This window comes from Macrotis lagotis, chromosome 5, assembly GCF_037893015.1.
Source record: "Macrotis lagotis isolate mMagLag1 chromosome 5, bilby.v1.9.chrom.fasta, whole genome shotgun sequence".
NCBI lineage: Eukaryota > Metazoa > Chordata > Mammalia > Peramelemorphia > Peramelidae > Macrotis > Macrotis lagotis.
In genome coordinates this window covers 163,269,206-163,557,563 of record NC_133662.1, presented here as the reverse complement: position 1 = coordinate 163,557,563, position 288,358 = coordinate 163,269,206, and the positions used below count along the sequence as shown (strand labels likewise).

The following is a 288,358-nucleotide window of genomic DNA, read 5'->3' as shown; positions in this document are numbered from 1 at the left end:
GAAAGGAAGGAAGGGAGGTAATTTGGAGTCAGAGGGGATCCACTGAGAGCCCATGCTGGTTCTAGACACTTCCCACCCCCAACATCCTATATTTGGTAACTCAAATTTTAAAGTTTGTCAATTCTTCATCTCCATCACTTTTTCTCCTCACTCTCCTTCCTTCCCCATGTCTCCAACAGCAGGATTTCCAAGAATTTCTGCCCTGGTCTTTAGAGAAGAGCATTTCATATTATGCTATATGAGGTTTACCCAACTCCTACCCCCAGCTAAACTGGGACCTTCTACTACACCCAGAGTCCACTTCTATTTCTTCTGGTTCTGTCCTGAGAAGAAGAGAAACAGCTGGCCACCATTCTCTGCACATATTGAGGGATTATGTCTTGCACTGATTATTCAATAAAAGATAATTAACAAAAGCTACTGGCTCTAATTCAGAATCTAAGGCTTGCTAAATCATAGGGTTGAGCTAAGGGAGTCATACTTCACAAGCACCAGGGCCTCAGTAATGATAATGTGGTAGTTTTATGTCACTTCACTGTCTGGGAGAACTGGTGTTATGGCCCAGACTTGGATGAACTGCAGAAGGTTCTGGTTTGTGGTGCTAAGAGTGGGAGCATGCCCAGAAAATCCTCACATTTCAGCCCAGGTAACTTCCTACACAACCCAGCAAACCCCTTTCACTGAGTCAACAAGCAGGAGCAGGATACTTGAATTTTATTAGAATAAAAAAGCCATGGGGAGAGTGATGGACACCCAGAATTAATGTCTAAATGGGTAGAAAAATTGCTTATTCTCTTGTTCTTGGTAAATTTCAGTTCCATCATTCAATGCAACAGGAACTATTGCAATGAACCAATGAAAAGGAAGGCAGATTTATGAACCAATACAGGAAGGGAATTTACAGTTCCATGTTCCAAAACAGCATTCTTAATGATAAAATATTAAAACATCATTCCCTTAAATGTGCTCTCTTTTATAGAGTCAAGTTTCTATCTCCCCAGCTTTATCTTAATTGTATTCTGCTGCTTGCCATTCATGCTCCTACTTAACACAGTTTTATCATACAATTCCTGGATCTCATTATTATACTTTACTTCAAAAGGAATAATTTCTGAGCTAGCATATACTATACTTTCTTGTCTTTGTTCCATTGCTTACATTATTTCTTATACCAAACTGTTTTCCTTTTCTCTCTTCCCATGACAAATTTCTTTCAAAGTTTGAACTCTAATAATGAGTCTTCCAAGAACCCTTTTCTAATTTTCCTTAATGGGATTTTCTCCTTGTACAGTGGGAAAAAAACAAAATAAAAAATCAATAACAGTATGAAACTGTGTCTCTGTATTCAGAGGAGTTGGGCGTAGGTCTTCCTTTGAATGCTTACTATGGATGTGACTTGACCTTAACCTTTTTGGGTCTCAGTTTTTCTTATCTGTGAGGTGCTTGGACTAGATATCCTCTGAGTTTCCTCCTGGCTTTCTGGACCTATGAGCCTCTGACTCCTCTTGGCATTTTGTTTTGCAACGCTCTAATACACTTATGGCTCATTTTTCACTGTAGTCATCTTTTTATGTCTTAGCCTCCTATTTCATGGTTTCCCAGAAAAAAATGGCCAAAAAATCAATTCAAAGTGGTCAGTCTGCTGACTGCTTGCCTGTCTGAATGAACTTAGTTATACTGGTCCTCTTATAGTAGATTGAATCTATTGGTAGGACTGTACTCAAAGTATTTTTCAGCTTGAGGGGACTTGACAGAACTTTGCACTGCTCTGATATAACTTTTGAGAAGACAGGGTAAATTCCAGCTTATAAGGAGGCATCAGAATAGGATTTTTGAAGAGAATTAAAGGGGAGGGGGAGAATGGGATTTATCAAGTTTGTAGAAATACCACAAGGAGCTTTAAGTAACCCCTAAAGTGCTTCCTACTCTGCCTGCATTTTTTCCTGTAATGCATTATCACGCTAAAGATGGATTATCATGATCCCAAAAGAATCAAAATTGCAGATGACCCAAAGGGTAATAAAATACAAATGGTACATGGACATAAGTTGGTAGTAGTTACTCACCCATGATGTTTGCATAGAAGAAGTGCCACTAAATACACAGTGAAGGATATATATAGTAAGACCAGAGTCAAAAATTCCACTTATACTACAGTCTTTGTGATCTAAGACAAATTGACTCTCCCTCACCCCATCTCAGTTTTCCTCATCTGTAAAATGAGGAGGTTACATTAAATGGCCTCTGAGATTTCTTACAATTCTCAGTCTACGATCATGTGGAATCAGAAAAGGACATGGGATGGTCATGTGACAAGTCGAGAAAAGAGATGGATAAATTCTAGTGTTGAATAGATATCCATGAAAAACAAAAAAAAACCCAAAGGAAAGACATCAATGTTTTAGATGCATCTTGGATAGAGAAGAATATTGATAATAATGCCATAGTATGGAATGACATGGGAATGGATATTGAGTTGTGCTAATGAATGGAGTGTCTCTCCTGATAAGATGACAGATCCAATGAACTCTATGAAGCATCATATTGATTTAAACTGAACCTCTTTGCCAATTATACTCTTTTTTTTTAGGTTTTTTGCAAGGCAATGGGGTTAAGTGACTTGCCCAAGGCCACACAGCTAGGTAATTATTAAGTGTCTGAGGCTGGGCTTGAACTCGGGTATTCCTGACTCCAGGGCTGGTGCTCTATCTACTGCACCACCTAGCTGCCCCTGCCAATTATACTCTTAACCAAGGAAGTGTAACCCTTCCTCCTATTAGAGAGATGAGGAATGGGTGGCAACAGCTTTATCTTCAGCTCCAAGGAGAGAGAAGGCTAAAAGGGATGTTACCTTTTGACTTCCAAGTCAACATTCCAGAAGCAAGGACCCTAGATCCTAGTTTGAGCCATCATTGCTATTGAGCCCTTGAAATGTTTGGTCTGTAACTGTTACCCCGATGCTTAGCAAGAGAGAAATGTGGTTATACTGAAAACATATATCTTTGCTATAGGGTATAGATTTCCTCAATAGACCATTAAAATGGGATAGGTCAAAAAATAGACAAATCCTACCGTTTGACAAATGAAAAATAGATCTGGCCAACCAGATGTGGCTAACCTTTACATATCTTGAAAAATTACATATAACCCTTTTTTCCTGCTGTTCTGGTAATAAGCAATAAAGAGTTCCTGAAAAGTTGGATCCTTATCAGCTTTCTCTTTACTGTGTATACACATGAGAAAAGCCAACATACAGTTGGAGAGAGAAGTGGTTCCCTGGGTGAGACTTTGATCCCATCAAAAGCAGGCGTCTGTTTCTCACTGGTGGATCAACTGATGGGGAACCCTGTGTTTATGCTAGCAAAACAGATTCACTTTGCAGACACTGTTTATACCTCTCTCCTGCCACATTGGGTTATTATAAACCAAACATACAAAGAAAATGGATTACATTCATAAAAGACTGCTGAATCCCTAATAGGAGTCTGGAAATATACTACAGGGAGACTTCTCCCCACCAGTTTCTGTGATCTACTTTTCCCCCAGCCCAATATCTTATTGGTTTATTTCTAGTGATGTGCACATAAACAGATCCCAAACTTTGATGCTCTCTATCTCATCTGCTACCATTATTATTTTCTTATCTCTCCCTTAAATAACCTCACTGCATAAGTACTCAAATCTGTATTTTCAATTGATCAGCCAATCAATCAGGATTCGTACTTACTATGTACCAGTCACTATTCTAAGTACTTAGAAAAAAACTTCCACAGAATCACCAAGAACAGGAGCCTCTCATCCCATCATTGTACACAAGGTCTTCTAATTACATTGGGTAGTAGGGCAGAAAAATAGGGCAGGAAAAGAGACTGTGAGAGTAAAATTTCAGTTCTGGCCAATTCCAATTTTATCTGGAAAGACAGTCTTATTTACCCATCAGAGAAAAGGGTATGTGTCCTACCCATTGAATCACAATGCTGGCCTAGACTATGTTGTGGATACTCTCCAGAGTCAAGAACATTTTTGTTTTTAGGGAGTGAGGATCAGATCAGTAGCTCCATCATAAAGCTGGGAATCTAGACTGAGGCAGACAAAAGATGCGACCAATAATGAAGGAAGTCTAACTTAGGTAACCAGTCTAAGTTCTAGATTTCCGAGTTAGAGAGAAAAAGGCATGATACAAACATATAGACTGAACTGAGGGTAGGGACCAAGAGGCAGCTGATCAGCAGAGAGAAGAGTGCCTTAAATAACTGGAACAACCTAGTGATGTCTCCATCTGACCTTGGTTTGAACATTAAGCTTTTCATATCAATCCCCCTTTTCCCCTTGAATCTCAGAAATTAGAATCTTTAATCCTCAACTCAGCATGGCTTTTTTTTTTGTTGTTTTTCACACAGCTAGGTAATTATTAAGTGTCTGAGGCCGCATTTGAACTCAGGTCCCTGACTCCAGGGCCCATGCTTTATCCATTGTGCCGACTTGCTGCCCTTCAGCATGGTTTTTTGAATATCATGCAGATCTCCCCCTTCAAAAAAAAGGTTGAGAGAGAAGGAGAAATCAAATCTAAGGAATTTTTCCAGAACTTACCTCTATCATAAATCTATTTTATGTTAAATTCTTGTTGTTGTTCAGTTGTTTATTGGTTATACCTAATTCTTTCAGACCCCTTTTAGGGTTTCCTTAGCAAAGATACTGGATTGGTTTGCCATTTCCTTTTCCAGTTCATTTTACAGATGAGGAAACTGAGGCAAATAGAGTTCAGTAATCTGCTCAGAATTATTCAGTTAGTAAGTGTCTGAGGCTAGATTTGAATTCAGGAAGATAAGTGGTCTTGACTCAACCCTGAAATTCTAGTCATTGTGTCACCTAACTGCCGCCAACACATTTATTAATTAAATTTTATATGTTCTATCACTTCTCGGCCTTTTGGCTAAGATCAAGTGTAGTAAATTTTATATGTTCTGAATTAATTTCTGATAAATGCATTTATAGTTCACTTTTACTTTTTATTTTAGATTGCTTTTTATCTTTGAGATGCTAAGAATTTCAATCACTGCTCTCATGTTCCTGCATGACCTCATGTAAGAAATCTCATTTAAAAAAAACTGTTAAAGTTACGAAGTTATGTCCATTTGAGAACTTTTATTTACTTTTATGTCAAGATAAAAGACAAGTTATGAAGCTGATGCAAAGTGTGTTTGAACATTCTCCTGTACCATAGCTATTGTCTTCAAAATCAGTGATCTTTAATAATTAGCACACTACAAACAGAGGTTCTGTGGTTTAATGGACAGAGCCCTGAACGTGCCATCAGAAGATTATTTGAGTCCTGAAACTTACTAGGATAAGTCCCTTAATAGCTATGAGCCCCCAAATCCTCATCTACAAAATGGGGATAAAAACACTTTTTTTTTTGCGAAGAAATTGCTTTGTAAATCTTAAAAAGGATATGGGTAGAGTACCTGAGCCTGGAATCAGGAAGACCCTATTTCAGATCCTGCCATATACCTATTAGGTGTATGACCCTGGAAAAAAATCACTTAACTGCTATTTGCCTCAGTTTCCTCATCTGTAAAATGGGACTAACAATAGCATCTACCTTGCAGGGTTGTTGAAAGGGCAAAGTGAGATAATAATTGTAAAGTGCTTAGCACATTGACTGACACATAGTAAGTCTATATAAATACTAGTTATTATTATCATCAACATTATTATATCATATAATTTTAATTATTTAATTATAATATATTACAGTTATATGTACTAATAATCTCATAACTTTAATTATTTAATTATTTTGTATATAGCACAAAATATTTTAGATGTATATATATTTAAATGCTCATTTTATTAGATCAACAATGACTTTTTATTTTTCCAGCTTCTAACAACATAAATTGAGACTGTACATTTTATTCCTATGTACCATTAGGATTGAAAAGTATCTAATCTCTTCAGTCCTTTGAATGATATTTTTTCAGGCAAAGACAACTCTTCTCATTCAGATTTTGCACATAGAAAAATGGATATGCCTGGGATTTGTGAAGAGACAGCATGAAAGGACACTAAACCTATAATCAAAAGAACCAAGTTCTTTTTTCTTTAAAATATTTTACCTTCATCTCTGAATATATACCTCCCCTTCCCATACTGCTTTCCTTTTTTTTAATATAATAAAGAGAAAAAATATTGAAAATCAAGTCTAGTTTTAGACTTCTCTAGTTCCTGCCCCCCAAGGTCAATCTAGGGAAACTATTTCAATTTAATTGGTTTCATTTGTATCCTTTGCATTTTATGGATTAAAAGTATTTGTTTTATACATATAAATTATTGTCATCATGAATAATTGTCATAATAATTCATAATTGTCATTATGAATAAAATGTTTGTGCAGATAAAGTAATATCCCATGCATTTAAAATGTTATGAATTATTATTCTCATAAAATACTATGAGAAGACATCCATTAGCTTCACCAGACTGCCAAAGGGGCCCATATCAAAAAAAAGAATCCCACTCACTGACTATAAACTGCAGAGAATGTACTGCTCTGCATTAGTAAAAGAATCTGACCTAATTCTAAGTTCAAATATCTAATATCAAATCCTTTCCTGAAAGCAGATTTTTGATAGGTGTTAATCACAAAGGCTCTGGTATAGAAACATTGAAAACATTGAAAGGGATAGGAAGGAAGTGAACATTGTTATGGAAAGAAAAGGCCGAAGGAAGGGTGGGCAAACCACCTCCTTCAGTGTCTGGTCTAAGTTCTCTATGAATCACTTCCAAGTTGAATAAGGTATCCTCTAAATAGGGACATGCTTGTCAATAGTATCCTCAGGTGTTACAATAAGCTACAACAGTCCTGGGTAGACTGAATCCTTTCTAAAACATTGGGGCTAAAAGAACTAGGTTAATTTGGAAAATAATAATAATAATAGCAATAAAAGTTATTTTTTTTTCTTATTACTTTTGTTGCCTCAGCTCTTAGGACTATGGCATTTAACCGCTATTGTCTGTCTTAAAGATGTCTGTCCTTACTGAACAGAGTGAATATGGAGATAAGGAGGGTTGTGGTAGAACTGTCTTAAGGTCCTCGGAACCAGGTATCACTCAGATACAGGTTCAGACCACTGCCTCACCCTTCAACTTTACCTCTATTGCCACTTTCTAGAAATGTCTCTGGTGAGGCAAATTTAACAAATTGTCCTTTTTCATATGCTTTGTGTAAGACTGTTCTAGTTCTCATGGGCAACAAAAATGAGAAAAACAAAGTTCCTGTCTTTAAGATGTAACTTACTAGAAGGAAAATGAGAGGCAGCTAGGTGACACAGTGGATAGAGCACCTGCTCTGGAGTCAGGAGGACCTGGGTTCAAGTTTGATCTCAGATACTTAATCATTACCTAGCTGTGTGACCTTGGGTAAGTTACTTAGCCCCATTGCCTTGCAAAAAAAAGAAAGGAAAATGAAGAGCACCTGGTTTGCCAGCAGGCAGGAGACCCCATTGAAATTCTGGCAGCTCCAGTAATTTAATGAATCAAGACCTATTAAACTCATTGCATTCTGTCGTCTCTTAGTAAAACTAAACAACTCCTCTTAGAGCACTAAATGATAATCCAAGAGCCCAAAGCAGCATTAAATGCTTTTTCCTTCATATAAGGCAAAATACTTGTAAATAGGATCATCATATTCACTTGAAAAAGCTTCTGAATTAACATCTGAAAAATCAAACCATTCACCCCTGAGCTCATTGCATTTGCCAATATCAACAGGACTACATGACCCAGTCCATGCCTCCTATGATGAAATGCTCTTAGCATTCAGAACTGGAAGGGACCTTATGACACCACTGAGTCTAAGCCTCTCATTTTGGAGAATAAAGGATTGATGACTAGAGAGGAGAAAGAACTTGCTCAAAGTGAGATCCTTTTGAAGCTTCCAGAGAATTCACAGGAATGAATACAAAATGTGGACAGGCTGGAGTTGGGGTTGGATGGGTTGGTGTTGATGGAGAGAGTAAGGAAGAACCAATGGAATTTCGAACAGGACAAAAGAATTCCCCTCTGCCTTTTGTGGAAATTTTGAAAATACTTAGGAGTACAGTGGGAACAAACATTTGCTTACAAGTGCCTTTTGATCCTGTGGTAGGGTTTCCTCTTCATTTTCTACCCCTACATTTTCACCTCTGAGATTCCACTTTGTCCCCACTCTCTTTAATGTGGACACTGGTCAGGAAGGTTGAGAATGTGTTGTGAGGGTGCTGCTGGGGCTAGCTAAGGAAATCACTGAATGTGGCTCCTTCAACTTGACTGTAGGCCATAAATATGGGAACCTAAAGGATTACTCTGGAAATCTCCCTATTAAGTGAGTTGTCATAAAGCAGAATTAGATTGAACATGAACAAATCTTGGACCCCATCCAAGGGGCTTTTATTACTGAGATGCCAATAGAACTTCCATAAATGATGGTTTCACCTGTAAGGCATTCCCTTCTCAGGGACCCTAAAGAGAACTTTACAACAAATATCTAGTTGCTTGCCCATCTGGTTTTATTATGGGCCAGTCTGTATTTTTTTTATCTTGTTCATAAGAATGTCAGCAGTCTCAAAAGATCCCCACTGAAAGCGTAATCTCTTTTCCACACCTCACTGCAGACATTACCTTATTACACTTTGGGCAGAATGAACATCGATTACTGGAGCAAATAATAACAGTTTTCTTGTTAACTTGGACCAAAATGCTGTGTGTGTGCATAGGGCTGCAATTTCCCGAGTAATGAAAACAGCTTCACAATATGAACAATCCGTCATTTTGTCCATCTGCTGCCCAAGAGGGATCTTAAAATAGTTTCAGTTCACCTTTAAAATCTAGAGCTCTGTGAAGGGCTTGTAACACTTGGCAAATGCTGGAAGGTTGCCTACTAAACATTACTGCTACTCTGACTACTGATGTCCAGCTGTAAACTTCCTTAGAGGGAAACAAGCTGCTCATTCATGAAGTCGTTGTGAAATTTTCCTTCCCCGCCAGTTTTCACAGCTAGAGAAGAGAATACCTGAAGGGAACGAAAATTCTTTTTGTTGTTATTGTTCTTCCTAAATTTAGGTCTCCTGTTTTTCTAATTTTCTTCCCCCCGCTACTTCTTTCTCTCCTCATTTCCTCTTCTTCCAACCTTCATTTCTTAAGGGGTGGAGTTGGGGCTGAGAAGAGTGGAATCATGAGTCAATAAGGCATCTCAAAGGTCATTTAGTCTAGCTGTCATCTCTAGGCAACACTGACACATGAAGATTTTCCACTATCTCCAAGAGATAGCACAATTCCCTTTAGGGCCCTGTTCTAGGGCCTAATACTGTTCCGGATTAGAATTGGACAGAGAAAATAGTGAGCAAAACTCTATGAATAGTTTCTTCAGCTCATGGTTGTGTTGAGTCTTTCTAATTTTACTTCTGAAAAAGGAACTAGAATTTTTTAAAAAAGTAGAGTTTTCAATGTTGGCTCTCTGGTGCTGTCGGGTTGGCAATAAAGATTTCCATGAATAGATTTAAAAAAAACTTAATTGGCATAGTGATAAAGTCTGAACTGAATTGGAGATAGATACCTTTGGTGATAGGATTAGGACCCTAATTACCTAGGCTATGGTTCCAGGCTGTTGGTATTGTACTTTAGATTAAATGCTTTTTATAGTTTTACCCCTTCTTAACTTTGGTCAGCTGGGCTGATATGTGAAGAGTTTCTAATCTCTCGTGGCCAGCATGAAGTTTATCGCACTTTCCCTTAATTTACCCAACCCAAAGCAAAATAGATTTGGAATCTTAAATTGAATTGGACTGAATAATCATCTTTCCTCTGCTTACTTCTTAAAGGTGTCAGTGATGCATTTTAAATGTCCTTTAAGTCAGTGACAAAGTTATCGCTCTGGATCAGACAATAGCAAAGGACAGCATGGGACTTGACAAATCATTTACCCTATACTCCTCATTTTACTGCTCAAAAAAATTTGAACCCAAGGAGGGTAGATCACATCTCCAAGATGGTATGCCATAGAGCCTAAGGCCTTCTGCTCTAAAATCTAGGACTCTTTCCATGGTATCCCATCATAATAATAGCTGATAATAGGATGGTTAGCATTTATATTGTGCGTTAAGGCTTGCAAAGCATTTTAAAAACATTATTTCAATCATTACTGACTCTCACAACCAACTGAGAAATAGAAAATAGTATTAAATGAGAAAATCGAGGTAAAAAAGTTTGAGGGACTTGCCCAGGGTCACACCACTAAGTAAGCATCTGACTTAGAATTTGAATTCAGGTCTTCCTGACTCTTGATCTACTGTAACTTTTAGCAACCACCAGGACCCTCCTTTATCTTTTTTTTGAGGCAATATTTGCATCAAACTCAACTCAACATTTGTTGAGTCCTTCATATTTTTCAAAATTCCTTCACATACAGTTCTTCTATTAGATGCTCCCTTCCTAACAGATGAAGGTACCAGAGTTGATCCTTTACTTTAATAAACCCAGTATAGGCCACTTTGGACTAGAAGGGTCATTGTCAAATAACCCATTCATTTTGCAGATGACCACCCTGATGCCCAGAGAAGTGTCATGCCCAAGGTCACCCAACTACTTCCCAAGCAGAGCCAAGACTAGAACTTAGAATCTGGACTAGGAGGCAATCCAGTGCCTTTTTTTTTATCACGCCAAGTACTTGAGACTGAAGAGCAAACCTGACCTCTTTTGCTTTGCCCTGAAAAAAATCAACTTTTTCCTCTTCACAGTTTGAATTTATCAGATAAATGCTGAGTTTTCTTTCATTATGTGCTCAGAGGGGGCAATGTAATGCAGTGAATACAACAATTCTAGATCTGGAGTCCCATATCTGCCATGTGACCCTGGAGTTGTCACCTCACCCCTCTGGAGCTCAACCTCTCTAAATGTGGGAATAGATGGAATAATTTCTGAGACTCCTCTCAATTCTTTTATCTTTTAGGTAGACATACACATTTATTAATATTTCTTTAAGTTCACTGATTATGCACTGATATGCTAGAGAGCCAGACCCCCAAAATGGAATCTTGCACCAGGAGGTGTTTAATTTCACTATCAGAAAGCAGGGTCTGACAAGCCACCTCTGACTTGACCAATCAAAGAAGGGAAGGGCTTCCAGTTTATGATGAGGCAGGGATGGGGGACATGAGACTATTTAAATCCAAAGTACATTCATGATTGCTTTGTCTTTCATCTTGAGAAGACCAGGCAAGTCAGAAATTGGAGATGCACGGGGCTTAATAAAACAGGAAACTTTCTTAAAATATTATTTTAATAATCTTGTTCCAGTCCCTTTATGTGCATTTTTGAGGTGTACATCTCATATATCCTGTGCAAGTACAATTTCTGCATATATTTATAATGTCTGAAAAATAAGGCTAATATTCTTTGATGTAGGGATAGGGGGACTGGATAGGGTGGCGTAGTGGATAGCAGGGTCAGAGGAACAACTCAAGATGGGGGAGCAACTCAGAATGGGATGAAGGAACTAGATATCAGACATCCCAGTCAAAGAAATGTCTTATCAGTTATGCTAAAAACCTCCCTCTTCCTGGGCACAGGTACTACCTTGATGGGATTTGAAAGACAGGCAGGCAAGTCTTTGTTTCCTAAGTTGACATTTTTACATTCAAATTTTAGCTGTTCATAAAGACTCCTCTTAAGTCTTAGGCCCTGAGCAGACATCACTTAAAACAAAGAATTTTTTTAAAAAGAGGAATAAGAAGAAATCTGCAAAACTAATAGACATGTTGAAAAAAATCTTATATAACATATTATTCCAAATCCTCTCCTCTGCAAAGGAGTAGAGAGAGAGATGTCTCTTCCCTGGGACCCTGGTTTCTTTCTTTTTTCCTTTCAAATAATTTTGCAACATTCAGGTCTGACTATTTTGTGATTCTCATTTTTCCTACTTACATTATTGTAATCAAATTATTATTGGTTTCCTGGCTCTACTTCAGTTTTGTTTAAGTTCTTAACAAATTTCCAGATTTTCTCTGTATTCATTGCTTTTACTTATAGTACAGAATAATTCCAAAACATACGTGCACCATAATTTCCCAATTGTTGGATATCAGCTATTATTTCTAGTTCTTTGTTACCTCAAAAAGTACTGCTAGAAAAATATGCCAGAAAGCTTAGAGGGTCTTGTCATGTATACCTAGCAGTGGACTCTTTGGGTCAAAGGACTGGTTATTTCAGTGATTTACATAACTCAAAACTGCTTCCTGGAATGGTTTACCAATTTAGAACTCCACCAACTCATTCATTAGTGAATTTGTCTTTTTACAACCCTTCCCAAGTTGACTTACCCTGTCTTTTGTCATCTTTGTCAATTTGTTTTCAAAGGAGGTAAAACCTCAGAGTTTTTGTGATTTGCGTTTCTCTTATTATTAGTGATTTCTATTATTATTTCATATGATAGTTAGTATTTTGTAGTTCTTTTGAGAATAGCTTGTGTGTATCCTTTGACCACTAATTTGTTTAACTACTAATCTGTTTGACTGCATCCATTCTTTCTACACTATCTTGTTACACTATCTCTTCATTTGCCCTACTGCTATTGGACTTCCTTGGAACTTTCCATCATGCCCTTAAGCTAGGTACCTTCTCTTCCTTCCCCACCTTTTCAGTGTTCTTTGTTTTAATTGATGTCTACTCAGGACCTAAGACTTGAGAGGAGTCTTTATGAACAGCTAAAAATTTGAATGTAAAAGTGTCAGTCTAGATGGTAAACTTTTGGAGGGCAAAGACTTTGTTTTTAATTTGTGTATGCAGTGGGTAGAGCACTGGCCCTGAAGTCAGGAGGACCCGAATTCAAATCCCTTCTCAGACATTTAATAGCTGTGTGACCTGGATGTGAGCCTGGTTGTCTCCAGTCATCTTGATTCGTATCTGACCACAGGACTCTGGAGGAGAAAGTGAGGCTGGTGACTTACACACAGCACCCCCTCAAATCCAAAATTCAGGTTTGAATCCCTAGAGTTTAGCACAGTGTTTGGAACATCATAGGCATTTAATAAATGTTTATGAACTGACTATGGAACAAAACTTTGCATTAGAATCCAAAAGCATTGCCTTGAATGTCCTCATATATACTCAGTACGCTTTTCAAACTAGTGGGAGTTCTCTTGTTCACTGGGACCATATTGGCTTAACAAAACTGAAACACAGCAAGATCCAAATCTTTGGATATCTTCTGCTCTTCTGCACAGATATTCAATAGAATAAAGGGCCAAAAATAGTTGCCAATTCAGTAGGCTTTCCAGCCTTTTGTACATTTTAAGGCATTTGTTGCTTGGGATTTGGAAGAAAATCATGAGAATTGAGAATCTCTGTCTTGGCTGGAAAGAGACTCACTGTAGAGAAAAGACTGGTTACCATGGTTTGGGGCTATATACAACTGTAGTTTTTTTCTTTTTCTCACAAAGTTCAGTTTTTTCCCCCAATTGTTTTTCATAAATAGCTGATGGTACCCAGTCTCCAAACACTGAAAGGTCTTTGAATTATTTGAAAATGCAAATATTAAGATCCAGTCTAGAATATTTTTCAATTATTAAAAATTATATATTTCTTTTAGCAGAAATGTGACCTGAATTCAGTTTTCCTGAACACAACCAATCTTATTCTAGATTTAATATCACTAGGTTTTAAAAGTAGAGATTAAAGCAGTCAAATCCATGGCATATTCAGTTAGAGGGAGGGAGGAGGAAGGTCCAACGATGGGTAAGAGGGAAGAATTGGCTCATATATATTTTTTTCAGAAGTACAGAGAACAGTTTTACTGGGGTATGTCAGGGGAGTACCCTGTAATGGAAACAGAGGGATCCCTTTAGAGGCCTGTGAGAAGAACTATGGTGGTGGATATCTGGGTGGGTGAGGAGTTCTCCCTGCCTCTTTTTTTTTTGACATCAAAAGATTTATTGAACAAAAGATAAAACATGAAGTCTTCCTGCCTCTTCTTAATGCTCAGGGACAGATCAGAGTCCTATTGGACTTGAGCTTACAGTTCTCTGACCCTAAGAGAAAACCATTCACATTTCTTAAATCAATAGCACACAAGGGGCTAGATAATGAGGGAGGAGACAGGGTGGGGGGTGGGCAACAGTTCTTCTGGTATATGATGACTGAGCAATAACTGCAGGACTCCCAAGTTAAGTAGAAACCTCAGTAAGTGTAATGAGGCCATATGGTTAACTTATACGCCTCTCTTTGAGACTGCTCAAAATACAAAGCTTGGCCTCACAGTGACCATATGGTGTGCTACAAATGAACCAGCATGTGGAGACTGGTTGGTTATTTTACCTTTCTTTGCTAAAACAGGAAACAGGACAAACTTTTGCTTCTTTCCTTCAAGCCAAACAAAGACGAAAAGTAAACAACAAGTGTGTAAAAATGAATGTCTCCTATTAAATCGACCAGCTGGGAAAAAGGAGACGAGGTAAGTGAATTCAGAAATTTCACATGAATAATAACCTTGCTTGTACAAATAATGATCCATTCTCTCCTGATTTGAAGAGTTCAAAGGGATTGGCCAGGGCCAGGGTAAGGGAATTGCTGGTATGTTTCCCAGGGTTCCTTTGTCCCACAATAATACAAATGAAAAACTGTATCTCCTTCAAAATAGGGATGTGCCAAGATCAAGCTTGATTTGACTGTGTTACTACAAGAGAGAATGGATAAAGAGACAGCCTCAGAACCAGAAAAAACATTCCAATCCTGCTTCTGACTTATAATGGTGGTATGCTCTGAGCTAGTCATCACCACCATGCTTTGAATAACTGTAAGGCTATCCCTTCCAGAGAAATGCTATTTTTCCTTTGGTAGAGGGAGTTTTCCTCATCCATGAGTTCTGCATCTCTGAGATCATGGGTCTAGTTCTTATTCCTACTGCATTAGACTATTTTGTTAAATAATTTTATTTCTGGCATGTTTTTAGACAATTGTGTTTTCCCCTCATATAAGGAGGGACGCAACTAGACTCATAAAGGACCTGGAATTTATACTGTATGAAGGAATTCAGGATGTTGAGCTTGAAGAAGAGAAGACTCATTCTGGGGGTGGGAGAAATGAGAGTTATCTTCATTATTTGAAAGGCAATTATATGAAAACTGATTATTTGTTGATTTGCATGACTTTCAAGGGTAGATGTGGGAATAATTGATGGAAATTGCAAAGAGGAACATTTAAGCAAGTTCCTTGGCTATCTAGTGGGTTCTCCCTTATCCAAAATCTTCCAGCAAAAGCTGGATAACCACTTTGGATAACCATTTATTAAGCCATGTGCCTTACAAATAGGATCTCATTTGATCCTCACAATAATTCTGGATGGCAGTTACCACTACTGCTTCCTCCATTTTATAGGGAAGGAAACTAAAGCAAGCAGAGGTTAAAATGATTTGCCCAGGATTACACAAGTAAATAAGTGTAGGAATCAGGATCTGAACTCATGTTTCTCTGATTCTGAGCCCAGTGTTCTATCCACTGTACCATCTTAGCTGCCTCCATATCTTCTATTTATTCCATACCTAGCTGTGAGATTGTTAGTACAGGTATTATTACCTTCATTTTACAAAGGAAAATCCTGAGATTCAGAGACTTACTCATGGTCACACAATAAGTATTACAGTGGAAATTCAAATTCAAGACTTCATTCAATTCCAGTGATCTGGACCTTTCACACCACCTCTTTTTTTTTCCAGTATAGTATACAGTGAAGTAATTCTCAAACTTTTTGGCCTCAGGATCCCTTTATAACCTTAAAAATTAGTGAGGTTTCCACTAATCATTTGTTTATATAGGTTATGCTTACCAATATATGCATCATATTAGATATTAAAACTAATAATTAAAAATCTGAATACATTAAAATAATAATAAACTAGTTACATGTTAACATAAATAGTTCAATGAAATATTTTATAATACAATAACAATTTAATGAGAAGAGGGACATTGTTTTACATATTTTTGAAAAGATCTTTAAAGTCTGGCTTAATAGAAGACAGCTGTATTCTTGTATCTACTTCTGCATTCAGTCTATTGGGATGTGTTGTTTTGGTTGAAGTAAATGAAGAAAATATGACCTCACACAGATATGTAGTTGGAAAAGGGAATAATCTTTTAATAGGAAAAAAAATATCTTAGTATTATTATAAAAATAATTTTGACCTCTTGGAACCACTGAAAGAGTCTTAGGGCATCTAAGGAGTCCGTGGACACCCAGACTTGGAGTCATCAAGAAAACCTAGTTTCAAATCTTAGTTCAGACAATTTACTGTCTTGAGACTTTAGTCAATTCATTTAACCTCTCCCAAGCTCAGTTTCCTTTTCTGTAAAATAGGATTAATAAGAGCACCTACCTCACAGTGTTGTTAAAAGAGTCTACTGAGATAATTGTAAAGCATTTTGCAAACCAACAAGTGCTTTGTAAATGTGAGGTCTTATCAGTATGCACTATATTAATGAATTATTACTGTGTACTATCTTGTGACACTAGACAGTTAAGTGACAAAGGTGTGGTGTGGCACCAAGAAGATTGGAGCTCAAATTTGACTTCAGATGCTTACTAGCTGCTGACCCTGGGCAAGTCACTTAACCTCAGAAAATTGGTTTGGGATAAATGCAGAAACCCAAATAACCTGAGTCAAACTTTTATTTTGTTTTCAGTGAGTTCATCTCTCTCTGAAAAAATGGGTGGAATAAGGGACATTTCACATCAGAACAAGAGATGGAAACCTCAGTTTCCTCATCTGCAAAATGAGCTGGAGAAGTAAATAAGAATCCCCCAAACAACTTCTCTTGCTTTGTTGCCTTTGTTATTATTTAACTTATAATATTGTTCAACTTCACAATGTATGCTTTACCTCCTCTACCAAATGATAAGCTACATAAGAAAATTGTGCCTCATTTGTTCAATCATTCAGCTTACATTTACCAAATACCAACTATATGCAGAGCAATATAGTAAGTGAGTTTAGACAGTTTAGAATTCAGGAATTCACCAGTGGCAAAAAAACAACAACAAAATAATAGCAACAAAAACAATAAAATAAAAATGGTTAAGAACCATGGTTTAGAAAAAGCATGGCCTCAGTGGCCATTGAGGAGTCTACAGTCTAGTGAATTAGTGAGTTCCTCTTTGCTCTCTTCCCAGCAGCCTAAGATTATGTGTTACATTTAATAATCAATTATTAATAGTTGGATTCAATTGAACTTTTATTTGTTTCCCTGGCCAAAGGAACATGTCCCTATTAAGCATCTTGTGTTTTTGCCATAATTAAGTGAGAGGGCTTCCTGACTACCAAAATAGTACTCAGAGTTATGACAATACTGGTCATTTTGTGCTAAGGTGTAGCAGAACTCTAAATCTTTTCAAAGAAGGCAAGAAGGATCAGAAAAGCTTACTTGGCCCACAGTCAAAATAGTCTCACCAGCCTGAGGTAGCCAAAAACTAAAGAATGCTTTCTGCTCAGGGTGATGGCACTTTACTGTTAAATACTACAGAAAACTTAGGCAGCTCCTGTTCTTTCTCCCCTTCCACTGTGGTCCTCTGGCTCCATGGTACAGCTGGTACAGATCACCAGTCTTTCTGAAGTGGACACCTTTAAACATCTTGCCACTAGGCAGCTGCCATTGGTGAAACACAGCCTGTTTAGAGTGGAATAACTTCTCAAGTCATCTATACTGTTTCTCAGGCTTTTTAAACATCTAGCAAAAGTAACCTAAAGTATGCATCCTCCCTTCATTGAAGAAGCAAAGGACTATGGGTGGGAAAAATTGTATATCTAGTCAGATGCAATTGTATTTATTTACTTTTGCTGAATTATTTTTCTCTTAAAAAAACCTTTGTTACAAGGGAGGACTTAATGCATAGGTGCAGGTGAGGGATAGACTTACAAATGACTATGATTTAAATAAAGGAAGTCAATATAACTCTTTAAAAATGTGTGTCCATATGTTGCTTAGACAAACATGAATTTCTATTTATTTGAAATGTTGACAGTTCCTAATGATTGAATTTCTAATTGTATTTTTTCTAATTTCTAATATTTGAAATTTCTGATTTCTAATAATGGAAAAACATTTTTTCTGCCTTCAAACCATATAGAAGATTACAATTATCTTGTAAGAGAATCCTAAAATGTTGGAACAGAGAGGATCTTAACTTTCATTTAATCTAACTCTCATTTTATAAATAAGGAAATTAAGATTGAGTAATTTGTTAGAGGATTTACTTTTCAAAGTAATAAGCTGGCTTCAAGAATTGAATCCTTCCAATGCAAAAGCTCAGGATCTATTGCATCAAAAAGTACTATAGAACCATTTTTTTTGCAGTTGGGGTAAACTTTAGACATTGTCAGGGCATATAAAATAGAATATGCACTCAAATTATAATTTTTTTTTTTTAGTTTTTTTGCAAGGCAATGGGGTTAAGTGGCTTGCCCAAGGCCACTTAAGTGTCTGAGGCCACATTTGAACTCAGGTCCTCCTGACTCCAGGGCTGGTGCTCTATCCACTGCTACCTATCTGCCTCCTTCATAGATATTTAATCTCTTCAAATAGGTTCCCATCTCTAAGGCTTCCCTCTGTATGAGAGTGAACTCCTTTTTAAAGATCAGACCCAGGGGCAGCTCGGTAATGCAGTGGATAGAACAACTGCCCTGGAGTCAGGAGGACCTGAATTCAAATGCTGTCTCAGACACTTAATAATTACCTAGTTGTATGACCTTGGGTGAGTCACTTAATCCCATTGCCTGAGATAATTTTTTTTGAATGAAAAAAAGATCAAGCTCAAAGTCCACATTCGTGAAACTAAGCTTTGACCTTGAGTATCTGACAGCAGGAAAAAAAGCCACAAACTCCTCCATTTGGGCAAAGAAAAAAGTCAGGATAAGCAGCATTCAGACCATTACTAGGTAAATAATACTTTATTCAGGAGGTGGTTGAGAAAGGAGTAGTTTTGTCCAACTATTCTTTGCTGCATTTCCCCCATTTCCCAATAGCAACAAATTTGTGGTGCCTGCAAGTTATATCAAGGTGTCTTCTTTATAGAATCATAGGTATGGAATCAGAAGGGACTTTGAAAGTTATCCTGTACAATCATTCCTTTTACGGATGAGGCTAATAAACTTGCCCAAGGTCACACTGGTAGTGACACAGGGGGAATTTAAACCTAGGTCCTATGTCTCCATATAGCTCATGCTCTCTCCAATGCAGTAATAAGCTGTCACGGTATCAACACCCTACCTGGCTGACAACTTTGTTCATCAAACCCAAGGCATCATACACCAGATTTGTCTCTGCCTAGGTAGTCTTCCTTGTAACTTAAGGAATGACTTACTTCCACTTATGAATTCTCACACTCCTGGCATTGTGTGGGGGGAAATGAATACTTTTGAGAGCATTTATTTTGAAGCTCTCATTCTATCTCTTTGAGGCAATGGAAAACCTCTGCTGTTTCACGTGAATCACAATACAGGGGCTGCAATACTCTCTGTGAAGATCTTCCCTATTACCTTATACTTCCCCAAACTATTTGTAACCATGGTGCCCTTCTTACAGCTCATGAGTATTCTTTGAACCAACTGTCCTTGATTGAGGTTCTCATACCTGTTACTATGTACATACCATCCAATATCTAAGTAGCCCTTCAACCAGATCCAAAGTTGTATAGTATTATCTTTTGGCTCATAATTCCTTGTTACATACAAGGATGCTCCCTAAATTCAACAACTATTCATGCATAAAGCTATGACCCCCAAGAAAACAATCAGTGATCATAAATCCTTCCCTCTAGCACAAGCAATGTGAATATGGTACAAATCTTTGAAAGTTGATTTGAGGGCATGTTCCATGCTGTTTACTCTAGGAGTGTTTATAGCAAATTTTTATTAAACAGAACATTTAATTTACCAGAACACTCCTATTCCCTAACTATTCTGAATAAGTTCTGTGCCTATAATTCCTGGCTATTTATGCTAATGGGGGGAGGTATAGCATGACTAAATGAAAGTCACAGACCATTAGCATAGTGCTGAGCACATAAGCCCTGAGTACTTTCTGATTATATAAAAATAGCCACATTTAAGACTTAGTGTATTATTTTAATTGCTCACTTCTGACCAACCACCACCAGTAGGCAGATAGTCCTGGGGCTCTGATGGTGGCAGTACTTTCCTGACCAGCTTCCTATTTCCAGTCCAGTCCTCACAGACATAATCCAGGCAAGTAACTATTATGAACAAGGGATCAATCAAATCCACCAGCTGTAAACCAAGTGCCCCCCACAGGGCGGGCAAGTCAACCTAACTGAAGCAATGGGGTATTCTGAAGGAGAGACAGGAGGTGGCATGAACCAGGCAAGTCAAATCACAACTACTACCTGGATACCATCTCCTCTCAGACCCTGATGGAGACAGCCCAGGATCCTGAACCCCAGATCATTTCAGAAGCAGAATTTTAACTCTCTTGGTCTGACTCCAGATTCATGTTTATTCTGGTAAATCTGATGCCATCTTCTCCAAAAATGCATTTGATAAATACAATAAATATTGATAAAGCTCCTACTATATACTATTCTAGACCTTAGGGTTACAAAGGTAAGTGACAGAGTGATACCTCCAGGTGCTTATGTTATTAAAATAGAAAATTACTGTGGATAGGGATTTGACTTGGAGTCATCAATTTTGAATTGGAAGGGACCCTAGAAACCTTCAAGTCCATTCCCTTCACATTTTATATATGAAGAATCAGGGTGAGAAAGATGGTGACTTGCCTAGGTTCACTTAGCCAGTAAGCATCTGGGGTAGGATTTAAACTCAGGTCATCCTTACCCCAAGAAAAACCACTATATTAACTTGCTATTATGGAAGTTCAGAGGACCTGGGCTTATATCCTATCTCTGACAGGTTAAAGTTGTGTAACTGTGGACATCTCTCTTAGGCAGAACATACTAGAAATCTTTCCACCTGAAGCAATCATTAGGGACCAGAGAAGAATGGGAAAGTTCCCCTGATGTGAAGAATCATTGATTCACCAGAAGATTTCTATAATCCTGAAGGACTGACAACTGAAGGAAGCAGGGGGGTGAGGTGCAGCAGAGAGGGGTAGGAAATGCATCCTAGGGTTGTTACTGTTGTTCAGTCATGTCCAACTCTTCATGACTCCATCCGCCATAGCACACCAATGCTGTCCATGGGGGATACTGGAGTGGGTTTGCAGTTTCTTTCTCCAGGGGGCTGAGGTAATCAGAGGTTAAATGACATCCAGATTCACGGAGCCAGTATATGTCTGAGACTAGATTTGAATTCAGGTCTTCCTGACTCCAGGCTCAGTGCTCTATCCACTGAGCTACCTATCACTGCTTCTGGGGACAGGGCAGAGATTGAGGGGAGTAGGGAAGGGAGCCCTTGGATGAAGCCAGAAGTAGGTGTTACTATCACCAACACCAGGAGCAGAGTGCACATTTGGAAATGTCCCCAGGAATGTGCAATTAGAAACCTCTCTGTTCTTGGCAAGTCAGGTCTGTCTGAATCACTTATACTTCTGGACTTAGTTTTCTCAACTATAAAATGTGAATGATAATGCCTGTTGTTCAAGATCATTGTGAGGTTCAGATGAAATAATTCATGCATCAAATTTTAAAGCAATTAGTTAAGAAATATTAATTAAGACTGTACTCTTAGTCATTCACTATGGTAAGCACTAGGAATTCAAAGAAAAACAAAATAAAGTCTCTATTCTCATGGATCTTAGAGTCTAAGAGGGAGACAGGAGGAAAATCATGCACAAATTAAACAGGATAAATGGGAAATAATCAGAAGAAGGATGTCATTATCAATAAAGCAACATTAGGAAAATACTGATGGAGAAAGTGGAATTTTTCTTGGACTTGAAGAAAGCCAAGCAATAAAGGGCACAGAGATGAGGATGGAAAAGATGGGGGGGGGGGAATGAGTGAAAATCCCTGAGAAAGATTTGTTCAAGGAAGCCAGTGTCACTGAAACACATTTTGTATAGGGTTAAGTAAGAAAGGAGCCAAGGTATAAAGGCAATAGTCTAATGAGAGACTGCATCATGATGGCAGCATCAAAGGAAAGAAGGGGACACAAAGGTAAAATTGACAGGTCTTGGCACCAACTTGGATATGAGAATGAGTGAATGAGGATGACCCATAGATTGAAAGCCTGTGTAACTAGGAGGTTAGGGAATATTCTTGACAAGGGAAGGAAAGGTTTGGGGAAAGATGACTTCAGTTTTGAACAAGTTTCAGTTGGAGATATGAGACTAGAGGTTAGGAGATAGGTTAGGATTGGATAAGTAGATCTAAGAATCACCAAATAGAATTAATTATTGAATTCATGAGAGCTAATGAGACCATCAAGTAAAATGGCAAAGAATCCAAGGACTTGCAGTGAGGCAGAGCTGAGGCTCTCTGATTGTGAAGAGTTGAACCCATTCACCTGGGGTGTACCCTAAGAGCATGCCAGATGTACACACTCAACCCTTTCCAATCAGAGGTGAGTCTCAGCTCTGACTCACCTGCTGCCCCCTTACCCGACTATAAATTATGGAGGGAAAAGGAAGTGGGGCAACCAGGGTTAGTAGGCATGATCTGGGTGAAGTTCTGATAAAGGAAAAGATCTGGAAAAAAAGTTTGTACCTTTTAAAAATGTTTAAAATAACTACTAGATATGTAGAAGAAAATTTACACAGAGAAGTATAATACAAGGGAGGATTTAATGGGGCCTTGAGATCCAGATAAAGGGTTCCAGGCAATTCTGAAGAGGAATGGAACACTTTTCATCTAGGGAAAAATCAAACATCCGCAAATACTTGCTAGCTGATTGAAAAAAGTCAATTTCATCTTCAATTCAGCTGTGGTGGGTCCAGTAGCATCTGGTTTTTGTACAGTCAGGATTCGGCTTTCTTTTTTCTTAGCAATTACCATTGATCAGAAACTTCAGCAAAATCCATAGATCTTAGGGCATAACAATTGGTACATTAAAAGACCCATGGTTTGTTTTTTAACATGACTTAATGCTGTATTTTCAAAAATACACAAATGCTCATATAGAGGCTCATTTAGCCACTCCTGAAGGGAAAAACAATTTGTAACTTCAAGTCATTTTTCAGGCCATGAATTAGGCTCTTTATGCCTCTGGATAAAGTTATGGTTTGTCTCAGATTACTCTAATCAGGGCTGGGAGTCTGCACACTAGCCCCATGGCGGTCCTATTGCTAGGATTTTGACCCCTTTCCAGGAATTGCTCAACAGGTATGTGAAGGGCTGAGTAACTTCCATGCTATTAAAAAAAAAGGATGAAAGAAATAGTATTTTTCAACTCAAAGACACTTCTGCTTAATGGGGGAAGGGTCCTTTGTTTCTAGAAATATAAATTCCCAGGGATCAGCAGAGGGTTTTCAGGAGACAACATTCCATGACATATTTACTTGGGTTCTGACTCACTGTGGTACCCATAGGGAGATTTATAAAGGAACCATTGCAACAAGATGTGATCTGATGTATAAGGACACTGCTGTTTGAGGTCCAATTCTTAAATGCAATAGAGTTTCCTTTATCTCCCAGTTGATCCCATAGTCCCTATTGCACCAAGGGCCCAGAAGGAGTCAGAGAATATTTAACAAACAAGACTCACTGGGGTTAATTTATGGATCTTTTCAATCATTTTATTTTTTTTGTTCACTTGAGAGATTCTTAAATAAAGCTCATTTGAAAGCTTCTGCTAGAATAGATTGAGAGCAGGAATGTTTTGAATTCTTTTATTTATATCATTAGTACCTAGCATAGAGTCTGGCATATAGTATATAGTTCAAAAATGTTTGTTGATTGATTAATCTGCTATAGATTTCTGCTATAGATTTAGAACTAGAAAGAAACGTGGAGGTTTTCTAGTCAATCCCCTCATTTTACAGTTAGGGAAACTGAGACATAAGAAGATGAAATGACTTATCCAGTGATATAAATATTAAGTGTCTCTGGGGTGCAAAGCTGAGATACAGAAAAATAGAAACAATATTCATCTATTTTCACAAGCATGCTGTACTATTTGGCATGGTAGGAAGGAAGACATGCATGCTGTACTATTAGCATGGTAGGAAGGAAGACAGTGATACAACTTTACTGTCTTTTCTGGTGGGAAATTTGCTGACTGGACACTCAATTTTCTTCAGATAAAAATAATCTATTGAAACTAGAGGATCAGGGCAGCTAGGTGGCGCAGTGGATAGAGCACTGGCCCTGGAGTCAGGAGGACCTGGGTTCAAATCTGATTTCAGACACTTAATAATTACCTAGATGTGTGGCCTTGGGCAAGACACTTAACCCCGTTTGCCTTGCAAAAACAAAAAAAAAAAGAAGAAACTAGAGGATCAAAAGACATGGGTATGAATCTAATCTCTTGATGCAAACTATCCTTCTGAACTTGTATATCTATCATTCATCTGATCAATCATTGAGAACCAGAATGCTTTGGATCTATAAAAAAGAAATCTAGCCCATAAATCACAAGATTTCTTGCTAGGATTCTGCAATCACAATTTATATTCCTTGGGCAGAGCACCCTCAGGTAAGGGTTTGATTTACCTATGTGGTCAGAGGAGAGGAAGGAGAAGAAGAGGGAAGGAAGGTGAGAGGGAGGAAAGGAAGGAAGGAAAGAAGAAGTAAAGACCTGTGTGGCCCAACTGGCCAGTTGGGTCCCCAGTGGGGCAGCTACTACTAGTCACAGGTTGTTGTTTGACCTTTATTCTTGAAGAGGATCATGACCTCAGGAAGGGCATGTCATGACTTGTAAGTGAATTGGATTTGGGTTCGAGGGGGCTGTGCTAAGTCACCAGTCTCACTCTCTCCTCCAGAACCTTCTTGGTCTAGTGGCCAGAGGCAGTGGGAGACTTTGGTTTTTTTAAACTCAGATTTTTCCCAAGTCTCAGTTTGTCTTCCTTGGTCACTATTTGGATTTTGAGAACTCGTAGTGAGTGTAAATAGCAATTGTTTCTGTTTCAGCCTGAAACACTGAGCACCATCCCCTCCCAAAGTGATTATTTTTGACTACCCAAAAGAGGTCATTCTTTGCCTCATTTTTACCTTGCCTTAATCATTAAAAGGTATGATCTCAGATGAACAGACTTGGGAAAGAAGCTTAAAAGAGGGTTAGGTCTCCTACTACATCTAGGGTCATTTCCAGTCATCTATATCTAGCCACTGGATCCAAATGACTTTGGAGGAGATAGTGAGGCTGGTGTCTTTGCATAGACCTGCCTTCACTTGCAAGTCATGACATCTTCCTCCTGATATCATGGTCCACTTCAAGAATAAAGGACAAATAGCAATCAACATGAATTTATTAAGGCCCCATGCTAAGTGCTGAGGATCCAAAAAGAGAACAAAGATGTGCTCAAGGAGAGACATCATGCAAATACAAAAGGAATAGGAAAGAATGAACAGAGGGAAGACTTGGAACTCAGAGGGGTTAGGGAAGTCTTTTTTAGAAGGTTGGATTTAGTTGGAACTTATTGGAGGTCAAAGAGGTCAGCAACCCAAGCTGAGGAGAGAGAGTTTGTTCCAGGCAAGAGGGACAACCAGAGAGAATGCTCAGAATCAAGAAATGGGGTGGGGGCGGCTAGGTGGCAAAGTGGATAAGGCACCGGCCTTGGAGTCAGGAGTGCCTGGGTTCAAATACGGTCTCAGACACTTAATAATTACCTAGCTGTGTGGCCTTGGACAAGCCACTTAACCCCATTTGCCTTGCAAAAACCTAAAAAAAAAAAAAGAAATGTGGTGTCATAATTTTCTCTAAATCTCAGTTTAGCTCTCTGTAAAATAAGGGGACTGGACTGGTTAGCTTCTGAGGTCCTCTCCAGCTCTGTGTCTATGATTCCACAGATCCTCAGATCTTAAATTGCTCTCCCTGGAGCTTCCCTGAACAACCCAACATTAATTGAAGAACAGCTTTTAAGTGATACTGGGGGTGCCTCACAGTTCACAGGCTTGCAAAGCCCCAGGGCCTTTTTCTTTTCATATGTCAGCTTTTGCTGTTGGAGGTTTCATGATAAATGCTACCTACCGGTCATAATGCTTCCAATATGTTTCAGGTTGAGGGCCAGTCATTCTTTTTGGAATTAGTGAACTTAGCATTCCTGGCTTTGTACCTCCCCTGGGCTTACTGGCCTACTTTCTTTGAAGGGAAATCCTCCCAGTTTCGTTTGACTGTTTAACACTTCCCCTCCCCCAAGCCCCTTCCCTCTTGCAAACACTCCACATCTATGACTGCTCAGAGGACTGTTTCCTGGCATTGACCCAGATCTACAGTGGGGTCACCATGAATTCAAAAATTTCCCAGACATCATCGAAACTGACTGGCTTCTTTGGAGCTGGTGTCTAATCCATCAATTTACCAAGGAAGCATGGGCAAGGAAAAAAGGCCAAAAGAAGGGAGAAATTGGAAAATTTTTTAAAAGCAAGGAAAGATGAAAGGAAATGGAAAGCCAGCTCTCTGTACTTGATAAAAGATAACCCAGGTACATTTTATGGCTGATTGCCAGAGGGGGAGGCAAGCAAGATAACAAACATGACTTTGGTGCATTTAATTCATGTTAAACCTCTGTAACTCTTGGCAGGGTTATTACAAGATAGCTTGCTGAATTCAAAGGATAAATATTCTTTGGCATTTAAAAAGCACCAGATTTGGAGACAAAATTTTGGGTTCAAATCTGACTTTTTCTGTCTACTATTCATGTAACCTTGGGCAAATCTCTTTAACTTTACTTGGCCTCCGTTTCTTCATCTCTAAAATGAAATGATTGGATTAGACTAACTCTAAGTCCTTTCAGTTTCTGATTATGATTCCAATGAGCTTTGGATAGAGGTGCTTCCTCTCCTTTCCCATTTGGAGCTCCCCCCCCCACTCCCGCAAGTCTAAATCCAAAAATCCCTTCCACTAATAATAATAATTGTCACATATATCACTTTAAAATATACAAAAGGCTTTACCCATGATTGTGTTCAATTTTCCCAGGAAAATCTCTGGGATGGGACTATTTAGAGGTTTCATTATTTCCTGTTTACAGATGGGGAAACTGAATTTTGAGCAGATTAAATGACATGCCCAGGACCATATAGCCAATAAATATCAGGATCTGAGCCATATCTTCCTGAATCCAATACCCATTATGCCCCATTGTCCAGTCTGTGAGTTTCTTTTTAATTTCTCTAGGCCAAATCTTAACTTCCTCACAAGTAGCCTAAAGTTCAAATTTAGCACTTCCATTTTGACTGTTTTGAGAAGCATTTGGGGAGAGCAGTGGAAAGTAAAATGTAAATGTCAGCTATTAGTCATAGACTTCTAAGTCATCAGAGGTCATCTAGTCCAACCTTTTCATTTTACATACTGAATGACTGAGAAGCCCAGGAAATGACTTGTCCTCTAGGTCCTCTGAATGCAGACCTAGAATTCTTTCCACAGTAGAATTATATATTTTTACCCTTTTGTAATTAGGGGCAGCTAGGTGGAAGAGTGGATAGAGTGGGTCTAGAATTAGAAAGACTCGTTTTCTTGACTTCAATGCCTATCTCAAATACTTACCAGCTGGGTGACCTTGGGCAAGTCACTAAATTAGGTTTTCCTCAGTTCCCTCATCTGTAAAATGAGCTGGAGAAGGAAATGATAAACCACTCCAGCATCTTTACCAAGAAAACCCCCAAATGGGGGGGGTCACAAGACTTGACAACAACAAAGTCCTTTTATATCCTTTTTGATATGAAGAAAAAAAGGAAAAATCCTATTCTAGAAGAATTTTGATTTAGGAGATGAGACTAAATTCATAAAAAACCAATATGAACTTTAATTCAATAGAGATTGATTAAGCAAAGCCATTTGGTATTTTTATCTGTTTCATGGGCTGCCATGCCCAAAGAAATAACCATCTTGGGGCTAGTCCTCTGATTATGAAGAGCTTCTCCATTCATAGCTAAGCAGATCCTGGGAAAGCAGAGGCTGTTTGCTATAGTGAGTACCATCTTTGGAAATTTTTTCACATGACTGAGAGAATCCAGCCAGTAAGGTCTTCAAGATTCTAAGTCAGGAATGTGCTCTAGCTAGCTTAAACTGCCTCTCAGTTTTGTTGTTATCTAGACTTAATAAAAGTGAGGGGATAAAATTAATATCTCAGCTAAACTTGATTATTTGGACTTTTTCTTCTGAGAAGCTGGTTGTTAAATATTTACCTGCCCACACATCCCTAGTCCAGGGTCACTTCTACATCAAGAAAAGACACTGGCTCAAAACTTGTGTGGAGGCCCTCTGATCTGCATATTCATTTGCACTTTTGCTGTGATAATGGCAGAAGTGGGGAAGGCACTAAAAATGACTGTCTTTAAATCATCTGTTAATATTCATTTAAACATAGTGTCTAATCATGAGAGCCTTATCCAATGATTAGAATATTGATTTACTCCTAGAGAAAATATATTAAGGTTCTTAGCAGATTGCCTAGTAAGTCCTAGATACTTAATAAATATCTATTAAACTGAGTTGTAGTGGAAAATGGGTTTGGATTTAAAGATAGAGGACCTGGATTCAAATCCTAGGTAGCTACTGTGTTAGACCCTGGCAAATTTAACTTTTCTGCATCTTAGTGATTCCTAAAATGGAAGGAACTACATGAATCTCAGGCACTTAGTTTTAAATATGATCCTGAGATTGGGTTCTGGTGCTAGCTGTATTACTGGTTAGCCTTTTAGACTGTTGGAAAGTGGCTTATTAGTAATGGCTTACAAGAGTGGCATCAGATTCAAAAAATAAATTCACATATAAGGATCACAGGGGGCCATCTTTTGACTTAGAACACTACATATTAACATTATATATGTTCTTTTCTATTTCTATTTATTTGTTAAAATTTTCCCTCAATAAATTCGAGTCTCATGTTGAGTACATAGAGAAGTTGTACATTGTTGTTGGCTTCCTGAGCGCATTTGACTCCTGATTTACCTTGTGCACAGTACAAGTACAAGTAATGTGTTTGTTGAATTCTTCCAAAAGTGATCCAAATTTTACTGTTTTAAAAGTTCATTAAGTACAGCTTTTCAACAACTTCTTGGCCCCAATTTTCTCATTTGTAAAATAAGACCTAGATTAACTAATCCTTTCTTAGCTGTCTACATTCTTATATTGTTTCTCATTCAAAGAATTATTTCTCCACCTAGAAACTATATCTTATGCAATGTTTTCTTTTTATGTTCAATAAAAACAAACACAGACTTTTAGAGCTAGTTGGGAACTTGGAGATCATTTAATCCAACCTCCTCCTCCTTAAGTCTAGAAAGGAAACACTTTATTGTTTTTGTTTTTTTAAATCCCACCAATAAGCATAGAATATTCATTGACTATGTCCTAAGTACTTTGCAAGGTTCAGGGTGGGTGGGGGTAGGGAAGAGACAAAAAAAATAAAACAATACCTAACCTCAAGGAACTTCTGTTCTTTTACAGGAAGCGATGTATACACATTTAGCAAGAAACAAAATTGGATGGGAGATGGGAATCAGGAAAGTCTCATGTATGAAATGATACTTGAACTGATTTTGGAGGACCTTACATAGGGGATAGTGTTGAATCCCTTTTATGGACTTCCTCAGTCTTCCCCAGGTGAGTGTTGAAGGGGTGGGAGACAAGGAAGACAAGTTTCTCCCTATACACCAAGGTCTCTGTTTATTGAACCAAATGAAGTGCTTAAATATCTCCCCCAGTCTCCAATCTATTCCTACTCCCGTGGCACTTAGTAAGATAAGGCTCTGGTGCTCAAGGACACCAGGGGAAGATAATTTACAGTGCTCCCATACACAGTCCCTAATGTATGCCCCCCTTGTCTTTTTTTGAAACAAAATTACTACGTTATGAATGCCACATAAATTGTAAACAAAGTTCAAAAATAAACAAATGTCAAGGGTTAAAACTAATGTTCCTAAATTCCTTGAAATACATTTTATCCCCAATTTACAAAGATTACAAAGTTTTTTCTTTTGCCAACAAAAAACCTTTCAAAACAATCAAATTCAAAATTCAAATTAAAAGGAGTAACATTTAACTTTACCTATTTCAGAGTTTAGATACTAACACACTCTCAACACAGAAAATAACTCTTTTGTATTTCAAATTTATCAAAGTGAGATTGTTGGACATGCTGGCTGGCACCAAAATCTCAAAATATGGAAACATTTTCCCCACCTGTTCAGGCCAGATTAAACACACCTATATATACACACACCAAAATATTAGCCATAAGCACAGGTTTCCTTCAAAAGACAAAATCTAAATTTCCCGATCCCAGAAAAAAAAATCTTCTTTCCCCTTTCTCTTAACTAATTAAACCATGAAGCTTTCCAATCAATAATCTATTAAAAAACATAATCATTGCCCAACCTCCCCCCCCCCAAACTAGGAAGAGGGCATGGGGGTCCCTTAATTTCTAAAATACATATTTTGAGACATGGGTTTGAGTTTTGAAGTTCCAAAAAGAAAGCTTTCCCTTCTTCCTCCCCCTTCCCTCTGCAGAGGGTAGGAATGGCAGACAATGAGAGAAAACATTTGAAATTACTTAAGATGTTGATAGTATAATCTGGAGTTGTACCCCATGAACAGCAGTCAACACCATTAAGGAGAGTGAAATTCATAGTTGGTGTCAGGGTCTACAGCAACCACAAGAAGTCTCTAAAGTTGCTTGTAGGTTTAGGGCTTTGAATCTTACGCAGTCAGGCCTGGAGTCATGGCCAAAAGGAACAAGAAGTAGGTACTCTGCATCCCATTCATGGCACTGGTACAGACTGCTGCTAAAGAAGAAACTCCATTCCCTGTGGCACTGCCTTGGAGATTTCACTTCCTGCTGGCTCCTTAATGCTAAATACTTAATTATTTTCTCACTTTTGCTGGTTCCTTAATGCTGAATACTTGTTTGTCTTCTCACTTTCATTTTACACCTCTTTGTTTAAAATCAGCCCCCTAGTAACAAGTCAACCTGTAACTTTCTCCAGAGTCCTCTGATCTGGGATGTCACCTGGTTCTCTTGCTTATATCTGCTGTGTCCTTAATCCAGATTTCATTCAGATAACTCTACCATCTTGTCCCTGTACGGGTGTTATATGTTTAGTCCCTGTTTGGGCGCCAATATGTTGAGTCCCTTTTCTAGACTCCCTCATCTTCCCCAGTTGAGCACTGAAGGAGTCAGAGACAAGGAAGACAAATTTCTCCCTATACACAAAGGTCTCTGTTTATTGAACCAAATACCAGTGCTTAAATACCTCCCCAGTCCCTAATCCACTCCCACTCCCATGGCACTAAGTAAGATAAGGCTCTGGTGCTCAAGGGCATAAGGTGAAGATAATTTACAGTGCTTCCATACACAACAGTCCCTAACAGGATAGCTTATTTAAGGTCTTGGAGATAGCATGTTGAGTGTGAGGAACTGCAAGAAAAATCATGTGGATAGGTCATAATATGTTTAAAGATATATAAATATGATATATAATAAACTTAGGTTTACATTATGTGCAATCAAGGCAGATTGTAGTAAGGTTTAAGTATCAAATAGCAGAGTTTGTATTAGATCCTAGAGACAATGAAACTTAGTGAATGGATGAGCAATTTGGTCCAATCTATACCTTAAGAATATCATTTTAGCACCTGGGTGATGGATGGATTCAAGAGGAAATAAATTTGAGATTGAAAATCAATTTGGATTGAAACAGTCCAGGTGAGAGATGATTTAGATCTGAATTAGGGGGACAGCTGTCTGAGTGAAGAGGAAGGGGCAAAGGGAGAGATGTTAAGGTAGATTGGACAATACTTGGCAACTGGACAGAGTCTAGTTGGGGTTGGGGGTTGGAGGGGTGAGTTAGTGGCAAGGATTCAATAAGAATCCAGATTTCTTGCTTCTGTGTCCAACTCTGGCCAAGTTTTTACTCATACTGTACTTTGACAAGGCCTCTCAAGGGGAGCACTGATCACTAAGGCTGTTAAATGGAAAACAAGGCTAAAATCCCATTAACATTAATCAGCATCTAGTATAATGCTTTACACACAGCAGGCAATTAATGTTTGTTGAATTGACCTGGATGAATAATAATACCACTTTATATCATTAACTTTTTCTATCTTCCCCTCCACCCCCTAAGGCTATCCCCTTCTCTAATCCATCAGTCCAACAATCCCATGAGACAGGACTGGAAGTTGTTATATTATTATCCTCATTCAATAGATAAAGACTGTGAAACACAAGTAAGTTGAATGACTAAGATTTTGACAACACCTGACTGAGACAATGTCCCATCTACCTGAATTTTCCAGGTAAATGGTGCCTGTTCTCTTAAACACAATCCTTTGTCTTGTATTATTTAAAGAAATATTTCTAAAAAGAATTTCCTGTTCACTGAATCATTCTTCTTCACCCCACCCCCACTTCCAACCTCAGAAAAGATAGGAAACAGGGAATACTTTTGATGCCAGTGGTGTATGAGGCCTCTGGGTGACCTCTTTCAATGCAGGTCAGCAATGTCTCTGCAACTTATCATCTCCAAAACTTACTTAGGAAACTGAGAGGCTTTTTACTTGTCCTCTGAAGGACACTGACACTTCAATCTCCTGATTGGCATTGCTACTAACTAGAATGTTTTCCCTCCTAGAGTCATACAGACTGCGTCAGAGGATGACTTTGAATCCAGGTATTCTTGGTTCTGAGGTTGGCTCTCTACTCACTAAGACATACTTCCCCTCATCTGCCAACACATACTGAACATTATTTAACCTTTTCTGGATGACTCAGGCTCATGAATAAAAGTATTCTTTATTAGTACAGTGATATCCTCAGGGGCTAATGAGATGTGTGGTAAACCTGATTTCTCCCTTATGCTAAATGACCCTAGGCTTCAGTGCTTTTGACTTCTTGTACCTACCTCTTTGGTTTTTTTTTTTTAATTCATTAATTTTTTTTCTTCTCTCTGCTGGTTACTCCTTGATGTGGTCATTGTGACTGCCTATAGCATCTTCTTTCTAATTTACTGCTTCTAATAGATTAAAAGATGGGAAAACAGATATCTAAGTTTCTTAAGACTTTGATGAAGGTTAAAACAAACTTGTTATGAGTAAGGGTCTGAGGAATCCTTTTTATAAGTAAAGAACATGGGTTTTATATTTTTGGAAGTTGTGTCTGGGAAATAAGGTGATTGAACAGATGATCTCTAAAGTCTGAACCCAGGATGTAAACTACTTGAGGTCAGGTACTAATGTCACATTTGTCTATGTCTCAAATATATCTTAAACCATCCAAATGAAAATATATTTCTCTCCAAACCCCTTCCTCTTCCTAACTTCCTAGTCATCCAGGCTTCCAACCTAGGTATCCTCAACTCCTCCTTCTCATCCCCTCATATCCAATCAGTTGTCAAAGTCTGCCATTTTTATCTCCTTTTATCTATCCTATAGTCCTTATTTTCTACTCTGACACTGTCACCACTCTGTGATCACCCATGAGTTGGTCTCTCTGCCTCAAGTCTCTTCCCTCAGTCAATCTTCCAATCTGCTATCAAATTGACCTCTTTTAGAGTCATGTTTGACTATGTCATTTTCTTTTCTTTTCTTTTTTTTGACTATGTCATTTTCAATGAATTTCAGTGGCTCCCTGTTGCCTCCAGGATCAAATATAAAACCCTTTGTATGGCTTTGACAACCATAACCCTGACCTCTTTCTTCCTTTCCACCTTTCCAGTCTTCTTACACTATGCTCACCCCCCCCCCCCCATGTTCTCTATGTCCTTAGTGTTCCTTGCAAACAATACTCCAATCTTTTGCCTAGACATTTCTACTGGCTGGAAAGCTCTCTATCCTTATCTTTGTCTCTTGCCTTTCCTGGTTTTCTTTTAGTCTCAGTCAAACTCTCATCTTTTAGAAGAACTCTTTCCTGATCCTCCATAAAATTAATGCTTCCCCTTTGTTGTTCTACCATTTTTGCAATCATGTCTGGCTCTTTATGACTCCATTTAGGATTTTGGGGGCAAAGATATTGGAGTGATTTGTCATTTCCTTGTCCAGTTTAATGTACAGATAAGGAAAGTGAGGTAAGCAGGGTTAAGTGCCCAGGGTCACACTGCTGAATTTGAACTTAGGTTGCCTATTACTCTAGTCACTGTGCCACATCAATGTAATCTATATACATATAATTTTTATATATAAGTTTGCCTATTATCTTCTCTCTTAGACTTTGAACTCACTAAGAACAGGATTTGTCTCTTGCCTTTTTATCTCCGTGGAATAAATGTCTGTGCCTGATATATGGTAGACATTTAATAAATACTAGTTGACAAAAGTGTAATGTTGCCCATCTAACACAGTCTTTGGTACATTATAAGTCTTTGATAAAAGTTTGTTGATTGATTATTCACTTTTGTATTCTATTCTTTCCCATCTCTATGTCTTATACATAGTAGATGGTTCAATAAATATTTCTTTACTAGACTTTCCATTCATTCACAATGAAAATAGATATCTAGCTTTCTAGTGGGGGGCCTTTACTAGGCTATTTTATTTTCAACTGAAGTAGCCCCAAGCTCCATTCTCCATTGTAAGGTACTTGATATCCAGAACAAGAGCACAGGATATGATGATTTTTGTAATTGGAAGAGTAAATTATTTTATAAATTAGCATATGACTCAGAAACCTAACATTCCAGTTCATCCTTGTTAAATCTTCATGACATTTGTCTGCTTGGGGGAGGTAGGAAGAAGTGTGATCAAACTTAACTTTGTTTACGTTTTATGGCCTCAGGCTTCATGAAGATATAAATCTAGGAGATAAAAAAGGCCTATACTTCAAGAACTAGTCACAACCAAATCCTCAATTTTTGGCAGCATTCCCTCCATCTGTCTTTATGGTAGACAAACACATCAATTTCATTCTAAATCAAAATCAGGAGGTATCTAGCAGGGCCATCCCTAGAGGGCTTGGGACCTGAGCCAAATCACTCTGTATTTCCCTCTACCCACCCCCTCTTTCCCCTTCTCTCTCCAAACACACACACACACACACACACACACAGACACACAGACACACAGACACACACACACACACACACATTTTTTATTGAAATGGAATCAGGTATAAATGGACATCAAGGGAAACCCTGAAGAAGAAAATAATTCATAAAAGGAACAACAGCCTGAAGGGACCCTGTGGAGAGAGGAGGGGTTGTAGTGGTAGAAATCCTTGATTCTTCACATTGGTTTGGGGAGAGGGAAAGATGATAGTAATTATGAGTTTTAACTCTTTTAAAACACTTTTTCCTAACCTATTTCCTCTTCTAAAGATATTTAGGCCTGCCCAAATCACTTCCCAGGAACCAGGTGAGTGATAATCGGGAAGCCTGGAGAAAGACCTTTGTTTTCTAGTGATGTATTTCTAGCCAAAAGTTCTCTGTAATCGTACAGAAAACCTCATTTCTATTACCTGCAACTCTGTGACCTTGGACAAGGTCCTTCATCTCTCTCACCCTCAATTTCCTAATGTATGATGTACATATTCTTCAATATTTCTCTATGCTATATTACTGTAATCCTATATTAACTATGTCAATACTATAATATTATGTTAACTCCCTTTTGTCCTGATAAGTTGGTTCTCTAAAATATGACTACTACATGCTCTGGTGAGGGCAGGATCTTTAGAGGGTAACCCTGAGGAGTAGGAGGTCGCTTTCTTAATACAATTTAGCTCATGCACCCCCAATAGTATATTTCCCAACTATGTTAATTCAGTCATATTCAATTAGGAGTATCTACAAAGATGATTGGTAAAAATAATTGGCACAAAGCATGCCCACAAAAATCTGTGAAATATTCTCTCAACAGTACATATGGGGTCCAGGGGAAAGTCTCTTATATAAGACTACAAGTGGCAAAGTGGGAATTCATAACTACTGAAAAATCTCTTTGCTGATGTTTGATGTTTCTCTTTAAAATGGCATGGGGGAAGGGAAGGAAGGTGATAGGAAAATGTGTAATTTATAAATGTGCAAATGGATGAATGTTGAAAAACTACCAAAGCATGTAATTGGAAAAATAAAATAAATACCAATTGAAAAATAAAAATGGTATAGCTTCTGCTATGATCTTTGTAGAGCTATTGACCATATATATATATATATATATATATATATATATATATATTTTATACCAGACTTCTATTGCAAAAAAGCTGTCCTCAACTGTTTATGGAGACAGCTGGTATATTAAATGGGAAGAATATAGGTTCTCCAGCTTTCTGAAGTTTGCATGGTTCTTTGACTGTGGCAGAAAAAAGGAAATAAGAATCTTTCCTTTTTCCCCTCCTACAAGTGATTCCTTCTCACAAATGACTTTCAGTCCCTAGATCCTGTTTGACTCCAAATTCTTCACTGAACTTGAATTGTCTTGATTTTTATAGATGAACCTAAAGGTGTTACAAGATTTTCTTAGTCAATCTGAATATTCTTCCCATGCAACTGTCACTTTCAGTTCATCCAGGGTCTCGCCAAAGATATCTAAATTCAATTTTTATTTATAGTTCTGAATTCTCTCATCCCCGCCCCCTTCCCTCACCTACTGAGAAGGCAAGAAACAAAATCCCATACCTATATGTATAATCATACAAAACAAATTCTTACATTAATCATGTCCCCAACCATCTCCCCCCCCCCCCCAACCAAATACTGAAAAATCAAGAAAGAGAAGAAAATATGCCTCAGTTTCTCTGAGTCCATTAGTTCTCTCTCTGGGGATGATGGTATGATTTATTACAAATCTTTTGGAATTGTGATTGGTTATTGTGTTTATTAGGGTTACGGTCTTTTAAAATCAATTCTCTTAACACTATTGATTTTATTGTAAAAAATTGTTCAGCTGATTTTGTTTACTTCACTTTGCATCAGTTCATGTAAGTTTTCCCAGGTCTTTCTCATTAGAGATAGCTAAGTCAATCAAGAACTTTTCATCTGTAGTTGGAACTCTGATTGATTTGACTCAATGGATACCTGTTCAAACCAGGTAATGACATTTTATCACTTATTCTAGGCCAGTGAAAAAATTAGAATGATTTAATAATCACCCAGCCTTAATGAGAAGGTGATTGCTTGGTTTCCTTCAAGCTCCAAATCTATAATACTTAGCTTAAATCAAAATGAAATCAGGTGACTTAAAATGTACATGTGGGTTGTTTTTGATGATCAACTTTAAAGAGAAACTTTTCTCCAGATATAGTCATACCTTCCTTTGTGTAACCAGGCACATGCTCAAAAACCTTCCCTTATAAAATTTCCATTTTGTCTTAAACATTTGAAGCACCTCTGTTCATGAATCAATATAATACCCTAAGATCTTAGCTAATGTTCTTCTGCAGCCACTTTTATCTTCATTTTTTTTCTACCCATAGTTAGTTTCAATGAATGATTAAGCCTTGACATATTTTTCTATTTTACATTTTCCAATGATTTGTACCATGGAGCATTACATTGCTACAGGCCATATTAAAAAGTACAGTGCTGTTAAACTTGACTGGAGCAATGCAAATCTGGAACCTATTTGATAAATCTGCCTCTTGATAAGCAACCTTTCCTTGCTAAATTTCACATTCCATTGCACTAATCAGCCATGTGAAAGAGCTGCTGATAATTCTTTTATTCTTTTGAACTCCCTCACCCATAGACTCAAAACAGCTGCAAACTTCCCTTCCCTTCAGTGTCACAGAAATCCAAAACAATCCTGTAGCCTAACCCATCCCAGGGCTCGGAGCCTCAGGAGTATCTCATACCTTCAAGTCTTAATTTCCTTTATGGATGCCGTAAATCATTCCACTCACCATGGAGTGCAGACAAAGTCTGATTCATTGGACCTACCTGTGCGGCAATGCCAAAGTAAAAAAGACTGCAATATGGAATGATTTTTCCCCTTTCAATTTTGCTTATTTTCATTTAATATGCTTAATTTTGAAACAAATTCTTTTGGATGACCTCTTAAAAAGCAGACCAGGCAAATTCCAATGAGGTTAGGCCACTAGCTAGAGGTTTCAAGGGTTATTAGACTGGCTACCTTAGCTTATTACCTCCTCCTCTTTCTCTTTCTTCCTTTTACTTTCCTCCCCCTAAGCCCCCCACAATTAGCAACCTCAAAATAACTATTTGTCCTTTGAGATAGTCTGACCCTGATCATGAGATTTATATTTTTGTTATTTAATAAAACATGTTGACTTTAACAATGATGCCCTTGATCACTCAAACAGAAGAAAACTAATATTTCTAGAGTTATTTTTTGTTTATTGTAACTAGTCAACATTTTTTTTTTACCTGAAATCTCCTCTTATGGTGTTATATGGAATATGCATTTGAATATAACTTTAATTTATTCTTGTGATTGAATTGCATTATTTTGTGGTTGGAGAAATGAAAAGAAGACCTTGCTGGAAATCAAAGAAAGTATTTTCAGAGTTTTGTTTTTGAAACTTTTATTCATTGGCTAAAAAAAATCAAAACCAATTGGAAAAGAATAAGCAGATTAAAAATTCCTTTTTTAAGTGGTATAGCTCATGGCCTAGCATCCCAAACTTGGGCTTACATGGACCAGGTTTGAGGTTGGGAGGGGCTGATCCCCTAAGTACCTCTTCATGACTTGTTTAGCTCCTGGTCACAACTTTCTCTGATTATCGGAATATACAAAAGCAGCAGTGTCATAGAGAGAGGGCTAGCCTCAAGAAGATCTGAGTTCTGACAGTTACTAGCTCAAATCTAATTAACTTGCTAGTCAAGATATCACCTTAGTATTTGTAGAACTAAGAATGAATGGGGCGGCTAGGCGGTGTAGTGGATAAAGCACCAGCCTTGGAGTCAGGAGTACCTGGGTTCAAATCTGATCTCAGACACTTACTAATTACCTAGCTGTGTGGCCTTGGGCAAGCCACTTAACCCTGTTTGCCTTGCGAAAAACCTAAACAAACAAATAAATAAGAGTCATACAGGAAAAAAAAACAGAGCCTTGCAACAATCTAAAAAAAAAGAACTAAGAATGAACACTCGGCTGTATAATTGGGGGTAAGTCAGCTAACCTTTTAGAGGTCTGAGATGATACTTTGCAAAGGGATGTGGATATTTGCATTGGAAACCTGAGTTTCCTATATCAGGGGCCAAATCTTTGACCATATCTTAAAAAATGCACCCCCCCATGCACCTTTCTATTTTTCTTTCTATCATATCCATTTTGATTCTTGTGGTACCCTGTAATTTGCAACAATATAGTACCATTGGAAGAAGATTGTTGTTAATTGTTTGATTTTTTAGGTCAAGAGAATCTTGGGATCATTGAAAGCATTTGTACATTTAGTTTCCTAAATATAATCCAGCCCATTTTCTTCCTCCTTTTATATCCTGGGCCTGGATTATAATCCATTTTACTTATTGCCTGTCAGCAATATGTAAAAGATATTCATAGACTCACAATAGACCTGTCATCCAACTTCATATCATAATCTGGGCAATAGGCATTTTTCCACTTGATTTTTTTATTTTATGCAAATGGACAGGTCAATATCTCTCTTGAGTAGCTGAAGATCACATTGAGGAGGTAGTATTATAACTTAGTACTTATATGGGATGTATAAATGCATCAGGACAATGTCATCCATGAGGATAGATAGCCATTTGACCTCACAATCTATAAATTCAGTTAGGGGCTGATCCCCTAAGTACCTCTTCATGACTTGTTTAGCTCCTGGTCACAACTTTCTCTGATTATCGGAATATACAAAAGCAGCAGTGTCATAGAGAGAGGGCTAGCCTCAAGAAGATCTGAGTTCTGACAGTTACTAGCTCAAATCCAATTAACTTGCTAGTCAAGATATCACCTTAGTATTTGTAGAACGAAGAATGAATGGGGCGGCTAGGTGGTGCAGTGGATAAAGCATCAGCCCTGGAGTCAGGAGTACCTGGGTTCAAATCCGGCCTCAGACACTTAATAATTACCTAGCTGTGTGGCCTTGGGCAAGCCACTTAACCCCATTTGCCTTGCAAAAACCTAAAAAAAAAAGAAATTAGAACAGTGTCTGATTCCTAGTACGTAACCTTAATAAATGCTCTTTTGAACTGAATTTAATCCAATTATCTTTGTTAGAAAACTAAGAAAGGATTTAAAAAGCTTTGTCATAATTTCCTACAATATAGAATATCTTTCATATTTTCATAGTTTCAATGGTTGCATTGTTAAGTGAGAGATTTGTGCAAAGACTGTTTATTTCTTCTTAGTTACCAAAAAAAAAAATGGGTAGTAGCCTTCAAAGTCAATGAAATGTCATGAGCAAACTCTTGTGCCATCAAAGAATGCTTTTATTCTACCATCTTCTGATAGGGAATTCAATAGTGATAGGAACTGGACCTGAGATTTCATTCCTACATTAGCCACCCCCCCACCCCCAAGGCCTCAATTTCTTTCTCCACTCATTTTACAGATGAGGAAACTGAAGCAGAGTTGAATGATTAGACCACTATCACATAGATAGGAAATGTTTGAGATTGGATTTGAATTTAACTGTCTTTCTGACTCTGGAAATTCCATTTCCGGTATTCCATACCCGAACAGGTTAACATCTTCTCTGCAATTTATAATTTTAGTTGGGTAACTAGTACAAAGGCAAAGTGGACCATTCCTAGATTTGGAGTCAGGAAAACCTGAGTCAAATCCAGCTTAAGACACTTATTAGTTGTGTGACTGAGCACTTAACCTCTGTCTATCTCAGTTTCCTCAACTGTAGAATAGGAATAATTATAATACCTATCCTCCAAAGTAATTGGGAGAATAAAATGAGATAATACTTGTAAAGTGCTTTTTAAACCTTAAAACACTTTGTAAATCTTAAAGCACTATGCAAACATTAGCTATTATTAGAATTTTCTAGATCACTGAGAGTTTACGAAATTTGCTCAGGGTCACACAGTGAGGGTATATGAGAAATCAGGACTTGAATCTTGGTTTCTCCCTTGTCCTGAGGGGACATTCAGCAAAAGAGTCTCTCTATTTCAATCAAACGAGGCATGAAAGGGGGGAGACCTTAGTTTGGCAGAGGTGTTTGTTTACTATTGTGGATGATGATTGCACTGAGGGTAATTCAACAATATGGTAAAAAAAATAGGTCATGCAGAGATGGAAAAAGAAAAGGGGGGGGAAATCAAAGTTTCATTCTGGCAGATTAGGGCAAGGAGGAGATGTTTAGTATTTCTGACCATGCAATTTTTCCCTTTGTCATATGAATTTACTACAATTATAGTAAAGGTCTGACAAGATCAGAGGAGACCTGATACCTATAGTCCCCAAGCTTCCTGTTTTACTTGGCTAGACTTGAGAAACCACAAACTTCAATTGTAACTTGATACTCAAATGTGGCTGCTCGCTTTTTGTGACTTGCTGAGCACATATTTTAGTAAGAAACGCAAAAAGAGTCTGTTGCCAAACCATTGTATAAACATCACCACTGCTCTCCACATTTTAAATCCTTTACAATGGTTCATCAAGAGAGGACAAACAAATAAAGTAAATCAGGAGTTATAGGGTAGAGAAAGGGAAATTGATTTGATACAAGTAGTTAAAGAAATTTCATCATTTTATAGAAGTGGTAGCTGAATTTGTTACTTTCTTAGAGTCTTTTTGTCTTTATTTAGTGATTATTTGTTAAAGCTGAAAGGAATTCAATGAAACATCAGAAATAGTCCCTGGCAATGTTAATAATAATCAATCAATAAGCATTTATTATGTGCTAGCAGATAAAAAGAAAGGCAAAATTAAAGAGCTCTTGATCTAATGGGGAAGACAATACATAAAAAACTAAGTACAGATAAGATATATACATATATACATATATACTAAATGGTTAAATGGGAATAGTATCAGAAGGAAGATATGTAACATTAAAGAGAGGATAATCCTTTAGTCATATTATGGTAATCAGTGGTAATTAGACTATCTGTTTTTCCTTAAAGGACAAAACTGCCACTGCTTTGGTGAAGGCCATTATCACTTCAAGGCTGTTGTAAAATTCTGCTGAGGGGCCTCAAATCTCTCCTCACTCCAATCCATTCTCAATGAAGCCACTAAATCTCTCTCTGTGTGTCTGTTTTTCTCTCTGTCTCTGTCTGTCTGTCCCTCTCTCTGTCTCTCTGTCTCTGTTTCTGTCTCTCTCTCAATTCTCTCTCTCACATACACACACACACACACACACACACACACACACAACACACACACACACACACACACACACAATCATCAGTGGTTTTCCTAAACTGCAGTTCCTATCATGTTACCCTCTCTACTTAGAAATCCCAGTAGCTCCCTATCACCTCCAGGATCAAACACATGATGCTTTGGTATTAAAAAGCCGTTTATCGGGGTGGCTAGATGGCCTAGTGGATAAAGCACCGGCCTTGGAGTCAGGAGTACCTGGGTTCAAATCCGGCCTCAGACACTTAATAATGACCTAGCTGTGTGGCCTTGGGCAAGCCACTTAACCCCATCTGCCTTGCAAAAACCTAAAAAACAAAACAAAAACAAAACAAAACAAAAAAACCCTTTATGATTCTTGTCCTTCATTATTGAAGAAGACGAGTATCACTATGGTCGAGACAAATTACACTACGTCCTACTGTGGATCAGACCAATTTGAGATCAGAATGTTCTACCACAGATTGGATACAAATAGTCTTTGTGAACACTTCAGTGCCAACTCTAAATTTACATATGTCACATTTCCTTTGAGTTGCTTCAATTCTGCCCTTCTCATAGAACACAGCCCCCTCACTGATGGGTGCATTCCATGCTGGGTGGTCCTGGGTCAATGTCTCCTGTGCTACACAATCAATTCCAAAGTTCTTTAGAGTCCTTCAGTGTATCCCAATTTGATTCCTTCTGACCCCCTTGTGAACACTTGCCCTGTGTGAGTTCTCTATAGAATAATCTTTTTGGCAAGTATACGTCTGGCATTCTATCAACATGTCCATCATAATTACACTCGGTAGTATTGTTGGAATGCTAGGCAGTTTAGTTTGAGAAAGGACCTCAGTGTCTGGTATCTTCTCCTGCCGGGTGATCTTCAAAATCTTCCTAAGACAATTTAAATGGAAGTGATTCAGTTTCCTGACATGGAGCTGGTAAACTGTCCAGATTTCACAGGTACATAGCAATGAGATTTGTACAGTGGCTCTGGAGATCTTCAGTTTGTTAGCCAGTCTAATACCTCTTTTCTCCCACACTTTCTTCCAGAGACTCCCAAATACTGAGCTAGTTCTGGCAATGTGAGTGTAAACTTACTGTCAATGTGTCCCTCCCTGGAAAGAACATTGCCAAAGTAAGTGGAGTTGTCTACAATACTCAAAACTTCTTCATTTGCTGTAACTAATCGTTACACATATGGAAGGTGTGGTGAATGGAGTACCTGGGTTTTCTTGGTGTTAATTGTTAAACCAAAATTAGCACAAGCAGCAGAGAATTGATCCATACTTTCTCGCATCTCAGTTTCAGAGACTGCATTGAATTGCACATTCATCTGCAAACAGAAGATCTTGCACCAAGACTCCCTCTACTTTGGTCTTGGCTTGTAGCCTTTTCAAGTTGAAGAATGTACCATCAGTGCATTAGCTGAACTTGAGGCCATGTTTATCCTCAATGAGGGCATTTGATAAAATGGCTGAAAGCATCATGCTAAAATGCATGGGAGCAAGGACACATCCTTGTTTCATTTCATTGGTGACTGTGAAATCTCAAGAACATTGCACATTATCCAGAACCCAGGCATGCACTCTGTCATGAGATTGATGTACAAGACTGATAAACTTCTCTGGGTAACCAAATTTTTGACACATTTTCCATAAACCCTTGCGACTGACAGTATCAAAGGCCTTGGTTAAGATCTACAAATGTTGTATATAGACCTCTGCTCCTGGCATTTTTCCTGGAGTTGTCAGGCAGCAAACACCATATCAATTGTTCTACCTTTCCTGAAGCCATACTGGCTCTCTCACACTGGAGGTGAAGTATCAGTCTGTTGAAAAGGGCTCTGGAAAAAAATCTTACTAGCAATGACTAAAAGAGAAATACCCCTGTGATAGTCACAGGACAATCTATTCCCTTTACCTTTATAGAGACAGACAATGGAGACATCCTTGAATTCTTGGTGGATAACCTCTTTATGCCACATAACCTGGAAAATCTCAGTCAATTTTTGTGTAAGCAATGAACCCCACCTCCCCACCTTGTAGATCTCAATTGGTATAGAATCAGTACCAGGTACTTTGTCACTTGAAAGGAGCTTAATGGCATTCAAAATCTTTTCTTGAGTTGTAACTTCAGCCAGGGACAGATTGACTTCAACTTGAGGTTGTTAAGTCAATGGCTTCTGCATTGATTGATGATGGTCTGTTAAGAACACTATGGAATTGGTCAGCCCATCTCTGGAGGATCATGTCCCCATTGTTAATCAATGTAGATCCATCAGCACTGAGTAGTTGAGTTGCATCATAGGTCTTTGACCCATAAATAGCCTTCAGGGCATCATAAAAGCATTTTGGTTTGCATACACTGAATTTCATCTGCCTTCTTACTGAACCAGGAGTCCTGCATCTCTCTATAAGCTTTGATTCCACTTTACTTTTTTTATTTTTAGATTTTTGTAAGGCAGTGGGGTTAAGTGGCTTGCCCAAGGCCACACAGCTATTATCAAGTTTCTGAGGCTGGATTTGAACTCAGGTACTCCTGACTCCAGGGTCAGTGCTCTATCCACTGCACCACCTAGCCCCCCTTCAACTTTACTTTTGATGGAATTAAAATACTGTGTTCTTAGAAATGGATGAACTATCTTGCTGGCAAACCCTGTGGAATTTTTCATTTAGCAGCTTCTATATTTCCTCATCATTTTCATCAAACCAGTCTTGATGTTTGTGAATATTCCAGTCCACATGAACAAATGCAGTGCTGTACACCAGATCTCTGTAAGTTGCTCACTCCTTTTCTACTCCACTCTTGTCAACTGTGTGTTGGATCAGTTAGCAACAAATTGCTCCTACTCAGAGAAATACTCTAATCTCTTGACATTAATTTTTCTAGTATTCATTTTACCTTGGGACTACCGCTTTGGTTGAATGTGAATATTTAACTTGGAGAGGATGAGTCTGTGATCAGTCCAGGACTCTGATCCATACATTGTTTTCATCACTCTCACATCCTGTCTATCTCTTCTTATGGTCACAAAGTATATTAGATTTCAATGTTTGCTACAAAGGTGCATCCAGGAAATTTATTGCATTTAGGTAAATGGAGGACAGTGTTTGTGATGAGGTCATAAGATGTGCAAGTCTTCAGTAGTAGGTGACCATTGCTGTTGCTGTTTTCAATTTCATTCCTCCTGAGGACTCCCTGTCATGTCTAGTAATCTGAGCCTACTCTAACATTAAAGTCATACAGAATTATGAGTTTATCCCTTTTTGGTACATTAATGATAAGGGTCTCCAAGTCTTCATAAAATTTTTCTTTAACTTCATCAGTGTTTGTCATGGTGGGAGCATAGGCACTGATGATAGTGGCATAGCATTTTTCTGGAAGTGGCAATCTCATTGTCATGAGCATGCTGTTCACTCTTTTTGGTAGGCATTCAAGAATGTTGACTAGATTAGTTTTGATTGCAAAACCTACCCCTACTTCATGGCATTCTCTTTCACTGGTGCCACTCCAGAAAAATATGTATCCAACTTTGACTTCATTTAGCTGCCCTTCATTTGCCAGACTTGTTCCTTTCAGGGCTGCTATTTGGATATGATACCTGTTGAATACTCTTGCAACAAGAGCTATTCATCTTTCAGGTCTATTGGATCTTGTGTTGTCTCTGAGTTTGCACAAGTTCCATGAACCAATGGTGAGTAGAATCTGTTTTGAAAAAGTTTTTGTAGATTTTTTTGTGTGTCTCAACTACATTGTGGGATCTCCACCTGCTGCAGTAATCAGAACAGGATTGGGTAAACAGATAATTTTTAGGGCACCTTTTCTAGCCCCTTCCTCATATCAGGAGGTGATATATAAAGGGCTGCTCAGTCACCCAAGTGGCTGCTGAATCTCACTATTGCTTTCAGTGGGGAAACAACTCTATGTCTGTATACAGTGTTATTACTACAGATTACAGTGTATCCACACCTGCAGCTTTGTCATTTGCCTATCACCACAGGATTTTGAGGAATGGTAAAGTATGGCTGATGTCTTTTATTGCATGCATAAATTGGCTTTAAGTGAGGTAGAGCTGCATGACTCTCATCTGCCTCACTCTCTCTTCCAAAGACATCCTGGTCCAGCATGGCAAGACAGAATAAAGATAAGTGACAATGGATCCAGATACAGTGAATGACCTTGGAGTCTTTGATGTCTAACTTAGCTCTAGTGCACCACAGCATCTTCTTCAGCTGGCTTCATGGGCATTGGAACAAATTGTTCTCTTCTGCCCATTCCACCAGTAGAAGACTTCATATGCTTGAAATAGAGACCCCCACAACTCACCAATGAGTTTGAGACTCCCTTGGTTACCCTCAATCAGTTTAGTCTGCCTGCCAAAATAATTTACCTGGGTGTGGCTGATGTACCTGTATAGTTTCTTGGAGCCACAGGTGGCTCAGGTGAACATCAAAGGTAGAAAGCAGCCCTGAAGAGGGCTCAGCAACCCTCTCACCAAAGGCACTAGTTTTCCTTAAACACACCCTACATCCCCAAAACCCTTCATAACTTTGTCTTCTCCTACCTTACTTCCTGCTAGTTACTATTCAATCTAGTGCTATTGGGCTTCTAGGCTGTTTCATGAACAGGAAATTCCATCTCTTGGATCTGCTTATTTTCTCTGGCTGTCTTTCATACCTAGAACTCTCTCCCTCCCCCCATCTCTACTTACTATCTTTCTGGATTTTCTTGAAGTCTCAACAAAAATTTTACCTTCTCCAGAAAGCCTTTCCTAAACACTGTTAGTTAAGTGCCTTTTCCTCTCCTAAGGATTTCCTGTTTATCTTATATAGTTTTTTCATATATATTTTGTTGTCTTTCCAATTAGACTGTGAGTAACTTGAAGGCAGGGACTGTAATTTGTCTCTTTTGTATCCCTAGGGCTTGTCACCATGACTCTTACCTAATAGCTACTTAAGATGATTTACTTTCGGTATGATTGAAAGCACTTCACTGATAGGATTTTATGAGTTCCTCCTGAAAACTTTCAACATTGTGAAGGAGGAAGTGGAATGCCATTTCACTTAAAAGCAGGAATACCAGTAAGAGTGTGTAGGGTATTCAGGGAGGACTCAGAACATTGAGTTTGAGGGCTTGTTCATTCACTTTCTGAGTTTGAGGGCTTGTTCATTCACTTTCTGTGTCTATCTGCCACCCAACTCTCACCTGTGGCTCCAGAAGCTTTAGCATGCAGGTAACCATACTACATGTCTCAGTATATGGGTTAAACCAGGTTGAGGGTAACTGACAGGTTTCAAATCTGTCAGTGAGTTGGGGGGGTGTCTTTCCCAAGCATGTAACACTTCTCCCAAAAGTATGGGCAATTTGTTCCAATGCCATGAAGGAGACTGAAGCAGGAGCCGTATAGTTCTTAGGTTACAGCTTGGTCAGCCATAGAAGGTCATTTACTACATCCCCGGCCATCAAGTATCATCCTGACTTTTGTCTAGCCACTGGGCTTGGATGAGTGGAAGAGACAATGAGGCTGATGACTTTGTGCATCTCTACTTCCCTTAAGTTCAATTCAAGAGTAAGGCAAGATGCAATTAGTCCTTTTTAAAACTGAAGGACAAACAACAGGAAAATCAACACCCACAAGATCAGATTGGAAATTAAAGGGGCTTTTGAACCAGAACTCAGATCTTGGGCCTTTTGGTTCTTTCCATTACAGTTCCTCTGGTTTACATAACAGCTAGAATTTGATATTTAAGGAACCTATTTTTCAGTATACTCCACTTAACCTTCAGAGGAAAAAGAAACAAAGTTATATTTTGCATAAATTAAACATTTACATAAGGGATGAGCAGAATGTGATTTAACTTTTAAATTTTAATCCTAGGAACTTAAACTGATAAAGCACTTTAAAGTTTCTAAACCACAATCACCTTAAAAGGGATAGTTAAGTGGGCATTTTCTGTATGACAACATTGGAAATTAGAGAGCTTGAGTGTTTGTCATGGAACTTCTAAATGGCAATAGGGCAGAGAAACTCAAAACTGACATTTCTTTCAGATATGATGTAAATAAATGACATAATATTGTCCCCTAGCTATCAAACCTTTGGTTGATTCAATTTCCCTTCTATAAACCTCAGTGTTCCAAAAACAGAGTTATGGAAATAAGCTCCTGGGAAACAATGTATGATAATCATCTTTTACTGTCTTTTTCTTCCAAGGAACTGAATGCTTTCTCTAGGTCCTTTCAGAAGCATCTGTGTCTCTTTATGTTGCTTTTTTCCTTAGTACTTTTCACCTAAATGTCTAAATTTTTTTTTTGTTTGGCCATCTCTGTAGCTAAAATTACCATACATAAAAGGGGCAGTACCTGTACAGACCATTCTTCTAGAGATGAGAAAGTAAGTATAGGGCATATAGTTACTGGTATATTTTTGCTCAATTTCTCTTCTTTGAAAGATTTCAAAAATCATATCTTCAAAGCCTTCAGAGTTATGTTGCCTCCCCAATGGATTTCTTCTGGGATTAGGTCCAACCATCTTCCCATGACTTTCTTTTTTTGCTTTTTCTTTAAAAAAAACCATTAATGTACTTTTCTTTTTTTTTTACATTTTTGTCACTTCCCAAAGTCTTCCTTTCATTAGTAGAATGCTTCCTTGTAACAACAAACAATTGATATGAGTTATTTGCAAAACATATTATCTTATTCTTCAACTGTGATATAATACACAGAAGAGGAAAACATGTTTTACTTTCAGTCCTCTGAAGTCACTCTTGGAAAATATGTTTTACTGTCAATCCTTTGAAGTCACTCTTGGTTAATGTTATTTTAAGGTACAGATTATTTTGCTGGTTCTGTTTAGTTTTCTTTGAATCAGTTCATGCAAATCTTTCAGATTCTTTTAAATTTTTCATTTTTTGTCATTTTTATGTATTTTATGTATTTATATGACTCAATTTATTTAATATTTTTTCTTTATATAGAATACTGTTCAAATTTGACAGTTCTATTGACACTGTCGAATCAAATTATTGCTAAAGGAAGTTGGTAAATCTGTTCCATTTTTGCATCTAATACCTATCTTCTAGTTTAATTTCTTAAAAAAAATTATCAATTAGTTTTTATATCACTTTTTTTCTGGATAAAATAATTAAACCTTCCCTAGTAACAAAGAAAAACTATTAAGCAAAACTGATTTAGATACTAAAGCTAATGGTATATGCAACATTCTGTGTTACATCATATATTTTCTGGAACCAAGACTGTTCATTATGATTACTCAGAATTTGGCTTCCATTAGTGCTCTTTTTGATTTCAGTAATGTAGTCATTTTGTATATTGTTCTCCTGATTCACTATGTATGTCTTCATTTAGTATTTCTCTGAATTCTTCATATTTATCATAACCTACAGCACAAGGATAGTCCATTATATTAATATGCTACAATTTCTTCAGCCATTCCCCAATAAATGGGCAGTCACTCCCCATTTATTTGACATCCATTAATGGGTTACACTGAGGAAGTAAGTAGGACCTGAGTTGAACCTTAAACAAGCAGAAATGAGTCAATGACACCCTAACAAAGTAGAGGTGGGAGATGACAGGATAAACTCAAAGTAGTCTAGTTCAACAGAATATAAAGTGTGTGAAGGTGAAACCAGCTAATTTAGAACCAGTTTTGAGGAGGACCTTGAATATTGGGTTAAGTTCCCCATCCCCTAGGGATTTATGGTTGACTTGAAATTGAATGGAATAGTTACCCACTGGATGATAGAATCAGGATCCAAAAATATTGCAATAGGTTAGATTATTGGCTTGAATCTAATCAGATGAAATTTAATAGAGACAAAGGTAAAATCCTGTACTTGTGTTAAGAAATTATTAACTGTCTAGCTATATAGGATGATGGAGATGTGACTGGTCAATTGTTTGAAAGATCTGGAGGGTTTTTTTGGGTTGCCAGTTCCATAAGAGCTGACAGCATGATGTGACATCTAAAAAAACTAGGGCAAACTCAAGGTACATTTGTCCAGAACAAGGGAGAAGATAATCCTGTTGTCCATAGCCATGTGCCAAATCTAATTCTAAGCACCACATTTTGGGGAGGGCAATGACCAAGTGAAAGATTACCATTAAGGGGAACTAGGATAGCAAAGGGAATAGAGGAGGTGTGATAGGAGATTGGGTGGTGGAGGGAACTGTGGTTTTGAGATCTTTCTAGTCTTTTCTATTACTGTTCCACTATATTCATCTTATATTGCAATCAAACTCACCTACTCTCCAATTTCTCAAACACCTTGCTCTTTCCTGACTATTTCTTTTGCACTATCTTGAATGCTTCCCCTTCCCATTCCTGCTGAAATAAATTCTTTCAGTCCTTTAAAACCTAGCTCAAATGCCATATTCCTAGGAAGAATACCTGACTCCCCAAAGTTGTAGGAATAGTTTCTCCTTTATACTCCCAGAGAAGTTCATCACATTTCACCTTGTACCTTAGTTATTTTCTCCTTGTCCAATATCCTTTCTTTGGTTATAAGGGACTTGGGTGAATGAATTTTGCCTTAAGCACCCCCATTGATTTTTTTTTGCAAGGCAAATGGGGTTAAGTGGCTTGCCCAAGGCCACACAGCTAGGTAATTATTAAGTGTCTGAGACCAGATTTGAACCCAGGTACTCCTGACTCCAGGGCCGGTGCTTTATCCACTACGCCAGCTAGCCACCCCTATCCCCATTCATTTTTGAATGCTCCACTGGGACCAAGATTATGTCTGGATACAGTTGGTGCTTAATAAATGTTTGCTGAATGAGTGGTTACATTAGAGAGCATTTAGAGAACACATTTCTATAATAATACAGTTTATTTGCTCCCCTCTTAACCCATAGGCTTTAGCTTATTCACTAGGAGCCAGGAAAACAGCCTGAGGTTTGGATCTGCAAACAATAAGTGGATTCCAGTCAGGTTTCAAATTTTTCTTTAGATTTCTTTAAAAATAAATAAATAAAATCTTCTTTTCCAGATCTGTAACTTCAGCTTGGGGTAGAGTTGAAAAGGATAGGAGTTCAGGAGACCTCCTGAAATATAAAATGTGAGTTGGAAACCAAAGACACAAATTAGATTACGATGAAAAATTGTTACCAGAAGTATAGAGAAAAACGTGGTTATACCATTAGATACAGGATTAGGAAGGAATATCTTGGGAAGGAAGGTAAATATAATAATATAGCTTAAGTTGGGTCTCCATTGTAGAAATGCAAATTAAAATCAGCTTCTGTCAGAGGAATTTGGATGGGGTAGCTTTGTCAAAATGACTGCAAAATCCACGGGTTATTACTTAGTAGCTCCCTAAAATAAGATTTCTCCAAAGTTCTGTCCTGGCCCCCTCCACCCCCTTTTTTTCCCTCTAGATTCTTTTGTTTCTAAGAGTTCACAAAAACTATATACAGATGACTCCCAAATCCATGTATCTAATTGTAATCTCTCCAGTTCAATATCACCAATGACAGGAGTGACATTTCCATCTAAATCTCCCATAGGTATCAGACTTAGTAGGTCTAAAACCAAAAACATTATCTTCCCCTGCTCCCCACCACCTGAAGCACCTTCCTCCAAACACCCTTGTTTTGGCTCAAAGCACCCCTGTCTTTACATTTAAACTAGGTTCAAAACCTCAGACTCATTTTCAACTTTCCCTCTCCTCTATCTCCTATATCCACTGAATTGTCAAGTTTTAGTGATTCTATTCCCCATTATCTCTTGCCTCATCCTCTTCTCTGCACTTATATAGCTTGCTTCTACTCTTTTTTTTAAGCTTTTTTTTTTTGTAAGGCCATTGCCTTACAAAATGGGGTTAAGTGGCTTACCCAAGGCCACACAGCTAGGTAATTATTAAGTGTCTGAGGCCAGATTTGAACTAAGGTACTTCTGACTCCAGGGCCAGTGCTCTATCCACTAGACTACCTAGCTGCCCCTAGCTTGCTTCTACTCTAGCTCAAACACTCATGGTCTCTTTCATGGTCTTTGTCAGTAGGCTCCAAATTGGGCTCCCTGATTCTGGTGTCTTCTATCTTCAATCTGTTCTTTCAAATAATCTTCCTAAGGAATAAGATTGACAGTAATTCTAGTATGAGGTGCAAACTCCTCAGTTTTGCATTTAAAGCCCTGACTTGAGTATCCATTTCTAAATATTTCACATTATTTCCTTTCATGTACTCTAGGGTTTGGCCAGTATGGCAAACTGGCTAGTCTATATATTTGGCATTACATCATCTACCTCCATGTTTTGCTTTTTTTTTTTTCCCTCATGTTTCTTCGATCCCTATGTAGCATCTGGAAACATCCTCAAACTTCTATGAAGGAACCCCTTAGATGAGGATAAGACAGATTCAAAGTAATTTTTATGCTTGTATCCACTCAGAATCATAGATTATGAGCTCTTACAAATGTTTAGTTTTACGAATCAGGTCAAAGCAAAGGTATTTAATGAAACAATAATAGGATTTTAATAGAGGATTTGTACCTCTTGTGCGAAGGCTGCTTTTCAGGACTGTTCATCTACCTTTGCTGTCAACCCAGGACTTGTTTCTCACCTATGGCTCCAAGAAACCATAGCAGGTGCAGCAGGCACACCCCGATAAAATCTTCTCAGTAGACAACACTAGGCTGAGGGCAGCTGACAGATCTCAAACCTGCCAGTGAGTTAGTTCCCAAGCAAGTGAACACTTCCCTTGCAAAATGGTGGATGAGAATAATTTGTACTAACAGTCTTCTGGATTAATGCAGATGCTGGGGAGCCTTTTGAGTATGGTCAGATAATCAAAGATGCCAAGGTCATCAACTACATCCCTGGCTGTTGCCAGTTATCAGGATTTTTGTCTTGACATTGGACTTTGATGATTCTGGAAGAGAGAGTGAGGTTGACAACTTTATGCAATTCTGCCTCACTTAAACCCAATTCCTATGCAAGTCAGGACATCACTCTGTCTTCTTCAAAAATGAAGGATGAAGAACAGTGAAATGACATGATTAAAAAAAAGTAGCATTAAAGCAGTTGCCCTATGAACTCAGGTATGATTCTCTCACAAATGTACACAAGTTTATGTTTTCCCACAATTATACACACCATCAATGGGAAGAGCAGACAGGGTGGACATATCCTTCTTGACTTTTTTTTTGCAAGGCAGTGGGGTTAAGTGACTTGCTCAAGGTCATACAGTTAGGTAATTATTAAAGGTGTGAGGCCAGATTTTAACCTAGATCCTCCTGAGTCCAAGGCCAAGCTCATTTTACATATAGATAAATTGAGGTAAACAGAGTTTGCTCACTAAATTCTCTTTTTTTATTTTAAAATTTTATTTGTTTTCCAATTAGATACAATAGTAATATGTACCCATCATTTTTTGCAAGGCTCTGAATTCTACAATTCCCCCCTTCCATCCCCTCCCAGAAGGCTGTCTGATAGTTTTGACATTTTTTCCATGCCATACATTGATGTAAATTGAATGTGTTATAAGAGTAAACATAAGAGTAAACATACCCCCCCCCCCCAGAAGATGAGAAACCTCAAGGAGAGAGATAGAGAGAGAGAGAGAGAGAGAGAGAGAGAGAGAGAGAGAGAGAGAGAGAGAGAGAGAGAGAGAGAGAGAATGAATTATATATGAATTATATTTCAGTCTGTGTTCAGATTTCAATGACTCTGTCTCTGGGGTGAGTTGCTTTCTTTATCATAAGTCCACCAGAGAAGTTGCTTCAATATTTTTCCCACAGTTGCTGTTACTAGCTGTACCTCCACTCTATTTCTCCCCACTCTCATGTATTCTATTCTCTCTCTCCTTTCATCCTGGCCCTGTCCAAAAGTATGTTGAATCTGAGTACCCTCTCCCTTGATCTTCCCTCTCTTCTATCACCTATCCCCCTATTCCCCCTTATCTTGTCCCTTTCTTCTCATTTTTCTCTAGGGTAAGACAGATTTCCTCACCCTATTAAGTGTGTATGTTATTTCCTCTCTGAGCCATTTCTGATGAGAATGAAGGCTCACTCATTCCCCCCCTTGACTTCCCTCTTTCCACTCCATTGAAAAAGCTTTTTCTTGACTTTCATATGAATTTCTTAGCTTCTTCTTCATCCACTTTCCCTTCCTCCAAGTACTTTCCTTTATCACCCATTGACTCCATTTTTTTTTACTATATTATGCCATTATATTCTACTCCTTCCTATGTCCTGTCTATATATGCTCCTTCTAACAGCTCTTATAAATGAGAACGCTCATATGAGTTATCAATATCTTCTTCCCATTCAGGAATACAAACAGTTCAATATCATTAAGTTCCTCATAGTGTTTCTCTTCCATTGCCTTTATGGTTCACTAGACTACTGCACTTGGAGATCAAACTTTCTATTTAGCTCTGATTGTTTCAATAGGAAAGTTTGAAGTCTCTTTTGTTTCATTGAAAGTCCATCTTTTCCCCTGAAAGAGGATGTTCAGTTTTGCTGGGTAGAATAAAACAAGATCTTTTGCCTTCCGGAATATTGTATTCCAATGCCTATGAGCCCTTAATGTAGATGCTGCCAGATCCTGTATAATTTTGACTATGGAGCCTCAGTAGTTGAATTGTCTGTTTCTGGCAGCTTTTAGAATTTTCTCTTTGATTTGGGAGTTTTGGAATTTAGCTATAATATTCCTGGAAATTTTTCTTTTGGGATCTCTTTCAGGAGGTCATTGGTGAATTCTCTTGATTTCTAGTTTACCCTTTTGCTTCTAGGATCTCAGGGCAATTTTACTGTATTATTTCTTGAAAAATGAAGTCTAGGTTCTTCTCCTGGCTTTCTCGTGGCTTTCAGATAGCCCAATAATTTTTAAATTATTTCCTTCTGGATTTGTTTTTGAGATCGGTTGTTTTCCAATGAGATATTTCACATTTTCTTCTAATTTTTGGCTTTTTTTTGGAAGAGTTTTATTTCTTCCTGATTTCTTGCAAAGTCATCAGCTTCCTTTAGTTCCATTCTGCATTTGAAGGAGTTATTTTCTTCAGAGAGCTTTTTTTATCTCCTTTTCCATCTGGCCAATTCTGCTTTTTAAGGCAGTCTTCTCCTCATTTGCCTTTTCTTTTGCTTTTTCCATTAGGCCTAAACTGGTTTTTAACATATTATTTTCTTCAGTATTTTTTTGTATTTCTTTCCCCAAACTTTTCATTTGGTTTTCATGATTTTTCTGCATTGCTCTCATTTCTCCTCCCAATTTTTCCTCTACCTCCACTAATTGCTTTTAGAAGACTTTTTTTTTGAGCTCATCCATAGTCTAAGCCCATTTTCTATTTCTCTTGGAGGTTTTGGATACAGAAGTTTCAATTTTGTTATCATCTGAGTATATGTTTTGATCTTCCATGGGATAAAATAATTCTCTATGGTCAGATTCTTCTTTTTCTGTTGTTTACTTGTTTCCTCAGCCCAAGACAGCACTTCCAAGGCTTTGGGGTTTTTTTGGGGTGGGGGGGGACTCCTCCAAGGTCTTAGGCTCTCTAGCCTGTGCTTTCATATGTATATGCTCTCCCCCCCCCCATACTTCCCTCTGCCCTGGGGCTATAAGGAAGGATCCTGCTATCTTAGTATGGAAGCTCAAACTGCAATCTGGAGCTGAGTGTAGGCAAATAGTAGAGTCCTACCCCAGGGAGAGCAGAGAAATCTGCAGACTTCCCTTATTGTCTCTGGGTATGCAAGCTGCTTTCTCCCGATTCTTGCTGCAGATTCTGTGGCCTGGGCCCATTACTCCACACTCATTCTGGTGTAGTAGAGTTCTCTCCCCACCCCTTCAAGCTGTTACTGGTGATCCTCTGGGTTGGGCTGGGCTGGGCTGGGCTGGGCTGCACTGTGGCCCCAGCTTTTATTCCAACCCCTGGTCCAGGTGAAACACACCTTTCCTGCACAACTTCTAAGTTATCTTGGATTGGGGAAGTGTATCACTTAGTCTTTCTGTGGGTTTTGCCCCTCTAAATTTTGGCTAGAGTCATCGTTTGTTTTTTTGGAGTTTGGGGGAGAAGGAGTTCCTGGGAAATGCTTTCTTCACCCTGCCATCTTGGCTCTGCCCCGCCCCCCCAGTTTTATCTTAGACCCTCTTCTATTTTTTTCTCTATACTATTCAATTTGGTGATCTTATCAGTTCCCATTGATTCTATTATGATCTCTATGTAACTTATTCTCAGATCAGCAACCTTAGTCTTTCTTTTGAGAGCTAATTATGAGCCATATATATCCAGTTAAAGATCTGGCATTTCATAATGAAATGAAGGTTTGGTAGGCATTTACAAATTAGCATATCCAAAACTGTGCTCATTGTCCTTTGTCAGTTCCAGTCAATCTTTCTCTCTTCTTTCTTAAATTGACAGTAGTATCATCCTCTTGGTTACCAAGATTTGAAACTTTTATGTCATTGCAAAAGCCAACAAATAGCCAAATCTTGTCATTTCTACTGTTGCAATATCTCTCATATACTTCCCTTTATCTTCTCCCACAAAGCCACATATATACTTTATTCAAGATTTTATTCCCTCTTACCTCTATTATTTCAATAGACTTCCAACTGGACTCCTTGCCTCAATTCTCTCTTTACTCCAATCTATCCTACAAATCACAGCAACCAAAGGGATTTTCTTAAAATAGGTCTGATCATGCTACTCCATTTTTCAATAACCTCTTACATGCTATTTTCATGATCATTGGAATGTAGGGTTCTTCACAACCTGTCTTCTACCTTTCTAGTCCTCTACTACTTTCTTGTTATTCAATTGTTTCAGTTTTGCCCAACTCTTTGTGATCCTATTTTGGGATTTTCTCTGCATAGATACTGAAATAACTTTGCCATTTCCTTCCCAAGCTAATTTTATGTATAGAGAAATTGAGGTAAACAGAGTTAAGTGACTTCCCCAAACTCACACAAATCCAATTCACTTGTTTCATGGCATCATCTCCCTGAAGTCACAGTATTCTCTGAGAAACAAAGACAAACATCATCACCAGTCTGTTGTTTTTGACCCATTTCATTGCTTTCAGAGTAGCATGGCTGAGTCTTGAAGCTTAAGCTTTGTGATATCTCTTTTCTAGATGTTTACCAACTAACCCCTTAATAAAACAATCTGGAAATTTGTTAGGAATCAAGGGAGTTCATGTATTACAATCTGTTTTTCTGTTTTTTTTGAAAATTGGAGACATATTTGTCTTGAGGCACCTTTCCAATTTTCTAGTCTTTTACATTTTTAAAAATTTATTTTATTTTTACTTTATGAAATAAAATAAGCATTCCCATAACACAGTATAATAAAAAGATGATTGCATATGAAACTGCCAATCTATATCCAACTTATTTTTTATATACATAATAAAGTTATGATGTAAATTTCTTTTTTCTCCCCTTTCCTCCCTTTCCACCATAGAGATGGCTATCATTAGTCAGAAATATGTACATATGTAAAATCATTCTATACCTATTTCTATTTAACAGTTCTTTCTCTGGATGCAGACAGTGTCTTCCTTCATAGAGCCTTCATAATTAATTTAGGTATTTATAATTGTCAAAATGACTTAGTCGCTCATAGTTTTTCTTAAAACAATATTGCTTTTACTATATATGATGTTCTCTTGGGTCTTCTCATTTTGCTCTATATCATTTCATGCAAGTCTATCCTTGTTTTTCTAAGATTATTGAGTTCATCATGTCTTATATCACTGCTGTCATATCTTCTAATTCATTGAGATGTCCATTCATTTTGCTTTGCCGTATTCATGGGGAAGTTATGCAAAAAATGAAAAGCACAAAAACCCCAGTTTATGCTTCATCTTCTAATTCAGGGGATAAAGGATTAGAGAAATTCTCTCTCTCTCTCTCTGTGTATATATATATATATATATATATATGTATATATATATATATATATATATATATGTAAATTTAATAAAATTCTCCATATCAAGCCATTATAAACATTGATACTCAGTGCCTTTAATGCATAAGTAGGGAATGGGATCTGGCAAGCTAAATATATTGGGAAATATGTTTCAGGATTAAGAAATCAAGAGCTCAAATGTTTGCAGACTATTCACAAGCCTCATGTATGCTTTCTTCAAGAAATGAACTATAGGTCTCTAAGAATGATGAGCACTGAAAAACAATACAAAAAAAGAAATTGAATATACCCTAATAGGCAGGAAATGGTTGGTTACTAAAGCAGTTATTTCCAAATCAGCTGTGTGCAAGATCTTTGACATTTTAGCACAGAGATCAATATCATTGGTGAACAGAAATATTGGCTAAAGATAAGAAGATGACCATTTGCAATTTTAAGGGTTCCAACTTGACCAAACAAGTTATTAACACTGAAAAATAAAAAATATATACTGAAAAAGGTGGTAAGAAAATCACTATTTTTGTTTGAAGAAATGCAAACACCACACCTAGCAATCCAAAGGAATTCAGAAACCATCTCAATCAGAAAATACTTGATTTTCTTGCTGAGCCATGAGAAAGACAACACTGCTGAGACAGTGAAGGACAACACTGATTCAGAATCTAAACTCTTTTTTCTTTCAAAATATTATAGAGAAGAATGATAGAAGAAAATGAAGTGTCACCTAATAAAAGAATGAGAGAAAAATGAATAGTTTAAATAGAACTATAAGAAAGAAATAGGAAGGCTTTTGCAGGCAATTTCGGCTTTTGCAGGCAATTTCTACTGTATAGCAAACATCTTCATGGTTGCGCATTTGTTTACAAGATATAGGGAACACAAGATCCTTTTTTATTTGTTGATTTTTAAGAAAATCATAATTGGAGGGGAGTTCCTATAGATTAGACTAGATGACTGTGATTCATAGAGCAAAATGCAGTCTTAAAGGTTCATTTCTCCTTAGTCAAGGTTTTAGGGTCAATTTATCCAATCAAATTCTCAGCCCATGACCCTTATCAAAAAGAAAAATTCTTTTGTCCTGTCTCGGCTGTGTATCAATTGAAGTCATATGCAATACTACAAACTATATACAGTTCTTTAATCATGCTATTATAAATGAATAAAGCCAAATGCATCAAAGCAACCAGTGAAGTTTGGAAGCCCACAAATCCTTTGCAGGCCCTGCAACTCCAAGCCTTTGCAGCCAAGCCAAAACCCCAAGAGCTCAATTGCCCTCCCCCCAGCTATTCCTTTTGGGAGCTAGCAGGCATTCTGCCTCCTAGACACACACACACACACACACACACACACACACACACACACACACACACAACACACGGAAAAAACCAAAACAAATCTCCAGACTTCCTTAGGAGTCAATGTCCGGTCCATGGAGGTGACTTGGACCTCAAAGTGCCCTAGCTGATTTCTGCCTCATTCTTGAGGATGGCATAGTTTGAGTTAGCAGGCTGGTAGAGCCTATTTCCATGTGTTAGTTGTGCTGTACCACATGTATTAGTTGTGCCCGTACCACAACTCCCTCCAGTAAGTATGAGGGCAAGGAACTGTATGGAGAAAAAAATATACCAGGTTCTCAGTGTATTCAAGTAAGTGGAAGGGAAGAAGCAACTCAGAGGGGGGTCTTAGGTGCCTTTTTCCAAATTTCTCTTTTCATGTTCAGTCTAGTCCCTTTTGTACTGTTTCTTCAGACTAGTTTAAGTTTTCTTCTGGCTTGTGTAAAATCAACCATTCCAGGCCAAAATCAAGGGAAATTTCTTCAATATTTTTTTCTGGGTTAGGAAAAAGAGCAAAATGCCCAAATTCTAGAGAAGGCTTTTAGTGACGGCTCAGATTACTTCCTCTACCCAGAGGAGAAGAATCCAGGTCAACATCTGCTACATTCACAAATGCTCATATCCCTATATCAGGTAGAATTATGAATAAAACAATTCTGTTCAGTGGTTTTACTCATTTCTGACTATGATCCCTGTTGGGCTTATCCTGGCAAAATCACTGGAGTGGTTTTCTATTTTCATCCCCAGCTCATTTTAAAGATGAGGAAACTGAGGTAAACAGAAGTGACTTGCCAAGGTTAGGTGATTTGTCCAGGGTCACACATTTAGAAATGTCTGAGACTGGATTTGAACTCTTTAAGATGAATCTTCCTGACCCCAGGTATAGCACTCTATATGCTACATCACTCAGCTTCCCTTAATAAAACAATACTTCCCCACAAAAGTTCTATCCCCAAACTCATCATCTTTCCTCCATAACTTGCTTCCTCATTGTGATATCAACCAATTTATCAGTTACTCAACAAATATTTATTAATATGGCAGGCATCATACTAAATGCTGGGAATACAACAAAAATTCAAGTCCCATTCCTTAAGGAATTTATACTTTATTTCTTAAGGTAGCTTTATTTTTGCAAATGAGAGCAAAGTTCTAACTACCAGACTTCCATGCTCAAATGTCAGGGACATCTCTAATACCTTTGGTGAGTCCAGTCATGTCTTCCAAAATAATGACTATATACATGTCTTCTGACATTAGATTATAAACTCCTTGAGACAAAGAACTATGTCATTTTCAGTTTTTGCAACCATCTCAGTTTCTGGCACATTGTCCTTCACTCAATGGGTGTTTAATAAACATTCATTTATTAAATAGAATTGCTGTTTTCAGCTAGGAAGGCTAAGTTTTGCAAAGGAATGACTTTCCCAGTGTTATAGAGCTAGTAACATTCTAGAGTAGGAGTCATATTCACCAAGGCCAATGTGCCACAGCATGATTCCCATCTGTAAAATGGGGCCATTTCTACTAAACTGCCTCACAAGTGTCTTGTGGGAAAGTCCTTATTTTATTGACTCATAGGTTTTAAACTCTAAAGGTCATCAAGTCTGACAAAACTCACATAACTTTCAAATAAATGAGTTGGAATTTGACCCTCAGTCCTCTGACAGCAAATCCAGATTATTTCCATTATATTCAGCTTCCTAATAGACTAGTAGAATGAACACCAATCTTATATTAGGTTCCCAATATAGACTTACTGATTTGATTTAGAGATGTCATTTCACTCTTTTGGGAAGAAAATTATCCTTGAAATGCTCTAGTTCTATCCTGTCCATGCTGATGGCAAAAGTACAGGACCTGGATTCCTGTTCCCTTGCTGCTACCTACTAGTGATATAGCCCTTCAAAGGCCATTTCAAGCTTTCTGGGCCATAAGCTTCTCATTTTACAATGCACTGGAAGGGGAGAGAATTGATGAAGTTGGTCAGTTATACCTCGGGAACTGTGCACCTGTGACAGTGATTGAAATAAATTATAAGAATTAAATTTAGAAAACTGCCATAAAAGATGAATGTATTGTTAATGAGAATGATCTTTTTTACATAAATTTGTTATGATTGGCTAAATTCAGCTCTAATATCAAAGGTAAATGACACCTTGTTGATTTACTAGGGAGTGGGTTTCTGTTTGTATTTTTAAATTCCAAGAAGTCATGGCTGAGGGCCAGACATGGTCTCTTGGGTTCAAGCCCTGCTTCTAACACATGCTGATTTTGCTACCCTAGGCAACTAATATAATCTCACTTAAGTTTTTGCCAGGCAGATTATGCAATGTCTAAGTGGGCTTCAGTGAAGGGAACTTCCATACTTGAAGTTCTCCATACAAATGAAATCATGATATTGAACCAATTGAATCAAAATAAATGAAAATTATAATATACTAATTTTCAAGTTAGTAATTATAGATAAAACTTAAGTATTTTGATGGAAATGCTCATTGTTACTATATCATACAGTATAATTAATGCCAATTCAACTTAAATTAATATTTAAGGGGTTTTTGTATTATAAAACTCCATTTAATGTTTTAAATGTTTCCCCAGGGAAAATTAAAGAATAAGCTATAGATGGATATGCTGATTATTATTAATTATGAAAGTACATTCTAATTTGTGATCCCTGTTTATGTCACTGTATTTCATTCTATGACTGATTACCTAACTTAGTTTCAGTTAGGTGTTCATGAAACCAAAGTAAGAACATTCCTTAATGGGTCTGGTACCTTTGGTTAGTTCCAGATATAGACTATACCCATAATCTTAGCCAGTCGACCCATTTATTGGCCATTAAAGGGACTCAATGAATTTATTCATGGGTATATTGCAACCCATACCACCAACAGAACAACAACAAATGGGAGGCTGAATGGGCTCCAGGCCTCATGAGAACTATAGATTGAAGGTTGGACATACAATATGTGTAAATATACAAATATATGTATAGATATACATGCATACACACATATATGTATATAAAAACATAAACATACTATAGTGTAAATTCTTACCAAGTACTTTTTCACTGCTGAAAAAAATCATAATAATTCATATTTCCAAGGTGTTATTGACGTGTATACCTCACAACTTCCTTCTACGGAAGTTAATATGAGTATTATTTTCATCATTTTACAGATGAAGAAACTGGGACTCTGATTTTGTCTACAGTCACACAGCTTGTGCAACAACTCAAATCTAGGTCTCTTGACTCCAAGTCCAGAGCTCTTGTCACAATATTCAGTCTACACAGTTTGGTCCTTACTCCATGGTCCTGGTCACTCAATGTTCAGGTCTTATGAAATTATCTGGTTTACTCTTTGGGTGATGTTCTAACTCAGAAGCTACTATTAAACATTGCTCTGCAGTAGCCAGTGACTGACTTTCAGTATTCTAGCTACCTATTGTCTTCTTTTGTAGAGAAAGACTCCACCAAATTCTCAAATGAATCTGACTGTAGTTCCATTTTCTGAAGAGGAAAGTGGTGGTGGTGGTGGGCATGGCATGAGCCAAAAGTTGAATAAGATAATCCCAGGAAGAATTTTCAGGAAGGGCTAGACAGAAAAGAATGGGGGATCCTTATGCTTTACTAATCCTGACCTTATCTCAGTTGAGCTAGAGAAAGCTTTGTCCACACCTCAGATAAGAAAAATCAGAGCCCTAGACTAGGGATCCTTTATTTTAATTTAATAATATTAATTTAAATTAATCCTTTACTTTAATTAATAATCCTTTTTAATAATTTTAATTATTTAATTTCATGAACCCCTTTAGCAGTCTGTGACCCTACCACCCATTCTCCTTTCCTCATAACTTTTTTTTAACGCAAGGTTTAAAGAAAAAATAAATTTCATTAGAAAATAAGGATATATATTATCCCTATCCAAGTTCACAGACTCCTTGAAATATAACCACAGTTTGGATGTCCACGTTCAGAACTCTCACCCAAGAGGCTAATACAGATGCTGGGACAGATGTGGGGAATCATGGTTACTGGAAACTTGAAGCATCCTAGGGAGAAGTAGGAGCAACCTCTGACCTGGCTCCATTCAAACTGTCTAACACAATCATGGGATTCAGAGTTGGAAAGAATTGCAAGGATCATTCAGTTTAAGTCACTCATTTTATGGATAAAGAAATATAGGCTCAGAGAGTTTAATTACTTCTGCAAGGGAGTAAACATCAGAACTAGAATTCATTTTTTTTTGGTTTGTCTGTATTAGGGTTTTTGTGTCACCTTTATTTAATTCAATTTATTTCATTTCTTTATTTATTTCAAGCAAAAAGGTCCCTGTCTAGATCTGAAGCCATGAGAACAGGAATTAGAAATAGAGGACCCAAGAACTCTGCATCCCACCTCACCTAGGGAATATGAAACTAGAGCAGAAAGCAAGTTCAGACGGAGGAGGAAGCCAATAATAATGGAAATTGAGGAATAGTCAATAAGACTGGGTGGAAAATAGGAAATTCTTCATTAGAGCACACTCAAGCTCAGCCCATTTCTCTTTCCAGTATCTCCATTTTCCCACTTCTCACACTATCCCTTATCTAATAGTTATTTTGATACACTTGTCTTTCCTATCAGATTATACACTTCTTGAAAGAAATGTGTATGTTGCTTCTCTCCTTGCACTCCCAGCACTAAGAATAGTATACATAGTAGATATTTTTAACAATGTTGAGTTTGTTGACAAGAAATGATGATTCTCGAGTGAATCAATTGGGGAATGCCTGAACAAATTTTGGTATATGTATGTTATGGAACACTGTTGTTCTATTAGAAACCAAGAGTGATGGGGACTCAGAGAAGCCTGGAAGAATTTGCATGAACTGATGCTGAGTGAGATGAGCAGAACCAGAAGAACATTGTACAACCATCAGTAACATGGTGGTGATGATCAGCCTTAATGGACTTGCTCATTCCATCAATGCAATAATAAGGGACAATTTTAGAGTACCTGCATTGGAGAATATCATCTGTAGCCAGAGAAAGACCTGTAGAATTTAAACAAAGACTAAAGTCTATTATCTTCAGTTTTTTAAAATGGTGTCTTATGTACTACATAATTTTTCTATCTCTAATATTTTATTTTCTCCTCAAGAATATAATTTCTCTCTCAACACATCCAATATATAGTATGGAAACAATGTAAAGATTATCAAACTGCTTCTGCTGGGGGTGGGGGGAGAAGGGAGATTGGTGGGGGAAACTAAAATTCAAACCTTACAAAAATGATGGTAGGAAAAACAAATAAGATATTAATAAAAATTAAAAAAAAGAAATGGTGATTCTTTCTTCCCATCATTCATCTTCATTTGGTCTGGAATTTAAGGGTCCTCCCCAATTTGACTCCCTCTCGCTATTCCAACTTTAATCCATATTATTCTCCTAGATGAACTTAATATTCATTTCAAACTAAACACTCGAGTCCATTTCCAACCTCCAAGCATTTACACAAGCTGTTCTCCTTCCCCCTAAAAAGATGCTCCCTTTTCACCTTTATCTCCCCCACACATTTACCCTTCTCTAATGCTCTCACAGATTACTAGATACACTTCTCTGATTTTTCCTCTTGTAAGTACTTTCTTTTCACAATTTTCCTTGAACTGAACTGATTCGAAGTTGTATTCTTCCCAGTAGAATGTAAACTCTTTTTGGAGCAGAAACTATCTTTATTTTTTGATCTTTTTCTTTTTCCCAGAGCCAACATAATGTTGGAAGAAAAGCAAACAATTAATAAATTAAGTTGAATTGAATTAGAGGGAGGGTTTATGTCTTCCTGGTAGTCAGTAGTCATGTTGGCAAGCCTTGACATCAGCTTCCTCCTCCCAGAGTCATCCTGAGAAGACTATCCCTGAAATCACATCTCATCAGAAAGACCTGTAGGTGGGTTGGGTTTGGGTGAGGGGACCCGCTCATTTTGAAAACTGAATTGTATCCTGCATCCCTGGGATAGGAAAACCTCCCTTTACTCCAGATAGACCCCGAGATGCTCCAGTTTCAGTTAAATTTTTATGTGCAAATAGACAGGTGCCGTGGGTTAAAAATTTAATGGAAAAAGCTTTCAGTTTGTATATAGAGAAATCACTGTGGATGCAGCACCCTCTTGTGGTCCAAATGGCACAGTGACATCTTGGCGACAAAGCTTAAAACCGACGTTTTCTCGGTTACCAACTTTTCTGGACTCCAACCATGGTTTGCTCCTTAGTTAACCTGAGTCTTTGGCTTCCCCTCCTAACACCCCCTTCCCTTATCATACAATGGGGGAAATATCCTTGGAACAGATGTTCTAATCAAATGATCAAACATCAGGGGAAATCGGGAGAGAGGCCAAGTCGACATATTTTCCTTTGCAAGATTGGATTGCATTGCTTAGTCTTGGTATTAGTGAAGGAGCTCAGATCTCAGAAAGTAGTCTCAGCTTTTACATATTTTCTTTGCTTAGGTCTCCTCTATGGGTCAGTTCAAATTAGATGTTTCTCAGTTTATATTTAGTTAGCTCTAAAATGATTCAGCCATGGTCATCCATGATTCTGTAGTACTAAAACAAAACAAAGCAAAGATAAAGCACTCTGAAGCAGCCACCTGTTAATTCTTTTTCCATTCCTGATTAAACCATGATTTTGTCTCTACTCCAGGAAGATGTTTTTTCCCAAATTGGAAGAGAAGTTGTGTGAATTTGGCTTGCTCCCTTAGCCTCTTTAGTTTTCAGTTTCATCTGGAAAATGGAGGTGGAGGTGGGGGGGATAAGGGAATGAACCTTTTAAAAGCTACAAGCTCTTTTTCAGCCATAAGTTTAGCTGCTTTATCTAGAGCTCCCATTTTTCCTCAGTAGCTAAAGGGAGGATGGAAAGAGGCTCTAAAAATGGTAAAATAAATAAGCAATGGTTCTAAGCTCTGAGGACACAAAGACAAAAAAACCAAACAGCTCCCTCAAGGAGCTTACATTTTCCAGGAAAAAAACGGCCAAATCAAAAACAAAACAAAACAAAAAAACAACCTAACAATCCAGCCTACAAAATCAAAGACATATTTTTTTCCAAGATACTGTGGGAGTGAAAAGGAGAGGGAGAGAGAAGAGAGAATAAAAACTCTACTGAAGTGCAGCATCTCCTGATGAAGTGGGTTTTCCATCTATTTGGATGCTTTTATTGGCCCACAGTTTTTGCTAGTTCATCTCACTGGAGAGAGTAACTACCATCATTGACAGACTTCCAGATACATGGCATTTAGAGAATTGATAAGAAGGTACATAGGGAAACCACAGTTTGGAGTTAAAGAAACTTATAATGATAAGAGTATTAGTGAAAAAAATAGAGGTTCACAAATTTCAGCTTTTATTTGCCTTATTCAAGAGGATGTAGTGGAGAATCCTTGAGGATGGGCTTTTGGTGTCTTTTTGTTTGATGCACTTTCATTAGAATATGCATTTCCCTATCTATTCTATCTGAACTTCAGAAGTCATTTTTTCCATGACAGGGACTCAGCAGGATACTGGGCAACAACATCCTCAGACATGAAGGAGTAAAAGCATCAAGAAGACCTAGAAATTATAAGTAATTCTATGCTCTCTAACCAGTAGAGGCTGCCATTTTGTGGGGAAAAAACCCCCAACACCATATTAAAAGTTCCTTCAGCCTAAAGAACTAGTAGCTCTGAAGTATATTGGGGGGGAAATATGGTTCACCTCAGATGGAGTACTCAGTTTTCAGCGAAGTCCCTTTTTTTTTTTTAAATCTAATGCTTTCCATCTGGGTTGACTTTAGGCATAAGGAGGTCAAGTGACTTACTGAAGCTCACAATGAAACAAATCAGCTGGGATTTGAACTCAAGGACTTCTCCAGTTCTCCGTTCTTTGCTGTAATCTATCAACCACATTGCTTCCTGGTTTTATCCTACTCTCTATTTAGTTGCATCACAGAACCAGTGTTCTGTCTGGCACAAGCTAGTCCTCCAGGCTGTCTCTGCTTATAGGAGACTCATGATTGGAATAAGAGGCATGTTCCAGGTCAGGCTTGAGATGTTTTGGCAGAACAATGTGGGGGAGATTGCTCAATCCTGCCCACAGAATACAGTACATGATGAAAGACATAATGGTTTCTTTCCTAGTTTTGAGATTGTTCAATTCAAGCACCAAGATTCAGAAAATATTTTTCCTATTATATGGTGTTTGCTTGTATGTTTCCTCTGTATATTATAAGGGAATCCCTTTGTTTATAAGTTGGAACCGACAAGAAACAAGTGGACAGTCATCATTCCATGACCAGTGACCTACTATGGTACTGGGTGATCCTTGGGAGCCAAAAACAAACCACATTACCAGCCAAGACTGCTACATATAAGAAGGAATTCCTAAGAGACAGAGAGTCTGGGAGGAGCTTAGAATATGCTCACACATTTATGTTTTTAAAATGCAGTTTTGCATTCATCTCTCATTTACTCCTAAGGGCCACATTTTAATTGCACTTTGAAAGTTTGAAATTTCCTAATTTAGATTTAGTTAAATCTAAAATAACTTAACTGTGGCCTTCCATGATTCTGCAGTATTCCTTTAAAAAAATAATGCATTAGGGGCAGCCAGGTGGTGCAGTGGATCTGAGTTCAAATCCAACCTCAGACACTTAATAATTGCCTAGTCATGTGACCTCGAGTAATTCACACAACTCTATTGCCTTAAATAAAATAAAAAAAAAATAATGCACTGATACATGAAAATATGGGCAGCATAAAATTCTGTTGACATATACATAGCAACATTTTTAACCCTTCTCTGTATAGCAACTTTTTTTTTAATGATTTCTTTAGGGCACCATTCTGTAAGTGACTTAGTTGTTTTAAAAGAGGTTCCATGAATCCCAGGAATATCTTAAGTAGGGTTACAATTATTATATTTTGTTAGAAATGCTTAAATACAACCTACATCTTTTCATTATAGAATTCTTCTTGAAGGATTATCTTTTGGCTCTACCAAAAATGTATCTCAAAATTGCAACTGGGTATACACAGGAAAAAAATTTCTCCCTACTCTGACCTTTCTCTGCTCAAGAAGTGTCAGACTTCCTATTTCCTTCAAGATATGGCAAAATTTGGGCAGCTAGGTGGCGCAGTGGGGGCAGCTAGGTGGCTCAGTGGATAGAACACTAATCCTGGAGTCAGGGGTACCTGAATTCAAATCCGACCCCAGAAACTTAATAATTATTTAGCCGTGTGACCTTGGGTAAGTCACTTAACCCCACTGACTTGCAAAAAAACAAAGACAAAAATAAAGATATGGCAAAATTTGTAGCTTATTTAAAATCCTTCACAATTTGGTTTCAGCTTATCTTTGTGGGTTCATTACTTGTTAATCTTCCTCTCTCTCACTCCTCCAGCTGTAGTAGCTTACTTGTACTTCCAAATATATGTGTACATATATATATATATATATATATATGTATATATATATATATATATATATATATATATATATATATATTGCTTTCCATCTTCTACCACTTTTTCATATTCTTGGAATGTGCTCTCTTGTCACCTCCACCTATCAGAAACCATAGTGCCTGCAGGCTCAGTTTAATATCCTTCAAGGGTCCTTTCCTGATTCCTCCGATTGCTAGTACCATGACTTATTACTGGCCATTTTGTACTGGGTAGAGGTGATATATCCCCTTATGGAAAAGATTGCTTCCATAAGGCATGGTGAAGTTAGGTAAAGGATTCTAGAATTGGAATAGCTTCTAGACAATGCTATAAAAGAGACCTTGGGTCTTCCTCCTTCAAGACTGATATGCGATCCATGAATATGAACTTTCTTTGCTTTTTTGCACTTATTCTTTCCTGTTTTAGGTGAAGGAGATTAGAGATGACTATAACCTTGTAAGCTTCAAAGGACAGGAGAAAAAGCCATGAGAGTTCAAAAACTGGAGATTATTTTGGGGATTTTCCAGAAGACATGATCATGTTGCAAAGGTAGAAATGAACTCATTTGGGTGAATCCTTTGTGGAAAATTAGTGAGGCCCCGCCCACTGTTCTCAAAGATCAAGGTAATGGGGGTGTGTGTTTGTATTTCTGTCTTCAATATATCTTTTCAGTAAATGTCTCTTTGTAAAAGATAATTGATATTAATTCAATGGACCTGGGACACTAATCACTGATGGCTGACAGTGGGGAATATGCTAGAGGACTAGAGGATAGAACTGATAGCAATAGTAAAAAGTCACTCTTGACTCTTCAGACAGTATCCTAAGATTCCTGAGAGGGAGATATAGACAGCCTCACTCTAAAAGAGTCCAGAGTATCATTACATATATAATATGTAATAATAAATATATAGGAATAATATATAATATTGCATATTTTAGCTGTACAAATATCACAGGGTAAATGCAGGACACATGCATGAACTTTCCCTTTAGGAGAATGTAAGCTGTGGAAGGTGAAGAGTTTTGCTTTTGTCTCTGAATCCCCATCATGTAGCCCCATGACTGACTGACATGTAATAGGTGCCTAATAAATTCTCATTAATTGTTTGATTGGTTGAAGTTTGGGGAGAGCTTTAGTGAAGAATACTTAGTTCTGTATTATGTATTTTTGGGATCATGCATCAGTCATTTGACATGTCTGGCCCTCAATTTCCTCACCTTCAAAAGAAGCGACTCAGTGTTTTTCTTCTCTATGCTGTTTCCAATCTGTGATCCTATCATTGCAGATTCACTTTCTTTTCTGCAGTGTTTAATTCTTCCCCTTTATGAGTTTTCTATTTTAATCTATGTCAGCCCACAGTGACTCTGTTTTTATCCTAAGAGTATATTTGGTGGACCTTTTCTCATTGCTATCTAAGGTTTATTTCAGTCCAAAGTAGTTACTCTTTGGAAGGCTATATATGAAATGCCTTATTTCTCTCCAAGTATTAGGAAAAGAAGGTGGTGTTTATAGAATTGACCTATACTTCTCCACCCCTTTTTCTTCTGAATGGTCACAGATGTTCATCCCATTAAATGTCTTCATGTTGTCACTTTCACATAGTACAGCAAAACCAGAGCAATTAATACAAAAGAATACCCTCCCCCCCAAATACCCTGCCACGTAATAAGGACATAATAGATATCAAAGAGATTTTCCAAAGTTCAAATGTGACCATGACTTCATTCCCATTCAGTAAATTCCCTATTATCTGTAGGATCAAATAAATTACTGTGTATGGCACTTGAAGATCTTTGCAATCAGACCTCATCCTGACTTTCCTGCCTTCTTATCTACTTGCTTTCCATTTTCTCTCTAGTTCTGGCCCACTTGCTTTACCTCACATAAGACAATCCATTTTTGGATTCCTTGACTTTACACTGTCAATCTCTCATTCCCAGAAAACTCTCTCTCTTTACCCTTACTTCTTCATCTTGGGATTCTCAGTCTTTTTCAAGACATAGTTTAAGCCGTGTGAGACACTTTTTGATTTTCCCCTCAGCTACTAGGTTCTTCTTTTTCAACCTTGACTTGAGTCATCTGTTTTGTGTATACATTCATACATCTCTATTTCTATCTCTATTCTTTCTATCTCTAGTCACACAGTAGAGAGAGAGAGAAGATTTTGTAGTGAGTAAGAACTGAGTTTACATCTGATTGTATAACCTGGTTATATACTTTTAGTATTTTAGCAACAATTCAACTCTAAATTAAAGGAAAAATATTGATCTCCATTTGTAGAGGGAATTTTCCCACCTTGAAGTTTCCTTTATAACAAAATCAAAGACCCAGTCCAAATCCCTATATTTGTACATTCTGTCTCCCCCCATTAGAATGTGAATTCTTTAAGGGCAGGACCTATATTCTTGGTAACTAGCACAGGGCTCGACACTTAGACATTACCTAATAAATGCAGGCTTTATTGATTACAAAGCCATGGACAACTCAAACCACTTCCCAGCCCTCATTTAAAGTACCCTGAGTTTCTTTCACTGAAGTTTCTGTTCATTTGCTGCATTGCTAAGGAGTCCATTGAAAGACCCCTCAGGTCTTTTCATATTGTCCTGGACTACAGAACAACATTCAACAGAAAGGAAAGGCCACAACTTGCTACTCATCATTGGAGACTCAACTAATTTATTTTCTTTCAGCACAAAGTATTTTTTGATGAACAATAACTTATTCTTCCAGTAAATATCAATGTATGGCAGATCATTTCCCTGGTAGGAAATGGAGATTACATTGCTCGAATAACATGTCACTGAACAGTCATGTATATGGTGACTAGGGAGCATGTGGAGCTATTTTTTTTTTTTGTGAAAGTTCCAAAGGATCCCAGAAATACAGCTTTCCAGCTGCTGCATTTCTGCCATCATTATTGTTTAACTCAGTAAGGAACAAACTTTCAGCTTCTGTCATTCTAAAACAGGGGAAGTGAACTTCAATTGATCTGACACTACCACAGCAATGTCATGTGATGGGACTCAAAATTCAATAAATTTAGGAACTTTATGGGGGTGAACAATTAATTACTGGCCAAATATAGCAGCCTAATTTTTAAGTTGATAATTTTGTATGACCCACGAATGGTGTTAACCAAATTTAAATGGCAGAAAAAAATTTCCCCATTTCTACTCTAAAAGGAAGGGTTTGAGGTGGTTAATTTGAGGGTAGAAATGTCTTGCCTTTTATCATATTATTGCTTATGTTTAGGCCTGGAAGTTATTCACCTGGTGGGCATATAATATTGTGATCGGAATGAGACTTTCTGACATTGGAATAACCTGCTGATTCATTGGAAATAGAAATTAAACCAATTGTTCCATGTTGATAAAAACAACCAGGTGTTCAATCAAGTTTTTCAGTTCTGTGTGAAATCTTAGAAAGTAGGATCTCATTTTAATATCACATTAGGAGAAGGAAAGTCTGGTCAACCAAGAAAGCTGAAGGGCTAATGTGTGTGGAATTGCAAGGTTTTTATTTTCAGCTATCAACAGACTGGGGGAAAAAAAAGCCAACTTATTTCTATTCCTTTACCCTTAATGTGGGTACTGAATAAGTTAAAGAACATTTCATCCCAAACACAGATTGCTTTCATTTCAACTAAGCTAATGTTTTGGTTCCTTATATATTTTCTTATTTTCATTAATGTCAAACACCAAACTTTTCTTTTCTTCTTCTAAAAAAAAAGATTTACAAGCGCTTACACAGCACTCAACACAAAGTAGGCTAAAGGCTCATAATAGTGACTTTTGCTTTTTAAAAAACATCCAGCAGACTAAAATAAAATCATTTTAATTAACTCCTTCCTGAGTAACTAAAACCTTGGAATGTGCTGAAAAGTTATAATAAATAAGGCAGTCAAAGATTAACCAGCTTAACATGTATTTTCTTTTAAATTAAACTATGTAAAATGTACAATATATTTCATGATGTACAAACCGTGTGTGGGCCCAGAGCCAAAGAGACTTTTCTTTAAGTGCCAAATAAATTTACGGAGTACTTTGCCTTTGAGAGAGAAAGAGGCATAACTTAGAGGCAATTTGTTAGGTAAAAATAACATTAAGGCCCAGCAAGTAAATCAGTCAACAGTTTTTGCTTTTTTGTTTTAAAGTGGTCAATATAGAAATGCCTTTGAATCAATAGGAGAAGCTGACTAATGGATTGGAATTCAACTCCAATCAAGTGCCACCAAAGGGACCAAATGAATTTGATGACCCACTACTCTACTGCTCTGACTATGACATGATTTAAATGACCTTTGCTCATGTTAAGGTAAGTATACAGTTTTTCTTATTTGATTACAAAGTTCCACAGTGTGTAAACTAATTATTCTTTACATGTAATTTCATAGAAACCACTTAAAGTCCACAAGGCAGTAGATTCTCATTTCGTGTTCTCACATTGGCCATTAGCCAGGCCATTTTTTTGTTAGGGTATCTTGATGGTAGTGCTTAAGTCCCTCAAATGAGCATGAAGGACATTTCTCTTTTAAGAACATTTCTTCTAAATGTTTATCTTACTTGAACACTACATCTCTTCTTAACTACATCCCTCTTAGGATGGAAAAGCACACCCGCAAGGATGCCAAATACTGCTCACACAGTCCGGCTGGTTCGAGGCCAGGCTGATTTCCTGTGGGTGTGGAGATTTCTTAATACATCTCATGATAAAGTAGCTTTGGGGAGGACTTGCCTATTGTCAAATGACTTGTTTTAGATCTTGTCTACTGTCCAATTTAAGGGGGAGGGTTGGGGAACCATAAACGATTTATGTGTTTGAAGAAGCTCAAAATATGTGGTTTGTAAAAAGCCCTAAGAACGATTTAGTATAAACTGGATCCCACTAATACACTGCTGCTGCCATCTGCAGGCCTGCTTGTAAGTCAGACTGTGAAGTCAGCAAAGTTGGTTTACAACTTCTTTCTTGTTTTCAAATAATCATCAGTAGGATTTAATCTCTTCTAGGGACATTTGTATTGCAATTCAAAGGAATAAATCTCACATTGTATAATACCTGAAAATCAGTCCAGTGGAAAAAATACTTCAACAGTAGGGTCTCAACTACTACTACAGAAATCATGCCTGCTTATAATGATGGCCTTCTGTTGTTGAAGCTAACTAATACAAGGTTGCTTCTTTTGCCAAGGCTAGAAATGTGGTCCTACTTTTACCTGCACTGAATTCATTATCCTTGTCTATGAAAGTAGACTTTTTTTGTTTACTGAAGAAATAGTGACAGAAACATAATTAATATTAAGGGCTGAGTGGAAAGACTGCTGGATTTGGAGCTAGAGGACCTGAGTTTGTAATTCTAATTCTGTCACTTAATCAAGTATAATTTTGGGTCAGTCTTGGAGTCTTAGTTTTCTCATCTGTAAAATGAAGGGATTGGATTAGGTTAGAGGTCCTTAAATTGAGTGCTATGGGGTTTTTTTGGGGGGGGCAAATACTTTTGTAGCTATATTTCAATATAATTGGTTTCTCATGTATTTCATTTGATGCATCTAAGAAGGATTCCACTGGCTTCACTAGGCTGCCAAAGAAGGCTTAAAACCCCCCTGGATTAAACAGATCTCTAAGGTCCTTTCTAGCTCAGCCTTTATGATGAAGTTATTCAAGAGTATTGCATGGGATTTATAACCCTTTCATCTTTTAAAGAAGTTTTGCCTTTCCTCTATCACTTTGTCTTTTGTTAACTGAGTTAGATACAATCACTAGTGACTTGACCTTGATTTTAGTGGTAGGACATCAGAAGGTATGTAGTATTGTACCTAAGGTTACAATTTAGGATTTCGTCTCAAAGCAATACTAAAAGGAAGGATGTTCATAGTGGCTAGAAGCAGTTCAAGATTATGGTCATTTCTTAAAAGCTCTAAAACCTTACTACTAAATCTTTCTCCTCATTGTTCACATAGACTTCATACTATCAAATCATTTTTCTTATTGTTCATAAAGACAGTGACTTCTTTTCTCAGCTATGTGACTCTATTCCCCATGAATACTATCCTTAAGAAATGGCTATCTAAATGGAGCATGAATTTTAAACTTTCAAAGTAGTGCAAAAAATATATATATTTTTTTACCACATAGAGACTTACGCTGATGTTACTATTCTGTTCCCACTCCCAAAGCAAAGGTATTGATAAAACAATTTAATTCCACTTGCCAATTGAAAGTCTTGAGGCTTCCAAGGCAAAAGTTCATTCATACTAATGGGTCCAATTTACTCTGGGAAATGTTTCTTATTTATATTGGACCTAAGCTGACTGTCCTATTTCCTGTGTGACCTGGACCATTATATGATTCTTAAATTCTCCTGTACTTTGTGAAAACTGACTTGTATTCTTGTTCAGATGGACCAAGATGCTTGTATTACCACAGAGGCAAGCAATATTTTATACAAGCTATTCTGCAAATGGCAGGTTGTTTGAAGGTAGAATGTCCTTCCCAAACACACTGAGGAAAGCTATTTTATGATGAGATGTTTTGAGTTGGAGCTAACTAGGGTGTCCTAGAAAGGATCCTAGGGAGCCAAGAAAAACATACAATAAAATTAAACAAATAAAACCCGCAAAACCGGGTATCTCCCATTCACCCCATTATGTAGGAATGTTTTTTTAAATGCAATTGTGCATTAATTTAGTCCTTTAAAGATTCTATTTGAAACAAACAAAAAAGCTCTCAAGAAAGAGGGATGAGTCCATTGGAAGATGGCATGGTGCTTGCATCACCTCTTGTAGATGTCTTCCAACCACTTTTCATCATCTTGCTCCTCATCATCTATTGGTTCTTCAGTTTCCAGTGGAGTAGGAATAAAGAACTGCGGCCTCACAGGTGGCTTGCTGATGTGAGACTTAAGTCCAAATTTACGCTTGAGGAGGTGGAACTGCTCTTTGACAAAGTAGTAGAATTCATACTCATATCTCATGCGTTGGTAGAGAATTTGAATGGCCTCAGGAGAAGGGACGGTCTTTTTTACTGTCACAGTCATGTTCCCAAGTTTTCTATGTTCTGAAAAAAAAAAAGAAACCAGAAGTTTATCAGTATCTACCAGATACGGATTATGAAATTATACATATGTGTATATATATATATACACATATATCTGACCCCACACATACCTATATGGCACAGTGGATAAAATAGAGTTCTGAGCCTGAATCAAAAAGGCTCATCTTTGTGAGTTCAAATTTGGCATCAGACACTTATTATCTGTGGGACCCTGGGGACATCACTGAATGCTGTTTACTTCAGTTCCTTAGCTGTAAAATGATTAGGAGAAGGAAATGGCAAACCAGTTCAGTATCTTTGCCAAGAAAACTCTAAATGTGGTCATGAAGAGTCAGATATGACTGAAAGACGAACAAAAATGTATATATATATATATATATATATATATATATATATATATATACACACACACACACACACACACAAACATTCCTCAAGCTCATTAATTAACTTTCTCTGGATAATACAATCTAGAGTTTTTTTTAATCATTAATAGTAACTGAAATAAGTAGCTAAGAGACAAAGAAATAGGAGGGAAAGGTCTGCTCTTAATATGACCAAGAAAATACTGATATTGGTCTTATGATTGATATTGACATTAGCTAGTTAAACATGCCATGTATAATAGACATTCTAGCTTTAAATTTTTAATTATATATGACATTCAGTACATTTCCATTTAGGGATATGTTTTTCAATAAATATGCAAAATTAGCAGTTTTGAAATTCTTGAAATATTTTATTTTAGGTGATCTTTCCAGTCAAAGAAGACAAGAAAAATGTGATATTTAATGTCCTATAATAGTTAAATAGGTACTTGAAGGACCTTGTGTATGAAAGAAAAGGACCATCAAGAATAATTTCCAGTTGGTTGGTACTGCTGTTCCACAATGAAGGATGGACTTTAACAGTCTCCAAAGAATTAAAAATAAAATAATATTATACAGATAGCATTGTAGAAGAGCAGGCTGAACCATAAAACCAAAGAAGAACCCTGAAGAACAGGAATAACAGATGACAAGGACTTTCATAAAAGAAGAGAAAGTAGGCAGATTATGGTGCGTGATGACAAGTAGTTAGCCTGAATACTTCCACAGAATCTTCATGATGTAAGGAGAAAGGAAGAAAGACACCTAGTGCATGAGGTGGGCCTCATAAGAAGATGTTGGCAAGAGCTGTATAGGATGGGCAGGCAAGGATGAGTGACAATAAGCATCATTGGAGAGAACTTTGAAATAAATATTATAAGATAATAGACTTCAAAGTACACTGTACAACACAGTTATATCATTCCATTCACATTGACTATTGATTTATGATTGTATATTGATGAAAGAAATTGATGACAGTAACCTGCATGAGAAACTTTTTGCAACAAAATCAATGGAAAGTAAATTTGTGCCTGAGCAGGTTAAAATCTACATTCTTCCTTTATTCTTCCCTCCACTTTAGGTTCCATATTGGCAAATGGAAGGATATAATGAGGAAGGTAACCTAGATAGACAGAAGGTTGTCAAACATGCTCTCCAAAAATCATTTAAAGAGATGGAAGATGTTTGATCATGGAAAGAAAAATCAACAGCTTCCTTTTGATGAATGAAGAATTATTAGAGTTGGTAAATATATATATCATATATTTGTATATACAAATAAATGTATATATTTGCCCCTGGAGAACTGACAAAGGAACAGTGAGTAAAATTGTGAAGTAGATTTAGGTTTGATCTAAGGAATAATTTTTTTAAACAATCAGAGCCATTGAAAAGTGGAATAGATTGCCTGAGAAGATAGTGAATTTCTTTTTTACAGGAGGTGTTTAAGGGGGAGACTAGATGATCACTTGTCAGAGAAATTATGGAAGGCATGGCTGGCCAAGTATGAATGGAATCAGACAGCTTCTGGGATTCATCCCAACTCTAAGATCAGTGTGTACCTTATGCTGCATACTTGATTTTAGTCTTAAGGACTGATTTTAGTCTTAAGGACAGTAAAGGAAGGCTCCAAGGCCAGCTCTGTCTTCATTCCCTACCTAGGTACACTCCTATGGATCGGACCCCATCAGGGAACTAATCATGCATGTGGGATTGTGTCAACCTTGGTACTGATTCTTTCTCAGTAACTTTAGTATCCTCTGTCCCTCTCATTGGAGAACTGGACAAAGAACTCCCAAATTCTTCATTAGAAAAGGGCTTCTCAGAACCAGGAAAACATTGTATACAGTAATGGCAAACTTACTCTTCTGAGCAATAGTGTAATCAAAGACAATTTGAAAAGGCTTGTGATTGAAAAAAGAACTATGGAATCTGAATGCAGATCAGAGCCCACCTTTTTCACCTTTAAATTTTTTTTTGTTTTTTCTTCCTCATGGTTTTCCCTTTTGTTCTGATTTTTTTTCTCACAATATGACTCATATAGAAATAAGTTTAACAATATCATGCATGTATCACCTATATTGAATTGCTTGCTGTTTTGGGGAGGGAGGGAGTAAATTTTACAAAAATGAATGTTGAAAAGTTTCTTTACATGTAATTGGAAAAAATATACTATTAAAATGTCTATGGTGGAAAGTTCATTGTATGAAAAGAATTAAACCATCTTGGTCACCACCAAAAAGGAATCATAGCATGGTGCTATTGTCACTCAGAGACACATGAGAATGAGATAGAGAATGCTAAGAGCATGATACTAAATTCACTATGTTCTTGGCCCAATAGCTAATATTGAATGGTCAATATAACATTCATTAAGAGTCAAAAAAGGGAGGGGGAAACTTCTAGATGTGCCACCTTTTAATTTCTTACTTTGACTGCATTTCTTTGGAACAGATTCTACCCTACCCCAGAGCTGGGAACCTTCTTTCTCTTTTCCTCCTGTTTTTTAGCTTCCTTTTGTGTGTCTTCTTTGCCCATTAAATTGTAACCTCTGTGACTGCAGTTTCTTTTTGTTTGTTTGTTTGTTTGTTTTTTTTAGGTTTTTTGCAAGGCAAATGGGGTTAAGTGGCTTGCCCAAGGCCACACAGCTAGGTAATTATTAAGTGTCTGAGACCCGATTTGAACCCAAGTTTCTTTCTTTTTAGTATTGTATTCTTCAGTGCTTAGCATAGTTCCAGGCATATTGTAGTTGCTAAATAAATGTTTATTTCCTGACATACAACTTATCACTATGTGAATCAAGGTATGCAGGTTGAGAAAAAAATGGAAATACTTCAATTATTTTGAAGGGTGCTTTAAATTTTTTTCTGAGCTAATTCCAATGCTATTTCTCTTCAGAGCTCATTGATGAACTACATAATATCCTCTTTCCACCCCTACTGAAAATAGTCTTATCCAATTTAAAAGTCACCATATGTATTATTGCTCTGAGCAGTCAGAATAATTAGCATGAAATACAAATCAAATCTATTTGCAGATAAAGATTAGACTGGAATATAATTCTTAAAGATTATAAAAAAAGTATTTTAAAAGTATCATTAGACTTCCAAAGTGACCATTCTGGAGGTTGTCATTTCAGAATTTTATTTACACATTTAAAAAAATTTATTTAAATTAAAAAATCAGTCTAAGAATTTATAATTATTCCAATATATCATGAACTTGCTTTATACAGTACCCAAAAATAGGTTCACGGACATATGTCCATGTGATTTTCTTAAAGTTAAATAAGGAATGGGAGAAAGATAAAAAACTTAGGATTTAGGTGGCTAGGTGGCACAGTGGATAAAGTGCCAGCCCTGGAGTCAGGAGTACCTGGGTTCAAATCCAGTCTCAGACAATTAATAATTATCTAGCTGTGTGGCCTTGGGCAAGCCACTTAACCCCATTTGCCTTGCAAAAACCTAAAACAACAACAACAGCAACAATTTAGGATTTGTATTCCCTTATTTAAGCTACTCACTAGATACCTTGCCCTTAAAGTTCTTGCATAATTTAATAGTTCCCCTATGCCACAGAAAAACTAAGACCCAAGGATTTCTAGGAATGTATTGATTTGAACTCAGTTTAATCACCTCAACTTTGCCAATATTTTCCAAGATTAATTCATAAAGAAGAGGGCTTGTCTTTCATGAACTGTTTTGTGGTTTCTGTGCTTTCTACTAGGTGGACACAGAAGCCCGGGACGTGGATAGACTGGTGCATCTCCTTTTCTTCTTTAGAGAAATAGTGATAGATCCTGGGGCATAAGTAACTATCATTTCTATTCCCTTCAATCAATCAATCAACATTTATTAGGCATCTTATTTTGTATCAGGCAAGTGCTGGGGAAACAAAAAGAAGCAAAAGATAGTCCCTGCTCTCAAGGAGCTTATAAAACTAATACAAATAGCATTCTGTAATGGGAAGTCTGTGTACCAGATAAGTTTTCCCTTCATATCCTGGCTTTTTAAAAGAAAACCTTGAACTTAGAATTATAGCACACTTAGAACTATAGCACCAACACTTTTCTCTTCCGCATGAGGAATCTGACACCTAGAAAAGACTCAGGTCACAAAGTAAGTTAACAAAAGATTAAACATGTCCTGATGCAAGGTGGTGGTGATGCAGTGGATAGAGCACTGGCCCTGGAGTCAGGAGGACCTGAGTTTAAATTCAGCCTTATATACTTGATGCCTACTATCTCTGTCACCCTGGGTAAGTCCCTTAACTGTGATTGCCTCCTCACAAAATTCCTTGCCCCCAATTTTTTTTCTAGAATTCTATTGTCCACATCTCTCTTTCATAATACAAGAAACATTCATCTTACTTGAGAGGTGATATGATATGGGACAGGAGTGTATATGGAGGTTTGGAAGTCAGAGGACTTTGCATTCAGACCCACCTCGGAAGCTAACTTCTTGAGTAACTTTGAGCATCATGAAACTTCTTGTACCTCTTCCTTTCCTGTAAAAGGGAATTGGACTACCAGGCATGTGAGGTCCCTTCTAGCTCTTAAATGATGATTCTACAAAAGACAGGAAAGGAGAATGGCCAGAGCAGAGGGGAATAAGGTATCTAGAAATCATAACTGAACCATCTAGCCATAGGTTTCCATTGGTCTGTTGTCTTCCACTGTTTCTTTCTAGAGTTCAGTCTAATAAAAGAATACCTACTATTAAGTGCTCCATTGTCTTGTTTCCAGATTTCAGTCTAATATAAGAATAGATACTATTTATATAACTATTAAAGGTTTGCAAAGTGTTTTACATAAGTTCTCTCAATTGGTATATACCTATTATTATGAGGCAGGTGACATTATTATCTTTATTCTATACATGAGGAAACTGAGGTTGAGGAAGTGACTAGCCTAGGACTAGCAGAGATATTGTCTGGGTTGTTTCTGTTCTTTTCACACTATGAGGACACTGAGATTCAGGTTGTGGACTGACTGGCACACTTTTTTAGTTCCTTAGGAAGTGAATTCAGGTCTTTCTAAGTCTAGCTTTATTCACTATGTTTCCTCCACACAAGTCCTAATTGGCTGTATCTTTTTATGCACTGCTTCTTTAAAAAATTTATTTATTTATTTATTTTGAATTTTACAATTTTTCCCTAATCTCACTCCCCCCCCCCCCAAAGGGGGCAGTCTGTTAGTCTTTACATTGTTTCCATGGTATACATTGATCTAAGTTGAATGTGATGAAAGAGAAATCATATCCTTAAGGAAGAAAAATAAAGTATAATAGAAAGCAAAATTACATAATAGGATAACATTTTTTTTTAAATTAAAGGTAATAGTCTGGTCTTTGTTCAAGCTCCACAATTCTTTCTCTGGATACAGATAGTATTCTCCATCACAGATATACCAAAATTGTCCCTGATTGTTGCACTGATGGAATGAGTAAGTCCATTAAGGTTGATCATCACCCCCATATTGCTGTTAGGATGTACAATGTTTTTCTGGCTCTGATCATATGCACTGATTTTTTAATAGAAGTGAATCAAGAGGGGCTTCTTGGTCATGCATAGATAGTTCTTGATGGTCTTTGTTTACTGTTCATTTTTCACTGAATCTTCATGACCCCATCTGGGGTTTCTTGACAAAGGTACTGGAGCAGTTTGCCATTTCCTTCTCCAGCTCATTTTACAGATGAGGAAACTGAGGCAAACAGGGGTAAGGGACTTGTTCGGGATCACACAGTAGGTGTGTGTGTCTAAGGTTTTGAACTCAAGTCTTCCTGACTCCAGACCTGGCACTCTGACTCTGGTCCACCATACACCTGCCCAATGGCCTCTACAGTTCTTTCCAAGTCTTGAGTTTCCATGATCCTTTGATTCTTACCTAAAGTTCAGACTTAAATATAGAAATGAATTCTGCCCTTTGAATATGATAGGATTTTGGGAATCATTTTACATATCTTGCTGTATCTGCATAATTTCTTTGTACCTGAATTATCAAACTTGCTTATAATAAAATACTTCCAGCTTAGTAGGGGGAAACAGCTATTATCAAATGATGTACAATGCAACCTATTCATATCACAGGCTCTTTACACTTTGAAAATATAGTGATAAGATAAGAACATTATCTAGATAATTTTAGAGGAAAGAATTTTTATTTGGGGCCTGCAATTATGTAAGTAACTCCCTCAATTATCTGTTTTGTTTTGTGTGGATAATGAGTATTTTTGATACAGGGTGAGGCTTTAGAAAGAACTACTGGGAACATACAAATTTAGGAAGAGAAGACCTCCCCCCTCAGTCCCCTACTCCCACTCCTCTTCTACCAAAATAACTGATTGGTGGAGCCATCAGTCGGCAATAAACACTCTATGCTTGTTACCCAGAGCTAGAGACAGGGGAAGGAAGAACACAAGAGGTCTTTAGATGAACTTTCTTCTTCAGTCATCCTTCCTCTGATGAAATATAGGAAGGTCCTGACTAAGAGTCCAGGGATGCAAATATGGCATGCTACCTTAGTAAAATGGGAAAAATTGTAGAAATGACAGACTCTTTATAATGTGGTCTTGGTTCTTTTCTGTTTAATTCTCTCTCTCTCTCTCTCTCTCTCTCTCTCTTTCTCTCTCATATTTCATTGGATGTTTGTTGCCAACTGATGGCTCCACCAATCAGTTATTTTGGTAGAAAAGAAGAGGGGACAGGGGGCTGAGGGGGAAGATCTTTTCTTCCTCTGTCTCTGTCTGTCTGTCTGTTTCTCTCATTCTCTATCTCTCTCCTGGTTCCAAGGCTAGTTCTCTAATAAAAACAATGTGCTCTTTGAGAAGGACAGGAAAAAATAAAAAAGTTTCTATGGAACCATTGATGATTTTTCCCACTTAAAACTTCCTAGTCATTTCATAGGTCTAATGACTAAATTCATTGATAAACATCTCTTAATCAGAAAAAAGTTATAAATTTTTTTTATCAGAAATACAGTAGATTTCCAGAGCTCCATAAAACCCTATCATTTAGATCACTTCTCATTAGCAATATATTTAATAAAGTGGCAATAGGCAAGAAGATGTCATGTAGAACATGGTAACCTCTACAGTCAGGGAGTTTTCCTTAATGAGAATCCCAAACACTGATAAAATCACAGATGCTATTTAAATGTAAAATAAGATTGGAAAGATATCACTGCCAGTGGAGCTAATGTAAATCCATATGAAGTCATTGATTTTTATACTGAAAGACTGGTAGATGAACTTGTGTACTTAATATATCAAAAGATCTTTCTTTCACCAACATTGCTATTCCTTCCATCCAGACCACAGCCTCATAGATGGTTTTTCCAGTGCCTTTTTCTTTTGTGGGTGGGAAGGAGTCTAGTAGCTGGTCATCTTATTGAATTTCTTGATGACACAAAGCTGGGAGGGATTTTTAAGAAACTGAATGATAAAACTGGGATATCTTCAAATCATGAAAGGTTAGAACAATGGGCTCAAACTAATAAAAATGTAATAGTGATAAAGGTTTTTAAAAAATCAACTCTACAAATTCAGAATTAGGGAGGTATGGGCTAGACAATAATTAATATTAAAAAGATTTGGAGGTTTTGGTGGACTAAAAATCAATGAGTCATGCTTAATAAAGAATTCTTTAAAAAATACCAACTGAATAACACTTCACTAGAAGCTTGTCCATGTATTCTTTCTGCACTTTCAGTATGACAGATGAGTCAGTACATTGCTATGTACTCCAGATTTTAGGAAAACCCCAGGATTTCCCTCCAAACATAACATAGATCTGAGTAAGTTACCAGCTTGGTTGTTTGAGGCAGGATCCAACTCTGGTTTGACTTCCATAAATGGCTCTAAAGGAAGGTATTAGGGCTTTAGGGTGGAGACCATTTTGTCCAATTCATAAAACAAGCATTCTTTAAGTTAATATACTTATTACTAAAATAAATTTTTTTTGTGGAGTTGGAACATAGGAGGAAGGCAGTGGGTAGGAATGAATTTCTATTCCTAAATGGAGATGCTATTTAAAAGCAAAAAAAAGCAAGAAAGAAGAAACTCAAACCTGGTGTGGTTTGGTGGAAAGAATCTACTGTCCCTGGAGAGACAGAATGTGCTTGAGATCCCTTTTTTATGTTTACTGTCTCTATGTCTCTGGGAAAGTCACATAACAACCTCCCTGGTCCTCAGTTTCTTCATCTGTTGGATTAAATGATCTACTAGTTCCAAATCTATAATCCTACAATCAAAGGAGTTTCCTTTTAAATTATAGATGGAACTAAGAAATGACTGTAAATAGTTCAGTACGAGCTTGTATCCTTTTTATCTTGGGACAGAGAAGACATTATTTAAATCTTGTTGGGGGAGGGTTGGAGGTGGAGATAGTAAAAAAAAATATGCCTTTGTAGCATAATGATTTTTTAATGGCCTATATCTGTCTCTCATTTATATATGAGCAGTAAAATATAAAAGAGAACTATTTTCTTTAAGGATTCTGAAACTCAACATCATATAGTCTTCCTTATTAATAAACAGCCACTAGGAATCAGTATCAAGACTTCTGTTATGCCCATTCATGTGATCCATGTAGGCTCCAGATACCATGGGAAATCCTGTATAGTGATAATATCTGCTCCTCCAAGCATTTGTATGGATAAAATTTCTGTTTTTTTTTTTAAAAGTCTATAGTGTTAACTATTTTAAATAGTAAACTTCATTGGGGTTCAAATCTAGCCACAAAAGTAAAGATTATTTTTTCAATAATCACATTTTATAGCCTTTTAAGCCTTACAAAAGCCCTGTGAAGGAAGAAAGATAGATTGTATAATTCTCTTTTAATTGATGTAGAAACTGAGAAGTTATCCATGATCAGTAAAATGTCATATTTGTACTTTATACCTTCAGACTTTCAAGTTTAGAGTCTATAAAATATGGCAAATTTTAAATTTTAAATATAATGGTATAATATAGCAAAGGAGTCAATGGGTGATAAAGGAAAATAGTGGGAGGAAGAAAAAGGAGAGGAAGAAGGGGCTAAGATATTTCACATATGAGTCAAGAAAAAAGCTTTTTTTAATAGAGTGGAATGGAGGAAAGTCAAGGGAGAATGAGTGAGCCTTCATTCTCATCAGAAATGGCTCTGAGAGGAAATAAAATACACACTCAATAGGGTATAGAAATCTATCTTACCCTAGAAAAAAATGAGAGGAAATGGCTGGGATAAGGGGGAACAGTGGGAGAGAAGGGGGGAGTAGGTGATAGAACAGAGGGAAGATCATAGGAGAGGGTACTAGGATACAACACACTTCTGAGGAGGGCCAGGGTGAAAGAAGAGAGAGAATGGAATAGAAGAGGGGGGGGATAGGTTGGAGGGGAATACAGCTAGTAATAGCAACTGTGGGAAAAATATCAAAGCAACTTTGCTGGTGGCTATGGTGGGGAACGAAACTCATCCCAGAGACAGAGCTATTGGAATCTGAATACAGACTGAAGCATATTTCTTTTTCTCTCACTATTCTTGAGGTTTCTCATCTTTTTTCGGAGGAGGGGGGGTTTATGATTATTCTCACAACAAGATCACTGTATTAATATAAAATAAATAAACAAAAAACACAAAAAAGAGGGTTGGTTGCTCAAAATGTTCTGAGCAGAAGGTGATGAAAGGTTACCTTGTTGGGGAGGGAACTACATCTGATGAATTTGCTTTGTATAGCACTGTGTGAAATGGGTAGCTAATACATATGAAAGAGAATTAATAACTACACCAAATCTTCATTTTTTTTGAATGCCATTATTTATATGAAACTTGTATCTCTAAATACCCTCCTTTGTGGTCGTGAGTATAGGGTACTTGTGGTGTCTATTCCATAGAGAGACTTACAGTACACATTTCTAAATTAATGCTTGGAGGACATATAGAAATTCTCCTTGGGTAAGGACTTCTCATTGTACTATTTAATGATGAGGACTTTCTGGGTGCAAATAGCTTTAAGGGAAAACAATATATATGAGACTCATTACTTTCTGATGATTTTCCTGGAGGTTACACAGTAAATAGTTTGCCATTCTTGATTTTTGATCTAACCTGCTGGAGAATTATGTTTCCATTGATCCAATGGAATCATTAAGTTGGATTTAGAAAAGTAGAATTGATAATTATCTTCATACACTGTAGAAACAGAAAAGCAAGTAATTTCACTTTAGAATATGTTTTTCTAAAAGAAAACTTTGAAAATGGCATGGACACTTGATTCTTTTTAACAGGACATACTATATAATTCAATATCTAGAATTTTGTGTCTTCCATTGGTGTCTATACAGAATATTGCAAAAATGTTTGTACAGTTTAAATTAAATTTAATTCTTTAGGAAATATAATTATTGCTAAAATTCTTTTTTGGGAGTCTGGGACATGAAGGGGTAGCTATTAAAACCTAAAACTGCATTAAGATTTTTGGAACATATATAATCTAATGTTTAGCTTGTGAATTTGTAATTCTTTGAGAATGAAGGCACTGGTCATGCTATATTTCTTTACCTGTTGATTTTCTCTCTGAAGGCATTATGGAGAAAGAGAAGTTGTGGTATCATTAAGTAGTTTTCAGTTCCTTCCTTTTTCTTTTTTTCTTTTTTGACCTTAAAGGGTACAGTTATTTGTCATTCTCATGTGTTCGTCAATGTCACAAAAATCAGTGTAAATTGGAAACTGGAATGAATTATGAATGAATGAATGAATGAATGAATGAAAGGGGTAGGTGGGAGAACTTTTGTATCCTTCACATATAGTTATCAAAATGACTTTTGATTATTTATATTTACATACAAATGAAAATCTCTGAATACTTGGAGAGGGAACTACATGGAAATGGACACTTTTGCACACTCCATATTCTTCATATTTATTATTTTTACTGAATTTACTGAAATGCATGTCTGGTCATTTTTTCCTCTCTAAGGATCTTTGCTTGTGGCATATTACTTTCAGTGGAAAGAAGGCTCCATAAATATGAATATACAAAAAAGTAGTAGACTTTTACCTATTTGACTAAAATTCATAAAAAAGATATCTTTTTTTTTTATTTTTTGCAAGGCAATGGGGTTAAGTGGCTTGCCCAAGGTCATACAGCTAGGTCATTATTAAGTGTCTGAGGCCAGATTTGAACTCAGGTACTCCTGAATCCAGGGTTGGTGCTCTATCCACTGGGCCACCTAACCATCCCAAAAGATATCCTTTTAATGTTCTAGCCTTACTAGTGGGTTTTAAAAACATTCCTTTTGTCATTAAATATAATGAAAATTATCATACTAAGGGTAGGGCTGGCCTTGAATTCAGGAAGCCCTGGATTCAAATCCTACTTTCTTCATATACTTGGTTGTGACCTTAAGGAAATAAACTAACCTCATAAAACTCCTGGGTAAATCTTCAGGCCTATAAATTACAGAAAAAGTTCCAATCTGAATTAGTTGAGGGAGTGTCTCACTGGGAGGTCCATGCAAACACACACACGCACACACACATCCACACATCCACACACAGAGGAATCTATATATGATACACACATATATATGTATATGTAAAAATATTATATTCATGATCACATTTCCTTCCTTTCTCCCTCCCTCCCTCCTTCCTTCCTTCCTTCCTTCCTTCCTTCCTTCCTTCCTCCCTCCTTTCCATCCTTTCTTCCTGTTATAAATTCTCTTATCACCTCCAAATCATTCTATTTGAATTCCAACTGAAGAAAAATAGCAACTAATTCTTGAGAAGCCAAGGTGTGATAGAAGATGCCACAATCTTGATAATATTAAGTATACATTATAAAAATGCATGTACCTCCTTTCAGACAATGATCCTGCTCCAGGTGTATATCACTGACTGCAATTATTTAATACAAATGCCAAATCTATTAAAGCAAAAACATCTGTGAGCATGACCAAACTCTGTTAAAATAATGTGGTTCATTTACTGGACATTTTGCCCCCATTTTTCACTGCTTTTGAATTCTGTGTCCCCATTAGCAAAAATAAAATGCTTCATTTAGAAAGCAAATATTGACCCAATGGCAAATGAGACTGCCATGGTTGTAATTGAAATTATGGATTTTTCACCAGCCGTCAAAATCGAGTGATAATATACATATCTGATTTGAGAAGAAGGCCAGGTTATTCAGCTTACCCCTGGAAGGTTGGTGCTTGAGGTCCCTTTTCCTCAAGGACAGCTTTCACTAGCCAGTTCATGTTAGATCTAGCACACCCCTGAATTTGCCAGTGGAATGTTTACCAATTGGTGTATTAACCAGATAGTCAAAAGGTTTGTTCATGATCTGGGTGGGGAATTTTGAGGTTGTGTATATGTCACACTAAGCAAATCTTGGAAAGATTTCTTTTGACTGTGACTATTGATTAGGAACCCACTTGCTTAAGGCTGGGTAATGATCAGTATTCTACTCTGAAAATGGAATTAAGCCAAGCCCATAAGTAAACTTTGCTTTCCTGCCCAGGACTTGGGCATTTTTGAGAAAGAAATGGTCCTCTCCTAGGCTACAGTGACATTATGTTTGGACTAGTTCATAATCTTCAGTGCTCTTAAAAGGTCTTTTAATGTAAATAAAAAGGAAATCACAGAATTGCTCCTTGAAGTCACCCTTACCACCTCTCTTCATCTGTCAAACAAGCATAATGGAAAAATGATGTAGGCCTGGCTTTATGCCAGAGTAAACACTTTGGAAATGCAATGTAAACCCAGCTGTTGTACCAGAGGACGGGGCCCCATTTTTATGACCTTCAAGATGCTTAGCTGTATGCAAAATCACAAAACTTCACCACTCACTTTTATTATATTTTTCAAATTCTATGGGTTCTATAACAAGTATTCCTTAATTGCTGCCTAATGTACATACCTGAAACTAACCAAGACCTATTGGGAAAACTTCTTCTTCCTGCATTTCAAGCTTATCTTAAGCTGGTGTGATGGAAATTATAGAACAAATAAGAATTTCATAACTGAGTATAACAAAATTTTATTATGAATAAGGAACAGAAGAATCATATACTAAGTAGGGCAGGAAGACTGGAGTTCACAATTGGCCTTAGAAACTTAATAGTTGTGTGACCCTGGGCAAGTCATTCAACTTCAGTCTGACTCAGTTTGCTGTACTGAAGATAGTATCAATGTCTACCTCCCAGGATTGTTGAGGATCAAATGAGATGATAATTGTAGAATGCTTTATGAATGGTAGCTATAATCATAATCATCATTACCATCGTTATCATTTTCAAATATAAGCTCCACAGGAGTGGAAGCAGGAAGTTTCCAAACACAACTTTTCTATATTATACATCTCCAAAAAAGTGTGGTTCAATTGTTTAGGTCAAGTAAATTTCAAGAAAAGTCCAACTCAGAAAGAGGATAATTCCAAGTTTTCTCTTTGAAATAGCTGTGATTATAGTCAAGGTCAGACTGGCTATAGCTGGAGCATTTGTGTGATAGAAAGCAGCGTCCACACACATCTGAAGGCTAGCCAAATGGTTGCTGATCCCATAAAACCCCACACCACGCTGGGCCGTCCTGAAACTGTGAACATGATGCTTGTCACAGATTGAGTAAATTCATTTCCTGAATTACAGAGGGAGGCCACACAGTTCAAACCCATGAAATATAGTTACAGTGTGTGCAGCCTCCCCTGCAGCTGGATCTAACGGAAGCAAATATGTGTCACTGTGGTTTTCAGTGATGTACGGGTTGAGAAGGGCCCTCGTTTGATATGTCACTCAAATGATTGATGGGATGCTAAGCCTAGCTTTGCAGTGGTACCCCAATTAGAAGGGAGAAGGAACAAAAAGTTCTTCATGGCAGATCCAGGACTGAGTACTGGTAAAGTAAACAGAAGTTTCTTGCAGTCATCTTTGTGTAGCAGAAAAATATAAATAATTGCAAAAAATAAATAAGTGAACTTACTGAAAAAATAAATTGGGACTATAGCTCTTTGAATTGAAAAATGAACCTTTCTTCACTGGTTACTTCTATGTAACATGAAGTAGATTTTCTATTTTTTGTTTGTTTTGGTGCTTCTTAGAATGTTAGCTCTTTGAAAGTGAGGATTGTCTCATTCTTTGCATCCCCTCTGTGGAGCAATATTCCTGATATATAAGAGGCTTAATCAATGCTATTTGATGGATTGCTTGGTTGCTAGAAAGTGCCTGGGATCTCTGAATATAAGAAAATAAAAATATTATTCAAGTAGAATATGAATTCCTGGAGATCAGAATCTGTTTCATTTTCATCTTTGTTTATCCAGCATCTACCAAAGGGCCAAGGTTACCAAAAATACTTATTAAATTGAATTCAGATTATCAGATGCAGTCATCTGAAAGGAGAGAGTAGTTAGATAGTGTCTGACGTCTATGGGCTGGAACAGTCAAACCTGCAGTTCATATAATGACCATAGGTGCTGACACCCTTTAGGAATATCTCCAGGTTGATAAAGCCACATGTTTTCAAAAACATCTGCACATGAATGCTTGAGGTCATAGCAGGGTAACTGATATTCAGGTTAGACCTGAGGTAGCTTTAATTCTGATTTGTTTCTTCTCAGAAAGCAGTCAAAAATTTGAAATAATCACCTTCTTTCCTCCTCCTTCTCCTCCTCCTCCTCCTCCTCTCTCTCTCTCTCTCTCTCTCTCTCTCTCTCTCTCTCTCTCTCACTCTCTCTAGCAAATTGATTAAGAAAGAGTTTGAAACCCTATCGATCAGTTCATTCAACTCAATAAACATAATCTTTAAATAAACACATCAATTAAAGAACCTAATAAATTAGCTTTTTTGATAATAGTAATGACAGTGAAATGTACTCTAGTGACCTGTATTTTGTGAACTTTTTTAGTTGATAGACCTCTCTCTCTCTTATAAGTAGGAGTCAATCTTTTTTCTTGCAAGGCAATGGAGCTAAGTGACATGCCCAAGATCATACATCTAGGTAATTATTAAATGTCTGAGGCCAAATCTGAACTCAGTTCCTCCTGACTCCAGGACTCTATCAAGTGCTCCACCTAAGTGCCCTGAGTAAGGGTCAATCTTAATGTCATTTACCAGAACAAGAACTGTCATTCTTATGCCTATTTTATTTATTGAGTATATATATATATATATACATATATATTGCTGAATGAATGGATGGATGGATAGTTGTCAATTATCACAATAATCCATTTGTTCTCTGTGGAATGTTAAACATGGTGAAATTTTGAAAGACTCTTGAGAGGCTTTGGATGAAGTAGCTGTTTATGGAGACCTAGTCATGAAGATGTAAGATATTTAATCTCTTGTCTAAGCATTAAAGAAGGATATTTAAAAGAAGGATTTAGTGAGTGGTGTTACTTAAAATAACCCATTCCCTATAGGGAAAGTGTGAGATGAAGTTCCAAGGATGCTGTCAGTCCTACAGGAAGAAAATGAGACTTCAAAATGAAACATATCATCAGGGTGTTTGTTTAGAATATTACAAAATTGTTGGACAAACACTTGGTGCAAAATGCTTGCAAGTTTGCCCAGCCTGGGTCCCTCCTCTTTCCCCATCTGTGACCTAATATAAGGTTTTCAAAGGGATGCTCCAAAGCACATTTTCTACATGTTTTTGCAAAGTGCAAAGTAAAAAAAAGAACAAAGTGAATCTGCAACTTGTTTGTTTGCATGGAAAATATAATCCTACAAGAGGGCTCGAGCAATTTGTTTATTTACAGAAAATTTTATATTGAACAAGATAATACAAGTGTTATCAAAATGATCTGCATTAGACATATCAGGAGACTGAGGCTTCTACCAGGGAGAAAGGTGTTAATGCTTGCTATTAAGACTTGCTAAAGATAGAATGTTTTGGATTTTTAAGTTCATGGAAGTTTAAGTGGTATAAAAGAGATCTGATTTTAAAAAATGTGGAATATGATTTTAAAAAAGAGTGATTGAAGCATGTCTGTCTAGAAATTGTTCTGATATAATTGGAGATTTGTTAAAGAAGGCAAGTCATCAAAGTTGAAGTTGCTAGAATTGTTGAAACAAATATTGTTATTGAATTACTTCTGTAAATAGTTGGTGAGGAGAACAGTTTTTATCTCTTTTTTAAGAGAAGAAAATTTCTTCCTTCTGATTAGGAAAAAATGGGAGAATGGGAGGCTTTTATGTCATAGCCATATGGTACATAGAAAGGAGAAAAAAATGGTAGATGGAGGGCACAGAAACCTGTGGAAAATTACTTTAGTATCAGACTACAAAGGAGGGCAGTCACAGGGATGATTCTTTAAGCTGAGTGACATATTGCCAGCAGCTGTGAATGTTCTGATACCAATGGGAAGGTTGAGGAAAAGTTGTCAGAATGGCTTTGAATTGCTAAACTGGCTTGAAGTTGGAGCTATTAACCCACTCTGAGTTCTTTTTCTCTAAGATAAGGGCAGGATAAGTTATAAAGTAGCAGTATAATCAGTCTTGGGAATAAGAACAATATTTTATTAAACAAGGAATAGGTTCTTATTTCTTGAAAGAAAAAAACTTTGAATCATATGCAGATATGTATATATATTTATGTATTTTACTAGACAGTGAAGATAGAAAGACAACATAAAACACTAAACAATCTTTGTTTATAATTACTATAATATATATAGTATTTATTTACTAGGTAGATGCAAATATAACTTTATAAGAATATATAACTTTATTTACTGTTTCTATTTTGATAAAATTTTTTTAGGATTTTGCAAGGCAATGGGGTTAAGTGGTTTGCCCAAGGCCACACAGCTAGGTAATTATTAAGTGTCTGAGGCTGGATTTGAACTCAGGTCCTCCTGACTCCAGGGCCAGTGCTCTATCCACTGCGCCACCTAGCCACCCCAAGAATTTTTTTTTAAAGAGGGAAAGCACTGAAAAAATTAATGGGTATTTTTACTTCCATTTTTATCACCAGTTAGGTACATAGTAGGCCATTAATAAATGATTTATGCTAGCCCAAGCACACTGGAGATAAATTATTTAATAAAAGAGAAAAACAGACACACTTCTCCCTCCTCCATGGGAAAATGAACTTGAAATTACAACTAAAAACAAATAAGATAGTAAATGTGGCAAGGCAATTAGATGATATTTGTTGCTTAACAAAAATAAGAAACATTTTAAAAAGCATTTACATGAGTGGAACACCATATGGCGCTGTGGGACCAGGGGTTTAATAGTGAAGAAATTAAAAAATACCTGTTCACTGTCCTTAGAATTTAACACTATAAAACATGTGAACACATATGACATAAGAAAATTTATAGAACTATATTAATAAGGGCAAAGTAATTTAGTGTAATTAGACTAACTAAATGCTCAAGAATTGGAGAGAGATCAGAACCATAATGAAGGAATTCATGTAGAGGGGCCAAAAAAATCAAAAGATATGAAGCTACTGAAATAAAACATATAATCCATTTCCTATGGTGGACAACAGTCTCTCTGACTCCTTTTGCAGGGATCAGAAAATAGTTCTTTGCTCATAATCACAGTTTTGGAATATGAAAGTATTTAAGTAGGATTAAGAAAGCAAAATGCTTTGATGCTAGTTAAGTGATGAGAAAGGTCTCCTGGTAAAATCTCTGGTGGGGGAATTGACTACTGAGATGTTTAATTTTACAAACAATTTAATTCTCTGGGGCAGAAGTGGGGAGGAAGAATGAGTATGGATAAGTAACAGTCATAATCCTATTCAAAATATACTCAGAAGATAGACATTCACAGATGTTTGGGGCGGAGGAAGAGAAGAATTAAATGGCAGTATTAAAATGAAAAGCTCGAGTTTCTCTACATATAAGCAAAAAATCAATTTTCATATATGCAGATACACACACTATCACTATATCTTATTAGTATTAGATTGAGCAAATCAACTGGCTAAAAATTGGGTGATACATAAATATGTCAGTTTTATAGATTTTGAATTATATTAATTAACTATCATTAACAGTATCTTCCAAATATCGCAAATATGTCCAGTGGCTGAGTAATTGATGAATCACTTTTCAAAGACATTACCTTTTCTCTACATTTCTCATATCTGGGGGAGCGAAATTGAATATAAATTTGCTTTTTGATTTATGACTTTGTAATAATCTTTGCTTCTTGATAAATCAGCCATGTGCTGGGATAATTTGGTGTCTGGACTGTTTGAAGACACTGCAACTCAGAAAGCTAAAGCCTATATTCATTCAGTATGTGCAAGTCTCTCTGGTTTCACTGAGGGCAGGCTGCTTTTTTTTTTTTTATCATGAGCTGAGGAACAATGAATTGAAATCCTATTTTCATTGACCAGACCTAATTCAATTCAATTCACAAATAGTTATTAAGCAACTATTATGAGTAAAGCAGTCACTTTTGTGATCTGAAGCTTAACATAAAATAGTGACACTGCATACCATCATTTCAAGACTTTCTATGATAATAGTTACCATTGACATTGGCCTCCAAGCATATGTATATGTATATGTATATGCATATGCATATGCATATATATATGTATATGTATATGTATATATATATGTATATGTATATGTATATGTATATAATCTCATTTGAACTTTATGGCTACTGTATGAAGTTGCTACTACAGGTGGCTTTTCAGTTTATAGAGAAAAACACATCTCAGAGTTAAGTGAGTCTTCTAGGGTCACACAGCTAGAATTGTGATCAAAGCTAAATATCTCATGACTTCAGGTCCAATATTCTTTTTTTTTTTTTAGGTTTTTGCAAGGCAAACAGGGTTAAGTGGCTTTCCCAAGGCCACACAGCTAGGTAATTATTAAATGTCTGAGACCGGATTTGAACCCAGGTACTCCTGACTCCAGGGCTGGTGCTTTATCCACTATGCCACCTAGCCGCCCCAAGGTCCAATATTTTTTGGGGGGGCAGCTAGGTGGTGCAGTGGATAGAGTACCAGCCCTGGACTCAGTTCAAATGAGTTCAAATCCGGTCTCAGACACTTAATAATGACCTAGCTGTGTGGCCTTAGGCAAGTTACTTAACCCCACTGCCTTGCAAAAACCAAAACACCAAAAAAAAAAAAACCAAACCAAACCAAATCCAATATTCTTTCTGGATTAACAACATGAATTCATTAAGTATCTACTGTACAAGAGGCACTATGCTAGACACACACACACACACACACACACACACACACACACACACACACACAGACTCAAAAATATTTCCTGACCTTGAAAAGCTTACATTCTAATGGGGAAAATGAATGTACATATATATTTACAAAGTATATGGATAGGATATTCTAGAGCCATATAGAATTAGCTTTTGAAAGCTCATTGTTAAATTTTCAGTGTGAGCATTTATTCCTCATAAATAATCAAATGTTACAAATCATGAACTGATTCATTGTTTTGTTGATTGTCTAGACTTAAGTGATGAAGAAAACGTTATTGCACATTAAACTTAAATACATTGTTTCCCCTTTGAAGAGTCAGTTGTTAAACAATAACTAGCATATCACTAGGATAGGCCTAGACCTATTTTAAGTACTGTGATTTCATTAACATGGGAAATCTCTAGTTGGGGAAACTTCTACCCATGCACGCTAACATCTCCACAACTTCAGAGTTTTATTCATTCATTCATTCATTCATTCATTCATTCGGGGTTTTTTTGCAAGGCAAACGGGGTTAAGTGGCTTGCCCAAGGCCACACAGCTAGGTCATTATTAAGTGTCTGAGACCGGATTTGAACCCAGATACTCCTGACTCCAGGGCTGATGCTTTATCCATTGTGCCACCTAGCCACCCCAACTTAAGAGTTTATAGTGTATCCCTCCTATCCTTATGAGCAAGAGAAACTGAGGAAGATTGGCCACTTGTTGAGCTGGTCTTCAGTGTTAACCTTATGGGACAAAGTAGAAAAGAGGGCACAGGATGGGTAGCCTTGTATGGATTGTGTTTATGTGTTGAAGGCAACTCCAGGATAAATGAGGTTATAAATCCCTTCGAATATTTCAGCATTGAATATGTAAAAAAAATATATAAATATAAGGCACAAATGAGATATTTGTAAGCACCTGGAACAGGTCCATAATTCCTGGAACAGAATAAATATAAATTTTTAATAAATGCTTGAGGGGACTCAAGAAAGGTCTCATGTTAGAAGGAAATGAGGGACTATAAGAGCAGAAGCAAGCGGACATTTGAGGCATGGGGGAGAAGTGCCACACAGTATCTATTTGATACGTACAGCATAGAATCTAAGAAATTAAAAGTGCTTCATGTACATTTAAAGTACTTGTAAAGATTGGTATCAGAATTCCATTATGTCTTCTAAACATTAGAAGATAGTCTTTTTTATGAGTGTCTTTCTCGCTAAAAATTCATCACTTGGTGATCAACCAGAATCTGATGGTGAGCATTTCCTCGCTTAGGTACTATCACTTTAGTGAACATAAACTTGAGGGCAGGACTTCTTTTTCCTCCATATTTGTCTTTGTATCCCAACTAGTAACACGATGCCTTCCACAGAGTTGATTTGAATTAAATTAGCTAGATGGAAATTACATAGCCACTGACAGATCTGTACTTAAACCTTTCCAGATTGACCTTGTGTTCCATTACTGGAACCTGTGAGAACCATTGGTCTTCTTCTTTACCATGATCTGGCATTGAAAAAAACTTTTGTGAATATGTTGAGTATGAGTTATAGGAGTTAAAAAGAGGCACATCAAAGGAAAGGAAAATACTGAAAATTAGAATATCCTCATTCAAATCATTCACATTATTAACCAATGAGGTTATTAAAGGACTATTTTGTTAGTCTTTAACAAAAAAGATTAATTTTATTTCAAAATTAATACATGAAACCTACCAACTTAACCATCTACATCAGGCCTATGAAGAATTCCCAGTGAAAATTTCTCTGAAAGAGGTTTTTTAACCTTTTTTTGAGTCATTGATCACTTAAATAATCTAATGAAGTCTGTGGACTCCTCAGAATAATGTATTTAAATGTGCAATATAGAATGCCTAGGATGATAAAAGAAATCAATTTTATTGAATATAGTTTCATATTTATCCATCTGTCTTGAAATAATTCAAAGACCCCAAGTTATTTTTAGAACTTATCTATAATGAGAAAATGGTTATATCTACTCTGAATCAAAAAGTCACACATCTTCTAGTAGTTGCAACTACCTATTACCCTACTCCATGTAGCCTACACAGTACTCAAATTACACCATATTCATTATTTTCTTAATAGTACTGCTTCTTTTCTACTGCAAAAATTTTTTCATGCTCCTCCTGAAATGACTTTTTACCTCCCCAATCTCTGGGTCCTCTGTCTAGCCTACCAGAAACCTAACCACCTTTCAAAGTGGTTTAAAGTAAATAATAAGATCCTTCAATGAAACTTTCCTGATTTCCTTGATTGATTATTATTCCACATTTATCATATTTTGTCTTACATTATATTTTTTGATTCATCACTCTCTTACAGGTTTGAATATGAACTTCTTGGCAGGAGGATCTAGATTAATCACCTTATACCACCAAATATCTATATCTATTCAATAAATGCAATTTTAATCAAAGGTACTAATAGGATGATGAGAGCGATGAGAAGGAATAGGACTGAATTTCTCTTTTGAAAAAAATTATTTTTCTCAAATTTCTAAGCATCTTCAAATGATATTGGAGTTTTTTATTTTCTTTATTTCCTGTTTTTCTCTACAAAGTCCAAAGAGTCCATGCATACATCCATGCATCCATGCATCCATGAATCCATCCATCCATCCATCCATCCATCCATCCATCCATCCATCCATCCATCCATCCATCCATCGAATATTAACAAGCTCTAAGGAAGGTATAAGTGACTATGCTGAGTATAAAAGCAAATATGAAACATCTTTTGCCTTCAAAGAGATTCCATTCTATTGGACAAATACAACACTGTGCAGGTAATGAATTAAAAAGTACCTTAAAAAAGGGAGAGAGAATTAACAATTTGAAGGGGAAATCTGATAGAATTTTATAAAGGCAGTAATGTTTCCTCAATGCATTGGAAGGAAAGGTATGAATGTAATCAGGTTAGATTAAAGTAAATCATGCAGGGATTGAGAGCAGGGAATTGTATGCTCATAAAATCATCTATTTTTTTTTCCCCTTAAGTCCTCTGTGCACCAAGGATATGCCTTAAATGAATCACACACTTATGGTTCTTAAAGACTTTTATTTCTGCCCTTTCATCATGTAAATCATTTGTATTTTTCACTGCCCTGGGGTGCATTACTCTTCTATATATTAATGGTTAAATTTGAGCACTTAATTATTTATGTAACCTTAAAGTGGTTATAATGGAACTGGTTCAAAGTTTGTCTTATATATTACTTCTATTTAGGACAATTAGTTAGGATTTACATACTTAATGACTCTTTCTGACTAGAGAAGATGGGTATTGTTGGAATCAGCAAGATTCCAAGTTTATATCTATGAATAAGTATGTACATTCAATTATATCATTTCTAGAAGTATGAAGAATTCTAGTTAAGATATAACTGTTTTGGTAAGTCTCTTTATAGGTTGTGCTAGGTTTTGTTTTTCATCTCCCTTTTTAAAAAACTTTCTACAGTCACTAATGATTTCTTAAAAATGCCTAGCTTAATGGACTTTTGTCAATCATCCCTTTTTAACCTCTCTGAATTCTTTGATTTTGCTGATTAAATTCCTTTCTCCTTGATTCTCTCAGAACACAACTCTCTCTCTCTCTCTCTCTCTCTCTCTCTCTCTCTCTCTCTATTCTCCTTTGGCTTTTCCTTTTCAGGATCCTTATCCAATTTGCACCTTCTAACTGGGGGGGGGGGAGGTGGTTATCCCACAGGTCACTATGTTATGCCCTTCCCCTTCTCTCTATACAATTTTACTTAGTAACATCAGCTCCCATGGATTCAATTATTTTTGGGGGGCTATTGATTCTCAAATCCACTTATCCCTAACCTTCCTGCCGACCTCCATTCTTACATCTCTAAATTGCCTTTCAGACATCTGAAACTGTATGTAATATAAACATCTGAAACCCAACATGTAGGAGTCAACTCTTTATCTTGTCCTCAAATCTTCTTCCTAATATTGTTGCAGGTACCACTTTTCTTCCAGTAACCCCAGGCTTTCAACCTAGATTTCATTCTTCACTCTTCCCTTGCTCTACCATCCCCATTTCTCATATGATGCCAGATCTTGTGAATTTTTACCCATGGATCATCTCTCCGATGATCACTCTTATGAAACTGTCACCATCCTTATAAAGACCCTCATCGTTTTAGACCTGGAAGCCTGCAAGTTGTTCTATCTGCCATAAGTCTTTCCCTACTCCAGTCCATCTGCTACATATCTGTTAAAATGATACCTGCAAAACACAGGTCTAGTCCTATCATCCCCCTACTAGTGGCTCTCTATAACCTCAAATAGAAAATCTTCCCTTTGAAATTCAGTATTAGATAATCTGATTTCCCTCCTCTCCTCTCCAACCCCTCCAGTCTTCTTATATCTTACAAAGCCCCACATACCGTGTTATACCGAGATCCTGGTCTCCTTCCTATTCTTCAGTTAAGACACTCTCCTCATCTCCATTTTCTGGTTTTCCTGAATTCTTTGTGGTCCAAATAAAATCTCACCTTCTAGAGGAAGTCTTTCCTAATCTCCCTTCATTTCAGTTCCTTCCCTCTGTGAGACCTGCAATTTATCATGTAAAAAGCCTATATATATATATATATATATATATATATATATATATATGTTAGAATATTGTTTTCATTAGACTGTAAGCTCCTTGAGAGTAGGCATTGTCTTTAGCTTTTTTTTAAATGTCCTCAGCAAATAGCATAGTGATTAATACTTAGTGCAGGTTTATTGACTGACCTGGGAGATCAACCCCCAAACCTTAGGTCGTTTAAATAACTCTAGTAAAAGCTAAAAGAGAAGATCATGGAGAACATTTAATGTCCTGTGTTTATTTTGGGTTACTTTAATGAAATATAGCATTTGTAATAAGGATGCTTATATCACACCCCTACATTTTGTTGCTGGAATAGGGCTTAAAGCCTCTGTGAACACTGAGATGGAGAGGAATTGAGGGAAAGGGAGCTAATTTCAAAAAGAGTGAATCCTCTGTTCTGCATTATTAGAGCACAACTTTTGGAACTCAGGTGTGACCTTCTCCAGTCAAGAAAAACAAGTATTTTTTCCCTTTAGCATGCCAACAAAGATTACGTCAAAAGAAAAACTTCAAATGTAGAGTAAGAGAGCAATGCTAGCTGGGAAATTCAGAAAGCAATTGGGAGTAGAAGGGAGTAGAATTATGAGCTAAGGGCTTGGGGAAGCAGGGTGCAAACCTTGGGGCCATCAGTCAAAGCCAACAATAGGGAATAGATTAAGGCAAGGTTTATGGAGGAACTCAGCCACAGGGACCTGAATCCCTAACTGCTAGTGCCTTCCCTGCCAAACTAGCCTGAATTGACTACTTTGGGTATGAGAACATATGTATTTCTTAATTATATTGTTGCTATATCTTTTTTCATAGGTATTTGTCCTATAGGTACCTATTAGAATGTAAGCTCAAAAAATAATGTAAGCTCTTTGGGAGTAGGGAGTATTTCATTCTTTGAAATACACATAGTAGTAGTGTTTAATAAATATTTTTTGCTTGAATGATTAAGGCTACTGCAATAGTCCAGGTAAGAGGTAATAAAAGCCTAAATTAAGGTGATAGCTATGTGACAGAAGTGGACATTTGTGAGAGGTGTTATGGAAGAGGAAAACAATTAGATATGGCAGCTAACTGGGATATGAGAATGAATGAGAATGAAGAGTCAAAGATGATGACTAAATAAAACCTGGATGAGTGGAAGCATGGTGGTTATCTTAGATAATAAAAAGGAAGTTAATAGAAAAGAGGAGGAAGGTTTTGGGGGAAGTGTCAGCTAAATGGAACAGTGAATGGAGCACTTGGTTTTGGAGACAGGTCTCAGAAATGCCTTAGCTGTGTGACCTTGGGTAAGTCACTTAACCTCTATTTGCTATAGGAGTAGAAAATGATAAATCATCCCAGTATCCATGACAAAAAAAATCCCATGGATAATGTGGCACACAGGGTCATGAAGAGTTGGACGTGACTGAAATGACTGAAGAACAATGTAATGAGATCTCCGATATAGATTGCAACCCTTTGCTGCCTACTTATCCTATGAGACGTACTCTGCCTCATTGAAAATGAAGAACTGGGGTTGAGAGGTATGCTTAGAAAGTCAGCTACTTCTTTGGAGCACAAGGACAGCCAGGCAGTTGCAGAGTTAGCAGAACATTTTTCATACAGCTATGAGGTGATCTGGGTGGCAGAGTAGGGGTATGTTGGAGGAACATTATTACCTAGCCCTGAAAGGAATCAAATGCCCATTAATAAGTTTTTTACAGCTGTGCTGGAGACAAGACCCAGGTTTGGCTACTATGAGAAGGGTGGAATATGGCCAGTCTTCCCACTGGTATTCCCACTCAGCCTACCTCCCAGCTAAGAGAACTATGTCCCAGATTTCTTACTGGAGAATTAGAGTCAAGAGAGTACCTCAAAATGTTCCTGGAACCTTTATACCAATATAATATCCAACACAAGAGAAAAATATGCAAATTGACAAAAGGGCACAAATACAAAGACTAAAAGAATTTGATTTAGGCTAATTTAGGATTTAGGAAATCAGATAGCAACAAATAAGAAGTTTAATAGACTTAACTTTAATAATACAGATAACTTTTTCAAGTTTCCTGATCTTAACTGTTTTTAGCTTTATCTTTAAATTGATATGGTGTTAGAATTGTAAGGGAGATTTTTCTTTATTTTTGTAAGAAATGTCATTTATATAGCATTTTGCAAATATAAAAGACTGTACATTATCTCATTTGATCCTCAGAAACTTGGGGAGGTAAATGTTATTCAGTTGTTTTAGTTGTGTCTACCTCTTTGTGACCCCATTTGGGGTTTTATTGGCAAAGATACTGGAGCAGTTTACCATTTCCTTCTCCAGCTCATTTTATAGATGAGGAAACTGAGGCAAACAGGGCTAAGTGACTTGCTCAGTAACATAGATAGTCAGTGTCTGAGACCTCATTTGACATTAGGTCCTCCTGATTCCAGGTTCTGTGCACAAAGTCACTTAGTTGCCCCATTATGCATATAGGTAGCTATTAGCAACAAAAGAGTCTAGAGGATATATCTGTCCTTCCCTGTTGAATGATCCACCCACCATATCATACCACCTCCTGGTTTAATGACTAATAAACAAAAGCCAAATGGAAATGTTATCCAGTTAAAAAAATTTTTGTATTCTACCAAAAATCCTGAATTTTTTTGACATAGATTTTTACCAATTGGTGGCTGTGTTTATTTATAGCAAAATTCTTATTTTGATGATAGCCTTTTAAGTAAATGTTATTAAGTATCACATTACTCCAATTCTGAAATGGATACTGTGTAAGATATATTTATGTTCCTCTAAGTATGGGACTGCCTTGGTTTATGATGGAATATATTTAAGTATGGAAACTCAAAAATTTCTGTGGATTTGAGGACTGGGCAACACACCTTCCTACCCCAACATTAAAGGAACTATGATGTGATCTTTTAAAAAAAAAGTTTTAAAAAGTACTTTTAAACAAATTTTGGTAGAGTAGAATGTAGCTTGAGACTTCTCAATGTTCTAACAGAGAAATTTGCATCCCTTAGGCTGGAGAGGGTTCCTGCTTATGCTTTACCATTTTTACTAAAATAAATAATTTTGCTTTAAATTGTTTGCTTTCCTAAATTCCTTCTCCTTCATTCACTAAAGTTTTTATGAAACCCAATGTTGTTGACATAACTGAAGCAAAAGGCTTGACTGTTAACCAAACGGAATCTTTGCAAGCACTTTTTAATGAAGCGGTCAGGTTCAGTCAACTCAGCTACTGGAATAGAATTCTCTCCTTCCCTATCCCTAGAAAATAAGAGAACAAAGCAACTCACCTACAATAAATAAAGTGAACTCAAAACCGCAACTAGAACCAGTCATCTTCTTAGACAATCTTGATCTTTGTGCAGTTGGCAGACCAAAACTTCAGGGAATTTTATATTTTACTATAACATATATATGTACATATATAGCTAAAATTTTAAGGTTTTCAAAGATCTTTATATATGTTATCTCATTTGAACTTCACAAAACCCTATAAGATAATAATAATTATTATTATTATTATTGTTCCCATTTTACAGAAGGGGAAAAATAAGGCTGTGAGAGGTTAGATACACAAAGACCACAGTCAGTAAGTGTTTAGGGCAGGATTTTGTTTTTAATTCCCTTTATCAGACTAAGGAAAAAGTGAAAAGAACTCTGGCCTTAGAGCAGAGATCTTAGTATCGGCCTCAGATACTCACTAGTTATGTAACTGAGTAAGTCACATGACTGCTGATTCTATTTCCTCATTTGTAAAATGGAAGAAAAATGATACCTCCTCTGTCCCAGGGTTATTCTGAGGACAAAATGAGATAAAATTTATTAAATGCTTTGCAAATATTAAAGATCTCCATAGATACTAATTTTTATTCTTATTTCTTTCAATATAAGATGAGTAAAGATAGATGTCAAAAAATAGGTGCTTATAACTTTCCCAACTGAATGTTCTGTCATATTTAAGGAAAAGTAGCTTGGCATCATGGATATCAATCTGGCTTCATTGTCAGGAAGACCTTCCTTGGACACATGTTGACTGTGTGAATCAAGATAAGTCATTTCTCTTTAATTATATTCAGTACTTTAAGGAATTTTCTAAGATTAGAATTTGCAGAGAAAATGTTGATCAGCATTAGTAGACTTTACTCTCTGGGGAGTTTACCATGCCTAATCCCAATCCTGGGGATTACTGATTCTATCACTCAGTTATCTACAGGTCCCTAGTGTTCCCAAAGAATATTTTCCTTGTATTAGTAAATATAGTCCAAAATTCAAGTTACAATCCAGATGAAGTGAAAAGACAAGTGTTAAATATTTGTTTTTATATGCCAACTTTTGATTTGTAGATAAACTCTCAGGATAAAAACATAAAATTTTATCTTGTATGATGATATACAAAGTATATGTGTGTATATATATATATTATATATGTATAATATATATATATATATATATATATATATATATATATATCTGGCATATGGGGGGAAAGAGAAAAAATAACTGTTCCCTGATGTAGACAATCTCTCATATCCCTTCAAATTTTAACATTCTGTGGTGATGATGATGATGATGGTTATTGCTTATTATGTGTTTAGTAAAAATTCTGTATTTTTTATTCTTATACCTTAATCTAAAGGAAATTTTTCTGGAAAGAGTTAATCAAAACTTAAAATATGCTATTTAAAAAGATTTGTGCTAAGTGACATCTTCTTCACTCTTTTCTCCTTGTCCAGTTGTTCTGTCTCTTCCAAGGAATTTGCTCAGTTGGTTCTCTCTTTCTCTCTCTCTCTCTCTCTCTCTGTCTTTCTGTCTCTCCTTTCTCCACCTCCTCCCTTCCTTCCCCCCTTCCTCTCTCTCTGTCTCTCTCATTCTCCCTGTCTCTCTGACCTCTTCTCTCTTTCCCCTCCTCTTCTCTCTTTTCTTCAAGGTTTCATTGATCTCCTAATTTCTAAATTCATTGATTTTGTGATCTTACTGTTCATCCTTCTTGACTTCTCAGCAGCATTCAACAATATTGATGTCTTCTCCCTGACAATGCTCTCTTTCTCCTCCTACTACTCTGACTGTTTTTTTTCTCCGTCTCCTTTGTTATATCTCCCCATGTCTTGTGAATGGATATAACCAAGGGCTCTATCCTGAACTCTTTTCTCTTTACTCTCTATTATCTCTCTGTCTTGCCAGAACCCATTGGCTCTATCAGTATCTCTTTGCAGATGACTCCAAGATCTAGATATTCAGTTCTTATTTCTCTCTTTAGCTTCCCTTCCTATCTGTTCCCCCTTCACTTATCACTTACAGCATAGTGGAAATCTCTATTCATAGGCATCTCAAATTAGAGAACTCATGGTACTCATTACTTTTCCCTCCTATAACTATACCTGATCCCAATTTCTCTCTAAAAATGTGGAAGGTTTTACCATGCTTTTTATTATCCAGATTTACAATATGCTCCATTCTTTGCTCTCCCTCACATCCCATCTTCGAACAATTGACAAATCTTATTGATTCTATCTTTCCCAAAGTCTCTTTCATCTAGCACCTTCTTTTCACTAACTTGGCTTTTTCCAGACCCTTCTCACTTTTCTTCTATACTATTTCAATCAGTTTCCAATTGTTCTTTCTACTTCAAATCTCTCCTCTTGACAAAATTTTATTCCTAAAACACGTCTTGCTATTACTTTTCGATAAAAGAAGTTTTGCTAGCTCCTTATTGCCTCTAGATGAAAATACAAAGTCTTTTGTTTAAAAACAGTCTCCCAATTTGGTTCCAACCTATCTTTCCTGATTTATTTCCCTTAATACTTGCTATTCCCTGTATATGATATTCCTATTGTTGTTGTTTAGTAGTTTCAGACTCGTCTGACTTCTTTGCAAAGATACTGGAGTGGCTTGCTGTGTCCTTTTCCAGCTCATTCTATACATGAGGAACAAAGGCAAACAGAGTTAAACAGAATGATGGTGTGATATTTGTAGTGTGTAGATTTTAGGAACCCAAGAAAGCTATTACAATGTAAAATGGTAAAATATATATTTTGTAATTTTAAATGTTTTATGGATGATTATGAGAAAATATTTAATTTGACCTTGACTATTAAGACTGTGTTAAAATTTATAATATTGTCCCATTAAAAAGTTATGCCTTGATCAAGCATCATTTTATGCCTATTTCTTAGCCTCATTTAAACTTTAAGTGTCTACTTAGCATTAATAGCTTCTAATAAAATGCACCAAAGTGCATTTTAAAATCCCCTCTTGAGATAACTCATAATAGGTCATTGAGATGAAAAAAAAACAGATTTCAGTTTCTATCATGGATGAGATAGGCATACGTTTTATATATTTACTCTTTTGATTTATATGAAAAACAAATTTGATGAACAAGTGAGATATGCCACAGTATGTGATTTGTAGTACTAACACATGCCTTCTATGAACTAAACATTTGCATTAGAAAAGAACTCTAACATTGGACTTCAAGGGCTCTTTTTACAATAAGGACTAAGGAAAATGGCTTGTCAGTAACTCCAAACACAAACAATTTCCAAGGAGTCAAGGCTGCCCAAAGCAGGAGGCTCTATATGGGCTATTCCACAACCACAAAGTGAGCTGGAGCCAGCAAAGCTCTCATTCCATATACCACTGTGATATAGTGCCAGGGAATTCTGAAACTCAGCATTCGGACAAATAGGCTGTGGAATTATTCTGTTGGTCTTGTATTTGAAACAAAGAGACAGGACTGGCTAGGGGACAAGAAGCTATTTGTGAAGGGGCATGGATTTTCCTTCCTCCGTTGAATGACAACACATAAGATGGGAAATAGAGGCAGACAAACACCTTGCTTAAAGCACAACCTCACTCCTTGTCAAGCCCTGGGCTGTCCCAGATTCAGAAGCCTCTTGGGAGATGACAATGGTTTTTATGATTGACCTGCAGAGGTCTTGTGTGACCTGGGCATTCTGTTCTGTAAAACATCCCATACTCTATTTTTATGAAACTGCCAGATAATCCTTAAGCTGGTGGAGTTTCTAAGTGGCTCTTGAAGATTGGCTAAAAGTGGCAACCAGTCTCCCTAAATGGGGGAGGAGAGGATTTTTATGTACCCCAGGATATTTAAAACATCTAGTTTTGGTAAGTGAGCAGTTGTGTGTGGATTTAAGATGCAAGTTACTTATGATTTCACCACTAAGTTTTTCTTGGCTTATGCATCCTTTATACAAAAACATGACCTGCTGTGAACAACAGAGGTAGTCATAGAATCCTTGTGTGTGGCAATTAGGGGGCTGTGCATTTGGTTAGGTTTTCTCTACCTACCAAGGCAGATTCTCAAGATGCTACCAATACCAAACATTTACTAAAATACTTACTCTGTCAGTCTCTCTGCTAAGTATGTGAGATACAGAGAAGGTAAAAACATGGTCCTTGCCTTCAATAAGCTCACCTACTAAGAGTTTCTTGGGAAGAAAGTTTCCCTAGGACACGGCAACTTTTCCTGATGTGGAATTCTGCAGACTCTTGGGAAATGGTGACCTACCAGGGGCTAGGGGAATAAAATAACAAAATAATGAAAGCTAAGATTTGTATATATCTCTCACACACAAATATATACATATATATATATACACATAAAATATATAAAGTTCACATATATGTATATATATAATGAAATTATATTATCTACAACATATTTACATCTACATTTATCTGTCTATTTAATCATCACAACAACCCTGAGCTAAATAGCATAATATAACCACTTCTCTGAGAGTATAAATGCCTAAGGTCAAATCATCAAGTGATGGATCTTTTGATTCCAAGGCCAGGACTTTTCTGCTCAATAACTTCAGCTACTTTCTCCTTAGTCCAACATACCTAACCAAAATGAAGTTATTTGCCTAAATAATCTGGGGCCAGCCATTTAACCTAAGGCAGGGTGCCAGAGGTCAGGAACTATAATAGAACCTGAAGGAGAAGCCTATAAGCTAGTATTTGGGCCAAAGTCAAGGAAAAGTATCAGGACTGGAAATAAGATGCCAAAGACCAAATGGATCTGTAGCGAATCCACGATCTGGAGTTGGGGTGGGTGTTCCCAGCCAAGAGTTGGGGCACTAATGTGGTCAAGGTCAAGATTTTTTATCCAAGCCAAGGATCGGAGCCAAAGAATGAGGCCAAGTAAAGCAGACACAGTCTCAAAGGATCAATAAACTAGAACCACCCAAGAGGAAGGACCAAGAAAGATGCCAGGGAGTTATTCTACTGTTATGAAAGGAACTGACTAATGATCAGTATAGGGGAAATCAGTTTGGGAGGCAGTTGTGAATTTGCATTTATATATATGGAGTTTACAACTCTCCTCTAGGGGATTAATCTGTCACCTCAACAACTGGCTCACATTTTATATTTTTTTGGGGCATTGGTAATGTATTGAAAGAACACTGAACTAGGATTCATTATATCCAATAGAATCCAATCTTATCTCATTTAATATCGCAGACATTTATATATCACATTTAAGGGCACTATTGTGGAAACAGATAAAAATGAAACTATTGCTACCCTCAAGGAGTTTTCTATTCTCCCGGGGAGGTTACAATCACTACTAATTATTCCTCGTGGAGGACAGGAAAAGCTGAGCCTTGTAGGAAGTCAAGGGATTCCAAGAGCTACAGGTTGAAGAGCACATCCTAAGCATGAAGGACACTCTTTGCAAAGGCATGGAATTGGGGGATAGAACTCTGGACTGAGGATCCAACAGAACTAAGTAGTTGTTTCAATTTGGATATATCATTTTACCACAGGTTAAATCAAGTCATGTCTATAGACATGTGTATGTTGGAGCTGATTGTTAAATTTCCAGTGTAAATCACTAGGTGTTATAAATCAGGGCTCATTTTTTATAGTATTGATTTCTAGTCTTAAGAATGGGCAGATAGATGGTCCAGTGGTTGGAACAATGGGGCTGGGGTCAGGAAGACCTGAGCACAAATCTGGTCTCAGCTAGCTATGTGATCCTAGGCAAGTCATTTAATTGCTTGCCTTAATTTCCTCATCTATAAAATGATCAGAGATGAAAATGGCAGACCACTCCAGTATCTTTTCTAAGAAAACCCCAAATGGAGTCATGAAGAGTTGGACAAAACCAAAGAACAACAACTCACAAATAGTTTTAAGAAAGTGATAGACAAAGGTTAATATGACTAAATCTAGCAGTGTGTCATGTATTTTCAAAGAGCTGCTAAATTAAACATTTACCAGCACAATTACTGCTCTTATATATGGGCCAGGTAAATTAGTAACAAGTTTGAGCATAATCCTCTTCCAAATTAAAACAAAAATAACTACAAAACTGAAGGAAAGTCTTCTCCCATTTAGTGAAAGATTAATAGAAGACTATTGATTATGGTTATTTCAGTCAATCACTCACTCAAGTCAACATTTATTAAATGTGTTCTATGTGCCAGAAAAGTGCTAAGCACTGGGGGGGGGGTGTTACAAAAAGAGGCAAGTCTAATGAGGGAGACAACACTTCAGTCACCTATATTCACCTAATCACTGAATACTATTAATGGCTCACTGAAAAAAGTTTTTCCTATTTTGGGGATATACCAACATGGGACTTAATGTTGGGCTTCCTTTCAGTATAGTTTTTGCTTCATCTTTCCTTCTTTCTTTCCTCCCTCCTTCTGTACTCTTCCTATCCTTTCTTTCCTTCCTCCCTCCTTCCCTGCCTTTTCCCCCTTTATTCCTACCTAGCTTATTCTGTACCTTCTTCCTTTTCTTCTTTCCTCCCTTTCTGCCTTCATTTCCCCCCTTCCTTTCTTTCCCCCTTTCTTCCTACATTGCTTCTTTCCTTTCTCCCTCCTGTATGTACCTTACTTTCCTTCCTCCCTTCCTTTTTAATCCTTCCCTCCCTTCCTTTCTCCTTTCCTCCCTTCCTTCTCTACTCTCAACATTTCTTTAGTTCCATATTTCTTTTTGTAATTGTTTCCTACTCCAAATAAATTTGATATCCAGAGCACGTGTAACTGGGAGAGGCTTTGGCTGTTCATGCAGAAAGACTTTGACTATTGAGAACATTATTAACCAAAGTTGAAAATGACTTGGATCTCTTAAAAGAACGCTCCAGATGCTTTACTGACTTAAAGCTGGGTCCAGCATTCCTGTCTCTGGTGGTATTACACTGGAGCCACAGGCACGTAGCAGACTCCATTTCACCACTAAATCCCATGGTTGAATGAGATTTAGATTGTATCAGTCTTATTTAATATAAAAGTATGCTGATAGATGGGAATATATGAGTAGCACCTCCTTTATCCCAGCTCCTCTGTTGCCCCTCCCTCCTCTATCCCAAAAGTTTAACGAAAGCTCAAGAAACTAAGAGAAGTTACTGGACACTTAGGAGTGGTTTGAGCTCAAATCATCACTAGGACAATGTTTTTCCCCTCATTTTGGTATCAAGGAAAAAAAAGGAGGGAGGGTAAAGGAAGAACTATAACCACATATAAAGCCACAAATAAGCTACTGTATGTCAACAGAAATCAGATCCTGAGATCAAAATATTTTTAAGAAAATGGTTGATATTTTAAGAGGCTCTACTAATATTTCTTGAAGATGAGAGACTCAGAGATGTCTCAAGCAAAGCAGAGGGAACTGTTTAGCAAAACACTCATGAAAATGATTTCAATTTTACAAGGAATCAAGTTACAAAGTTACAGTTTTTGACTGGATTCTTAAGGGCAAAGATTCTGCCAAAATGTATTTGAGATATAACATTCTTTTTTTTTGTAATCACATCTTTAGAAGGATGTACCCAAATAACTTAAAGATCATTAGACTCTGTCTTAACTGTGATGGAGCCATGTTCAGCTAAGGCAAAATTGATTACAACAGATACTTAATAATATATATGGTTAGAATATCTACTTAAGCATGTTTCAAGGCTTGTGGGGAAGTAGGTCTTCGAAGTCTTGAGGCCAAGAGTTAACTAACATGCTCTATTCTGCCTATACAAACAACCTTTGTTATAACATACCTCACAGCTATGGTTTATTTAAATGTTATCCTGAACAGACACATGGTGCAACCTAAATCTATGCTTAGGAAAAAAATGTCCTTTTTTTTGAGTGGGTATAGCATTCTATTATTTGTATGTGTTAGGTCATGAAAGACCTTAATCATATATTGATTCTTAGATGAGAAGATGCTTGAGGACAATCTTATTTCCTTAATATAAAATATTTTATTCTTATGGAATTCTCTCTAATTTTCTGAAGTGTTTGGAAAAAGAACTGAACCATAAAAGCTGAAAATATTGAGGTTGCCACACCCTACCCCCTAGTTGTATGACTTTGGGCAAGTCACTTTAGCTCTCATTTGTGAAATGAAAGCATTGGGGTAGATTCTAGGTCAAACTCTATAAATCAATGGATTGTCAAAACTCCATACTAAAAATCCTAAAAATCAGTCTTTTTTGGCTAAGCAGTTCAAGTCTTGCATAAAGAGGTCAAAGGTACTCTTTCTTTCATTTAATGATTTGAGCCCATAACAAATATTGACCTTCAGTATGGTTCTCCTTTGATCATTTGTGGTAATGGGAAGGTGACCCTGAATTCTTGAAGGCTAACTTGAGCTCATTCTTTCAAGTTGGAATACACCTTTTATTATGATCTGATGAAGAACTGAGTCAGCAGCTAAGAAGGACCTAACTCATTTAGGAGAGGGATGACTATATTGTCTTTTGGGTACCTTTTTTGGGGGCTACAACTGTATTTACATATCATCCTGTACTCATAAGGACTTTGTTATGCCACTTTATCTCCCTGAATCTCAGTTTCTTCCAACACTAAACTTGCATGCTGGACTAGATGATCTCTATCTCCCTGTCTACTTTAAATCTGTGATGGTATGATCCTATAATCTATTAAATCATATAGATTTTGTAATCTGTGCAGGTTGAGGGTGGCTTCTAATAATAAAATCATAGATTAAGTGTTAAAGATAAGATATCCTATCCAGGCAAGGTTTTTGTGTGCCATAGAGCCCATTTGTTTTTAAAATTTTTTTTTTAGATTTTTGCAAGGCGAATGAGCTTAAGTGGCTTGCCCAAGGCCACACAGCTAGGTAATTATTAAGTATATAAGGCCAGATTTGAACCCAGGTACTCCTGACTCCAGGGCTGGTGCTCTATCCACTGCGCCACCTAGCTGCCCCTTTTAAATGTTTGAAAGTAAATATATAGGATGACAAAGACAATTGATTTTATCAAGATAATTATCAAAATATTTTTTAAAAAAACCCAAGTTTATGGATTCCAGGTTAATAATCCTTGGTTTAGCAAGATGTCATATTTTTCAATAATTTTTATTCATGTCAGGTCTTCATGATCCCATTTGGCAAAGATACTAGGGTGCTTTGTTATTTTCTTCTCTGGCTCATTTTACAGATAAGGAAACTGAGGCAAACAGGGCAAAGTAACTTGCTCAGGTTCACACCTAGGAAATTTTAAGACAGATTTTAATTCATGAAGATGAGTCTTCTTGACTCCAGGCCCCACACTCTATCCACTGTACCACCCAGATGTCCATTTTTACATGTAAAAGCCCTAAATCTAGGCATTTTGTTTTAGTCTAAAAGGAGAAAAAATGCATGGAAAGATCAATTCCCAAACAGCGGGAGATAGTTTAGAAGAAGCCCTGCCTAAGGGATCCTTCCAATTTTTTGATGCTATGACCTATGACAATCTAAAGTTTGGGGCATAAAGTGCTCAAAGTATTTAAACCCACCAGTTACATGTTCCCTGCAGAAAGATGACCATACTCATGTGGAAGTACCTGCTTCTCTTGATCTCTCTGAGGAGGAATCGTAAGTTCACAGCCTTTTAGCTTTAGTTTTAATTCATGATAATTTGGGGGGAAAGGAGAGAATGGGGACCTGATTAGTTCTAGAAAAGAAACACACCTCCCACATCTGCAATTCAGTGTTTTCTTTGAGCTTGTTTTCTCACTGACTTGCTTTCCTTGCAGCCTGGGCTTTAAAAACATTTTTCTGGAGGAGCCCAGGAGATCCCAATGGACCCAACACCATCGCTCATATGGAATGTATTTAGAAAGGAGAGAAAGCTTGAACTGCATGGTTATATTATTTTGAATTGGCTTTGTACATAGCATGGCTGGAATTTCAGAGCTGGCTTTTGTTCTCATTTGTCATGAAACATTTGTTATATGAGCTGCTGTTACAGCAGCAGCTGCCCTGAGAAACCAACTCAATGGTTTCTTGTTCCTTATTCTAGAGAGCTGATGAACAGGGCTTGGGATCCACAGGAAGAATGAACACTCCCTGGCTTTGATACTATTCTGATTATCCTTGGTGGGACTAGAAGATATATTCCTCCAAAATTACATAGGATAGGGAAATCTTTTCAGTAATGTCAAATGGTATCTGTTGGGAATGTCTGACTTGTGTTCATCCATCCCTGTGATTCACATTTTTCCTTCTTCAGAAAAGTTCCTTGTGCTCTGCTTTCTTTCTTTTCTAAAGAAATTTTGGAAATTTTATCATAACATGGTTGACATTGGAATAGAATTCATTGGGATGCAAGTACACTTGGACTCAGCTCAAGAAGGTTTAAATACAAAAGAACCAAAGGGAAGAAGGCAGCATGGTATAGTAGAAGGAGAACTACACTTGGAATCCTAAGAATTGTGTTCAAATATTACCCTGATGCTCCCTATCTGCATGACCTTGGATAATTCACTTAATCTCTGAGACTCAACATTCTTATCTGAAAAATGAGAGAGTTAGACTAATGACTCTAAGATCACTTCCAGATCTAGATCTATGAATTTAAGAGATTAACTAATTAATTCACTTATAAAGTACTATTATGGTGTAAGATCTGCTGTATAGTCAGTGTTACAGAGAGGTTGAACTATGGGCTAAATATAGTGCTAATTAAAATCATTGATCACAATAGTCTACATAAGAGATTTATGTAAAAGGAGATGCAGATACAAAACTGTTGACTAAATGTGATATTGTCATAAAGAAAGTTTGGTTGGTCTCATGATATGACAAGGTTATGAAGCCACACACAGATTCTATCACATGACTGGGTGTTGGGACTTTCAGACAGTGGAAGACTGCTCCTATTCAGTCATCAACTTGCAAACATATACGTCTAGAATCGTACAGCAAAATTGCCCAATTTAACTTCATTTATAAGATATGAACATGCCTAAAATCATGAAAAAATAAGAAATTCTTTACCAGTGAAAATTTCTTGAATAACATGAAAGATATGCCATGATACAGACCAAAAAAGTATATTCTTGGTAGGCAGAATTGTAGTTGACTAAAAATAGAATTCTTCTCCAATGAAAACTTGAGACAGAATATGTCCTCTTTATCATAGTTATAGAACATAATCATGTCAATGAGGTCCAAAGGAGGCTGGAGAGTATGTTGGTTCATGAGACGACAAAGACCACTTGGTTTTTTATATGAACCAGCAAGTCATCAGAGTTCAGATTTCAGAAGCAGTTACTGCTTCCATTTGCTTCATTCTTGCTTTTAAAAATAGAAAAGTTTTGCCACGTTATCTGGAAAGTCAATGAACTGAAATTGCAATGACTAAATAGTTTGTGGTCATATTACTGTCAAGCTCAACTAAAAACTGTATGGAACAGGAACTGACTGAATTAAAAAAAAGAGAAGTCTATCTCTAAAAACAAAACATTCTTACTACCCCATTTAGGATAAGTTTTCATTTTGTTGAAATGAATCCCAAAAGAGAAGAAAAGACTCAATGTTTTATCATATTCTCAAAACTTAGCTATCACATGAGGATACCTCATATTATGAAACAGATTAAATGTGGAGTGGATTTCTGCCAAATAAATAATTTTTCCTGTTGGAGGTAATTTCCTTACTCATACATAATCTTTATCAATGAAACCATAGACCTAGTCTTTGACCCTTTTGCTACATCATATCAGTTCCTAAATTCCTATATCTCTATTCCTATATTAGATCTTTATCCCTATCCCTAATCATGAGCAGGTAGGTGCCATAGAGGATAGAGGGTTGGACCTGGAATCAGGAAGACTCATTCCCTTGAGTTAAAATCTGTCCTCAGATACTACTTATTAGCTCTGTGACCCTGGGCAAATCCTAAAGGACCCAGCTTAATCATCTGTCAAATAAATTGGAGAAGGAAATGACAAAGCATTCCAATATCTTTGCCAAGGGAATACTCAATGGGGTCACAAAGAGTTAGACATGACTGAAATGACTGAACAATAGATACTTGATAAAAATTAACTTATGATTTGATTAAATGACATACCATTTTATATGTTTTTTTTCTACTAGAAATACAAGAACTTAAGCAGAGTTAGCTTCTTGCATGAAACTTCCTATAGTTATGCAGACTGGTAACATCTTCATAACTTATTGAGTTGCCTTTGGACACAAGAGGTTAAGTGACTTGGTGTACCAGAATATCTTTCATATTAGTATTTATAATACTTGAAATATAATTTAATAAGAAATCATCTTTTATTAAATGAAACATATTACATTAATATTTATTAAATAAATATGTCCAAAAGTAAAAAAAAGTTTATCAACAGAATGCTACATATGCTAAGATTGACTTTATGATTTGAAAATGGAAATATCTTAACCTGAGAAGTGAAGGACCAAGGATTTAGTTTTTAAGAGCATGAATACCTTCTGGATCCAGTTACCTATCTGATCAGTAAAGACCACACTAACAAAATTTTCTGACAGTGAGGGATATTAGCATTAGAAGATGATAGATACTGATGACATATAACAGGGAAGAATACCTGTCAAAATCATAAGAGACCTGCTTATATCTCATTTAGAAAAAGTGACCAGTTTTGCTTAATCAAAGTTGTGTTAATCCAGTATGAATATTAATTCTTTTTTCTGGGACATAGTTGTAGAGCTAGAGTTTTGATATATTTCTTAGCTAAACAGAACAGAGAGAAAATAGGAAGGGTTGGGTTGATATTTGATTAATTCAAGTTTTGTGAACTCATGACTTTTTTAGATTTTCAAGTTAAAAAAATTCTTTTATTTTGGAACTGGTGAAAAAATCTAAACTAATTACAAAAGAAATTAATAAAATTAAAACTGCCCTCAAATATCCTGGATTGAATCTGGGTCATAGAAGCTCTGATGAAGGACTAGAAGCTATGGTTATCCCACCAAATTCAGTCTCCTGGTATTCAAAATTGTTTTCTTGTGGAAATGAGTTACAAGATTCGTCTATTTGTTCAGACACTGTATATCTGGGTTCTCTATTGCAAATTAGTTTCTTACATTCCTGAAAAAAAATGGAGAGATGACGCCACCTCCTGGACAAACTTTATTAATTCATTACATGGTTTTATGTGATCTATAGTCCTATAAAGGAAATCAGTAAAGCCTTTTTAAAAAGCTTGCAACTGAAAATCCTTATTTAAATTAAAAGTCTCCTAAAGCTACTGGCAGCTGGCTGCTGGCCAAAATCTACTTATCGTTAAAAAATAGGAATTTGATGGTCTTCTAGAACAAGGAAGCATAAGAATATCCATTAAGGAACAATTGCTTTTTTTCCCTTTAAGCAACAATCCATCTAAAGATTTCATTTTAAGATGTCCTTAGATAAATCCTTTATTATACATACTCTTAATAAGGCCTAGGGCAAAAATTCCTCTGTCAGAAATACATTTTCAACTTGGATTGTGAATTCTTGCCAGTTATTGAGAATGCTATTTTCATAACCTTTGGTCAGTATCATTTTTGCTAATGAATAAAAAGCTTATAAAAAGAACCCCAAAGATCAGCTTATTATCTTTTCAGGGAATTGTGGTTGATTTGTGAAGAGGTCATTGAATAAAAGATAAATCTGACCCTGACATGATTTAGAAAGAGGGAAGCTTCTACAGTTATTCTGAGCCTTTGCAGAGATATTCTGTTTTACAAATTTATAGTTGAAATAAGCCTGGGATCAGTTTAGCCCATGCTATTAAAGATTTAAAAAGTAATCAGTAAGACTTACTAAGGACCAAGCATTATACCAAGTCTTTACAAATAGCATCTCATTCGATCCGAACAACAACCCTAGGTTGTAGAAACCGAAACAGAGGTTAAGTAGCTTTTTCAGGGTCACTGGGCCATTATTTGAATTCATGACTTGCTGACTCTTATGGCTAGGGCTTTATCAACTATGCGACCTATGTATCTGTTTAGGCAACTAATGACTTGTCCTACCTTCTTTTATCCACAAAGAAGCAAGATATCAGTGTCTAGAAGGCAGGAACTATATCTATTCTGTGATGAAAGTAGATGAAAATGCAAGTTTTGGAGAACTGAGAGTATGGGATGACCATATGGCAGCAGAATTGGAAGTGGACTTGGGGTGTTGAAAAAAATGAAAGTTCATCAGCAACAGGAGCAAAAAAAGGTATACTTGGAACATTAGATTCAGAATTAAAACACTAATTAATAACTTCCCAATTTGAGCAGACAATAACTCTGATAACTTCCCTTATTCTCAATAATTCTCAACATCCATTCTAGATAGTATTGTATTTTTTTCCTGAGAACAGTGTTATTGCCTTATGAGAATATGCATGGAATGTACCTAAGAGCACAGACTTTTTTTCTCAACATAATAATTTATTACTCTATGGTTTCAAAGCCATGTTCTCATTTGAATCTTACAAAAACATTTCTAGATAAGCAAAGCAGCTTGGAAAGCCTGCTAATCTCAGATGATGGACTGGAGAAAGTATTAGATTTTGTCAGGAAACCTAGATTGGATCCCTATATTTGATTTTGACTAGGCTGTGACTCTATATACCACAGTAGATATGGAGCAGACCTGAATTTAAATTTGGCCTCAGCCAAAAAAATTCCAAACAAGTTCACAAAGGTTGGACATGACAGAAATGTCCAAACAAGAACTTGGACAAATCTCCTAACCACTTTGTGGTTTTTTTCCTCCCCTTTCCCATTTCCCCTTCCTCTTCCCCTCTTTCCCCTTTCCCCCTTTCCCATTTTTTTCCCTTTTCCATCTTTTCCCCCTTTTCCTCTTTCCTCTCTTGCTTTCTCTCTCTTTCCTTTTCTCCTTCCTTCCTTCCTTCCTTCCTTCCTTCCTTCCTTCCTTCCTTCCTTCCTTCCAAGATTCTCAAATTAAAATAGTTCTTAATGAGCAATGCATTATTTTACTACTAGTCCTCTACATTCTAAACTTTATAGTTAAGCATGAACTTTTACATCCATTATCTATTTGATACTTGCAACAATCTTGTGGGTGGAAGGACAGACATTATTCCCACTTTAAAGATGAAGAAACTGAGATTCTTGATAGGTTGTACAATGTCAACCTATCAATAAGTGAAAGAGCTGAGTAATAGGACAACAATATTCTAATTACTAGCTCAGTGCATATTTTAAGAAAATGAAATGGGGGTGGGACAGCTAGGTGGCACACTGGATAGAACACTGGCTCTGGAGTCAGGAGGACCTGAGTTCAAATCTGACCTCAGACACTTAATAATTACCTAGCTGTGTGACCTTGAGCAACCCCACTGCCTTGCAAAAAAATGAAATAGGATAAACTGGAAAAAAAATCTCAGAGCTCATTTAGACCAACTACTCATTTTACATCCCAGGAAAATGAATCTCAAAGAGGTTAGTCTTTTCCAGGGTCGCAGTCTGGGGCAGAATCAGTACCAGGCTACATCAGTTCAGTCTTTTCTCCTATACCACACTGCTTCTGAAATGCTGTCCTTCAAAAAAGATTATAAAAATCACTATTCACTTTAAAATGCCAGGCTTTAACTATGTGGTGTATGGAGTAGCTCAATATGACATTTTTATTGATCGTGAAAACTTTAATTTTCCTGCAGGTCTTAGAAGCCGAAATTTCTTGTACTGCACATTTGTCACTGTTTTTATAACCCCCAAATTTGTGTATTTTGGCATGCATTTGTCCCCAGAAAGTGGATTAATACATGTGTAAATCTGGGGCTCAATTATCATTCCTTCAAAGTAAAAAGAAGACACTATTTACACTTGGATTCTATTTATCATCCTGTTTTGCTAAAGCATTTAAAAAGTAATAGTCCTTTAAAAATAAGTCCCCAATTTAAAAAGTGGTTTTATCCCAAGAACTTCCTAAGTAGTGATTAACTTCACAGATCAGTCTACAAAAGCCTACAATATAGTTTACATAGTGATCCTTAGCATTGAAAAAGAGTTGAAAGACACACTACTAGTAATTAAAATACAAAAGATAATTAACAAACTACTATTCAATTTAATAATAACAATAAAATAATAATAATAATAATAATAAAGAATTTATGTAGTACTTTAAGGCATTTAACATGTTAACTCATTTGTTCCTCATCACAGCCTGCACCATATATTCTCTTATCTTCTTTTACAGCTAAGAACAGTGAGGATAAGAAAGATTGTGATTTGTCACATCTAATAAATGTCTGAGACAAAACTGAAACTTAGTTCTACCAAGTCCCATAGTCTATCCACTAAGAAAATAGCTGTCCTGATTTATGGTCAGTTCTAGCATGCACAAATGTACAATGCACAATGCACAATTTTTTGTGCAGAAATAATTCACACCCAGATCTATATCCATCCTTCCATCTATCCATCTATCCATCAATCTATACATCCATCCATCCCACTATCTTGGGGATACATAAGTGATGCAGTAGATAGAGCACTAGACTTGGAGTCAGGTAGACTCATCTTCTTGAGTTCAAATTTTATCTCGGATGTTTATTGGTATGACTCTGGGCAAGGTATTTTACCATGTTTGCTTTAGTTGCATCATCTGTAAAATGAGTTAAGAAAGGAAATGACAAAGCACCCCAATATCTTTGCCAAAAAACCCCAAATGGGGTCATGGAGTGTTGAACATGACTTAACTGAAAAACATCCATCCATCATCCATCTATCCATCTATCTATCTATCTATCTGTCTGTCTGTCTGTCTGTCTGTCTATCTATCTATCTATCTATCTATCTATCTATCTATTTATCTATCCATCTCCTTCCCCCTTCATGATATTTCCTTTTCTTTATTAGTTCAAGGTAGAGAAATAAAAGTTGGTCTTAGTTTTCTGCCAGTGTCCCTTCCCTCATATAAATCCTATCTTCCAACCCAACCCATTCATCCTGCTCGAGAAAGTACCAATCTCATATTCTATAATCTACACTACTTTGAATTTGATTGGGGCAGCAAGGTGGTGCAGTAAATAATGTGTTGGATGTGGAGTCAGAAAGACCTAAGTTCAAATCTGGTGTCAAGTCACTAACTAACTGTGCTACCCTGAGCAAGTCATTGATATTGTCTATCTCAGTTTTCTCATATGTAAAATGAGCTGGAGAAAAAAAATGAAAAGCCACAAGAAAACTTCGAGTAGTCCCAGAGTCAGACATGAATGAAATGACTGAATATCATTCTTTTTGTTGTTTTTCATTCTTTCGTTCACCATTTATTAAGTACTTGAGCAACTAGGTGGTGCAGTGGATAGAGCACTGGCCTTGGAGTCAGAAGAATGGGAGTTATAATCCAGCCTCAGACATTTGACACTTAGTAGCTGTGTGACATTGGGCGAGTCATTTAACCCTGATTGCCTCAAATCCAGGTCTCTGGTCATCCTGATTCATATCTGGCCACTGGACCCAGATGGTTCTGGAAGAGAAAATGAGGCTAGTGATTTAGCACAGCGCCTCCTCACTCAAGTCCAATTTATGTGCGTGTCATGTATCTCCTCCCTGATGTCATGGTCTTCTTCAAGAATGAAGGACAAACATCATCATTAAGTGCTTACTGTGTACAGGGATTGTAATCTTTAGGAGAGATTAAAAAAATATCAGTTAAGACCTGATTCCTGTTTTCAAGTAGTTTATAGTCTAGGAGGAGGATGAGATATAAAGACTGATGACTACAGATACATGGTATTGTATGACAGAAGCATTATAGTAATTTGAAACAAAGTAATGTATTCCTAGGTGAGGGATGGAAGCTCTGAAAGAAATTACAGGATAAGAATAAAGGGAGAGATTTGGATGTGTACCCATGGAAAGATTACTAACATTGATGAGATAAATCCAAGGGATGAAAAAAGTTTTCAGATCACTGAATTAAAGAGATCAGCTTTTGGGGAATTAAATGTTTAATTTAGGTATTAATGAAGGTATGGAGTTAAATCCTTCGCTTCACCTCCTGGGCTTGAGATTCCTTATGTGAAAAAATGAAGATAATGGCTCCTAAACTGCCTACCTTGCAATAGATCTTGTGAGGATAAAGTAAGATAATATACTTAAGGTACTCTACAGCCATAAAACACTACCTGAAAGTGTAGGTATTGTTATTATTGCTAATGGCAATTATAATGAAATTATTAGTGATGGTACATTATTATTGATAATGGCAAAAATGTGAACCTTTGCCTCAATCTTCTTAATTATTCCATACTATATTAACTGAACAATAATTGAAAACATTTTTAATTGAGATGAACCAGTTTTACATCTAACTAGTCATGGCATCTAGTTCCTGGGCTGTATAGCAACATTATTGGTTTCTGTTCTGGGTCACTGTGCACATCATAGATCATCATCTATTCTTTGTACTGGAGATGTAGTCTGCTCAGTGAAAAGCTGATATTCGTTGCTGTGAGTCAGAGTGAGCTCACCAATGGCAAGTGAGATCAGGAAAGACTTTATTGGAAGAGGTAGAATCTAAGTTGGGCTTTGAAAAATAGGTAGGACTTCTTTAGGGAAAAGGGACATTCCAGTCCACAGTTCCATGTCTCATTGAATAGCTGTGAATTATCTCTTAACTTATCTTTGGTATTCAGTTATGATTTTTTTTAAAAATATGTTTAAGTAAAAGATGAACATGAGCAACTGGGTAGCCCAGTGGATAGTGTTGGACCTGAGGCAGGAAGACTCATCTTCCTGAGTTCAAGCCTGACCTCAGATGGCTAGCTAACTTTCTACATGACCCTGGGTAAGTCACTTAATCCTGTTTGCTTCAGTTTCCTCAACTGTAAATGAGCTGGAGAAGGAAATAGGAAACCATTCCAGTATCTTTGCCATGAAATTTCCTAATGGGATTATGAATAGTTGGATGTGGTTGAAAAATGACTGAACAACAACAGAAAGAATGAATAAAATGTGAATTAAAAAGAAACTGAAGATGTTAATCTCTTGCATCCTTCTCAACAGAAGAGTTCTTCATTGGCTTGCTTTACTCTAGATTCTTACGTCTAGACCACAAACATCTTGAGGGAATGAGGCAGGCAAAATCTACCAAGGCATTCATTCCATGAAATTTGCCTCAATTATTAGTAATTAGTATTCTATGATGGACAACAATTAGTGACACTTACTGAGATTCTCACCCATTCACCAAATATGTGCTACAATTTGTTAACTTCTAATATCGGCTTAGGCCTGAAATGTTTTCACCTGCTTCTTAACCTGTTCGTTTTCTCTATAAAGTCCAACTTCACTATCATCTCCAAGAAACTGACATCCTCCTGCTTAGTAATAACCTTTCTTCCCTTAAACCATGAATGGAATGGAACTTGCAAGATATTTCCTATTATTAAAATTAATTTTATTTGAATCATATTCTACTAGAGAGTATATTACAAGAAAGTAAGAACTATGCCTTATTATCTTGATATGTTCCTCAATATCAGTTCATGCTCTATATACATTAGGTATTTAACATTTGTTTATTATCTGGAATATATCTAAGAGCCTTAAATAAAAATACTTCATGAAAAATATAACTGAAGTTGTCCTAAAAGAAATTTAGGGATCTTGAATTCAAACTTAATAATTTATAATTAATTATAATAATGAATAATTATTGAACAGTTTTCCAATAGCTCTTTTGCAATATCCTGTTGCTAAGTACTTGGGTTGGAAAGATGAAAAATCTTTGTTGACTATTCTCAAGACATTTCTATTAGGACACTTCTAAGTTCAAAACATTTTTAATATATATGTATTCACAAGCATGTGTATATGCATGCATGTATTTCTATAGCACTTTGGGGACTACAAAGCATATTCCTCAGATCCAAATGAAGTACTAAGGTAGGTGGAGCTCTGTATCTGGACTCAGGAAGATCTGAGTTCAAATTCAGCCCCAGACACTCATTATTTGTGTGAACATAGATAAGTTATTTAAGTTCTGTTGGTCTCAGTTTCCTCATCTATTGAATGAGAATAGTATCTACATCCAAGAGTTGTGAAGCTAAATGACCTAATATTTGTTAAGTACTTTGCAACTTACAGCTGATATTTAAATGCATGACTCTTCTGCCTTTTGAGTACAGTGATCTCTACCAAATCATCACTTCCTCTTCTTTTAGGGGAAAAAAGCACACACACACACACACACACACACACACACACACACACACACACACACACACAGACAAAGCAAATAAACTGCTCTTGTTTTGTACTAGTTCCTTAATTTCACTAACAGGAATTCTCCCCTCTCCCTCCTCCTATCCCTCCCTCTTCTCTTGCCTTCCCTCTTTTTCTCTATCCATATGAATATATATATATATATATATATATAGTATTATAATACATGTATATATCCATACACATATATGTCAGAGTAAAAGGTGGACAGAGATTAAAGAGAGTAGGAAAGATTGTCTCTACTTGTGTGTGAAAAAGAGAATAAAAAATTAAATTAATTCTTTAAAGGATAATTTAAGCTCTAAAAGAGACTTCAATCTTTTTCCATACAGATCATATTGCTTTTCTACATTTTATCTGGAACTCACTTAATTTGCCAGCATGGCATTTACATAAAACTCATAACTTCTCCTTTTATTTTACTGTTAGATCAATAGCAAGGAATGAACATATCCACATGTTTCTGACCAATGGAAGTAGGCCCAGAAGTATCTGATCACAATGCTAGTTATTATCACGATCATAACGCCATTGAGGTAAGAACATTATCATTATTGTTATTATTATTTCTATTTTACTGATAAGAAAACTGAGTTTCAGAGAGGTTAAGTGATTTGTCCAAGGTTCCCCTCCACCCCACACACAATGGAGACTGAAGAAATGGTTTTTCATTAATGGATTTAAAAGTTCTTAGACGCCTTGGTTGATGAACCCATTTTTTTCTGCTACCCTTCCCTGCACCTGGTAGCCTTAAGATGTATCAACAGTTGTATTTTTATTCAACCTCCTTTGACAAATGGAAACAAGTTTAAGATACTGTAAGTATCTCTTTGAACCTGAATCCTAGATTTCATATTTCCAGGTTTCACTGCTCAAGCTTGGAGGAATTTCATTTATTAATGGAACAAACAATTTCTCTTCTTGACTTTCTGTTTTTCGCAATCAGCCTATGTTACCCTTTGCCCCAGAACACTTTCTTATATTTGACTGTCATAAGTGAAAACTCATCCATAGGACTTTACCTGGGTTTTTGTAGATACTGAGTACATCTTTGAAGTAATGAGGTAAAAATCTTTCCAGTAAAAGCAGCACATCTTCCAACTCTTCAAGGATCCCCACAAGCAGGAAATGTTCATTCACGTTCAGTTTTGCTCTTTCAAGGGCCCATTCACCAGGCTCCCTTTGTGGAAAGAGACATTAAGTTTAAGTAAAAAAGATCTTTTTAGGAACACAGGGTCAGCATTCTGAAAATCATTTTCATGTTATCTCTATAAACATGTTGTCATGACTGTTACCTTTCTCTCCTCAATTTCTTTGTTTTAAGATTTTAAAAAATTATTTTGTTGTATTTGACTTTTACATCATCTGTATTTCTCAAAGCAGCCCTTCACCATTCCCTTTCAGATATATCTCCTTGATAATAAAAAAAAGAGGAAGAAAGAGTTCAACAAAACTAACCAAAAATTTTGAAAAAGTTTGATTTTATACACTATTTGATACCTATAGCCTTCAGTAGAATGAGGGAGTATTTTCTAATAGCTCTTCTTTGGCTCCAATAATTGTCATTAGAATTTTACAGCATTCAGTTTCAATTGTTTTATTGTTGTTTTTTTATTTACATCATTGCTATTGTAATTGGCTACCCAAGTAATAGTCAAATTTTTTAAAAAGCTTTAATTGATCCAATTAAGTAAAAAGTGACTTAGATAACTTGTGGAATTTAGTAATAAATCATGCTTGGGTTAATGGAAAGTACATCTGGTCAAGTCTCAAAGTCATAATATAATTCTAGAAATAAGGTCTCACACTTTTGAGGTAGTACTATATAAAGAAATGAGAGACAGCTCTGGAATGGGAAGATATGGGTTTAAATCCTATCTGACACTATCTTGAGCAAGTCACTTCTGCATGAACTTGGATTTCCTCATCTATAAGCATTTTATGCATATATAAATCCCAACCAATCCATTCACACACAAAAGGAATCCCTACTTTATCCAAAGGTTAGAGGTATCTGGGGGAAATTAAACTCTTAGTCAAGAGGTTTCTTGAAACAGATTGCCTATAAAGACCTTCTAACTATAAAAATATATTATTTATCTCAAATCATGGAAAATATATAATTGATATTAAAAGCTACAGTAATACAGGGTATCTCAAAAGTCTTGGAGCAGTTGTAAACTATAAGAGTTCAAAACTGAATTTAGACTTTTGGGAAGTCCTTTATGAGTCATAAAAAAACACAACAGGAATACAGATCTTCTCAATCTGTTTATCTTAATGATTTCTCTAGTCTAATATCCTAGAATAAATACTAGTCCCCAAATAAAGGATTATCCTGTGGAGTCAATCACTCCCAAATATTCAGTAAATGGAATGGTTCTTTAGTACTGTGCTAAGTATAAGGTATTGTGTTAGGAAATGGAAATGTGAAAACAAAATCAAAATAGATTCTGCTCTCAAGAAGCTGACATTGGCTACTAAGAAAAAACTGACTCAGTCCTCAAAGAAATCTATTTAGGATGAGGAAGAGGATGTTCATCAGTTCTCATTTCAAAGAAACCTTTGGTTAAGAGCAAAAGAAATCAGAAGTAAGAAAAGAAATGAAATCAGGAAAAAATGTTTGTTTCCTGGTAAAACTTCTACCTCATAGAATCACAGATTACAAGAATTAAAAGGAAACCCAGAGGTCATCTGCTCTAATCCACACCCAAAGGAATCCCTATTCTAACCAAAGTTTACCTCTGGGGGAAACTAAACTCTTAATCAAGAGGTTTCTTTTCTGCCAGAGTTGCTTTTTTAGATGAGTTTTTTTTTTTACTTTCTTTTTTAGATGTAATATTTGTCCTCTCCTCAATGACTGTTCATTAATATTGTAGGGATGCAGGTTTCTCAGGAGGAAAGACAGCAGTGCAGTGGAGAAAGCATTGGAAAAAATAGGATGGCACAGAATGAAAAAAAGCATTGAATGCAGACCAGGTTCAAATTCTATTTATTACCTGGGTGATCTTGGATGAGTCACTTAATGCCTGGGATTCAGTTTCCTTAACTGTAAAATGGGGAGTTAGAATAAGATGGTCTAAAATATTATTTTTTTTCTTTGTTTTCATTTTTGTTTGTTTGCTTTTTTGCAAGACAATGGAGTTAAGTGACTTGCCCAAGGCCATATAACTAGGTAATTATTAAGTGTCTGAGGCTTGATTTGAATTTAGGTCCTCCTGATTCCAGGGCCAATGTTCTATCCACTGTGCCACCTTGCTGCTCCTAAAATATCCTTTCAAGCTCTAAATTTATGATCTCTACCTATTGTGAGTACTCAGCTGAAAATAGTAGGAATTCCTTTCTTTCAATACATTGATTTGATAGAGTTATAAAACTGTATGATAATAAAATAATGGACACATTTCTATACAATATAAAAATTTTGAAGATCCACTTCAAACCTGTTTTAACCACTTTCTCACCATGAGGGCAGGTGCTGTTTTGAAGAAATTATCTCTTGACTCTATGAATTATTTTTAGTTATAGGGAAAGTGGTTAAATGACCTTCCTGGGTCACTCTCCTCTATTCCCTTCATTAAATCCAGATTTCTTATTTTTAAGACATCTATTCTATCTTGCTAGACTTTAAGTATTGGGTTTTGACCCCAAGTGGCAAAATGAGTAGTGAAGTAAGTGCGGGAGTGTGTGTGTGGGGTCAACATGTAATAAATATCAGCAACAATTATTAGACTTGGAGGAGAAGAGCAGCGCTTAGAGGAGATGTTAGAAAATAGTCCTAGTTGAGAACCAAATGGATAAATAGAAAGCAGGGCCAAGATAAGAGTTAGTAAGAGTAACTGCTCCAAAGGAATGGACATAAAATAATGAACTGAATCTGACAGGCAAAAAGGTCTGAAGTCAAGGGAAGGTGTGCAGGAAGTACAATCAATTAACCCCAATGGAAAGGGAAGAAAGGGAAACATTGGCAAAGGATGATTTATTTTAGTAACATAAAACATTCATTTAAAATAGGAATGGGAGGGGTGGCTAGGTGGCGCAGTGGATAGAGCGCGGGCCCTGGAGTCAGGAGTACCTGAGTTCAAATTCAGACTCAGACACTTAGTAATTGCCTAGCTGTATGGCCCTGGGCAAGCCACTTAACCCCATTGCCTTGTAAAAACCTAAAATAAAATAAAATAAAATAAAACAAAATAGGAATGGGTCAGCCTCATTGTTGTGGATTTGAACATACTCCCTCTTTCCCCAAGATTTCAAGGCTATGTTTTTTGTGGGAAGACTTCCAGCAACACCAAGATACAAAATTTGCATGCCATTTCTTATGTTTTCTTTTCAGATTTAAGCCTTCCTAATCTGCTATATACATTGAAGAAGACCTCATTGCCTGAATTTAAAATGGCTTAGATTATATATTTTTATTATATAATCCAAGTTAGTGGAGATAGGCAAGGGATTGACAGTTGTAGTTTGGTGTCCAGGTGAGTATGTTGGAATGATTGCTGGAAATTAGAGTGGCTAATCTTAGTTGTTATCTGGTAAATCATAGGCTTTATCACCTGCATAGAGGAAGGAAATGATATTTTGTTTCATTAGTTTTCTGGGGTATCCATTGGCATGTTGGGTTCAGAAAATCAATCAATAGACCAATAACTGTTTTTCATTGATGATATATAAGGTTTTGAGTAGGCTCATGTGGCCTACCATCAGACTGTAGTGGTAGAGGATGAGTACTGCTTATTGGGACCCTCTTGGATGGTATAAAGTCAAGAGCAAGGATTCAGATATCTAATAGAGGTTTGTCTTCATGAGGTAGGAAAGTTGTGCCAACATGTAGTATAGACCTAGGGAGTGTGTATAAATATCATCTACCAATTTTGGGGTCAACTGTTCTCAGAACATAAGATATGAAAAAGTCACACCTCCTAAAAATAATTCTAAGTATCTCAGCCCTTGAGTCATCCAATGGTATTCCAGGTTCTTTTGGATGAGATAGGTTCCTTGTTTCATCAAGATGTATCATCTGTTGATTTTTTTAGTACATGTGTTTAGGCTTTCCATCTAGTGCAGTTTTGCCCAATTGAGATTAATTTGTGGACAAACTAAGTGGAAAGCCATGGAGTGGGAAAGAGCAGCACTCTGTGAGAGATCCTCTAGAATCCACTGCAAGAATAATGGATCATGGGGCAACTAGGTGGCATAGTAAATAGAGCACTGACTCTGGAGTCAGAAGGACCTAAGTTCAGATATGGTCTCAGATACTCACTGGAGCTTTATGACCCTGTGCAAGTCACTTAACCCCAATTGTCTCCCCCTTCCAAAAAAAGAATAGATTGATTATTCTCTTTTTGCTAAATATTTGTGATGATTTAATTATCATTTGTAGAATTTGTTTTTGTTGAATGAGGACCTAGTCTACAAAATTTCCATAGTTGGGCAGGGAGGGAAGTAAGATTGGGAGAAAAATTGTAAAACTCAAAACTCAAATAACATCTTTAAAAAAAATTTCCATAGTCCACAGAGTCTATCTAAGATGGGACCCATATTGCCAGTTGGTTAAGAAGTTCAGTCTCTAGGTTAGATGGACTGCTAAGAAGACTATTATTACTATATTAACCTGGGGGGGAATGGGTGTTGAAGAATCTCTATTGAAACCTAATCATTCGGGGAACTGGATGATAGCTTAGTTACTTGGTTGTACTCAAAACAATACCAGTAGGTTGGAGTCATGCTGGGTGCCTAGACTCTCCACTGAACTGCAGATAGACAAAGAGGCTTTAAAAACCAAGTAGAAATTTTGTGACTAGCTAGAGACAGGCTTCTATGAAGGTCAAAAAATTTGGAAAGAGGTTGAAAATAAAATAAAAGTTTGTTTTATTTTTTAAGAGTGCAATTGGTTTTCTCTATTCGTCTTTCTCTACTCATCATTAAATTTTCTAAAAATTTATCAGTCCAGGCAGGTGTGTTCTATCTCAAATTCTTGTTAAGGAGCTGGCATCTTGTATTATGGTCTCTTGTCCTTCTAGTTTCATTTCTTCTCTTCCTGCAAAGCCTCAAGGGCTCCCCAGAGTGTAGCCAGTTCTTTTGTGGTCTGGCCCAACTGTTACTGGAGCTCAATGTTTTGAGATTGCAGTTCCAGCAGCTCAAAGACAAGCCAAGAGGGTAGAAAACAGCTCTCTCACTGTCTGAACTATGGGGTGGAGGAGTTATTTTTGTTTTGTGTATTAAATAAAATTGTTGGTCTTTTCTACTTTTGATTTGAAGGCAGTGTGGAAGTGAGGGTTGAGTGTGGTCAATGAATGCTGAGATTAGCAACAATTAAATCGTTTGGAGAAGAAAGGAAAACAGTCCAAGATTAGTGAAAAACAGGCAAACAGAGAATGAAGCTAAGATCAAAGCCAAGAGTTCACAAATACTATTTGAACTGTTTGAAAATAAAAAAAGATCCAAAGGTGGAGTTGGGGGTGGAAGTGTGTTTGCATAGAGGAAGGTCAAGGAAATATCAAAGAGGAAAGGAAATAGTATTACTGATAGACAGTTGATCTCAAGTTTAACATATTAGCTAGAAACAAAGCTTCTTTTTGATTAGCAGCATGTGAAGGATTCCCAGCCTCCCAAGATGCAGTCATGTGTCTGTAGATATGAAAAGTAATATTTCTAAAGGCAAGACATGACTTTTATCCTATCCTTCTTAGATGAAATCCTTCATAGCTTTAGGTATGGTTCCTTATAAGAAATGATGAATAAATATCCTGTTCTGAGACCGTCTTGATCTATATCAAGAATAAATAAACAAGCAAACAAAATATTATATTCAAACAACAAATAACTTTAAATTTTTAATTGTTTAATTTTAATTGAAGTTTATAATTTAAAATTTAAAAGTTTTAATTTAATAGTCTAGATCACTGGATTGGGTAAGGGATGGGATATCACCAAAGAAGCGCGTTTATGGGGGAAAGGTTGTGAAAAGTAGCCTGATAATGTAAAGGGACAGCATTTGGAGTCAGCATATCTGACAATTTTGCAATGTTTAACTTGTGTGACCTTGGACAAGTCACTTAATCTCTTGGGCCTAAGTTTCCTTATCTATAAAATAAGGAACTGTACTAAGTGGCTTCTAAGATTCCTGAAAAACCTAAATGTTATGATCTAGAAATACTTGTGGATTGAAATAATGGTTTCACAATCTTGCAAAGATATAAAAATGTTATCTGCAAAGTTGTCAATGATCAAGATAAATTTGTCAAACTTGTGACAAGTAAAGCAGTTCCCCAAATTCCAGAGGTTGAAGCAGATTAAAATGAAACTTGGAAATATTTAGCAAAATAATTAAAAATGCAATATAACATAGAAAATGTTAAATTGTTTTTAAGTCAATACTTGGCCAAAGAGTCATTTCTATTTGTGTGTGACAACAGTGAGGCAACTCTCTGAGACTCTAAATTGCAAAAATGTGCTGATCTGCATTAGCAGGGTGAGTTTCTTCATCTGGGAGATCCCCATTTGAAAGAAAACAAAGACCTTGGTCCCTATTTTCTAGTCTGTATATCCTATCAATATGACGTAAAACAATATAAATTGAATGCCAGTAATGTGGGATGAAATGGATGAAATTTATTAATAAGAAGTTTCAGTCTGCTTTCAATAAACTATATGTTATATTGTCTCTCTCATATATATATATATATATATATATATACACACACACACACATAAACACAAATTTTTACACACACATACACACATACACATATTGGTCTTCACCTGCATCTTGGATGTTGTCCACAAAAATATGGTATGATGTAAAATAATCTTGGGTTGGAACATTCAGGATAATTTTCAAGAATGCACTCATTGATATCCTAAGAAAGAAAATACAGCAGATTAAAATCTATTCTCTGGTTATTTTGTCATATTCCATATTATTTTAAGTTCAGTAGATTATAATTCAAATAATTAGGGAAATTTTATTATTATGTAAATATTTATTTGTTTTCCAATTACATATAATGGTAGTTTCTACCAATCTTGTTTTTGCAAGGTTTTGAGATTTGTAATTTTTGTCCCTCTCTCTCTTCCCTCCTATCAGAAGACAATCTGATATTGGTTTTACATTTTCATCCATGACAAACATAGATAGAAACTGAATGTGTTATGAGAACAATCAGATCCAAAAGGAAGAAAGAAAATATTAGAAATCGCAAAATTACATAATACAGAAGGCAACTTTTAAAAATTGAAGATAATAGGGAGATTTTTGTACAAGGACAAGAGAGATAAAACAGAATTCATGGAATAATGTTGAATGCTCTTCTTTTGTCACAATCAGGTTCAAATATATGTTTGTTCCTATATCCCCACCTTTCAGTAACTGACATTTGTCATAAGGGCAAATTTTGCACATTTCCAAGGTGAAGATGGAAAAACAATGTTCTAAGACATTTCTAGATTGCTTGCAATTTGAAGGCATGGGATATGATTTATATTCTTTGTATTCCCTTAAAAATTTGTACAGAGTTTTGAAAGTAAAAGTTTCTCAGTAAATCTTTATCAAATGAGTGAATGAAAATACTGACAAGTGTTTTTTTTTGCCAATAGAATTTCCATGCCTGTGATGAGGAGGTAATCTGGTGCTGACCATTACAAACCTTTTGAAGGATTCAGAAATCTTTAAGAAAGAAATAATTTTCAAGAGGGATAGTGCTTCAAATCATCCAGTTAAAATCTTGCTCCTCACCATTTTACAGATGAAGAAATGAAGACTCAGAAACCCAAGTGATATGTTTAAACTCACTTAAATGAATTGATTCAGAGTGACATAAGAAGCATCAGAAGAACAATTTTTGCATTAGCATCAAGATTATGAAAATAAAAAGTTCTGAAAGACAAGGATTTTGACAACTTACAAGATTACCTATGATTCCAGATGACTGATAAAGAAGAAAAATGTCTACTTTATGACAGATAAATTATAACTAATAAACAGAACAAGAAACACATTTTCACAGGTGATCTACCTAGAAATTTTTATTGCTTGATTGCTTCCTCCCCTCCCCCATCCTTTTCCTCCCTCCCTCCCTAATGGCTCAGGGGAGGTGGGAAGATGAAATTACTTGATAAATGGATAAAAGTTTAAAAGTTTTTAATGATATCTTTTTACTTAGCCACCCTTTCATTCTGAAAAATACCCTCAACATTGTAACAAAGACAAGGAGAGAAAGGGGGGAAAAGAAATATAGTTAATCACATAGCATCTGCATCTGAGAGTATTTTTTTTTGATGAAGGGCTTTTTGAGAGGCAATGTTAAGTGACTTGCCCAAGATCTCTCCGTGATCGTATAGTGGTTAGTACTCTGCGTTGTGGCAGCAGCAACCTCGGTTCGCATCCGAGTCACCGCATTGTGGGAAACAATGACACAGCACGGGAGCTTCACTTTTTGGCCTCGTCTCAGTATTTTCCTCCAATGATCCGCCACTCGTGGAGCACCCCATGAAGAACCCCCAGAATCCATACATCTAAGTAATTGTCTGAGATCCGATTTGAACTCAGATGCTCCTGACTCCAGGGCTGGTGCTCTATCCACTGAAGCACCTAGATGACCCTAGTGTTCTATATTCTTAAGCTCTGACCTCTGCAAAGAAGGGAAGGAACTGCAATTACTTTTACTATTCAAGGACAAGTTTGATCATTAAAATTAAGTTTTATACTTAGTATGTTTTATCCTAATTATATAGCTTGTAGGCATTTATTTAGTATTTTCTTTATTATTTACCAGTAGATAGAAAATTTCTATATATTTGGTATATTTGTATATTCTATACATTTGGTCCATTCATTGTTTCATAGAACACAGTAATAAATCAATACTTTTGTGCATTACAATTTGTTTGATAATTAATAAACCTATTTTTATTTTAATTCTTTGCTGTCATAAAAATTATGCTATGAATATTTTGGTGTATGTGTGGGTCTATATTTTAAAATCTCTTTGGGACATATGTCTCACAATGAGATCTCTGAATTAAAAAAATATTTTATTTACTTCTTTAGCATACTTAAAGTATAAGTTCTTTGCATTTCTCTCTGCACCCATAACATTGCTTAGCAGATAACACATAACATACATTTCTTAAACATTTGTCGAAGGAATGAGACAAAATGATAGTGGGGATGGGAACAATTTATGCTACTTTATTAGAATATTGAAACAGACTTTCAAGGTCTATTGAAGGAGAAGGGAAAATATTCAAATTTCCAAATTAAAAGTTGCATTTACATTTAAAAAATTCCCCTTTTATCTATGTTAGCTACCTATCCTACCTATCAAATGTATGAGTTCAAAGAATTTTAGCCATTGATAAAAGCCAGAGTTTTAACACACTCAATCTTAGGTAATGTCATTGCACATAAATAAATGATGGTGCCTCTGTAAGATCAAGTTGAAGAAGAAAATATTTTATGAAGACATACTTACTGAGTTACAGAGTTTTTGGAATATTAACTGACCCCACTAAGTGTTGAAAGATGAGGACAAAAGCACTTTTGGTCATTTACGGATTCAACCTTCACTGGAAAAGTAAAAACCAGCAAGAAATACTACAATTTTCCAAATGGGGAAACTCTGAACCCAGATAACTATACAGGTAATTCAAGCCTGTCAAGCTCGTTATTTTCTATTGTTAATGTCCCAGTTTCACCTGATTTGAGTGGTTGCATCCAGTGCTAGTTATTTTATCTTGATAACGAATGTCAGATTTTTTTTGTACTTGTCAAACTATTTCTGTCATTTAACAATTTCTAAAATGCAATGTATTTTTATCCTTTCCCTGCATGGATTACTTTCATCCTTAGATTATTTCTTTACTTTTATGACAAGTGAAATTCTTTGAAAACTTCCCCATCTGCATTTTTACTTTCCTTCACAGCTCCTGCTGCTGCAGTCAAACCAATCTATTTTCCAACCACTTCTTGTGACTTGCTAATTTTTCCCTTTGGGTCTAGGCTTATGTTATTTTCCCTCCTTTGAAAAGTGTTTAACAATTTTGATTGACATCTTCCTAAAATGCATTATATAGTTAAATTAATCATATATGGGGAGGGTTTTTTGCCAGGCAATGGGGTTAAGTGACTTGCCCAAGGTCACATAGCTAGGTAATTATTAAGTGTCTGAGGTCACATTTGAACTCATGTCCTTCTGACTCCAGGAGTGTTAGAAGAGTCTCAGTGATCATCTAGTTCACTCAACTTTATGGAATTGCTACTGTGACACCTGACAAGAATTCAGGCTTTGCTTTAAGACCTCTAAGAATGTGCAGGGGAAACTCATTGTCTGTTGAAGGGGAAAATCATTGTACTACTTTTGGACAGCTTATATTGTTAAGATTTTTTTTTTTAAATTGAGTATAAATTTTCTCTTTTTGAAATTTTCATCAATTCTGATTTTGTAGATGAATTGTATTGAACATAAATCACTTTCTTTGATGACTGTCACATTATGTACCTAAAGTTTTGTACTATTACAATGACATTTTCAAGAGGTCCTGAGGTTGGTTGGTTGTTGTTCTTCATTCTTGAAGAGGAGCAAAATGACATCACTATGTTGGAGTCAAGGTGTAGTATGCCCTACTGTGACTTATCAGACCAAAAAGAAATCAGAAGGTTCTACCTTAAGTTGAGTACAAATTGTCCACATGAACATTTGGAATGGAGATATCTTGAAATTTGTGCATCTCATGGTTCTTTTGAATTACTGCAATTCTTCTTCCTCTTGCCTTCTTTGATTCAGGCACATTATGCTGAGGGGTCCTTTGCCAACATCTCCCATGACTCTCAATTAATTCCATACTTCAAGTTTCTGAGGTACAGAGGGCAACCCATACAGAATAACTCCCTTCAATGAATTTTTGTGGGTCTTTTACCATTAGATCAATTCTGTAGTTAAGGTGTTAGTTTCTTCAGGATTTTTTGTGCCTCTTTTACCAATCTGTAAATTCTTTTCATATTTTTTTTTTGCATCACTCTCATTTTTATTTTCCCAGTTTTTTCTACTCCACTCATCTCTTTTTTTTAACTCTTCCAAGAATGCTTGTTAGACTTGGGTCCAATTAGCATTTTTGTTTGAGGCTTTGTTTATAGTTTTTATATTGTCTTCTGAGATTGTGTCTTGGTCTTTTTGTCATAGTAGTTTTTTTATGGCCAAATTCATTTTCTGTTGTGTGCTCATATTTTCAGTCTATTTCCTTTTGTTTTTGTGAGGCAATGGAGTTAAGTGACTTGCTCAAGATCACACAATAGGTAATTATTAAGTATCTGGGGTCACATTTGAACTCAGATCCTCCTGACTCCAGGGGCCAGTGCTCTGTCCACTGTGTGACCTAGCTGCCCCTTCAGTCTATTTCTTGACTTTGAACTTTATGCTGATGTTGGGTTCTACTCACCTGAGAGTGGGGAAATACTGTTCCAAGCTTTAAGTTTTTTTGTGTGCTACTGTCTTCATTGCTAGTCCTGGAGGTATGCATGTTTTTGATGCTTTCAAAGTGGTGTGACCTGAGGAAAAGTATAGCTACTTCTGTCCTGGGCTAAACTCTGATCTTTACCCAGGAAATTCTTTTTTCCCTTATTAGCTACAAGCACTAGTGCAACCTTTTGGCCCTGAAACTGCAACCCACAGCTGCTCTTCTCTAGTCACAAGCACTAGCACTCCTCTTTTCCTTACAACTGTGAAAAGGGTCTTTGTTCCCTTTGGACAGATTCAAAAGTATTCCTCTCCAATCTGGAACTGTGACCAAGAGCCACTTACGAGCAGTAGAGTTGTCCATTAGTGTCAGCTATATACCATTGTCAACAAATGGTCTCCTTAGCATCTCTGGACTGTTCTCCTAAAGATGCTCTTGCTACTGTTTCTAAGGTCCATCACTTTTGCTACCGCTTTGTGTGTGGGTTCCTGAAAGGCCAGCATTCTGGTGTCACAGATCTCCCCTGCTGACCTCCCAAATTGCCTTAGCTGGAAAAATGGCTTACTCTGAACTTTGGTGACTATGACATTCCAAAACTTGATTTGATAAATTAGCTTTAAGTTTTTTAATAGGGGAAATGTTGGGAGACTGTTTGGTTGGGTTGCTGCCTCTAATCCACCATCTTGGTTCTTCCTTCCCTACTCCCACCATTTATTTCCAATGTATATATGTTTTGACAGCAATTTGAAGATATTACAACTGGCTGGCTGCCTTGGAAAAGAAATTTAGATGCTTCAGGATGGAATCCTGGAGCTTATGAGTTACAACCACAGGCTACAGGGGAGTTGCTCCTTTAACCAGAAGCAGCTGTGATATTGTTGCTATGAACCCCAGCCTGGAGCTCTCTCATCATGATTATTCTTGATCTGGTTTTGTCAGAAAATTATTCTCAAAGCAATATCTTCGACTTGTTGACTAGTTTGATTGTGGAACCTCAGAACCACTTTCAAACATGAACCTATTTTATCTAGTATTAGATCATTTCTTATCAGAAGAAACTACTCTGGTAACATGATCAGCTCTATCTTCTAATTCTCTTGGTCCAAGGAAAGCACATACAAAACAGTCAGCTACCACCAGTAATTCCCACTCTCCAAGAAATTCAAGGGATAAGACATTGGTCCAATCAAAAAGCACTAGATAGTAGAAATACAAAGAGAAAAGCGAGTCACCACTATCAAGGAGTTAATACTTTAAAGGGCAGAAGAGCCTATACATGGATAGTTATATGCAAAGCAGATACAAGATAAATTTGGGAGGCATAGTACTCACAGCTAGGGGACCAGGAAAAGTTTCATAAAGATAGTGCAATTTAATGGAGTCTTATGGGAAGCTAGAAATTCCAAGAGGAAATAGCGAGAAAGAAGTCCAAAGCATGTGGGACAGTCTATACCAAAAGGCAAGGAAACAGGACATGGAAGGACATCTGTGGGAATAGAAAGAAGGTCAGTTTGTTGAACCAGTGTGTGAGGGAGAGTAATGTGTGAAAAAAATTTTGAAAGGTAGAATGTGGATAGATTATAAAGGATTTTAAAAATAAGATAGTTTATTTTTGACTCTGGAGGTAATAGGGAACTGTTGGTTTATCAAATGGGATATGTGTGACAGGGTCAGATTTGTAATTTGGAAAAATCACTTTGGTGGCAGTATGTAGTATATAGAGTGAACTTAAGTGGGGAGGGACTTGAGTCAGGGGAATCAATTAGATGTCTATTGTAATAGTTCAAGCAAGAGGTAATGAGGGCCTGGCCTAGGGTGGTAGCAAAGTGAATGCAGGGAAAGGGATAGATATGAGCAAAATTTAGCATCACATCAGCTATGAGAGGAGAGTGAAAAAGACATCAAAAATGAAAACAAAGTTGTGAACCTGCATGACTGAAAGAAGGATGATACCTGCTACAGAATGAGGGAAAATTCAGAAAAAATTGGATGAAAAGTTAGTGAATTCTGTTTTATACATGTGGAATTTTAGATGTCTATGAGAAATTTATTTCAAAATATCCAATATATATTTGTTAATATTGGACTAGGGCTAAGGAGAGAGAGAGAGAGAGAGAGAGAGAGAGAGAGAGACTGAGCTACACACACCACATACACACATATGTATTACATACATAAAACAGGCATATACTCACACACATGTAGGGCACTCACAATGTGTGCACACAAATGGACACCTATATAGAGGCATATAGGAATATATACACATGTCCACACATGCACAATAAATATGAGAAACATTAAAAATTGTACAGCCAGCACTGTTACACTCAATGTAAATGCTTACACACATGTACAATGCTTCTTCCTGCAGTACATGCATGTATTTGCAATATAGATGCATTTATATGTGTCTGGAAGTCATCATGATAGAGCTGACAGGATCTATGAAAGCTACCTAAGAAGAAAGAACCCTCATAGGTTCCCATTATATCCTCTCACTATTTAAAAAAAAAGTACCTAAATAAGAGAGCCACTACCTCATTTTTTTTTTTACTGCTGATTTCTAATTAAGAGTAAAAATTCAAATTTTAGGTTCAGTTAATAATCATTTAGCCAGAAAGACTTTCGTATTATGTAAACTCCTTGCGATCTGGAATTGATTTGTTTTGGCCTTTGTTTATTTAGCACCTAGTACATTACTTTGCATATAGTATGTAGTCAATAAATATTAAATTGATTTATAAAAGATAAGCATTTATCTGTTACTATTTGATGCATTATATCCCAGTGTTGGTTCTTTTCTTAAGATAATTTTAAAAAGGGTTTTCAGAATGTGTTACTGTTAGTTACATAAGTAATTCTACCCAAGTGGTCTTTGTTTTTGACACAGAATTAAGGGTATTTTGGGGGTGCAGGATGTAGTAAATCTCAAGTTATTATAGAGTTATGGGGAAAGACATTGTACTAGGTCATAGGAGACCTGGGTTCTAGTCCCAGTTCTGCCACTAATTAGCCATATAAATTTGGACAAGCTACTTAACCTTCTTGTACCTATATGTTCATGAGCTGTCCTAGAGCATCTCTAAGCACCTTTCTAGCTTAGATTTTGATTCCTTCTCTAATTGTCTACCATATGAGTTAGTAGCAACAATATCTTGTAAGATTAAGGATTTAGAAAGATGGTTGCTTTTTCTCTTAATTGGTAAGTCTGACAGACTTTACTTCATCTTCATCCTTTTCAACCTAGAGACTGGATTTGACTCTGTTGACCACCTTCTACTTCTGGATAATGTCTTCTCTCTGGGCTGGTTCTATTTCTTTCTTCACAAATTTTTCCATTTTATCATTTATCATCTAGATCTTGTACCATAAGTGTGAGTGGCCACCAATGTCCTTAGATTTCCTATAATTCTCTCTCTCTCTCTATGGTTCTTCTTGATGACCTCAATAGCTCCTATGTCTTATTTTTATATCTATGCCATGACTCCCAGATTTTTATTCATAGCGTCAGTCTCTTATCTGACATCAATCTTACATGACCAGTCTCCTATTTGACATTTTAAACTGGGGTACTGAAGATATCTCAAATTGAAAATGTCAAAACTAAAATCCATTATCTTTTCTTCAAAATCTATTCCCCCCTTCCCCCCATTCCCTATTTCTATCAAAGGCACTACCATTCTTATAGTCTCCCAGGGTCATAACTTCTACTTCTCATTCTCCCTCACCTTACAAATTCAATCATTGCTAAATTTTGCCTCAACATCTCTCACATCTGAATCCTTTTTAAAAACATAAATTATATTCCAATTATCCTTTTGCCTAGAATGTTTTTTAAAATGAGCCATCTATTGACTCAAATCTCTCTTCTCTTCAATACATTCTGATGCACAGAGCTAATCATGCTATACCTCTACTCAATAAATTTCAGTGACTTCCTATTGTCTTTAAATTTTAAAAAATCCCTCTAAGTTTTTAAAGTCATTTGCAACTTTTTCTCAATCTACATTCCCTGTTTCATTGTACACTGCTCCCCTTTCCACACTCTATTGTTCAACCATGCTAGAATTCTTTACATTTCACACAAAACTCCTATATCATATTTTTTGCCTTGGCCATCCTCCATCCCTGGATGACCATCCTTCCTTCAAAGCCATCTTTCCTTCAAAATACAGTTCAAGCATCACCTTCTAACTTTCCTGATACATTCAACTGCTGATGTCCTCCTCAAACTTCCAGGTCTTTTAACTACCTTGTATCTATTAGTATTTGTTCTGTATAATAAGTATATTTATTCATGTTTTCATCTCTACTTAGGTCATTTGTTCATTTCTGGCTCCAAGGACTTCCCAATGCTTTTGAGGCAGCTAGATGGTGCCTTGCGGTCAGGAGTATCTGAGTTCAAATCCAGCCTCAGACACTTGCCACTTACTAGCTATGTGTCCCTGGGCAGGACACTTAACCATGAGTACCCTTGCATCCAGGGCCATCTCTAGTTATCCTGAGTCATATCTGGTCATTGGACCCAGATGGCTCTGAAGGAGAAAGTGAGGCTGGTGACTTAGCACAGCATCCCTTCACTCAAATTCAATTCATATACTTGTCATGGTATCACCTCTTTGATGTCATGGTCTTCTTTAAGAGCAAAGGACAAACATCACCATCATCATGTCTACTAGAACGTAAGTTCCTTGGAATGCTTCATTTTGTTGTACTTGATTCCCCAGGACCTTCTATACTGCCTTGTCTTAGGGAATATCTTAGGGGAAGATCCAGGAAACTTGGAGCTATCTACCTATCTGCCTAATATAAACAAAACCCCACTATCTGACACATAGTAGGTACCTACTAAGTCCTTCTTGACTGAGTTTTAATATTTCAAATTATTAATAAATACTAATCCTTTATTGATGATAGATTCACATTCTGCATTTCTTTTTTGGGTCTTTCTTTTGCCACCCAAATCACAATAATGTACCTACTTTCCTGTCTATAATGTCTGCAATTCATTTTCCTTTAAGATATTTTGTTAGCATGGCTGGTGGCAGCTCTAATGTGGTTTTATAGTAAGGCCCATTACTTCAGTTAAAGCATGAAGGATCTAGGGAAGGAAGAGAAAAATGGAAATAAAGAACGTGCTAGGAATCCAAAGTTAGGCTGACAGTACAATTTGGTAGAAAAATGAGCTGAGCAGCATACAGAAACAGGACAAAAAAATACCACTTAGTAGCTGCTATGTTCATGAAATAATGTAACACTCTATCATGAGTTTTTTAAAAAATTAAATAGGATTTTAAGTTGATTTGGTAACCAATCTTCATAGTCTAAAGAACATAAGTATTAGAAAGCAGTGAACTATTAAAAAAGGAAGCAATAAAGGGAGAAATGTTCACCTTTACTGGGTATCACCATTAAAACTTTAATTCCAATAGTTTGTCTATATAATATGGACACATCAGATGTGGAAACAGACAATTTGTTAGCCAGCAGAGGTCATCTTAACTCTGGAGTTGGAATAAACCCATATTCATGGCACTGGACCTGGAGACAGGAAGATTCATCTTCCTGAATTCAAATCTAGTCTCAGATATATAACTAGCTGTGTTAGGGAATTAGTTAGCTTGGTCAAGTCACTTCATCATGTTTGCCTCTGTTTTCTCCTTTCTAAAATGAGTTGGAGAAGGAAATGCCAAATCATCCCAAAATCTTTTCCAAAAAAACCCCAAATGGGGTCATGAAGAGTCGGACATTACTGAAAAGCTATGAACAATAACCCAAGTGAGGGAGGAGGTATTGCCCACATCAGCAAATCTCTCAACATTCTAATCTGGACTTGGGGGGGGTTGCCTAGCAATAACACAGCTTCATCAAAATCCCTTCCCTCTTAATCATAGATTTTTGTTTCAACATTTAAATTTTTTTAAAAATTACAAACATTTATTTTTTCTACCTCTTTCCCTCCCACCACATCTGAGAAAAACAGTCTTTACAATATGAATCACAGGATCTTAAAATCATGACTGTGTAGATACCAGGAATATTAGATCCCAACACCTTCAGTTTTTTTTTTTGAAAGGCAATGGGGTTAAGTGGCTTGCCCAAGTTCCACACAGCTAGGTAATTATTAAGTGTCTGAGGCCAGATTTGAACTCAGGTACTCCTAACTCCAGTGCAAGTGCTCTATCCACTGTGCCACCTAGCTGCCCCCTAATAAACCTTCAGTTTATAGATGAAGAAGCTGGCCTAGAAAAGTTAGGTGACTTTGCCTAAGGTCCCTTCTTTAATAAATGGCAGAGTCAGGATTCAAATTTAGGTCCTGTAATTCCAAGTTCATCATTCTTCCCTCAGTAGAACATGGTCTATTCTCTTATAAACATTCTGGCTTCTTCATCTTTTTTTATTCAGAAGACTACAGCCTGGCTGCAGCATTTATTAAATATATGACCTTGAACAAATCACATAAAGACTCTAAGTTTTTTCATCTGTAAAATGGAAGAAATAAATGTACTATGTAACTCAAAGGGTTACAATAAGTATGTATTTTATGTACGTATTTTAATATGTATATATAGTAATGAGAAATTTTCATATTGTTATCCATTCATATTGTTTATTTCTTAGCTGCAATTCTCTTGTCATTCTACCTCCTTCATTGTGGCCTATATATCATTGTTGTTGTTCTGTTATTTTAGCTGTGCCTGACTCTTCATGACCCTTTTTGGGGGTTTTCTTGGAAAAGATATTGGTTTACCATTTCCTTCTCTAGCTTATTTTATAGATGAGGAACTGAGGCAGAGAGGGTTAAGTGACTTGCCCAGGGTCACACGGCTAGTAAGTGATTGGGGTCAATTTGAACTCAGGAAGATGAGTCTTCTTGAATCCAAGTCCATTCTATATAGCATCAACCCACCCTGTCATCTATATAGGCTCTATTCTATTGTAAGCAAAATTTGCTAACTCCTCCAAGTTTTCTATAAACATATCTTCTGCTTTTTCACATTAACTGAAACATGGCTTCCATGTGATATCACCACTCCTTTGGTTACTTTCTTCAGAGGAGTCTACTACTCCTATTGTTTGTGGCAAACAAAGGACTTGGAGTACCCTTTATTTTCTTACCACTATTCTGTTATCATCTCTCAATAGCCTCTTATCTTCTGATATCCATGTCATCTTTTAAAACATCTGAAAAAAAACAGTTTACTAGCTTCATTCATTATTCATTACCAGTTTCACTGTCTTCCCCTCCATTACATCTCCTAAATTAACCTTAGGGCCTTTAGCTTGTGTGCTAATGATCATTCTAAAAGACTGGTCTAACAAGTACTAGACCTTCTCTATTCCAATTAACCAACCACTCAACCATTTTTTTTATTAAGTATCTATTGCATGTAAAATATTGTGCCAAATCTAGGGATTCAAAGACAAAAGTGAAAATAACTTCTGCGTAATGGAGTTTACCATCTAGGTAGGCGAAATGTACATGAATAGATTATACACAAATTGATTCAAGAAAATGTTGAAGAGAAGGCATAAGCAACTAGTCAAATAAGCACACATTATTGAATTGACTTGACTATACATCCTGAATCTGGACAAGTCAGTGAACATAGGAATTATATAAATTATAATATATAAAATATAATTAATACAATTTTAAATTATATAAATATGCGTTACTATATTATCATTAATTCACTCATTCATTTTGAAAAAAAATCTTTTGAATTTCTACTATGTACAAAGTATTGCTATTCAACCATTCTGTCAGTCCTTTTGGGGTTTTACCAACTTGTTATAATGAACTGGTCAATTTCTCTAAATTTTTATTTCCTCACTTGTAAAAAACATAGAATTTGGATTAGATGACCTTTAAAATCATTTCTCCTTCTAAATCTATGAACTACTCTATGTCTCTAGGTCTGTGAATTTCTAGACTTTGTTGCATTCAGCTAAATGAAAATAAGTGACATCTAAATACCAATAACAAATACAATAACTAGAATGTATATAATACTTGAAAAGCATGAAGTGCTTCATATGTATTATTTAATTCTTGCAACAACCTTGTAATGCAGGTGCTATTATAATTCCCATTTTATAGATGAGGAAACTAAGAATGAAAGAATGATTTGCTCAAAGTCACAGATCTACTAATTTTTCAGCTGGAATATGACCTCACATCTTCTTAACTCAAAGTTCAACTTTATATGCATCTCATCATCAAGTACTACCAATTTCATATTCAATCTGTATTATTTCATATTTTTATGTTTATTAGTTGTTTATATAGTTTAATTTTCCAGATCTTATCCATTAATTATAATTTTCACACAAGCCTATATTGCAGAAGCAAGTTTTGAGCATCAACCAAGCTCACAAGTGAGGAAAACAATAGCCTCCATATGTAAGTTATTTCAGGTTATTCATTGAGCAGATGCAGTTTTTCTATTTTTAATTAAAATGAGTGTTTTTAAGTTCAAATGATCAAATATTTTTCAAGACCCATGTTTAGCAAAGTAGAAGTTACTATGTTGACCTTCTTTAGGGCTAAGCATGAGTGTATTGCAAATTTGGGAAAGTATTGATCCAAAGAATGATCAATTGTTCTCTTTAATAAGTTGTAATCAGATACATAGGAGTCGTGACTTCAAATAAACCACAGAGGACCAGGAAAACAGGGAGCTGAATAAAAATAGCAATAACAGAATTCTGATGTGAGTAACTTGGCCAAGGGATGAAGGCTAATTCCCTTGGATCTCTGAGGACAAGCATTATTACAAATTTACAGATGAAGAAAATCAGAAAAAGACATGAAATCACTGAAAGTTTATTGGCCGAGCTTTCTGACCTCAGAGGTCTTTATTCATGGTGATTTCACTTCTTTGTGAGTTCTTATGTTTCTGTCCAAAAATTGATTCCACATTTTAATATTTCAAAAAGTTTCTAAATGTTAACTATATTTTTCTTTTCATTTTATGATCTAAATATCTGTCTTCATGGAGATTTTCTTTCCCTTTCTTGTCCAAATCTGCAACAAACCCACATATGAACATCTCTTCTCACCAATAAGTCAATTCATCAGCTACAGTTCACCACACAACCTAATTCTGGAAACCTTTTTGCTCAGATTTATGTTATCTCCTAAAGGTGTCAGATCTGAAATGAAGATCTGCATGTGAGGGTAACATAGGATTCAGTAGACTAAATGATGTTACTTATAAATATAGCTTTAAAAAGGAAATGAAATAAAATAATGTGGAAAAGGACTATGTGAGCCCAGGTAGCCTTGTTGCTCAGGTCACCATTCCCACAGGGCTGCAGTCAGTGCTGAAGTACAGTACAGCATTTATCACTGACAGCCAAGCAAAATCTCACTGAGCTCAATGGAGAAACTTTGGAACCACTTCCTGACCACTTTAAACATGGGTTTTAAATACCAGCGGAACGTTTTTAAATGCATCAAATTGGCTGTCACCTTGTGGTAGCAGCCAGGCCTCATGAGCTTTCATTCCATTTGCCAGAAAGAATCCACTCTTTCTCTAGGTATGAGATTTAAAACAAGAAAAAAAAAGCATGGTATAGAATCAGAAGATGTTGATTTGAGTCCTGATTCTCTCTTATGCATGACCTTGGGTAAACTGCAATTTGCCTCACATTCCTAATTTGTAAAAAGAGGTAGTTGGATTATATGATATCTCATTCATTCATTCAGCAAACTTTTATTAAGTACCTACCATTTGCCAACCACCGTATTATGACAACAAATCTTAAGAAGCTTATTCTATTGAGGAGAAAATATATACATATAGGCAAACACAAACTATTTACAAAGTAAATATCAAGTTATGTTGGAGTATACTAATCATCTAAGGTGAGTGAAGGGTTTGTATACAAGGAGGCAGAGGAGATAAACTTTGAAGAAAGTTAGAGATTTTAAGGGATGGAGGTGAGGAAGTGGGGCATATCTGGAAAATACCTTATAAAAAGGTATTGAGATAAACAGCATGTGGAATATTGTGTGTAAAAAGTAGAAAGAGGTCCAGTTTTGATTGAACATAGGATGAATACAGGATACACAGAAGATGTGTAAGACATCCTCAACAACAAAGGAAAGGCAGACTTGTCCATCTCATATTTCCCTCTTTTCTTTTTTTTGAGGGGGGGTCTAGGAGAATAATGTTAAGCCTAGAAAGATCAGAAGCTAATGGAGATTTGATGACCAAGATAGTAAAGAAACAACCCAGTGCACCTTTATAGATTTGGGTCTTTTTGGGTTCAGAAAAACTTCTTCATTGATTATGAGGAAAAAATTAGCAATTTCACTGCTTAATCAAAGTGCTAATGATTTTCAAAAAATTGTGGAGAATAAAAGAGTTGTAGCAGGACTGAATTAGGGCAAATTCTCTGTTTTCGAAAAACAAAAGAGAATGAAGGTTGTAAGCTATATAATAGTGAATTTTTAGAAAGGGAGCTGATGATGACATTCAACATTCTCTGAAACTGTTTTCTCATTGTGAAGGGATTCAATTAAATGATCTCTATAGTCGCTATAACTTTAAATACCCTATGAATGACCTTATGAAAAAAATGAAGAAATTGCAAGACTTCCTTTCATAGTGGTTTTTTTAGCTTAAAAAAAGGTAAGAACGGAAAAGCATTTTTTTTACCATAGAGTGCTAAATAAGTGAGAACATCTAAGTAAGAGGATGTGGCATGTAGTGTGTGAACTTGAAGTTAGAAGATCTACAATTGTGTTATGATTTTTGCTTTGGAAGAAGTTCATTAACTTCTGTGAAATGAATCCTTCTTAGTAATTTTCAAGTATTATATGTGTGAATTATATATGCATACATAAACACACATGTATATGCATATACATGCATATATACTCATATCTATACACATGTAATGACATAGTCCCTATAGATGAATAAATGGATGGATTACTAGATGAATGGATGGATAGATAGTTTAGGGCAACAAACAAACAAATTCATATACTTTATCAAAGCCAAGTTCACAACACAGTTGTGACCATTGGAAATGACCATAAACAGAAAGGGTAGGTACTTAGGTGGATCTATAATAGTTTCATCAGAGTTGTTACCTGCCCCACCAGAGGAAGTAAAGCTGGAGAGATCTAGAGACATTTCTTCTACTAGTAATCTTCAAAAATTTAATCCAGCAACCATTTATTCAATTCCTACTATGTGCCAACAATTCTGTTTGGGAATACACCACCAACAAAAAGAAATGATTCATAGACACAAAGAGCTTGATAACAAGAAATACTATCAACAGTAGCTTACAGTTATATAGTTGATTTAAAGTTTATAAAATACTTTAAAATATAATCTTATTTTATCCTCATGACAGTTCTAGAAGGTAGGTCTTATTATTATATCTATTTTATATATGAGGAAACTGAGGCAAAGGAAGTTAAACAAGAAGTATAGAAGAAAGGAAAGAAAGATGAAATAAACAATTAAATGCCTCCCGATTTGCCATACTATGGATTAAGTGTTTAAGTGACTTGCCCAGGGTTACACAGCTAGCAACTGAGGTGAGATTTTAGCAGAGTGCTGATCCAACAGTCATAATAGCTAACATTTCTGTATTTTAAAGGTTTGTAAAATGTAATATTTGATCTCCACAACAGTTCTATGAATAAGTGATATTATTTCCCCCATATTACAGATGAGAAATGAAGATCACACAATAATTCTCTGAGGCAGTATTAGAATTCGGGTCTTTCTGACCCTGGGTCCAATATGCATCTCCTAGTTGCTTAGGCTCATATGCCATATTGATCTCATGTGAAGCTACATGTTTGAGAAGATATCACCTTCCCAGGAACTAGATCTCTTCTCTTAGCCTTTCAGCATCCTTCAAGAAGGATGGGTATAAGAAACTTTGGACTAGTTAGTAAACAAGAGCTTTTCATTGTATAGTTCATCTGGATTATTTCAGTTGCTTTCTAATTGTACCTCACACTTCAATTCTATCCATATTTCAATCTAACTTCGCTTGCTGACCTACCTGCATCATACCCTTTCCTTCCCCCACCCAATTCTGTAAATACCATTTTATTTTCTATTTTCTCTAGGAGCAAATGTAAAGTCCTTTGTCAATTAAAGTTATTCATATTAAGGCCCTTTCCCATATCTTCAGTTTAATACACATATTATTGTTTTTCATGTACTTTTACCATCTAGTCACACTAGCTACCTTATTCTTTCTCACACACATTCCATCTGCCATATACATAACTTTGCACCAGCTATCCCCATATCTGTGGAATGTTATCCTTTCTTTCTTCTGCATCTTAGAATCCTGCCTTACTTTAAGACTCCCCTTTTCCATTCCCCCAGGTAATGTCTTACCCTCTAAGTCTATCTTCCATCTCTTATGTATACATATTCATGTATATCCTCTCCAAATAGATAGGAAGTGCTTTGAGAGCACCTTTTTTTTCCTTTGTGTTCTTAGTACTTAGCATAGTGCCTTCCTCATAATAAGCAATTAATATAAATGTTTATCATGGATTTTAAATGTTGTTCTTCTATTATTGAAAATTAATTATTAGAAGAGTTCAGAGTTCTATTCTGATGCCTCAATATAGCATTGGGTAACAACTGTTTTTTTTTAAAGTTAATGTTTTCTGGTGTAGTAGATCCTGTCAAACTAGAAAGCCTTTGAGTGTGGGTCCAATGATATTCTGTTGTTTTTTCCTTTTTTTTCTTTGAATATATTCTTTTCAAAAATTTAAAATTTATTTTATTTTTAATTTATGAATAAAACAAGCATTTATAGATCATAGTATAATTAAAAATTATTGCACATGAAATTGTAAATCTATTATGTACAACTTGATATTCCCTTAAAATATAATTTATTTATTTATTATTTATTGATATTAAAATAAATATAATAAAGTTAGAATATAAATTTCTTTTCCCTTTTTTCTTCTCTTTCCCCCCACAACCTAGAAATAGCTACTATTAGACACAAATATATATCTGCAAATGTAAAATCATTCTATACATACATTTATTTATCAATTCCTTTCTCTGGATGCAGAAAGCATCTTCTTTTACTGGTCATTTGTAGTTAATTTGTATTTATAATAGTTAAAAGGACATAGTTGCTCAAACTTGTTCTTCAAACAATATTGCTGTTATTGTATACAATGTTCTCTTGGTTCTGTTCATTTTTTTCTTCATTATTTCTCACAAATATAGCTATTCTTTTTCCAAAATCATCAAATTCATCATTTCTTATAGCACAGTAGTATTTCATCACAATTATATATCACAACTTGTTCAGCCATTTACCAATTCATTGACATCCCCTCAATTTCCAGTTCTTTGCCATCACAAAGAGTGCTGCTAAAACATTTTAAAATATATAGTTTTTTCCTTTTCCCGCAATTACCTTTGACAATAGACCTAACAGTGGTATTACTGGGTCAAAGGGTATAGACAGTTTAATAACTGTTTGAGAATAATTCTAGATTATTCTCCAAAATGAGCAAAAGATTAGTTCACAATTTCACCAACAATGAATTTGTTTCCCAGTTTTCCTGCATCTCTTCCAACATTTGCTACTTTTTCTTTCAATCATTTTAACCAATATGATAGGTATAAAATAACATCTCATGATTATTTTAATTCTCATTTCTCTAATCAATAATAATTTAGAGAATTTTTTCATATGACTATAAATTGTTTTGATTTCTTCATTGGAAATCTGTGTGTTCATATCCTTTGGTCATTTATCAGTTGGGAAATGACTCAGATTCTTATATATTTGACAAAGTTCTTTATATATTTGAGATATGAACCCTTTGATTGAGAAACTTTCCCCCCTCAATTTTCTGCTTTCTGATCTTGACTTCATTTGCTTTATTTGACAATTCCTTTTTAATTTGAGGTAATTTAAATGATTAATTTTGCATCTCACTCTGCCAGTCTCTTATTGTTGTGTGTCTGAGACAATAGTAGCTAAGTTCAGAGGGGGTCATCGTCAGTGTGATCATAGGGTGTTAAAAATTTCAATTGCAGAATGTTTCAAAGACTATGCTATAGATGGGAAGTAATCTCTGTTTGGAGAGACAACACATACATCAAGCAAAATAACAGAGCCTTGAAGTATTGAAATAGTTAAAAGTATGCACTTTAAGTATGGCAGAGTCAAAGAATATAAGGTCTACCCATTATTTTAGTTTACATTATGCATTTTGGATGAATAGAGGTCTTTTAAAAAGTTAGGAATAATATAATATTCAGTAAGGTAGGTTGCACAGGTGGGTTGCTGGACAAGTTTTTCTAAATCCAGTCCTACTAACCTTTTGAAAGACAAACCTACAGTATCCAATGCTGTTCCAGTCTCCAGGGCAGGGAGGACTGCCAATTGTGCAGAATTCTGCCAGATTGTGTGGTTATTTTATTAGGTGGATGAATGTCTACTAGAGACTAGAGTGAAAACCACCAGACCTAGCCTGGGTTTGAACAAACATTTCCAAGGTGAAAGCTAAATATATTATCATTCACTATTCCTCATAATTATAGTTTTATTGGTTAACCCACGTCAAATTTTCCTTCCTCCATAGATAACCTTCTGGAATATTCATACAAAAAGGTTACTTAAGTGGATGAGGTATGAGTGTTTTCGAAAGCTATAGAAGGCTATAGAAAAGTTATATGTGCAATCTAGTCAATGGATTTTACTTGTTTAGAATGAGATATTTTACTAAGTGGTGTCAAGACAAGCAACTGTTTATGTTTTGGGAGGGGATAGGACTGTAATTTCCTTGGCTTGGGTAATTCTCAATGAAGAAACTCCATCTATCAATGCATATCAGGAGTGGTTCTGAATTTTAGTCTTATAAAATTGGCTGAGAGTCCCTGAGAGGTTACACGATGTGCTCAAGATCACACAATCAATATGTATCAGAGGCAGGATTTAAACTAATGTTATGAATTCTTAAATTGTGCTGATGATTTCTTGTTCTGTTAAAATATTTTATTTTTACTCACATCTTTTTATTCATATCATATTCATTTTCAAATATATCACCCCAATGTTTAATGTAGAGAAAATTAGCAGTTCAGCAAAACCAACCAACACATAAACTATGTCTGACAATATATGAAATGCTCCAAGTCCATTTCCCCCCATTTCTGTAATGAGTAAAGGGAAATATATTTTCTCAAATCTTCCCCCTGGGGTAAAGTGGGATCATTTTAATTTCAAAGCATACATTCATTCCATTTACACCTTGGTAGTCATTGTGTTTATTTCTTTCTGCGTTGATTCACATATAAGTCTTACATGCTTTTCTGTTCTCTTTATATTCACAATCCCTCATTGTACATGAAACAATGGTTCCATGTTTATAACTACACCACAACTTGTTTATTTATTTCCTAATTCCTCTTGGGCATTATTTTATATACAGTTCCTTGCCACCACAAGATAGACTTCTTGTATATTTAGGTGCATTTTCTGGTTTTTTTTTTTTTGTCCTTGACTTTCTTGGAGTATATACCTAGTGTTGAGATAAGGAGCTTGATTTTTATCACTACTTTTAGAAATTGACCTCAAATAAGCTTTTAAAAATTATTCATGATGATATTACTTTATTAAAGCTGATAAAAATGATATAAAAGAGGATAAATTCTTCTCTCATTTTAGCCTTTCAGCTGAGTATAAAAGCAGAATTTTTCTGTGGTATTTTTAGTTCACAGAATTATTATAGTAGCTTTGATAAAACAAAGATTGTGTTTTTTCACCTCTATATCTTAGATTCTCTGACTTCTTTCAAGACTCAGCTCAAGTACTATTTTCTACAGAAGGTTTTTCTAGTCCCTATAACTTCACAGTGCCTTCCCATTCAAATTTATCTTGTGTCTATTTTGACTGTGTCTTGTAATGCTATGCAATCTCCTCCAATAGAATATAAGCTTCTTGGGGGCAGGGTTTTTCATTTTCATATACCTGGGCATATTTGTTTGATTAATTTATTCTGAATTAATTTATGCTGAACTTCTGCATCCTTAAACTTATGATTTATAAAATTATGGTCATTTCTATATATAAAATAAGTTCTTATTGGTCTATATTTATATATATATGGTAGATTCTAAACTTATAGGCAACTGAAAAGACTTTGTGTTGGTAGAGGACAGAAGCTTTGGAGTCCAAGGACTTGGGTTCCAATTCAGTCTCTGCCACCTATTACTAATTATGTGACACAATCTCTTTGGGCTTCAGCTCCCTATCTGTCAAATGAGGTGTTTGGATGAGATGGACTCTGAGGTTCCCTTCAGTTTTAGATCTATGATCCTAATTTTATCCTGTTGCCTAATCTTGAGGTAGTCACTAGATAAGAGCACTTTGAAGATAATGACATTTTAACTGGTTTTGGTTTTTGATATAAGATTTTGGATGATGGTACTGGGGCAAATTACTGACTCCCAGAGTGAAATCCAGATGTAAGACCTGTAGAGATGTGAAATACCAACAATGATTGTGTGGTGTAATAGGAAAAAAAAATGAATCTAGCATTAAGGTTCTAATATTGGTTCTATTAGTTCTTTTAGTACTATTAGTACTTTTGAAATTTCAGCAGGTCACTACTCCTCTCTTCCCCATCTGTTAAAATGGGGGACTCTTTTCTTTCCAGTTGTAAATGCTAGAGTTTTGATCGATCTCTCTCTCTCTCTCTCTCTCTCTCCTCTCTTCTCTTTTTTCTCCTTTCTCTTTTCTCTTTTTCTTCTCGGTATCTCCCTTCTCTGTATTTCAAATAACATATAAATTACACAATATATAATACTCACACATACATATATCTGTATATATTTATATATATTTCTATAAATATATATCTATAAATACATCTATATGTCTATAAATATATATTTATATATCTATAAATATCTATATATTTTTTCTCTCTTTATATAAACACACAGATAAATAAAAGCAGATAGAGCCTAATTCAAGATGTAATTGTGGAAATAGCATTGAAATAAAAATCAGGAGACCTGGCTTCTAATTCTGACACCACTACTAATTTGCTATGGTACAATGCCCACATCTTCATTTTATCATCAGTGGCTTCATTTTTTCACATGAGCAATTGGTTTACATTGCTTCCATGTTATACATTGATCTAAGTTGATCTCTAAGGTCCCTGATAGCCTTACACATTTGACATTTCCTCTACTAATGGAATTCTTTAACCAACCTGGAAGTTTCAGATAGCAGGGTTCATAGTAAATCTCACTTTCCACAGTTTGACAGCTGCAGTCTCTGTTTGCAGAGACTAATGATTCCATTTGCCACTCTCTTAGATTTAAGCTCTTCCAGACCACCTCTGCTCAAGAAGAAGCACTCCATTTGTGATTGCTCCACACCATCTGTGTCTCAGCAACCTGTGGCTAGGTCCTGTCATTTGAAACTAATACTGTATCTTGAAAAAAATGGTATTGGTACTGTCCCTCAATTTCCATTATTGGCAAGCCAACACAGCTGTGTTTACAACAAGCTTTTCTCCAGGATTAGTGAACTGCATTTCAGAAGTTCACTATTGGTTTGTTGGTGACTCTCTTGCCAGTTAATATTGAATTGGGATCATAAGTGACGTTGATGAAGCTGTTTAAGAGACTTGGGTGTAAGGTCCATAGATGGACTAGTCATATGGCCCCAATGAAAGCTGGACACTGGCACCATTATGTTGAATTTCAGTTTGGTCTGGTGTTTGATGTGATATGGAGACCTTGCCAGAGAAGGGGGAGCTTTGCATAAATTTCTAGCAGAGCTTACAATTATATGACCCAAGGCAATGTTACAACCTTTGTGCCATTATAGCCACAGAAACATGTTTTCTTTAGGACAAACCATTTGCACAAAACCTGAACAGGAGAAAAAACACTGAGTAAAATATAAGGGGGAGATCAGAAGAGTGGTGGCAGCTACCATGGTTTTCACCAAATAGTGATTTACAATGTGGAGAGAAATGAGTTATTCACCAATTTTTTTTTCTCTCCACCTGTAAAAAGAATCACGAGAAGTGGACCAGGGTCCTAACACAGCTTTAATATTTCTTGGAAACAGAACTGAGTAGGGAAAACACTAATCCAAACAGATCTTCCTGACCAACATGGAACTTTGAGAGTTTAAGAACAGCAGGAATTTGTGGAAAACCATATACCTTCTTTAAGGGTTTTTCCCTATAAAAATTATTTATAACCCCCTCTGGGCTCCATGAGGTTGTTAAAGCCACTGAAGATCACAGAACCCTAGTAGCTCCTGCTCACAGAATGCTGATGTATTTGCCTATTCAGCTGAAGAGGTTCATAAACTGCTTTTTCTTTGCCTTTCCAGAGTCTCAAACCCTTAAAACACAAGGTCCACCTAAGAGATTCAGCACAAATATGACCAAGTGGCCATAGTTACTGACCTAGTTACACAACCAGGAAGTCAAGATTTATCTTGCATGTTTATACATTCCCAGGACCCTATTTCCTATTACTTTTTCCTAATACTATAATCTTTCTATTGAGAATGCGTTCTTTAATTGTGATTATTTTTCTGATGTGCAAGTGAAAAGAAAAATCTCCAGAAGAATTAATTCTCTTAGAGGAAATTTTAAACTCCTGCTTAAAAGAGGCAAGAGGTTATTATAGTTATTTGCTGTTGAGGTGCATTTTCAAAAACATTTTTTTAAACTTATTTATTTATTTAAATGATCTTACTTATTTTGAGTTTTACAATTTTCCCCCTAATCTTCCTTCCCCCTCTCCACAGAAGTCAGTCTGTAGTCTTTATGTTGCTTCCATAGTATACACTGATCTAAGTTGAATGTGATGAGGCAGAAATAATATCCTTAAGGAAGAAAAATAAAGTATAAGAGATAGCAGAATTACATAATAAGATAATGTTTTTTTCCCCTAAATTAAAGGTAAATAGTCTTTGGTCTTTGTTCAAACTACACAATTCTTTCTTTGGATACAGAAGGTATTCTCCATTACAGATAGCCCAAAATTGTCCCTGATTGTTGCACTGATGGAATGAGCAAGTCCATCAAGGCTGATCATCACCCCCATGTTGCAGTTAGGGTGTACAGTGTTTTTCTGGTTCTGCTCATCTTGCTCAGCATCAGTTCATGCAAATCCTTCCAGACTTCCCTGAATTCCTATCCTTCCTGGTTTCTAATAGAACAATAGTATTCCATGACATACATATACCACAGTTTGTTAAGCCATTCCCCAATTGAAGGGCATTTACTTAATTTCCAATTCGTTGCCACCACAAAGAGGGCTGCTATGATTATTTTTGCATGTGATGTTTTTACCCTTTTTCATAATCTCTTCAGTAGTGGTATTGCTGGATCAAAGGGTATGCACATTTTGGTAGCCCTTTGGGCATAGCTACAAATTGCTCTCCAGAAAGGTTGGATGACTTCACAGTTCCACTAATAATGTATTAGTGTCCCAGACTTTCCTGCATCCCTTCCAACAATGATCATTGTGCTTTCTAGTCATATTGGCCAGTCTGAGAGGTGTGAGGTGGTATCTCATGGAAGCTTTAATTTGCAATTATCTAATAAGTAATGATTTTGAGCAATTTTTCATATGACTATCGATTGCTTTGATCTCCTCATCTGTAAATTGCTGTTGCAGACCCTTTGATCATTTGTCAATTGGAGAATGGCTTTTTTTTCTGAAAATTTGACTCAGTTCTCTGTATATTTTAGAAATGAGTCCTTTGTCAGAAATACTAGTTGCAAAAATTGTTTCCCAATTTATTACATTTGTTTTTATCTTGGTTACAGTGATTTTATCTGTTCAAAAGCCTTTTAATTTAATGTAATAAAAATTATCTAGTTTGTTTTTAATGATGTTCCCTAGTTCTTCCTTGGTCATAAACTGCCTCCCTTTCCATAGATCTGACAGGTAAACTAGTCCTTTATCTTCTAGTTTGCTTATAATATTGTTTTTTATGTCTAAATCCTGTATCCATTTTGATCTAATCTTGGTATAGGGTATGAGGTGTTGGACTAATCTAAGTTTCTTCCATACTAACTTCCAATTTTCCCAACAGTTTTTATCAAAGAAAGAGTTTTTATCCCAATGGTTGGACTCTTTGGATTTATCAAACACTGTATTACTATAATCATTTCCTGCTATTGCACCTTGTCTATTCCACTGATCCACCACTCTATTTCTTAGCCAATACCAGACAGTTTTGATGACTGATGTTTTATAATATAATTTTAGATCTGGTAAGGCTAAGCCACCTTCTTTTGCATGACGTCTCTTTCTAAAGATGATTAGGGGAAAAAGACAAAGAACCCATCTATTCTAAAACACCTATAGCAACTCTCTTTGTGTTCACAAAGAACTGGAAATTGTGCAGATGTCTCTCAATTGGGGAATGGTTGAACAAGTTGTGGCATGTGATCATGAAGACTATTACTGTGTAATAAGAAGTGATGAACTCAATGATCTTAGAAATACATGGACAGACTTGCATAAAACAGTGAAGAACAAAATGAACAGAACCAAAAGAACACTGTATACAGTAAGAGCAATATTGTTTTAAGAACAACTTTGAGCAACCATTATTTTGACTATCAATATACACCCAAACTTACTACAAAGGACTCATGAAGAAAGATACTATTTGCATTCAGAAATAGAACTGATAAATATGCATGGAATGATTTTTATAAATATATATATAATCTATCTATCTATTTATCTATCTGTCTATCTATCTATCTATCTATCTATCTATCTATCTATCTATCTATATACATTTGTATGTGATGGTAACCATCTATAGGTTGGGAAGGAAAAATTACTGTATTGTTATATATTATATATATAAATTTTAATATATATTATATGTAGCAAATATATACTCTATATGTAATATAGAGTATATAATATATATACAGTATATATAATTTTATTACATATTTAAAAGAATAGCAAGTTATACCTAATAGATTTTCAGTTTTCTGTGCAATCTTTCCCCCCATTCTACTATATTATAGAAATGCTTGCTTTATTGCTTAAGTTCATAATAAAATAATTTTTTAAAAAAAAGAGGTTAAGAGGGCAGTTTATCTTGCTTACCCCTTTTTATTATGAACTGTTTATTAAAAGCAAATTTGATGACCTGGGAGAAACATTGATCTAATTCTATAATGTCTTGTATTTCGTAGAAGCAGTATGGCTCTATGAATGAAAACCTATTGAATAATTGTGGGTACTATGCTAAGTATCGAGAAAACAGCTACAAAATTTAGTTAGCCTTTGTCTTCAAGGGATTTCCATTCTAATAAAGGATTGGTGACCAGGGAAAGGCAGTCTGACAAGGACAGTTGTAACAATGATAAGTGGAGCCATAGGGCAATCCATCATCATTTTTTTTTCCAGAAGCATTGGTAATATTGATTTGATTATTGTAGGACATGGGAAAAGGAGGCCTGAAGAAGTCTATAGAGTAAGGGATTTGGAGCTTGAAAGCTTAGTGTTCAAATCCTGCTGCTGACACTTATTAGCTGGCCTTAGAACAAGTTTCCAGTTCATCTATCCCAGGTTTTTTTTATTCATTGGAATGCTCAATTTTTAAATTCATTTTCTTTGGACCAAAGAATTAGAACTAGAAAGAATCTTAGAGGTCACCAGAACTAACCCTCTCATTCTACAATCCATTATGCAGGGTTTCTTTTGGTCAGAAAGAGCTTAGGACAAATTCATAGTTAAAAAAATGTGTTGTACTTGGAATCAAGAGAGCCTTGGTTTCGAATTCTTGGATGACTATGGGCTAAGTCTCTTTGTCTTAGGGCTTCAGTTTCCTCATCTTTAAAAAAATGATGATGATAGCTAACATTTTACTGAATTCAGGTACTGCGTTAGGTGCTATATTAACAACAAGAATAATTTTTATCTAGCACTAACAGTGTATCAAGCACTTTACAATTATTATCTCTATTACTATTATTCCTATTTTATAGAAGAGGAAACTGAGGCAAACAGAAGTTAATAGACTTGCCCAGGGAAATACAGATATTAAGTGTCTAAAACTGAATTTGAATTCAGATCTTCCTGACTCCAGGCCTAAGCACCCACTGTATCAATTGCCTATCCAAAAAGAGATTAACATTTACAATATTTAATCCATACAGGGTTATTATAAGAATCAAATGAAATAATGCATAAAAAACATTTTTCTAACTTAGAAACTAGACCAATGTTAAATCCAAAAGAAAAAAATGGAAATTATTTAGTGTTCTGTGAACTTGGACAGTCAAATCCTAATTATCTCACCAAAGTGTTCGATGGCACTTCCTACATGCAATTGCCCTCCTTAGCAATATATATATATATATATATATATATATATATATATATATATATATATATACGTATATATATATATATATATATATATTTATATGTATTTCTTTTCCAAAAAGCTACCCAGAAACCAGTACAAAGCTTAACATTGTACTCAGATAAAGTGAGGTGACCTTAATCTTCTACTTACCTCTTATCTTTGAAGCAAGCCCCATTTCTTATTATTCACTTCACTATCCATTGTGTGCTAAATAGGATATCTCATTCTATTAATATAGATTCTTTTAGTATTGGTCTGAAATAGACTAGACTCTACTTTGTTTAATATGCTTATAATTTAGCTCCTGCAAACAAGCAAAAAAAATGGCAATAGTCCCCAAAGTAAGATTTAAAATCTCTGAAGACAAGATTTTCAGTGTTTAAATGGAAACTAAAGTCTTCAAATATGTGTAACTATCTTTTTATTCATAAAACACATCCATATCAAGTGAGAGTTGCTGTCCAGGGCAAAAATGAAGATCTACTCTTGCTTCTTGGACAATTACAATAAATAATTTAAAGGCTAAGCAGAGCTCAATAGCCAGGAAGAAAGCCTATGTTTTTTCCTTCATGTGGAAGAAGTTTTTCTTGAATGTTATTATTTTGATTAATTCAGTTACAGCATATACCAAATGAAATGTTATGTTGAAAGTACAAAATTCAATTAAAATTCAACAAATGGATATTTTCTGAGCATCTACTATTTTACTGAGGAGAAGCTTAAAATTCCTTTTACTTTAATTCTGTGTATTTACTATGTTTTCAATTATTGAAATGTAAAATTTCTTATTCAAGGTCAATGTTTCTTAAGTTGGACTTTTGTTTTTGCTAGAGGCTCTAATTTCCAAATGGTGGAGGAGGTGATGATGGGGAAAAAAGAAGGATAAATATAGGAATAGGAGATAATGTGAAATCAGTTCAAATATTGGGATGCTCACAAAAAAGTTATTTACCAAATTAACTGGCAACCTTCCACAATCTATTTGGCAAACATAAAGAACAGAGTGAAACAACAAAAACCATCAATAAAAAACAGAGTCTTTGGCATCTCAGAACAGAATCAAAAACTGTTCTCTGGAGTATTGCCAGCTTTTGAACCTTGGAGAAAAAAGAGATAAGGAATAAAGGGAACTCTGGTATTTGAGGGTGCCCTTTTCTAGATCTACTACTATAATTACATCTAATTTATATCTCCCTATTCAGCAATCTGATGGCATTCACTAGCCTCTTATATGTTTCTTTTTTGTGTTTTAATATTATTGATAGAACAGATGCTCCTGGTAAGGCAATTGAAGTTGTTTTCAGCTCAGAAGAACAAGAATAAAGGCCAATCACTTTTGTTTTCTCTTATTATTTTGGTAACAGTCTCATGGATGATTTGTGGTTTTAAAAAACTTAAATAAAAATTAAATTCACCAGACATTCATGAGATTTGTCTAGAAGAGCCCAACATCCTAATTCATTTAAGAATATCAACATTTAGCATTTGATGCAAAAAAATATCAATTTTTTTGAGATGTATCACTTAGTCTCTTTGGCCCTCAGTTCCTTCATCCTAATACACTTTCATTCTAGTATCGCTAATTTATCCTGTCTATATCTTGTTTATACATAGTTGTTGGTATACTTTGTCTCCTCCATTGAGAACAGGGAGTGTTTGTGTGTGTTTGTGTGTGTGTGTGTGTGTGTGTAAGAGAGAGAGAGAGAGAGAGAGAGAGAGAGAGAGAGAGAGAGATTCTCTGATATCCAGAGCTTAGCATGGTGCTTAGTACACAGTAGGGATTTAATAAATGCTTGTTGATGTGATTTGGCTATAGGATGAGGGTTTGGAGGGGTTTCAATTCTCAGGTCTTCTTTCTTTTCCCAAGTCTCAACTCCTTTGGAGTCCTTTGCTTTATTTCCAATCCCATTTCCTTTCATACCTGTCACCAGCTTCTGGATACAGTGTTTACCTTGGAGATCACGTAGAATTCAATTTTTTTTTGTTTCGAGTTCATTCAGAAGTCTAGAGGCCTCTAACAGTGACAATAGTAACTAACACCACTCTGCATTTATAGCATACTTTTATTTTTATGACTTTTCCGTATCTATTATCTCATTTTAACTCACTGTTGATCTGATGAGATTTCCACATTTCCAGGACAGCAAATGTTGAAAGAGCAGATGCAAGAGCAGTAAAGCACATTGATGAGGTTTACTCATTGTTTTTAAAAGGGAACTTGAATTTGGACAGGAAATATATGCTGATTTCACATTAGTTCTATGCTGTTACTCTAGTTACCAGCTATGTCAATGCACTGCTGAAAACAAAGTGGTGAATAAGAAGGCATAAAAGAAAAATTATAACCATTGATAGTTAGGCAAGGGTGACTTCCTTACGGTTTTGGAATGAGAAATGGAATTATACCCAGAAGAGATGGTGAAATGGATGGAATTGAGTCACAGAGACTGAAATGACCAGTACTAAAATAACAATGATCCCATAGAACATATTTTCATCTGATTTCTCTTCATTCTTCTGGGAGATCCTCCACAAAAGTTTGAATCAATCATGAGGGAATTAAAAAAAATACTATAGCAATGGACTAGTTTTGAGTATACTAAGTCTTCATTCAATAGACTGTAGCTTCCCCATACTCTACCTGTAACCTAAGAAACTGCCATCAGGTGATTGACAGCATGTAGATAATGGATTCATCTATTGTATTTGAATTATAGGCAATTATGCATTTTTCCAAATGCAAATAGCACTTTTTAAAGTAAATTTTGTTTTTATTTAATGAAAATCTACTTTCTCTCTTCCATTCTCTTCCACTGACACAGAAATAAAAAACAAAAACCCTTGTTACAAACATGTATAGTCAAGTTAAACAAATTCTTGTATTGACCATGTTTAAAAAATGCCTTTATCTTGCAATTTCTTTTAAAAATCACAAACTATCCCCCTAAACAAAAATGTCATCTTTTATATAGAGGTGTTTTCCTATGACTCTGAACTTTGGAACTCCACACTCTCCAACAAATAAAAGTTAGGGGTAAATGAAATGGTAAGGAGAACCTGAGAGTAGGTATGAGATGCCTATAACATCAGGATATCAGAGCTTAACATAGTACTTAGTAGTGATTTGGCTATTTATAGAAGATGGCATAATGAATATCTTCCAAGAATTATATGATCAGGTAGATGGATTATATAGGCAAGAGTGAGGAATAGCAAAGGGATATACCATGTTTACCACTGGTACTTAAAAAAATAAAATGAGCAGAGGAAAATTTTTCAGCCCATTGGGTAGATCCTCTATGGGAGAACTTGGATAAAGTAACATAGCATGAAGAATTGTGAATAGCTTGTTTCTTATATCAATACAGAAAATAGTCATCAAATCACCTGGTGAAAGATTATTTAAATTGTTGAAGAGGTTAGTTTTAAAAAAGAATTCAGCACTTAATGGGAATCATTTAATATAATATTATTGACTGATAAAACAGTGATTTTATTGTTTTAAGGAACTAAAACAATGTGAAGTGAGGAAAATTCTTTTATAAGAAGCCATTAGCAACTATTCAACAGTCTACAGTTGTAGAATATTTCGTGGGTTATTGAGAAGTTAAGCTACTTAACCAGGTTCATGTGTAAGTGTGTACTGTGTGTCAGTGACTAGTATGTGACAATAATGGGATGTGAGCCTAGGTTGTCATGATTCTAAGATATTAGCTACAGCATCCTGCTTCTTAGCAAGTATTATTTTGGAGGAAAAAATATACTCATGCAGAAAGATCAAAAACTGCCTAGGTACAATTCATCATTCTGCTCACTCATTTCAACCAGTTATCCTTTCTTGATACAGCTATGTCTTCTTTCAGGCCCGAGAAGAAGTTTGCTTTAAACTTACCCTGAATGTCTTATAGCCAAACCTTCCTGGAGTTGCCAATGGCTTCCTTCCATGATAGTCACAAAATCTGTTTACCCTCCTTGGCCAGCATCCTTTAAAAAAGGACAATCTTTCTTTGGCTTCTCAGCTCTCCCTTACTTGACTTAGTGTCAAAATTCTTTGGCATTTCCATGACTTGGCTTGGGGTTTTACTGAGTGTAAAAGGCTCTGTCCTGCACAGCTAAATTCTATTTATGACTGCTTTCTATTGTTCCCAGTTACCTTTTCAGTATCTCTATCAGTTCTTTGATCAACTAACTCACTGAACTTCTTATTTCCATATAGGGATGGATAAAAAAGATACCAAAGGCATTTATTTCTAAAGTGTAATGAGTCTATGTGATGTTCATTTTGCTAATTAGAGATCATTTCTTCTCAAAAATTCAATTCTTGGTCCTTTGATTCTATGATTGTAAAATTTAAAGTATTATAAATTAGCATCCTATTGTTGGATTACTGGTACAGATTTTCCTTCTTGTAAGGAGAAGAACCATGAGATGGGAATCCAGTAAAACTGAGTTCTAGTTCCTTTTTAACTGCTAATTGGGTCATCTGAAACAAGGGTAACTTTCTGAGGTTAAGTTTTTCACAGTCCTTAAACTATATGATTTCTGAGAGAGCTTCTAACTATAAAATCTTATGGTCAGGGAACACACCTATTTAAGTAGACATATGAAGGAAAAAGGAAGGAAACAGTTGGAAACATTTTTTTAAGTTGGGGTTGGAGAGATTCATGATTTTATAGATTATCTGTTGCAATGTTAAAATATTTAAGGGGTTGAATTTCTTGTTCCCCCCCAAGACAGCGATATTTTCAACTGGATTCTTGTTTCCAGGCAAAAAAATAATTCTGTCCTCGGGAGACATTGTAAGTACTAGTGAATTTTTTAGTAAATCATGGAGTACACAGTTTCTGTTAACCCCAGGACTCAGGTCTTTTGACATCTGTGGATCACTCAGGACACATCAGCTTTTATAGATACAAGGGGCCCTTGGGGCATTTACTTTTATTATATCCTGTCTCAAGTTGCTCTTCCCAGATGCTACACTCTTACACCCTGGCAATCAAAACATATTTGGATTAGAGTCTCCCCTCTGAAAAGTCCAGCATACCTAGTCCTTCAGTCAACATACATATTTCATGTCAGGACACTGCAGAGAGAAAGAGAGGAGTAACTCAGCAACTGGCTCAAGGGAGGGAGTGGGAGACTGGCAATTAATAGGTAAAGGATGTTTTTCAACTCTCACACTGTTTTAAGAACAGATAATGGATTATTTTTGTTTATCTAGAAGTCCTCTTTGATGCTATATCCTTTCCCCATTCCAGTCACATTAGAGACTTTGAATTACCAGGGTCCTCAGAGGACATCTTGCTGACTCCCTAAAACCAACTGGGAGTCTACTAAGTCCAACATAAATGTGGTAAGCTCCCAGAAGTGGAAGTCAACCTGGCTGCTAAGGAGGGGTGAAACAGTTCAAGTCAGAAAAATGGCTCAGCCATTAGCTTCAGGGTTAAGCAGCATTGGGATCAGACTCTAACTGACTGCTATTTTCAGCACTGGAGAGTTTGGTAGACCCAGGTTCAAAAACAAACAACAAACAAAATGACCAAATGGCTCCTGAGGAGTCATTATGTACTAAGGAAATCCATTCGATTTTCTTGATTGTTCTGTTGATATAATTTATTCACCTAGCTGCCCAAGCACTTCTTAAACATCGAATATTTTCCAGTTGTTGTGTAAAGCACTGGGCATGGAAAGACAAACATGAAACAGTTCTGGCCCTTAAGGAACTTATAGTTAAATAAGAGAGCTAATTTGCATATTACACACACACACACATGTAGTTTGTGGATGCACTATCAGGTGAAAGTAGCAGGAAATGTTTTGGGTGGAAGATGGGTGCTTAATGTGAGTTGGAAATAAACCAGAGGTTTCAAAAGGCAGATATGAGGAAGAAGTGCATTCCAGATAGTCTGTATAAAGATGAATATCTAAAGGTGAAATTTCACATGTGAGGAATAGCAAATAGAATTATTTAGTTATACAACAAATTACATCAATGGTATCAGACACCAATAATGATATCAAATGCTGAATGAGTAAGTTCCCTTTATATAAAAGGCCATACCATAAACAAGTCAGAGAAATAAGGAAAAGTTATATCTATGAACAGAAGAAAAAAAAGCATGAATAAACAAGGAATAATGAAGTCCACAGAAGATAAAATGTATAATTTTAATTACATAAAGCTAAAAAGTTCTTGCACAAATACATCCAATACAGATAAGATAAAAAGGGAAACATTTGATTGGGGGGGGAAATCTTTGAAGCAAGTTTCTCTTATATAGGTTTCATTTCCAAGATGTATAAAGAACTGATTCAGACTTATAACAATAGTAGCCATTTCCCTATTCATAATTGATCTATGGTTTTGAACAGGTAAATTTCAAAGGGAGAAATCCAGACTATTTATAATGATCACAAACTATGTTCTAATTTTTTACTTCTCAGAGAAATGCAAATTAAAGCAATTCTGAGATTCCACCTCATACTCATCAGAGTGGCAAGGATGATTTTTTTTAAAAAGGAAAATGATAAATGATGGAGTGGCTATAGAAAAATAAGCACACTGATGCATTGTTTATGGACCTGTGAGTGTGTATAATCATTATGGGAAGTAATTTGGAATCATACACAGACAAATTAAACAGTCCATGTTCTTTTATCTAGTTATATCACTGGGAGGGCTATCCTCAAAAGAGATCAATGAAGGAAGAAATGGTTCTTTATGAAAAAAATAAATAAACATACTTTACCTTTCCATATGTCTGTATTTATAAATCTATTTATATGCTATAATCAAAGGAATTTCCTTACATATATTACAAAAAAATTTTCTTTTCCTTTTCAAAGAAGTGGAAGGGAGAGAAAACAGATGTTATTTTTTTAAAATAGAGAAGTGTGATAATTAATTCAGGTATGAAATGTTGCATACATTTTCAGATGATGTCACTGTATTATGTATTAACTATTTTACATTAATACAAAAAATTTCTTACCAAGTGGGGTAACTTGTAAATGTTTATAACATAAAGAAAAAGCATCAAATTTTTAAAAAAGGAAAAAAAGAAAGAAGGCAAGGAGAGAGACAGAGGAACACTTTCAGAAATGGACATGATATGGATGACAATTCCTTAAAGGTGGCCAAGAGAAAGAGTCATGTAGGAGAAGAACCAAGAATGATAAATGTCATGAAAGCCTAGAGAGGAGAGCACATATCCAGCATGAAAGGATCAACAGTGTCCTATACTGCAGATAGCATCATGAAGGATGATAATTAAGAAGCCATAAGAAGCTTTAACATTTAAGATGACTGGTAATTTTGGAGAGAGGAATTTCAGTTGCATTTCAATTATTTTCTTGGCAAAACAAGGACAGACTATATCTTGTATTATTGACTAAAGGTCTTTTTGAGATTTTTGCAAGGCAATGGGGTTAAGTGGCTTGCCCAAGGCCACACAGCTAGGTTATTATTAAATGTTTGAGGCTGCATTTGAACTCAGATACTCCTGACTCCAGGGGCCGGTGCTCTATCCACTGTACCACCTAGCCGGCCCTTGACTAAAGTTTTTAATCCAAAGGGTGTCTCAGAGATTATAAAAAAATACCAGGTTAGGAAGAAACCCCAAGGTATACAAGAGATGGAGTTCCTTTTATCAATGTCCAATGTGTGGATATGAACTATGGAATCATATAGAAATTCCAGGCTACCTCTCAGCCTAAAACACAAACAAAAACATGTGAGTGATGTGAGGAGTGGGCTGTATGTTCCAAAAGAGGCTGTCAGAATATCAGAATCATGCTGGTGAGTTGTAATCATAGGTCAGCTGCCGACACAATCACTATTCAACTGCTGGATTTGAATGTGAACACTCAGACTCAATAATAATGACTTCTGTGTTTAGCAGCACTGATGTATTCCAGCCAGTTCATTATGCGTCTTTGATGTCTTCTGACACTTTTGATTGGCCTCAACCTTCACCTATCTTTATCAGCAGATTACTGATGCTGGTTGGTAATTATTGTAGCAAGGGGGCTATTGTAATTGGTGTATCATTATGTAGATGAGAAACTGAGAAATTCCACAAGGCATATGGAAATTATTCCAGGTAAAACTGCAGAATATGAGACACCATCAACTTGGCAGCAGAAAAGGAAGTCTCTAACTGGCACTGTTTAGATAAGGCACATCTAATAAGCATGCTACTTTTAACCTAAGGATTTAGGTTAAGCAAATCATGAAATAAAAGTTTCCTTGGTAGGTTGTGGGCAAATTATGGAGAATTATGATGACTGTAAGGCAGCTAGATGGGCTCTGGGCTTGCAATCAGGAAGACTTATTTTTCTAGCTCAAATCTGGCCTCACACCCTAATTAGTTGTGTGACCCTGACCAAGTCACTTAACCTTATTTGCCTCTATTTCTTTATCTGTAAAATGAGCTGGAGAAGGAAGAAGTAAAGGAAGTCCAGGATCTTTACCAGGAACACCCCAAATGAGGGGAGGCCTGACTAAAAACAACTGAACAACAACAATAACAAGAAGTTGATAAATAAAACTGGATTTGGAGTCAGAGAACCTGAATTCCAATCCTGACTGACTTGTATGAGCTTAGTCATTTCCCTTCTTCAGGACTTGGTTTCTTCATCATGATATATTATAAATATAAATATAATATTGGTATTATAAAAATCTCTAAGATTCCATCCTGCTCTAAATCTTATGACTATTAGCCAATGACTAGCACTAAAAAGTCAGCCAAAAAAGTTTAGGGAGACAGTCTAATGTTCTGGAATATGAGAGTGATACGATGAGTACTTGGTAAATATCAAAATGACAGCATTGTTCAGAGAGGATGAAAGATAGAAAAAATTTGAATCAGGGAAATCTACTAGGTTACTACTGCCCTAACCTAGCAAAGAAATGCAGAGGACATCCAGACCCTAATGTGCCAGCATGGGGAACTGAAGATGAAGGGCTTATTCTGAGAATCATTTCAAAGGAATTAACAGAACTGAAAACTAACAGCATTTAATAAAAGGAATAACTAAAACTAACACCAAGATTTTTCTTCCTTTACCTGAAAAAAATGATTGATTGTACAAAAAAACACATGAATATGTGAAGGAATTGGAAATTCCACAATTTGTCAGGAAATTTCTCTGACATTTTAGAGAAGTCTATGAGCCTGTCTGAGGCAGAATTGTTTAGTTCTATGTCCACTAAGTTGTTTTTCTTTAGGTTTTTTGCAAGGCAATGGGTTAAGTGGCTTGCCCAAGGCACACAGATAATTATTAAGTGTCTGAGGCAGGATTTGAACTCAGGTACTCCTGACTCCAGGGCCAGTGCTTCTTACTCCAGGACTGGTGCTACATCCATTGTACCACCTAGCCACCCCCTTCCACTAAATTTTGAACACAAGACTTTCAACTCTAAATGCAGTGTTTTAGCTTCCATGTCAGATTGCCTCTATACATAAATTTCAAGAAGAAATAAACTTGTGGAGGAATGGAGGGAGCACCATTTTAAATAATGATATAAATATCCTGAGAGTTGATGATTAGCAGAAGCGAGAAGGCTGAAATTTTAACAGTGGTGAATAGCCAACACAAGGTCTTGATGCAAGCAGACTAGAGAGAATAAGAAGGGATAGGAATAATAATTATTTATTTAGAAATAAGATTATAAGCATCATGAAATCAGAAGAACTAGAAGTTACTGAAAAATAAAACAATTCACAATTTAACATGGGTTTGCACTAAAGATTAGTCAGATTAATGGGACTTTCTCTCCCAAAACAAAGTTAAAGTTTCAGACATAATATCAAATAAAACATTAAAATACATCTTCTATTCTCATAATTGAATTCCTCAAATTAAGGGAAAGAACAACAAAACACCAGTTTTCCTGGAACTCTTGGTGACCAGGTGGGGAGTAAAAGTGAGGATGGCAGGATGTGAGTATGTCCCTTTGAAGTTTACCCTCAATGATTCTTAAGTGTTGAACTTCAAAGAGAAATATGATCCTGACCTAACCTCTCCAGTCAACATTTCTTTGAAATATCTTGGATTATTTGCTCTTAAATTTATATTTAAATAGACAATTTGAAAAGTTTATATGCTTCAAGTGCAGTTCTTAGGCAAATGTTCTTTGCTTTTGTAAAATAATGATCTTACACATTCAGACTTTAAAACTAGCTCACTTCAAAAGTTTCTCAAGTTCCTCTGCACTAGTCCTTCAGAACTTCAAAGAAGGTTTCACAATAGGGGTGGATGGGTTGTCAAAGGTGAACCAGTCAATACGAGGATAAATACACCATAGGAACTTGACTTTTCCAGTTGTAGTCTTAATTAAAAGCAATGTAAGATGACAACTTTTATACCACTAATGAGGTCAGGCTAAAGAAGGAAAGCAGAGACAGAAAAATCGAAATAGGTATAGAGGATTTAAATCTGAAGCATTTACCCATTTGAATGTTTACTCAGCTCTCTTTGAGCTATGCCATAATGAACCTCTTGTTGACTGGATTTTTTTCCCCCTTATGCTTAGTAAAATTGAATGCTAAGCCACTTGACATTTATTAGAACTTGTTAAATTCTGACTTCTATGAAAGTGATTGTCAGGAAAGTCAAATCAGTGGGAGTAAAACTAAACTGTCTCCTTGCTTGGAACTTCAACAGAAGTCCCTCCCCGCTCCTACACACACACACACACACACACACACACACACACACACACACACACACACACACACACACACACACACACACACACACATACACACACACAACACACGGCAAAATTCAAAATTGGCAATAGATTTCTTACTCTTTTGCATGTCCAGGATAAATAGCAAATTAACTAAGCAATTAGACAGTGTGAACAATCACTCTTCAGTTTCTAAGATTGTCCCATGTTAATCTTTTAAGTCTAGTACTTAGTTTTGCTTTGTCATCAGACATTTATAGTATTAATATTCATTTGGTTTCCATTCTCTATTAATTTTCATAATCTTGACATTTTACAAAAGAAAAACCTGAATCCAATAGCAAAAAATTGAAAGTAACAAAAAATGGACAATTGAATGCTATAGTTTTATTAGGTTTTTTTTTTTTGCAGTAGTTGCTTTTCTTCTATAGTTTTCTGTTTGAAAATAGGACTTTGGAAATAAAATAAGCTGTTTTTGAGCATTAGCAAGGAGCACTAGGGGTAATATTGTGAGGTCTTTTGAGAAGGCTGTAGAGCTCAAATTACAAACAGTATGAAAAATATTTTACATCTCAGTTCATGACCATTTTTGGCTTACTGCTTTCCCAGTTGGGGAGTGGGGGAGGGAAGGAAAACTTAAATTTAATCTGTGTATCAGTATTCATATACATATGTGTGCATATGTGGATATATACATATGTATGTTTGTATACACATACATATTATTAATACCCAAGCATATTTTTGGAAAAAGAAAATATTTATTAACAAATATATTTACTTGTCAATTGATGTGTCTAGCCCTTGTAGTGTTAAAAGAATTTCAAAATTTTCCAAAAGGCATTTGAACTTACCCTTATTTTTCTTCTTTTTTAAATTGTTTTTTGAATTTTACAATTTTCCCTCTCCCACCCCCACAGAAGGCAGTCTGATAGTCTTTACATTGTTTCCATGCTATATATTGATCAAAATTGAATGTGTTCAGAGAGAAATCATATCCTTAAGGACAAATTAAAATATAAGAGATAGCAAAATTATATAAGAAGATACCTTTTTTTTTTTTTAAATTGAAGGTAATAGTCTTTGTTTAAACTCCACAATTCTTTCCCTGGATAGAGATGGTATTTTCCATCACAGATACCATAAAATTGTCCCTGATTGTTGCACTGATGGAATGAGCAAGTCCATTAAGATTGATCATCACCCCCAAGTTGCTGTTAGGGTGTACAATGTTCTTCTGGTTCTGCTCATCTCTCTCAGCATCAGTTCATGCAAATCCTTCCAGGCTTCTCTGAACTCCCATCCCTCCTGGTTTCTAATAGAACAGTAGTGTTCCATAACATACATGTACCACAGTTTGTTCAGCCATTTACCAATTGATGGACATTCACTCAAATTCTAATTCTTTGCCACCACAAACAGGGCTGTTGTGAATATTTTTGTACAAGTGATGTTTTTACCCTTTTTCATGATCTCTTCAAATACCAAGCATATTTCATTAAAAGTAAAACTATAGCAGCCTTCTAGTTCTGTACTTGAATCTCCTAATGAGTCACAAGATCTTTCAATCAAATCAACAGAACTCTATAGCATTTAGTATGACACTGGACACAGATGTAAAAATACTGTTGATTGATAGATATTGAGTACTACTATTAGCTTGACCTTGTATGAGGTGTCATGAGGGTATATAAGAAATATCAAATATAGGCTCTATAAATATAGTCATAGGGAGGATAAAATAATCTTATCAATAAGTGTAAAAATAGAATATTCATCAAGTATGAACATGCATAGGGAAATATTTTTAAAAAAAGAATTATCACTAATAAAGGTTAAAATTCTTAGGACAGCATATCACTTAATGTCATTCTTTATCTTCCAAGATTAATATTAATGAGTGGTCTCGGAGCAAACAATAAGCTAAGAACAGAAGATATTTATTAAGCATCTGTGATGACTGTGCTTCACAAGATAGCAAATTTAAGGGGAAGATACCAAATTTAGACAAAATGTCAATTCCTGCCTTCAAGAAATTTGAAATCTAATCATGATACATAATAGTGAGTTCAAAAGAGAGGTACAAAGGAAGAGTCATGAGAGTTTCAGAATACAGTCAACAACATAACTATGTATTAGGGGTTAATACAATAGTCCAGGCAGGTGGAAAGGAGGGCCTGTATCAGTGTGGTGTCAGTGGACATAAAAAGAAGGGGATGGATTCAGGTGGGTTGTGGTGGAGATGGATTAGATAGCACCTGATAACTTAAGTGAAATCAGAGGAACCAACAATCTCTTTAAGGCTACAAAGACAGGAAGCTAAAAGAATAATGATGTCCCAGATTGAAACAGTGGAGTCAGAAGCAAAACACAGATAAGGAGAAAAGAGAAGGAGCTTTGTATTGAATTTGTGGAGTTTGAGGTGCCAGTGAAGTATTCAGTTAGAAATATGCTAAGTACAGAGATGAAATATCTGATAATATAAATACATACATACATACATACTCAGAAATAAGTAGATCAGTTCATTATGTTTTTCCTTCATATTTTATTGCTTATTAGTTTCTCTAAAAGAAAATTTAGTCTTTTTTTCCTCCCACAGTTGATGTTGCAGTCTAAAAAAAAAGAGCTTAATTTGAAAATTAAAGTGGGGGAAAAGGTTCATTGTTTCCCTCATCAAATGTAAGGGAAGTAACAGCTTTGTTTTCTTACAAAGACATAAGAAGGAAATGTAAATTTCTGACTTAATAGAGATAATTTATTTTTGAAGGAAAATCATGATAAATTCAATTAAGAATTTTAACATAATAAAGTTAAATAGAAAGGATTTTGCTTTCAATCCCTCTTTCCTCTTTTAGACTATGCATTTCCATTAAAAGTCTTTAGTTCAAATCTGAAAATTTTCATAGATTTAGATGAGAATGACTGTTTAGTCATGCCCAATTCTTCATGACTCTTTTGGGGGTTTTCTTTATTCCTTTATTTATTTTTGCAAGGCAATGGGGTTAAGTGGCTTGCCCAAGGCCACACAGCTAGGTAATTATTAAGTGTCTGAGTCTGGATTTGAACTCAGGTCCTCCTGACTCCAGGACCGGTGCTCTATCCACTGTGCCACCTAGCTACCCCACCCAAGTCAGTTATTTTCATCTTGGCAATAAAGGTGACCTTTGGTCAACATTTGTCCTTTAAAAATCCATTGTGATTAATAGCTAATAAATTTGGTGGATTGTGCCAGTATCTTCACAGAGATTGGAATTTAATGACTAATTTCCAAGGTTAGATCATCTACAAAGTAGAAAAAGCAAGGAAATTTGAGTTCAAGAGTCATATTTCTTACTCTTCCAAACTCCTGGTCATTTGAATGTGGGCAAGGGTATTGATTTCTATGTATCTAAATTTCTTGATTTGTTTGATGAGAATATTAATATTTAAACTATCTGGCAGGGATGTTTTAAGGAAAGTATTTCGTAAATTGTATGCTATATAAGTAAACATAAATCTGGCTTTTTCAACCTCATTTCATACAATCGTACTGAATCTGAATCTCTGTAACTCGGAATATTTCTCCCTGTGTAAGCATAGCTAGTACAACTGAGTATCCTGTGTAGGTCATGTGGCATAGTTCCTCCTGCCCCTTGGTCAAGTGCTACCTTTTAAAACATGGGCACATTAACATCTGAAACATGAACCATCCTTCTGGAACAAGGCCATTTCACTCAGACAGATGCTTCTCGATATTCTTTTGCTTCTTGTTATCCTACTTTCAAGAGAAGAATTTTATTCTTAGATTTCAGTCAAAAGAGGACAAGACTGCTGTAGCAAACAGTTTTTAAGACTTATCTTGAAAGAAAAATTCTTCCCAATTGTAGCTTTTATTGAAATGACGATTATTTTTTAAAAGTGCCAGCTATTTCATGTTTCTATTGATATTTTGTTAAGTACTAACATTTAGGATCCCAACTGTTTCCAATAAATAATTTAGACGTTTTAGACTAATTTTTTTTCCCATTTAGCTTTTTAGTCAGTTAATTATCCTTAAGGATTCTTATGCCACTGCAAAATGCAGGGCTAGAAGAGAAATACTGCAAATCTCAGAGTATATACAGGGTGACATTTAGGTTTTCTAAACTGTTTATAGAATGTGTAAAAATTCAATTCATTAGACCCTATCACTAAAGGTCTAATTCTGCATTTCTCCTGCCTTTTACTGCCAACTTCTTAGGAAAAAGGTACTCCCATCTTTGTTTTTATTACCTCTCCTTTTACTTTTTAACCCTTGCATTCTTGACTGCCAGTTTCACCACTTAGCTGATACTGTACTCTTCAGGGTAACCAGAGATCTCTTAATTGTCTAGTCAGGTGCCATTTCCCATTCCTTGTCATTCATGACCTCTTGGCAAGATTTGAATTGTTGACCATGACCTTTCTTCCTAGATGCTATCAGTTGGTTCTTTATCTCTGTGTGAGTGGTCATGTTCCAGAAGGTGTTAATGTACCCATATTTTGAAAGATGACAAAGAGGCAGGAAGAGCTGGAATATATGACATACCTAGGATTCTTCTTCCTTTCTTCTTTTCTCTCTTCCTCCCTCCCTCCCTCCATCCTTTCTTTCTCCCTTTCCTTCCTTCCTTCCTTCCTTCCTTCCTTCCTTCCTTCCTTCCTTCCTTCCTTCCTTCCTTCCTTCCTATCTTTTCCTATAATTTATTCCTGCCTACCTGCTTTCCTGTCTTCTTTCTCTTTCTAGTCTATCCCCACCAAATTTACCAAAGTACTATTCTTAAAGCACTAGTTTGACCACATCCCCTGTTCAAGGAACTTTAATGAACTGCTATTATCTCTACAATAAAATGCAAACTCCTCTATTTGCTTTTTCAAGTCCTTCATAGTTTGGTTCCATTCTTCCTCCCCAGACTGATTACACATCATTCCCTGATCTTTACTCTATGGGCTAGTCAAAATGTCTACTTATTGTTCCTTACACTTAATATTTCTGGGTGCTTTTTCTCCCATGCTTAGAGGGCATCCTCACTGCCCCATGCAATCTATAACTCCTTTTGACCCCCCAGCTTAAGGGCCATCTACAACTAATGCCTTTTCCTATCTTCCCAGTAATTAATATATCCCCATCCTCAAAATGACCATTTAAAAATTTTATTTTATTTTTTATTTTACAAAGAAAGAGTTTCTAAGGAATGATTTTTTTCTCCAAATAAGAGTGAAGGAGGTCCTGTAGAGAGGGCAGGGAAAGGTGATGTGTGTGTTAAGTCGAGAAGAAAAGAGAAAGTTTGAAATGACTTCTGTGGAGAAATGACATAAAGAGTCAAGAAGAGTAAAAGCTGTTTTGTTGTTATTTTTATTATTATTTGCTATGAGTAAGGATGGCCCTGATGATATTAGACAACATAAATCTGTAGTGCATCAAGTTAGCAGACCTGGAATCAGGAAGACCTGATTCAAATTCATAAAGTGGCATAATCAAATGCCATGAAAGAAGAGAAATCACATGTAACTTGGGAAAAATAAAATACTAAATAAACAAAATTATAAAAAAACGAGGAGAGACCAACTGAAAGAGACCTTTACTAGCTATGTGACCTTGGGCAAGTCACTTAACCTTGTTTGACTCAATTTCGATTTCTGTTGAACTGGAGAAGGAAATGGCAAACTACTGCAGTATCTTTGCCAATAAAACCCCAGACAGGGTTACAGAGGTCAGACACAACTGAAATAAGGAACAATAACAAGAAGCTAGCAGGGCTGGATGGCTTTCTCCAGCTCCACAGATCAGGAAAACAAAACAAAAAAAATTGGATAGACTTTTCATTTTCCAAGAGTTCCCTCCCCACTCTTTAGATAATGAACTCCATAAGTACAGTATAGTTTTAACATATAAAAATTCAACTTCCTTCATTCCTGTCAGGAATAATCCTAATGTTAAAGGGAGCTAAATCTACAGGCTACATCTTGGTAATACTCTAATGACATTATTATCTTTTCAGAAAAAAACACAATAAAAACTCTTAAAGATAATTCTTTTTTTTTATCTGTGTTCATTGTCTAGACCTCTAAGGCAGTGATGCTTAAAGCTAACTCTTAAATTCATATTAGGAAATCATTCTTTCAATTCTGTCTAATATAGTTTACCTAAATACTTGTGAGTCAACATGTGTAAAACATTCTCACTATTAGCACTCTAAAATACTGATATATATGGAGAAGACAGAATATCAAATTTCTATAGTAATTCATTGAAACTTACTTTGCTGGGGCAGCAAATATTTTGTGAAGAGATGAACTGTTCAGTACCATGTCTGAAATGTATCATCTTAGAAAATAGCCAAGAGCAGTGATGTCAAAGTCAAATAGAAATGTGTGTGTGGGTGGGTGGGGCACTAAAGGATTCCTATAGTCACGAATTAACTAAGAAGTTCACATATTAATGATATTTATTTTGTTAAGTTTTTCCTCAGTTACATTTTCATCTGAAAAGGTCAGCACTCAGGAGTATTGTAGATAGCACACAGACAAGGACCATGTATTTATTCAGTGTTTGTTCCTTGACTGAGTGAGTTGAAAGGGTTGGCATGTGTCAGGGAATAGACATGAACTTAGTTCTTTTTGGCTTTGATAATGATTCTCTATCCTATAGGCTATGATATTAATCTAATACAGTAAAACTATACTTAAATTATTTTATCCACTTATATTCCAAACATGAAAATTAAAGTAACTACTGTTGGATCCAGGGACATTCTTTTTTTTCTCCAAAGGACAATGGAATAAGGGGAGGCATTGATGTTTCTTAGAAGTTATGAGAGCAGAAGGCCCTCTGAACAGCAACAACAAAAACTTTAAAAACCCCACAAACTTTCACATGTAAACATGCAAAGTGGAGATTTTTGTGAACTTTTTAGAAGACTGAGCACCAATTACACAGAAATGTGAGTGAATTGTTTTTGGGGGTGGGGGGGTGTGGATAAGAGGAGACAGCTGCAAACTATTAAGCTAGCTAGCTCACCAGAGAAAGGGTGGGGTTCAGCTAACAGGTGGCTAGATCCACAAATGCACCTGGCTAAGATTTGGTTATGGTGATTGATGCTACTAATGGTAAGTTCAAGTAGGAACTTGTAGCCGGAAAACCTGACTATTCAGCCCACAGTAGAAGTACTGTTTCCCTTCCATGGTGACAGCTCAAAAACTGCCTCTGACTCATTTTCTCAAGTCCTTGGCTCCAGTCAAACTGATCTATTTCCAGTCCCTATTACTCCCCCCTGTTAATCTGTTTTTTTTTTTCTGTGATTCTGCTTACATCATTACTCCTTCTTAGAAAGTCATTCCCCATCTTATCTCAGCTTATAAAGATCCTTGTCTTTGTTGTTTGGTCATGTTCAACTCTTCATGGCCCCTTGGACCATATTGTTCATGGTGGTTTCTGGGCAAAGATACTGGAGTGGTTTGCTATTTTCTTCTCCAGTCGATTAAGGTAAACAGAGATTAAGTAACTTGCCAGGTCCATATAACTAATAAGTTTCTGAGGCTGCATTTTGAACTCAGGTCTTCTTGAGTTCAGGTCCAGTACTTTTAGCTGCCCTATCCTATAAATCCTAACCATCCTTAAAGACCTAACTTTAAAGTATTTCAAATTTATTCTCTCAAGTTTTTCTTTTGCATAACCATTTGTTTCTGATATTGGTGACCCTATTTGGATCCTTTTCCAACTTATTTTATAGATGAGGAAACTGAGGCAAACAAAAGTTAAGAGACTTGCCCAGTCTAGTAAGTGTCTGAGGTCAGGTTTGAACTCAGGAAGATGACTTTTTTTTTGATTCCAAGCCTAGTGCTCTATCCATTATGCCACCTAGCTGCCTTTTATAACCTCTATTTTGCCCATTTTGCAGATGATGGAATTAAGATTTACAAAAGTTAAGCCACTTGTCTGAAGTCAATCAACTACTGTGTCAAAGGCAAAATCTGAACTTATTTCTTTTTGCTTCTAGTATCCATAATCTCTTCACATCCTAGTACATTATACTATCTCTTGGTAACTTTTGTATTATTCCATTTATATTCTATTTTTTGGCAGGTTTCCAGCTTTTCTTTCTAACCTGCCTTTGAGAGCTCTGTGATCATTGCTATCAAAATTCAGAAATATCTCCTTCACTTATCAGAAAATGTGGAGTTTCAAAATGTTCTGCCTTACAGAGAAACCTAGGAATTGCTAGACTAGGAACCAGTTTTTCTTAATTGTTAGCTCCTTAACAATATGACATAGTCTAGGGAGACCCATAAGTAATTCCCACTTTTCAAGACAGGAAAGACTTTGTCTAGAATGATGGCAACTTCTCCTGATAAGGGGTAACACACACAGCTCAAGATAATTAGCATAAGACAGAGACACAATGGATGGCGACCTGGGTATAAATTTTATCTCAGACTCATAAGTTTTGTCATCTGGACATCATTTAACTTCTCCAGGCCAGGGCAGCTAGGTGGCACAGTGGATAGAGCACCAGCCCTGGAGTCAGGAGTATTTGAGTTCAAATCTGGTCTCAAACACTTAATAATTACCTAGCTGTGTGGCCTTGGGCAAATCACTTAATCCCATTGCCTTGCAAAAAATAAAAAAAAAAATAACTTCTCCAGGCCTTAGTTTCCTTATCTTTCAAATAGAGGTTTGGATTTGAAAGTCTCTAAGGTCTATTCTAGCTTTAAATTTATGATCCTATGAGGGCTAAAAAACTAGTTGCTATAGGTGCTAAGTTTTTCAGGAGCTCAATTTCCTACACTTCCCAGCATCTCAGTATTCTGTGAAGTCAGGCTAGTTTGAAAGATAGTAAACAACAATGAGTTGGCCTCCCTTTTTGGCTTTTAAGAACAAGTGCCTTTTGGAAGTCAGAGGCTTTATTTCTACCTCATATAGTATTCAAGAGAAATAATTTGTGGATAGAGTTTTCTCTTCTACTATAAACAGGCAACTTAATGACAAAAGGGCTAATAGCACCATGGTCAGCAGCCAGATGTTCTTTCTGGTCAGAACCAAAATTAGAACTATAATCTTTCAGTTGAAATGTTACTTTAGCTCAATCCAATCCTCTCATCTTAATATATAAGTAAACAAGGGCATAGAGAGTCTGATTGTAGCAATTCATAAAGTGGCATATTCAAATGCCATGAAAGAAGAGAAATCACATGTAACTTGGGAAAAATAAAATACTAAATAAAATTATAAAAAAAAGAGGAGAGACCAACTGAAATATAAAAGAACGTCCTTATGACTGCCAAGACAGGTAGCTCAAACAAGCTCTTTCTCAGCATGCTTCTCTAACCTGGGTTGCTCAACTTCAACACTGTACAATGATCAGTAGGTTTCTCTGGGTGGGTCTCCCTGTTACCTCAACCTCATTTGCCAAATTTATTGTTGCTCAACTTTGATCTAGATGCAATATGTAGGTTTAAAAGAGGAAAAAAAATACTGCATAAATAAATACAGATTGGGAGCAGCATGGCTTGTAAGAAAAAAATGGTCTGATGATGGACGGAAGAACAGTTTGCTTAATTCCACTTTCCATGTAAGTCATCAGTGTGATATGAAAACCCAGGAAACCCAATGTAGGGGACAGTTAGGTGGTGCAGTGGAGAGAGCACCAACCCTAGATTCCGGAGGACCTGAGTTCAAATTTGACCTCGGACACTCAATAATTACCTAGCTCTGTCGCTGGGCAAGTCACTTAATGCTATTGCTTTAAATCAATAAAATTAAAAAAAAAAACCTAATGTAATTTTGAGTTGCTTTAATAGAGAGACATAGCTTCTAGGAATGAGTTGCTGAAAGTCCAACGATACTCTGTCCTAGTCATAACATATTTGGATTATAGTATTCAGTTCTGGGTACTATACTTCAGGTAGAACATTGATAAAGTAAGAGAAGCAGCATATCAAAGTGGATAGAAACATCCCCTTAAAGTCATAAAGATCTGAGTTCAAAGCCTATCTCTGTCACATACTGGTTATAAGAACCTGGATTAGTCTCTTAGCTACCAAGTGCGCTAGGTAATTCTGTAAAACTTTAAATTGCAGCACACTGACTTGTACTTAGTAGAAAATATTTTCTCATCTCAATATTGTTACAACATTTTAGTCATAGATAACTCTCCAAGACCCAAATTGGGGTTATTTCCCTCTTTCAAGACACAAGTTTAGTCTCCTATTTATAATATAAAAAAAAAAAAAACATCCAGAGGACCACAACTAGGATAGTGGAAAGGTATTAATATCATCCCCCAGGAGGATCAGTTGGAGGAACTTGAAGAGACTACCTGTTGGAGTGTGGCAGGATAGCTGTCTTTTAGAATCTGAAGGACTGTCATATAGGAAAGAAATTAGCCTTTATGTACCTCCCCTCAGATGGCAGAACTTGTAGCAATGGGTAGAAGTTTCAGAAAGGCAAATTTCAGCTTGATATGATGAAAAAGTGGTCTTGGACAATGAGAACTAATCAAAGATAAAATGGGCTATCTCAAAAAGAAGAGGTTCTTCTGTCTTTGAATTTCCTAAAACAAAAGTTAGATAATTGTTGGGCTATCATAGAAAGGATTTCTTTTTAGATATGGGGTATATGCTAAGTTCCCTTGGAAGTTCTTCATAACTGAGAAGACTTTTTTCATATCTACCTAGAAATAATGCAATTACATACATACATACACACATATAGACCTGAGTAGTGGTATCGCTGGATCAAAGGGTATGCATATCTGTTTCAGTTATACAAGAATTTTCTTTCATCATATTTCATCAGAGAACCTCAAGTCACTCTAAAGATACAATGTTATTCTTTTAGAAACTCTGAAGTTAGTAGAAAATATCTCAATCTTCAGGAAATTCAATGACATTTAAATAGAGCCAGATGGAAAACTCTCTGCAGTCTCTTCCAACTCAACTGTGGATCCAACTGTAATCCTATGATCTTGTGACTTTTCCCCAAATCTGAAATAGATTGACACACTGGTATCTTTCAACATGGCGCTCCACCAATCTCTACCAGAGGAAGGGATTTTTCTGTTTCCTATTTCTCAATTCTCCTCTTACTCTTCCATTCTATTTTCCCTTCCTTCTGCTTTTAGTGGCACTCAGTGATACCTAGAGATATTCTTTTATCCTGAAATTGGTGTATAGGGCTAAAGGGGGTACTGACCCTCACTCTAGATACACTTCATTCCCCTGTGCATTTCAAACCCAGTGGCTGAGTACTTTTTTTTTTAATCTTCTGAACTCTCAGAATGCTTATGAAAGCAAATTTGGGCACTTGGAGACATTTTCTTTGAAGATGCCTTCTCTGTTATTTGAAGAGTGAGTGTGTTTGCTTGTATTAGGCTTCAACTCAGGGCCTGGGTTAGTTTGGTTTCCCAAGTAAATAGACACAGGATAAATGCCAAAAAGCATGGATCAAAACCTTTCCCTGGCTGTTAGACTCAGACTCACAGAGAAAACTGATGTCCTCAGGTTCATACCCCCAAGGGAATGGGGTCTAATTAGGCAACTTGAGATCTCAAAGACTGGGGTCTAATGGTTTTGGCGCTCTCCCCTTCATGTCTTGGCCAGCACTGAAACATCACCCACATTTGCCACAGTTAGCAAGGGTGACTACCTCATGAGAGTCTTGACTTTTGCAGAAAAAGTAGTTAGCTTGGGACAGGGTAAGAGTGGAAAGGAGTTTCCTGCACCTGTAAGGACAATGCTAGGAGAGAAGCAGGCACTGAGCCCTTAAAGGAAGATTTTCATAAATTAAGTCATTTACTAAAATACTTAAAAAGATTACTGTTCCAATATTTTTCTCTCTTTTTAAGGGGTAGTTATTATTATTTTTTGGGAGGAAAGGTTCCCAAAGCCTGAGGCATCTTCATTCATAAGAAGATCTCAGCTGGTTGGGGCAGAGTGGAAATTTCCACACATCAGTATTTGGTATGTAAAATTCCAGAGCCAGAGAACTTTCAGAGTTCAGGGCTTTGGGGCTAATTAAAATGCATAGCTTTCTGAAAACTCTTGCACATTTTTGGCTAATTTTCATTCTTTCTCTATGATCCAACTGGGCCAACATGATTCATTGGGTTCTTTATGAATTAGGGAGCTATAAATTACAATTTTTTCCTTTTAATATTCATTACCTTTCACATTATAGAGCTAACCAGTGAATCATGGAAGAAATTTTCCTCTTGGGTGATTTTCTTTCCTATTTTTCCTCTTTTTCAGAAGTAAACATGTGGATAATACTTTACAGGAATGTCCTAAGGATGAAGCAACAACTTGAAATTCTCTGAAAATGGAAAGTATTGAGCATTGTCTAGACTTACTATCTCACCACTAGGTTTCTAAGGTAAACTTTGGGGTAGATAATAAGAACAAATAACTCACATTGCAGACCCTACTGAATTAGAAAGTCTTAAGCTTTATTATGGACAATATCTTTTGTCTGACTGTCTGAATGATAATCCATTCATGTAGTATGATTTGGTCAGGCAAGTGTACTCAGTTTCCATTTTGTACTTTGAAAACAAAAGAAAACTCCTTCTACTAACAAAGATCTTTAATTTAAAAGTCTAAGGGAGTTGCCTAAAGCACTGAGAGACCTATCTAGTATACTGGAGATAAGACTTGAACCCAAATTCTTTAAAACATGGGGAAAAAACCCTCTGTTCACTATAATATGCTGCTTCTCTAACCTTTATCAATGTTCTACCTAAAATATGGTACCCAGAACTGAACACAATAGCACAGACGTAGTAAGACCAGGGCAAAGTACAACTGTATTATCAGCATCTTGTTCCTAGAAGTAATGCCTCTCTTAAAACTGCTCAAGATCACATTAAGATTTATTTTCTCCCTTCATGTCACACCGTTGACTTATATTGAAAGTACAGACAACTGCTAGTTATGCAAACCTAGTTTTTTTCCTGTCTCTGTTTTTATTGATCTTATTTATGGCCCATCAGCCATTTAATCTTTTCAAATACCTTTTTTCTGTTTATCAAATGAGAGATTTGTGTTACATTTTGCCTGTGTAACTTTGGCCAAGTCACTTAACCTATGAATCCTCTTTATATTATATTTTGACAAAACAAAACAATAAAAGCCCTATGGTTCTTTACCTTTGAATAATTTCTACTCAGAATCTCAGCATCACAGTAATAAGGTATTTTGCCCTCTCAGCTAATGCTAAATGGTTTCATTTCAGACTCAGCTCAAATTTCACTTTGGTGACTAGCTAAAATCAATAAGTAGGAAGGCTTGAACATCGGTATAAACTTCTTAATTAGTTTATGAAGCACAAGTCATTCAAACATATTTATCCGTATATATATATATCATATGTTGTAGCATAACTTTTCAAAATGTTTCTAAAGACATGGATTCGATAAGCCCATAGGAAGTCAGCCTGTGGAAGTTATAGTCACACCCTGTATTATGGTTCAAGTTGAACATTTCTCTCCCAAGAATGTCTGACTTAGTAAATAATGGATATCGCTGGCAGCTGTCATATCCAACTGAGAAGCAAACAACTAACCTCTTTTCAGTCAAGCAACTGACCACTGAGGCTTGCCAAAGAGAGAACAAGAGCTGAAAGGGAACAATTTTATTTTCAAGCATTTAATAGTACTGGAGAGAAGAAAGTAAAATTCTGAGCTACTTTCCAAAAGAGCAGTTCACTGTCTTCTTTTTAAATAAACAAGTCCCTCTTTGAATAAGAAAAATTACTTGCTAACAGAGTCAAGCGTAGCCAAATTTGTGAAACAGGCAAAGTTGTTCTTCAGAGAACCTTTAATACCTCCTCCATCATCTGACTCTGCCTTAATCAGGTGTCCATTGTTATAAGCTGATAAGGATCTTAATATTTTTTTCTCTTTGTGGTTAAAATATTGTCATTTTAAAAATAAGAACCTGGAGACAGCAATGCTCAATCCAAAGGAATAACTGTCTAATATTGAAAGCTTGAATGCTGGTAGACTTAGAGGGAAAGAACCTTCCTATGCCTCTCAAATCACATTATGTGGAGTTGGTTCCCTTACCTTTCTGCATATTCGAATTCATCCAATTCTAAAATTTTGAGATTCAGTGATTCTGTATTAAGATCAAAATTATGCAATGTGAGAAATTCAACAATCTTGAAGGTGCAGTTTTATAGACTAGAAACTCAACTAGGTGATTTCTCTAAAGGTATAGATTGGTTAGTGAAAGAAGGAACATGACAGCCTTATCTCAGAACTACATTGGCCTTCATTTTTTTTAAAAATGAAATTGATTTATCTTTTTAATTACCAAAGATATTTTTTATTTGTTTCCTACCACTCCCTCTTGGTGAAAAAAAGAAAAAGAACATGTTTGCGAAACAAATGCATAGTAAAGCAAAATGAATTTCCACACTGATCACGTTCAAAAAATAGATGTCTTAATCTGCACCCTGAGTCTATCTCTTTATCAGGAAGTGGCTAGCATGCTTTGAAGGCAGGCTCAGTCACTGTGGTTGATTAGAGTTCTTATCTTTCTAAGTTGCTTGCTTTACAATGTTGCTGCTATTGTATAAATTGTTATACTATTCTTCTCCTAATTCTGCTCACTTCATTTTTCATCAAATAAGTCTTCTCCGATTTCTGCCAAACCATCTCTTTCATAATTACTTAGAGTACAATAATATTTCATTCCATTCATATACCATAGTATACCCAATCACTTCTCAGATTCAGTCACTTCTCAAATTCTCAGGTTTCTGCCAAACCATCTCTTTCACAATTTCTTAGATCACAATAGTATCCCATTTCATTCGTATACCATAGTTAATGAGTATCACCTCTGGCACTCAACTTCTAAAATTTTATTCATTTCTGAACACATCTATATGATTATTTTTTCCAAGCTTATAATTTTTATGTCTATGTGAATGTCATTGGTTGTGTTAGATTAGCTAAGCATAAAAAAATTTGCCAGACTATTGGAAAAAATCTGCTTAAGTCAGTCCCTCCCTAACCCTTGGTTTCTATTCACATTTAAAGAAATATTATTTCTAAGACTAATATCCAAATCTTTAGTTTTTATACAGCTATTTCATGATCATATTCAAATTTCATATCATTCCATGGTTAAATCAGAAATTTAGCAAAATATTTTGATTTAGGAAAGCCTTATGAGAATGTAGAGCATTGAAATTTTTTTAAAGTATGTGTATCTTTAATTTAAGATCTCAAATGTGTCAAAAATATTTTTTCAGAAATAAGTTATATTATCCTTTACTTGATAAAAAATAGATTAAAATTACATGTATAACTATGAACATACAATAGACAATGAAACTTATTATGATGCTCATTCTTTCCTAAAAATATCAAAGAAAAATTCAATCTCTTCTTTTAGATACATATCACTTTATTCTAGCCTTGCCAAACTGAGAATGATTTAGTAGAATTGCTGCCTTGAGATCAGTCCATCCAGATAGAAGCCCAAGATAAGGCTGTCAAGTTCCTTCTTTTACTAACCAATCTGTACCTTTAGATAAATCACCTAGTTGAGTTTCTTAGTCCATAAAATTGCACCTTCAAAGATCTGTGAAGTTCTTACATTGCATAATTCTGATCTTAATACAGAATCACTGAATCTCAAAATTTTAGAATTGAATGAATTCAAATACAAATCATAGACCCACTTCTCTCTGCCCCGGGGGATGTTGTAAGGATTAATCATCGATGAAAGTATTCAGAAAAGTACAAAATGTTGTACCAATTTTTTTTTAGTACAAATAGTAAATGAAAAATATTTTATTAAAAATAATATTATTTTCCCATAGGAAGATGATTTTCTTCCTGATTTATATTTGATAGGACACATTTTTAAACTATTTTTTCAACAATGTCGATGGATTTGGAGTGATAGAGCTATATTCACACATTTGATTTTCCTTTTGACCAACAGGTAGGTTATACTAACTGCTAACCAAGCAGAGGAGTAAAATTTAGAACCTGGACTTGTAATAATGGCCTTGGTAGAATTGTATTCTAATCAACTGAATTAACAAATGTCAGTCTCATTGTTTTTACATGGAATACAATGCCTTTCCATTTCATTTTTTTTTTGTTCAGGCATTTTTTTAAAGTTGTATCCAGCTCTATAATCCCATTTTGAAGTTTCCTTGGTAAACCACTACTGGAGTGGTTTGCTCTTTTCTTTCTCCATTCATTTAATTTTCATTATCTAATTTTAAGACATTCAATCAACTCTTTCTTTTAATTAATATCTTTGTAAAGATTAAAAAGGAAAATTATAGAAAAAAGGCACAGATTTTATGGTACAAATATCTCCATCAGAAAAAATCCTTTAGCCTAGAATCTTGAGTAATAAGAAAGTCAAATTTTCATGTAGATAGCAATACTGAACTAGATTTTCTTCAATTGATTTATGTCCTTTTTTGAATCTAGAACTTATTCTAAATACTAACCAAATGGGGAAAAAACCAAATAACAAAGTACCTTTTAAAAGGATGTGATAAATTATGGCCTGGGTCAACTGGAAAAAAAATGAGCTTTTCTAGGTAATTTAAGCAAGTAAATAACACTTGCTAAGTACTTTTAACATGAAAAAGCAGTTTGACACAATAGAATAGGTCCTAGACTTGTAGACTTTTGACCCTGTTATATGAATTAGGCAAGTTATTTAGAGTATGAGCTACAATTTACTCATCTATAAAACGATCTTTCTACCTCACAGGGCTATGGCTATGAAAATTTGAATTATTGTTAATATTATTCCAATACTGTGATTGGTTGTAAAGGAAAGAGATCCTAGGGTCCTTATTCACAATAAGCTTACAGTTTAATATAGAAAGTTTATAATATAATTTTATATATAAAAGAACTTACTAGATATCTTTCCTCTTGTCTCATGCTTGGTGTGCGGATCATATGGTTCTGTTCTCCTCTCCAGTCACCAAATCGTCGGAAAAAGTAGTTTGATAAAAATCTGTTGACAGGATCTCTAATAATGTTGATGTACACGGGTTGGTCTCCTCCAAATCTAACAGAAAAAATTCATGAGAAGCTACAGTCACTTCAATCAGAAAAATGATATTTTTAAAAGTGTTTCTCCTATAGATTTTGACTTATTGCTATGCAATGCTCTAGTCTGTTAATGTCTCAATGATTCCTCAAAAAGAGGATTTAGGATACAATCCCTTAGATAACCAGAGTTCTGTCAACTTTAAAACAAAGAAAACTGAAAAATGAAATTCTAGTTTCATTGGAGAAATAAAGGAAATTTTGGATATGAAAAAACATAATACATTTTTCTCCAAAGAATTTTGTTATATTTTATTTTACTTCAGAAAAAGAAAAAAAAGGATTAGAGCATTCATCCTCCCTACCTGAAAGTTCAATTATAAAGTTCAAATGAAATAATGGCTATGAAGGTATTTTGCAAAAAATTTATTTATATGATAAGGTTTGACTGGAGAACTTTTGACCTTTGCTATTTCTTTTCTTTTTAGGGGGGAAACACGCATTAAGCCCCAACCATGCTCAAATGTATCCTTAGGAAGAAACTGTCACTGATTAGTCATTAACATCTCAATTCATTTTAGTTTAATGTGTTCCATCCCTGGCAATAGTCTTATTTTTCAAAAGTATCATAAGAAAAGTGATGAATTTCTAATGTTGGTTCTCCAAATAGGAGATCTTTGCCAAATGCCAAGAACTGATATTCTATTTTAAGAGCTGAGCCATGTAAATGCTGAAAATCTTTCAGTAAATTAAACCAGATCATAAAAAGAAAGTTACAACTTTCTAGAAGGATAGTTTACTTGTTCTCTTCAGAGAAGCAAAAAAAAATTAGCAGAGTTGTTTTTTCATGCACCTGACTCAATGATAAATTTCAATACACAGAACCCCTGGCTATCTTATCTTCTAGTGATGATGAGAGGCATAAAGAAGGAAAATGGTGAAAATATTTGCAACTTATATGCTAACATCTGCTATACATACAGGAAGAAATAGTCAGGTATTTGAAGAACTTGATGAGATTTTTTTAAAATTAATATTTTATTTATTTTTTCCAACTACATGCAGCAGTTGTTTTTACCAATCATTTTTGGCAAGATTTTGCATTTTACATTGTTTCTCCCTCCCTCCCTTTCCTCCTTCCACCCACTGACAGAAAACAATCCAATATAGGCTCTACATTTATAACCATGCTAAGTAAAGATTGATATTAATCATGTTGTGAAAGAAGACTCAGATCCAAATGGAAGAAAGAAAACATTAGAAAGAAAAAAATGTCATAATATATAAGCCACCTTTTAAAAATTGAAGATATTAAGCTTTGGTCTCCATTTAAACTCCACAGGTCCTTCTCTGGATAGGGATGGTATATTTCATCACAAGTCTTTTAAAATTGTCTTTGATTATTGTACTGTTCAAATCAACAAGTCCATCATAGTTGATCATTACCCAATGTTATTACTAATTTTATAATGTTCTTTTGGTTCTTCTCATTTCACTCAGTTTGATGAAATTTTTTTAAAACTAATATATATATACATATATATATATATATACTTTAATATTCAGTGATTTTAATGTGAAAATGGACTAGGAAAGGTGGTGATAAGCATATTAGACTTCTCAGAAGATTTATCATTAATACATTCTTCAAGAAGAGAATCAGAAAGTACTAAGTCATGAGTACTGAATAGCACTGCAAAAAATGATTTTTAGATTATCTTGTGTTAAGACCACTAATTAGTCTGAGTAAAGATAAAAATACACGTAAAAAAGAAGAAAAGATTGCCAAAAACGGACTATAGAGTCAAAAATCTCAGTAGCCTCAATCTCACTATTATAAAAAAGGTGATAAGGAAAAATGCAAAAAAAGTAAAAAAAAAACATGTTCTTTATTATTACCATTTTCTATAAAATTCAATTGACATAATGAGGAGACCAGAAGAATCTCAAAACTTCCTTGTCATGTAGAGAGAGATGGCAGATAATAGCAACTCACTTTTGAAGTGAAAAAATCATTTGTCAAGTACCATAGAGGAAAATTATTAACAATATTGCTTTTAAAAAAGCAAGAAAAAGGAAGTAAAAAACAAGTGTGTGTGAAAATCTGGCATAACACCCAAGTCTCAGAGCCTTCGGAGATGAAGCTGGAGGAGGAAATGAACAGACAAAATGAAACTCATCTGTTGATATTTCTACAAGAGTCTATTTTTATCACTAGTGACAGACTCTGATGCACCTCATTCCCTAGAGTGTTTACATAAAGGAGTAAAAATGACATTGAGAAAATGAAATCATAAAGATCTGGAGACAACCTAATTATGAAATCACTAAGGCAAAGTTTATAAAAGATATCTTAGTTAAGATAGTATACAAAAATGTTTTAAAAAATACTAGCCTATATGACTACTTTCCAATTTTTGCAAAAATCCTCATTAAAAAATAGAAAAGAGGGCAACTAGGTGGCACAGTGGGTAGAGTACTGGAGTCAGGAGGACATAAGTACAAATCTGGCCTCAGATACTTGATGATTAGCTAGTTGTGTGTCCTTGGGCAAGTCACTTAACTCCACTGCCTTGTGAAAACAAAAAAAATTAGAAAAGAGAACGAAGTTCACAAAGGGATATATGGATGAGTATGGCAGTGTTGGGACTAATAAGTTAAATTTAAAGCATACTTTAAAAGTTTATTGAATATTCATTTTCTCTTTTTCTATTCTTCCTATATGAAAATATTTTGTTTATTGATTTTGTTAAGTTCATAATAATGAGAAGGTAAACAAATTAAAAGTAAGTCACTTATTTAATCTCCATGGGAAGAGACACTAGACTTTATTTTATGAGTGAACAAAGTTTAGAATATCCTAATGACTTAAATTCAATTCTTATAAGAATAATATACATATATATGAAGGATATATTTTATTGAAAATATGTAGAGTGAACATAAAGTCTCTTGAAGATGATTTTCTCCAGTAGTCCATCTCCTTAACACCACAAAATTGACTGAATAATGCAGAGAATACAGGATCTGTGTTTACTGTTTGTAGACTACAAAAAAAAAGTTTGACTCATTGAAGCAAATTATAGCTTTAAAGACATTTCCCCTAGAAGATGTCTTCTATGTTATGTTAAGAATCATACAAAAATTATGCCTTGAAGTGAGACACATAATAAGAGGAGGAATGCTTTATCCAAGACTTTTCCCATTGTCATGAAGAATATCTGTTTGGGATCCAAATGGAAGAGAATGCCTCTATATATAGTGAGGTCCTATAGATGTTCTTCTTTGTGAATGACATTTTACTAATCAAAGCAAACCTAGGACAGTATAAGGTCTCAGAGATAGACATTTTTTAAAAGAGTTTGTTTAGCCTAATCATCTTTACAGGAAAACCATATGCCTACTTATCCAAACTATGAAATACATATGGAAGTTTGGTTTATCAAGTTAGTATGTATTCCTGGGGCAAGTGCTTCAGAATGGGCAATGATTTGGGCCCCAAAATGAGTAGGAAGAAGAGAGGAGGTTAAATGACATTTAGGAAAGGGTGAAGGACTTTGGATAATTCCAAGATGCTCTCTAGCACAAGCATCTTTATAACATTAAATTATTTTGGGGGGGAGGGGATATAGAGTTGTAAAAGTTTATAATCAAAGTGAAGGATGATTCAAGGGCAATAGAAAGAGGTAAGGTGGACATGAACTGTAACATATCTTTAGTGATGATCTATGCTTAATAAATGGAATATGGAATATCATCTTGGAAGTATATAATGAGAGCAGGTTATGACAAGAATCCAGTTTGAATATTCTGCTTGTATCTATGAAATATGAAGATATAGAGAAAGTCCTATTATACATTGGGTCCATGTTCAGTGGAATACCTATGAAAATATCCACATTGGCAAAAATTATACAGGATGAAAAAGCATCTATTGAATTTTACTTAACAAACATATATTAAATGTCTATCATATATAAATGACTAGCAAGTCAGTATCACGAAGTAATTTAAGGAGAGAACATTAAAAAGGGGGAGAATCAGAGAAGTATTCTGGAGTCGGAGGCAACTGATTTGTGTCTTGAAAGAAAGAAAACAAGAATTCTGATAAGAGGTAAGTACATTCTAGGTTTGTGGAACTACACAGATCAGAAGAATTGTTTGGGGATAAACTAGTCATCCAATTAGGTTGGACTGTGAAAGGGAATAAAGTGAAATAAGATTGGAAGGGTAGATAAGACTAAGAATATGGAGAGTTTTAAATTTCAGTATGCTAAATTTGTATTTTATCCAAGAAAAAATGGAGAATACTGATGGATTTTGAACCTGATAGCTTTTTTTCTTCTACATACAACAATATAGAAAATGCATTGGAGAGAGGAGAAATTGAAAGTCAGAGATATAACCTGTACCAAAAAATCTGACAAGATCAGATTCATGTAGCATTGAAGCATAAAAATTTAGAGTTGAGGATATTGTGACTCTCAGAGACACTATTAAAATCATACCACACAAGCAACTATATCTTCAGCTTATCTTTCCAAGGACTTTGCTGATGCCTAGCCACAAGTAAGTGGCAGTGAGGTGGTGCAATGAGCCTGAAGTCAGGAAGATCTGGGTTCTAATTTGACTTCAAACACTTGGTAGTTGTGTAACCATGAGCAAGTCACTTAACCCTGTTTGACTCAATTTCCTTATCTATAAGGTGAACTAGAGAAGGAAATAACAAACTATTTCAATATCTTTACCAAGAAAACCCCAAATGAGGTCATAATGAGTCAGGCATAATTGAACAGCAATAACCCCATGCATATGTTAAATTTGAAATCAGTTCTATGAGACATCAAGTATATAAATATGCCTTACCCATTTAATTAAGCCATGCTTCAAATTATATGGCACACAACTAAATTCACAAATGTAGGTAAATCAGAAGACAGAGCACATGCAGTTGATGTGAATGAAAAAAATTAAGCAAGCATGCCATATGGATAACAGTAAAATATGGCATATGTAAACTTTATATGAATAACGATTACTAGATTAATCATAGACAAATCTCAATAAGCAATGAAGACCAAGATAAAGTAAGCTAATGCCAAGGAATCAATGAATCAATGATCCAATTCTTCTTATCAGTAATCACCTTGGGCCTTGCAATGAGTTTGCCACTAGAGAAGTTAAAGCCTTTTAAGCATCTGCAAAACTAGATATGGATGATTCATTCATATATATATATATATATATATATATATATATATATATATATGTATATATATACTATATACACACATATATATATATATGTATTATTAGCAAATAGATTAATTATCCAAGTATTTAGATATATAATATTCCAACTTGGTGGTCTGCAGAGGTTTTTAAGAACTTTCTATACAGGTTCAGAAAATAGCCAAAGTTATATTCTCTCTATAAAAATATCTAATGGCAAGAAAATACTTGTCAAAGACATCTCTATTTTTCATCCCTGTAAATAAACATCTATTCCTGCCAGTTAATATTGCTGTTCAAATAATGAGTAAAAATAAAACAGTGCTTTAAGGTTTTCAAATACTTTATCTATGTTATCTCTTGAATCTCAAAATAATCCTGTGAAGTATTATTATTAGCTCCTATTTAATGGATGTAGAAACTGAGACAGAGAGACTAAGTGACTTGCCCAGGGTCTCATAGCAATAAGTATCTGAGGCAGAATTTGGATCCAGGACTTCCTAACTCCAAAATCAATACTCTTATCCACTATGCCACCTAGCTACCTCAAACAATTTTCTGCTAAACTGAAAAACAAATAAACAAAAAAATTTAAAAAATGTCTAGAGTAATCTGAAATAAAGAAAATTTCATAATCGAGCTTGTTGCTAATTTAATTCCCAGTTTCATTAACATAAATATTGTTTTATAACCATATTATCCACGTGGATATTCTTTCAACCCTTGCCAAAAGATCATGTTTTTTTCAAGTTTTACTTCTTTTTCTTTTAGTTCAATATCCTTTATGTGAGTCCTTGTTCTTTAAAAAGTATAATATGGGTTTATTTCATCATACTTACATACTAGACTTAGGTACACTGACACCATTATTGGTTTTCCTATGTTGATTTTTTAAAAAATTACTTCTCTATATTCCTGACTTAAAATTGAATAAAAATCCATTAATGCAGTAAATGCATATCTTTCATAGGAGTAGCTTATGTTATACAGAACCATGAAGAAGTATTTTGGGAATGATCTTACTAAAATCCCAAATTCACAATATAAGATCAGGGAAAGGACACTGGATTTGGAGTCAGGAACTTGGGCTTGAAGCCAACTTGATTATATAAAACCTATGGCATCTTGGGCAAGATATTTTATTTCCATGGGCTTTGGATTTCTTTTTTTTGGAATATCAGGGATTTGATTTATATGACCTCTAAGGTTCTTTTAACTCTTACTTCTAGAAAAATTAGGTTAGTGATCAAGCTAATCTATTTATGGTACAAGAAGCAAATATCAGTTTCATTTACTGAATAAAGATATAGTTGTGCTTCCCAACTTTCAAATGGATAATGTTTAAGAAATAATTTGTAAACTGGTTATTTGGAAATTGAAATATATTTCCTAATATAAACAATGTTATAAATGGTCATTCAGTCTCTAGCTCAACCTACAAAACTCCCTTAATCCATGATGTAGCTAAAGTAGTAATAATAATAATAGCCTAGAAATCCCATAAAACTTTTGACACATGAAGTGGGCTTGGTTGAACCTTAAATCCCACTTAGTCTCAATGCCCTTTAAGAATAAAGGCAGTCGTAGTGAGGAAGAGTTCCAATAGCAATGGCCATTCATTTACACACATATTTGTATATATCTGCATATCTATATCTACATCTACATCATTTCTATCTCTATCTCTATCTCTATATCAATCTATATAGTATTCATAAATCAAGGACAATCTTAGCATATTTGCTATTTGGTTTGTTTTGTTTTACTGTGGTCTGATGATATTAGTAACCTACCAATTGATGCTGAGCTTATATGGGTTCTTTCAGAAGTTTTACAATTACAAGGAAAAATACCTTGGAGTTTGCAGGTATCTTTTAGTTGTTTGTTGCATTACATTGAATTGAATTGCAATTTTGTTGTTCAGTTATTTTACAGTTACATCTAACTCTTCATGATCCCACTTGGGATATATTTGGCAAAGATACTAGAGTAGTTTGTCATTTCTTTCTCCAACTCCCTTTACAGAATGAGGAAACTGTGGCAAACAGAGTTAAATGACTTGCTCAGGAGCACATAGCTAGTAAGTGTTTAATGCCAGATTTTACTCTAAACTAAATATTTTAATTCATACATTGGGGAATTTATGGAAAAGGTCCATGGCTATCTATTCTAGATTGTGGGAAATGTAAGATTAGTATGAAAAAATGTTTTGGCTATTTGCAAAGGTACAACAATAGCAAAAGAGCATGGTCCAAGGAATTATCCATCAAGGTATGGATTTGGCAGTTGTGGTGAGCAAAATGAGTTTGGAAGATCTACACATTCTTAATATATTCATTCTTTCCCCAGACTTAAAATTGTGGCTGACTAAAACTGAGTTATAATCTGGCTGAATTCAAAGGCTATGAGTATGGATATGACTCCAAATATTAACAGAACTAAGAAAATGTTGCTTATGAATGTGCCAATGGCTAATAAAAGTGTATTTAATACATGCTTATTGTTTAGAAGTATTTATGTATATGGATATAATAACTATTCTATGAGATTCACCTGATGACTCATAGGAGAATTTTATGAGGATTATTATTATTATTATTTAATAATTTCTTTTTGCAAGGCAAAGTCACACAGCTAAGTAAGTATCAAGTGATTGAGAAAAGATTTGAACTCAAGTTCTCCTGACTCTAGGACTGGTGCTCTAACCGCTACACCACTGAGCTGTCCCCCTCAGATTCTAAAGTTGCCAAATTTATGCACATCACTGAAGAATAGTTGTGATAGGCATGATATATTTCAAATATAATAAAATGAGAATAATAATTTTTGATAAAATAGTATTTTAATGCTTACCAAGGGCTTTCCTAACTGTAATCCTCTGGGTCAATTTAGTGTAAGCACAATTATTCCAGTTTTAGTTATGAGAAAACTGAGGCTTAGAAAGGTTTCCTAACTTAAACAGTATATAGACATATAGTCAGTAAGCACCAAAGCCACAGCTTTTCTGTGTGACCTTCAATATTTTACTCCATGACAACAGCAATCAGTTCTCCATATTATGAGGAGAATAACACTAACTAATTTTACAGGCTTATTGGGAAGAACAGCTAAGAAAAAGATGATTGCTTAGAACTTTGAAAATTAAGCACTCTAGAAATACTTAGATCACAGAATACCAAATTTAATGAACAATAAAATAATAATAACCTAGCTCAGCTCTCAGCTGGAAGACCTAAGTCTTTAAGAAAGGAGATACAGACTATATATTCAGAGGAATAGGGAGTTCAAGGCTTCATTCAATTTTTTAAAAGGAAATGGCAAGAACCAAATGTATACCTTGGATATTCCTAGTTTTTGTTTCAGATTCAAGTAACTCATCTGTAAAATGAGAGTGGGGTAGAATAGATAATGTTTAAGATCTATTACTGCTCTCACATTTTATTAATCTGTGACTCCAAAGGGAAAATTTCAAAAGACAATCTCAAAGCCCTTCTTGATTCACAGACCAGAACCCCATGCAGCTGGAATCAAATCAATCATAAAACATACAATAAATTTGCACTTTGCACCCTCTATGCTTCTTGGTTTTGTTGGGCCACAAAAGAAGAATGAAAAATAGTCTCAAGGAGATTATACACTACTTATGGATAGAAGATGAATATAACAAAACAACCTAATTCTGAAATATAAGTTTTAGATAGAAAGATTTAGCTAGATAGATTTTTAAATAGAAAGGGTTGAAATAGAGGCAATTTCTTAGGGAAAGTGAGGCTTGTTGTGGGTTTTGAGGAAGGAATTAGAATAAGCAGAGGGGTATAAGGTACTGAAGCATGGTTATAATATAAACAAAAAAAAGGCATGGTAGGAAGAAATGTGAGGAGAGTGAGATTGACCACACTGGAACAGAATAGATTGATGAATCTTTGTTGTTTTTATTGGGTATAAATATTCTTGAGAATATGAATAATGACCCAGAAAATTTGATAGATTAGATAAATGATATATTTTGCAAATATCTGGTTATACAAAAATGATGCCTTCTAGGAGCTTACATTTTAATGTGAAAGACAACACATAATGGGATGCTGGAAAGTGGGGCCAGGAGAAGGGTGTCCTAGAGAGGGAAAAACAGCTGTAGGAGAGGAGGATAAGAAACCAGGAAAGTGAGTCTAGCTATGAATGAGGCAAAGTATGACTGAAGCTCTCCCTGAAATACTGGTTGAGGCAAGGGAATCAGTAGTCTAGATTATGGGCAGAAGATTCTTCAAAGCGGGAAGGAAGTTACTAAGGAAAAAGTGAAGAAGTCCCCAGAGTGAGCCTCTCTACACTTTACAGGCTCCACCTTTACTGTAAACCTTTCAAGTGTTAATAGCTAGCTTCTTTCATTACTCTGGCCATTGAACCCACCCATTCCCCCCCCCACCCAACACTATCAAGGTTGAGGCTATGAAACCTAGGACAGGATAACTCACCTTTAGAACCTGACCAAGACTTGGTCTTAGTCCTCCTGCCTCTCACAGGGTATGGGGAGGAGGGTGAGCCTTTTGATGATAGCCAAGAGGAATAGTAACCCTGGCTTGTTGGAGAAAAAGGTTAAGCAACGGTATTTCTGTGCAGACCCCTGCACTGTCACTCTTATCCAGGGAATGTTCTGTTTGCACTCCAGAGGGGTGGGGTGTTCTCTCTTATTTTTCCCAGAGCAAAGGAGGGAGGTACAAGAACTTAGAATAAGAGAATTTTGGCATTCTGTAGAACTGGGAGTTGGTCTTGGTTGAGGCCACTGGAAAGCAGGATGTTGAATTAATAAAACAACAAACCATGGTTCAATGGACAATAAGGTCCTATGATCATGTAAAACAAACATAAATGGGAGCCCACATCGTGGAGGGCCTTGAAATGTGGACAGAGAAGCTTGGACTTGATACAGAAGGGCAATAGGGAATCATTTTAGGTCCTTGAACAAGGGGGTGCCTTGATAAAAGAATTGGTATAGGTGGCAGTAAATATGAATTGTAGTGGGGCAGACTGGAATATGCCAGAATATTTAAATGTTGTTTTAAAATTGAGCTTTTGAGCCATATAGTTAAAGTATTCTGGGACTCTCAAGTGACTTTTGAAACTTTTGTCAGTATCATGAAAACATGAAAGATATGGAACAGGAACACATTACTTTGTTAATGAAAATGAAAACAAAGACAACATTTGAGAATGAAAAATAGAAACCAAATTGAATTCATTTCTATAATATTGCTATCAGAGGGTAGGTTTTGTTCACATCAACAATTAAGAATGGAGTAGAGAGGGGGAAAATGTGTCCAACATCCTCAGTGTGATTGCATTTTGTATTGCCTGGTCCTTTGGATAATTTATTTGTCTTTTAAAAGAGTTAAAGCCACTGTCTCAAAACTGAGGAAGTAAAGGAGGAAGCAAAGGAGGGTGAAGGGGTCAGGAGGAAGAATAAAATGAAAAATAAATGCCAAGAGGAAAAATGGTAGCTGTAACTATTTAAAGAATTCTTTTCCCATGTAATTTACTTGAGCTTTTCTTTGCTGGTATTTTGATAGGCACAGGAAACTGAAATAAGATTCAATAATGTTTTCACTGGAAAGAGAAATTGAGAAAAATATGTGGAATGGAAAAAGAATTCCAAAAAAAAGTCTCAGGAACAGAAAAAGAGAAACTAATAATATGGCATTTACACAATCCTACTTTGAGTATAATGGAAAAACCCTTCATTGCCTTGCTGCCAGTGAATATCAATTAAAAGACAAATTGGTCCTCCAGGGACACTGATAAAACAGTGAGAAAAGATCCTTTAATCCTTTTAACAATGGGCATTTGTTCATATAGGCTTGGAAGACACATATAAGTGTAGTCTATAACTCTTCTTTTGCAGTCCATTCTATTTCAGAAAAAAAAAAATTTCTTAGATAAAGGCTTCTACTGGTGTTGGTATATTCATCTTTTTTGTTTTGTGTTGTTTGCAAATAACCTTTTATATTAGTAACAGCAATACTTTGAAACATCTGGAAAATGTTAAAGGTGAGCCAATTTGTACACATATTAAATTCTACATTATAAAAACAATGGAAGCTTCTTTAATTTATTGATCCAAATAGACTGCCTGAATTATATGTCTAGTATAGGGGAAATCATTTCTTGATTTGTATGGATAGCAACAACCGTTATAACAACTATTACTATTACTGCTACTACTAGTACTACTACTACTATTACTACTACTACTACTACTACTACTACTACTACTACTACTACTACTACCACTACTACTACTACTTTTTCTGCTTTTACATCTACTATTATTACTTCAAGCATTTATATAGCTCTTTAAAACTTGCAAAATATTATACATGTTTTATCGTAGTTTGATCCCCATGACTCTTTGAGGTAGATGTATTATTATCCTCATAGTACAGATAGCAAAACTGAGAAAGATTAAACCACTTGGCCAGAGTCATAATGGTAGCTAACATGTGACGCAAGATTTGAACTCTAGTTTTCCTGTCTACAAATCTAGAACTCCATCTGCAATGCCACCCCATTGTTTCTAATTCAAAGAGGTCTGTGAGTGAGCAGTTCAATTACAAACATTTTAGTAAATAGACTCTTTTAATGGTTTTTTTAAAGGTTTTTTTTTTTTTTTTTTTTTTTTTTTAGTTTTTGCAAGGCAATGGGGTTAAGTGGCTTGCCCAAGGCCACACAGCTAGGTAATTATTAAGTGGCTGAGTCCAGATTTGAACTCAGGCAATCTAGACTCCAGGTTTGTGTTCTTTCCACTGTTCCACCTAGCCACCCCCTTTTAATGGTTTTGATGGAGATACAGGAACAAGTATACTTGATGTGAGAGGCAGTGTAAAAAAAAAAACCAACAAAATATTGCCTGGTTTTAAAGTCTGAAGATGTGAGTTGGAATGCTGACTTCCTTACTCACTGTCCATAAGTTAGTCATTTCATCTTCCTCTCTGTGGGTCTCACATTCATTTTTAAACATTACTTCATCATAAAATATACTGCAGCATACTATTAAAATGGGAAAAGACTAGATACAAGACTACTAATAAACTTTGGCAGAAGGAATTTCTTCATTGTGAGTGTTAGTATGATATCAGGGATGGGACCTGAACTCAAGGTCTTCTTGGCTTCCAGGGCAGCTCTCTATTACTACACCATACTGCCTTTATAATTGCTATTTGCCTATCTTAAACCTTTGATTTCATTGTTATTGGACACTCCCCATGAAAGCATATCTTCAACTGTCTGGCAATTTATAGAGATTTAATTTTATTATAGAGATCTCTTTCCAGCCAAAATCTTGTAAACCAATTACAGATCCTAAAGTTGATATTTGGTCATCTGTTTTGATCTCCAATCCATACTTCTTCAGACCTAATAGCAAGTTATAGATGATAGATTTTATTCTTTCTTATCTTTTCCTTTTAGGTGGTTATAGTAGTAAAGACTTAAATAACCAAAGGAAAATAATAGGAAGAAGGAACTAAAGTTAAGAGTTTGAAGAATTCATAAATTTTAAATATCGGCTCCTGAATAACTGAGAGCTGAATGCATTAAATTTTACAACACTTATTTGATAGCTTTCTAAAGCCTTTCTTTCAAGATAGAACTTCTACTTTCTATGCTTTAAAAAAAATAGTTGAATTAGGCAGGATATGATGCCAGATGCTTTAAAAAATTTGAAAGTAAAGAACATTTACTCATAAAAGAGTAGATGTATAGTGTGGCTAAATATTCATTTTCAAACTTTACTTCATCATAAAATATCCTATCACATACTATTAAAATGGGGAAAGATGAGAGACCAAACTATCAATAATGCAATGTCGAAGGAATTTTCTTCATTGAGTGTTAGTATAATATCAGGGTTAGAATTTGAGCTCATCTTTTGAAACAGCTCTTTGTTTACTATACCATACTGTCTTTATAATAGCTATTTATCTATTTTAGACCTACAACTGGCCATCGGTATTGGACACTCCTAGTAGGTGCATATCTCTAGCTGTCTTGCATTTGTAGTTTCAGAATTCCCTGGGATCACTGAGAGATTAAATGTTTTCCCAGCGTCACAAAGCTAGGATGTGTTAGAGATGGGACTGAAACCTAGTTCTTTCTAAGAGTTAGTTCGATCTTCCTAAACTTTGCTGTATTATCTTAGGCTCCATGAATAAAAGTATAATATTTATAATGGGTCAATTTATAGTTCCTGTACTCTGTCACAGAATATGAGAATTCTCACCTCAAGAGCCATAACAAGAGGACCATCAGTTTACATAAATTTATTTAGAGTTGCATTGGGAAAACTAGCAAAAGGAAAGACAGTCACTGCCCTCAAGTAGCTTACATTCTAACAGGGGAAGGCAATATGTAAAAAGAAGTTAAAAATATGGAGCTGGTACCTTATAAGGGAAATGAAGAAATGAGTAGGCTGGGTGCCCACACTGTAAGTGAAGGTCTTGAGAAGTCATTCAACCAGAGGTGGAAGCAAAGGGGACTTTGGAGGATTAAATTACTGACCTGACAGGATCTCCCAGGATGAAAAGTTTTCTAGGGAAGGAGAAATGAAGGTAGTTGAGCTTTGTAGTTTATTGACCACAAGTCTCAATTCTGGTCCAGAATATTACCTGTTTTCCTCTCTATGACTCTTCTGTTTCTATATCATATTAGAACTATATTCAGGTCTTTATCATTGAGAAGAGGCAGAAATAACACAAAATAACATAAATATTATTTCTATTTTTAATTCCGAATATGGCTAGAAATTCCATCTCATTCATTTGATGTCCAATTCATCTTTGTTATTTGAGTTCTGGGGTTTATCCTGAGCAGTAACCTGGTTATTGCAGATAATTTATAAATCTGATAATTAATTATTTGAAATATTCCAGAGCTGCAGGGTGGTAGAAATTGAGGAGGTTGATTTGTGCAGGATAACTATTGGAACTTATTAGTAAAGAAAAAGTGTGCAGGATGAATTAGTCATGACAGCACAGGAAGAGAAAGTGATCAAGGAACCCAGATTGATAATTCTAATGGAGAAGTTCTTAAATTTTTTGTTTTATGGATCCCTTTTCTGATGAAGTCTATGGTTCTTATCTCAGAATAATATTTTGAAATATATAAAATAAAATACTCAGGATTATGAATAGAATTAGTTATATTGAAAAAGGTTTATTTTCCCCATTCATATTCAATAATTCCAGAAGACCCTGAAGTCTATACATTAATTCCTTAGTAGTATATGGGTTCTAGTTATGACCCCCTGTTTTACAGGATAAATAAATCAATCAAAAATAATGAATTATTTACTATATACTTATTAATATTACTAAGCACACTAGGTGACAGGTACTATGTAAGACAATGAAAGAAGAGAAAAATAAATGTCTCTGTTCTTGGGGAATTTATAATCTAGAGTATTCCAATGTATCTGTAACATACTCTGGGACATAGAAAATGAAGATGAACAACAGTGGACCTAGTTTTCTAGGTGAGAAATGAAAAAATGACTACTTGGATGCCCATTGTAAATGAAGGTCTTGGAAGGGATTATATATATGTATATATATTTACATATATGTATCATATTTATATATGATATCTATTTCTATGTATATATTATTTATTTCTACTATATATACATATATATGTATAAATATATATATTATTCATTTATCTTCTCTGTCACTCAGCTATCACCCTAGTTTTAACCTTCATTATCTCTTATCTAAACTCTTCTAAGAGCCTTCTAACTGATCTCTCCTCACACTCTTGTGACTCTAATCTTCCCTCCAATCCACTAAATTGGCAAAGTAATTTTTTCTAAAGTACAATTCTAAATACGTCACACCACCACTCATTTAGTTCTTGTATATCCCTATCACTTTTAGGATTAAATATAATATCTTATTTCCTTCCATATACTTTGTTGTCAGTTATGTCCAAATCTTCATGACATCATTTGGAATTTTCTAGGCAAAGATTCTGGAGTGGCTTGCTATTTCTTTCTCCAGCTCATTTTTACAGATGAGAAAACTGAGGTAAATAGGGTAAAGTGATTTGCCCAGGGTCACATAGCTGGCAAGTATCTGAAGTCAGGTTTCAATTTATGTCCCTGACTTCAGATCTGGCATTCTATTCATTGCTCCACCTCAATTCTCCCCACTGCCCCCACCTCCCACCTCCCACCTCCCACCTCCCACCTACACCTCATTCCAGCTATATTGGCTTATTTACAATTCCTTCAACAAAACTCTCCATATCTTAGGTGCTCTCTCATAAATCTTCAAAACTAAGGATTCTAACTAAATTTTTGAGAGACAGAACCCACAGAGGGACCCAGTGAGGCAGTTCTCCTACTCAAGGTAACCTGGAAAAGAGCAGAAAGGCTCTGCTCCCCTGGTTGGAGGGGTGGCCTGCCAGAGTAAAAGAACTTCAGCCTCTTGGAGGCAGCCCCAGGGCAGCAGCAGGGGAGTTTCCTGGCCTGTGTCCTGGGGAGCACCAGGCACAACCTGGGGGAACAGCAGGGGGACCTCTGCCAGAGGGAGCATGTGGAGCCCAGCCCTCAGGGCACACAGCTAGCAATGTGGTCTTTCAGCAGCCCAGACCCAGGAAACATAAGCAGGTGGAGCCTATAAGCAGGAGCCCCCAGGGCATGAGCACATTGAACCTAGGGAGGGGAGTGCAGAGAGACCAAGGAGCTCTACCCCTGGAACAGGAGGCTGGGGTGCTGACCACATTCAGATCCTGATCACAGTCTAGGCACCCCCACAGAACAGCAGGGGCCCCTGCCACCTCAGCCCCATGGCAGAGGGGGGCGCATATGGTCTTTCACAGACCAGTGTGGGGAAAAAGAGCAAGCAGAGAAACAAGAGGAAAACCATTGAGAAATATTTTGCCTGTGAGCCCAAGAAGTATCAAAACACTCAGTCTGAAGATGAGGAAGCACAAGTTCCTGCATCTAAAGACTCCAAGAAAAGCAGAAATTGGGCTCAGGCCATGACAGAGCTCAAAAAAGACTTTGAAAATCAAATGAGGGAGTTAGAAGAAAAACTGGGAAAAGAAATGAGAGAGATGCAGGAAAAACATGAAAATGAAGTCAGCAGCTTAGGCTAGGAAATCCAAAAAATGCTAAAGAAAAATAGCATGCTAAAAACCAGTTTAGGTCAAATGGATAAAACAGTTCAAAAAGTTATTGAGAAGAATGCTTTAAAAAGCAGAATGGGCCAGATGGAAAAAGAGATAAGAAAGCTCTCTGAGGAAAACAAATCCTTCAGACGAATAGAACTCAGGGAGATTGATGAATTTACTAAAAATCAGAACTCAATACTTCAAAACCAAAAGAATGAAAAATTAGAAGCAAATGTGACACATCTCATTGAAAAAAATTGCTGATATGGAAAACACATTTAGGAAAGATAATTTAAAAATTATTAGAATACCTGAAAGTCATGATCAGGAAAAGAGCCTTGACATCATCTTCAATTACTACAGGAAAATTGCCCTGGTATCATAGAAGCAGAGGGAAAAATAGAAATTGAGAGAATCCACTGATCCCCCCAAGAAAGAGATCCCATAAAACAACCTCTAGGAATATTATAGCCAAGTTCCAGAACTCCCAAGTCAAAGAGAAAATATTACAAGCAGCCAGAAGGACACAATTCAAATATCGTGGAGCTGCAGTCAGGATCACACAGGACTTAGCAGCAACTACATTAAAAGCTCTTAGGGCTTGGAATATAATATACCGAAGGCAAAAGAGCTTAGAATGCAACCGAGAATCAACTACCCTGCAAAACTGAATGTCCTCTTCCAGGGAAGAAGATGGACTTTCAATGAACCAGGGGAATTTCAAATGTTCCTGTTGGAATGGCCAGAGCTGAACAGAAGGTTTGGCCTTCAAATACAGGACTCAGGTAAAGCTTAGAGATTGGAGGAGAAGGGGAAAATATGAGGGACTTAATGAGGATGAACTGCATATATTCCTGTATAGAAAAATGACACTGATAATACTCATATGAACCTTCTCAATTAACAGAGCAGGTAGAAAGAGCTTTTATAGATGAAGCAGAGGAGAAAGCTGAATTTGAAGATAAAATATGGTGTAAAAATGGAGTCAATAGAACAAAGGGAAATGTAATGGGAGAAAGCAAAAAAGGAGAGGGGGAATAGGCCACGATACTTCATATAATAAGATTTTTCTTTATTACAATGAGCTATTGCAATGATATGGAAAGGGGGGAAGGCAAGGGAGAATGAGGGAATCTTCGCTCACATCAGAGGTGGCTAGGAGAGGAAACAGCATATATACTCAATGGGGTATAGGCATCTGGAGTAAGAAGGAGAGGGGGAGGGCAAGGGGAAGGGGTGGGGATGTGAATGAAGGAGGAGAGGATGGACCACGGTGGGAGAGTGGTCAGATATAACACATTTTCTTTTTTACTTCTTGCAAGGGGCTGGGATTGGATGGCCTGTCTGGGACCATAGGGCCAGGTGGATGCTGGGCCTAAGGGGTGGTAGGAGGGCTCGGGGCCTCTTGGCCCCAGGGCCAGGGATCTGTCTGCTGGACCACTCAGCTACCCTACAACAGAGTCAGAGTGAAAGGAGAGAGAAAATATAGCACCTGGTAGTGGAGAAATACGAAAGGAGGGAGTTGCGATCAGCAACGGAAACTGTGGAAAAATATGGAAGTAACTTTTGTGATGGAGTTATCATAAAGAATGTGATCCACCCACGACAAAGTTGGTGGGGTTGGAACACAGACTGAAGCACATTTTTTATTATTATTATTTTGGGGGGGTGCAGGGAAAATGGGGTTGGGTGGACTGCCTGGGGCCACACAGCAAGGTGATCATTGGGTGTCTGAGGCCGCATTCGGACCTGGGTGCTCCTGGATCAAGGGCCAGTGCTCTGTCTGCCACCCAGCCGCCCCTACTGTTATTACTATTTTATTTTATTTTAGGTCTTTTTTTTTTTTTTTTTTTTTTGGTTTGTGCAGGGCAGTGGGGTTGGGGTGGCTTGCATGTCACACAGCTGGGTGATTGTTGGGTGTACAGGGCCGGATATGGGCTTGGGTGCTCCTGGCTCCAGGGCTGGTGCTCCATTCACTGTGCCACCTGGCCATACCTACAATTATTACTATTATTTTTTTATTTTAATTTAAATTTTTATTCTCTCCCCTTTACTTTATCGCTCAAGTGAGTCTATATTTTTTTTTGGGGGGGAGGAGGTATTTTGTTTACTCTTAAACAAGAATATTTTATTAATATATAAAAATATTGTTTGTACAAAATGATAATAAATAAATATTAAATAAAATTTAAAAATAATAAAAATAAAATGTTTGGGAATTGAAAAAATAAATAAAAAAAGAACTTTAAAAAAAAGACAACTGAAATCTCACTCTTCCCAGTTTTCCCTACCCCCTTGCTACTTTCCCATTTTAGATCACCATCATCTACTCTGTGTGTTCTCTTTATATCCTGTCTCCTTCATTGGAATGTACATTCTGTACAATAGGGATTGTTTATTTTTCACTTTCTTTGTATCTTCAATGCTTAGCAATTACCTGATATTGATTAATAAGTTATTTAAATAGATTAATAAATTAAAGGTAAATAACAAATACTTATTAACTTAGTAAGTTATATACATATATAAGTAATATAGAACAAAAACAAAATAAATACACATAGTTGAGGAAAGTGTGGGGAGCTAGGTGCTTCAGTGGATAGAGTGGTAGACCTGGAGTCAGAAAGACTCATCTTCTGAGTTCAAATTCAGTTTCAGATGTTAGCTGTGTGACCCTGAATAAGTCACTTAACCCTGCTTGCCTCAGTTTCCTCATCTGTAAAATGACCTGGTTAAACAAATGGCAGACCAGTATCTTTGCCAAGAGACATCATAAAGAGTTGAACACAACTAAGGATAACAAGTTGAGAGAGAGGTAGGCACGAGCAGTCTGGAGTTTAGGAAAACCTTTATGTTGACGATTTCTAAAGAATATCAAAGGATCCTATGAGGTGCAGAACAGGAAGTTCTAGACCCTAGAAAGTAATCAAGGAAGGTGCTGTGTTAAAAATATAGAGGTCAGCAAGAAATCCAATTTGGCAAGGCTTAGGGTGCAGGAAGAGGAGTAATGTTTAATTGGTCTGGAGAAGTTGGTTGGAGTCTAGTTGTGAGGGCTTTAAAAGAATTTATAGTTTATAAGAGACAATAGGGACACATTGGATTTTATTTAGTTGTAAATGCTATACTCATACCTGTTCTTAAAGGAAATCACTTTGACTGAGGTGTAGGTGATGAATTGGAATAGAGAGGGATTTGAGGAAGATATTAATTAGGGGGTAATTGCCTCTGTAGGAAAAAGAAGTAGAGACCTCACAACAGTTGATGGATGGAGTTCAGGGGGAGGGGAGAAGGCCAAAGAAATTTTGGTGTTCATTGGTTGCAGATCCTGCTGAGATATATGAACAAATTTTTTAATTATGATGGATCCTAATAAACCAACAGCCAAGAATAAGGTAGGATACATGACTTAGAAGAACCAAGAAGTGTTTGAAGTTAGTAGCTAGGTCAGATATAGATTAAAGGCTGCTATCTAAGCCCTATTAATGAACTGGGAGCTGGGTTGGACCTTCAAGGAAACAAACTGTCATAATCAAGCAGAAATAGAATTTGCAAACAGATTTTGGGTTGGGAATAGCACAGGGATCCCAGACTTGGAGGAGGAGATCATGAAAGCCTACCCTCCACAAATCTGGTCATATAGTCTCCAGAGAGGAGAGGGACCCATATACCCATTTGGGTCAGGAGGAAAGGAATGTAGATTCACTAGAAGGAGAGTGCCTCTTAAAATCTAACTAGTGGTGCAGTGGATAGAGCACTCGCCTTGGATTCAGGAGGATGGGAGCTCAAATCTGGCCTTAGACACTTGTCACTTATTAGGTGTGTGACCTTGGGCAAGTCACTTAACTCTGACTGCCCCACATCTAGGATAATCTCTGGTCATCCTGATTCATATCTGACCACTGGGCCCAGATAGCTCCAGGGGGGAAAGTGAGGCTGATGACTTAGCAGAGCATCCCCTAACTCAAATCCAATTCACCTGCTTGTCATTGTATCAACTCACTAATGTCATGGTCCTCTTCAGAAATGAAGGAAAACATCATTATTATTATTCTAACTAGATTGGGAGTTTGTTTCAGACAGACAGAGAGAAAGGACAAGTCTATGCAAGAAGAGAAAGGGAATTTGAAGTCGTGATAATTGGAGGAGTGAAGAGACTAAAGATTTAGTTGGCTACTTTCTAAATAGGGCAGGAAATCTTAACCCAGGGAGAAAGATTTTAGATGGTCAGATTGGGAACTCAGAAGAAAATGGCATCACTTCCCCAAGTTCATGGCCAAGAAAGATGGGAAGCATTATAATTCTTTGCAAGCAAGAAGCATAGGAGAATTGGTGGTGGCATATTAAGTCTTCTACTTACTACAGGGTCAGCTGTCCCTTACTTTTTTTTTCAGGGTCAAAGAAACAGGTTCTGGAAGGGCTGAGCTACATAATAATCTGGCCAAACTGAATTTATTAGCTAGAAATCAAGCTTTGACATGAGTGGATTGGACTGACTCAGAGAAGGAAACCAAGAAAAAAGAGGTACCAGTCAGGCAAGAGAGGGAGCATTGAAGATGAATGCCCAATTTCTGGCACATTTTGCATGTAGGATCAGGATTAACTGATGAAAACTTTTAAATTGGAAATTTTCCCTTTCTTCGTTATTTTAATCCCTTGTATGTTTCCTTATAGTGCTTAGTAATAAGACCTTTAAAAAAAATCTGTAGAAGGATTGAGTTGTTTCCAGGGAACAGAACAAGGAAAAAAGGAAAAGTGATACACCCTTTCCAAAAAAGTTATCCTGGTTAGCTAAACTTAGTATGAAGAGGAAAAAAGAGAGGTCATCATTCCTTGCTAGTGGAAAAAAGTAGGGTTTTGGAGCACAGTACGGCCCTGGTACCACATTTGTGAAACAATGATTATGAGACATGTTTATATAAACAAATATGTATACATATATATTACATACATAGAGACAGGGATAGAGAAATAGAATCTAGCGTAGTGAAAGAGCTAATTAAACACCAAAATAAATATTTATAGCCAAGTACAATGCAGAATGTACATTGAACATACATATTTTTCCTCTTTTTTTTTTTTTGAGAGAGAGTATGACTAGAAAGACTTGATAGGCAGGGAGAAAGTTTGTAATTCAAACTGTCTGGGGACCTATTCCCTCTCCAAGGGAACAGCATCATGAGCTACAGAGTATCAGTCCTAAGAAATCTGTTCATCTTTAGAATGAAGACCTTTTTTGTTGGTTTTTCAGTCATAGTAAAAAGAGAAGTAGTAAGAACTCCAGGGCATGATACCATCATATCTTAGGGAACTTCCCTTGAGTAGTCAAATCCTATTCTACTTCCCAAAGGCTACTATTCCTCAAAAGAAGATTATTTTTTGACCAATTTTATTTTCAACTTACTGACACTTCTCTATAGCATTGTAGCTGAATTTTCCACTTTCCTCATATTAATGATTAATTTGTATCTATGCTATCATTGTAGCATAATCTTTTGAATCTCAAATGTTTGACAGTCTCTTTGCTCCAGGAATATGAAAAAAAGAGGCAATTCTATATAGACTAGTGGTCTTGTCTTCCCCTTTAGAATGGAAGTTCCTTTGGGACAGGGAATATTTTTACCTTTTTTGTACTGCCCACAATTACTAACCTGGGATATAGTAAGAATTTATTAATGTTTGTTAATTGATGGATTGAATTCTTAGTAGCATATGGCATATGTTAAAGGTTTTAAGTTTTTTCTTTCTTTTTCTTTTTTAACTTTAAAGCACTGTACAAGTGTAGAGAATTATTATTGCATTACAACTGAGTTACAGAATCAGAATCTCCTAGTGGGGTGTGAATTGGTTTCATCTCTTTTCTATATATAAATGTCCTCTCCAACATCCCCAGCTAATGGTTAAATGATAATGACAATATCTAGCATTTACATAATATTTTTGTGAGACAGTGTTATTTCATTTAATCTTCACAAAAATCTTCTGAGGGACGTGCCATTTAATTATCTTTATTTTACAAATGAGAAAACTGAGGTTGAGAAGCTAAGTGCCTCAGTTGTTTGTTATTGTTGTTTTTGGTCATTCAGTCACATCAGACTCTTTTGTGATCTTGTAGACCATAGCACATCAAATACCACCCATGGAGTTCCCTTAACCAAGACATTGGAGTGGTTATTTCCTTCTCCAATGGATTAAGGCAAGCAGAGGTATGCCTTTGGGTAAGTGAATTGCCCAAGACTACACAGCTGTTAAAAATGTATGCAAAGTTGGAATCCAGGCCTTCCTAACTTCAGGTCCAACCCTCTTTCCACTACACTACCTTCTAACTTCTACTTGTATAGCTTTGTGCCTAGAAACTCATTACAGTGAGATGGTCCATTCTACTTTCTGACAATTCTTAATTTCTGGAACTTTTTAACTCATTGGACAGAAATTTACTGAGCTATAGAAATTCACATAGAAACTAAGAGGTATCTAGTATTTAGAGGAATTCAGTGACAACAAATTTTGTTAAAAACCAGTATTTCATAGTGGAATCATTCCTATTTTATATTTTAAAAATGATTTTCATTTATTGGATATTTTTATAAAGTAGTGATCATTTTATTAAGTTATCTTTACCTTATCTTCTTTAAGCTAAATTTCACAGTTCCTTTACCCTTCCTTAGAATATCTGCTTTTTATTCTCTGGATGTCTGTTGCTTATTCTATACCCTTTTCTATTTCTGCGGATACTTTTAAAAGTCTGATGATCTGGTGCAGGTAGGTGGTGCAGTGGATGGAGCACCAGACTTGGAGTCAGAAGGACCTGAGTTCAAATCTGAGTTCAGACACTTAATAATTATCTAGCTATGTGATCTTGGGCACATCACTTTAACCCCATTGCCTTGCAGAAAAAGTAAAAAAAAAGTTTGATGTTCCAAACCTGGAGATACTAATGCAACAAGAATCTGACAAATGTTTATCTCAGCAGGGTTACCTCCTGACCCTTTTGGCCCTTCTTGTTTGGATGGGTCTCTGCATCATAAATACAGAATCAGAGGATCTGAAACTGGAAAGGGATCACTTTCTCCAAACCACTCAGTCCACGAGTGAGGAAACTTAGGCTCAGGAAGTTTCAAGTTTGACTATCTATTTGGAGCTGGAGATTTATCATATCCAATTTTATTTAAATATATATGAAATATAATTGAGTGTCAAAAGATAAACTTAAACAAACCAAAACAAGTGAAAATGTTGAAGAACAATTGCATTCAAATCATAAGGGACCACTTTAAAACTCAAAACAAAACAAGGAAAAAACATTTCAAAACAAATCAAAATTCTTATTCGTTTTGCAATATGAATTCTATCCCTACATTTGACCTGAAGTGGAAACTACCAATGGGAAATCTTCATTTCTGCTAATAAAGATAAAAAAATATTGAACAACATGGTTATTTTAGAAGTAATTCACATATTTTTTGGTAGGTGTTTTAAGAGGCAGGCTGCTGTTCATATTTGTTCAATAAAATCATGGTAAGTTCCTCACTTTTTTTCCTACTTTACTTTCACTTGAAGAGGGAAAGGAGGAGGATGCTCCTGCATGATTTCTGAGACCTAAAGGACCATTCTCTATATAGCTTAAGCACTAGTATTGCTCTGTCATCAAATTGTTCATAAGATCCTGGTCATGATGTCCTAGGATCTTTGTAGTTCAGTCATTTCAGTTGTGTTTGATTCGTTGTGACTATTTGGGATTTTCTTGGCAAAGATACTGGAGTGACTTGTCATTTCCTTCTCCAGATCATTTTACAGATGAGGAAACTGAGACAAATAGGGTAAAGTGATTTGCTCAGGGTCACACAGGTGGTAAGTGTCTGAGGTTGGATTTGAACGAAGGTCTCCTTGACTAGTTCCAGGGAACTAGTAGCTCAGATTCCTATGATCATAATTTTAGAGATGGAAAGGACCTTAGAGACAATGTAGTCCTACCCTATCATTTGAAAGATGAGGAAAGTGTGGCCACAAAAGGTTAAACCCAAGAATATTTTAGTGACAAAGGAAGGATGTGAACCCAAATCCTTGGATTCTAAATCTAAGGCACTTTTCCACCAAACTGTATAAAATTACAAAATACAAATTCATTGCCAAAATACTCAGTCATCTGAGAACACCAACCTTTGTTGACCCTAGATCTCATTATTATTTGTTCTGGTGTCATACTTAATTGTTTATTACTGAGAATTATCTTTTAAAGAGAAATAAAAAGATACTGAGAGAGATTTAAAAATAAAGTTTCATAAGCTATTGACCTGGGTATGTCAAACTGGGAAATATCTTACCTGGAGAAGTTGAGAAAATGAACATGACGAGTGAATAAATAGGGCTGTTCTGCAGTACTTATATTTTTAATCAATTCCATCTGAAACAAGAAAAAGAAAAGTGGTATTAAATAGAATTAAATTAACCAAGCCAAAGGATGTTATTTGCTTGGCATACTTTTTATGCACACTCTTACCTCTTGGACCAAGTCAGCAGATTTATATTTTGAAAAACATTAGCAAATTTGAAATCTGTTTGCTACAGTATTAATACATTATCCTAAGAGTTTATGATCCCATGTCTAATTCAGTCAACTACTACCATGCAAACAATGTGGCAGATTAGTTGATTGGAATAAGCTAATAAACATGTTGTATTGAAATGTAAGTGAAGATAGAACCTTGATCTCCCGGTTAAACCTAAATCTAGACAAGATGTTATTTCTGATTTTATTCTTCTATAAAGATAAGTTATTGAGATTTGCAAGAATATTTGAAGGTAGTTGTCTGTGGATTTTTAAAACATGCAAATAAAACGATGTGATTCTTTGTGATTTTTCTCCTTGGGCTCTAACCATTTATAGGAAAAATATTTTATGAAGTGGATTCAAAACTCCCAAACCTCTTGAGGTTAACCAGGTCATGTCTTATCTGGTCTGCTCTAAATTATAAATCATGCTAGTTTATTGGGTGGCCATTGAGTTATTTAAACTTTATTCTTCATAACTGCAAATAACAAAATGGAAAGGTATTTCATGAGAGTGTAAATCTCTGACATTTACAGTCTTCTGGAACATGTGAGGGTCCAAAAAGCGTTAAATGAAATCTGTAAAAAATTCCAGGCATTCTTTTTTATTCTCTGACTTCCTGATTTCTGCTCTTCGTGTATTTTCAAATTGACCTCATGAAAAATATACAAACTAGATTTTTTTTAAAAAACAAAAAGAAAATTGTCACCGTGACATTTGACATTCAGTGTTTAATAATACCATACAAGTTGGGATACCATGAATTCATAAAGAAATGATAAAATATGCATAAAATGTGAAGAAGTTATAACATCTAAGTTTTCCTTATCATTACATCTATTTTAAACAGTAGATATTTGTTGCATATACTCTTAATTGACATGTGCCCTTATATATTTGTTTGGATAAATACTGTTTGTTTGCCTAAATATTTGTAACAGGGGGCCCACCAGGATCTCCTTGGCTCACTGGCTTCTTAGGAAGGAACAAGAACATGCAGCAAATAGGAGGATCTGGGAAATAGATGTTAAACCCTCTCAATCCTGCTGGCTAAAATCATGAAGATTAGTTCCTGACTAATCCCTTGTCACAAATATAAATTAAACTGAATGTCATCATCAAATATTTATGATGTGCCTCTCAACTTGAAGGTGACTGAAGGCAGTCTAATTTTCTTTTTGTAGAAAAGGTATGAAATCACAGGGAAAAGGCCTAAACTATTGTGTGCCTTATTCTTTATACTCTCTATATTCTTCACTTATTTTTTATGCTCTTAAAGCTTTGGTTTTACCCTTTGTTTTTCTTGGGTATTGATACAATCCTAAAAAAAAGGGATAATTTGAGGTATGATTTGTTTGGGAATTTAGGTGCAAATGTTTCATTACATGGGGTGGGCAACTCCAGGTCCCTAATGGTAACTGTTCTGTAACTTAGAGTTTTAGGTAGTTGTTACTAAATATTGAAAATAGATATATCTCTAATGCTTATATTTACTGTATTATAACATAGGAATTGGGGGTTATTTTATATTTAGATAAGTAACCTTTGACATAGTCATATACATATATATATATATATATATATATATATATATATATATATATATATCTATATACATATATACACATATCTCCAGGTCTTCCTGATTCCCTTCAGTATGCCACACTGATTCTTAGAAATGAGTCATATATGATTTATCTTTAAGATTTTAAATATAGAAAATAGCTGTTTTTTCAAGGGATATATGTGTGGTTCTTTAATAGATTCTAAATTATTCTTATCCACATGTTTGTAATCTATACATTAGTCAAATGTTAGAAAGGTTTCCACTAGTAAATAAAAACAAATATATAAGGATACATGCCAATTAGATTATTTGCAACAAATATCTATTGCTTAAATGTGACAGATCAGAAGAGTCGGGATAAAGTTGCTACAGGTATGCAGGAGAATGAAGTGGAAAAAAACCTCAGAAGAAAAATGGTTTCTCTGATAGTTTTCAACATCATTTACTATTTTCTCCAAACAAATGTCACAGTACAAAGCCTTTTGGAAGAACAGTGGTGGTTGGCTTTGTAGAATAGTGTCATAATGTTCATAAAGCTGTCTTCTTCCAAAGAGAAATGGATTCAAGTTGGCAATGTACAGTTCTCTCCAGCTAAATCTCTAAACTGAGTACAAAGGAGAGATCTATTTCTAATGCCGATTTTTATTGCAGCATTTCAGAAGGATAAAGGAGTTTTAGGCATCATATATTTTGATTCTGACACATCAAATGCATTTTAGTATTGCACCATTAAATAATATCTTTATGGTGTTGATTGAATTGAAAATGTCTATAAACAGGGTTTAGTGCATTGTATTCTGAATATCTTTTAATTTCCCTTCAGTCTCTTTGTGCCAGGCTGTCCCCCATCTTCTTACAATTTCTCTGAGCCCCAAATGCCACTCCCCTAAGTTGCTTCTCTTATTCTCCTCCTCCTTGGTTCCAGATACTTGTATACTGACTTATTCTTACTGAAGGCAACCGCAGCAATGATTACATGTCCCACAGAAACTACTACTGGTCCCACTCTGTGCCTTCATATATTAATCACAGTCCTCTCTCTCCTTCCCTGAGACTTATCATATAGTCATTTAATTAAAGTAGTTTTTGGTATTTTAGCATAAAAAGTGAACCATGCTTGGAAAATGCTAATCATAGACAGAATGAAAAGATTTTGAATTTTTAGCCTTTATATAGGATTTGAACTCCATCTTCTTGAATTCCAAGCCTTGCCCTCTTATCTCAAAGCACTTCACTTATAATTAAAAGACCAAAATTCAAATTCTAGTTCTGCCACTTACCAAGTCTTATGCTGTTGGGGGGATTTGGTTTCTTCTCCTCTGAAATGAGGAGAGTAATACCTACACTATTCAGATCAAATTAGATAATATGTATAAAGTAATTTGTCAGTTAGAAAATGATTTTATAAATCATTACCATAAATATGAAATTAGGTTGTCACATTCCACTAGCTAGGTAAAAATTAAAGTAGAGAGATGAAGTAATTAATCACATAATTGAAGATTTTCTCTGAAAATAATCCCCAAAGCTCTTTTCCCTGAAATATGCTAATAATTAAGTCCATGGTAGTCACTTGAAACTGGGATTTCCTAAATAACAGCCTTAATTCTTTTTATAATTTTGTAGAAGGAACTTTCTAAAGAGGAAATTCCCTTAATCAGTGCAGGTTTGGCTTCTTCTCTGTATCTCTAGTTTTACAGCTATAGTAAATTACAAAGGTGAGATTTGAACCCCAGTCTTTTTGGCTCTGAGGATACCTCTCTATCAATCATACCATAATACATCTCATTCTCTTTATAATGAAGATTTTAAAAAGGTGTTATAGTTAAAATAGAGAAAGAAATAAGTAGAAGAAAAGAAAAAAAATTCTTGGTGAGAAACCTCATTAAGAGAACAAGACATTTCAAATAAAATTTTGAGTCTTCTGGTTGCTCATGAAAGACAGGATGATGCAATTTAGCTAAAGGAAGATGTCAAAGAACAGAACATCTGAAATTCATCAGGAGAATGGGAAATGATAGCAAATAGGGTTTTACAATGGAAAGAAAAAATTACATTAATGTGAATTCTCATCATGTGTTTCATACCTTTACTCTCAGTCTCATGAGTCAGTAGCTGTATTAGTCCAATAGTCATTTGGAAAGTTCTGTATGCTCCCCCCATTCCCTAGGGAGGACTATTTTGGGATTACTCCTGGCAATAATGACAATTGTCCTCCTCTAGGCTGAATTCTTGTTCCACAAGCAGGCAACTTGGTACTCTGTAATTCTGTGAAAGAGCTTAGATAAAAGGAAGGGTACATATTTTTTTTTTAAAGGACATTAAAGATGTGTAGAGGACAACTTCTAAGAGAGTTCAGAGTTGATCCTTCAACTTCATTAAATTAAAAGAAAGGGTAGAGGCAGGTCAGAAAACTGAGATTTGGACTTTACCACTTGCTAGTTATGAGTCAGATCCTAAATTAATTCTCCTAACTCTCATTTATGAAATTATGTTGAAAAAAAGAAAATTAACATTATAAAAGTAAGATAAAAATATGATGAAATGTTTTATAAAATTAAAAATATTATTTATCTATGAGAATTCCATCCCCATTCAATATAGGCAGAACTCACAATCCAAGTTTACATTTATTTGCACAGTAGCAGCAAAAAAGTCAACCTGTAGTTAGCAAGAATGTACCACTAGGTGGCGCAGTGAATTGGGTAAAGCCTCAATGCAGAGGCTTTTCAGATTGAAATAAACTTTGAGTCAAGAGAATCACTTTTACAGAGATGATCAGAAGAAATAAAAGTTTTATTCTTTCATGACATTAATTTTTTAATATTTCCTTGTATTCATCCTACCCATAGTATCAAAAAAAAATCAGAATTGGAAGATACCTCACAACCATCTACTTCAGGACACACATGAATAGCCATCTCCTCTACAACATCTTTACTCTGAGACCCTCTAGTGAAGTAGAACACAATCCCTCCAAAAACATCCCATTCTACTTTGCAAAATTCCTAAGTATAGAATGAGAGAGCCTAAATCTGCCAGAAGTCTACACAGTCATGGGCAAATCATCTTCCTCTTTGGATTACGTTTATTCATCTCCAAAAGGAGGGTGTTGGAATAGATTGTCACCATGTTCCTTCCTAGGTCTAAAATGTTTTAGGTTTCAAGCTAAAATTTGCCTCTCCACTCATTGCTATTAGCTCCTTCTTCCTACCAGTAAACAGTTATTTTTGAGGTTTTTTCAACACAACAGTTTATACTGATTTATTCATACCCTCTTGCCCATTTATTTGTGATCAAGGAAATGAACAACTAACTAATGCTTATAGCCATAGAAAAAGGAAAAAAATGCCTCTTTGAGCTGTCATGAGGAAAGTGCCTTGTAAACCTTAAAGCATATATGAATTTGAGTTATTATGAATATCATTAATAGTAATAAAATGAACTGGCTCATAAGAATGGAATCTGGCACTTCATTAGCATAGTAAACCAATCAATTGAACTAACTATAAAGTCGCATGGGTACAATTCAATTTCATTAGAACAATAAGTCCTTTTTATGTTTTATTAAAAGCATGATTTTTAAGATGATAGAATCACATATCTGGAACCAGTGATTATCTCAAAGGCTATCTAGTTCAGACATTTCATTTTACTAATTAGGAAACTGAGGCTTAAGTGATCTTCCAAAGTCATAAAAATAGTAAGTTTTTATATCAGAAGCAGTTCTTCTCTGTGAGACCAAACACAAGTCTAATCCTCCTTTTCTGAGATAGCCTTAATAGCCCCTGGTGTGTTCCTCCAAATTCTTTTCTTTCCCAGAATAAGCACAACCAGTTCTTTATGTGGCACAGTTTTCACTATCTTGGTTACCTTCAAATGGGGACTTTGCATTTGATGATCCAAGTTAGAGATTTTTAGGGTCTTAAACAATAATAAGCAAATGTTTGGAAGATAAGGTTGGGAGTGAACACTAGAAACCACCATAAAATTCTCTTTCCTTTTCATATTGTCCTTTATTAAACCCTGTCCTCTGGCATGCTGAACAAATATTTGATGTCATGGACAACAAAATAAAAATAGTGCCTAGTTCATTGCATTTTAAATTTTAACTAAAATTTGAGTCTATAGCATTAGTGAGAGAATATAGCTCAGTCAGATATTTCATTCAAAACATTTGATTTCTTCTAGATCCATTGGCAAACTAGTCTAGTATTGTCTTACTGTTATATTACATCTTTTCCACTTCTCTATGATTAATCAAATTGTAGTCATCTTGCAAAATGCTGATAAATATGAACTTCTTCCCTAAAGCACTCCAGCTGCCTGGATACCTAAGGCCAGTGATAACCGATATGAACTCATTCCTCCAGATAACCATCCCTTCCCCTGCCAATGATTTTGAGACTTCTGTTCTCATTATACAAATCTAGTTCCTCCATCTCCTAATACCCATTTTGTTATTCCCATCCAACTTTACCCAACCCTCTCAATGATCCTTGCTCAAGTTACCCACACCTTCCACTGTGCTCACTGGAATAACTCATTGGATAACTAATGTGCTTTATCTTAAATCTCTTCTCTTCTCAATACTTCCATTTTGTATCATTGAGACCTGACTCCCTTCTGATGACAGCTTTCTCCATTATCCTTTCTAACAACAAACAGTTGTATTATTGCAAGTACTCACTGGTTATAGTGTATGAATCAGAATATATCTTGCTTCCCCTGGCTACTTTCATACTTTGATCACCTCAGTGGCCTTTACTTTTTTGAAATTCATCCAGGGGGACTCCTCCAAGATGGCAGAGAGAAGACAGGCACAGTTCTAAAATTTCCTGATCTTTCCTCATATGTGATATGAAACAAACCTCTTAACAGAAATACGATCAACAAAAGCCAGGAGAAAGAACATCTACCTCAGGATTTGTCTTCTGCAGTCATGGGTGAGTTCAGGCACAGAAGGCAGATCAGCTACAGATCAGCCTGATTAGCAGTGGTGTTGGAGCCTGGGAGCTTAAGGCCCTGAGAACCAGACCTGCTTGATCAGCAGTGGGGCTAGAGCCTGGTTGACTGCGGGGGCTTGGGTCTGCTGGGGAGCAGAGGCATTGGTGTTGGTGCTGACTATCTAGAGCATGCTGACAGGGCTGGGGGGAGAGTCCCAGTGTGGGATATGCAGACATCATCCCTGGGCTCCTCTGGTCCAGAGGAACTCTGAGTCCACACCTCCATTTTGGCTGAAGCCTCTTCCCAGAACAATTACAGACTTTCTGCTCCAGGCACAAATGTGTGAGCAGCAGTTTACCTCGCAACTGACAATAGGTAGAGATGACCTCAGCCTAGGGTATAGTCCACTATTGATTGAAGATAAAAGTATTTAACAGCTTCAATCACTCCCTCTAGGCCAAGGGAGAGGACCTCAATCAAGGTCATAGACACTTTAGAGAAAGCAACCATAAACTCCCTACTGGCCAGCTGGAGAAATTGCACTCAGTGAGCAAATCCTCTAGCACCCACTACTGGCCAGCTGGAAATATTACACTCAGTGAGTAAAGCCTCTAGGGATCACAACAGCAAAACCTCTGTGAACCAGCCTCTCCCCAGCTAAGTATATCCTAAGGTCTTAGCAAAATGAAGAAAGGCCAGGGAAAGGTGGATCCATAGAAACATTCTTGGAAGGAAAAAAAAAAAACTAACTCAGAGAGACCTAGAACCTCTGAGGAGACTATAATCAGGTCTCCAGAAGAGAAAGACTTCCTTGAAGAAATAAGGAAAGAGTCTAAAAATCAATTGGAAAATTTGGGAAAAGAAACCCAAGAGAAGATTAACACCTTGCAACAAGAAAACAAATCACTGGAAAATACAGTTGGACAAATACAAAATGAGAATAATTCTCTCAGATCCTCAATTGGACAAATACAAAATGAGAATAGCTCTCTCAGATCCTCAATTGGAAAAATACCAAATGAGAATAATTCTCTCAGATCCTCAATTGGGGAAATGCAAAAAGAAAATAATTCTCTCAAAACATCAATTGGTCAAATGGAAAGTTCTCTCAAAAATAGAATTGACCAATTGGGAAAGGAGTTGCAAAAGGAAATGAAGAAAACTACTCTCTAAAAAAAAAAGAATGGAGTCTGCAGAAACTAATGACTTCATGAGACAGCAAGAGCCTGTTAAATAAAACCAAAAAAATAAAAGAAAATACCTCATCAGTAAAAGCCACTGACCTTGAGAAAAGATCAAGGAGGGACAACCTGAGAATTATAGTTCTTCCTGAAAACACTGAGGAGAAAAAAAAAACCTGGACTTAATATTACAGGATTTAGTCATGGAAAATTGCCCTGATATCATGGAACCAGGGGGAAAATAGTTATTGAAAGCATACATTAGGGGTGGCTAGGTGGTGCAGTGCCTAAAGCACCGACCCTGGAGTCAGGAGTACCTGGGTTCAAATCTGGTCTCAGACAATTAATAATTACCTAGGTGTATGGCCTTGGGCAAGCCACTTAACCCCATTGGCCTTGCCAAAAAAAGAAAAACTAATAAAAAAAAGAATACATCAATCCCCTCTGGAAAGAGACCCTAAAATGAAAACACCAAGGAATGTTGCGGCCCAATTCCAGAACTATCAGATAAAAGAGAAAATCCTGCAAGCAGCCAGAAAGAAACAATTTAAATACCAAGGAGCCACAGTAATGATTATACAGGACCTGGCTGTATCACCATTAAGTTATCGAAGGGCCTAGAATGAGATATTCCAAAGAGCAAGGGAGCTTGGAATGCAGCCAGAAATCCATTATCCGGCAAAGCTGAGCCTTCTTTTTCAGGGAAAATGATGAACGTTTAATGAAATGGAAGAATTCCAAAAATTCCTGATGAAAAGAACAGAGCTAAATAGAAAATTTGGACGTCAAACAGGAGGTTCAATAGATATGAAAAGGTTAAAAAAAAGGGGTGGGTAAAGGAAAACAAAACTGCTATACAATAAGTTAAAACTGTTTATATCCCAGCATGGGAAAAAGATTCTCATAACTCTTGAGAATTGTAACTCTAACAGAGAGAATATACCTAGCCTTGCAACAACTCATGACTTATCCATGAGACTGTTATCCAATGGGATGAAACTGGCTATAACCCTACTTGGGAGAAAGACTCTAATAGCTCTCAATGTAACTCTATTAGATAGGATATACTTAGTTAGAAGTGTTGGATACTCAAGAATTTTCTATGATTCAGATAGAATGATTTAAAAACAATTCCTCATTAAAAAGGGGGTCAGGAGGAGACAGGAGGATGGACGGGATTGAATGGGGTAAATCTCATTACATTAAAGAGGTTCAAAAGACCTATGCTAATAGAGAGGAAGAAGGGAGGAGATGAGAAACACCTGAATCTTCTTCTCATCAGACTTGGCTTGAAGTTAACTTACTCACACACTCAGTTAACTTGAAAACATCTTGCCTTTCAAGTATTAAAAGGGAAAAAGGGGAGGGGGGAATGGAGACAGCGAGGGAGAGAAAAGGAGAACTAACAGAAGAAAGGGAAGGGAAAAGGGAAAGGGGAAAGAAAGGGGATGGAGTAGATATAGGAGGACAAACACATTGAAGGGGGTGTATTCAGAAACAAAATACTGGGGAATATGGATAAAGGGAAAAAAGGGGGGAATACAAACAAAGGGAAGATAGCATGGAGGGCAATAAAGAGTTAGTAATTATAACTTTGAATGTGAATGGGATGAACTCTCCCTTAAAATATAAGCAAATAGCAGAGTGGACTAAAAACCAGAATCCTACAATATGCGGTGTACAAGAACGTCATTTGAAGCAGAGGGATACATATAGAGTAACAGTAATAGGTTGGAGCAAAATATATTTTAATTCAGCTGAAGTGAAAAAAGCAGGGGTAGCAATCCTTATCACAGACAAAGCAGCTGCAAAACTAGATCTCATTAAAATAGATAAAGAGGGAAACTATATCCTCCTAAGAGGTACCATAAACAATAAAGTAATCACTTCAATACTGAATATGTTTGCACCCAATGGGATAGCATCCAAATTCTTAGAGCAGAAGCTGAAAGAACTACAGGAAGACATAGCCAGCAAAACTCTACTAGTGGGAGACCTCAACATCCCACTCTCAGATCTTAATAAATGAATCATAAAAATAAACAAGAAAGAAGTTAAGGAGGTAAATAGATTGTTAGAAAAATTAGATATGATATACTTATGGAGGAAATTGAATGGGGATAGAAAGGAATATACCTTTTTCTCTGCAGTACATAGCACTTACAGAAAAATTGATCATGTACTAGGGCAGAAAAACCTAATGATCAACTGCAGAAAGGCAGAAATAGTGAATACATCTTTCTCAGATCACAATGCAATAAAAATCATATGCAATATTGGGCCAGGGAGATACAGACACATAACTAATTGGAAACTAAATAACCTCATTCTAAAGAATGAGTGGATCAAACAACAAATTATAGAAAGAATTAATGATTTTATCCTAGATAATGTCAATAAGGAACAACATACCAAAATCTATGAGATTCACTCAAAGTGGCTGTCAGGGGATATATTATATCTTTAAATGCTTACATGAATAAATTAGAGAAAGAGGAAATCAATGAACTAAATATGCAACTAAAAAATTAGAGAAAAAACAAATGAAAAACCCCCATTTAAATGCCAAATTAGAAATTCTAAAAATTAAAGGAGAAATTAATAAAACTGAAAGCAAAATCTATTGAATTAATAAATAAAACCAAGAGTTGGTTTTATGAAAAAACCAATAAAATTGATAAACCTCTAGTCAACTGAATAAACAAAAGAAGACCAAATTGCTAGGATCATAAATGAAAAAGGTGAACTTAACACCAATGAGGAGGAAATTAAAACATAAAGTAATAATTCAGATTTATTTTGCCCAACTCTATTCCAATAAATTTGATAATCTAAGTGAAATGGATGAATATTTAAAAAATATGTTTCCCAGGTTAAATTAAGAGGAGATTAAATACCTAAACAACCCTATCTTAGAAAAAGAAATTCAACAAACCATCATTGAACTCCCTAAGAAAAAAATCTCCAGGGCCTGATGGATTCACAAGTAAATTCTACCAAACATTTAAGGAAAAACTGGTTATAAATTCTTTGGAAAAACAGGGGAAGATGGAATTCTGCCTAACTCCTATGACACCAATATGGTGCTGATATCTAAACCAGGAAGAGTTAAAACAGAGAAAGAAAATTATAGACCCATCTCTCTGATGATTATAGATGCAAAAATCTTAAATCAAATCATGGCAAAATGATTACAACAAGTTATCACTAGGATAATACATCTTGACCAAGTAGGATTTATCCCAGGAATGTAGGATTTGTTCAATATTAGGAAAACTGTTAATATAATTAATTATATCAACAACAAACCTAACAGAAATTATATGATTATATCAATAGATTCTAGAAAAGATTTTGACAAAAGACATTAGAGAAGAAAAAGTAATTGAAGGAATTAGAATTGAGAAGGAAGAGACAAAATTCTTACTCTTTGCAGATGACATGATGGTATACTTAGAAAATCCAAAGAAATCATCCAAAAAACTACTGGAAACACTTAGCAAGTTTAGCAAAGTTGCAGGATATAAAATAAACCCTCATAAACCCTCAACTTTTCTATATATGACTAGCAAGATACAGCAGGAAGAGCTAGAAAGAGAAATCCCATTCAAAGTAACCTCAGACAATATAAAATACCTGAGAGTCTATTTGCCAAGCCAGACTCAGAAACTTTTTGAAAACAATTACAAAACACTTCTCACACAAATTAAATCAGATTTAAATAACTGGGCAAACATCAACTGTCATGCATAGGTCGAGCTAATATAATAAAAATGAAAATTCTACCAAAACTAAACTACCTGTTTAGTGCCCTACCAATCAAAATTCCAAAAAAAATACTTTAATAGGTTAGAAAAAGTTGTAAGTAAATTCATATGGAGAAATAAAGAGCGAAGAATTTCCAAAGATTCAATGAAAAAAGTACAAAAGAAGGTGGCTTAGCCATCCCTGATCTAAAATTGTATTATGAAGCATCAGTCATCAAAACTATCTGGTATTGGCTAAGAAGTAGAGTGGTGGACCAGTGGAATAGACAAGGTGCAATAGCAAGAAAGGATTATAGTAATCTGCTATTTGATAAATTTAGAATCCAGCTATTGGGATAAAAACTCTCTCTTTGATAAAAACTGCTGGGAAAATTGGAAGCTAGTATGAAAGAAACTTAGACCAACACCTCACATCATATACCAAGATAAGATCCAAATGAATATAGGATTTAGACATAAAAACAATACTATAAGCACACTAGAAGATCAAGGACTAGTTTACCTGTCAGATCTATGGAAAGGGAAGCAGTTTATGACTAAGAAAGAGATAGAGAACATTACTAAAAACAAACTAGATGATTTTGATTACATTAAATTTAAAAGCTTTAGCACAGACAAAATCACTGTGACCAAGATCAAAAGAAATGTAGTAAACTGGAAAACAATCTTTTTCAACTAATGTTTCTGACAAAGGAGTCATTTCTAAAATATTCAGAGAACTTATTCAAGTTTTTTTAAAAAAGCCATTCCCCAATTGACAAATGTTCAAAGGATATGCAAAGGCAATTTATATATGAGGAGATCAAAGTAATCTATAGTCATGTGAAAAATTGCTCTAAATCATTACTTATTAGAGAAATGCAAGTTAAAGCTTCTCTGAGGTACCACCTCACACCTCTCAGACTGGCCAGTGTGACCAGAAAGGATAATGATTATTGTTGGAAGGATTGTTGAAAATCTGGGACACTATTACATTGTTGGTGGAGCTGTGAATTCATCTAACCTTTCTGGAGAGAAATTTGGAACTACACCCAAAGGACAACAAAAATGTGCATACCCTTTGATCCAGCAATACCACTCCTGGGTCTATGCCCTGAAGACATGATGAAAAAGGGTAAAAACTTCACTTGTACAAAAATATTCATAGCAGCCCTGTTTGTGGTGGCAAAGAATTGGAAATCAAGTAAATATCCTTCAATTGGGGAATGGCTTAGGAAATTGTGGTATATGTATGTCATGGAAAACTATTGTTCTATTAGAAACCAGGAGGGATGGGAATTCATGGAAGCCTGGAGGGATCTGCATGAACTGATGCTGAGTTAGAGGAGCAGAACCAGAAAAACACTGTTTACCCTAACAGCAACATGGGGGCAATGATCAACCTTGATGGAATCACTCATTCCATCAATGCACTAATCAGAGCTGTCTGCAATGGAGAATACCATCTGTATCCAGAGAAAGAACTGTGGAGTTTGAACAAAGACCAAGGACTATTAACTTTAATTTAGGAAAAAAACTGATATCTTATTGTCTGATCTTGTTATCTCTTGTACTTTATGTTTCTTCCTTAAGGTTATGATTTCTCTCTCATCACATTCAATTTGGATCAATGTATACTTATGGAAACCATGTAAAGACTGGCAAACTGCCTTCTGTGGGGCATGGGGGGAGGGAAGTAAGATTGGGGAAAAATTGTAAAACTCAAAATAAAATAAAATCTTTAAGTACAAACAAAATAAAGTCATCCAGTACATATTTATCACCCTTTCAAGGTTCTGATCTCCAGAATTTTCTCCTCATTGAGTTTAGTGCCTAGTTCAAAGTATCCATCTCTCCCCTAAATCATAGTAGGTGACTTTATAGACACTGATACTTCCTCAAACAATCCTAACTTCCCAATTCAGCCTACCATACTCTTCTACCCTAGTTCCGTTACAGAGTAAGATAGTCATACCCTTGATCTTGCCATCATCTGCAAATGCACTACATTTATCTTCACAAATTCTGAAACTTATATGATCAGAATCTTCTCTCATTTTCTCTGCTTTACAGCCCCTTACTCTGATTTCATAATGGTGACCAGTCCTTCTACCTCACAATTTTTTACCAAACTATTACCTTTGCAGCAAGGCAATTCAATAGATAATGTTCTGGGTCTAGAGTCATGAGTTAAAATCTAGTCTCAGAAACTACCTAGTAACTGGGTAAGTCAATTTATCTCAACTTTACAGTAGGAATAATAATACTATGTACCTCCCAAAGTTATTGTGAGGATCAAATGAAATAATTTGCTAAATTCGAAGCTCATTACCTGGATTTTTAATAATTTCCTTGTTTACCTCATTTCCTTTGTTTTCTACATATCTTCCTTCCCATCTTGAATCCTTGGTGAACCAGATCTATTTTACAATTAGCTCTAGTCTTAATCTCCACAACGTCTTTACTTTTGCCCTGGCAAATCTTGGTCTTAGATGACTCACAATATCTGCTTCCTTTTGCTCCTAGTCACATGCCACCATACTGAGCTAGAGAAAAAAATCACAAAATTGTGTTGACTTGGTTTACTATAAGTTGATACTATATAATCTCAACTAGACTTTCATTGTGACAAAGCAATCCTCTTACACCTCCCTAAGTGATTCACTCTCCTACTTACTAAGTCCTTCTTTAAATCTTTTTATGCTTCCTCTAACCTCCTGGGCTCCCTCTCCTCACTGTATGGGTTGAGAATCTGCTCACTTTTCAATGAAAAGAAAAGATGTCATTCATTCATTAAAAGCTCCCCTTGCTCTCCTGTTCCTCATCTCACATCACTCAGAAGCCTTCATACTTCACCTGCTTCTCATATAGAGGTAGCCCTTCTCTTAATCTAGACAAACCCTCTACATGCACAAGTAATTTTGTTTTATTTCACCTTCTCTAGCAGAAAGCCTCTTCTATCACCCCCCCCTTCACTTACTTCCATTTCTCCCTGACTACTGGTTGCTTCCTTCCTGCTTACAGAAACACACTCATTTCTCCCCTATTCTCAAAAAAAGACCATTTGATTGATCAATCTCTACTAGCTTTTGTCTTATATCTCTTTCTTTTTTGATTAGATACATTAAGAAGATATTTTAAAATCATTGCCTTTGCTAGTTTTTCCCTTATTCTCCTCTTAATTGTGGGAAGCTTGGCTCCTGATCTCATTCAACTGAACTTGCTCTCCAAAGTTACTAATGATCTCTTCAATGCTCTTCAATGCCATATATAATGGACTTCTCTTCACCTTTTGCCACTTTCTTTTTTCTTTTCTTTAGGTTTTTGCAAGGCAAATGGGGTTAAGTGGCTTGCCCATGGCCACATAGCTAGGTAATTATTAAGTGTCTGAGACCGGATTTGAACCCAGGTACTCCTGACACCAAGGCCAGTGCTTTATCCACTACGCCACTAGCCACCCCCAACTTTTGCCACTTTCAATCACTCTCTTCTTCATATTTTCTTCTCTCTAGGATTTTGTTGACACTGTTCTGATTTTTGTCCTGCCTGTTCCTTCATAGTATCATTTACTAGATCTTCATCCAGATTAAACTCACTAACTGTGGGTGTCCCATAAACTTCTATTCTCAGACCTCTTCCTCTGAACTATTTTGCTTGTGAGCTCATCTCTTCCATGGGGTCAAGAATCATGTCTATATAGCTATGTTTATCTGGCACTGACTTTTCTCCTGACCTCTACTTTCATTCTTTCAACTATCTATTGGTCATCTCAAGCTGATCCAATATTTCCATAACTGAACTGAACATTTCCATAACTGAAGAGGATTGCTTTGTCACAATGAAAGTCTCATTGAGATTATATAGTATCAACTTATAGTAGAACAAGTCAACACAATTTTGTGATTTTTCTCTAGCTCAGTATAGTGGCATGTGACTAGGAACAAAAGGAAGCATATCTTTCCACCAAAACTCTCTCCTCTTCCAAACTTCCCTTTATTGGAGAGTAATTCCTGTCTTCTCAGTAATGTAGGCTCATAACATGGGTATCATCCTCGAACTTTTTTCTCTTTTACATACTCCATTCCAATCAGTCATCAAGTCTTTTCAATTCTCCTCATGTAACATTACTTATCTAAGAGAAGCCTATTTCTTTCTCCTGACAATGCCAGCACTCTGGTGCAGGGTACCATCACCTCCTGCCTGCACTATTTGTTTCATCTCCTTGCTTCATCTCTCTCTACTTCAGTCCATTCTCCATTTAGCTGTAAAACAGATCTTCCTAATTCACAATGAATGACGTGATCATGAAACTCCAATAGTTCCTTCCTAACTCCAAAAATAAATATAAAATCCTCTGTTTACCACTCAAAATTCTTCATACTGTGGCCCCCCCTCCTACCTTTCCTGTTGTCTTACACCTCATTCATATCCATGTACTCAGTGACATTGGTTTCTTGGTTTTCTTCACAAAAAGATACTCCATTTACTGACTAGGCATTTTCACTGGTTGTCTTCCATTTCTGAAACTTTCTTCCTTTCCATTTCTACCTCTTGCCCTTTCTGGGTTTCTTCATATCCTAACTAAAATTCCACCTTCTACAAGTAGCTTTTCCCCGTTCTTTTTTTTATGTTAAATCTTTCCTTCTGTTGATTCACCATTTGTGGGTATGCATATATATGAATTATGAATACTGTATGTCTACATATGTATGTCCATATGTATATATGCATAAATATAAATTGTTTAAACAGAGTAGCATAAAATTTGGCTATTTTCTCTCCCATTAGACTGGTGCTAGAAGAAGAGGAGGAACTGTTTTTTTTTTATTTTTTTCTTTTTCTTTTTTTTAAGCATAGCATCTAAACATAAGAACTTAATAAATGCATATTAGCTATCTTAGCTAAAGATGAGAAAGAACCCTGACTCCTTCCAAAAAAAGAGTATGGAAAAATTATGCTTATCTTCTTGGTCACAAGAAGACCATTGCAATAAAAATGAAAAAATAGAATCAATGAAACAGAAAGCTTGAATTATATAAAGATAATGAACAACTAAAAACTTACAATCAATGGAGATGACTGACAATATAATTCTCTGCAAAACTGGAAGGCAGTATGGCCAGATAAGATACATTATTATTAGCTCAAATACTCGCAATGGTGCATGACTTACTAGCAAGGTACTTTTCCAGCTGCCTCTCAGACATGTCTGATCCCCTTTTTATTTACAGAAGACCTTGTAAATCTATTGCATATCTATAAACAATAAATGCTTGCTAACTTGGCTTCATCTCTCTTACTTGATGAGATCTCTCCATTTTTCTTAACTCTTATAGCTCTTGCCTGTATAATTTATTTATCAACTATATATGTATAGACAATGATGTTTCCTGGCATATTGATGCTTTATTTCTTGAACTGTTATTTAACTTTCCTATCTTCCTAAAGAGCAAGGTCCTAGAGTACAAGGACAATGTCTTGTAGTCCTTGAATGATGCATATGGTGTCTCAAAGATTATCTTGTTCCTAAAAAGCACTCAGTTAATATTTGCTAGTTCCCTAAGAGTATCTCTGAAGGCTGAAAAATGAGTTCATGTCCACTGGGTTCCATCTTAACCTTCATCATAAGATTTCTATATAGGTTCAAGGATTTTGAAATAAGCAAGTCAAGGTTAAAAGTCCTGGATCATTAATCTTATTGATTTTTGTTATTTATATATAAAGTTACCAAATGATGATAAGATAGAATCATTGGCTAGAAGCCAGACAAGCTAATAGTCAGTGTTCAATAAAACTCATTGATCTTTTTCTGCCATGTACCATCTGCTATATGAAACATAAATCAAAATATCTGCTTTTAAAATATCTTCCTATATCATCAGAAAAGAGTAAGGACTAGTAAAGGACACATTTCCAGGTTGATAAGACACATGTCTAATATTGATTCTACTAGATTCTAATTGACTAATCTTAAAAAATCAGAGAGGATTACACATTTAAAAAATTCAGATTAAAAAAAATTTCTAATACCTATATCTTTCTACTCTGTTTCTTCTCTCTTCCTCTACTCATGGTGTCCCTACCAAGTTTATTTTGCCTTACACTTGCCAAATGTATTTTAACCTTACATTTTCCTTTTAGCATATGACCTCAAACTAGATATTCTTCAATCTCTTCCAACTCTTAGCATTAGACATTTCAGGTAAAAATTTCAATTTAAAGGTAAGGATAATATTTCAGACCTGTACTCTCTAGTGATCACATAATTTCAGTATATCCAAACTCAAATAGGTAGCTTGTTTGAAGAAAGGATTTCCTATTTTTTTCAGTTTTTAAACATAGTTGTAAATTTAAAAAATAGAATGAAAGAAAACCCAGACTGATCAAATTCATCCCTTTTTAATGATTGAGAATATCATTTTAAAAAACAAATCAAAACCCATCTAAAAGGTTGAACAATACAATTTACTACAATAATGTCAACTATACAAGTCAAGTAAGTTGTGAAGTGCTTGGGAATTTATTATTATTATAGGTACAAAAGGAGAGCACATATTTTCATTTGAGTTGGAGTTTCTAACTCCAATTGAGGTTTAGATATGGTAAAAGGCAGTGAGCCACCAAGGAACATAGACCATGCCAAAGACAAAAAGGGAACTCACAGAAACAAATGTGCAAATTCAAGAACCTAAATAGACATGTTCCACAGGTAAATTCCAAGAAAAGGGGAAGAAGGAGGCTCCCATTCTCCCTTGCCCCTCAACCAGAATTAGTTTAAAAGCATAAAAGAAAATATAGAGAATATAGAATGTAAATGCCTGAAGAAAAAACATCTCATTTATGCTTTTATATGTCCTTACAGAAATGCACAGAAGTCTCTGTTTCGCATGGTTCCTTATATATTCAATATATATATATATATATACATTCATTATATATTCATATATATGGTTCAAAAATATTTTTAAATGCCTACTATATGCAATGTGCTGTGCTAGGCAGCAATTAAATAAAATTAAACATTAAGAAAGTTAAAAATTAAAAATATAAGCAAATTCATTTAATTTGCAAATTAAAAAATGAATAATGATTGAGTAACAAATGGCATCTGCCTTCTGGAAGTCCAACATTTAGTAGATGAAGTACATCATGTTTAAAGATGACTAGGATAGCAAGCAAAATATGTTAAATAAATGAAAGCTGCCTCTCATCCCTTTTGAAATAATCTGAAATCAGAGATTAATTTTTTAAAATTGAATTTTATTCCTAAATTAAACTACTAAATCTAAGGGACTAGCTTGTTCATTTAATTGAGGACAATGATAAATGCAATGTAGTATTTTATCAGTTCAACTATTTAGATTTAAATATCCTGATTTTATTTCCTCCACCTTCTCTCCTGCTGTTATTTATTGTTCCCTAAAAAGTTTGTTGAAATACTTTCAATTAATCCCCTCTTCTCCTCAAAGGCAAGGATACTCAGCAAAGGGTCAAAATAATAATAGTTCACATTACTATAGCACTTACAAATTTACAAAGTGTTTTCTTAGTAACAATCCTGTGAGGTCAGTAATGCAAGTATTATGCTTCCCTTTTTATAGATTCTAGGGTTGCCAAGAAACAATGAAGACAGATAAAGTTCTGCGCTGTAAATTTATAGTGGATGAAATCAACATGATTTCACCAGTGAAAGTCGTCCAAAAACAGAGAAGGAATTAGATGGGTGGGATTATCCAGGGTTCATAGGCTTTTTGGGTCCTAAGATATAGAGATGGAAGAGACTTTAGAGGGTATCTAACCCAACCCCCTTATTTACAAATGAGGAACATGTGGCTCAAAGACATTATATGACTTGCCCAAAGTCACCTAGCTAGTAAATGACAAATACACACTTTGAACAGAGGTCCCCTGGCAAAAAATCCCTTATTTTTTTCTCTTTCCTGCACATTAGGAGCTTGGGAATGACAGAAGATTAGGGGAGTTTAGAGTGAGTAGTTTGTGATTGGAGTAATTGAGTATGAGAATCAAGACTGAGAATGGAGGGATGAAAGGCTAAAATGAAGGAGATGAGAAAGGAAAACAGAGGTCACAATGAGAATGAAGAATAGAACTGTGGGATTTAATGTACTGGAGGTGGTGCAGTTTTGTGTCATATTGACATAGAAGTTGTGACTAGACTGATGTTTTCTTGAATTGGAATAAAAAAACTACCAAAATGATTTTAGCTGCAGTTTTTAGTTAAGGATGAGACAACATCATTGGGAGAGATTAGAAGAGTCATTCACCCTGCTATGGAAATGACCCAGATTAATGTTAGATTTGTTCAAAAGTTATATTCAGATTGGTTCTCAGAACCACTTTGTCACCATTCATTCCCTTTACCTCTCATATTCAATTGCTCTTTTTCCACTGACTTCTTCCTAGGTACTAACAAATTAAGATCTCTTACAGCAAAGTTTATTCATATATTTATACATAAATGTATATAATGCACACACACATATAGATATATAAATATAAATACACATACATACAACATAGCAACAAACATACTAACTCTTTCTAGGAGTTTGTACATGAAGAAAAGAGAATTTAGAAAAAGAAATCAGAAAACACACACACATATGTATGTATATAAGCACATGCATATAAAATTCACATAGACACACAAATATATTATGGCATAAAATCAGTTTTTTTAGGAGTTTGTCTATAAAGAAAAGAGAATAATTGGAAAAACAAATTGGAAAATACACACACACATATACATATGTATATATGTAGGTGTGTGTATATATATATATATATATGTGTGTGTGTGTGTGTGTGTGTATGTACTTCTTGAAATGTTTTACAACCCTATGACAATAAACTTCTATCTTTATGTCCCTGTAGTTAGCAGTTACTGACCTGCTTTTTACTATTGTTAACTTTTTTCTTGGATAAACTTTCCTCCCTGGGATTTCATAACTATATTTCCTCTTTGGTTCTGTCTTAGTAGTCTTTGCATTCTCCTTTTCTGGATCATCACCAATATACTGATCATTAACTATGAGTGCTCTCTAAGGCTTTATCTTGAACTCTCTTTTCTTCTCTCTATACATACTCATTCTCTTGAAAATATCATTATTTCAGTAATTAACATTTGTACTCAAATTTCTCCCAAATCTATATTTTCAGTCTTACTCTCTATATTGGCAATTACCTGCTGGATATACCCACATGGGTTATCCACAGGCAATAATGCATTATCTTCCCTCTTATGATTATCTCTCCCTCAAACTACCTTTTTTCCAGTTACCCAAATTTACAACCTCATCATCATCCTCAGCTCTCCTCTGCTTTATACCCCTATGCTTATCTTATTGGTTACTAAGTGTCATTTATTCTACCTCTATATTTCTCCCAGCCATATCTTTCTCTTCACATTTATTCCCAATTCAACCTGAATCACCTCTTGCTTGGATGATTTTTAAATGCTTCCTAATTGATTTTTTGCTTCCATTTTCTCTTCTTTAAATCTCAACTTTTAAACATTTTTTAAGGGACAGGTTTTGGCCACATCACTCCCTTGTTTCTTATCTGCCTCTACAATAAAAATTTGAAATATTACAACTCTGGTATTTAAAGTCTGTCATAATATGTCTTATACTTCTATTTCTCTTTTTTTTAAAGATTTTATTTATTTTGAGTTTTACAATTTTCCCCCATCTTACTTCCCTCCCCACCCCCCCAAATGCAATTTGCCAGTCTTTACATTGTTTCCATGGTTATACTTATATTTCTAAATGTTTCATGTTACTCCTCATCTACATATTTTCTATTTCAATTAAATTGATCTACTAGCTGGAACTCAATAGTTTATCTTTCTTCTGAAATATACTCTTTCACATCATATGCTGATGACATTCTGTATTCTAACACCATGCCTTATTTGCAATCACTGAAACATCCATAACACTCTGGTCTTCTCTCCCTGGAAGATTTCTCTGCTATACCAAGCCTCCATCTGCTATCAGTGAGTTCCAGATCATCCAAAGCTTCATTTACCTCCAGTCTGTGATTGTGGCTTTTAATACTTCAACACCATGCCCCAGTACGACCCTCTTCCTCTGCTTCTACCTCTTCCCTTCACTGTTTCTTTTTGCGTAGTCTTCCCCTATTAGATTGCAAGCTTCCAGAGAGCAAGTATTCCTTTTTGTATGTATTTATATCTCTAGGGCTTAGGACAGTGCCTGACACATAGAAAACTTAATAAAAGCTTGTAGCCCTGGTTTGCCTTGTCTCTGTTTAGTCTTTAAAGTTCTTTACAACCTGGTTCTTTCCTATTTCCATTCTTCTTATACCTTGCTACCCTCCACATATTCTAGTGACACTGGTTTCTTGCTGTTTCTTACACAGTAATCTCTGTCTTTCAATTTTGTGCATTTTCATTGATTGTCCCCATGCCTTCAATTTTCTTCCTCCATATTTTTGGGTCATTGTTGTTGAGTTTTTTTAATATCCTCAGACCTTAACATAATACCCAATATGTTATAAATGTTTAATAAAAGTCGATTGTCAGGAATATACTAAAATGAATTTCTTTTTCATCAATGTTCTAAGAGTAGAGTATTAGGATATTTCAAAGAAGTAAACTTAGAAATGAATCAGTCCAAATTTCTTGTTTTATAGATGAAGAATCTAAGGCTCAGATTAAGGACATAACTTATCCAGGGACCTAAGAGTAGTCAGTAATAGAGCTGGGTTTCAAATCCAGTTATCTTCCCACAAATCCAGGATTTTTCTTATACCACATAGTCTCTGGGTGAACTTTCAAGTTCTTTCTAATCCAACATTTTAATATGAATATAATATATATATATATATATATATATATATATATATATATATATATATATGCCTGATCAATTTCTTTTTAAAAGTTTTTTTTTTACTTGATTGTCATATCTCCTAGACACAGTCTCACTCTCTTGGAGTACAGAGCATGGAAGGAAAAAAATCTAATTTTTGAATCACTGGAAAACTAATTCAACATAGAATTTATGTTAAAAACTCCATAATTGATAGCTTAAACAGTTGCTGAATTATAGCAGAACTATATTCAAATTTCTAGTGGAATTTTAGCTTGGATGCTTCAATAAAAGGTGATTTCAGTTTAAAATTCCCCATTCTCATAAATATAGAGGAAAAACAGAGTCAAGCATTTAGTCATTAACACTTTAGCTAAAATCATTGCCTCCAGAAGTGAAATAATCTGCAATAAACTTCATGTCACTTCACCTGTGTTATATTAACAGAATTACTTTGAAATTTAATGTTTTAGTCAGCAAAATCCACCTTCTCCCTCCTACACCAACCCCTTAACCCCAACTGAGAATGAAAGAAAAACAAAACTCTGGTGTCTTGCCCAGAATTTCCCTGCAGTGGGATATTCAAAGCTCCCCAAACCAGTCCAACTTGATACTAAAGAAAGATGCTTGGAGCTTCAGATTGATTATATAAGTAATTTAATAATCAAAGTGGGTTACTTATATCAGGGCAGTTGAGGGCACTGGTCAGACAATAAATTGGATCCCTACAAAGACTCCCCCAAAGCCCCATCATAATTAGAGATTAATGGAAGGAGTTGTTATAGAGTATGCTAGTGAGAATTGGCTGATATTTTGGAATTTTCTCTAGTGAATCGGAGGTACCTGGGTGTCATATCAGTGATATTTGGGTTGAGGTCTAGGGTTTAGAAGGACATTTACTGGTCACTGTACCCTTATCATTATTATTATAATGACTGTTACCAATAAAGACCCCACACCCTGTTACAAACATGCATAGCCAAGCAAAAAAATTTTCTGCCCTGGTCATATTTACAAAAAAAAAAAAAAGTCTCATTCTTCACTTAGTTTTTCATCTCTTTGTCTGGATGCCAGGAAGCATGTTTCATCATTAGTCCTTTGGAATTGTGGTTGGGCACACAGCATTACTTTAAAAGGAAAACTTCAACTCTCCTATGTACATTTTTGTTAATCAGGAATTATGTCTTGAAAAAGGTCCATATATTTTCCTCAGGCTCCTAGATCTAGAGCTAGAAGGACCTTTTACAAATAAATAGCCTAAGGCTTCAAGCCTCAGTTTACTACTCTGTAAAATGACAAGATTTTTGCTGAATTTTGCTTCAGAAAATTTGCTTCAGAAAATTATGTAACTTGCACAAAACCAAGTATCAGAGGGAATGTTTTATCTCAGGTGCTGTGACTTTAAAGAGTTCTTTCCATTCTTCTATATTTCCTCAAACTCAATAAATCCTATTTTCTGAAGGTTGTTATATTGAATTCTCATATTGAAGTGATGTCACAATGAACTTTGCTACTATAGAATTTGCATTCTATGCAGTGCGTGTCTATGGCTTGGCCAGGAATAGCCCATATAACTCTGCTAATGCAATTTCTCCCAAAGTGATCTCTAAGGTCAGCAGTAATGGAATTTTATTATCCTGCTAACATTTCACCTCTTTTACTCCTGCCTTCCTCTTTAATGATCTCTTCACTGTACTGTTCCATTAAATATATTTTTAAAATGAAATATCATTTTCCTATCAATGGTAGATGTCTGCTAGTGAGTAATGGAAGACTGGATTTGATCTTTCCTTAAAGCAGAACCTAAATTATATCACTTTGAAAGTATTAATTCATTCACTCAAAACATTTTAGAGAGAATATCCGACAACAATTATGGAGGAACTTTCGCTATACTACCTGTATACTACCCTCCAAAAAATACATCTTAATCATTCAATAAATGAGCAGGAACAGTATACATTTCTATCACAAATTAATTTCCTCTAGACCGTTAAGGATGAAGTTGCATTTATTTTACTTGTTTTTATTTTTGCCTTGAGTTCATAGGAAATAGATACATAGGTGACCAAGAAGAAGATCAGTAATAGAATACTTTAAAACTTCACTGGCTTCTTGTCACCTTCTCCAACTCTCTCCATGCCAATCTCCTCCCAGAATAACAGTCATTACAATGAAATACCAGACATAACTGTTCCTCCATTTAGGAACATCTACCCTGTTTTTCAGTTGATATTTTGTACTTTAATTTTCTACCTTGTGCTTAGCTCCTACAATTTTTATAACTTGCCTTGAAATTTATTGGGATTTTAGAAAAAATATGTAATAAAATCTATGTCAAATTATATTGAGCACTAAAGACAGAGTCATTTGAATTACATAGCATAACTCTATATCTAGATATAATTCTCTATAGATGTGTATGAGCATATATATGTATATATGCAGATACATACAAATATATATTCACACATGTGTGTATGTACACACATATATCCATATACATACATGTATATAAAAACAGAACCACAGGACTAGAAATAAACTTATGAGAATATTTCATCTCTCTCCCTGGCCTCTAAATAGACAAAACCTAAAACATCTCCATCAGATGAAAAATCTAACCTAGCTTTTTTTCTTAGAAATTCTTCTACTTAGCCCTGTCTAGTGTTTAATTATCCTCCTGTTTTTAAGTTAATCTTTCCATCCAAGCTAAGTCCCTCATACTGTCAATTTAATTTTATTTTTATTTCCCCCTCATTTGTTCCTCAGAGGAAATGGAGAACAGCTGGTCATCACTGTCAATGTGAAAAAAAAAACACAAAACCATGATATACTTGGAAATTGTTATTTGTTTTCCCTTGGCTTTCTCTGTTCCAGACCTTTAACTTTTCTTGGACATCTCATTTTCCAACCCTTTAATTACCTTTGCTGCTCTCTCCATGTTTCTGACATCTCTTTTTGGCTTTGGGGGCAATGACTGGACACTGTTTTACAAAGGGTCAGATCACTGCAAAGCATAATGAATTACCCTGTAGTTCCTGAATATTGCTGAGCCTAAAGCATGGCTATTAAACAAACCTCAAGTTTTAGAACCAAATAATAATTAAACTGTGAGCAACAGTAAAATAAATCACAACATATGCTCCATATTTTGAGTGCCTTTAATCTAAACTGTTAAAATGAGGTACCAGGATAAACTCATTGCCCCTCATCTACTAAAGTGAACCTGCTAGATCTCTGCATAAAAATACATATTTTAGAAATAAATATTTTTTTAAAAATCAAAGAAAATATTTTCACTTTTCCTTTTCTGATCTAAGGTATAAATAGAGCACTTGAATATTTTGCTAGGTTTTAATAAGGATATCATATCATGGAAAAGGACTTCTCTATGAATGTCTTCAAAGCCATTTTGGTCATTAAACTTGGGAAGAGACAAAAATGAAATAATTTATAACAAACATTCGATGTCTATATTTTCTTAAGGATGAATCCACCTGGCTGTACTCAGAAATAAAACAATCCAAATAGATGATTTTTCCCCATACAGCAGTCTCCAAGTAATAATGAATAGAAAACCATTCAATGTTCTTCGATGATTAGAACACAGCCCATATAACCCAGCTATCACTACTCATTTGATGCCAGTTAGCAAAGCATACTGGGTAGGGGGGTGCAGCTAGGCATTGCAGTAGATAGAGCACTGGGTTTGGAATCAGGAAAACTCATGAGTTGAATTCCAGTATCAGACACTAGATGTGTGACTCCGGGAAAGTCACTTAACCCTCTGCTTCAGTTCCTCATCTCCAAAATGGAAAAGGAAATGGCAAACCACACTAGTGTCTTTGCCAAGAAAGTCCCAAATGGGGTCACAAAGAGGAGGACATGACTGAAACCACAAAACAACAACAATAAGCAAAGAACACTAGGGGAAAGGAATACCTTATTTAGGGCTGTTTGAAAATTTAGTCCAATACAATATAATTATGTCATATTGTCTCTGTCTCTGTCTCTCTCTCTCCCTTTTTAAGTCTTCAAAACATCTAGTTGAATATTCTGGTCACAGTAAGAACTCAAGAAATGTGGCTAACAGACTGTCTCTCCACAAATTCATGGAGAGGTCAGTTGTCCAGAGTACATGGCTCTCTGATTGGGTATAGCTCTCACTTGTTTTCTTATCTGTACCATCCTGGGGAGCTTTACCAGTCAGATAAATATCAGAATGGTAGTAGTAGTAGTGAGGGGTTTCATCACACAACAGACACACCCAAAAGGTTAATTTTTTTAAAAGTATAATGAACTTTCTCTCCAGGTAGTTTACTACAATAACATTAAATCTACTGTCCCTTCTATATCAGAGACAGGACTGGAGCACAAATCTTTTAAACCAAAGCAAAGAACAGGAATACCGAGGAATAAAGGTTTCCCTTGTCATCAAACCTGTAAGATATATGGCAAATTAATAAGAGACAATCAGTGTCGATATTAGAATAAAGTGTCACTGGACTGCTATAATCATACCATATCACACACACATATATATATATATATATATATATATATATATATATATATATATATACACATATATATACATATATAAATGCACTACTATCTTTTGTGATTTCTACACAGTATTTGCCATAGAATAAATATTCAAAAAATTCATTAATAGTTTATTTTTCATAAATTCATAAATACTAGCACACATTTATATAGGTCTTTATGATTAATAATACATTTTATATGAATTTTTTCATTTGATTTCCCTGTGAGTTTAGTGTTACAAATACCATTATTTTTATTATACAGATCAAAAACTGGGAAACAGGAAGTTTAAGAGATTTTCCCAAGGTCACACATCAAGTAAATGTCAGAGGCAGCACTGGAACTCAGGTTTTTCATATCTCATAGAACTTCTCTATGGTGCCCCAAATCAAAATCCTCAGGGAAACTTCCTTTTCTTAAAAAAAGAATCCTCTAGAATTCTTTATTTCTATTTACTTATAAAATCTGGAAAAAATTACAGATTTAAATTAGAATTCTGCCATATGTGTTCTGTAGGTTGTCAAGTATTCTGTAAATGTGCCTGTCAATTACATGAATGAAATAAAAGAATATAGAATTTAACAAAGGATAAGAACAACTTACTTGTTCATTTTTGGTGAGTCTGGTTTTGTTATGAATGTCTGATGTAACCAAATTGAATCCATGTTTCTCTGATAAAATCCTCAAAAGTAAGACTACAGTACGACTCCCACACTTTCCAACTCTATTATATACCACTTGGCTTGGGAAAGGGAGTACCTGGGAAGAGAAAAAGAAAGGAATTAATATACTAAATAAAAACTGATGATAGGTTTTGAATTTTCATCAGATTCATAGTAACAATCTTGGTAAGCCAGGAGGCAAAAGTGATGAACCCATTAGAAAAATGTTTACAAGTTAAAATGTATGTGTGTGTATTATTTCTCTTTTTTCTCATATATATATTTTAATATATATAAACATGTACATATCATAAACATAAATACATTCAAATATATTTATCCTTTACAAATAAATATGTGTATAAGTATATAAATATTTATGTATGTTACTAGACTTAAATTTTTATTTAAATTTTTTATTGGTCATGAAAATCTTAAGGAGTTTTCCAGTAAAGAGATTCAATATAGAAATGCATAATTTAATAGTGATGATTTTGGTAGGCCAAGAAGTTTATCGGAAAGTGCTCTTACTATATCTAAATATTTGCAAACCTCTCATAAAACTTACCTGTCCCCTAATCTCCATTCAGTAATAAATAATCTATTTCAATGCCAAGGACTCAGGATGGAGGAAATTTTAAAGAAGGCAGCAGCTGGCTAGCTCTAATTCAAAAGATCCCTCTTTTTTAAAACTATATTTTACACTATATATACTCATATTATCTCTCATTACACCTGCCTTAATAACCTTATAACAGTTCTTTCTACTATTATTTTCTTCCTCCTCTTATAATTTGTCTTTTTTACTACTGCCAAAATCATTTTTCTTCAGCATGGATTTGATCATGCCAAATTTTTAGACTTTTCTCCTTCCTTCTTCTATTGTTTAATGTTGGGATAGGAAACATCAGGCCCATGGGGTCATAAAAAGCCTACAGAATCATTTGGTCTTGTGCAGCCATGGCAATGGCATACAGGACTCAAAATTCAATAAATCTAGTGCCTTGTTAGAGGTGAATTAATTAAATATTTGACCAAATAAAGCAGGCTAATTTTTAAATAGATAACTTTGTATGGTGTTTGAATGATGTTGTAAATATACAATGACCTTTAGCAGAAAAAAGATGCCCTGTTTCTGCTTTAAAGTATAGGTTAAGGATCACTTTGATGAAAACTTCCATGATTGGCAACTCTTTTGATAATAGCTTTGCCTCTCCATCCCTTATAAAACATTTTTGGGGGCAACTTTCCAATCCATTTACCATGTAATAATGCGTTTGTATATAAAATATTCTGCTATTAAACTACGATCTTTGAGACCAAGGTCTATGTTTCATAGCTAGAGAATTGCATGTCCTGTTCTTGTAGTCAGGAAAGGCTAAATTGAAATTTGACTCCAGACACTTACTAGCTGTGTGACCCTGGGCAAGTCAGTCTTAACCTCTGTTTGTCTCAATTTTCTCCTCTATAAAATGGGGATAACAATTGTATCTACCTCCTAGGGTTGTTGTAGAGATCAAATGAGATAATATTTATAAAGTTCTTAGCATACAAAAGGTACAAAATAAATATCTATTTTCTTCTTTATCTAAATTTTATAATCACTCTCAATTTTTAAGCATTTTACTATGTAGAATATACATTTTGAATATAAATATAGATTCTTCATAGTCATTGAATAAGTATTATTGAATTTATATTGAATGAACTTGGGATTTAGAGTTATATCTTAGAAATTGCGTGGAATTTTGAATGGCTACTTAGCTTCAAATTGTACTCTGCCAACTGTATGATGTTGGGTAAATTACAAAAACTCTCTGGATCTCAGTTTTTCCATCCATAAAATGATGACCTTTAAAGTCACTTTTACTTCTGATTCTATGATCTGCTCCTACCTGCACTGAAATGTCAGAGGCTGAAGTCAGGAAAACAGGATACTTATATGTTGGAAAGCTGGTTAACATTTACCTTCCTTAGAATGCTTAGTTAAGGATAATTTCACCTTTTATCCCATATTGTTATGACTAAAAATATACATTTCACAATTGGTAGTACTTATTGATGCAAAAATTTGCTTGGTTCTTTATGGCAAAATTGTCTATATCATTCATGTGGCAATTAATCATTCTCTATATTGTCATCATTACATTCAAGCCCTAGAGTAATATTTCAATGAGATTCATGCCTATTCAAAAGAGATGGGTCTAATTCCAAAAAGGAAAAAAAAAGCAAATGAAGAACCCACACCTTCTCTTCAGATTATGACATGAAACTATATGGATTCAATTAGTTGATAAACAAAGAGAAAAGGATGAAAAGGAATAAAACATTTATTAGATTTCTAATATGGGCCAGTCGTTGTGCTAAATCCTTGGCAAATGTGATCTCTTTTAATCCTCACAAAAACCTTGGGAGATATATGCTCTTATCTTTCCCATATTTTATCTGAAACTGAGGTAGAGAAAGATTAAGGGACTTGCCCATATTTGTATAATTACTAAATGTCTAAAGCTGGATTTGAACTCAGGTATTCCAGACTCTAGCATCAGTGCTCTATGTACTGTGCCATCTTGGTGTCTTAAGGCATTAACATATATATATATATATATATATATATATTTCTTTCTTTTAGGTTTTTGCAAGGCAAATGAGGTTAAGTGGCTTGCCCAAGGCTACACAGCTAGGTAATTATTAAGTGTTGAGACCGGATTTGAACCCAGGTACTCCTGACTCCAAGGCTGGTGCTTTACCCACTACACCACCTAGCCACCCTATTAAATATTTCTTGAAAATTATATATATATATATATATATATATATGTATTATATTTCTTGAAAAGGTGTTGAGCTGAGGACAGTGAAGAGACTTAGAAAAGTCCATGCATATTTTTGCCCATGGTTTAAAATTATGCAAAGCAAATGACCTTCTTTCAGGTGTGTGGTATATGGATTCTTATTAATTAAGCTACTAATTTGAAAACAATGCTTGTAATTCCAAAAGAACCTAAGTCATCCATTTGAATGGGCTACTTATACAAGGAAACGGAATTAACTTTTCTTCTTTGAAATAGTAATTAATGTAAATAATAATATTTTGTCCTTCATTCTCAAAGAAGACCATGACATCAGGGAGGTGATGCCATGACAATCATATGACTTGGATTTGAGTGAGGGGGTCTGTGCTAAGTCACCAGCCTCACTTTCTTCTCTGAAGAAAAGTGGTCCAGTGGCCAGATATGAATCAGAATGACTGGAGATAACCCTGGATGTGAGGCAATCAGGGTTAAATGACTTGCCCAAGGTCATGCAGCTAGTAAGTGTGTGAGGCTGGATTCGAACTCCTATTCTTCTGATTCCAAGACCCTATTTTCTTTTGTCACTGAACATAGATGTTATTGGTCATTTAATAGTAGTTGCTTAATTTAAAAGGGTTGCTAATTATAAAACACTCTTGTGTCCCTTATTTCATTAAAATATAAATTTAATATATATAATTAATATGAACATTTGCTCCTTAAATATAATATGCTCCCAAGTACATAAATTTCTGTACCATTACTTCTTTTGATGTATCTAAAATCCACAAAATTATAGCTATAAAGTAGGAAAGAAACTATAACATAAGCAGAAAACTGATTACTAAACAGGTAGTATTAAGGCAAAGTACACTGTATTTTTCATAGAATGATCTACATCATGGTTTCAAGCAATATGACCTTGGGCACTTCACTTACTCTTTTTTGGGATTCATCAGTAAAATTGGAATAATATATTTTTTAACTTTAAACAATTTTGTTACACAAAGGTCATCACATAATTGGATATTTCTCTACTTTGTACATAATTTTAATTAATCTTCATCTATACAGAAAGGCTGTTTCTGAACTTTCCTTCTAGTGATAGTAACACTAAAATTCTGATTTAACAGAATAATAGTAAAAATGCCTCAGCTGGTTTAAGTTGAAAAGCAAAACATTGTTACATGGATCTTGCAACCATTAGGAATGTACAAATGTCTTTATTCAAAAAATACAAAAATAAATTATCTATAGGCATGGATAATGACAGCAGTAAACCATTACATATTTTGTCAACTGAAACTGGTAATAGATGGTTATAGTATCAGCCTTTAATTCAGTCCTGTCTCCAACTTTCTCTGAAGTTATTGAAGAGTACTGCATCACAGATCATAATGATAAGTGCATTATTCTATAAATTAGAACATGATGCCTCCCATATCTCCATTCTTCCCATACCAGGTTCTTTCTCTTCTTTAGGAATTTCAGTAACAACAACTTCTGTTGTGGTTAACAGAGAAGTTACACCAGCAGCATCCAACAAAGCAGTTCTTCCACCTTAGTTGAGTCAATTATTCCTTTTCCAAGTATATTCACAAAATCTCCAAGCATGGCATCTCTGAGGAGTTTTGTAAAATTTTTTCTACTAGCAATGAGCCTTCAACACCTGCATTTTTAGCAATGGTCACTGCAGGGATTTTCAATGTCTTTTTAATTATTTCTATTCCAATTTTTTTTGATCTTCATTACTTGGAGTTAATGCTTCTAAGGCAGGAATGCAGTGAAGCAATGCACAGCCACCTCCTAGAACTCTGCCTTCTTCAACAGCAGCATGTGCAGCATTTAGTGCATCAGTAACCCTATCTTTCTTTTCATTTACTTCTACATCACTTGTTCCACCAACCTTTATTACAGCTATTCCATCAGAAGGTTTGGCCAAACGTTTATTTAACTTTTCTTTTAATAGTCATTCACTAGCAGTAATATCTAATTGTTCAATGATTTCCTGAACACGTTTTTCAACTTGGGATTTTTCACCCTTTCCTTTCAAAAGCATTGCATCGGGCAGCTAAGTGGCACAGTGGATAAAGCACCAGCCCTGGCGTCAGGAGTAATTGGGTTCAAATCCGGTCTCAGACACTTAATAATTACCTAGCTGTGTGGCCTTGGGCAAACCACTTAACCCCATTTGACTTGCAAAAATATTTAAAAAAATAAAAAAATACTAAAAAAAAAAGCATTGCATCATCTTTTGTCACAATAACCTAAGTTTTCCAAAGTCATGAGGTTGAATATCTTCCAGATTCCAAGATAATCCTTCTTCTCCAAACACTGTACCACTAGTAGCAATAGCCATATCTTTAAGCTGGTTCTTCCTGTTGTCACCAAAACCTGGAGCTTTTTTGTTTTTAGTTTTTTTTAATTTTTGCAAGGCAATGGGGTTAAGTGGCTTGCCCAAGGCCACACAGCTAGGTAATTATTAAGTGTCTGAGGCTGGATTTGAACTCAGGTACTCCTGACTCCAGGGCTGGTGCTCTATCCACTCCGCCCCTAAACCTGGAGCTTTTACAGCAACAACCTGTACTACAACTTTTAGCCTGTTCAAAACCATTGTACTTAGTGCTTCTCCATCAACATCTTCTGCAATTATGACTAAAGGCTTCCGATAGGCATTTGCAGTTTCAAGTACAGGTACAATAGACTGGACACTAGAGATCTTTTTCTCACTTAAGAGAACATAGGCAGTCACATTTCTGACCTTTAGCTGTATTAATAAAATATGGAGAAAGATAGCCTCTGTTAAGTTTCATGCCTTCAATAATTTCCAATTCATCATTCAATGTTTTTCCATCCTTTACTGTGATGACACCCTTTTGTCCAACCTTTTTCATTGCATCAGATATTATATTACCAAATTCTAGGTCTCTATTTGCAGAAATTGTAGCAGCCTGAGCAATTTTTTTCAGGAGTTGTGACAAGTTTCAACTCTTTCTTAAGTTCAGCAATGACAGCATCAATAGCCAGCATCACATCTCTCCTGATCTCCACTGGATTTTACTCCTTTGCTAATCTTCTCAAAACCTTTCTTAGCAATGGAACAATGGCAGTGGTAGCAGTATTCCCCAGATTCTTCATTTGTGTTATTGGCAACATCGTGAACTAGTCTGGCACCAATGTTTTTATATTTGTCCTTCAAGTCAATTGATTTTGCAACAGTCATGCCATCTTTTGTTACCTTGGGATTTCCCCAACTCTGTTCAATGATCCCAGTTCTCTCTTTTGGGCCCACAGTTACAGCAACAGCATCAGCTAAAAGATCTACACCTTGAAGCATTAACGCTCAGGCATCTGCTCCAAATCTGACATCTTTAGCATAAGCATGGGTCAGGTTATGGGGCCAGTGCTCGAGATACTGTCCCTACCTGGCGAAGGGCTGCGGACAACCGGACCATTTCTGCAGGGGCAGGCAGATAAGCATGTGGTACAGATTGGCAGCAACAAATGAGGAGGGGAATAATAATTTTTGCATCATTTAAAGTATTCAGGTTGTGAGGGCCATATTAGGTAATGTAATATAAAGGATATTATTATTATTATTATTGTTGTTGTTATTATTATTATACTATTATTATTATTACTAGTAGACGTTTTCAAGATAGATTTGAAGTTAGAAGGATTCTTAGAGGTCATCTATTTACAACTACAATTTATAGATGAAGAACCTGAGGTCTACTATGTTACAGAGTCAGGTCTCACATGTAGGTTTTCTAAATCTGAAATCAGTGATCTTTCAATTACATCAGTCTTTATCCCCATAGATTCTGACATAACTTAAAATCTATTTTCATTCAAAAACCAATACCCTCTCAAGTCATCTGTCTGAACAAAGAACTCAAAGCTCAAATTACACATATGTGATTGGTTTTCATGTGTATTTATTACACGATTGTCACTCCTCAAACACATGAATACATTATACAAATAAGTCTTTTACATCTTCTCAATGAAATGTTTCAATTTTGCCAAAGGACACATTTAATGAGAAAAAAAAGTTTCTATGTGGCAATTCAGAATAAGTCATGGTCACTTCTAGGGCAGGAGTGTGATAAGGGTAAGGAAGAAAAAAAAAGGAAAAAATTAAAATCACATGATCACTATTGTTATATATTTAAAAGAAAGCAAGTTGTATATAAAAGATTTGCTGTTTCATATGCAATCATTTCTAGTCTACTGTTATGGAAATGCTTGTTTTATTTCTTAAGTTCAGGATAAAATAAATTTAAAACATAATTTTAAAGCCAGAAGGAATATATAACCCCTATTTAGGTGATATATATATATTATTTTGTTTTAGATACTTTCCTTCTTAATCTTGACTTGGAATTTCCTCCTTGGCTGCAAAGATAAAACTCATAAAGTATAATTCTTTTTCTTACTCTGGTTGTACATTTCTTTTTCTGGATCTGATTCTTTTTTTGGTTGCTCCTGTTTTCTGTTACTATCTATTTGAATCCCCAGTGCCTTCTTTGACTTGAATCCTCAGTGAAAGACAAAATATTTTAAATTTCTTCACATAGAGATATATCCAATCATTTTTTTCTGTTGAACTAATCAAGCCATAGCAAGTGTCTCAACTGAACTGGATTGAATCTTATCAGCCTGGTCATAGTGTTATCCTTTATTTCTCCACTAATGAGAGCTCTACAATGAGGAAACATCCTTGTTTCTCCCTCCTATGAAATAATGTTCTTGTTTATAACAAGTGCAGTATTTTATGTATAATTTCTTTTTCTAAAATTAATTTTATTTAAGGCAATGGGGTTAAGTGACTTGCCCAAGGCCACACAGCTAGGTAATTATTAAATGTCTGAGGCCAGATTTGAATTCAGGCACTCCTGACTCCAGGGCTGGTGCTCTATCCACTGCCACCTAGCTGCCCCCTTAAATGTAGTATTTTAGAATAGCTCCTTGGAAGCTCTTTTTTTTTAAAAAAAAAAGGAAAGTAGAAGAATATAGTCTTTGCCATTTCCCTCCTTTCCTCCACTGCTATTTCTAGAAAAAGTAGAGCAGACACTCTCTTGAGGGTTATTTTAAACTTAAAAAGGACAGAAATAAAAAAGGGGAAACTAGTTGTGTAAAATATGTATAAAATTCAAAATGTACTTAAAATTTCTATTAAAGACTTAGGCATATCCTCAATGCTTCTGAAAAAGATGAAACATCTCCAAAGTTAGATTCAAAATTTTCTTCTTCCTTATCCATCACTTGCCCAAAGATAGAATTTCAATCATGGTCAGCTTGCAGACTTCTGCTGTTCATTCACTACCAACTGTTACCATCACCTTCCTTAACCCTCTTCTTCCAGCTGTCCTTTAGCGAAGTTACACACACACACACACACACACACACACACACACACACACACACACACACAAACACACACATAAATTCCCTCCCCCCCAAAAAAGCATACTTCATTCTTGGCAACTATAGCTAAGAGAGCATTCTGTCCGTGGTTTTCATTTTATGGACAATTTGTAAAATCCAAGGGGTCTTTGAAGTATATGAACTACATGTTTTTATGTTAGCTGCCTTGTAATTCCTGCATATGTCACAACCCCCTTGAAGTTTAAGAATTATGTCTCTGTAGCCTGCCAAATAAACAGAAGACTTTATAAACATATGGCAACTAAAAAAAATACAACCAGATACTATCTCCACTCCAGTGGGCTCTCCCTAGTTTGAAAAAGGGATAAGTTTCTTAAGACTTTCTTTAAAAAAGCCAGTATGATCTGGATTAAAATTTCCCTAATGTATGACTTTAGACTTTTCTTGGGAAGGATAATAGTGAAGGATTTGACTATTTCTAAGCCTCAAGAAAAAGTTAATATTGTACTGCATGTCTCCAAAGAACTCAGATTTTTCATATAGAATAGTCTCTTTTCCAAAGTCTTGCAACTGATAAGGGTACTGGGGTAGGGTAAGAAGGGAAGGAAAATGGAGGAGATCAGAGAGAATACTGTTTGTAAGTTACTGTACTACTATCCTTAGTGCAATTCATTGTTTGAGATGATGGGTAGCTGTGGGAATGCTTGAGCTATTGATCTTTAATCAGTTGAGATAAGCTTCATAATTGATCAGTCAGCTCAGGATATTTGTATAGATTGGTTTTTATCATGTAGGTTAATACAGTAACTTAAACTCCTTTTAATTAGAATGACTAGAGGATAGGTTTTTGTCCAATGTCAAAGGTTTCAATTGCCATTGAACATCAACAATTCCTTGTTCCTTCTAGTTATGCATGAATAACCACTTACAAGGAATTAAATGACCATGTCAAGCCAACAAGATGATAGGTTTTTATAAATACCTACTAAGCACCAGGAACTATGCTAGAAGAGAAAAGACAAAAACAGAACTTGCTCTCAGATATATCTTTGATGTTAAAACATACCAGGTGAGAATGAATTTTACTCAATAGCACTTTCCATGACTTTAGACAATTCATCTAATTTATCCGACTATCAGATTTTTCTCTGTAAAGGGGGTGGGGAATTGAACTATATGATTTCTAAATCTGCTCTGGTTCCAAAACAATGATCTTGTGATCTTAAGAATGTTTTATTTGATGGTTTTGAATGAATTTCGTGATGCTAAAGAGGATGTCTCTTGTCATTATTATAAAAATCAATAGTTATGAATAGAATGAAATGGACCAAAAAAACTCCAACAACCTGGGATCAGAAATCAAAAGATCTCAATGCTAGGCTTAGTTGTATCACTATTTAACTCCAAGGCCTTGGGTAAGATGTTTAAATCAGTTTGGATTGGTTTCCTAATCTATAAAACCAGGTGGTTAGGCACCACTTACCTTCTTTTAATTTTCCTTTAAAATGTGGTTTTCATTTCCTATTTTGCATTTTCCATTCATTCATTCATTTATTTTTTTTCAAGGCAAAAGGATATACAAATAGCTAATAAGTATCAAGTGTTTAAGTCTGGATCTGAACTCAGGAGCTCCTGAATGTCCATGCTCTATCCACTGCACCACAAAGCTGTTCCTTTTCTATTCATTTTTGAGATAGTTTTTAATTTGTTAGTTTCCTAAGAGGTAGGGTAATAGAGGCAAAAGAGCCTGGAAGTAGGAGTGAGGGATCTATGTTCTGTTATTATCTTTGTCATTAACTGATTGTGTGTGTGACTTTGGGCAAGTTTCTTCTTTTTCCCCCCTCTTCTTCCCCTTATCTGTAAAAAATTAAGGAGGTGGCTAGGACAAACCTTGGAGACCTGCTATGGACAGAGCTATTCACATCCAGAAGAAGAAAAAACAAAACAAAATAAAAAGCCCCAACAGAATCTGAATGAACACTACATTCACTTTTTTAAATTTTTTCTTATGTTTTTCTTTTCTATCTCATGGTTTTCTTTCTTATCCCTTAATCCTAATTCCTCACACAGAAAAGGACTAATCATTAAACATATTAAACACAAATGGGTATGTACAATATTATCCAGCCTGTTCACCACTGAGGGGAAGAGGTTGAGAAAGGAGGGTGGAAGACACTTAAAAATATACACACATATGTAGATGAATGTTGAAAAACTTTCATAACATGTAATTGCAAAAACTAAGTATCAATTGGAAATTTAAAAAATATGAGGTGAACTAGATTGCAAAAGATGCTTCTAGCCCTCTAAACAGTGATTCTAAGATGAGAATATAAGACATTTGCATATTTTAAATTCATTATTCTTGTGGTGCCATGTACCATTATTTAACTTCATTTAATGCCATAAGAACTAGATATCCTATTTTCATAATGGGAAGCAACTTGATAATGCTATTCCCAGAGAAATAATACACAGCATATTATAACAGAATCTGGATACAAATAATCTATTTTCATAATGAGTCAGAAATCATTTTGTGTGATGTGATGTGATGTGATGAGAAACTAGAGTGGATAGAACTTCTAAGACATTCAACAGAAAATAATTTCTAGATTCATTTAAAATTAAATTACCAGATAGCCTCTGTTAAAGATTATGAAAAAATAGATGAATTCTTCAAAACTTCTTAATTCGATGAAAAGGAAAAAAAACATGCAAGTTGAAGAATAGTAGGATTAATTTTCAATTCAGGAATTCACTAAAGAGAGTTTCAGAAAGTTTCTGAATGGGAAGTTATCTCACTATTCTTATAATTCTAACAGAAATTTATAAGTTGAAAAAGCAAATATCAAATATAGTAAATTCACCCAATCATTCTGCAATGTACTAAGTGTTTACCAAATGTGGGACACTATGCTAAGTGCTGGGGATATAGAAATGAAAAAAAGACATATTAATGCCTATTCTCAAGAAGCTTGCATTCTCCCTAAGGAGGCAAATTTTCCTTTATAAGGTTGGCAGAACTCAAAATTTCAGAATTTGTTTCCTGCCTAGAATACCAAAAGTGATGATATTTTTAAGTCTTAAGAACTTCCCAGGCTGCATGTGTCAAACATACTGTACATAAGCAGAGATGAAGGGAGTAACTGAAGTTGGAGATACTTGACTATCCCAAAGGACTATTTCCAAGTGTTTGTGCGTGACTTCGGCTTTATTTTTCCTAATCTGGCAACCAAACACTGAACATATGCTTGGCAGGTTGAAGCAGATCTACTGGAAGCCTTTTTAACCTTCTATATTACTTTTACTTAAAGATATAAATGGAGAAAGCCTATTATGAGTTTGGCACTGTCAGTTTCCGCTAATGAATCTTTGAGTCATATCTCAGATGTAACACTGAGGACAATCTAAATCTCTAAAATAATTTTTAAAAAGTTGATATGTCTGGTCTCATACACTTAATAATTACCTAGCTGTGTGGCCTTGGGCAAGCCACTTAACCCCATTTGCCTTGCAAAAACCTAAAAAAAAAAGTTGACATGCATTAGGGAGGGTGGATAACATGATAAAATTTTGGTGCTTTCCTATGAACAGAGATTATAAAATACCATCTAATTTCTTAATTGACCCTAAAACTACAGATATTATAGCAGAGAGGAATCATAGAGTCTCTAATAAAAAAAAACTAGAACTAAGTCATCTGGTAAACATTTATTAAGCACTGACTATATGCACTAAGAACTGTGCTTATTGCTGGAGAAAGACACAAAGGTAAAATACAAAACAAACAAACAAACAAACCAAAAAATCCCTCCTCTCCAGGAGCCCACATTCTAATGGGAAAGAAGTAGAAACAAATATGTACAACCAAATTATCAAGGATAAATTGGAAATCATGAATAGAGGGAAGCTAGGGGAATTAAGGGCATTTCTGAAGACGTCAATCAATAAACATTTATTAATTATGTACAATGTGCTAGGTATTTGTTGAATATTTTATAAATATTATCTCATTTGATCCTTATAACAGACTTATGAGGTAGATGGTATTTTAATTCCCAATTTACAATTGAGGAAACTGAGGTAGTGATTAAGTGACTTGCCCAGAGTCACATAATTAGCATCTGCCTGAGTCTAAATTTGAACTCAGATCTTCCTGTCTCCAGATCTAGTGATTTAGTTTCCTCATACAGACAAATTTTTTGTTGGGACTTGAAAGAAGCATTTTCACTTAATTCTAGGTTTGAGGCAGTAATGTTCATCAGACCAGAATAAATACGTCTGATATATTGGCAGTTTTGGCAATTGCTAATAGGAAATATTGCCTGTCAACGTTTAGGAGATTCCAGGGAGGGAAGTTTAGATTTATCATTTCATTAAAGAAACTCCTTTCAGTAGAAAGAATTCTTTCCTTCTATGCATATCAGTACCATATCAGTATCTTAAAACCTCAGAAGATGTTTCCTGAGGCTTTGAGAAATTAAATTACTTGTCCAAACTTACATACCTAATAATTGTCTTTAGCAGGACTTAAACCCAGGAACTCCAGTCCTTTATCTGTGTTACCTCTCACACAGACATAGAAAGAAATGTCCTTGTTTTTTTTTTATCTATAAAGCCTTTCCCCCAGGTTTCTAACTTCAGATTTACTCCTTACCTGGATCTATAATTTTTTTCAACTTAAATTTGTAAGACTATCAATTAAATTGGAACAACTAGGTGGTGCAGTGGATGGAATTCAGGGCTCGGAGTCAGTTTTTGAGTTCAAATTTTGAGTTCAAATCTGGGTTAGACACATCAGTTGAGTGATCCTGGACAAGTCACCTAACACTGCTTGCCTCAGTTTCCTCTTGTGTAAAATGAACTGGAGAAGGAATGATAAACCACTTCAGTATCAGAATGATAAACCATTTGCTGAGAAAACTCTAAATGCTGTTATGAAGAAGAGTTGGATATGATTGAAATGACTGAACAACAAGAAATACAAATTAAAGGTGCTTGAACTTCTATTTTAGGAAATTTTTTTTTCTTCCTTTGAAGTCCATTCTAGAAATGAAGGATTTTAATTCACTGTGTTGCCTCCACCAAGGGTTTTCCACTCAACAATTTATGTTCCTCCAATGTAGTCCAAAGTAGATTTGTAATAATGCTAATGGAGAATGTGTTGATTATTGCTTGGTAGCTTCACAATTTAGAGGGCAAAGTAAGTATAAGCAGTCCATTCATGGTTTCCATTACTCCTTCAGAACCATTTCTTTTACAACCACTGCTATATTACAGTTGACTATTGTTTATTTTTAAGATATCAATTGACTTTATTACCTGTATCATAACAACAGCCTTCTCTCCTAATAGTGGTCAAGGCAAGTTTCCAAGGCTATTCAAATGATATATGATCATATCTGCAGAGTCAATTTATAGCCTCCTGCTCTCCTACAGTCATACAATGCTATGAATGTAAGGTAAATCAGGGTTGGAAGTAGCATTGAAATTTCTGCATCTGATATCTTGCTAAGTAAGCACTCTCCCAATAATTGATCTAGTCATCTAACCCTTCATTTTACAGATGAGAAAATAGAATCCCCCAAAAGAAAAATGACTTGTCCTATGTCACACAACTAGAAGGGAAAAGAACCAGGACTAGATTCCATGTCTGCTGGTACCAAATTCAGTGATTTTTATATTCTACCAGATTACCACCCTGAATTCCTCAAACACTCCGGTAATTACTTAACAACCCTTTGTTTTTCTTTTACCATACAGATTGAGTTTTATAGAATCTGGGATATTCTGCCTTTGGACTGTCTCTTTGTTTTCAGTATGCTGTGTGAGGGATATAGAGACATCCCTACCAAATGAAACATTTCTTTAGATTGGGTTTCAGATGCTTAGGGCAATATCAAGTACATCATATATACTTCATAAATATTTGTTGAATGGTAAATAAATATTGAGATGAGTCTCCCCTTCATGAGTGGGAAGATATGAAGTGAAGGGGAAACTAAAAGGTTTCCAGTATCCTGTCTCATGTGGTTGCTGGGAATAGCTTCTGCCTTCCTTGAATCCTCAGTTCCAGCTGTGATAACAGCTGGTAGAAGTCCTAGGAGCATGTCAATAAGAATCATTTTGGGTGCCTTTCATTGCCACATATCCATTCGTCCATATCAGTTTCAAGGTTAAATGATGAATGGTTCAAGGATGAACCAGGTGGATGTGGGGAGGGAGAGGGAGGAGTATGGGGAAAGGTAAGAGGGAGAGGAAAAAAAGTACATCCTATGCATTATACGAACTAGAAGCAAAACTGACAAGATGCCTATGGTTTAGAATATTTTCTTTACTGAAGCAGCCTTTATTCCTAAGAGATTTTAATAAAAGTGTGCCTGTCTGTCTCTCTTTCTAATTACCTATCTGTATCTATCTACCTATCGATCTATTATAAATAAATAAAGATATATATATATATATATATATATATATATATATATATATATTTTGTAGGAAAACAGCACAGAAATATTTGGATTATTTTGAAATGTATATCTTTTGGGGCAGCTAGGTAGTGCAATGAGTAGAACACCTGCCCTGAATTCAGGAGGATATAAGTTCAAATATGACCTCAGACACTTAATAATTACTTAGCTATGTGACCTTGGGCTGATTCAGGAGGATATAAGTTCAAATATGACCTCAGACACTTAATAATTACTTAGCTATGTGACCTTGGGCAAGTCACTCAACCCCACTGCCTTGTAAAAACCTTTAACAAAGTATTGTACAGCTTTCCAGATATATTTTCTTTTTGGTGCATAATGCATAATTTAGGTCCCACCCATCAATACACATAATCTGAGCATATGAGTGCACACACATGCCACATAGACACACACACACACCACACACACACACACACACACACACACACACACACACACACACACACTTCGTTCCCATTACATATGCTGAATCCATCTTTGGCTAACTACTACTGTTTGTTTGTTATTAGTTGCTTAGTGCTGGGAAAATGGTTTATTTTGCATTCCTGTTTCATTTTACAAAGATAAAATGAAAATTCACTTTCATAAATGGAATTGTTATCACTTCAAACCATGTTATATTTCTAATCTCAATTTAATTGTTATGATTAGCAAAACCATTCAGTGTCAAGAAAAGAACAGTGGATTGAGTCAAGAGAGCAGGGTCCTAATCTCAGCTAAAATCCCAATTTATTAAGTGACCTTTAAGTTAAATTACTTTCTCCTTTGGGCTTCAGTTTTCTTCTCTAGATGGAGATGATCTCTAAGTACTAAAGATCTATTTATAACTGGCAACATGTTCAGTGCTTTCTAAAAACAAAGGATCACTTGAGGAATTCAGAATTTGACAGAGAAGGTAGATAAACACTCAGATGAGGGTGTGCATTTAGTAATCCAACATTTTAAGGTCCCTTCCATCTACAAAACTCAGTGACTCTATTATTCTACAATTAACTTCAGTGTCATGAGCACCTGTTTTGTCTTAATGAGAACACATTTGCAGAATCTGAAGGAAAACACATTAAAAACATCTTTTCTCATCCTTAGCACTGTTATTCTCCAAAAGGGTGGATTCAAATTAAAGTTGTGACTTGAGGCAGTAATAAGATTTATATCTGGAAACTACCACACAGGATGGCATAAGCATAACCAAAGCACTGGAAATTAGTGTGGAAAAAGTAGTATTTCTTTAAAGTATATCTGCATAGTTTTAATCCTAACCAGTTTATCTTAACTTTGTGTTTTACACATATGTACATATGTATGTGTATATATATGTGCAATGTCCATGATAAAGTATCCATGACAAAGGTAAATTTAAGCAAACTTCCAAAATATATTATTTCATAAACATGAACACAAATTTTGCCAACTCTATATTACAAAAACTATGAAATTCCTTCTTTCCTTCTATCCTCCTTTCCTCCCTCCCTCCCTCCCTTTCTTCCTTCCTTCCTTATGAACTGCATTTGATTTGGTTTTCATCAGATTATCAGCACCATAAAAAGAAAAACTTCTGTTCTATAGCACTTGAAGGTTTACAAGTACATTCCTCACAAACAATCTTGGAAGTCTAATATCCCTGTCAAAATGAAGGCTTGGAGAACTGGACTAACTTCCTCAGGGGCACACAGCTAGGATATGTTGGGTCTAGGACTTGTTCCAGGCCTTTGGATTCCAATACTAGTCCTCATTCCATTATAACATCTACAAACCAGGAACTTGATCTTTGAAGAGCCAATGTTAAAAATAGACCTTTCACTTCCACTGGTAATATATTCAGTGCATCAATAGAAAGGGGAAGTTATTGGATTAGGAGAGATATTTGTAAATATACTTCTGAGTCATCAGTGGGGAAAGCCTTAATTCACTGAATGAACTCAGTTGTTAAAAAGAAATCCTATTGAGTAATACAAATTTAACATTAAAAAGAACTAGGTGTAATTTGCTCTTTTCAGAGCAAATTTCTAAATTATCTACTCTCTTGTATTCAGTCATTCATTTGTTTCAATGTCTGTTGGATGAATTTACCTGATACATAATTTATATATATAATGATGTGATTGATAAATAATTTTGACAAATTCTGTAAATTACCCTTAAGGTTCAATTGCATTTCCTTATCATGAATGTTAAATGACTTCATCCAGAAAGGAGCACTTATAGCCATGGGTAAGAATAGGCTTTTATTTTTGAACTTATAAATAATTTCTATGAAGCTTTTGAAGATTGATACTTAGCAAATCTTTCATAAACAATTTGGGATAATAACTTGGAAATCACTTAATTTCTGAAGAGGTTAAAATCCAGTTATGTTTTTTTCTGACAAGTTTTGTGAAAATGAGATTATAAACTATAACAATGTTTTTTATTGTGGATAGTGAAAAATCAGTACCAATGGCAAGTTCCTCATTTATCCATTTGTTTGTCGCTTCCAGAAAACTTAAAGATCAAATTTATTGCTGAGAGTTATAATCAGATCAACTCAAATGTTTGAGATCATTTAAAACTTCTGAATCTCAATCAATGAATTTATTATTGTTATTAAGCTTCTATTATGAGTCAGAGACACTGTGATAGGTGCTGGGGATACAAAAAAAGAGACAAAAGACAATTCTTGCCTCTCACTTCTAAGTTCTTCAAATGCTGGGAAGTAAGCAGAGCATAAATCATATATGTGAGAGGGGATCTATAAGTAGGGTAAATGGAAGCAAATTTCAAAAAAAACCCTATCATTTCATGAGCATGAAGATTATTGATTATTATATATTACAGGCACTTTAAGAACTATACACACTGAATAATGAATATGTTTTATATATATATGCATATATATATACATATATATATATATATATATATATATATATATATATATATATATATATATATATAGCAAACGATGTTCAAAGGAAGACAAATTCACTTTGCTGTTCAATCTTTTCAGTCATGTCTGACTCTTCATGACTCTGTTTGGGATTTTCTTTACAAAGATTCTGCATTGGTTTGCTGTTTGTTTCTCCAACTCAAGATGAGGAAATTGAGATAAATAGGGTTAATTGACTTGCCTAGGGTCACACAGGGCCCCACAGACAAATTTGTTCTAAGGCCAGATTTGAACTCACAGAGTCTTCCTCACCCTGGTCTGGTACTAAATCCACTGTGCCATCTGACCACCGCAATATAAGTAAACTTAAGTAAAACAATTTAAGTAAAAAAAAAATAAACAAACAAGAAAATAATTATCGATCCAAATAAGGAGCAAATCTGAAATAAGAAGCTTGGTAGAAATATGGTTTATAGATAAAGATCAAGGGCATTTTTTAAGATTTTATTTATTTTTTATTTATACATTACTAAGATATTCTTGTTCAAGAGTAAACATAATACCCCCTCCCCCATAAAATATAAAACCTTATGAGAAATAAAGTAAAAGAAAGAGGGGAAAAATGTGCTTCAGTCTGTGTTCTGATACCAGCAGCTCTGTCTCAGGTGGATTGTATTCTTTATCCTAAGTCCATCATAGAAGTTACTTTCATATTTTTCCACAGTTGCTGTTGCTGATTCCCTCCATCCATTCCTCCCCACTAACATCTATTATATTTTCTCTCTCCTTTCACTCTGCCCCTCTTCAAAAAAGTGCTGTGGAGTACCTGAGTGGCACAGTGGACAGCACCAGCCCTGGAGCCAAGAGGCCCCAAGTCTGCATTCTACCCCAGGGACCCAGCAAGCACCCAGCCCTGTGGTCCTGGACAGGCCACCCAATCCCACCACCTTGCAAAAAAATAAAAAAAGAAAATGTAAAATGTATTATATCTGACTATCCTCTCCTATGATCTACCCTCTCCTCCATCACCCACATCCACCCCTTGCCCCTGTCCCCCTTCTCTCCTTTTTCTTATAGATGTCTATACCCTATTAAGTATGTATTCTGTTTCCTCTCTGAGCCATTTCTGATGAGAAAGAAGGTTCCCTTATTCCCCCTCACCTTCCCCACTTTCATACCATCGCAAAAGCTACATGAAATATCTTTTATATGCAATATCTTAGCCTATTCTACCTCTCCTTTCTCTTAATCGCAGTACATTTCCCTTTCACCCATTGACTCCATTTTTAGCATATATAATATCTTCAAATTCAGCTTTCTCCTGTGCTGCTACCTGCTCTATTAAATGAGAAGTTTCTTATGAGTATTATCAGTATCATCTTTCCATGCAGGAATACATGCAGTTCATCCTCATTAAGTCCCTCATAATTTACCCTTCTCCACTCTCTATGCTTCACCTGAGTCCTGTACTTGAAGGTCAAATTTTCTGTTCAGCTCTGGTTGTTTCATTGAAAGTCCACCTTTTCCCCTGGAAGAGGTTGTTCAGTTTTGCTGGGTAGTTGATTCTTGGTTGCATTCCAAGCTCCTTTGCCTTCCTGAATATTATATTTCAAGCCCTACAAAACCTTAATGTAGTTGCTGCTAAGTCCTGTGTAATCCTGACTACAGCAACATGATGGCTGCTTGTAATATTTTCTCTTTGACTTGGGAGTTCTGGAACTTGGCTATATTATTCCTGAGTGTCATTTTTTTAGATCTCTTTCCAGGGGAGATTGGTGGAGTTTCTCAATTTCTATTTTACCCTCTGCTTCTAAGATATTAGGTCAATTTTCCTGTAGGAATTCTTTAAAAATGAGGTCAAGGATGGGGGTAGCTAGGTGGCTCAATAGGTGGCAGCTAAGTGGCTCAGTAGGGGGCAGCCAGGTGGCTCAGTGGATAGAACACTGGTCCTGGAGTCAGGAGTACCTGAGTTCAAATCCAGCCTCAGACACTTAATATTTACCTAGCTGTGTGGCCTTGGGCAAGCCACTTAACCCCATTGCCTTGCAAAAACCCTAAAAAAAGAAATGAGGTTAAGGCTCTCTTCCTGTTCATGACTTTCAGGTATCCCAATAATTTTAAAATTATCTTTCCTGAATCTGTTTTCCAGATCATTTGCTTTTTCAATGAGCTATTTCACATTTTATTCTAATTTTTCATTCTTTTGATGTTGAACAGTTGTGTCTTGATTTCTCATAAAGTCATCAGCTTCCTTTAGTTCCATTCTCCAGCTGAAGGATTTGTTTTCCTCAAAGAGATTTCTTATCTCCTTTTCCATCTTCCCAATTCTGCTTTTTTAAAGCATTCTTCTCCTCAATAACTTTTTGAACTCTTTTATTCATTTGACCTAAGCTGGTTTTTAACATGCTATTTTCTTCAACAATTTTTTGGATCTCCTGGACTAACCTGCTGACTTCATTTTCATGTTTTTCCTGCATCTCTCACATTTCTTTTCACAATTTTTCTATCTCCCTTACTTGATTATCAAAATCTTTTTTTGAGCTCTGTCATAGCATGAGCCCAACTTCTATATTTCTTGGAGTCTTTAGATACAGAAACTTGAACTTTTTCATCTTCAGATTGAGTATTTTGGTCTTCCAGGGGACCAAAGTAATTGTCTATGGTAGGTTCCTTTTTTTCTGTTTACTCATTTCCCCAGCCTGTGCTTGGTTTTGGGGGTGCTTCCTGAGCTTTTGAGTATTTATTGGCATACCCTCCCACACACACAAGGACCTCAATGTGAGGGTCTGACTGATCTCCTGGTCTTTGAATGACCACAAGCTCAACCCTCGGCCATGGGGCTGTGAGGGGGGGTTCCTACTAGATGTGAGGCCTAGACTGTGACCATGGTCTGAATGTAGTCTGAGCCCCAGAGTCCTGTTCCAGGACAGAGAACAGACCTTGGCTGTCTCCCTCCACTCCCTTACCTTTGGTGGGCTGAGCACTCAGGGTGCAGTTGCCTGGAAACTCCTACTGGGCAACTCCATGTGCCTGTCTGTTTCTTGGATCTGGGCTGCCATGCTCACGCTGAGTGTGGTGCTGAGGTTGTGCTTGTTCTGGCAAGGGTCTCCCTGCTGTTCTTCCAAGTTGTGCTTGGTACTCCCTGGAGTGCAGGTCATGAAACTGCTTCTGCTCCTAGGTGCCCTGGAGCTGTTCCCATGAGGCTGAAGTTCCTTTGCTATGGCTACCCCTCCCACCCCATGGAACAGTTTTTCCACTATTTTCCAGGTTACCTTGGGTTGGCAAATTGCCTCACTGGACCTTTCTGTGGGTTCTGTCTCTCAAAAATTTAGTTTGAGTCATAATTTTAAGGTTTGTAAAATATTTTGGAGAGAGCACCCAAGAGAGGTTCTTCTCCTGCCACCATCTTGGCTCTGCTCCAAGGGCATTTCTTTATCTCTGTGAGAGGCAGCATGATGAAAGGTTGGTCTTAATCTTATCCATTGCTCTACTTAGCTGCCTGTATTATACACTTTACTTCAAAGATGATGAATTTATTTATGTGTGATGAATTTATTTATAGGGTTTGTATATGTACAAATATGTAGATATAAGTATATATTAATATAAAAAGTTAACATTTGCATAGTATTTTAAAGTTTTGTGGAACACTTTACAATATCTCCTTTTATCTTCACAATTTTGGGTGGAAAGTAATATTACTATCTACATTGTCTAAATCAGGAAAATTAGACCTACAGAATCTGTGATTTGCAAGAGAGGTCACACATTGAGTGTATGTATGAGGGTACTTTTGAACTTAGGTTTTCCAGACTCTAGGAATAGCTCCCTACTCATTATTCCATTGAAGTGTTTTTCCATGACTGGTAGTAGGGAATGATGAATAGAATGAAGACCATAGAGACAGGACAGCTGAGTTTGGCCCTCTAATATATACTATCTTTGTGTAAAAGGTCATGCCAGGATTCGAACAAGGATTTCAAAGTCTTATCTCTACATTAATCGCAAGACTTCTAGAACAAACTTTTCCTTATCCCAGGCCTACTGATCTTTCCAATACATCTGTTAACCTTGAACATCCCCCAAGTGTCCTGGGATTGTTTCTTTTTCTATCCATATGTTCTGGTTTGGTGATCTCTGCAATAAGTTCAGTTATCATCTCTTTTTAGGTACTTCCCAAATCAAGAAATTCAACCCTAGTCTCTTTCCTCAGATGTAGTCAAGGAACCCCAATTCACTCATAGACATCTTAAATTGGAAGTCCCATAGACACTTCAAACTTGACATGTCAAAAACAGAACTCATTATCTATATTCCAAATGCTTTCCCATTCAAAACATTCCTGCTGCTATTGAGGGCACCACCATCTTCTCTGTCACTAAAACTCACAACCTCTATGTCATCCTAGACTCTTCATTTTCACTTCATATACACAATGCACTGTGAAATATTGGCAATTTTTGCCTCCCTAACATCTCTTTTATAGTTCCTTTTCTCTCTAATCAAACAACCAAAAACCTTGTCCAGTTCCTCATAACCTCTTGCCTGGATTATTGTAGTCATTCAGTCATGTCCAGCTCTTTGTGACCATATTTGATAATGCAGTGGTTTTGCCATTTCTTTTTCCAGGTAATTTTATAGATGAGGAAACTGAGGCAAATAAGTTTAAGTGACTTGGATCACACAATTAATATATGTCTTCCTAAACTCAAGAAGATGATTTTTTTCTGACTCCAAGCTCAGAATTCTAGCCATTGCAAGTTGCTTTGTCTAGACTATCATGACTTTCTAGTTTAATTCTCTGTTTCAAGATTCTCTACTCCAATTCATCCACCGAAAATAGCAAGGTAATTTTTCTAAAGCATCAGTCTGACCATGTCACACTTTTCTCCCCTGACTGATTCAAAAGAATTACTTTTTCCCTTTCTACATTGAACTCTCCTTCTCTGAGCTTTTTTTTAAACACATGGATTAGCATTTGAAAGCTAATTGTTACATGTATGTTAAGTTTGTCTCTCCTCCAAAAACATAAGATTTTGGAAGGCAAGAATTATTATTTATACATTTATCATGCACAGATTAATACAGTACTAGGCTGGCTCAATAAAATACTTGTTAGTTCATTGATTTTAGTACTGTCAACATTTTGTCATTTTTCATAGGTGCTATTTGGCCTCAAATCATTCCCTGCTTCCACTTATATACGCAAGACATGATCATCTCTGATTAGGATAGCAAATAATTGAAAATAATCATATCATATTTACCAGACATTTACCTTCTTTAAGGTCCCTGAACAAAGACAGAGTAACAGCATCAGCCTTATTTCCTTATTCACTTGGTTGTTTTAAACCTTCCTAACAAATAGAGCTATCCCAAGGTAAAATGGGTTGCCTTGGGAGGATGCCTTTTTTTGTGGAGATTTTCAAGCAAAGGATATATATGACAATTTCTTAGATATATCGTAGGAGACATTCTTTCTAGGTTGCTAGGAGATGGATAAGTGTTCAACTTAGAGAAAGAGTCTGAATCTCAGTTTAGACAATGTGAATCTCTACCTACCTTAACTTCTTCATCTGTAAAATAAGAATGATCCTTTCAAGGATCCAATGAAATGACAAATGTAAAATACTTTGCAGACCTTAAACCACTCACTATAATGTTGTTCAATCATTTCAGTCATGTCTAGCACCATGACCTCATTTGGGGTTTTCTAGGGAAAGATACCATATTTCCATATGTATAAGATGTACCCTTTTCTTGTAAATCTGGGGTCTAAAAACTGGAATCATCTTATAGAGTGGTTGTGGACTTTTTACTTGAATTTCCCATTTTTTCATGCTTCTTGTCTTTATGCTCATTGTTTCACATTTGTTACTGGTATATTAGGTGACATTTTGCTACATTCTGCCCACAAATGGCTCAGAAAAGATTTTTGTAAAGTGCTGAATTCAAGTTGAAAACAATCCAGTTTGCAAAAGTGAGTGGAAATTGTGCTGCTGAAGGTATATTTGGTCCTCTCCAACTGAGCAAACAATACAAGACTGACTACAGGAAAAAGAAACCCTACTGAAAATGCCATGACAGAAGACCATGAGAGGCAAGTCAGCAAAATGACCTGATTTCAAGAGGGAATTGAAGAGATGAATTGAAGAGCAATGGGCAACTGGAATTCTTGTGTCCACAAAGATGGATCAGCATGAAGGAAGAAGAATTGCTGATGAAAAAGAAGTTACTGTTTTCAATGGAGAACACCATTGGTGCTTCACATCATGAATCAGAATGGACTAAGCATGTGTACATGTACCAGACTTGCCCAAAAGTAGCCTGAAAGCTATGAGCAGAAGGTCCTTGAATTTTACGATTAATTTGAGCTCAATAACTTTATGTTATATACTTTTTTCAAATTTTGGGACCCCAAATTATGACATGTCTTATACATGGGGCAATATGGTATTGTTTTGCTCATTTTACAGATGAAGAAATTGAGGCAAAGAGTGTTAAGTGACTTGCTGGAAGTCATACAGCTAAGAAGCATCTGAGATCAGATTTGATTCTTCCTGATGCCAGGATTGTCATTTTTATCTGCTGCACTACCTAACTATCTTAAAATAGTATATAGATTCTAGCTTTTAGTGATTAGTTTATAAGCCCTGGAGTCAGGAAGACTTGAGCTTCAGACTCTTTTAAGCTCTGTCACTCTGGACAAATCATTTGATTATTGTCTTCTTTAGTTTTTTTCATCTGTAAAAATGAAGATTTTTGATAGCAGATATTCCATAGTGTTTTTATAAATATATATGAGATAATATTTATAATGTGCTTTGCAAATCTTGGTATGTTATATAGGGGCTAGCTATTATTTTTTAAATACTTATGTACATTGTGCCCCTTCCAACTCTGAGATTCCATGATGTGTGTGATTCTCTTACTCTGACTTTTGGGAGTACACCTGAAATCTAAGTCAAATCACAAAAACTTAAACTTTTGCTCATTTGTAAAAATAGTATAATTGCAGTATTTCCTGTCATTTCATACAAATATGAACCCACAGTAAGTCTAGTGACTAACACTTTAAATATTCAGACAACTACCCAGAGGTGGCCATGAGAAAAATCTTCACTAATCACATTTCACTATAGTCATGAAATTATTTTGCTAAAAACAGCAAAAGAAAAAACCATTAACAAAAATTCATTCATCCTTTCATTTGATAAAGTAATCATTTATTAAATGCATGGTCTATCCAAAGTACTGTTCAAGGTACTAGGAGATATATAAAGATAATTTATGCAGATACCACTTTTTATTGTGAAGAAAAATAGTACTGATGAAGCTACCCAATGTCCTTGAAATTATATTACCTATGTCATTGCCTATAAGAGTAATATCTACCTATCTATCTTTCTGTCTGCCTGTCTATATATCCATTCATATATGCATCTATTCCTTCCTGCCTTCAATTGTTTATATAGTTATTAGATTATTTACTTTTGCTCTACATAAAATATGCTTGGGAAAACATCATGAAAGCTGCCTGGATGCTATTTTCTCTGGGTAGAGAATCCAGGATCAATAGGAATCAGTGAAGTCACCTTGTCACAGGAGTTGGCGATGGTAGAGTTCATATGGGGAATGACAACAGGAAGTCAAGAGAACTCTCGCCCTTTGGAGGCTTCCTATTTTAAATGTATCATTGATGTCTATCCTGTACACACATACTTGTTTCTACAAAGCTAAACAAGTATAAGTACTGTCAAGGCACCTTTGAATTTAAGCACCCTTGGGTATAACTTCAACCACTCTATATTAGGTATGACTCAGCAATAGATATCTCCAACTCTACCACATGGAATAATAAAATTTCAGAATCAGAAGGAAATTTATTTTTACCTCATTTTACATATGAGGAAATAGAGGCCCATAGGGGTGAAATCACTTATACAAGGTTATATCCTTTTTCAATAGCAGAATTGGAATTAGAACATGGGTCTCCTGGCTTCTAGTATTATGCTCTTTCCATTAGATTACTGCTGCTTCCTCAGACATTACTTAATTGCCTCTGTATAAACATTATTTCTGATATGTTGTTTCAATAATGACAAAGATTTACATACTTTAGAATCAGTGACCTAAACATGCTGTTGATCATTGTCTAATTCTCTTAATAGTTAACATATTTTCAAATTTTCTTTGAATTCTCATGTGGGTTATGCTACATTTTTTATAACCACTCCAATATACTGCAACCCAGTTTGGAAGTCTGACCAGTCACCATCTGTTTCAATATATTTGAAAATGGAGTTTGTGCTAGTGAGAGAGACAGAGATTGAGAAAGCATCAGAGAGAAATAATGAGATAGAAAGAGAAAGTGACAGATGATGAAAGAAGAGACAGTGAAAGAGAAGACAGACAGTAAAGGGGGGGAATGAGGGAAAGAGCAAGAAAGAGTCAGAGAAAGAGTGAGTAAGAGAGATTTCAAAAGTTTAATGACTATTAAGGGCAAGCTGATAATGGCTTCAATGTGTACACCAAATATGAGTTCAATTACTAAGACAAAAAACATTCACATCTTTAATTGATTGATATTTCCTTATATTGAACTAAAGGTGTGAGAAGAATCTCTCAAAAGAGATCTGAAAATGAAGTGTGATGATGAAGTTGGGAGGGCTTTGATATAGATCCATTTGCAAATCACAGCAAAAAAACAGCTGAGCAAAATGGTAAATCTTGAGGGAATTCTGGTCATTTAAAATCACTACCTATTAGTTGCATAAACTTGGGCAAGTCATTTCCTGTTTCTTCATAAAAGTAGAAATAATGATTGCTTTTTCTATTTTGCAGAGTAGTTGGGAGAGGGTAGTTAAATATGAAAATGCTTGTGAAGTTGTTTTATTGTCCTGATACCTGGAGCAGAATGGTAAATAGTTAGAATTTCTTCTTGCCTGGGAGATAGAGTCTGAGGAAATAAAATACTATTGGAAATCTTTTAGAAGAGGCAACAGGTATATGTAGGCTCTACAAAGAGGAAGCAAAATGGTGGCCAATAGTAACTATCCCTTTATATAGTTCATTAAAATTGCAAAGTACTTTAAAGCCTTTTACTTCCTTGAGTCTCACAATAATCTCTAGAGAGATACAGCAGCTATTATTATTCTCATTTTATAAGTAAGTGAACTGAGATGCAAAGAGCTTAAGTGATTTGTCTATGGTCATATAACTTGTGACTGGAAATAGAAGGATTTGAACTCATGTCTTTCTATTTCCAAGTCTAACACTTTATCTACTTTGAAAAGACCAAGGGAGATTAACCCAAATAAGCATGGTCATGGGATAGAATGTGTTGGGATCCAAAGGAAAATTGAATGATATGTCTAATAGTATGCAACATAAAATCTAGCAGAGAAGTAAAACATGAATTATGCCTATAAGGTAAGTCAGGTTTAGAGAAAGAGGTAAAACACTAGGGAGAATAGTGTAAGCAGCAAACATCTAGTGAAAGACAAACAAACACCCAAGGCTGGAGGAAAGGAACTGTTGGTTCATCTGAAACAGATGTTTTGTGTTCCTCATCTGTCTGGTTATGAATTCTGCCTTTAAGAATTAATTGACCCCTTTGCAGGTATATGAATCCACAGCTGCATCTGTCACTATAAAGCACAATGTGAGTGGAAATATTAGTTATTAATCCATTTTTATGACTGTGAAGAGCTACGAAAATTGATCATTTAAGAACAATTTTTTAATAATACTATCAGATGAAAGTGGTGCAGAATTTTTTTTTTAAAAAAAAGAAAATGAAACTTCCTTATATCATTTGTGAAATACACATTTTTGCCTCTTTTATCTCTTCTTCTTTTTGGAAGGAGAGTCAGCTTCTCTTATTTTTAGTCAATGTGGGGAATTCCTGCTGTGGAGATTTCCTTCAATAATGCAGATCAGCAAATAATCTGTTATTTGGATTCTAAGAGAGTTGCTTGAGGGATTGAAAGGTTAAATGACTTGCCCATGGTCATACAACCAATATAAGTCAGAGGTAGAACTTGAACTAGGACTCCTTCACCCCCCAAGTACAGCTCTCTGTGAACTATTGTTGCCTTTTATCTGGAATGTTCCATGTGAAAAAAGCAAACATCTTAATAGTCACATTGATGGTTTAGGGAACCAGAAAGGAAAAGTCCAAGTGTCCATTAATATTTTAAAGGAACCAGGAATGACAACACAGCTGGTCTATCATGGATAGAAGACATGAAAAAGCTACTTAACATTTCCAGAAAAGTTGTGATAGACAATAGTTAGACTAGATATAGCTGAGAAGTTCTTGGAAGGAGTTGGAGGGAGAAATATGACACTTTTCTTCTAGTTCTTCTCAACAGAAGCAGTTTGTCATGGTAGTTAGTTGAACTTGAACCTATTTTGCCTGTTATACATACTAGATATGTGACCTTGGATAAGTCATTATCCTCTTTGTGTTCTAAGTCTGTAAGTTGAAGAGGTAGCACTGATGTTCTTTGATAGAAGCAGGTTTCTCATTTGAGTGCGCTGTATGTATTAAGGAAATTGAAGATTCATTCCCTATCTATACTCTTTCAGCTCCAACTACCCAAATGTGTCAAAGAAGCCCGAGAGATATTAAAAGTAACTCGGATCAATTCGGAGAAAAATGAACTTTGTTGAGGACTTTTTTCTTTTGGTTCCAGCTTTTAAGATTGGTAACTTTTTTTTGAAGGATAAATAAAATGTTTGAGATAGTCTATAAAACATTAGTAAAAATGAGGAAATGTGAAGAATTTTATGTAAAAGCAGTTCTCCACATATATAAATATATACACACATATAATCAGATTAATATAATTCCCATATATGAGGACAAGTATTCTGCAGAGTAGCATCTAAATGTATTAAGATGTATATTTGTCTCAAGAGAAACTGGCTGGTTTCACATAACAACTATGTTGTAGTGAAAAGAGATTAGGGCTAGAAGGCAGGAGATGTGTGTGTGTGCATGGCTTCTAGGCCTGGATCTACCAATAATTAGTTTATGATTTCACTTAAAGTTCTGTGATCCCCAGGAGTTTAATTAAAAAAGAGTTTGAACTATATTCTTCCTAAAGTCCTCCTATGTCTAAAAGTCAGTGATTCTATAAGAAATATCTTTCTTATACCTTGTGATCTTCATATCTTTGTAGATTTTTTAAAAGATTAATGAATGATTTTAAAAATGTACTTGTCTTTCTGACTAGAGTTAAAAGGAGTAGAAGAGGAGGGGACACTGGTTATAATGTTCATTCTTATAAGTGTTAGAAACAAGTTTCTTCTCTTGCTTATTTAAAAAGCTGATGTTAAAGAACAGTTGATGATATTGGAATCTCAAGGAAGTAACCTGACTTTTCTTGACTCTGTGATCTCAAAATCCATAAAGGAGATAAGACTGAAAAACAAAGATGTAAGTGAGGATAGTACAATTGTGGCATTTGACTGGTTGCAAAAATGGAGAATATTTGTTTCATAGGATATGACTATAAAAATTCCAAAGACCAACAGTTGAAATGCAGTATTCTAGTCTGTTCTTGATTACTGCAAGATAGTGCTTATATTTACTTATATCCCCAGAACTTATCAACATGATTGGCAGGAGGAAGCACTTTAAGAGTTTCTTGGCTGACTAACTGGAAAATAATTCTTAAATGGTATGCATCTGAATTGTCCAATTTCTTGGTTATTTCAGATTCTTTCATTTTCCTCAGTAAGTAACATCATCATCAACATCACAACCTCACATAATGTTTCCCTTATGTTTGTGTTGTACATGTTAGTGTATGTGTATGTGTGTTATATGTAGGATATATATATATATATATATATACATATATATGTATATATATATATATATATATATATATATATATATATATATTTGAGAAAAGTCACATACTATTGGCTGTTTTGTAAAGTATTTGAAACCTTAATCTCAAGCAATACAACAAAGACATTGGCAGAAGCATGCAGGCATATTTGATCAATACCACAGTCCTGTAATCATTAGGCCCATGTTACAGATGAGGAAATTTAAAGGGTCATAGGATCTAGAGCTAGAAGGTAGCTTTGAGACAACCTATTTGAACCCCTTTGTTTTTACAAGTGAGAAAACTGAGGTAAAGCCCCATTTAGGTTAAGTGACTTTCCCAAGGTTGAAACAAGTATCAGAGATGAAATTTGAACTGAGTTCCCTATAAAGTCAGTGCTCTTTTCATTGTTCCCCTGAATGACAACATCATCTAGCTCCTTTAGTTTTTTAAATTATGCCTAATTTTCAAAAGTTAAGGTGAAATGGAAACACTTTTTCATAAGTCAATAAAAACAATAAAAATAAAGCACTAGAAAAAGCATTTATGATATCAGAAAATGAGATTGATGGGACAAAGTTTTCCATGTTATTATAATTAGGAAGGAGGATTGGTAATAATACTAACAAGGTCATCAGTCTTTCTTCTGTTCTGAAAATAGCCTGCTTCTTGGCAAGGAGAAATCAGGGGTTTTCATAACTATGTAACAAAATGGGGTAGGAAAATCTGAGTTCAAATGCTTTCTCAGATACTAGCTGTGTGAACTTTGACAAGTTACTTAACTTTTTTTCAACCTCTTTCCTATTTATGAAAATGGGAATAATAATAGCCCCTACCTCTTAACATGAGACCGAGTGGGATAAAATATGTAAAGCAATATATGACAGCTTAATATTTAGGTTGATCCACTATTATACTATGGCAATAGAATTATGTATTTAAGGAGAGGAGAGCTCAAGAACCAGATGAGACATTTTCTTTACAAAGTAATAAAACTGGTTGACTTCCCACTTTGTTTCTATCTTCTCTTGTGTTATATTGTGTCGAGTAAACATTATAACCACTGACCTCTGCCACAAGAGGCTTAAAGTTTTGGCCACAGGAAGTATACTGATTTTCTGATAAATGATGACTTTGTATTACCAAATCAGAGATAGTTACATCATTCTTGTCCTCTGAGCTTTCTCTATTTGCTAGGATATGTCTACGGGATCCTAAAACTAATTATATTCAGTAAAGCATTTTTCCTTCCATCTCTGTTTCTCAAAAAGAAGTTTCCCCTATTTGTTGGATGTTAGGGAGGGCACTGATTCCAGAAAACAGTCTTTACATCAATGCATCCATGCTTGCTATAGTTGCTTTCCTGGAATGGATACATATTTAACATCTCTGAAACTTAGTTTCCTCCTCATTAAAATGAGAGGGTTGGAGGTGATGATGCTAAGGTCCCTCTGAACCATTGCCACAATTTTGACCACGTGGTTTTAAAAAAATATATATTACATTTTTATACTTCCATAAGATGTTTGAGACATTTTACACACATTGTGCCATTTTATTTTCATAATACATGTGAGAGGGGTACCAAGGGGACTACTGTCTTCATTTTGAAGATAAGAAAATTGAGGCCAAGACATATTAAATGGCTTGAACACAGTTAAAAAGGCTCCAAGGCAGGACGTGCATCTAAGTCTCTCTTGATTCTGGGCCCAGCCTTATTGATTCTGTAGCATGCGATCCCTCAGTGAGGTATATTCCATATCTCTAACATTATCTGTTGGGTTAACATCTCTAGAGACTACATAACCACTCCCAGAACACCCCCTCCGCCAAATAGAAATCTTTCCTAACTTATCCCCTGCCATTTTGATTTTCATTAGCTTTCAAGTACCATCATAGATAGCAGCAGCCATGGATTTTCTGCCAAAAATTAAGTCCATAGGATTAATGGTCTTTATTTTTTCTCTTCTTTAGTACCCTCAACATCCTGCCAACATACATATTCTGTTCTAATGCAGCAACTGTTTTTACCACAGTATAAAGGAACCTTAGATAACCAGAAGTGTTAGGAACTGTTGTGTGAGGGAGCACTGTAAACTATCATCACCTGATATCCTTGAACACCAGAGCTTTGTTTTGCTAGGTGCCATGGGAGTGGGAGTGGATTACAGGCTGGGAGGTTATTTAAGCACTGGTGTTTTGGTAAATAAATGGAGACCTTGGAGTACTTGGGGATCCTGGAGCACTTGTCATCCTTTTCTTCCTTGTTTCCTGCCCCTTCAACGCTTGCCTTGGGAAGATTGAGGGAGTCCAGAAAGGGACAGGCTCAACACAGAAGGGTTATAATTTGGGGCTGGAAGGGTATGGAGAAATCTCATTTAAAATGTCCCATTTTACTAAGGACTGGAAATATGAGGTGATTTATCCTCCCCGCCTCTGAATTTTCCTATCCCTGTGAAGACTAAAACCATCCTCTCAGTCACCCAGACTCACAAACCGGGAGTCATCTTCATCAACTCACTCTCTTTCACTTGTCTTTATACAATTTAATGTCAAGGCATTTTTAAGCCTTCATAACATCTTTAATATATGTTGCCACCATTTTGCTGGGTCCCTAATCACCTCATTCTTGGATTATTGAAATAGTCTGCTGGTGAGTCTGCCTACACAAATCTCTCTTTATTCCAGTTCACTCTCCATTCAGGTGCCAAAATGATCTTCCTAAACAGAAAATCTGACCATGTTAATCCTCTACTTAATATACCAAACATTCCCTATCATCTCCAGGATCAAATATAAAATCCAATGTTTGGCATTCAAAGCCCTTCACCACCCAGTTCATAATTCCTTGATCATCCCTCACACATAGTCAAACAAACACCTTTCCAGATTTCTTACATCTTATTCTACCCCAAATACTCACAATTCATGTTCACTGTATTGTGTTCTTGAACATTGTTCTTGAACAAGTCACTAAGCTCCCTGTTCCAGTCATCTTCACTGGCTGTCTCCCATACCTGGAATGCTTTCAAGTTTCTCCTCAACTATGATCTTACTTTTCTGCCTTCATTAGTCTAAAATAAAATCTTGCCTTTTATAAGAAGTTCTTCCCAATTTCTCTTAGCTCTACTGCCTTCTCTTTGTTGATCATTTCCTATTTGTCATATATATATATATATGTATATATATATATATATACATATATATATATATATTATATCTTGACTGTATTTAGTTGTTTGCATTAGACTAGGAGCTCCTTGAAGCTACAGAATATCTTTTACCATTCTTTGTATCTCCAACTACTTGGAGAAAAAAGACCATTAATCCTGCAGTCTTAGCAAACAGTAGTTGTTTAATAAATGTTTAATGTTTGACTGACCAAGTAACAAATACCTAGGTAGCAGCAGTTCCAGGATTTGAATCCAAACTTACTTAATTCCAAATACTATGCTCTTTTGACTATGCTCCAATTGCCTCTGCAATTACATACAAATTAGACAAACTTTGAGTATATAGACTCACATGAATGTTTGATAACTTTGCTTAACTATTGGGTAATATGTCTTCCAGGCTCTTTCAGATTTCTAGTCAGGAAATCTCTCCTCTGGGATTACTGATTTTTTTTGGTAGCTTCTTCCCTTTTATTACCCAATTGTTGAGATAAATCTCTCTCTTAATTTCCTAGATTTCTAGAGAATACTTTCCCCCCTCTATGTTCAAGATCTATTCCCTTACCTCAAAAATAGTACCTTCACTCAAATCATTATCAAAATTGGTATGTCCTGCATCTTTCCTGCTGAAATACCCTACCAGTCTTTCCTATGTTCTGGACTAACAGATCCTGCTCATTCCTTTTCCATTTTAATAAAAAAATTTCAGTCAATCAATTATCCATCCATTATCAAGGGTGTTAAAGTGCCAAGGAAAGATACAAATACATTTTTTAAAAAGAAAAGTTCAGTTTTCAAGAAGCATACATTCCATGGAGGAACATAAAGAGTAACAAGTTTATATGTGAGTATATACAGAACAAATACAAACAAAATAAATTCAAGATAGTTAAATGCAAAGTTTTTAGGAAGGGAGGGCATAAAAAAATTGACAGATGAGAAGTCAGAAAATGTTTCATGTAGAATTCTCATGGTCCTTGAGCTGCTTCTTGAAGGAATAGGAAGAAGTGCATTCAGAAAAGAAATAAGATGGGAGATGGAGTGTCAGATGAAGAGATGTATGTTTCCCACTTTCATCTTAGCCCTGGAAATTTTAGTGCTCTGGTAATGGTGTAAAGGCCACAAAGCAGGTCAATTTGACTGGACTGCAGAGTACAGAATGAAGGTTATACACAATAAAAGTAGGCAGATAGGTGAGATCAAGTCAAAAAAGGCTTTGAAAAGTCAAAGAAAGTTTATATTTGGAGGCAATAGGGAGCCATTGGTGTTACTAAGTAAAAGGAGTGACATTGTTAGACCTCTGCTTAAGAAAAATAATTTTGTATGGAATGATTTTACATATATATATATATATATATATATACATATAGACACACATACATATATTCATATTTGGGTCTAATAGTAGCCCTCTGAGAGTAGAGCAAGGGGGAGGAAAGAAACTTACATGATAAACATATTCCATATTTTAAAGGAAAAGTAAATTGGACATTATAGATTTGAAGTTTTATATTCAATTGCTTTTACTAATTATAGAACTGCTTGGTTTTTTCCCATAGATTAAAAATAAAACAAATAAATAATTTTTTAAAAGAAAACTAATTTGGTAGCTATATAGAAGATAGACTGGAAGAGGGAGAATTTTATTTTCTATAATACTTTCTTTATGTGCCCTAGAAATCTCTGGTTTCTTCACTTCCTCACCTCCAACATTCTTAACATTATCACCCCCAGATATATTAACATATTTCAAATACTAATTCAGTTCCCATCCTCTCCTATTGATTATCTTTACTCTTGTATTCTTAAAATTCCAAATTGTTCTATTTGTTACATTTATCATACTAATTTAACTAGTCTCTATAAATACACTGTGATTTTAAAGGAAAGAAGTATGGAAAGCTGTAAGATTAATGCTAGTTCATACTAGCCTTCATAGGTATTAATTCACTTGCTTTGCACACACAAAACAGTTTCATTAATCCCATTTTCATTTCAGTCTTCCACGGGGATTGAGGAACTAAGTCTACTGCATTCAGGAGAGGATTGGTAAACTAACAAGTTATGCATTCTAGAAATTTGTTTATAAGTCAGATTAAATTTTAAGCAATAGAGTTTTTTCCAATTTACAGACTATTTGTGAAGGTATTCTCTTGATTGGATAAAAATTCCAGTTGTACAGCAGATAGCAGGGCAATAGCCATGATTTCTACTTAATAGATTAAATTATACAGGTGGATTTTAACTAGAGTCTATGAGGAAGGCACATGGAAAATTGAATATGATTTATTTAAGGATTAGTTCTAAAGAAGAAATTCTGAAGAATTTAGCCCCCAAAAGAAGGCTCAGTAGCATTGCAACAGAAAGAACCAAAGGTGGGTCTGATTACAATTATTTAAAGTTGGGTTGATGTTGTAAATTTCATTTGTTTCAGAGGTCTTAGATATGAGATTTCTGTTTGAATTATAATCATATCAATTATCTTATGTTTATTTGCAAGGATATATATTTTATAAGTGACTTTTTAATCATGAATTACAAGCAAAGATAGCATCATAGATTAAATGCTTGCTTTCTTCAGACATTAGTGGCAGACATCTGTGAATTTCAGTCAGGACAACTATTCATATGTAAAAGCTGTTTGTAATTTGAGCAATCATAAATTGGGGACTAGCTTTAATAGGACTGTGGCCCTAAGGGGAGCCTCCCATCTCCCAGATGCCAATAGTAGCTCATATTGATTCTTCCAGGAAGACATAGATTCCCATAGTAAGCTAAAAATTTAGATGTTCTATCCAGAGGCCTTGCAACTATAGCACTTTTCATAATGGTGCAACCATGAGGGAAAAAAAACAGGTAAGACAAGTATAAATTAATATTTAATTGTTCTGTCTTTTAAATGTTTCATTAGAAGTTGTATCTATATTTTTAGAATTCTATTAGGTATGGCAAGAAACTTTCTGAGTCTGATTGGAAAACATCCTTTTTAAACATAAGGCCAAACATACATTTTTTGTGAGACTCTAGTGATGATATGAAAATAATCAAAAAGAGAAAAAGAATGAGAAGCATTAATGTGACTAAATAAACATCTGAAGATGACCCTAAAGAATTTATATACAAAGCATCTTGGATGACCAATTTTTTTAAGTAGTGCTTTATGAAGTTGTGTTGCATTAATGTAATAGAGTATTAAAATGCAATTAAGACCAGCAGATGTGAGGTATATAAGCAAAATAGGAAATATTTATATGAAATAATGCAAAGTAAAAAATCAGAATCATTAATATGAAGATAAACTTAAGAAGTTGGGTAAGCAGGAAGAGGAGGAGGAGGAGGAGGAGGAGGAAGGGGAAGCAGAAGGAAGAGGAGGAGGAGGAGAAAGAGAAGGGGAAGGAGAAGAAAACACCAGAAGAATATATATAGTGACTATTATGAATAAAATTGAATGAGCACAAATGGATAAGCATTAAATCTTTATGAAAATTTAGAATGACTAAATAATCATGATTCATTATGAAGCAAAATTTATTTAAATGAAAATAATCACTAAACATGTTTATTTGGTTTTCTTGACATTTCATGTCAATCCTTTAATAAAAAAATTTTAAGACCAAAAATAGTAGGGCCATATCCTTTAAAATAAATGGACATATGTGCATATACATACTAAAATAAGAATATATATGTACATAGACATTATAGTTATATATAAAGCATACAGTAAATAAAATAGGAAATGATTGAACCTAAAGAAAAGGTACTTAAAATTATTATAAAAATACAAATATGAAAAAATAAAGGGCTCTATCTTCGACAATCTAAGTAGATTAGAGAAGGTGAAAGGAATAAACATTTATTAAGTGCCTACACTTTACAAATATTATTTTATTTGATCCTCACAACAACTCTGGGAGGGAGATGCTATTATTAGCCCTATTTTATAGATGAGGAAAATGATGAACAGAAAAAGAGCTTTTTTGTCCAGGGTCATATAATTGGAGACTGTATTTATATTCAGTTGTTACTGATCCAGACCCAGTGGTCTATCTTCTGTACCACTTAGCTATAAGGATGGAGCATTTCTTTTCTGGCTATACTCTTCAATAGAAAATAAGCATTTGTAAAATATGCACTGAAATTTTATCATCACTTAAGGATATGAAGTAAAGTTCATAAATGAGAAAACAATATAAATGACTTGGCACTCAACAGGTTTGTTTTGATTTCCCAAAGCAATAGACAATGAAGCTCCTTTCTCCCTTCTGTAAGAAGAAAGTAGACTGGAAGATGGGTAGTAATTCTATGACCTTTCGTGCTCTGAAAGAACCCAAATCAGAGTTTAGATGGGCAATCATGAGGCATAATGTGAACAGAACTGTTTTATGCAAATGTTACAGCTTTAATGTGATCAACATGGACTGACTGCAGCAGTCTTTCCAGATTGATTACACATTACTTCCCTTAATCCACTATCTAGTCTGGTTATACTCACCTACTCTCTCCTTCATATAAGCTCCATCTCTTGCCTCCAGGCTTTCATTATCAAATTTTTATAAGTGATTACTTCAAAGTTCAGCTCAAGTGCCACTTGAGACCTTTCTTGATCCCTCAGACATTAGTCCCTCACTCATAACAATTTAGCAAAATATTTACTTTGTATACATTTATTTGTATACATATATGCAAGTGTATACATTTACTTTGTATACAATAAATACATTTGTATTTATTAAAATATGTAAGTGTTGTTTGCCCTCATAGAATACAAGCTCCTTGGAGACAGCTGCTGTTTTTCATTTCCATTGTGGTGTCCCCAGCACTTAGCATAATGCTTAGACTATTGTAAAATGCTTAATAAGTGATTTTTAATTGATTCAATGAGGCTCATATTTTGCAAGTTCCCTTTAAAGACCAACAGACAAGACCCAAGATCCAATGAAGATGCTGTGGGTTCTGTTAATTCCCTAATGGTCAAGTCCTAAACACTATCAGAGACTTGTTAGGTTTCATGAAATACTGAATGTGCATGTGATATTTAATTTCTCTGATAAACTATATAATAAAAAAATTCAATATTGTGCCACCACCCAGATAAATAGACCTTTTAAAAAGATGGTCTGATTAACACAATCAAAGCATCGTTTCCCAAAGTAATTCTAATCACTAGAACTCATTTTATTCATTATATAGTGATCCCACTTAATGTATTATTAAAACTCAGAGGCAGCATAACAGTATGGGAGAAAAGTTGTTCTTCAGGAAAGGAAAACTTGAGATCAAATCCTACTTCTGCTGAAAACTAGCTGAGTGGCCCTGGGCAAGTCATTTAACCATTCAGGGACTCAGTCAGTTGACAAACTAATTGAAGAGAAAATGATGATATGTATTTATATAGAACGTCTCCCTTATTGGAAGTTTCTTATAAAAAGAGATTCATAGGCACAGTTAGAATTTTTTTAAAAAGGAAAAAGGGGGAAAAAGGAAAATAAATTAAGTAGAAATGAACTTCCACTCATAATTCTTTATTTTCATCTCTTGTCAAACAAACTGTCAACAGGCTCTGACATTTGTTTCTTCTTGTTTTTTTTAAAATTTCCTTTTGGAGACTAGATGACAGAATTTACTACAATTAAAATAAATATAGGAATATGGACTTAATTTTCCTAATCTCTCTCATTGGAGCATCAAGTCTGGAAGTAACCTCAGAGTCAATCTGGCTCAACATCTTCATTGCACAACAACTTGAGGGAAGGGAACAGGTTTATTTCATTTTGTATTTTGGTCCTTAGCACAGTACCTGTACATAGTAAAAAAAACTTCTGAATAAATGAGGAAACTAAGACAAAGATGGGGTAGCTAGGTAACACAGAAGATAGAGCACCTGTCCTTTAGTCAGGAAGACTCAACTTCAAGAGTTCAAATCTGACCTCAGACACTTACTAGCTGTGCAAGCCGGGGCAAGTCAATCAACTCTATTTGCCTCAGTTTCTTCAATTGTAAAATGAGCTGGAGAAGGAAATGGTGCCACACCAGTTCCTTTACCAATAGAACCCCAAATGGGCTCATGAAGAGTCAGCTACAAACTGTAAAAATAGACTGACAGAAAAGTCCAAGAGAGACCAAGTGATTAAGCCAAGGTAACACAGGGTAATAAGTATCAGTGCTCGATTTTGAACTCAGCACCTTTTAGTAAGTAGCAGAACAAAGACTCAAAATCCTGCCTCTCTATCCCTTGCATTTTACCACATCATGCTGCTTTCTCAGCTTTATTTTCATCTTAAACAATGTATTCAAAGTTATTGACTAAGAAGAAAATGGGGGGAAAATACCCTAGATAATGGTAATTAATGAAAGGTAAAAAGTGAAATAATCTAGTAACATCCAATTTCCTTTCTTTAATTATTTATATTGATCACAGTGTGATAGATAGCGTTGGAAAATTGGGGGGAGGGGGAGAGAATCATCTCACTTAGAGGGAACAAAACAACTTCTAATTATGGAACTTTTCATTTTAACATTTTCAATTAGTTTCTGAGTATTCAATTAGATTCCACAGAGCATATGTTACAAAAAGCATTTAGAGTATACTATATAGAAGAGATTTGGTCTGTGCCCTTAGGAAGCATGTTTAGAGGTGGGAAAGGACTAATAAATAATAAACATATATATGCATATGAAACATCCAGGAACATCTCAATCATATGTCATTAAATACAGTAGGATGACAAGAAAGAAAGGCCAAGCTTACGTTCTAAATTATTGAGGACAATATTTAGATAACCTATAAGCTTGGGACTGTCATGTAAAGAAAGGGAAAAATGTATTATAATAGATTATGTAAGAATGATTACCTCATGAGGGATTGGACTTGGAGTTAAGAAAACCTGAGTTCAAATCTGGCCTCAGGCTCTTATCAGTTATGTGATACCATGGGATTATTTTAAATATTTCTGGCTCAGTTTCCTCATATGTCAAATATCTACCTCTCAGAGTAGTTGTTAAGGATAAAAAGATAGTATTGGTAAAGAGCTTTACAAACCTTAAAATAACTATATAATTCCTAGTGTTTATAATTAGGAAGGGATAGGAGGAAAGGCATTGATGAAAGGACCACATGGAGGCATGGTTTTGTTTGTCTTTTGTTTTTGAAGAAGACTATGACATGAAGGAGGTGATGCCATGACATGCAAGTAAACTAAGATTTAAGTGAGGGAGGATGATGAAAAATCACCAGCCTCTGTGGATCTCAGATGCCTCATCTGTTAAATGATAGAAGAGATGGACTATATAAACCTTTCATCCCTAAATTTATAATTTTATGAACCTATGAAAGCAATTTTAGTTTAATTTTAAACACTATATATCTCCTATACTGGAGTCAGATAGGTTCTGTGAGCTATTAATTAGTTAAAATCTCCAAATACATTAAATAAATTCAGCCAAGAAGTCAAAAGGCTACCAGACATTGTCCTCTTACTTGATCCAAATAAGTCTACTCATTGCTTCCATATTGGTTTATTCAGTGGAGTGAATAGCTTTTAAAATAATGAGCACTCTTTGATGTGTGAAAAAGGAACTTCTCAATTTAATCATGCTAACATACACACATCTGTAATCAATTCTGATGGGGGAAAAGCTTGATAAATGACAATCTAGAAAATATTTATCTTTATTTCAAACACTGTAACCACAGCAAACTAATCACTTGGGCTGCAGAAATTAATAAAGACTAGAGGCAATTTTCTGAACAGGAAATGGCAATGTTCTATAAGGACATATCACATTCTCAAAACTCTGTAAGCCCCCATGAATTTCATTGGTTAAACAATATGAAATAAACTGAATTCCTAAAGAAATGATAAATCTCCAGGAGAAGGAAATGTGTCTCTGCAAAATTATACATGGTTGAAATTATAAATTGGAATATAAATAGGGCATTTTAGGATAAGATCAAAATCATTCTCAAAATATAAAATAATAATTAGAATATATATATATCAAAAGGTAAATACAAATCATTTTTATATAATGGCAATGTGGCTGTTCTATATTCCTCAGGCTGGTACAAAGTAAGCAGAAATGAGTGGTGTTGTACACAAAGAATTATCTGTCAGACAAAAAGATGAAACCATACTTTCCCTCAAGGAACTTATGAGCTAAAGGGGTAAGGGTGGGGATAGTATATATATATATATATATATATATATATATATACATATATATATACATATATATACATATATATACATATATATATGTATATATATATAGATAGATAGATATGACTTTCTATAAAATAAGGATATTCCAAGGATATTAAAATGAATAAATGATCATTGATTCCCCTTCCTGGGCTTTTGTTTCCTAATCTGTAATGCAATGAAGGAGGATCAGTTGATATATAAGATCCATTCTTTCTTGAAATTTTACAATCCTGCAATCATAATATTATAGAAATTTCTGAATAGCATTAAGTCCATTTCAATCTGTGCTGATACCAATTTTTAGTGAAACACCCAAAGAAAAGACAAACATAAAATAGCAGGCAATCTCAATATATAAATCTTAAGATCATAAATTTAGAGTTGAAAAAATTTAAAATCTTTTTCATCAGTATTTATTATGGAATAAAATTAATATCAATTTTCTTTTAAAATAGAGGAATGAGGGCATCTAGGTGGTGCAGTGGATAGAGTACCAGCCCTGGAGTCAGGAGTACCTGAGTTCAAATCCGACCTCAGACACTTAATAATTACCTAGCTGTGTGGCCTTGGGCAAGCCACTTAACCCCATTGCCTTGCAAAAAAACAACTGAAAATAAATAAAATAGAGGAATGATTAAATAACACCATAGATTATGAGTTTATAAATAAATGTAAAGAAATGAAATATTATAGATACTTTACTTCAATAAATTTATATTCTAATGCTTCACAATAATATGGTAGTAATACTGTTTTTTTTAGTAGATTATATAAATAAAATTAAAGATTTAGCAAATTCTCTCTGTTCATTCTTTCAATGGAAGCAGTACAAACAACAGTAAGTATATGTATAATAAACACAAGGCAATTTGGTCTAGGTAGGTACTAGTAGCTGTGGCAAGTGATAGCTAAGGAAAAATCTTTAATTTCATGGAATTGCACCTGTCCACTCTCTCCCCTCCCAACTTGAAAAGTTCCTAATCTTTTCTCCAATTTGACATCAGATTACCTAATTTTGCATCCTAATTAATTGTATTCTTTAATTATTTAGTCTTATTTAGTTGTTTTTAAATTATAAAAATCTGTCTCTTGTAGTTGGAGTTCTGGCTTAGGGAGGTCTTGTTTTGCAATTGGCATTCATTGTTTAATAAATCAATATTCTAGGGAAGCTCAAACTTTTATTTTCTCAGTGATTTCATCTTTTCCTCATCACATTTGTGGAGCAAGTTTTCCATTTTTATCTTAATCTTAGAATTTTGGCATTTTGGAGCAACCCAGGTTGATCTGAAGCAGACTTGTATTTATACTCCTGAGATCCACCTTTTCCTTCTTCCAACCCCAGTTGTTTCCTTAATTGCTTGTATGTTGGATAAGGTTCACTTGAGGTTGGAAAGCAGCAATTGGTACTTCAATGAGAAGGTGGGGGTAATGGAAGGAGAGTGAAGACTCCATGGAAAAAATAAACTTCAACATCAATAAATGAAAGAAGGCAAAGGCTTTAATAGATTATACAGGAGACTAATCCACAGAAAGCACTAGATGTCTTAAGCACAAAATAAAATCATATAAACATAGAAATGAATATATTTTAACAGACAGGAAGCAACTCATAATGGATGAAACAAGCACCCTATTCAGTTACCTATACATAATCACATCTCTGACTATTTAGAATAAATGCCAAAGAAAATGGCCAAATAGAAGAATAAAAATAAGAAGACAGTGAATGCAATTACAGAAGTTTTAACTTATCTACAAGAAGTCAACTGCACAAAGAAGGAAATGAACAAATTAAAGATAATAACTGTCATCATTTCTTAGAGAAGTTTAATGAATGCAGAAAGGTTGCTACAAAGATCAAGCCTAAAGAATTCAGAAGTCAGCTTAGCCAACAGATGCTTGATTTCCTTGCCAAGCAGAGAGGAATGGAAGCGGTGGGCAAGATTATTTATAATGCAAACTTATTTGCAAAATATTATAGAAGATGACAGATGACTTCATACCCCACCTTTAATACTATGGCTTTCTAGGACTCCATCCCCACCTGCCAACTCAGTTTCCATCATTTCCTTCCATTTAAGTATATAGAACATTTTGAATGTAAATAGGTATTTATATATTATATCCTCCATTAGAATTAAATTTCTTGAGAGAGCAAGGACCATGTTTTTGCCTTTCTTTGTATCTTTACAAATTAGTACAATGCAAGGACATAGTAAGAGCTTAACACCTGTTTGTTGATTGGCTTTAAATAGCACTGATTTATAAAACTGAAAATCTGGGAAGGAAAAACAGCCTTTTAAAAAGCTTGGTATGAGATCCAGGGAAGTCATCTATAGATAATTTATAGATGAAACTCAAAGGAGACAATAAACAGACAAAACAGACTAGAGCTGCCAGCATTCATGAGTTATTTTTTCATGTGAAAAAAACCATATTGGTTGGAATTCTTCTAATGGATGTGTAAAATGAGGAAAAGGCAATGACTCTTATGAAGAGGGTCTTGGCCATTCCCCAAATGACAAATGGTCAAAGGATATGCAAAGGCCATTTATAGCTGAGGAAATCAAAGCCACCCATAGTCATATGAAAAATTGCTCCAAATCATTTCTTATTAGAGAAATGCAAATTAAAGCATCTCTGAGATACCACCTCACACCTCTCAGACTGGTCAATATGATCAGAAAGGACAATAATCAATGTTGGAAAGGATGTGGGAAATCTGGGACACTAATACATTGTTAGTGGAGCTGTGAACTTATCCAACCTTTCTGGAGAGCAATTTGGAATTATGCCCAAAGGGCAACAAAAATGTGCATACCCTTTGATATGACAATACCACTACTGGGTCTATAACCTGAAGAGATCATTAAAAAGGGTAAAAATGTCACTTGTAAAAAAAATATTCATAGCAGCCTTGTTTGGGGTGGTAAAGAATTGGACATTAAGTGAATGTCCTTCAATTGGGAATGGCTTAACAAACTGTGGTATATGTATGTCATGGAATACTATTGTTCTATTAGAAACCAGGAGGGATGGGAATTCAGAGAAGCATGGAAGGATTTGCAAGAACTGATGCTGAGCAACATGAGCAGAACCAAAAAAAAACACTATACCCCCTAACAGCAATATGGAGATGATTATCAACCTTAATGGACTTGCTCATTCCATCAGTGCAACAACCAGCGACAATTTTGGGTTATCTGCATTAGAGAATACAATCTGTATCCAGAGAAAGAATTGTGGACTTTGAACAAAGACCAAAGACTATTACCTTCAAATTAGAAAAGAGAAAGCCATTGTCTTATTATGGAATTTTGCTATCTCATGCTTTATTTTTCCTCCTTGGGGATATGATTTCTCTCTTATCACATTCAACTGAAATCAATGTATACCATGGAAACAATGTAAAGACTAACAGAATGCCTTGCGTGGGGGTGGGGGAAGGGAAGCAAGAATGGGGGAAATTGTAAAATTCAAAATGAATAAAATCTTTCTTAAAAAAAGAAAAAAGAAGAGGGCCTTGGGAGGACTGACATGAACAAATATATATGAGTCAGCACATTTTAAAAGTCATTTGAGGATCTATTTTTAAGATACTTCAAAGAAGAGGAGATTGCAAAAATTATCTAAAATATATGAAATGAAAAAGATTACAGTTCTCCGTACCCTTCCCAAGACAACTGAGAAGATAGTATTTAGCCATAGTCTGCTTTTTTCAATCTTAAATTGAATGAATGATCTATAAGTCCACCAAGAGAATCTTTCATAGAAACATAAGAAGAAATAGACATGCCATTATAGCTATTCAGGATTTGGGAAATTGCCTGTACAAAAGACATGGAGATGGGAAATGGAGATGAAATGTCGTGTAAATCAAACAGTTAAGAGGACAATTTAATTTTAATGGAACGTTATGAATGAGATTAATATGAAATAAGTATGATAAGGTAGATGGGAGTCATTCTGTACAGGGCTGTGATTGCCAGGCCAAGGATTGTTCATCTAGGAATGGCAAAGTATTGCAAAGGTCTATCTCTTTAAGCCCTGTATTGTCAAGTTAGTTATATATGATCAAAATGAAACAACATGATCTTAGAACACTTTAAGGATCAACAAAGAAACACAAAAACTAAAGGATGGAGATAAACATATAGCAGAAAAGATATTACTTCTATTCATTCAAGGATGTTCTCTTTGTTAATTATTTCCTATTTATCCTGAATATAGCTTGCTTTGTATGTATTTGTACATTATCTCTCCCATAGAATACAAACTCCTTGAGGGCAGGGACTATCTTTTGCCTCTTTTTATATACTTAGTGTTTGGCATATTGGAGGTGATTAATAAATGCTGCCAAGTAGTACAGTGGATAGAGCACAAGGACTGGAATCAAGAAGATTTGAGTTCAAATTTCACACAAGATTTAATAGTTGTGTGAACCTGGGCAAGTCACTTAATCTTAATTGTCTCAGTTTCTTTATCTGGATAATGAAATGGCAAATCACTGGTATCTTTGCCAAGAAAACCCCAAATGTAATCATGAAGAGTTCTAAATCCTATGTAGCATTTATGGGAAGATATGAATGAATGAGATCAGATGAGAAAAATGGAAATCTTTTGGTTTGCATTAAGCAACATACTAAACACCAAACATGGAAATGTGTATCTACCAGGATGTCAACATCTCAATAAATCATCTGATTTCAATTTGGGGAAACTGCAAGGCATAATGAAAAGAATACCAGGCTAGTCCTGTCTAGAATGTTTACCAACCATAATTTCCATGATCCTTAGCTTCCTGATCCGAAAAATAAGAGTTAAGAAATTGTCCCCTTCCTACTTCACAGGATTGTTGTAAAGATTATAAGATTTTAGTATGGAACAGTACTCTGTAACTTACTAATCACTACAGATATAAAGGAGTAGTAGAATAATTTCTAATAATATAGTACTTGAAACACCAAATTCACCTAATTTTTCAAGAAGTTTTTAAGTAGGTAATAATCCATAACTCTTAAAGAACAATTAACTGTTAACTCTAGGAACATTCATTGATCATCCCATGACAATTCCAACTATCATAAATTCCCAGGTCATTTGGGAACCATTCATGAGATATTTGTTGATGAGATTAATGAGGTTTTAAAAGTGAATATATGAATAAGCTGCTCTAAGTCATTCCAGCTTTTAAATATATCACAGAAGTGAAAAACCCAAACTTTTAACAGATGTATTTTTGTGTGTAGTTGTAGAAAGACTGTTTTCTTTGTTCAAATTGCTTCACTATAAATTTGAAAATCATCTGGAATTTGAAAAAGCAGGAAAGCTTGTATTTCTTTTCCATTATAGGAAAAGGAAGGAAAGATGTATTTCCTGAATAATGCCATATTTTACATTTCTCATGCTTGTATGAATTTGCTTTTCTTTTAGAAAGACATTTCATATTTATGGGTAAAAATAAATTAAAAATTCCTACATTTGTATTAAAATAAGAATGTCTATATATTCTTGAAGAAAATATTTGGAATAATTGAACTTATGGTTTTAGTTAAATGGAAGAATTTTTATGTTTTGTTTTAGGTAGTGAATGTTTCACTTTCTAACATACCATGAGAAAAAAATACACAAATACTTATGATAGGGGACCTAAAATTGTTCACCTTTCAATGATATCACAAGAATCTGCTTCAATAATTGTCATTGTCAAAAAGAAAAAAAAAATAGAAGCCAGAAAAATGATGGAATACCATAATGTACTTAAGAAATTAATCTGAAATCATCAAAATAAATTGCTGTTGGAAGTCTATAATTAATACTTTTAAGAATGAAATCCATGCCTAATTCTGGCTTAAAATTATAGCAAATATATATGAAAATTGTTTGAATTTATTTTTTCTCAATATTTCAGTGAACTTTCATTGATTAGTGATTTAGATCATAATTGAAACTGATTTGACTTAAATAAATTCAGTCATGATATATAAATATGTGATTTATGTTAAAACTTTCAGTCTGGAGGATCTATGTAAGCATTATTGCTCCTGCCTAACATGAACTTACCTATTGCTAATTGGGCATTCCTTAACTTCAATTGAATAGAGTTTAGCACTCCATTATTTATAGCTTTAGAACATCACTGAAAGAGTAGAGAATACAAAAGATAGGCTTTTATTTCAGGGAATAGCTTAAAGTTATTAAAAGAACTTTTCAGTTGCCAACTATAAGCCAAATTATTCTCATTTACTCAAATCATAATGAAGAAGTACATGGCAGGTATGGACAGACTTAAACACATTATAAGCAAGAGCTCATGAAAGAACAAAAGGTGATGGCTATGCCTGCAAAGAAATGTTATCAAAAACAAAGAAAAGGTTGTGTAAATAGCAAGAATAATAACCAATAAATAACTCTTCATGCTTCATATCTTTGGATATTAGAACTCAGTGGAGACCTGCACACAATGAGCTGATCTCTGTAAGCATATGAACAAAGGTCACATAGGTTGAGCTGGCATAGATAGGTGGTACTCTTCCTTGCTAGAGTGCATAGTCTTATTTACAATTTGCACATATGAATCATCATATGATATTTAGTTATTCGACATTTATTGACTCTCTCTTATGAACTAGTCATTATACTAAGAGCAAGGGATAGAAAGAATGGCAAAAGATAATCCCTGTTCTCAAGGAACTCACATTCTATAGAGGAGATTCCATGCCAACAATGTACAATCTATAAAATAGCTAAATTTGAATACAATCTTGTAATGAACACAAGATGGGTATTGCCAATAATATGCATCTTCAGTTCCTATTTACATTTTTAAAAGAGTATTATATTCACATTTAGGCTTTGTTAACATTTTTCATCCACTTGATTCTTGCTGTGTAGATAGATACAACTATTACAGAGATATCAGTGAAACACTCTGGTTTTTCATCTATTATCCATCAATCTCATGATGAAACTAATCCATTTAACTTTCTAAGAATAAGTTATCTTTGATGATGCCTTTTACAACCCATTCAGATGTAATATATCATTGTTAATCTAGTATGCAACAGCCTACTTACATCCTTCAGTTGTCTTTCTAATACACTTTTAATCTCCTATAAATTTTGATCCATCTGTGATTATGGTAATACATGATTCATAGTGCATAATATTACTAGAGAGAATTAAACTAGCTTACTGAATAAAAATGTTATTAATTCTGGTTCTTTAAGCCTCAGTGATTCCAACAAATTATAGTAAAGTACATCCAAATTAGTAAAGATTCTAAGTTATAGAATATTTGAAATGAAATGAAATTTTATTGCTTTCAAGAATAAACATATATTAACAGATGACTAAAAATGGTAGATTATAGAATATTCCATAGGAACCCAGAGTTTAAATAAATAAGAACATTTTATATTGAGCATATAACTATTATTTATAAATATGCTCCTGTAATACTTAAATATACCAAAAAAGTTACATGTTTTCTTAAGTAGCATGACATTTGTCCTATTCCTAGGCCCCAGCTGACAAAAGTGACACCATATCTGATCATTGATTGACCCATCTGTGGACTGGGAAGTTCCTATATACCCAATAGTGTTTGGATCAGCTACATTGAGTCAAGTATATCAAAGTTCTCCTGATAATATTCAATTTAATAAACTGCATCTAATGCAGTTATTCAAGGTTAGCAAGCATTTCTAATCATAGTGGGTTTGCGGTCAATAAAAGGGGAGGAGGAAATATTCAGTCAATGATATCTTCTTTATTTCTTATTTCCTTCTAGTTTTTTAATTAACTGCAAAGATAGTTTTCAATATTCATCTTTTTGTAAGCTTTTGAGTTCCACATTTTTTCTATATTCCTCCCTTATTGACTGATCCTAAATTTCTCTTCCCACTAATTCTCTGTGAATTTGTCCAACAGAAACAACCCAAAGATCTGGGCTCTTGATCTAGGTATCGATCCTACTAAATTTCTTTGCTACCACTTGTGCTTGCCTATGGGACTATAGGGGTGGAGAGTCAAATGCTTGCATTCCTGTGAATAATGAACTCCCTGACAAGTTATCTTTTGAGCATATATGTTCTTTCTCAGTACATCCAGCATCTTCCACAAGTAGTTTAGGCATTCCCTGATAATGCCATACAATTTCATACAATTCATACAACTTTTTTTTTTGTTTAAGCAAACCATTTCTTATATAGTACAAAGGTCAGATCAGATACTAATGGATTTTTAAATTTTGTTTTAAGATCAGGTCTCTATATACTCCCCAGGCTGGCAGTGTAGGAGGCTATTTACAAGCCCAGTCCCATTATCTTTGGTACAGGAGTTCTGACTTATTCTATTTCTAATAGGGGCCAGCATAGTCCACCCTAGGCAATCTGTTATCCCTACTCCTTGAGGCTCATGATATCAATGGTGAATTTAGTGAAAAGATACAAGTGACTTAACTCAGACTTTTTGAGATCAGGAGATCCTCCAGTCTCTGCCTCTCAGATTGTAGGAATTATAGATATGCACCACAATATCAGACCTGTCTGAGGTTTCAATAATTCCAAATTAACAAAATTTAAATGAAAAATTTAATCATACATTTCCCCAGTTTTGTGTCTGCATAATCAAAACTCTTTGAAGTCAAAGGCTATGCCTTGGTGAATTGTGCCTATTATAAGATTAGGATTTACCATACATTACTTTTAATAGAAACACATTTATGTAGAACTTTACAATTTACAGCATGGTTTTAATTCATTGTCCATTTGGTTATCAGAACAACTTTTATGAAGTAGACAATGAAC

General features: G+C 35.5%; 1 protein-coding gene and 2 pseudogenes across 1 annotated transcript; 1 reads left to right on the top strand and 2 right to left on the bottom strand.

Annotated features, from left to right (window-relative positions):
* Nucleotides 1-4,913: 4,913 nt before the first annotated feature.
* On the top strand, nucleotides 4,914-5,005 carry LOC141490352 (U2 spliceosomal RNA; annotated as a pseudogene).
* Nucleotides 5,006-70,817: 65,812 nt separating this feature from the next.
* Nucleotides 70,818-239,359, bottom strand: UST (uronyl 2-sulfotransferase). The gene is made up of 7 exons (XM_074190054.1): nucleotides 239,342-239,359; nucleotides 238,715-238,870; nucleotides 211,040-211,119; nucleotides 186,189-186,342; nucleotides 131,478-131,575; nucleotides 124,736-124,893; nucleotides 70,818-76,070 (listed from the first exon to the last, which is right to left on the bottom strand). The coding sequence occupies exons 1-7, from the start codon at nucleotides 239,357-239,359 to the stop codon at nucleotides 75,787-75,789; spliced, it is 948 nt and encodes a 315-aa protein (XP_074046155.1). The 3' UTR covers nucleotides 70,818-75,786.
* Nucleotides 239,360-241,621: 2,262 nt separating this feature from the next.
* Nucleotides 241,622-246,435, bottom strand: LOC141488069 (60 kDa heat shock protein, mitochondrial-like; annotated as a pseudogene).
* Nucleotides 246,436-288,358: the final 41,923 nt, after the last annotated feature.

Excerpts from the sequence above, each read along its gene's own strand:
- UST (XM_074190054.1), bottom strand. Across the intron at positions 211,120-238,714 it reads GACTCACCAAAAATGAACAA|ATGGAATTGATTAAAAATAT; the intron begins GTAAGTTGTTCT and ends TTCTTGTTTCAG. Across the intron at positions 131,576-186,188 it reads GACAAGAGGAAAGATATCTA|GATATCAATGAGTGCATTCT; the intron begins GTAAGTTCTTTT and ends TTTCTTTCTTAG.